This window comes from Melospiza georgiana, chromosome Z, assembly GCF_028018845.1.
Source record: "Melospiza georgiana isolate bMelGeo1 chromosome Z, bMelGeo1.pri, whole genome shotgun sequence".
NCBI lineage: Eukaryota > Metazoa > Chordata > Aves > Passeriformes > Passerellidae > Melospiza > Melospiza georgiana.
The window spans coordinates 23,373,785-23,662,142 of record NC_080465.1 but is presented as its reverse complement, the minus strand read 5'-3'; the positions used below and the strand labels follow the sequence as shown (position 1 = coordinate 23,662,142).

General features: G+C 37.7%; 1 protein-coding gene across 1 annotated transcript; it reads right to left on the bottom strand.

Moving 5' to 3' along the window:
• Positions 1 to 139,969: 139,969 nt before the first annotated feature.
• CHSY3 (chondroitin sulfate synthase 3) lies at positions 139,970 to 288,149 on the bottom strand. The gene is made up of 3 exons (XM_058044278.1): positions 287,435 to 288,149; positions 285,538 to 285,821; positions 139,970 to 143,363 (listed from the first exon to the last, which is right to left on the bottom strand). The coding sequence occupies exons 1-3, from the start codon at positions 288,147 to 288,149 to the stop codon at positions 141,798 to 141,800; spliced, it is 2,565 nt and encodes an 854-aa protein (XP_057900261.1). The 3' UTR covers positions 139,970 to 141,797.
• Positions 288,150 to 288,358: the final 209 nt, after the last annotated feature.

Below are 288,358 nucleotides of genomic sequence, written 5' to 3'. Positions count from 1 at the left end.
TATCGTTGTCTCCATGTGGACACAGAGCTATTGACCCCACCTCTGTGGGTCAGATCAACCAGCCAATTCCTTATCCACTGAGTGCTCTCCCTGTCAAACCCATGTTGAGACAAGGATGTTGTGAAGGACTGTGTGAAATGCTTTGCACAGTTCAAGGCTGACAAGTGTGACATCAGTCACACTTCCCTCATCCACAAATGTTCTAACCTCACTGTAGAAGGCCACCAAATTCGTCAGGCACATTTCCCCCTTAGTGAAGCCATGTTGGCTGTTAGCAATGACAAAATTTCACTAGGGCATGATCACTGCAGCCCAGACTGCCTACAGTCTTAATCTTTCACATAAGTCTTTCTTCATTAGTGAGCAACAGATCTCACAATTACTGTTCTTTGGTTGGAGTCTCCATCACCCATTCTAGAAAGCTATCCTCAATGGATCTGTTTCCTGGAGACTACTTGCAGTTTGTTGGGCCAATTTGCCAGATGTTACAGTTGGTTTAAGTCCCCTCCCAGGCTCAGGGTGTGCAAGCAGAAGGATTCCCGAGGTTGACAAACAGACTCCTCATCTCCCTTCAGATGGCCTGTAGTAGACACTAACAACAAAATTTCCTTTGTTGACTTGATCTCTAATTATCACCCATGAGCTCTCAGTCCTGAAGTTCAAAGAGTTCCATGGGATCGATCTCATTATTAACACAGCAGGCAACTTTCCCACTTCTCCTTCCTTCGATTCTTTCTCATGAGGAAGATTTACCGTGTTTTCTTTTGAAGTGTAGAACCTAACAGTGAAGGAGACCTAGGCTAGGTTGCTGCTATTTTTAACCCGCTTCCCAGTCTTACATACCCTCTCATTGCACAAGTTGCTAATTCTGCTAAAGCTATATTACTAGTCTTCCTGCTCTTTTTTAACTTAGTCTGATGGGACAAGAATGGACTTTAGACTCCCCCAATGAGATGTCATTTCTTCTATAGAATCAAGTTTTGCACTGACTGCCATGTTTTTATTTAGCTTCAAAAACAGGGTAAAACACATTCCTGATGTTTTAAAAATACGTAATTTGTTTGCTTAATCAATGAGTAGTGTAATATGATTGCTTTCTATAGACTCACTGATAAGAAAATCAATACTTCCCTACTTGTGTCCTTCAGCCAGTCCACTGTGTAAGGGGAGGAGAAATATAAAAAACAGGGATTTAAATGTATGAATAAGAAAATAAAAATTTGCTAGCTTGCCCTTCATTAGACTTCTAGGACACTCTTCCATGAGGAATATTTTTGTGGTCTTTACTATTTTACACCTCTTTTTTACTATGCTTTTCCCTATCTCAAATTAACCATGCTTAAGGTCCCTAGGGAGTTTAAAAGCAAATTCACATCATACTTTCAGGTCATGCTATTACAGCAGTGGTTTATTTTTGTAAAGAATAATGTAATCAAGAAGCTGTTGGACAGCCTTTATTGCTAACAGCAGCAACTGCAACAAAGTAAGGCTGGCTCTATGGATGAACAACCCATTGCCAATTCTGTGAAAAAGCAGAAGCTTGTACTTTTTGCAGGGAGTTGCATTCAAAAGATATACCAACATATTTAAATAAGAATTGCAAGGATATAAATACAGATTATTGAAAGCTGAGATTATATTGTTATATTCAAAGGATATAACAACATATTTACATAAGAATTGCAAGGATGCAAATAGAGATTATTGAAAACTGAAAATTTTCCTTTTTTAGTTTTTCCTCCTCTAAACTGTATAGTATGTGTGAACATATATAAAAATATATCTAAATTGTCACTGGGGAAATGAATGTTAAAACTTTGAAAGGCAGTATTTCTAATAATAGAGCCACAAGTATCCATTACAAAAGGATCTTAAACTTTATCAGAATATAGATGAAGGTATTTGAAATTTTCTGTCACCAGTGGTGAGGTAATTTTATCATTAGCCAAGTTACTCTTCATTGCAGTTTGCTCTTACTAGAAAAAAAGTTGCTCTATTTAATTGAAAAAATGCTTGCAATGGGAAATGAAGTTTAAAAAAGTTACTACAACAACTGCTGTGAAATTAGATTAAAAAGACTCAAACTGCCCGTGTGAAGTCATCAGGAGGATTTTCCTCTGAGAAAATTGCTGGCCCTGAATAATGTTACTTGTACGATTTGGCCTTTCCCCCCGCTTTCTAATAATGTGACATCGGTGGACATAATTGTACATTCATCCATCTGGGTTTTTTTCTGCACAGGAAGTAATTTGTCTAGCAGTCATAAATTGGGCTCTTTCTGGTACCTAAATTATATTTCCTTTCCCTCTTTTTGCTTATAAACACTCCTTTAATGAAATGACTTCATAGAATCATATTCCTGCTAGAACCTGTCCCTTTATTTTTTGTGCTTCTAGGAATCTGATAAAGTCAAAAGTGCTGAAGCAGCTTTTTAGTAATATGTTTCCAGTCTTCAAGTGCAAAAAAAGAGCCCAGTTTTGCTGATTGCCTTAACAAAAGGCTCATTTCAAATCTTGGACCAGTTGTAGGGGGTTTTTTCCTCTCCCATTTTTCCACAGATCAAAAGCCATTTAATAAGTGAGGTATTTTTGTCCCATTTCAGCTTTGAGGCTGTGCACTGGCAGGAGCTATGACTCTATATAGTTTTATTTCAGTAGTTTGCATTGCCCATGACTGTGAATCTATACTGGTATTTCTATCCTTGGGGTCTAAGAATCAATTCTTTTGTACTCCAGAAGATTCCTAAGAAGGTATACTTGTTCTTTTCTCATTTCTCAGTCTACTTACCTGGACTGAGGTATGTTACTCCTATCTTTCTCTTAAATGGCACTTTTAAGATACATGAAGATACATGGCTGAAAGGACTGCTAGTCAATACCGTGCTGGTTATTTACCACAATAAATATTAATCAAACAATCCAATAGGAGTCACCTTTTTTAATGATATGGCTGCAATGTGTTACTTAGGAACTGTAGTAATTCCTTCTTGTCATGTAACAGTTATTTGATTGTTGTTCATACAAAACTGCAATTGCATTAGTGTTCTCACATAACTATCTTACCTATACAGATGCCTTCTTGATTCTGTATGTTTCTGCAAGTGCCTTCCAAACCATGCAGGCAAGTATGTAATGCAAGCCCTCGTTGTACCTGCTTAGGCCCAAAGTGTGTGCAAGAGGGCCTGTGGGATGAGGTGACATGTGAGCAAGCTGCAGGCTGTGTTTATTGTCATGGGTGTAGGTTCTAGGCTGAAGGACAGATATACTTGACTTGGCTGCAGAGAAATGTCAACCCAATTTCTTCCTCTAAATGCAGGGGACAAGAATTTCTAAGACTATTCCATAAAGCGGTGATTGTTTAGCCTGGAGAAGAGAAAGTTTGTGGCAGGGGTTTTGAGTGTATATAAATTTCTGGAAGGAGGGTGAGAAGAAGATGCAGCCAAACACTTTCCAGTGGCGCAGAAGATCTCAAGATAGCCAGGGATACTATATGAACACTTTATATTGTCAGGTTTACTAAGCACTAGCACAGTTTGCCAGGCAGGTGTTGAAATCTGCAACCTTGAAGACACCCAGAAGCTGACTAGACAGAGTCCTAGGCAGCCTGCTCTGGGTGCTCCTGCTTTAGCAGCAGTTGGTTCTCCAGAGGCCTCTTACAGCCTCAATCATTTTGTGAGTCTTTGATTTCACTTTACAGTTAATGAATCAATAGGAAAATCCTATTTTGTGAGCTGCTCAACTTACACAAATATCTTTCAGTATAGAGATAATAATTAGGTTAGTTTATTCTGATTGTCTTTCAACATGTGAACTATTAAGACACCAAAATTACTTCTGTTGTTTCATGACAACTCCCAATTACTTCTGGAATACCAGCAACCAAGCTGATGAACATATATACCGAGTAAGTGTTTACAAAGTGGTCACAAAGATTCTTTTGGGCTTTGAATGTAAGCCTTAGGGTTGAATAAAAAACATGGCAGTGGTAAGTCTGCCTTCAGCATTCCCCTAGGATGTTACAGGGATGTGTTGAGTGAAAGAATGGAAAGAGCTGTGCCATAGATCTTCAGATCACTCTAACTGAGAGACTTCTTGAGGCTGTTTACTCCACACCAATTTAAAACCCAAACAGTTTATGATGGGACAAATAATCATTGCTGTTACCCTTTGGGAACTTTCTAAGTAAATTTATCATTCCCTCATCCTTAACTTTATAATCATCCTTAACTCTATAATCATGTCTGTTTAATATCTAAGGACTTGCAACCATGAAAATCATGAAAACCAGACGTGACAGATGCTCTTAGAAGTTTCCAAACAAAAAGAACCAGAGTTAGAATAGGAGTAGTAAGTTAAAGCATTTATTACTAGAAGTCAAATTTATTCAAGACAACAAAAATTTATTCAAGACAATAAAAAATACCACATGCATTTGATTATAATTCTAGTGAGAGATCTTACGCAAATCCAACATAAAACCCCACAGCAGATGTTGCTATTTATTAATGTTGCCAGTTCATTAAGTTCTTTGTCTCATGTTGCTAAATGCTTTGCAAAAATATATAACATTAATGCTATTGTGATACACCCTGAAATGTGGAAATTGTCAGAACAAATTCATCTAGTTGGAGAACCTATCAGTGTAAAAGAATAAATGAATTTATTTTCTGTCTTGAAACTGTCAGGAACTTTCTCTTTCTGCTGGTCAAGTTAGTTGACACAAATGTTGTTCTGACAGGTTGACTTTGATTGCTTGTACCTAACCTCCTCATCAAATCTAATTTGCATGAAAGAACAAAGCTATAAGGAACTAAAAATAGACAGTGCAAAAGAATGCACTTTAGGCATAAAGTGCAACATTTGAAGTTTAGGGTAGCACAGATTAATTATTTTTGTCCCATGTAACTGCAAGCTCAAAGAATTTGAAACTGCTAAGATATCAAATGGGAAATGACATTGCCAACAACATGAAGAGTACAAGAAAAAAAAACTAGAGGTGATATTTCTATTCAGGTGAACAGTAGTAAATGGTTGTTTAAACAAAAACTGGTTATAAAAGTCTGTCTGAAAGAAGCATCAAATCTGCAACAAATAAGTTATGTGACTTTCTTCCCTAGAATGGCACCGTAGAGTCCATATCTCCTGTATGTTTATCTGCCATGCTCTTGTTTTAGCAGCTCTGTAAACCCAGTACTTACAGGAATTATGCTGGTTGGTCAGAAGAGTTGCAGGAAATAGCTGGTGCATTCAAGATTTCTTCTTCATATAATCTTGGTTATTATGCAATTTAAATTGCAGTCTGGTTTGAACAGGGGCAATGAATTTAATATTTTTATAAAAAATGCACGAGGCAATGTCAGAAAAGAAAGATTTTCCATTAGAGTTGATATCCTTTGTCAATTTTAGTTGCCAAAAGAAATTAATTTCTGTCAAGTGAAGACATATAGCAGCCAAATATTCCTAGTGGTTCTTGACCATCTTTTGAGTTAAACAAACTGTACACAGAAAATCTATCATGTGCAAGGTTTTGTTGTTGTTGTTCGGTTTGGGGTTTGTGTTTGGGGCTTTTTGCTTGTTTGTTTGAGGTTTTTTATCTGACGTAGTTCAGCCATATTCAAAATGTTTTAAGTAAAGAACTAGAGCAGTAATATGTAGTACAGCAGTATATCTGTTATATCTATAGTTATTTTACAGATCACAACAATTTAATAGGATTCTTTCATTCGCAAGAGATAACCTAGTAATTGACACAAGTCCTCATAGGTTTATGGAAATCTGCTTATTTTCCAGAAAATTCTGAACTTGATCAAATTATTAGAATCTGCAATTATCTTTCAAATACTATTGGTAGCTGTAAATGTCTTTCAGGATGATTTACACTATATTGAATCCCGAGGAGAGACAAATGTCTTGGTCAAGTACAGATGAAGATTCTGCATCTGCAAATTTGTTTAAAATAGATTTTAATTACGCGGAGAAATTTAAATGCACTGATAGCAGGCTTTTGTAGTGTACCATTTTCTATAGTAGAAAAGGAGGTCAGACACAAATACAGAAGGCTTTTTAACCTGTTATGTTGTCCCTTTTTATTTTTCCTAGATGTCTGACTCTTCCTTTTAAATTGTTAATGGTATAAATGAAAGAAAAACACAGCAACTGTAATCCTAGCCAAATGATTCCACTGTCCTGAATTTCTGATGTCATTTAGCTGTTTGAAGTCTCTTTTGGTGTTGGGTTTGTCTCATGTGTAAATCATTTACAAAAGTAATATTTTCTATTAAGACAAGATTCCTGTTCTGGCACATCCTAAATATACTCAAATGACTTTTTCATCTTCCTAATTTCTTTTCGCTTATCTGATTATGTAGTTTTTGCTCAACTGTCATCCAATACATGGATTTTGTCAGTGTCATTTCTGATCTCTGCTGACAGTACTAAAATTTCTCTTCTTCTGAATTTCATATTTCAGGGTATTTTCTTGTGCCCAACAGATGAAGATCTCTGGAGCAGGAATCTCATACTAAATTTGCTTCGCCACAGCATGGTGAGACCAGCCAAAAGAAGGGGAGGAGAAAACACTTAGTGCTAATGAAGTGAAAAGAGTAAAATGAAGATGACTCAAGAAGTCAGGAAATATACTTGCTCACATGTCATTAGATTATTCATCTCTCTTTGGCAGAATTGTTTGCAAAAATACAAACAAGAAAAAGCCAAACAGAAAGAAATGCAGGAAAAATAGAGGAAAATAGTGACAAAACCCTCCCATAGTAGATTACTGGGCAAATTATCTCTAGCAAAGAGTTACCACTAAGAAGTTATTCCAGGTCAGAGGATGGCCTTAGCAAGCTGAGAAATGTGAACATATCATATAGGTAGTGTTACTTTTTTCCTCCTCTGAGGCACTGTTCTTTCTCCCCTCAGTGGCATGTGACTATCCATTTACTTAGATCCACTTTGGAGAAATAGTTCTGAAAGGCATGCTGATTTTTAACTCATGCTGTGATGTCGTTGACCTTTTGAGTATTGTTTGTAGTGGAATTTGCTCCTTTGCAGGCCTTTTGGCATTTGAAAGCTGTGGGGATTTGGAGAGGTGCCTAACAACTGCAGAAGGGATGTTATTTCTCAAGTATCCAGCCATCTCTGCAGCTAACATTAGCCTAATTGGGACTTTCTTCTGTTATATTTCTGTATAGTTGACAGGAATGAGCAATGATGTGTGTTTGAGACAGGAGATGGAAATGGTTTGCCTAATTCTGTTCAATGTGTAACTTTTAAAAAAAACCCTTTTCATGCCAATTTGTGCAATACACTATTGCTTTAAACAAGCGCCATCAAAGCAAACGTTCCTTCACATTTGGAACCTGATACTGGGTCTTCCCTAAACTGCTGCTTTGTGTCGTTTTTGTGAAGTTACAAAAACAACAATTTATAGGTCAAAGATGGCAGAAAACACAAGAAAATTCAGAGCTCTCAGACTTGGCAGGAGGCAAGAAAGGTTAAATGATACAGGCTGGTCTCCTGTAATAGCTATAGAGTAAATTGTCAAGTGTTTCTGAAATTGGAAGCTGCTGGTCCCTTGGTTCAGCTCTGAGACAGGGTGGTGTCACCTGACATGGAAATTGCTTTGGCCGCTCCTGTGCCAGGACCCCACTGCTGGGGACTGAGTCTGCTCCTTGGGTGAATTTCTCTCTTCTTTCAAATGGTTTCTAAATGTAGAGAAACCACATTTTGAGCAACAATATCAGGAAGGAATGAAGGAAGGGGCGGAAGGAAGGGGCGGAAGGAAGTGTTGACAGGAAGGAAGGAAGGAAGGAAGTGTCGGAAGGAAGGAAGGAAGTGTCGGAAGGAAGTGTCGGAAGGAAGTGTCGGAAGGAAGGAAGGAAGTGTCGGAAGGAAGTGTCGGAAGGAAGTGTCGGAAGGAAGGAAGGAAGGAAGGAAGGAAGGAAGGAAGGAAGGAAGGAAGGAAGGAAGGAAGGAAGGAAGGAAGGAAGGAAGGAAGGAAGGAAGGAAGGAAGGAAGGAAGGAAGGAAGGAAGGAAGGAAGGAAGGAAGGAAGGAAGGAAGGAAGGAAGGAAGGAAGGAAGGAAGGAAGGAAGGAAGGAAGGAAGGAAGGAAGGAAGTGTCGGAAGGAAGGAAGTGTCGGAAGGAAGTGTCGGAAGGAAGTGTCGGAAGGAAGTGTCGGAAGGAAGGAAGGAAGTGTCGGAAGGAAGTGTCGGAAGGAAGGAAGGAAGGAAGGAAGGAAGGAAGGAAGGAAGGAAGGAAGGAAGGAAGGAAGGAAGGAAGGAAGGAAGGAAGGAAGGAAGGAAGGAAGGAAGGAAGGAAGGAAGGAAGGAAGGAAGGAAGGAAGTGTCGGAAGGAAGGAAGGAAGGAAGGAAGGAAGGAAGGAAGGAAGGAAGGAAGGAAGGAAGGAAGGAAGGAAGGAAGGAAGGAAGGAAGTGTCGGAAGGAAGTGTCGGAAGGAAGTGTCGGAAGGAAGGAAGGAAGTGTCGGAAGGAAGTGTCGGAAGGAAGGAAGTGTCGGAAGGAAGTGTCGGAAGGAAGTGTCGGAAGGAAGGAAGGAAGTGTCGGAAGGAAGGAAGTGTCGGAAGGAAGGAAGTGTCGGAAGGAAGTGTCGGAAGGAAGTGTCGGAAGGAAGGAAGGAAGGAAGGAAGGAAGGAAGGAAGGAAGGAAGGAAGGAAGGAAGGAAGGAAGGAAGGAAGGAAGGAAGGAAGGAAGGAAGGAAGGAAGGAAGGAAGGAAGGAAGGAAGGAAGGAAGGAAGGAAGGAAGGAAGGAAGGAAGGAAGGAAGGAAGGAAGGAAGGGAGGGCAAGGAGTAATAATTTTCCAGTTCTGTGGTAAATGTACCTGTGGTTATACACTATTGTACAAGGGCCTGAGTAAATATATGTAGTGCAGTAAAAGATCTCTGTATTGTATTAGTGACCCTGTCCCGATTCTAGTTATTGTAAATTGGCTGCAGCTCTGATGTCCTTAATTGGGCAGCAGCTGTAGCCCCTGGAGGCAGCTGGGATAGAAGGGCGTGGGTTGGGCAGCCTGGGAGAGCCTTGGAGCATCTCTGATGAAGCTGGAATAACACTGCTGTGAAGATCTGTGTGTGAGAAAACCGCCCAGAAGGTATGGGATTCTAGAAATATGATAACAGGAATATGAATACAACACTGGTGCATCAGACAGAAAAATTTCAGTGCTCTGCCTTCTTTCTGTTTAAATTAGAAAAAAACAAATGAGAAATAAGTATAAATAAACCATTGTGACCTAATACTCCATCCACAGTGTGTAGTCACACTGCAAATCAATGATGGCAAGGCTTCACAAGCTAAGCAGTTTGTGTCTGACCAGATATGACTGTGTGTTGCAAATCATTTTTTTTTCTGAATCTCTGAGCTTAAGCTACCAATCTTTACGGATGAGTGGTCTTCTTTTTCTGCAAGACACATATTTGTTCAAGTGATGCAGTGAGACAGATAGCAGCAAGAGAAGATATAAATCAGCTTCTCTGCTACACTCAGACTTTTCAATTTGTGGCAGTGTGGTTCACAGAGCTAGTAAGGGGAAACATGGACAAATGAATTTGAAACAATTTAAAGAGGAAATCATGTGCATTGGAACTGTAAGCTTAATTTCCCATGTGCTAGCAGAGCTGCATAGGAAAGTTAATGCCTATATCTATCTCTATCCTTATCTCACATATGCTATACAAAACTTAGCTGTCTGTGGTATTTTCTTGGCTTCTCACTGCTGTTACTAAAGGGTTTTTGTTTGTTTGGAGGTCTTTTCAAATGGGTTCATCACAAGACTGTTCAAATCGAACCCAGAGTCCTGTTGCATGAATGCATTTTTGCTATTACCAAAATACTCCTAACAACAGAAATAATTCTGTTCCACTTATATTCACAATAACTCTACTTCTATTGGTTAAAGCCATGCATAGATTCTGCAGTGCCCAAGGACTAAAAAAATTGCCATAAGGAACAAAATAAAAGCAATTCAAAACAGTCAAAATGTTGAAATGTTTACAGAAGGTGGACAACCAGGATGCTGAGAAGTCTCAAGGGCAAGACTTATGGGGAGTGGCTAGGCCATTTGTTTTGTTTAGCTTGACAAAGAGAAACTGAGAGATGACCCCATGGCAGTTTACATCTTCCTAAGGAGAAGGGGTGGAGGGGAGAAGCAGGGGAGGGGTCTAAGTTCACCACTTATCTCCTTTTATGAGGAAATGGAATAAAAATGCATGAGAGGAAGTTCAAAATTAATTTTAGGGAAAGGTTCACTGATAAGGATGTGGGTCCACTTCCTCAGGGAAGCAGTTGCGGCACCAACCTTGTCAAAATGTCTTCAATGAGCATCTGGATGATGTTCCTCGTCACATGATCTAGTTTGAGGTAGTTCTACAAGGAGCAGGCTGTCAGACTTGATGATCCTTGTCAGTTCCTTCCAATTTGAGATATCCTGTGATTCTGCGCTTCTATTTGTGGCCCCTTCCACAGCTCCTTTTGGAAGGGAGAAACACCAGACCACACCAAATGCTTTGTTATATGCCTGGTCCCATTCACTCTCTCTTCTGTTCTGATTCATTAAAATGTGCACTCCTTCTAATGCTGACTGTTTCTACTAACAACTAGGTTTTTCACCTACACTTACTTGACAGATGTTACATTTTTCTGTTACTCCCTTTTCAGGCTGTATATAGGTAGACAACCAAGGTGTGTATGATGCACATATGACATTAACCTACCCTAGAAGAATAACTTGTACTGTGATTTTCATGCAGCCCATGTCAGCTGTGCTGTTTCTACAGGGCACCTGGGCTTGGGCAGATACAAAACACAGGACTTTACCTAGGTGTAACCTGATAATTCATGTTTAATATCATGACTGAAATGTAAGACTGTGGTTTAAGAATGGTAAGTCCCAATATAGTGCTCTCACTGGCACTCACCTCCACTCCTGGTAGTAGGAAATTCTAAAGTCAAAGATCACAGGAGCAATTTGCTGGGAAGAGCAATGAGAGAAGAAAATAACAGCAACAATATTAATAACAAGTTGTACAAAGAGAAGGTGATTTACATGTTAAGTGCTCACCAAGCCTGAGGCAATGAAAAACAATGGGGGCCAGATTACATTACCCCACCACACTATTCTTCTAACTGTTAGCCAAGCACTTTAAGGTCTTTAAATCTATATAAGGCTTTTTCTTTATTCCTTGACTAATATTTAATGACTCCTCTGATTTCCTCCAGTTTTTCAGTACATCTTTTTTTAAAAATAAGGGCTCAAAAATCCCTGAGGGACTTCAAGCCTGACATCTTAATTTCATATAAAGAAGTAAAAAGCCTTCTGCTATTTCCATTTCCTGTGTCTATCAAAGGGCTTTTGATACATTGGCTTTTTTAGTCAAAAATTGCTCCATTGCCTTTTTCAGTCAAAATATTGCAAAAGAACTTTTTATTTTGTGAGTTTCCCCTTCTTATTCTGAATTCTTTTTATTATACTTGTAACGTTACACTTTGTCATGCAAAAAAACTTTTCAAATTTCAAGGCAATTCCAAATAGGCCACCTTGAAAAAAGAAATCACATTGGTGTGTCATATAACCATGGTCTCTTACATAACCATGTGTATAAAACTGCAAACCTTTGTTGAGCCAGACCATCCCCTTTCTCGCATCCTAATTACTGGCATGCTCCCAAACACTTTCCTATTGCTAGAGATTAATTTGGTCCCATTGATCAGAATATTTTAGACAAAATTTGCAAAATGCACTTTTTCTCCACTTGCATGTTATGAGAAAGTGCTTTATTGCATAAAGCCTGAATGCTTCTGAGCATTTTTAATTCTCTCAGCCTTCACTGGACAGTAGGTCAAAGCCAATATCCCTTCTCTGAATGTTGTGAATGTTTAACTTTTTGTTGGAAACCAAGACTACCCAGTACATAACATGAAACATAGGTTTTGTAACATGAAATATACCATTATAAATTTCAGATAACAGTTAGGTTACCTGTAATAAAAATAAATTCTGACACAAGGTACAGCATGCACTTATCAAGTGCAATTTATCAAGTTATTAAAAAGAAAATACTAAGTGCTCATCTCTTAATGAAAAATTAATCTCACAGTCACTTAGATCAAGTACTATTTTCAGCATCCCGACAAAGTCAGCATTTTTGAAGAGATAAAAAATAAAGTTAAAAGACATCAAGAATACATGGATTATTTACTAACTGTATGTAAAGCTAGGTCACAGAACATGCAAGAATATGTTAAATGAAAGCACCAGTCTGAAGGATTTTATTACTGCTCCATTTTTATCTCATACTTTTAATTTGTGTGCTTTGCTTGTCTTTAGTTAGATGGTTGTTGTGGTGGGATTTTCTCTACTTGTCATTCCCTTATTATATAAAATATCTATCATATTTCACTAGAAGAGACACTATTGAAAAGACAAAATATCTGAGCAATGGCAGCTTCATCTATTGTGCACCAGCAGAAGCCTGGAAGTTTTTTTTTAAGTCTTTATAGTGGGAATGTTGTTGAACATCTCCTTGAAAGAAATGATAAAGAAATGATGTCTTGTTCTGTTTCTGTTCTGATATCAATGTCTTTTTGATAACAGACTATATATTCATTATTTTTGTCATGTCTTCATCATCATTAATAATGTAGCATCTCAGAAAATCAAACAATATTTTAGTCAGGAGAAAAATAAGTATGATTTGCATAGCTGCACAAGAAGACAATGCTGCTAATTTTTTGAATGGTTGGCAGTGAAAATCTGAGAGACAAAAAGACTGCAGAAACATATCTATAGTAGGATTACATTGGAACATGGATAAAATTGGTTTTTCGCATTGCATCATGCCTCCACGAATAGCAGTGATACTAACAGCATTTAATAGTGACACTAGAGTAGCAGGTCATATAACTTTTGTATTAGCTATTTGAATTAATTTGAAGAGAGTTTTCATGAAAATTTTAGTTTCTTACAATGTGATAGCAAGAATGACCAGGGCACTTGTGCTTGTACAGAGAAGGGAAGGGGAGTAGAAATCTACAAGCAGTTTGTTTTATGAGAATGGCCTACTGGTATCAGACATTAATATTAACAAAGAAAAGTAATACTTGGCACTGAATTCTGTTCCCTTAAACAGAGTCTAAAAAAACCCTAACTTTTAAAAGTGAGTGAAGTTATGTCCATTCCACAAATCTTAGAAAAGAGACAAAACCAAAGCAACTGATTGACCAAAATGCCTGAAGAAGTCCACAGGACTTCAGAAAGGCACTCGCACTTTCAACGACTATTACCTTAAATATGGTTTTTGGGAGAGAGACAAGTAAAGATTATGCCTTCAGGTATTGGATCCCCAGGACTCTAAAACAGTTTTTATTTTGAAAAATATAATAATATCCACTCTTTTGTAACTTTCTTTCATGAGTCATATTTAACTTTTACCTGAGAGCAAGCACTGAAACCGTCTAGCTCAGTTGGGAAAAACTGTCCAGATGGAAGGAGAAAGGGAACACTAAAACTCAGTCAGAATGGACATGTTCTCTGAGGGAAAGAACCCGTTCTTCGGCTTCTGCAAGGACCATGCCAAAATTGGTTGTCTGCCCGCTAAAACCAGATCAGCAGCCAGCTAAACCTCTCACTGTTTTATGGGTTCTCTTTTATAGAGCTGTTGTTTCAGAATGGATAACATTCCCTCTGCAAGTTTTCTGGTCTTTGATTAACCCTTTCTTTGCTTCAAATGAGCCCACAGAAAGGCATGACACAAGCTTTCAAAGAAAATATCTTCAGGTGCTGGCTAGCAACCACTTTGGGAAGTAATTATAGGACATGCAAAAAGCAGTTAATTTGTGGGATAGAGAGATGCATAGTTTTGTTAATTTCTAAACATGCAGTTATATCTTTTTTGTAACCTGAAGTTACTGAACAGGAAGGCAGTGCCTGAAATAATCAGTCTGTTCTCCCAGCAGGAGTTAAGGATAGTAAGGGCAGGTGGGTACCAGTGCTCCTTTACCCTTTTAAGTTTCGGCTCTGCCACTGAGTTCACTGAGGTCCCACCTCATCTCTTCCCCTTGAAATCACCTTTCAGAAAATTTGTGCAGGCACACATTCCCTGCCAGACAAAGTAAAAATCATAGCTTCATTGATCCACACAGAAAACACATTCTTTTTCATTTAAAAATCCTTCCTGACCAATGTGGTTTCAATTCTAAATGTACAGCTGGTAGCATTCCCAGTAGCATTGGATTATTTTCAGCATTTGGAAGTGAAATCCACCTCAGAGGTCTAAGGGGAGTCTGTGGGATCTGATACCCAGACTTCATTCAAGCTTTAGAAATTTTGGTTGCCATCACTTCAGTTTCTTGTAAGTGACTACTGGATTTGTAGCTTTCAGTCCTCACTGAGTAAAAGGAATTTCTACACTTGGCAGGATGTTTTGGAATATTTCCATTTACTTTTATGTATTCTAAAATACCAAATTAACATAATGTCTAAAAAGATGAGAGCATTGCCTTCTTAAATATATCCTGGTGTTAGCCTCCACAAAGCATTTAACTTCAATTGGTGCTAATAACCAAATTGACATAGAAGGATATATTGGGATTTCTAAGGAAATATATGCTAAATTACTTCAGGGAACTGAATTTGTAGCTCAGCTCAAACAGTAATTTTCTCTATTGGCAGTGGCATAAAGACACATCCACTTCCTTTATAACATATGCTCTTCTGGATGACCTTTGGCAAATTTCACTGGATCATTTGAGTGCTGAAAAAGACAGTGACAGCCATAAATAAGCAAAAAAAAAAAAAAAAAAAGTCCCTGGAGGGATTTTATTTTAAAGTTTACTTTCTGCAGAATAACAGCGTTGGAGATACTGATACACACATTGAATATTCCTTGAATTGTACATTAGTGCCATGATTATTTACGCGCAGGGATCTATCAAAATTTCAATTGCTTTGTCATGAATGAAGAAAGGAAATACACCAATTATTTCTTGGCCAACCTATGAGATATTTTTGGTGATCACTACACTTGGCAGAGAAGCAATTTCACAAGCTGGTCTGCATTAATATTTGTATGGGTTTCAGGTTTTAGCAACGCATCAGCCTGCAGTTTTGCTGAACATTTCTTGAAATGTTCAATTTCTTGATCATCTGTAATTGTTCCAAATGCAGAAGCAGCTAACAATCTGAATAACAGATACTGGTGGAAACCTCAAGATCTATTTTGACCTTGCAATGGATTTTTAATAAGTGATAAATATAATTTAAACTAATGCTATCTTTTCTAAATTATGTTCTATTTTTATTTTAAAACCTGCTTGCATGAGTTAAAAATAAAAATATTCAAGGTTTAATTTTGACTGAATTTAGCAGCATTTGTTCTGGAACAGATGAGATTATTTGAAATGACACTTCACAAAATGTCATGTCAAACTCTTACAATTTATAACTTTTTGTATGAATAGGCAAAAATTTGACTTATAATTCTGTTACAGAAAGACACCTTCAGTGAGTTAACAGATGTTTGCAAACTGTATTATGACAGATGGTACTGATGTTCATTTGGATAAGAGATTCATATGGCGAATACAGAAATGTGAAGTTCCTTTGGAAGACTAGAACAGACTCAATATTGCACAGAAATGCTATGGGGCTGAGAAACCCAGAGCAAACCTCATGCCTGTCCATTTGCTCTTTGTAAGCAACAGAACAGGATTTCTTTTCAAAGCATGTGATGACAGGCCAAGTGGGAATGGCTTCAAAGTGGAAAAGGATAGATTACATGTTAGGAAGGAATTCATTACTGCAAGGATGCTGAGGCACTGGAACAGGTTGTCTGGAGACATTGTGGATGCCCCATCACTGGAAGTGTTCAAGGAGAGGCTGGACAGGGTTTTGAGTAACTTGGTCTAGTGGAAGGTGTCCCTGCCCATGGCAGGGAAGTTGGGATGCAATGCTCTTTAAGATTCCTTGCAACCCGGGCCATTCTAGGATTCTAAGGTTTATGCTTATAACAACCTGCAGTTGTAGGTATGCAGCTGAGGAAATACAGTATCAGGCCTCAGCTACAGAGCAGGTGTGCTAAATTCATAGCCAACACACACTGGTGCTTGTTCTCGTCCTTCCCTAAATCTCTTCTGTATGCGAAAATTTGTATCTGCACAGTAATATATTGATAACTTTCACTTGATCACAATAAATTCCAAAGTAAATAACAAAGCCATTTAACACCTCCCTTGCCTTCTCTGATGTCTCTCTCTCATAAGTAGCTTTCATCTCAAATTATATCACGAAAAAGTCAAGTTTTTTCTGTGTCCCCATTGTGGTGGTTTTAACTCAATTGGATGAGTTTTTTAGATACAACTTAGAGAAACATTACAAAGCTTCCTAACATTATTTAATTGCCTAGGAGAGAAAGAAATATTAGAAGGTGTAAGGGTCATTCATATGTTAAAAATATTCTGTGATCCCAAGGAGTACTTGTAAAACCTTTCTGAGTGCAATAAACCATTCCAGGTCCCAAACTTCTAAAAGGAGTTAACTGTCAGATTACTATGATTTGTGCTTCATATTCCCATCATTACAGGAAACAGAAGAGAAGCTCAAAAATAAAAAGGACAATGCTTTAGCAGAATATCAGGCAAAAATGGCTGTGAAACACAATTTCAAGCAAATCTGTTAAGTGATGTATTTCATCATTTGATTGAAGCACAAAAGGTAAACATGCATTTTATTTGGGATGCAAGTGAAATAATGGATCCCTTTCACTCCTAGTATCTGTAGCCAATGTTATATTCTGGTCTTCAGAGTGTATATGTATACATCGAATTGTGGGTCACCCACTACACCACTTGCACTGGGCAAAGATCTTGTGAAATCTCAAAGGAAGTTTCTGATCAGATGCTGCTGAGAAGAACAAGAAAAGCAGTTTCTTTTTTAATAACTCAAGAAAATTAACACACTAGTGATGCATAACCCTAGTGACATCTCTTTGCTAATTAATCCCAAATCTTTCCTAACCCCATAATTTGGTGCAGGGATATCAAAGGTCAGAGCAATGGAGATTTCTGCTAGTTTTGTAAGGGACAAAGACCAGCCTCTGGCTCCCACAAGAAAATTCATAGCTACTTTGTCCCAAATTCCTGATTTCTCCTTATAAAAGTCTGTCATTTGGAACTCTAATTCTGCTGTGATTTGCCAAAGTATAAGAACTTTGAGCCAGTGTCCACATATTCCCCTTTTTCAGTAGTGTGAGGGACAGAATCAACTCTCACTGAAAAAGAGTAGTAATTGCACCAAATCAGTTTAGGCTTCCTCTACATGTATAGTAAAAGGACATCATTGTATGTTTTGCTGCTTTAAAAAAAAATTTAGCTGCTGAGCAATCTTTGTTGATGTAGTGCACATGAAAAAATGTCCAGTAATTTATTGAATTACCTAATTCTGTTTTATTGCAACATTGTGTGAGAGAGTACAATAGGAACAACAATTCTGTGTTTGAAAGGCAGGATAAAATTTTTAAGATACTATAAGAGAATATCATCATTTTGCCTGAAAAAACTATATAAACCACATATTAAATTTGCACAGTACTTTGTTTTATGAACATGCTATGGACATTTTAGCATACTTTAAATTGAGAGACCCAAGACTAATTTTAAATTTAAAGTGAGTTGTGTTTTTCAGATACCTCTGAAATTTATACCTAGAATCCTTGTGAAAGACTCTTATTTACACAGCCAGAACCGTATGAATATGTGCATGTACTGCCACAGAAGAGAAAAAGTTAATTTAATACTAGCAGAAATTGGTGAAAGGGATTTTTTGACTTCTGACTTGCTCTTTATAAATCAATGTTAAGAAGCATATGAGGAAAAAGTCAAAAGCAACCATGGGTTGTGGCAGGAGGCTCGTGCCCCACTACCTGCTGCAGAAAGCTTATCTGCTGTGTCCATCAGCTGGTGCACATAGGAGAGACAACCCAGGCCAGACAGATGCCCCGCATGGAGTTATCTCTGACACTAAGACAGCGAGATCCCCAGCTGACAAATAAACATCTTTGCCTTGGGAGCAAGATGTATAGAGACACAGGTTAGGAATTATTGACAGAAAAACGCTGCATTTCACTATAAAAGCTACACAAATTTTCATAGAGGCAGAAGTCTCCTACACACCTACGGAAACATGTAGGGCTCCTCCCCAAACCATTGGATGCATTTTCATGGTTACTTTTCCAGAAAGTGGAGTCACTATCTCTGATGTGTTTAAAAAAAGATTGGATGTGACACTGGGTGCCATGATTTAGTTCAGATGTTAGGGCATGGGTTTTACTTAATGGTCTTGAAGGTCTCTTCCAACCTAATGATTTTGTGTTTCTGTGAAATTGAGAGCACAGGATTTTTAATGTATGCCTCATCAGAAATTGGACAGTAAGATACATGGAATCCTAATCTCTACTATTTCTTCACTAGCTGAAATATGAACCTTATTATAGTTCACTGAATTGTTTATCTACTAGTAGTGTAGTTTTATTTATCCTGTGTAGTAAGTTACCTTTAAAAGTCTTATGTCAGTTAAATTTGTGTCTATTAAATAAATAACTCATTTTTTATTAAACATAATTGTCCATTATTAAGAACTTGCAAACGAGAGTGGGTTTTGGGGTGCTAGCTGCCTCAATAAACTACTGTCTCCTGTGAGAGGCCTGGGCAGAGGCAAAACTTCCTTAAACTCCCCTCTCCATTCAGAACAAGGTTCAGATAGATTTTTCTAATAGGGTTTGTAAGTAGACTTTAGCTCTTGATAAATTTTCATCATGATACATTTAAAATTCCAAATTTATTTTGTTATACATAGCCATGGAGTTAAGGCATATTCTTTTTGAGATATGAAAGAGTAAGAGTAATGGCTTGTGAAAATGCATATTTGGTAAAAACAATAGGTTTCTTTTTGAAATAATTTAATTGGTTTTAACTTGGGTTTTTCTTTGTTGTATCTATACACCAATATTCCTGCTATATAAAGGAGCCTATGTCTGTAATACTTTGTGGTTTCCTCAGTTCCAGCTGTCTTTGAAAACATTGGGGCACTTTTCACTTGCTAAAAAACATGCATATAGAAATAACTTAAGGAAGGAAATCAGAGTTAACAAAGAATTTGTGTATGGCAGCCAAAAAATACAGGAAGATCAAACATGTACAGGAAAATTATGAGTGGGAGGAAGGGAGGGAGACAGGGCATGAAATACTTCAATTTTCATATGCTGCTACAAAAGGTAAACAAGCAAGCAAATGTGCTCTTGTATCTGTAGAGAGATGTGTTACAGCTGGAGCACTCATCATCAGAATGTTTGTATGCTGAATGGCTTTGCCTCTGTGCATGTGAAACATCATTATGCAGTGGAGGTATTGAGGATATTAATTCAGGCATCCAGAAAGAAAAAAAAAAAGACATTAAAAATTCTATTAACTGACTAATGACTTTAATTTTGATTTTGAGGAGAAAATATGGAGACTGACAAACACGGTGAAGAAAAGCTGTACTGAGCCCTGATCCTGAGCAGGTAAAAGCATGCAACATATTTCTGAAACAAAGGTAATTTGGAACTCCTGACCAACATTTGTCCCTAAGGAAGGTCACAGAGAGCAGAACCAAATCGTGTCTTGCTTTCTTGCTGCCCCACTCCAATTACAATTTCTGCTTTTGTATTTCCCAGTGGTTCTGCTGGATTAAGACATATTGCTAGAAAATAAGAGCTGTCTCCAAGTCTGACCAGGTAAGATATATCTGTATCCATCTAGCCTGTTTTTTCAATAAGATACCTAAGGAAGAGGGCAAGGACAGGCTGAACATACCAGAGTATTTCACACTGTCATCCACTGCTGTAAAGATTGAAGTAGTCAGGGCAAGTCAGTGACTCTGCTTTGAGCTGAATTCAGCACATACGTTATACAAGATGTGAGCTACCTGAGTGTCTGAGGAGCTCAGGCTGCCTCCACACTAAACCAAATCTTGGACACCACCCTGGTCACAGTGAAACAAGTAGCACAGACCACATGCTGATCTGCCACAGAAATTTCCTCTCCAAAATTGACCTACTAATTTCCTTTAAAATTCTCACAAGGACAGGCAATCTTTCACAGAAGTTGTTTGAAATATCCTTTTAAACCTGAGAAATAAAAAGACATTATGCTGACTTAGATAATCTATTCACCTGTCTTAAAGACTGCAAATATGACTTAGAAATGTGTTACCTATGCTGATCTAATACATTCAGAGTTTAGACAAGTGGGATTTCAGCTCTGTTTGTGTCCCCAGAACTTCCTGGTGAATAATTGCAATAGTTCCATGCTGTATGCAGTTCACCTTGGGCAGCTCCAGGCCCTTTTTGCCAGTTCTGTTACACCCAGGGCCGAGATGCTGAATTTATCTCAGTAATGAGGAGTGGTGACCCTGGACAGCCATCCCTAACCAGTTTTTAAATAATCAGACTGGCAAGCAACATTTCTGAGATCTCTACTTACCAGCCAGCCTACCATCACTTTCCAGTAGTGACTGCTTCTTCCAGCTACACCACCTATTTTGGGACACTCCAAAAACCTGAAGATGGGAATCAGTTGGACAGTTTGGCAGCATTCATATCTCATACTGGTTCATTTTAAAGAAATAAGGGGTCAATATGCTTTATCATTTTTTAAGTTTAACCTTGAGGTAAAGAAACCCTGGCAAAACCTATCCCGTTCCACATACACCTCATAATCCAACCCTATCCCCAAGTGAGCAGGGCACCAGGCAGAGACAGGAGTCAGCTGTGGAGTTTCCTCATCCTGCTTTGGTCCTCCCCCAGACTGGTGCACGATTTACTGCTCCAGATGGATCCTTATAACTTTGCAAGGCCCAGTGATATTAATCCAAGGGTAAAGAGCTGGCTGATGTCATGAGAGCTCTTCCAGTGCATTTTCAAAGTTTGGGGAATCTAGCAGGGTCTCAGTCAACTGCAAGCTGGCAAATACAATAATTTACCAGACAGGCAAAAAGGATGACCTTGGTAATGGCCATGTCTTTAAATCACAGGAACTCAGGAAAGTGGCTTAATTCAGGAAATACATTCCACAAATCAGACATCTCTCTAACTTTACTGGCATGTAACTTTAGATAATGATCATTACAAAATAATTTTTTAAATTGCAATATTTTTACATCTTTTGAATGTGCACTAAGTCCATAGAATACATGAATCTTTGAATATACTTGAAGAATTAAGATTTTGATCAAGTGGACACCGTGGGAACTGAGGGACTTACCATTCTTTTGGAAATACATTTTTTTTGTTTTGTTTGGGATCTTTGGGATGCACAACCACTGGGATTTCAAACCTCAGATACAGCTCTTAGCAACTCACTAGCTGTGGGATGGCGTTAGAAATTAGGCAGGGGACCACTAGCACAAAACAGGATTTAACAATTTACTAACACCTTGATGAGGGCTTTAAGGATACCAGTGGCATTTGAAAAATGGCAGTGGTAAACAGGAACATTTTGCACTTACTAACAGTAACTCAATTGCTTTGCTGAGTTGAGCCGCAGCTTAATGCAGCAGAGAATGGGCATAACAGAAAAGTCCATTAAAAAAATTAAAGCTGATTTCTTTCAAGATGTAGCTGGCATTTACTGATTATCAGAACAGATTGGAGTGGATTCTGGTTTGTTGTCATGGTGCTAGCCAGAGAGGAAGAGCTATGCTGCATAGACCTTTCCCACATTCCCACAAATGTGAACCATGCCCCAAATGTGCAAGATAAATTCTGTTTTCACCAAGAATATTAGGTGTTCAGGTGAGGGACAGATATTTTCAGACATTGTATTACAACTGTCTTGCTGAGGATTATAGACCTGCAAAGATGAGAGCAACCAAGAGACTGTCTACATGTGTTCAAATATGAGTTAGGAACAGATGTGTTTACCAGGGTCAAGAAATGGACTGTGTTGGGGGACACACAGTGCCTGATGTACCAAGGCTGCAGATACTCTTGCTACAGGAATACCACAGTACATGACATGTATATGACATGGTTAGAAGCAAGTGGCTTAATAGGTTTTGCTAAGTATACCAAGAGGAAATTAACCAGTGGCCTGGATGACGTATCCCTGGAGCTCTAGTGCTTAGCTATCTGATTTGAACAGCAGAAATATGAAAATGGTGGTCTCCCTGGCAACAAACATAATTGTATGTTTGCCTGAAAACCTACCTCTAGGTTCAGGGCCAAGATATACCACTACTAATGCTGAATGTTTCATTTTAATGTATCTGACATCACTTTCTTTTAATAAGCAACAGCCTCTGAAGTGATGGCAGATAATCAAGGCTCTGAATTCTGCAATAAACTGAAATAATAAGAGATCAACTGTGAAGTTCTAGGACAGAATTGAAGTTTTAGTAAGTATTTAAGGCCAGGTGATATGGGGGTCTGGCCTAGTGGAAGGGGGGATGCTATAAAATGCATTATTATATGCATGAGCTTTAAGGTTCAGACATTCTATGATCCTGTGATTCTTTGAACGTCTTCCTTCATTGATAAGAAATAAATACAGACACAATGATACATCATTAACATCACTGGAAAGCTCAGACCTTTACTCAAATACATAGCTAGCATTACATTTTATTTATTGAAGATTCTAGTTCATGCTTCTAGGAGTTCTGTTTCTTTTCTTATCCAAAGGACATGATTGTCCTTCAGCTTCCTGTCTGAAGCTGAATTTTCTCTGACTTTTGTGAGTGTTACTGTGGTTTAATGATAACTAAGAGCAGTTGAAGCAGCTGGTGTATTGTTAACTTATGATCTGTACTTTGCCTCCTGTCCTAGCTTAATGTATCCTATGACATTTTTTAACTAGCAAGTTTCAAGCAGCTAGAGTTTAAAAAATAGCAGTGAAATGATTTATGCTACATCTCAGGAGTCTGACTCTCTGAAGTCATCACAGAAGATTCCTATTTTAATACATTCCAAGTGCTGCTGCAATGTCATTCTTCCGGACACCAACATGTGTCCAAACTATCTGACAAGGTGTGGAGAGACATTCAATGGCCACATTCAGGTGAATTAAGATGTTAATTTCCACCACCTCTTGTTGTTGCTCTCCACACTCTATTGTTCTTCTAGTCTGGTCTGGAAAAAACACTGCAAGCAGAAAGCTTTGACAAGTATTTAGTAAGAAATTGTCTTCTGCTCCCTCTATATCTTCAGCGACTTCTCTGTTTCTTGCAACTGTTTTTTTCCCCTTGTGCCCTGGCCAAAAAGAAGGCATTCACATTTTAAAGACGTCAAAAACGTTCCCAATGACAGTCCTCAGAGCAAGGTGTGCTGTACAGCAGCGTCCTTTCACTGGTGCAAACTGCAGTGAGTTTGCATAAACTGAGGTACAAAACTAAGCACTGAGAACAAATCCAAACACAATCAAGTGTTTAAAGGCATTTGGGATGGCCCATTTGCAGAACAATGGAATATAAGCACACTATGAGACAAGCAGATTGTAAAATATTATGTACTAATAGAAGGGCATTCAAATCTACTTTGTTCCTGCATAACCTGCATATAACTTGTGATAAACGAAAAATATTCAATAATTGCAAGTAATTACCACAATTACCTTCCCTGCAGACTGCAATTGCCTGCTTGAGGAAATATTTGCAAATTGGTTTGGCCTATTTAAAATGAAAATCAATTTTTTTCTTCTTTTTCTTCATTTTTTATTTTTTATGGGAAAAGGTCTTTCTAGTTATCTCTTTCCCTTTGAGTTTGTTTGATAAGTTTGTCAATACAAGTGCACACAGCTGTAGTTGAAGAGCATCTGAGAGGCATGTCTGTGCCAATGCATGAAAAGGGGAATTAAATACATTCTGAAAAGGCAAAGTCATTGAAGCTGCCAAAGCTTTGACTATACAAGCTTTGATTTTCAGCTCATAGTTGCAGACTAAACTGACAGGATCAGAGCACTTCTCAAGTGTGCTTTTAGGGGGGAGAGTGGGGGGGAGAAGAGATCAAGCAATGTGGATTGGAGCTAAATGACAAGTTTTTACAAATAAAGTGCACATCTACCACCAAACTATTTAAATAATGGATTGTAAGTGCCTTTCAAATCATCTAGAATAGCAAAAGGTCTTCTAAAGGTTACATCATATTTACAGCTGAAAATTTCTATTGTCACTTTTAATGCAAATTTCTTTCTGCTGTTGTATGTAGTGCAAGCTACTCTGTCTTCTCTGTGTATCCAGATAAATTAAGAGGGACTGAACTGCAGAGCTCTTATATTTCCAAAGCAATTTTCCTCAACCGTAAAAATGAATTACAGTACTTACCTGCCTGCAAAAAGATACTTCTGTGGAGTTTTCCAGATAAGGTGCGATGACTGCATGGCATTGCATGCAGCACTGGAGTGCTACATTTTGCCATAAAAAGTTCTTAGCTGGCACAGAACATGAACTGGATGTTATTTATAACCTTCCATCATCCTGAGTAGTCATTTTTCATGTGAGACCATTCCCTCTCCAGTCAAACACAGGCATCTATTTATTTAAGCTGCTTTCATGGGGATTGCATGCAGCAGCTGGAAAAGTCTTTTCTGAAGGCTTTCACTGTTTCAGAAAACTTTTTTCTGCCTGAGTTGGGTGTTGAAATTAGAAGAGAGAATCTTTCTTAAACAGCAAATAATTTTAAACACACTCACCAAAGTGTGCTCCTCACTAGAAACTGATGCCTTTCTGGTCTGTAATTTCCTTTCTCAGCAGTACTGGGAAAAACGGAATTTTTCAGTGGAATTATATGCTTATTAGTTATTGCATGACCTTGCTTATCTGGAAGCAACTTAAAAATGTTCAGCAGCTGAACAAAATTTGAAAGGCGGTCCTATTAATGTTTTGCAGATGGAACACCACACTTTATCAAGAAATTAGTAAATAGACAAGTACAAGAAGCCCTAAAGATGTGGTTATTACTCACCACTCAGATCAAAAGTTACAGAAATTGTCCATTTATTGTTACTTTTCATATTCATTGGCAGTAACAATAGGTCATAATGACTGCAAAAGAAAGTGCTGATTAGAGAAACATTGTTCATTTATTTGTTTAAAGTACAGCCCAACACATGATTGAGACAATCCCTATATTATCTCCTTCCCATAAGAAAATATGAAGTTAAACCCAAGTTTTTTATTATTCCCCAAATACAAATTTGATCACCCTCGCAATCCTAACCTAATCCCAAACCCATTCCTTGTCAGTTCTCCTGGAATAAAGGTCCTGGAATAAAAGTCCAGAATTGTGCAAAGTGCATTCAAGAATTTAAAGTGATTGAAGTAATGCCTGCAGTGTGGCACAGAACTTTGCTGTCAGTGCTACAGTCCACAAGCCTCTGCTTTTTCTACTTTGGATAAAAGAAGTCAAGAATCCAAGAATGCATATACTTGGGGCTGATCTCCCCCTGAATCTTTGCTGGACATCCTCTCTAAAGATTTCCACCCTTGACAAAACAGTTCTCTATCAGCTGAGCAAGCAGAGCTGAGGGAGCTTCTAAAAGTCAGTGATATATATAAATAGGTGGAGAGGTAAGTAGCTCAAAGCAATTGCTCAAATATTGACTACATTGTTTGATAGCTTCAGTTGGTGAAATAAATCCCCATCTCTTTTGTCTTACAACAGTATTTGTAGGTACTACTTTCCTGCTATGACTAATACATATAGTGAAATACAGTTTGCAGACTATAACTAGTACAGATCAGCTTAATTTTTTTACCTTAACCCTATTGCTGAATTTGATAATATATTTTTGATTTCTTTTATGCTGTTGTTTTTTCTTTTTTCCTTTTCTCTTTGTGGAGCTTCAGAAATTTTTGCAATTATTTAACCTCTTTTCGGAGTATAAGATGTCCCAATAATTTGTTGTCCTAAAATTGGGTATTCCAAAAGAATTTATATTAAAATAAATTATTAAATGACCATATTGATTGTATGTCATTGTGCCATAGGCTTAATTGCTCATAGTTTCTGGGTTTGAATTTTGTTAAAATACTGATTAAGACTCCTGGCTTAAATAAGGAGGTAGATTGTAGTTACAGACATCCCTAATTTAATGTAAGGTATTTGGAAAGGTTTTCTGATATTGTCAAGATTTATTTCCTTTTTCTATTTCTGTAGTTGCTAGTCAGACATGTTCTTACCTATCTATGCTTATTGCTTATATAATAATTCCAATCTTACTTTTCACTTCCTATAAAATCCCATTCTCTTCTCTTTACCATAGGATTATCAAAAATATCATAGCCTTGGCATTGGACTCACATAACTTCAATCAGTTCAACTGATTAAGGAAGAGAAGGCCAACCAGGTTTTAATAGTTTAAAAAATCCCCTGTAAATCTTTAAACTTGAATTCTGATAAAGATTTAGAGTTTGCCAGACTCATTAAAGGCTGAAACATGCACCATTCCTTTTATCATCTACAAGGACCTGAAAATATGTTTGTAAATGTCCAGAAAAATGAAATGTAGTTTTTGTAATGAAAATAAATAAACAAGGGAAAGCAGGAAATGGGTTGAAATTGTCTTGTTTGGAGATCCATGATCAAACTGTTAAAGCTGTACTAAGGCCTCTTAAGAATGGAAGAGTGATTTTATCTGCTCAATAAGAATTATGGTGTTTATCTTAGCTGCCAATATAATAAAAATCTGCTGATTTTCTTTAGTACTATATGATAATTCTGTATATAAGTCAATATTTAAATGAAGCAGTACTTTTGATCAATTTTCCAATCATTTTAGATTTTGAAAAGTTTTTTTCTTTTGCTTCTTTCAGAATCACTGGTGGATACTTAAATTCTTGCAGTTTAACATTACTCAGTCATTCTCTTCTCTCTTCAGCTTGATTGTGTTGCAAGCTTCCAATTCATTACCTTTTCATGAAGTTTGTTTTCTAAAATAATTTTAAATGCATCAATTGCCTGTAAAATGGCTTTGTAAACACTAGAAAATCAATAATCTATAGAAGCTGGAAAATGTTATGTCATCCTAGATTGGTTCAGGGAAGATAGAAATGAGCAGTGTTGCTGTACCATGTTACATTCCCTCTTAGTGAGGGATCATCTGCCTTGCGTATATCTGCTATGCCACTGCTCATGGAGTACATAAGATAGATTACCCAGTACACATCCCACTCAGGAATTTAGATGCACATGGGATATGCCTGTATTGTCTTCTCCAGCCAGCACTCACAGCTCTGTGATTGAAGTATCTGCAAGCCAAATTTCATTCTGAAATTAGTACATAACCAAATTTCATAAGAGTGTGGCTCTAGATGAAACGTTCAACATTAACATCACCGAACAATTTTTATGTCCAGATATTGCTAAAAAGTGGTGCAGAGAAAAATGTGTTTCTGACTATTTTCTTCACCTAATAGAAACTTATAGTTCTTACATCTCCTTAACCCCATATAGAGATTGATGACTTAATTTTTTACTAAGAGGATTAACAAGATTATAAAAGACTTACTTCCATGTGCACAATTGTAAAATATATTAGTAACACTGTTTCTCACTACACTTTTTCCAAAATAATTCTTTCAAGGGCTATGTATTTCTTTTGAAATATTGCAGTGCAGAATATTTTGCCTGAATGCAAGTTAATCTGAAAGATAATAAATGTCAAAGGTTTTCAAAATGTCAAAGTGGTTCCTTAAGTATGAAATCTCATAATAAAGTAATATAAGAAAAGGAGAACATATTTTGTTCTATTTATCATGCAAAAATTTTGTGGGGAATGTCTGGTACCTTGCTAGATGTTCTGCTGATTATTAGTAAGGGCAATTACTGTGAAGCAGATGACAGCAGAGCAGATGTGTAGTCAACAAAAATCACTGTTCATTGGTGATTTGCTATTTGGAGTAAATTCATCAGATACAGTGCCTCACTAGAGTATTAAAAGAGCCAAAGATACTAGGCTCTAGACTAGGAGCTCAAAAGCAGAAAGAAAGGCAACAAGATACATTAAGTGCACCTCAAAGTTCAAAACACATGGCTATGGTCATAGTTCAAAAAGTAAGATACAGAAGGAGTTTCAGCTTTTGAAAGAACATGTTGCTGTCTTGACTGTGTACACCAACACTTGAAGAATATTGGGAAGGGATAAACAACAGACATGAGATTATCTTGTAAAAATAGGTTAAATGAATTTGAAGATTTCAGTAAGAAAGGCCCCCAGGAAGTTCAGAGTTGAGCACATGATACTGCAAGAAAGTTATTGGTAGTAAAAAATAATCAATATTGTACTTTTCTATGTTACAGTTCTGGTGAAAGTCTGACATCTGTACTCTTGAATAGTGGAAAATGGAGGGAGGTGGTCTGTAGTTATAGAGGTGCAGAGTTTTGTTTGCTTTCTTTTTTGCTTTTGCACGCAAGAAGACAAGATTAGCCAAAATGAACATCTCTCTTTAATGCTAAGAAACACCAAAATAATGTTCCCAAATCCAAAAATAAGGTGGGTAAAAACATCAGAATTACAAACTGTTAAAACTTCAAGGAAATTTTTATAGTTTTTGATAAACTCTTAAGGAAAGAGGAGAAAGTTCCTGAATTTTCACAAGAACAAGCAGAAGAGTACATAGGCAAAAAGCCTGTGAATCATCAAGGGATATCAGAGACATTGCTAAAGATTAGCCTTATTAAAAGTCACTGGAATTCAGTATCTGACAAACAGCATATGCCCACATTCTACAATCAATTAAGAGTGGGTGCACTCAACCATGAGGAGATCTTGAAAGATGTCAGCATGGCAATTCCTCAGCTTGACATGTAAGAAACATTTTCTAATGCACATGAAAATAATCTGTGGTCCAAAAAGTTAATAACTATTTTTTTCCCTAGGTTCAAATTAATAGAGGCACTACAAAATGCATACAGTCAAAAATAAGCCAGGCAAGTAAAAGAGATTATATTACCAACACTGTTAAAAATAGCTCTTGAAAGAGGAAGTAGTTTATTGTTGCCAGAAAAAAAAATCTTTTAACTCCCTAAGAGAGTCTTACCAAAGACAATAAATAGGAGATTATGTTTATCCAGTGTTTCATTTTTAGATGGAGTATCTGTTATGAAATTACCTTGAAGACATATTTCACAAGAAAATACAGGTGAAATCCTACTTCCCATTTTTGCCATGCAAAATATCTTAGTGGAAAATAGCAGGAAAATAATAAAATACCCCCTACCAAAATGATGCAGACAGGCTTTGATGCTTTTCAGTTATGTTAAAAAGCGGAATAGCATTGGTGAAATACAGTTTATCACCACTGAGTTTTTAAGACCTGCATTAGAAATTAACATGTGTATTGACAAAGAAAGCAAAAACAATATAGTCAAAATATGAAGTTCCAGGAATTACTAATATTTTTTGAAAACCAGATTGTATCCACCTCTGTCTCTGCCACCACTAACAGCACAGGCAGGCAGTAGTCAGACATAAATGGGCACCTACAACACCTAAGTGATGTCTGCAGATCCCAGCAGACAGAGAATTTAGCTGTTGAGCTGTTTGCTCAAGAAATCCTCATGGACACAATTGTTACATTAGTAAAGAAGTCCCAGAATGTGCCACAGCTAAAAGTGATAGATTAAACAAAGCTGAACAATCTGCTGAGATCCAGAGCACTTCATATAAAAGCACTTCAGGCTTGCTTACTGGCTATTTATCAAATTTATTATACAGCATTGATGTTTATTAGCTGCTTGTTACATTTGGCTGGGAGGAAGGGGACAAACAATAGTAATATTTAAGAGCATGCAGCCCAAGCCATATCTTATATTTTAACACTAGGCTTCAGCCAGAGTCCTCTGAGAACAGGAATATTTTATTATCAGCCCACAACATAATTTTGTGAGTTTCATGGCTTTTCTTTAACACAGTAATACAAGACTCACCAGATTTGGTGAAGCATCTGACCAACAGTTCCCATAACTATGCTCTGTGTTCAGGAGTAAGATTCTCTGCTTTTGCATTTTTTCCTGCCAGAGCCCTTCATTACTCTGACAGCAACTTGCCTGTGCCAGAAAAAGTGGAGACAACTGAAACCAAAGTTAATTATCATAACTGATTCCTTTCAATGCTGTTTTTTATTGCACTTCACAAGCTCCACTATGAACAAAGTAACACGGGCAATAAAGGAAGGACCTAGAATACCACAGCATTCAGGGTTTTCTGCAGGTGAACCTAATTGCTAATGTATTTTCCATTGCCATAAAAAAACCCCGAAAAAATAAAAAAGAAAAAAGAAAAAAGAAAAAAGAAAAAAGAAAAGAAAAAAGAAAAAAGAAAAAAGAAAAAAGAAAAAAGAAAAAAGAAAAAAGAAAAAAGAAAAAAGAAAAAAGAAAAAAGAAAAAAGAAAAAAGAAAAAAGAAAAAAGAAAAAAGGATTGTGACCTATGAGCTTCCCATGTATCTTCAGTAGCATTTCATACACCATGATACAGTATACTTCTGCTTTCATTATTGGAAGTTTAATAAAGCCATAGAGCATCTGAAGGGCTCTCACAAAATTTTTTGCACTGCACACTGACCTTCCTGACTTGCCTTTTACATGGTATTCTGATTTCTAACACTGTCATGTTAGAAATACTGTTGTACAAAGGTGTGATAATTGATTTAAGATGATAGATATTAGATTGGATATGAGGGAAAAATACCAAACATCAGAATAGCCAGGCTGACATGGGATATAGATGAGTCACCATCCCTGGGGGCATTTAAAAGTCCTGTAGATATGGTGCTTAAGGATGCCATAATGGTGGATTCAAGTCCATTAGTGATGGACTTGAAACTGCTCCACGCTGGTAAGCTCTTGACCTTTCAGAGCACAACCACATTGATTTCATCTTCTACTGACCTTTCTTTTGACTGGAAAAACTTCCTTTTAAATAAGTTCTGCAGAATAATCTAGTAGAGGATCATGCATTTTTTATTCAGAATTCTAAGACGGTTGTGAGATACGGCAAGGAAGAAAAAATTCTGCTGGAGAACAATAATTTGAGGTATCATATCAACAAAAAGCTCCTCATGCTCCTGCACCATCTCTTTTCAAGGACTTCAAGGACTAAATGTCCTTCAAGGACTTCAAGGACTGATGTCATCGTCTTGTTTTGCTTTTAGGCTTACAGACTCAACAGCATATTTGAGGAAGAAAAGAAGAAAATCTCCCGCTAGATCTTCTTGAGAACACATTTTGGCTGCAAATGCTGCTGAAGTCCTTCCCTCCCCTTCCCTTCCCTTCCCTTCCCTTCCCTTCCCTTCCCTTCCCTTCCCTTCCCTTCCCTTCCCTTCCCTTCCCTTCCCTTCCCTTCCCTTCCCTTCCCTTCCCTTCCCTTCCCTTCCCTTCCCTTCCCTTCCCTTCCCTTCCCTTCCCTTCCCTTCCCTTCCCTTCCCTTCCCTTCCCTTCCCTTCCCTTCCCTTCCCTTCCCTTCCCTTCCCTTCCCTTCCCTTCCCTTCCCTTCCCTTCCCTTCCCTTCCCTTCCCTTCCCTTCCCTGAAACTTCCCTTCCCTTCCCTTCCCTGAAACTTCCCTTCCCTTCCCTTCCCTTCCCTTCCCTTCCCTTCCCTTCCCTTCCCTTCCCTTCCCTTCCCTTCCCTTCCCTTCCCTTCCCTTCCCTTCCCTTCCCTTCCCTTCCCTTCCCTTCCCTGAAACTTCCCTTCCCTGAAACTTCCCTTCCCTTCCCTTCCCTTCCCTTCCCTTCCCTTCCCTTCCCTTCCCTTCCCTTCCCTTCCCTTCCCTTCCCTTCCCTTCCCTTCCCTTCCCTTCCCTTCCCTTCCCTTCCCTTCCCTTCCCTTCCCTTCCCTTCCCTTCCCTTCCCTTCCCTTCCCTTCCCTTCCCTTCCCTTCCCTTCCCTTCCCTTCCCTTCCCTTCCCTTCCCTTCCCTTCCCTTCCCTTCCCTTCCCTTCCCTTCCGCACTCCCACTGTGTAATGGGCTCCTGTATTGTGAGGGCTGACAAAAGGAGCATACTGTTTCTGAAGGGAAAGTACAACAGACCAGGCAGAAGTAAGGCACTGCAGATCGTGCCAACCTCCTCTATCCAGGTTTTCCCTTTCCTTAGACGATCTGCACCATGTTGTGCATATCTCACTTTGAAAGTTCTCACAGTCCTACCCTTGAAACAGCTCAGTTTTCCAATGAAACAAACTCAGCTGTTTTCTGTATGTCTTATTGAAAAATCTGTGGCCAGAGAGGTTATTAAGGCACATAAAAATAAAAGGATTGAAGCAGCAAAGCTATCTGGGTAGTTGTCCACAGAATAGACAGTAAGTAGTGCAGTAGTAAGTGTTGTCCCACTAAAATCAAAATCCACCCTGGAAGCACTTAAAAATCCAATTCACATTCCACCCAGCATTGGACTTTAATGGTGCAGACCAGCCCCCACTTTAGGACCTCCACCCCACCCCAGTGTATGACCATTATAAGCTCAAACTGGTTTTTTTTCCGGGTGGATGTGGAATTTATGCCGTGGGATGCTGATCCTCAAACCCATCTCTTGGTGGACCTTTCAGACCCCCATCTCAGGCCCAACTTCTGCTTTGCCATTGCCTAACAAAACTGTGAATGCTGCAGACCCCAGCTCTGACCCCTGCTAAGGCCCATAAGGGTGACATGACCTGTGTGGGGCAGCCTATGTCTCACCCCCTTATGGGGGCTCTCATGCTCCCTAATGCTGACTTTCCATGACAGGATTCCTGACATTAATACCAGGGATTCAGTTATAAGGATGGCTTGGGATTCATAGAAACATTTTAAATTTTTAGCCAGTACTACAAATCTGGAATTATCATATGTCCAACAGCAATAATTAAACTACCTTTTTATAAAGTCATAATTGAAGTTAGCCTCTAGGTGGTTCTTCATTGCCTCAAGCCTTTTATGCTTCCCTAACTCTACAGTAGTTCTAAGAACCTTTCCTAGTTGATGATAATGTGATTATTATGAAAATTGTAATACTTCTTTAAAATATCTTTTAACTAAAAAATATCTTAGCACTGATATAATTCTTTACATCCTCACAGACATGAAACGTTCCCTTTAATAATTTTGCTTGTCTCAAAAAATTGAGAGAATCTTTAGTAATAACCTTTAGTACTTTGATTGTTCAGCAAAAGATATATTTAGATATAGTGAGCACTGTACATAGCCAACCCAGTTAGAAAAAAAAATGTTGGCAATATGAAATGGTTTTTTCCTCGCTGTGAGTGCAAAAGTAATAAACATACAGTTGTAACCAATGTCAACACTGAGACTTCATTGACAAGGGCAAAAACTCAGGAAAAGAAATTACAATGAGCCAATATATTTAAATTGAAAACTGTGATATCCCATACCTGTATTCAGGAAATCCGTAATTAAATCATTAAATTCAAATAAATGTATTTATGGCAAAGAAATTTATGATCAAATGATTGCATGACTTTTCAGTCTCATCTAGGATTCCTAATGATATGTGAGAAAGCTGTTTTGTGTTGACACCTCCTTTGGACAAAGACTAGATTATACTCTTCGAGTTAAATTTAAGTTCACCCACGAATAGACGAAAAAGCCTACACAGAACTCATGAGTTCCCAGCTGTAATCTGCCTTTAGGTAAGCTGCTCCTGGCACATGTGATCCAGATGTCAAATGAGAGGTCAACAAGATGCCCTAGAAATATTGGGCTGTCTTTTGAAACAGGGAGAGAGCTTTCATTATGTCAGTAGAGAGAAGTGTCAGAGGAGGCCACCATAAATAGTTGATTTGAATTTACTGGCTTCATAGACTCGTTCTTTTAAAATTTCTGCTAGACATTTTCAGGCAGCCTATGTTTTTGCTTTCTTCCCATGGTTATATTTACTTTTGCACCATTTACAAGTATTTCTGCTCCACAAATCTCTGTGTCTGCATAGCTTCTCACTTGCTACAGACAGTTCACCTATCTGAGATACTGACACGTATAAACATATTGGTTTTCCGCACAATTTAATTGTTTAAATTATACATTCTGACACATAGTAATTTTATGCAACAAAGCCCCCAAAGAGAATAATTAATATTAAAACATGAAAATAATGTATTTTCAACAAAACATTCTCATTTGACTTTACAATGCATATCCAACCCTGCTTTCTAGTAAGGGAAAAATGTTTCCTTATGAACGATGCAAATCTTAGTCTGTCTTTCTTTCAAGAAGAAGAGTACAGCTTTCTATTTCTATGAGTAAATCATCTTTTTCTGCTTTGTGATTAAGGTTATTGCTCATATGAATGGCTCTGATAGAAGAGCATCACTACAGTGCATTTCTTCTGAATAGGTAAAGAGTGTTTGTTATCACATTTTTGTACCCATGTTTCTCAGTGTCATGGTGTGAGGCTGGCACAATGCCAGCACCCCCATGATAATATACTCTCCCTGGTTTCTGCTGTGAGATGTGACCAGGAATAAGCAAAGCAGGCCCCCACTTAGAAATAAAGAAAACTTTATTTACTACACTACAACTATATGTAAAAGGAACAGACAAGATAAATTAAAACCTTACAAATACATTTCCTCCTCCCCCCACCAAATTTCCAATATGTCCATCTCCCAAATCACCAACTCTCAGTCCATCACCACCCTTCAGACAATCAATTCTCAATTCATCAAGAGGAGAGGAGTCCTTCTTGTGCCATAGGCTCCCCCAGGAAACACATTGAAACCTCGTGTGTTTCCTGTCACTCGAGGCACCGCCCGGAGAACATCTGCCATTGTGACATCTTCCTTCCATGCCCAGTGCTCTCACCACTGCACATGGACCAGGGCTGCTTCTAGGGTTGTCCTTTTAAGGATGCTTTGTCCCATCCCAAAAAAAGGGCACAGTCTCACCTTTGGGACACCTGTCCCCCCTAAATTTCACCCCCTGGGGCCGAGGGGCACCAACACTGAACCCTCTTGGCTCTGAGGCATTGGCTCCCCCTGGATGCAGGCTCTGTGTCACAGGAAACATGGTTCTGTCCATGGCTATAACAAGAAGAGTCCAGCTAGGGCCACTCCATCATCTCTTCCCACCTAAGATTCTTCTCTACTCTCCCAACGTCTTTCACTTGCCCAGACCTTCACACTTGCACATTTCCTTCTCACATTTCATCTCTATCTCTCTTCTAGGAAAGGTTAATGTTCTGCAAAGCTTTCATTGTCCAAAAAAAAGGGTTAAAAGCTTGGGCTCTGCCGGCCCAAATCTCCCACAAGCAGCCGGCCACCTTCTCGCTGCAGCCCCCTCCCCCTCCTTGGCCGGCCGGGCTGTGCTGCCAGCACATAATATCAAATTTCAAGGCGGCACAGGCTCTCTCTCTCTCTCTCTCTCTGTCTCCTGGAAGGGAGGGCTGCCCTCTTCCACTCTTCCACCCTTCCACCCTCGGGGCCAGGCCCACCTCACCCGGGGCCAGGCCTGGAAGGGAGGGCTGCCCTCTTCCACCCTTCCACCCTCGGGGCAGGCCTACCTCACCCGGCTGCATGGCTTCCCCTCCCCCGCCCAGCCAGCAGCTGGGTAGGGGGGGGTCTGACCTGTTTCCCTTGCCCAAATCCAAGAGATCTTGCCCCGGCAGTGCTCTGCTTTTTAACCCCTGTGTTCTCAGAGCCGTATCCAATGTCCCCAGTGGCCACACCAGGTGCCAATATTCAAATCTGAACACCTATTGGTGTGACCACAGCATATCCCAGAAAACTTACTTCCTCTCAAACCACGACACTCAGACAGAATGATATTGTTCGACATTGAGTCCTTATGAGACAGTAAGTAGTGGCAATAGAAAATAGCTATTACCTGAGTTATATGCTATTAAAAATATCTGTAGTTAAGCTGGAGTTCTGCTTGTTGGCAAGTACCCAGTGCCAATCTTCTGATCCTCTACCTTAATCATCTGTTCCACTGTAGGGTGACAGCCGGGGGACCCTTGTCTGCAGAGATAACCATGCTGACTTGTGGCAAGCTGGCATGACCAGCTGGAGAAAAGGCTGTGCAGAGCCAAACAACCTGGAGGCTCCACCGGCTCCACCTTCACCTCCACAACTGGATCCTGGTCCAGATGGGCCTGAGCCCAGCACTAGCAGCTACTGCAATGCCAACACCAGCCTAGACCTCCACCCCTGGGCAAACACCGTGTACGAGACCAGCCCAACCCTGTCCATTTCCAGCCGAGAACTTGATGCAATTCTTGATGCTGCAGGAGCTCTTGCAGTTCCTAAAGGGAAAAATGTCTTGAGCAGCACGATGGATTGGCTCTGGTGCAAGCTGCAGTGTGGACCACAACTCTCTCCTTCTGGGACAATGCATGCTGATCCAAATAGCCTCAGTGCCAAAACCTGCTCTGTCCTGCTCACGTCCCTCTCTGCATCCATGTAAATGCTGATATTGAATTAGTTGTTGAAACAAAGTTGCCTGTTTTCTCAGCTAACCATGTTTGCAGTCCTACTCAGTCTCCTGACAGTTTCTAAGAGTCCTTTTGCATTGTAAATCTGCATGTAACCATGCACTATATATTTTAGCAAATAATTCCTTTGAAAAGAAATGAGTTTTCATGTTTCACACGAGATAGATCATGAATGGATGGGAGAAAAACAAAAAACTTTTTAGCTTTACCATTATAGCATGTCTGTATGTGAATTATTCAACATGCTTTTCAGAAAATAATAACATTCTTCTTTTTCTGCACTACACCATCATCTTTATTATTTCATTGTGAGCATTACAATAACTTTTTGGAAAACTGAGAAGTAAAATCATAGGCCATAAAGCTGCTTTTGGATAGGATAGCCTGAAAAACAAACTGTTGCAGATATTACTCTCAGAGTTTATCACTGGGAGACATATATCCATGTATTCTTCATGCAGTGGTAGTGACAGCTGATATTCTTCTAAGACAAGAAATTCTTCAGAGTGTGTCTCCACACCCTGACAGTACGCAGAGGTTTTTGTAAACAGGACATACTGCAGAATTCCTCCTCCACATTACACAGACAAATTGTACTATTCATCCAAGCCAAACAGGACAAATGTTTCTTTTTCCATGAATAGAGTCCGTATCCAAAAATCTTTCTGGATGAATTCACCTACTTTTGAAAACCTTATTGCAGTCTACCAAACACCTCTTTCATAAAGTCCCTTTATAAGTCTTGGCTAAAATTATGTAATAATGAGTTTAGGTCCAGCAGCTAAAAGGACTAATTTTAACAATGAGGTCAATAAGAGGGAGAAGATGATGACGTATGGTTTGGTGGCTCAAATCCAGTCCAAATAGTCAGTAAAGTAAAGTAAATAGTTCTAGTCTGGCTTGGTCTGCTCTTCCTTTGGTCTGCACCTGTTGAAAGACATATTGATATACAGTATATGAAATTATTACATCCTGTGTGCATTATTAACATGCTCAGCACTCACAAGAAGTCACTGTTTGTTTTGACTGTGCAGGTTGCACATCAATACTGTCTTAAATAATACAAAGCAAGAAGTATATCTCTAAAAATTATGACAGAATTATACAGAACCCCCCCCCCCCCAAATTTACATGTATTGAACTGTAACCTTGTTGTACTTCAAGTTCCTAAAGAGAGAAAGAGAGGTTATGGAAAGAGAACTAATGCTCCTACTGAGTTTTGCTGAATTTCATATCTCTTAACTGCTACAGCCAAATCATTCAGCTCAAAGTCCTTAAGCAAACTTACAGAAGCTGCTATTTTGAAGCAGTATTTCCTGAAAATATAATAAATAATCCGAACAAATATACAGTTGGTATTAAAACTTCAAGTCTCATTTTTAAAGTACTTCGAGCATTGCCGTTTCCATTGAGTAGTTAAGAACTACTCTATTCAGTAACTAGTCCATTCAGTAATTCAGAACTTTCCTTTCCTAAACACAATGATGCTGACTGGCAGGTAACATCATCAGGGCACTATGGAAGAAAAAGCAATTAATTTCAAGTAGGGCTAAAATTCCAGATAGGTGGCCATAGTCAGAGATTATTTTGCATCCTAAAAATAAATTAGAAGAGTTGATTTCCTTCCGAAATATCTCTTGGAACACTCCAATAAAGCTGTGGATACACCTTTGGCTATACCTAAATACACTCTATCATGCAGTGAAGTAAACCTACGCCAGAAGTACTGCTCTTGCAGTAGTCTGTACTGAAAGAGCATTATCTTTTCCTGCAAAGTTCTTCTTCCACTAACATCATAATTTGGTTGTATCTCTCTGATTATGCAAAGTGATTGCAGGGCTTCAGATATAGAGAAGAACATAGGTATTTCTTCAAGTCTACTGAAAAGTCCAATTTTGCAAAGAAATGCTGAAAGGTCACTATCTTTGTCTTCTCCACGTGTTCTGATTGATGCCTACCATGACAGGACTACTAACTTCACATCACCAGACATTCGTTTTTAAGTGAGAAAGTAATGAGAGTACACTTTGAAATGTTCAGGTATAATTTTCATAAATGTTAAAAAAAGTGATTTTTAAAGAAAGCAACAAGTTTAAGGTTCTATTTGAAGTTATTGCCTACATTTAAGGACTGTGGTGCTTCCCACTAAATTCAGTGCTGGGAGCTAGCTGCTGCCTGTGTATTCCTGTGATTAATGTCTCATAACTAATAAAATGGGCCTTGAGGGGCCACTGAAATTTTCAGCAACTAAGATGACCTGGATACTGGAGAAATGTCAAGATATTTACAATGCAATTCCCTTTATCAATAACTGTATTACACATAAGGTTAGGCAGGAACTATTCTCCTAAAGAGTCTGTTATAAAAGAGAAAAACTCTTCAATATCTCTCAGTAAATCATTCCCTGTAGGCTACAACTGTAACTTTAATGTATAGCAGAATTGCTGGGCTGTCTCCCTCCACATTACAATTGACTAAACACTGCATAATTCCTGTGTAAAAGCTGTCCCATCTCTTGCCTTCCATGCTGTACCAAAGAGTTTGGCTAAGTTATATTTAGGTATTATGAAGCAGGCTCCAGAGATGCAGTACCAGCTCACTACTTAGTTAGACATTTATTAACAAGAAAATGCACATCATGTCTTCAATCTCTAGCCACAGACATGTTTATCTTGAATACAATTTCATAAGACATTGTTGTGAATTATCAGTGTTTTTCAAGACTACTACATTCCTTAAGGGAGCTGCTTTTTTACTCACTAAACAGCAATTTTGTCCTTGTCAATATTAAATGCAAAAGTAACTAAAGACTTCAGTTGTTCCAAGATGTATGAAATGGAGCCATTACATGATTCTCTACCTGACCAGACAAGAGAGAACAAGGAGAAAACACAGTTATTGGTAGTTTATATTTAATCTTAAAATCTTTAGGTTCAGCTCTTTCTATTCACAGTTTGCTGCACTACCGAGCACCACAGACATGGTTGAAACAAAGATTTCTAGGTATAGTGAATTTTAGTATTGAATAGGTCTTTTTTCCTAGTATGGTTTGCCTCCAATACTTCACTGAATAGGAAGCTTCAGAGGTAGCAATACAAAAAAAAAAAACAAAAAAAACCAAAAAACTTTTGTCCAAGTTTTGTTGGGATTTGCAATAAATGACAAAATAAGTCATGTCTACGTGGAACTGGTCTTTATATTACATTCTGTGGGTCATCCCTATGTCACCTAAATAGCTAAATAGCTTTTCAGGATCCAGAAAATGCTTGGTTACAAAACTTTGCATGTTGTGAAATAAAGCCCACTATTGGGACAATTGCAATAGAAAGATAAGAATGAAATTGGTTACACAGTATTTAATCTCTAAATGAGACTGATCATCACAATGAGTTTTGATTCTGACAAACAAGATACGACTCCAGCAAAAAAATTCCTGTGATAGAAGAGCAGAACAAGCCCATTCAGACACTTCACCACCAAAGTAAATCAATCAAAAGTTGAACAACTGACAAATGCAGAAGCTACAATGGATCTGCAGCCCTGCAGCACTTGCAAAAGTATCAGTCCTCCAGATACAAGGGAATCATATTTACTCCTGATAAAAGGAACTATATTTACATCTAATTCTTACAACCAAACACTCTATCAGCATCCAGAGCCGAACATCACTACTGAGGTGATATGGGCCTTGGAAGATTATTTTTGATTCACAAAGCTATCACCCTCTGAGTACAAAGATCTCTAAAATGAACCGTCACTGCACTAAATCTCATTAGTTCACTACACGAGAATGGAAAACAGACCCCGCTGAACACCTCACAGAGTATGTCTGATAAATTTAAAGCTATCTGATCTGGCAAGATATCTTACAATAGCTTTTTAGCTTTGAATCCCCTTTCATTTCCACTGGTGGGCTGAAAATGACTAGGAAGAATGAGTGGATGAAGCCTCACACAGATGTGGCCCCACAGGCCCTGAGGGACTTCTACTATCCCAATGCATACTAAAAAGAAAATACAAGCAATCCACATGGTTCATGAAGGATATTAATGTCCAATTTCTGAGCCATCTGTAAAGAAACCAGCCATGACTGGTGCAGGACTGGATCTCATCTTCAGAATCAGGGAGGGTCTCATTGGGAATGTGGAGTCTGAAAGCAGCCTTGGCTTCAGGGACCATGACATGGTGGGGTTCATAACCAGGAGACAAGAGAAGGAATGGTACAAAAAGTAAATCACAGCCCTGAACTGCAGCAGAGCAGAATTTGGCCTCATGAAAAATATCCTTGGAAGGGGGAAACAGGGTGACACTGTGGAGGCAATAGAAGTCCAGGAAATCTGGTCAATATTCAAGGATCATAATGTCCAAGCTCGAGAGTAAGCCCTCCCAAAGAGCAGGTGTCCAGGCAGAAATGTCAGCAGCCCTGTATGATGTGCTCCAGGTCCATGATGAAAGAGAAGGTGATAAGGAGTAGTCAGCATGGATTTACTGAGGAGGAATCTTGCTTGACCAACCTATAAACCTTCTATGACCCCTCCATCTTATGAGGAAGGCCTGGAGCAGGCAGGACTTGGGGAAATCTTTTATCAATGTGTTTATACATCCAGAGAGGATACAAAGAGGATGGGCTCTACCCAGTGGCACCCCCAGACAGGACAAAGGTTATGGGCACAAACTGAAAGACAAGTTATGTAAAACAATTGAGAAACCCATTTCTACTGAGAGGTGACTGAGCACTGAGACAGGTTGCCTAGGGACACGATGGAGTCTTCCTTCTTGGAGAGTTTCAAAAGTCATCTGCTTATGATCCTGAGTGAGCAGTTCTAGGTCCATCTGGGTCAACAGTCCTGCTCAGGTCAGGCAAGTTGGACCAGATGAACTCCAAAATTGTCCTTTAATCTCAGCCCTTCTGAGTTTACACACAAATGTGAATCTAAGAAAGGGGTTTCTGCAGATGTTACAATAAAGATAATAGGTAGGAATATATTGGATTCTGATGAAATTACTTTATTTTTTTTCAGGTTGGGTGTTCCAATTGGGGGTGTGAAGATGTCCATTGATACTTTTTCTAAATATGTTACTGTCTTCATGCTTTTGTGTTTCTGCATATTAATCCTCTTCATGGCTTTTGTTGGCTATCTCTGTGCTCAAGGGTGAATATGTAGCAAGATGGAGTGAACACAAATTAGGTGTGTAGAACATGTGAACATCAGGAAACTTTTCTACTGTAAGCATGAAAAAGCAATGACACTTTCACAAGTGAAGAATATTTGAAAATTATTGTATCTCTACAAGGTAATTTTAAAATTGGATTCTGTTTACAGTGGATCACCAATAAATGGATCACCAATAAAGCAAAGAAGCAGGCAATTTAAAACAGGATGCAAAAACATCTTTTAAAGATTTATGTGACTGGAAGTAAAATCTAAAACCTTTCAGGTGACAACTCACAGCTGGAGAAAAGCACGCGTCTCTTCTGTTTTCAAGATCATATATATTTATAAGCAAAACAGAAGAAGTATTATTCGACTGTCTGATGATGTAGGAGACTGACCATCATGGAGGCAGCAGAGCATTCTTTTGGTGACTTTTTGCTGTGCCAGTAAAAAATACCTTTACCTAAGGCTGGAAATTAAGCCACTCAAACACAGAAAAGGAGTAGAAAAGAGGAGAGGGACGTTTTGTCCTTTGTGTGATACAGATTCTCTTACCACACTTCCTGAATACTGGAAGTGCTGGTGCAGGATGGTACCTGTTTCCTTTATCATTCTCATATTTATAAGTAGCTTTTGGAACTCCTTTGCTGTAGCTTTCAATGCTATTAAACAAAATTTTATTGTTATTTTCTTATAATAGTCTGTCTGGAAAAGTGACTTGCATTTCAGTTTTTTGGGTATGCGGCCTCGATTATGTTATAGGATATTCTGTTCAAATTATAGTGGGCAACCCAAGACATCTAGATCCTTCTTTAAAATAACCTCAATTAATAATCACGTCACTATTTTTTCATCAGCTACACATCAGGCCCAGCTAAACCAGTGACTTGAATGTGAAATAACAAGTACCTAGAAGAAACTTTATTGAGAAAATAATTTGCAAATACTAATTTGCAAATTAAGATCAATCTATAGAATTTTTCTTCAGGAAATAATGCTAATAATGACATATATTATAAAAGTTATAAGCAATCCCTGGGAAATAAGAAATAGAGGCTGCATGTCACAGTAGAAGTTATTTTCTGCAAATATGTGGTACTCAGTAAGTGCAGTAACTGCAGGAATAATATTAAAATCAAATATATGTTCATCAGCCCTCACCGATACTTCATGCGCAGACATATTCTCCTAATCCAGAATCACACAGTGCTAGTTTGAAAATGACAGGCAAAATCTCTTTTCTTCCATTTCTTTTGAACTATAGGACTTCACTGGTAAATGTTTGGGTGAGCAATTTTTGGGGCCTATGGTGTGAGTCCTTATAATTAGAATGATTTTGTGATACTGTTGACAGCATCATATCTATTCTTTGTCAAAGAGATTTCCTTAATTTCTGAAATACATAGATTAATAAAGTTGTTAGATTCAAGTGCATGTCAGAGAAGTTATTTGTCTGTCCTGAAATGCATGACTATATATTCTAGTAATTTAGTTCCCCAGCCCCATTAATTTTATTGCAGCCAATTATATATTGTACCTTGTGGAGGTGGGTTCCTTCAGATAACCCTTTATGACCATAATGGACTAACTCTTCCCTGAGAGTTAATTTCCAGTATTAAATTGATGCAGAAAAAGTCCTCTCTGCTGTAATGGGGTTAAAGTAGTCAAATCATGCAGGTTGAAGCCTAAATTATGTAAGGAAAGAAGAATTAAAGCTGTTTTGCTTGGGGTTTTTTTCAGAGTTTTTAAAATGTTCTGTATTTCTGAATTACTGACTAATGTTAACCAGCAAGTGATTTAGCAATCTACAATGATTGATGATTTTTTTAAACAGATCTTCTTGATAACAGACAGAAATTGTTTTTAGTAGGTTACAGATTATTAAGAATGGAGCTTAAAAATATTGACATCAATTTTATTGTTAAAGCTCTGAAGAACTACACACCTACAGAAAAAAAATATTCATCCGCATTTCTTTTCCATTCACCTGGTATAATTTAGTACTAAAAAAAATCTCAATAAAATGTATTAAATTATTTCCTGTGCGTGTACAACAAAAAAAATTTATGAATCCTTCAACTCAGGTCATACCTATTATCTTGAACGTAAGACTGCAGAAGTAATTGGCCTCTATTATGATCAATTCAGATGAATTCTTTTGAAACTTTTAAGATAATTCATCCACATTTCAGTATATATCTAAATGAAAGTAGATGAATCAACAAATCAAATGAGTAAGCAATCAGTTCTTGATTTCAGTCAAGAGACGATTGAAATCAAGAAATCTCTCTGCCTCTGTCGCCATCATGTTCGTTACACTATTTGATTATTTGGATTTTTTTCTGCTACACTTTATAATATAGCATTTAAATATTTTCTGTGGCACAGAGTCATCACATTTTCTTTGGGAGATTTTATTCTACTCTTAATTGAATTTAAGTAGGTGCATTTGAGATAAGCAATGGTACTTTTGGAGAGCTGCAGATGTGGCGGCTTGGATCCAGCATCCTTTGAAGTCAATGGAAACACTTCAACTGATTTAATGGGTCTTGGATTTGATCCAAAGTGCACTTTGACTTAATTGGACTATTCCTGGGAGTGAGTGCAGTGTCTGCTTGGGAACTCATATACAATGAAAGTTTGTGAGATCTAATCCTTAGAAGTGAGCATCTGAGAGGGAAGAAGTCATTCTCATGGTAAAAATTTTTAAAAACCAAAAGAAATAAGAACTGTGAAAATTTTGCAAAAGTGAAAATAACTTTGGATAAATGTAGCAGAACAACACAGGAAGAATGCACTTTTTCACAAGCCAGTACAAGCTGAACTCCCAAGGGATTGGAAAAATAGATGCAGAACTTGGTTGTATGACATTGTAGGTAACGACAGTAATTGATCTTATTACCAGGGTACATGAAATACTGAAAACATGCCTTTGTATCATCTCAGTCATAATATGTTAGACGCTATTAATCTGACGGTGTCTCTACAAAACTATGGCACAATGCTTTTCTCATTTTCCTATCCACTGCAAATGTGACATACCCTCAAAGGGATTCATTATGAGCCATCTCCATTATGTCTTGAAACAAAAGACTTTTAGAGAGTTTGGCAATCCCTGTACTAATTTCATCTCTCATCTATCTATCTATCTATCTATCTATCTATCTATCTATCTATCTATCTATCTATCTATCTATTGTCTATCTATCTATGTATATCCATTTTTTTAGTTTGGAAACAAGGGTTTTCTGCCCTCAAATCTTGATTTCACAAAAAAAAAAAAAAAACCCAACCAAAGCAAAAAACAACAACAGCAAATCAAAACAACCAACCAACCAGACCAAGAAAACCCCCAAAAAACCAACCCCCCCCCAAAAAAAACCACCACCAAAAAACCCCCCTAAACTACAAAACTACAAAAATAACCAAAAACCACCAAAGCAACCAACCAAAATCCCCCAACAAGACTCCAAGGTGTTGATAATTAGTAAGATAATCAGAGTTTACTATTTTCTCCTTCAGGGCATCACATGTATGAATCAGTGTTTCTAAACAAGGAAGTTCAGTTTCCGTCTACAGTTGTTGAGAGCTAGTACTGAAGACAGTGTACACTTCATTGCAACAAGAGCTTGGCCTGGCTGAGAGCTGGTGCCAGACATCTCTGTTCCCTGGTGTGACCATCATGTGCAGTCGTGTGCTGTCCAGCTGTTCTGCCCACGTAACTCAGTCGCTTCTGCTCAACCCTGTGCTGCTGCTGGCTCACCATGAGAGGGGCTGCTGTCACACACCAGCCATACAGATGTAGAAATTGTAGCCAATCACAAACCCTGCAAAGGGCATCACCTTAAAAAACCCACTGCATAGCAAAACCTTGCTGTAATGGCTTTGCATGGCAAGGTTTTGGTAGCAGGGGTGCTTACAGAGCTGCTTCTGTGAGAAGCTGGTAGGAACTTCCCCCATGTCCGACACAGCCAATCCCTGTCACCTCCACGACAGACCCAATACCAGCCAAGGCTGAGGTCACTGTATTCCAGTGGTACCACCTGTGGAATAACATATTCAAGAAAGAAAACAGGTACTACACAGAAGTATTTGCAGCCAGGGAACAGAGGAGGGAGAATATGTGAAAGCAAGAGCCCTGAAAACACCAAGGGCAGTGAAAAACAGGCAGGACGTCCTCCAGATGCTGGACCAGATGTTCCCCTGCAGACTATGTTGAAGATCATGGCTAGGCAGCTGTGCACTTGCAGCCTATGATGGTGCAAAGTGGAGCAGAGATCCATCTGCAGCCCTCAGACGACCCCATGCTGGAGAAGGTGTACATCTGAAGGAGATTTTGAGCCTGCAGGCAGTTTATGGGGAAGCAGGCTTCTGTCAGAATCTGTGAGACTGTGGAGAGGAGCTTGCACTGGTGCAGGTTTAGTGGCAGGACTTGTGACCTTACATGGTCACATGCTGGAACAGTCTGTTTCTGAAGGACTGTGTCTGATGGGAGGGACCCACACTGGAGCAGTTCATGAAGCACTGCAGCAGCCGAAGGGAACAGCACATGTTGGAAAAGCTCATGTAGGCCTGAACCCTCTCTTACAGCATGGACAGGTCTCCATGCTGGAACAGAGGAAGGGTTGGAGACTGCTGCCTCTGAGGAGGAAGAAGCAGAGACAATGTGTGATAGAGTGATAGCAGTCTCCATTCCCTATCCTGTCCTAATCTCAGCTCTGAAGCCTTTCATAATATTTTTTCTCCCCTGCACAGCCAAAGAGATGAGTAGCTTTGGTGGCCACTTGGCTTTCGAACAGGGTCAACTCACCAAATCTGTGCAACCCAAGCGTCTCTAGAAAGCCACCATTTAAAAGACACCCTTCTCTGTGATGAACTTATAACATGACTATACCAGGTTGGTAAGTAAAAACCTGCTGCATGAGACACAGAGATGGCTTGGCTCCAGATATGTTCAGCCAACGTCCCAGCAAGTTACATGTGAACACATGAATTGCAACAAAACAGCAGAAGTAACAATGCAAATGCGTGTGTTTGAGTGAAATGTGAGGTGGGCTGGGCTGGGGGGGAAGTTTCAGAAAGAGAAATTTCATCTGCTTGAACTGTAAAGGAAGAAATTCAGTTCAGAGCAAAATTACTCCTAACACAAGGCTTAAATTTTTTTCTATGTTTCTTCTTTTCCCCTGCCCAATTCCTTCTGCTATCTAGTCTGTCTTTCCTTCAGTCTTTTAATGTTTCCAAATTTGAGAGGATCTCCCAATTCTCTTTACTAATGCTACTTTATGTAAGTATTTTTCACAGCCTCTTTGTGGCTTTCATTTAGTTTACCTTGTCTATTCACCAATTTGAACTTTGGAAGAATTACGGTAAAACAAATCACTGAAAAGGCAGGTTAAGTTGTTGTTATCAAGTAACTGAGCTCTGTGCAGCTTTGAACCAAAGTAGTTAGGTTAGGAGAAATCTGCATGTGTTACCTACACAGCCAATCATTCCTGCAACAGCCCCTGGCTCCAAATCTGCTATAAAGGCTGATAGTATTTGGTATGTTATGGGTACATTTTCTCCCAAGTATGCAAATTCAGAAGGAAAACTTTTCAGACCAAAATGGAATTTACAGTATAACCTAACAATGTTTTTCCAGCCCTTTTCAAGACATGCTGTGTTTTTTACAAGTCATATAATTAAAAATTAATTTGTGTCCAGCCATCCTCTGCTGAAGATGCCTGTTATGTGTATTTCCAAGCAGTTACTATTTATACATCTTAGCAAACAAAGGAATTAATGCTTATTGTCTCCACAATTCTCTTATTCTTACAATTAAATAATTCCCTCCCTTCTTGTGATAATTAGTGCATATGCCCAGTCTTTCAGTTGATGGGTTTGTTGAGTCAGTGGTTAAGAGTCAGTGGTCATGATTTCCCCTTGACAGAATTAACTTTTACCTTGTTGGAGCTGATTTCAGCAGAGTTGCTGAGGTGGCTTCCCTTGTGTTGTGTAAATTCTGTATTCTTTTTGTATTCTGCTATCTATTATCAGTGATCCATTCTTCTCCCCAAGCTTTGTTAATCTGCCCCTAAGTCTGGGATAACACCTGGACAATAGTACCACCTTTATCTTATCTCAAATTCCAGGTGTGGTGGTTTATTTTACAGTCCAAGTTCCAGGTATACATGGAAGCATATTTGGGGGGAGGGGGCAAGGGGTGCTTTTCTGGTCATTGGTGGTCACAGAGGGCATCTGTCCCATAAGTTGGGGTGATCTTTGTTTGACAAGTGATAGGCCTGTGTGTGAGCAGCTGCTTCTTTACACAGTTTACAAAGTGGGAATTTTTGTCTAGATGAATTACCCTGGATGTGCTGACCAGATCTTGCCTCCACCAGGCCTGGAGATAGCACCATCCTGACACTCCCTTCTGTGCTTATCGCATGGCAAAGTCCTTCTGTGGCCTTAACGGTGTTTAAGAGAAGCAGCTGTGCTCTTTATATCCTTTCAAGGCCCTGATACACAAAATAGGAGGTAATATGACCGGAGTTAAATGTAGGACAAAATCACTGTGCTCCTTAATACATATCTTTTAATGCAATACAATTATATGCATAACAGGCTGAGTGCTACTTTTATCTCTATAGTTCTTTATGTGGCTAGAGAGTAGAATATTCTGTTAGATGGTTGCATAGCAGCAACCAGCCATTTCAGTTTTCCACCCATAATTTACATGTTGACCTCACACACGTTAAGAATGCTGCTATTAAAAATATCCCTTGGACAAGAATATTTAAATATTGTTTCCACTCTTATTATTCTTGCTATAGAAAGAAATGCATGAAATTGATGAAATTTTGGGAATGTATAACATACACATTCTCTTCTTTGCTCTAGAAGTATCACATGAAAAGTGAGTACTATAGCTGTGGCCATAAAGCATACAGACAAAAAGTCTGATGGGGCCACCAGGCTCAAGCTCCTGGATATATCAGGCCAATAAACCCACCCAGACAGAGTACTTTGGTTATGCTACAGCACTGTGCTGTAGCATAGCAAGTGGTACATGCACATATATGCATGCACATATCTCAAGTGATTTGGTGACTTAAAAATGCAAGGTGGAAGGAGATAACAGGCAATATCAAATGTCACAAATGCACGACTGTGAGGGAACCTATTGGTGATGTCTGTCCCTACATGACCAGCAGCTAAACTTCACTCAGAGCTGTAAAGGGAGCAAAACTCCCGAAGATCTGTCACACTACACAGAAAGAAAGTCATTCCACAACTAGAGTACCTCCACTCAAACAAGGCACAGAGCCATGTAGTTATAAAAGCAAGGTGCCTGCAATGTCATGAACTTCTTTTAGTTCTGTAGCAGACGTATGTCATTACTTTGCCATATGCAAATTTCATGTAGGCAACCTACAAAATTTATTTAAGTATCAAAATTTAGTAAGAAAAGCACATGCAGGTTCTGCTTCTGTGGAGCAAGATTACTGCTTCTTTTTGGACCCTGATAAATATATTGCAGGGCCCATGAATAATCTAGAAAGAAAGTGATCTGGAGCATAGCCAGGTTCACCACAAAGGCACAAGAGAACACAGGTTTAATTCCATCACTTCCCCAGGGGCCATGATTTCTCTGTGGACATAGAGTAAACTAGCTCTTAAAATGCTAAATTGAGTGACTCAAAGAAATTGCAAGTCAATTCAAGTATCTTATCTTCTAATTAAACTTGTCTAATTTCTCTGTTTAATTTGACTAAGCCCTAGAATTCTGAGTTGTCACATGAAAGAAGACAGAAATAGCCCTCACAAGTCTTTTCTGGACCCAAGCATATTTGGCTGTAATAAACATTTGTACCAGTTTGTAATAAAATACTGTAATTTGATACAGTATGTCCATGTATCATCAGCATCTAGTAATTTCTGATACTTAAGCTCTGATCTTGCAAATAGTTATGTCTATTAAGATAGTGCTGTACATTTTAGAAACACCAAGCTTATTTAATTAAATTATACTATCCATATGACTGATTACAGACTTGGCATGTCAGCAAGAGAAAGCCAATACAGGAAAACTGCATCAAGGAAAATTCATAATTCCTAAGTCTCTGTTAGAACAATCTGTCTTTAACAAACAAGATTTTCCTTTTATATTCCTTGGACTTTACATGGGCAACTTTAGGTAGATGATCACCTTATCTTCTGAAGTACTATGTTGGCAGTGATTTTTTTCACACATATTTTTGTGATGAAAATAAAATCTTGTGTGTGTTATAAGAATAGTTAAGTTCTTAATTTAAGTTAAGAACTTAGTTAAATTGGCTTGCAAAGATATACAGCATTTTTCTTAAAGTTGTAAAATACTAATTTATGAGAAAAACATTTTCTATTCCAACAGTTGGACAGTCTGATTAAAGGCTCACTTGTACTTTGTTCTTGATATGAAAAAAGTGCAATCGATTTTTTATTTTTAAGTATTGGAAAACAGTAAATAAATTCTTTCCTGCAAGATGATTAATCACTCAAAACACTAGGGAAAAAGTGTCATTATCAGATAAGACTGGATAGTCTACTACTAAGAAAGAAGTACTTAGAAAAATTAATTAAAAGCAATCTAAAGACAATGTAGTCCATTAAACTTCCATTTTGGGCTACATCAAAAAGGTGCGGACCCTTTAGGTCTAGGGAAGTAATTCCCCTCCTCTAGTCTGCCCTCACGGATTCCACCTGGAGTATTCCACACAGCTCTGGGGTCTTGGCATGAGGAAAGCTTGCACCTACCTGGGTGAGTCCAAAAGAGGCCAGGAAGGCAATCCAAGGGCTGGAGCTCCTCTGCTGTGATGGCAGGCTGAGACATTTTGGGTTCTTCAGCCTGGGGAATGATGGCTCAAGGGAGACCTTAGCACACCCCTGTGTCTGAGCAGGGCTTACACAGAAGACCAAGAGCAAATTTTTTCAAGGAAACTCATAAGCCTGAGGAGAACATTTTAAACTAAAAGAGGAGAGATTTAGAATAGATCTTAGGAAGAAATGCTTTCCTCAAGGCATGGTGAGGTACTGGAACAGGTTGCCAGAGAAGCTGTGGATGCCTCATCTCTGGAAGTGTTCAAGGCCAGGTTGGATGGGTGCTCTAAGCAACCTGGTCTACTGAGAGGCAATATCAACATCTTAAAACATGCACATTATTTAGTCTGAGCTAATAAAATCTGAGGTCAACACTGAACTCTGGTATGGGGTTTTTTTCCTGTTTTGTTTCTCTTTTTTTCCCCCTTTAGGTGGCAATTTGTATTTTCTACAAAAAGCTTTGTAAGAGCTTCTCACTGTTAATAGCTTCTGCACTGGTCAAGAGATTTGCTGAAATGAAAGCAGGACATGGTGTTCTGCTTTCATTTCAGCTATTTCTTTATTATTTGTGTCTGTCCCGCTCTATTTGATAATGACAACAGTCTTAAGGTTCTCCTGTGGTAAAAGACACAGCATTCACACTAAGTCTCTCAACTATTTTGAGAAAGAGCATTTAATTTGGCAATTTACACATTAATTTTCCCCTACCTTATGAAGGCACTCCACAATCTTACAGTTTACTAGATGCAGTAAGATGTGGCTTAAGTTTGTATGTATAAAGTGGTCGCTGCTACATATAGAGGTCAAATGTGCACTTAATCTTTTTTAGCCTTTTTATAATAGAAGGCTTGTCTTAGCATTTTATTCTTGAGTTAAGAATATTTAAACCACTGAAACATGAGAAAGGCTAATTTAATGCAATTTCTTAAGTGGAATTCTAACCTTGATAATATATTTCATTCTTTGTGCTTCAAATCCTTAGAAGTGAATTATGTCAAACTTACTGGAATAGCTTGTTTTACCCTGCCATTCAGCTGCTGTCACTTTCAACAATGGACTTGAAATTTATCAAGTCCTATAAAGGCTGCAAAGATTCAACATTCATTTAAAGACAAACAACCAACTAAGAATCCCCTCCAAAACCCACAGAAGAACACAACAAAAAAAACCTCAAACCCAACTGCACCTTTGTTCCTTACCACAGGCAGTAGTTGAATTTATTTCTGCAACCCTATTGCATTTACTACACTTCAGCATTTACTTCTACTAATTTTCTTTTTTTTTTTTTTTTCTGGCAGGAAGCCATGATGTCACTACTTTATATTTCTAGTCAATGTTAACTCGACTGTAAAATAAATTATGTGACCTATTTTAGAAACACTGAAGTGGCAAAATGTTACAGCAGAAAATGTAGTAAAATGTCCCCTTTTTAATCATCCAAATCAGCCTTGCCAGAAAATGTAGCTGGAGTAAAATTACTGCTGCATATAAAAGCCTTTTTCAGGAACAGAAGACACAATATTTGCATTCTGAAGTGCTAAATAAGCTATAAAACTTTATTACTCTTTATTTAAACTTTTTATTCTCTCTAAGCAAATGTACTTGCTCTCTGAAAGAACAGAAAGACCTCCAAGAGGAACAAGTTTCTGTAAGAGAAGCAATTACAGTTCACCAAAACTTTTCAGAACACTAAACGTAATGTTCCTTTTTCTGCTCTCCTCCCCTACTCTCTCTTTCCAGGACAGAAAAATACTGCCTCTGAAATAAACCAAGGAACTTCCCTGTAATAGATTTCAACTCTCAAACCTCCATTTTGCAATCAAGTAACATACAGCCTGGAATAGTGGAAAAATTGTTTTCTTTCTGGAGCTTCCAATCCATTTACAGCATGCAGCAAGCCCTGTAAAAAGAAAGATAGAGAAGAGCTTTATTGCCATTGCCATGGTGAATTCAAAGCTATTACTTTCCAGCCATCTGAGCCACATATCACAGATAAAGTGAAATAGAAAAAAACAACCAAAGAAATCATTAATTCATTCATTGTCCCTATGTGTGTTTGTTTTAAAGTTATATATGAGCAGATTTTACTCTGTAAGCATGAAGCTCAGCACAGACGATGACAATTTCAAGCATAACTCTAAAGTACTAAATTCAAAATAGTCATGTAAATCACCTTACTTATGTTCTGTGGAAAATTGACAGAATAAGAAAGTCTTTCTCTCCAGATGATGGAAATTTTTATAGTGGCCAAGAAAATAAAAAATTCAGATAGCTCATTCTATTTTTATAATAACTGAGAATTTCACAGCTTAAAAAATATATAGTTGTGTATCCTCAGATTTGTTACCTGTTGAAGCATTCCTTTTGTTCTGAAAAGAGTCTAAGCGAACCTACACCCAACAAGCATTTTAACAATTCTCTTTCAAATTTGCTATTACATTTCATAAGTTAATGATTTTGCTCCATCTTTGTCAAAGGGTGAAGTCATTTCAGAAAAGAACACTGAAAAACAACGGACCAGATTGCTCATTTGACACCAAGGAATGCTTTGATCGCTGATTTATCATCTAGCAGTGTGTATTAAGGATCACACTGCACCACTGTTTACAAGAGATCAAGGCAAGTAGACAACTTCTCCTCCTTTTCTAACAGCTAAAAAAAAAGGCAGAGAAATGAAGCACACTTTGATTTTATGCCTGGCAACAGAACAACAATAGATACCTAACACTCCTTTTCCTAGGGAAAATTCTTTCATTTCTACTACTTGCCAGCAAGAAACATATCACAGGTGCCTGCTCTCTTGTACATATGCTGTTAGCTCTGGTTGTTTGTATATTCACTAGGAAGAATGGCACACGTGAACATCCTCATGAACATGTTCAGAGAGTTAGCGCCATCAGCCTGCAGAAGTCATATACCTGGCTAGAAAAAAAATTACAAAATCCACCGCACTGATTGGATATCCTATGCTTCTATTCGTGGTACACTCGTCTGTGTGCTGAGCAATTTATATTTTTGTAACTGGTGTGACATTCCAGCTGACTCAAAAATCTGAATTTATTATTTCACTAGGTTACCAAGCTACAAGAACCAATAAATTTGAAACAATTTTCACTTATTTAGCTATTCTGTAAAGGACAGTACTGCAGGTTAAAAACTTATTTTCTAGGGAAAGCAGATAGAAACGTACCACTATTTTGAGTTCAAGTCTCAAGCCTCAAGGTAATTTAGAAAACACATTGCAATATTATGTTGAAGAAGCATGAAAATTCCACAGGGAGGCATTGTATAGTTTAAAACCCTTTTCAGTCTAAGACAAAATATTATACAGGAACAACAGATTGGCAGGCGTATGTAACTAGAAACAAAATGATCCAGAAACTGAAACAAAATTCTTTTTCTTTTTGTTTTTAAGTCTTGTGAAAGGAAACAACTAAGTGATGATCTTCATACAGAAGCTTTTGTTATTTGTAGCTTTGAATAAGGGGCGAAGCACAGATCTGCCTTTCCTTGGTTTGATCTCTTTGTTTTGCAATGAGGATTACAATTTTAATGTTGTAGTAGTTATCTGCTGGAATGGAGAAGAAGAAATTCTCTTTAACATGGAGTAACCTAATTCCTAGGGTACGTTTTTTCAAACATACTGAAGGAACAATTTAAACTACCTTGGAGAGACAGCATCCACTCACAGAAGCACAACAGAGCACAAGAAAAGTTCTGAGATTAAACTTCTGGTAAAGAACCTCTGGTGTTTTACATGGAAAATAAAATCTCAAACCTGAATGAGGAACTTGATTAGCCTGTCATGTTGCAGACCCATTTGCAGGTTTCCAGCTCTGCCAGAAGATTTGAGTGAGCTGTATTGCTTGTTCAGACATAAGCAGTGTAGGCTGCTTTGTAACACTTCTATCCCACACTGGGAAGCTCTTGAGAACCAAGCCTACAATGCAGTTGATCAACAGTCTAGTTCTTTCAAAATGAGAAGTGTCTGATAGTCCAGCTTGAGATGCAGCTAAATCTTATCCCACAGCCATCTTTGCAGAACTAAAATTCTGGATTCCAGATTATTTACCTCTATGAAGTAGAACATAATCTCAGGATTTACCAGCAGCCCCTCCTGATTTTGACTTAAATTTAGCTGCAACAATATTTGCACATTTCAGGATTAGCTTTGCTAATCTTCCCAATCCATATCTTATGTTTGTTTACTCACATTTATTGATTGACTGTCCCACCACAAGATGCTTCAATCATTATCATTATAGAGGGTACACACAGAGAATGCAGATTCTGTCCAGAGGCATTTCTACAAACTGCTTAATCTAAGGCCAGTATCGTCTGTTGATCTGAACCTTAACTCCATCATAAATTTTGCTATTAATTGCAAACAGGTGGCCTAGATATATTACAAGGCTTGTGTTGAAGCTTTACTTAAACTAGCAGCTCCTTCAAAATATGGCTGTCCTATAACTAATAGAAGATCCTAAACCAAAGCCATCACATCAGCATCAGGCCAGGCATTTCTATGTTACTAGTCAGATATTTATATTTCAAAGACATATAAATAAGGGGATAATCTTTGTAGCATAATCTGGAAAAACAAGCCTTACTTAGGTTTAGTAAGAGCTTAACCCAGATTCAGTCTGTCTCATTGACTCCTTATTGGGCTATAGATGGTCATTTACACCTGTGCCTCCTTTTTTAGAATTGGTATCAACAGAAATATGCTGTTGTAGATGAGCCGTAGATCCAGCTTGTTAACTATGCAACTCATTTGCTGTAAGCATTGTGGAATAAAAAGAAACTTTAAAGAAAATACAGGAAAATAATTCCTTTTATTATAGGATGCACGGGTCCATTGCATTTGTTGTTGTGATGCAGTGCCTAGAAGAAAGGAACATGAACTGAAATAGTCTTAAATAAAACTAGAGGTGGTGCTTCCTGTAAAACTTTCTCTTTTTGACTACATATGTGTAGTTCTCTCCTTGGGATGATAGCTACCCTACTAAGGACCCAAATGCCCCAGTTGTTTAATACCAGAAGCTTATCTATAGTACATAACGATTTGGATATGACCACATTAGATGTCACACCCTTTTGCTTTTTCACATGGTAAGATTTTAATTCCTTTATGCCCAGAACTTAAAGATGAGCTGTGTTTTGCAAAATGACAAACTATACCATGTACAGCTGATAGGTCTGTAAGAGACTATGATCGAATATTCTAATGGTTGTGGAGGACTGTGGTGGGTTAACCTTGGCTGGATTTCAGGTGCCCACCAAGCCACTTTATCACTCTCCCGTCTTAGCTGATCAGGACTGAAAAAATAATATAGAAAACAAGGCATAAGTTGAGATATTGCAATTTACAAAAGCAAAAGGTTACACATGCACAAGGAAAGGCAAAAGAAACTATTCTGTACTTCTCACCATCATGCAATGTCCAGCCACTTCCTGGAGAACAGGGCTTCAACATGGGTAGTAGTTGCTCCAGAATGCCAGTGCTTGAAATGATGAATGCCACTACTTCTTTCTTCTTTTCTAGCCTTTATATCCAAGCCAACACCATCTGTTATGGAGCACCCCTTTGTCAGTTTGAGCCAGCTGTCCTGTTTGCTTTCCCTCCCAAGATTTTGGCGAACTCCAGACTACTGCTTGGGGTAGAATGTTTGAGAGACAGCACTTAAGGTGTGCCAGCAGTTTTCAGCCATAGTGAAAACACTGGTGCATTATGAATACCCTTCTAGCTACCAGTGCAAAGCACAGCACTGTAAGGATGCCCATCAAAAAATTAACACGATACCAGCTAGGCTCAGTACAATGACTACGGAAATATTTCCCTGGACTGTTCTTGTAAAAGGATATTTGCACGATGAAATGTATTTATTGAATTTGCTGGATTTCTGGGACAATTCAGAAAGTGAAAATAGGAATGCAGTATCTCAGCAGCTGTTGCAGCCGTAAGGAGGCTCCTTTGGCATATGAACTACAGGCAGGAATTTTGCCTTACATCAGATCAAATCTCTATGTGTGCACTGGAAAAATTCTGTCCAAGGTACACCTAGGCAACTCTTCTGACCTCCTTATTCTAGATTCTGATCATCCAATGAGTCTACTCAAATGTCTGGCCAGCCATTGGCAAACATGGTCCAGTTGCTATACCTCACCGAGGTGCAGCCAGGGAAACATTGAAAGGATGATCCTACACCCTGATAGATGCCAGTTTTTCTGCACCCAGTCTATTCTATATGTATTAGTTTGTATGCCTCCATGTAGGGGAGTCCCTAAGTTAATGACAGCTGTACAAGGCCAAGTGGCACAGTGTCCTCAGGCAGATGCAAAGGAGAACTGCCTTATTGCAAAAACCAGGCCTTTTAAAGCAGTTAGCTGGTTATTAGTTTACATAGTTTTAAGGCAATCATCATACACCATGATGTGAACACAGGGCAGTCACCCAGTTCATCTCTCATGTCTCTCTACCCCTAGTCCAGCTGAGTCACTCTCCCACACTTCCCTTCTCTTTAGCCTAAGTAACAGGCCTGAGCCATGATTTTATAAGGGTAAAAAGGCCCTTATTTAATGAGTCTTTACCTATATGCCACAGAGAACCATCATTCTTCCTGTTATAACAAACAACATTTAAGCAAATTATTTCTCAGTATATTGTTATCTTTTGTACAACTCCAAATATCTGATAATTTTTTTCATATCACTTGAATAGTGATGTAAAAGGTGCCATAGTGGAAGGCAACTTACTAAACTCCAAAGAGTCCCTCAAATTTTGGCAGCAGCTATAAAACTCAGGAAAAAGCAAAGCTTTTTTGGAGGTGTTAACTGCATTCAAAGCTTCACTTCACAAAATGGTGCATATTTGGAGTGATTTCAGAGACAATAATACAACAGAAAAACTGTAGACATTTTTCTAATCCATGAAAAATACAATAAATAATGTAGGCTTTTTGGTAGACAACTGAGAAGAATGTAGCTAATATTTGTCCACCTGTGGAAATATCAGCCCTGGCTAATAGGCTTAACTATTTCTATCTGTTTTCATATATTGTTATTTCACAGCCTTTTGAGTAGCTACTATGTGAAAAAAGAACATAACACTATTTCTTGCATCCAGATAAATGGTGATGTACCAGGTTCTCCAAGATGGGGAAAGTACAGCTAAAATTCCCTACCATTTGATTTCCTTGTCCTTACAGAATCCTTCTGCCTCCCTGCCCCCATCCTCCAAATTGTCTGACTTCTCAGCAGTTTGGCTTCTGGAAGGTCTGAATACTTTACTAATACCTGCTGCATCTGATAGTCTCTTCCTAACTTCTTCAATCAAAGTAAAACCTGAAAACACAACAATCTGTGCTGTGTTTGGGCATCCAACAGTCTGAAATGGTATGTTTATGAAACAAGCAAAGCTCTTGAGCGTGAGGCTTGGGAAATAGGTACATGTACTGGGTGTCAGCAATCAATGAATTTTCCTGCAGGTCATTGTCAGAACAACCATTTTTCTGAGGGCAGTTCCAGGATTTAAAATTATTCTGAAGACAAGATTACCTATGACAATTTGTCTCTCTTGTATGATATTAATATTGAAGATCTAGACCACTGTTTTAATATATTGACTGAATTCCAAAGTGGGGAAAAGGCTCCACAGCTAAGCGTTTGAAAGGCCTATTTTATTTCCAGAGTCCCACACCATGTATCAATAAGAGAAAAAAAGAAAAGCTAATATCATTCCTGCTTTTAAGAAGTATTTCTTAAAATACTTAGTATTTTACACACAATTTGTCAAGATCTGCTGGTTCTAGGAGATTCTCAATTATGAATATAGTATGAAGAAATTCCTGGCCTTTTAAGACAAATTCACCAGATCAGTTCTTGCTAGTATTCATGTCTGCTTCAACTTCAGGAGAAAACTCATATGAATTGAAGGAAAGGCATTCAGAAGTGATCTGCATCGTCTGGTGATCTCTGACTCAGAATCATTCAAGTGAGCGCATGTGCTCCAGTGAGTACATGTGTAGAGAAAAGGAATAAATTATTTTATGGGTCTCAAATTTTCTTGCAAAGTGCCACTGAGATTTGTTCAACCAAAAAGAAAATTAAGAACTCCTACTCTTTTGCACAAAGGACCAATATTTTTTCTTATGAGACTTTTCTAGGTCCTCTTTTTCATCCTTTGGGTGATAAGCGAAGTACAGATTTTCCTTCTTGAATGCCCCATGTTACCCTGAAGTAGAGTAACAAGAGAGCAGCATTTAGATCATGTTTACACAAAAACTTTTAATTTATCTGAAACTGGGTCAAAAACAAAAGCCACAATCTTCAGCAGTTCTCTTGTTTCAAAGCTGAATTTGCAAATTAAGGTTTTCTGTTCCTCTCATGCTGCAAAATCAAATTTTAGAAAAATTGCATGGATTATGAAGTTAACCTGTGCACTGAAGAGATACTTTACCGTGAATGCCATAGGTCAGATGAGGAGAAAAAAAAATTAATCTATTTAATGTTTGCATATCTTAATTTCAGAATCAGAGTAATGAAAAGGGAAAAGAAAGGTTTTTCCTTGGGGACCTGCAGCATTTGGGGCTTGGCCTGGGACCTGGGTACAGCAGCAGACTTATTTTCAGATCCCTTGTTTTGCTTTAACCACCAAGATGGAGATTGCTTTACTCTAGAAGTTTATAGGTTTAGTTTAGCTCCTAAGATGTCTGATCAACAGCAATCTCTTTCTACAGCTTGGTGTGTTGACAGTCATAGGCCTGATCAGGCTCTCACTGAGATGCTGCCTCAGAACCCTAGATCAGGCAACCCCACTCTGCTTTATTTATCACCAGAAGTATTCTTTTGCTTAGAAGTTTATTTAAATTTATTTAATTTCTACATTAAAACACGTGGATGAATGTGGACAAAATTCTAGTGAAACACTTCAGATGTCTAGGAACAAGCACAGGTCAGGCTACTCTCTGTCATAACAGCAATTAGGAAAAGGCTTTATTCAGGGCTGACTGGGACCAAACCTTGATGTCAATAGAATTATTGTCCTCTTGTGAGGATCCAACAAAAACACACTTTGCTTTTAGATCAAGTGACAAAACAGCCTTCAGTGGGTTTTGAGCTGGGTCCATAGGCTTTGGTTTTTGAGGCCTGGGACAACCAGATTTTCTCTGGTAGGACAACCAGAGACAATCTGGTAGTCCAAAGGGATAACCTTTTTTTTGTTGTTTATTACATGTAAAATGTCAAAAGTGTATTGAGTCCTGACAACTTGAAAAAGAAATTCTAACATGTAGGAATGATTGAAATGTAAAGCTGCTCTAAATTGGAGACATTATGAAGTGATAAATGCAGTATTGCTTCAGGTCTTTTATTATCTGTCACTTGCATAAGCATCTCATTTTGGTCCTCTGTTCATTAGTGCCACAGTTCTCATCCTGTCAGGCTCAGCTTTCTACTCTCCATAGAAAACCAGGGGAAGGAAAGGCCTTATTCTGAGCAGTGACTTAGCACATTATGACATTTGGCTTCTCCACTGCTGCCCTTGAAGTACAGTTTCTCAGAGAGCCAGCAAGAAAAGAATAGCATTTGGGCATATGAAATAAGATAAGAACGATGCTTTAATTAGGTGAGATGTAATGAATTTAACTCTTTCATTAATGACTCACTACGGTTTATTCAATGTGGCTTTGATTCTTTAGTTATTTCTCTGTGGCAAAGGATTTTCACAGCCACAAACCTTATCAGAACTAGCTCTGGTAACTCTTGAGAAGCTTACCCTCTGTATGGATGATGCCCATGCAGGGGCAGTACAAGTCACTTGCAGTACCAGGCACATGGAACCATTGCTTTCCAAAAGTGAGGAGAATGTCTAGTTCTTAGAAGATGCTTCCTTTTGTACTGTTAACTAGTTTTTAGAAAGACTGGATCACCACTGCTTGTGGCAATATTACCAGAACCAGAACATCACATTCCTTCTGCTTGCTTGTGGAGGTGGCTGGAAAATCCTTCCCACACAGCAGTTCTGTCTCTGAAAAGAAAACTTCCTTTTCAGCCCCTAGGATACATCATTCCCTCTATTGCATCTTAGGGAGGGAAGATAAATAATTTCATCCAGATGTGGAAGAGAGCACAATTTGGAAACGCACCTTGAGCGCCCTTTCTGCCACACACAGTATGCTGGAGACTAGGGGTGGCCACAGGCAAGTTCATACTAGGGTAAACCACTAAAGAGGTCAATAGCTGGGCTCTTGACAGTGTAAAAACACTCTCTCATCTTATTACCAAGGACTCAGTGATCATATTGTAATGAAAACCAAAAAGGAATGGTGCCTGAAAAGCATGGGGTTTTTTTCTCATATCTAGTGGTATGGCTCGGAAAAATGCAGATAAACAGAAAAGCCACCACAAACATTCCTTACAGATTTCATTCACCTCACCCATACATACAAAATATCTGGCCCTTTTTTCTGATCTAATTTACCATATGCCACTGACTACTTTTTTTTTCCTGAATTTGTGGGTCCTGTGCTTTTGTGTTTTTCTCTCCTGAATATTGTCAGGTCAGGATAATTGGAGAATCACAAATCTCAGCCATCCACAGCGTTAGACTGCTCTCTAACAAAGAAAAGCAGAAATTAGTCAGTTATGCCAACTCCCATACAGATATGGAGATTCATTATAGCAAACCCCACCTACTGTGGTACTACACAGTTAGAGACTGGAATACTCTTTTAAAAATGCATCTTATTAGGCACAACTGCTGATACTTTCAGGCCCATCAAATTCCAGTAAAAGCTTACTTTAAGCACACTATAGGAACCTGGATGACACATTGTCCTTGGCTTGAGAAGAATAACAGGTTCAAGAACAATACATCCCCATGAGAAAGAAACCAGGCAAAGGGAGCAAGAGACCTGCATGGATGAAAAAAAGCCCCATCAATATGCTAGCATCAGCATAATCGTCTCTTGTATATCTACACAAGAGATGAAAGCAGGGTCAGGCCACTTGGAATGGGTATGGAGAGGTTTTCAGAGTAAGTAGAAATGAGGCAAGGAAGGCCAAGGCCCATCTTGAATTAAATCTGTCCAAGGATGTAAAGGACAAAGATAAAAGCTTCTTCAAATACATCAATAACAAAAGGAAAACAAAAGATAATATGAAACCATTACTAAATGGAGGGGGAACCCTGGCAACAGGATTCAGAGAAGGCAAAGTAACTGTATGTCTTCTTGTTCAACAAGGACAAGAGGAGGAGCCCAGGGAATTACCAGCCATTCAGCCTTACCTCAATCCCGGGAAAGGATGGACAGCCTCTGTCTATTGATAGAGGCCACCCACATGGATGACAAGAATGTGATCAGGAGCAGTCAGCATGGATTCATCAAAGTAAATCTTGCTTCACCAACCTGGTTGGCTTCTAAATGGAACAACTTCCTGGGGGAACAAGGGGAGAGCAGTGGATATTGTCTACCTTGGCTTCAGCAAGGCTTTCAACACTGTTTCACCAAACATCCTTACAGGCAAACTTGGGAAGTTTGGACTGAATGAGTGGACAATGAGGTGAATGAAGACCTATCTGAACAGCTGCTCCCAGAGGGTCATAGTCAGTAGCACAGAGTCAAGCTGAAGGCCTGTCACTAGTGCTGTACCCTAAGGTTCCACACTGGGCCCAGTGTTGCTAAACTTGTACAAATAGACACATGCCTCCTCAAGAAGCATCAGCAGTGCCCATGTGGCCAAGAGAGCCAAAGGTGTCCTGGGGTGCATTAGGAAGAGCTTTGCCAACAGCTCAAGGGAGGTGATCCTGCCCTTCTACTCAGCCCTTGTGAGGCCACATCAGGAGTACTCTGTCCACTTCTGCGCTCCTCAGTGCAAGAAAGACATGGAGTTCTGGAGCAGGTCCAGTGGAGAGCAACAAAGATGATGAGGGGACTTACGAGGAAACATTGAGGGAGCTGGGCTTGTTCAGCTTTGAGAAGAGATAGCTGAGAGGGGGCCTCACCCACGTCTGTCAGTATCTGAAGGGAGGGTGTCAGATGATAGAGCCAGGCTCTTCTTGGTGATGCCCAGTCAGAGGACAAGAGGCAATGGGCAGGAACAGATCCACAGGAAGTTCCACTTCAACATGCAAAAGTTCTTTACTGTGTGGGTTACCAAACACTGGAACAGATTGCCCAGAGAGGGTGTGCAGTCTCCCTCACTAGAGGTATTAAAGAACTATCCAGACAAAATCCTGCACTGCATACTCTAGGATGGCCCTGCTTGAGTAGAGATGTTGGACCAGATGATGCATTAGAGCCTGATCTGTTCTGTGATTCTGTGAAAATGTGACTTGGAGATAGCTAGAACAATGCCCTTGCTCCAGCTCCCAGAGTACGAATCATTGTAACATCTAAGCACTAGTATTAAAAAGGCACAAAGAGATAAATCTCTTATTTATCTGACATATGTAATTTGTTACTCTGATAGAACAATAACTATATAGAAATTTATTGTAACATTTTTAGAAATCTTAACTCACCTGCCAATCAGGTTTGCATTTTGACTGTTGTTTGTTTTATTAAAATAAAGTTGGGTTGCTATGATTCAGTTTTTGCAGTACTTAAAAGACAGTTCCTAGGAAACAGTGAAAACAAAATGCTGCATACGCTAGAAAAAAAATACAGCAATTGTATCTGACAAAACTCTGTCGAGATAAGAAAGTAAATGTAGTGTAAATGAGACTGAAGATTTTGTTACTTAGTTACAATTATCTCACCAAAACCTACATGGCTTTAATTTATAAAAAGAATTTTCTGTCAAGTTCAGAAGGAGAAAAGTGAACATTTGAATGTTTCAAACTACAATCACTACACTCTTGGATATATTATTGAGTGCTACACAGTTGTATAGGACTCAAAAATATACCCAAGAGTTAATTGGTTCCTCTCCTACAAAATATTTGTAATACTAATGCATTTAGTGAATACACAGATACTTGAACCATTTTTACAGTGCCAGGAACAATTGATTTTGGACATATTTTTTTAAATACAGCATTCCAATGTTAACTTCCTTGCTGATTTCATTTACCCAGTTCTGCAGTACAGACTTCTAACTTGGAACATCCATTAGCATCTGCAAATTTCTTCTGAACTCTAGCTATGGGTTTGCTTGTTATTCTAGTAATACTGCTTGCCTTAAAAAGTCACTTCATTAATTAAATATATTGCAACATTTTTAGCTGCAGAGATGTCAGGATAGTGACAGCCTGATTTTCTTAAGCAACACTGATGTGGTGATTCATTCAGTGAGAGGAATAAATGAACAAGGTGAACAAATGTCACACAAAAGTTAGGAGGAATATTCCTGTATGCAAAACCAGAAATTTCAATTTATAATTATGCTGTTTTATTTTATCAATTACTGGCATTTTCAAGCTCATCTCTTTTAATGTGGTATCCCTTTTTTGAAGGGTTTTTGAAGGGCACTGCAGTAGACATGGCATTTGATTTAAAATTCATTTTCTGTATGTGACTCAAAAACTGCAGGGGTTTCAGATGAATCTCTGAACAAAGATTGTTGCTGGATTTTATCATAATGATAATGACACTGACAGGAGGTAAATATTAGCTAGGTAATGAAGAAATTGAGCTTATAAGAATTTGTAGCTTGTCTCCTGAGGAAGAATGCACATTGCCTCTGAACAGATTCATATCTGTCCATGGCTACTCTGGAAAAAGGACCACAGACAAGACCTTTAGCCTATGAAAAGAGTAAAGGGCTACTATTAGAACAAGAAATGGAAAAATAATTGGAAAGACAGCAAAGCAACAACAGAGAAAAAGAGCCTGGAAAAGGGATGGAAATATAAACATAGACACCACAAATAGTGATGCAGCTTTGGGAAGAGGACATTGACACAGTGGGAAGTGAGCAGATGTGAAAGCAAGGATTAAAATCGGGGTATGTAAGGCAATAAAGAACCGTGATGTAGAATATAAAGAGAACAATGGACTAAGTGAGGAAAATACATCCAGTAGTAAACAATTCTATCTTAGAGGCATACCAGTTATTCCATGGCAAGTAGTTAATAATTTTCTAGGGTTATTTTACTTATCTATTAAAAGAGCGTGAACTACAGGTAGGCAAAGGAAAAAAGACTTGAAAGAACAAACTTACTATCAAAGTTAAATTGATTACTGTCTCACATAAAATGCACACCTGAAACTCAATGCAAGTACATCTTTTTGAAAACATGAATGAGAAAGAACATCTTTCTACTTTCTAATAAAATAATATTTTTTATTGCTGTGTAAGAATTGCATTAGTTTACACCCCAGAATCTTCCTAGAATATTTAGATTCCATAGAGCTCCTCTGAGTGGAGGTGGTTTATGCTTCACAAATTTTTGAATTATCAGACCTAGGAATGGAACGGAGACATACTTGGACTTCTATTTCTTCAATTTCCTAGGGAAGAAAGGAATAAGGCAGTTATAAATTCTTAAAAAATTTAGGCAAACTACCAACATCCAACAGATCAAGTTTAAAAGACCACAGCCTGGAACCCAGCTTTTTCTCTAGAATAAAACTGAACGCCATATTCATAAGATGATGCTTGGAGCCTTCCAGCATACAGGTAGAAACTGACCAGTAGTTTTCTATCGTAGCAGCCGGCCCCAGCAGGGTAATAATGAGCATTTACTCCATGATTACAGAAGGCTGATCAAATGCTTTAATGTCACTAGACTATGCTACACTATGCTATACTACACTGTACTATTTGAAAAACACATTGCCCTTGCCAGAGAGTCCAACACACACACGTGGATCCAATTGGTTAATGAATCAAAACACTATTATCAGTGTCCAATTAAGAAACTACCTCTTGGTAAGCAATCTCCATAATACATTCCAGATGTGCACAGCAACAGGTGCAGAGATTAAGATAAGAATTGTTTTTCTCTGAGCTTTCTCACAGCTTCCCAGGAAAATCGTGGGAGACAATTAAGTCTCTATGTTCAGACGATATATGATTACCACATAGTTTTCCTGTAAGACATTGGCTGAACTAGTTCAACTGGATTTATTTTTTCATTCATTCCTTCATTTATTAAGTAAACCAGTTATTAGTTACAGCTCCTGTTTTCTGGTGATTACCTTCTCTACTATCTGTCTGTGTTTCATAAACATTTCTTTATTAAGACAGGAAAAGAGGCATTCATTCCTTTTGAGTGCGCTGCCCTGCCATAAGACTATAAAAAGTGTATGAAGAAAGCCACAGCAAATGCAATGCTTTTGTGTGTGGCTCAAAATGGATTCTATTAATCTCAAAAACAAGCAGTTGCCTAAAGAAGGTCAGAAGCTAATTATTTACCTGATTGTACATTGAAGAAACTAGAAGAGCCAAAGGAGAAATAATACTACATAATCACTTTCATAATCCATAATAAGATCACAAGAGGGTAATAAAGGACTTAAAACTGTCGGTCGTATTTGTTGGAATTTTATATAGTCTTCTAAGGGAATAATAAAAGGCTCTTAATGATAAACACAGAAATTATTTGAAGTAACCAAACTCCTACTAAGTAAAATTTCAAAATCTCCAATAAACCCCCTAAATTTCAATTGTCACAGATGTTTTCAGAAGTGAGCTCTGCTCCAGGGTGCCTCAAAATTTTGGGCACTGAAAATCAGACATTCTAAAACATTTTATTCCTTTAAATATGGACGTCAACCACACTTCTTATGTAAGAGGTAGAACTTTTAAAATCATTAATCTTCTTTGAAAATTATGGTCTATACAAAATTAATATTAGATATGTCTAAGAATGATTTAAATGTATCCCCAGAAAATAAGTTTGTAATAATATAAAAGGTGGCTTTCAGTGCTGATAAAGTGTGAAGGAAACCATAAAAGTAAATGCCTATTCCTAAACTAAGACTTGTGACTTCTGGAAATTATGAATTTGGGTAATAATGTAAAAGGGTTTTAATATGTTGCGCAACAAAGAGCAAAGTGAAGAAGGCTCTTGCTTCTGTTTCAAAGTAGCTCTGTGTCATCACATAAATCTACAGATAAAAAACCCAAGATGACCTTATGATCTACAAGATTCAGTTTGCTTCTTTGAAAAAAATGATTGTTTTCTCTACAATTTCTATTTTTCTGATCCTGTTTATAAAAAGACTGTAAGTGAACAGCTCATTCTAGAAGGTAAGGAGAGGAAAACCTTTTTTAGCTACTTATTATAAGTAGCTAAAACCTTTGAATGACAATCAATCACGCACAATCATTATACTTGGCCGTGATTTGATTGACTAACCACTGAATCAGTTACTTAGAATCAGCAATGAAATAAATTCTTGTCAATGAAACATGCCTGTATTCACAGTCTGAAAAGCAGGAAGTCAAATAATCATTCTAACTGGACCCAATCTTGGTGCACAGTGTGACTCATTGCTGTGATAGGGGAGCTCCAGCTGTGCAGCAGAGCTGCAAAACCTGATAAAAGAAGGCCAACATATGCCTTTGTTCTCCAAAATATCTCTAAATTTCATTGATTGATGGGATCTCAACAGAAAATTTTACAGTACATGTGTCTCTGTGTTCACGTGCATGAATAATTATTAAATATTTTATGAAGGAAAAATAGGCTGTTCATTTTTAAGATAGCGAGGTGAGAAATATTAGTTGTCATATGTAGGCAATTAAACACTTCCTTTGCCTTACAAAGATCTTTGGAGATGCCTTCTCTACATATTTTGTCATGTCAGCCCATACTGTTATGTATCCAGACCAGAGCACGGGAATAGCCAGCAATTCCCAGCCAGAGGGCTATTATGCAGGGACAAAATAACCCTGGAGACAATAACATTAACACGAATCCTATTGATAAAAATTACCAATGAACACCTGTCTACTTTCTTTTGGAGGTTCTCACCTAAAATATTGTAATTTCATCAGAATCCATTACATAATATATTACTATCTATTATCTTTTTCTTAATATCTACAGAACATCTTATCTACATCTTATTAGTCAAAGATTGGACTCAATCATCTTGGAAGTCTTTTCCAACATTAATGACTCTGTGATTCTGTGAACCTAATTCTTAAATTCACACGTTTGCATAAACTCAGAAGGGCTAAGATTAAAGGACAATTTTGGAGTTCATCTGGTCCAACTTGCCTGACCTGAGCAGCACTGTTGACCCAGATGGACCTAGAATTGCTCACTCAGGATCATGAGCAGATGACTTTTGAAATTCTCCAAGAAGGAAGACCCCATTGTGTTCCCAGGCAACCTGTCTCAGTGCTCAGTCACCTCTCAGTAGAAATGGGTTTCTCAATTGTTTTACAGAACTTGTCTTTCAGTTTGTGCCCGTAATCTTTGTCCTGTCTGGGGGTGCCACTGGGTAGAGCCCATCCTCTTTGTATCCTGTCTGGGTGTATAAACACATTGATAAAAGATTTCCCCAAGTCCTGCCTGCTCCAGGCCTTCCTCATAAGATGGAGGGGTCACAGAAGTTTTATAGGTTGGTCAAGCAAGATTCCTCCTCAGTAAATCCATGCTGACTACCCCTTATCACCTTCTCTTTCTTCATGGATCTGGAAGCAGACACTCTTCCTAGGACTGAAAAGTCCTTTTTCTGAAGAGATCAAATTTTGCTCTGCTCCAGTTCAGGGATGTGATCTTACTTTTTGCACCATTCCTTCTCTTGGTCTCCTGGTTATGAACCCCACCATGTCATGGTCCCTGCAGTCAAGGTTACCTTCATTTTTCACATTCCCAATGAGACCCTCCCAGTTTCTGAGTATGAAATCCAGCCCTGCACCTGTCATTGTTGGTTTCTCTCCAGGCAGAAATTGTCATAAAAGCCTTCCAATTGCAACGCTCTTTGTTTGTTTATGTCCACCTAGCTTTTCTTTCCAATAGATATAAAGGTACTTGAAGGATCCTCCAATTAGGATTGGATCCTCCAATTAGGATCAGATCCTGAGAACATGACTGTTTTCTGACTGCACAGGCTTCTTTTTCTTCCTCAGCAGATGGCCTACAGCAGAGACACTCTACAATGTCACTCTTACATGCCTTGTCTTTAACCTTCATCCATAAATTCTGCTGGCTCTCTGTTGAGCTTCAGGCAGTGTTCCATTCACCCCAGATGTCTTCTCACTAAAAAGGTAGCTTCCCTTCCTTATCCTGCTGGTTTGTCTTTCCTGTAAAGCGTGTAAACCTCAAAGGAAACATTTCACTCAATGAAGTCATCCCATCTCTGTCATCCCAGCAAGATCAAAACCCTGCAAATGTCCACAGATCTACAGCTCATTTGTTTATTACCACTGCTCTAGGCTTGAGTATACAGGTACTTCAGAGATGCACCCCAGCATACTGATTTACAAGAATTTTTTAAGATTTCTCCATAATGGTATCTTGTAGGCATTTCCTTGCTTACTAGCAAAGTGGTGAAGGCGACTCTCCTTAACTCCCATTTTGCTGATTTTGTGTGTCCTATCACACTCTGTGATCCTTACCCATTAAACCTGTCCATTATTCCTTCTCAGGGTTGTTAGTAACTCTTTTGCATCACTATCATTCATAGTTTTAAGCCCTCCTTGTCAGATTAGGCATTATGCTGGCAAAGATAATTCTGATTTTAGTGAAATGAAGTCTGCTTCTCTCAAAAAAGTGATGGTCTGCATAAAGTGCCCAGTGCTTTTAGGACCTAAAGCCCTGTCACTAGCAACAGATCCACAGTCAGTTGTCAAATTTAGTTATCAATTCCCTCCTTCTCACTATTTTACCCTCACTATTAGGATTGAGAACAACACCTCTTGGGCCCCATGCCCTTAACTACCACCTCCAGAACTCTGAAATAATTTCTCATACTGTTCAGGTTCTTCCTAGCAGCATCAATGGTACTCACATTGAAGAAATCAGGGGATAATATTTTGAGGGTCAGGAATTATTTGTCAGTCCCTCCAGAACATTCCAGATCTGGGCTCCCAGCAGGGACCAAACCTGTAGATGATAGCTTGGTTTGTCAAATTGGTGGCTTTGTCCCCTGCAGCACGAAATCTGCCGTTTCAATGATTGCTCTATTTTCTTGATGGACACGAATGATTTAGGAAGTTCAGTTCATGAGCATATTTGGATCCTCTTCAACTCCAAAGTCAGTGAAACTATTTTGTAGTTGTAAGTCATTAGGTAGGGCAGGAGCTTTCCTATTTGTGCCTGAAGTCACCAGCTTCATCCTTCACCTTCTCACAAAGTTTGCACTTATGCTAGAGATGGACATTGCCTGTACCTCAACAGCAGTTAGGGCCTAGTTATTAATGTAAAAGATCCTCGTCTATCTCTCTTTCACCTTCTGTGAGGCTGCGTAGACTGATCACTGTCCCCTACAGCTCCTCCAGTTGGATGCACAGTTCCTTCAAGATGGCAAACCTCCCACAGGACAAGAGCCATCTTTTCTGGTGTCGGAGAGAGGCTCCAGGTATCCCCTGGGTGATGAGGCTTGAAGGAATGCTTCCTCCATATGAAGATCTGCCTGCCCTGACAGGGTCAGCTTCTCCAACATTTGCAGGGAAACTACCCTGTAGCATGTAAACTCGGTACCTGACAGCTTACACAGGTACAAACTCAGCTGAGGTTCCCTTCTTTATGCCTCTCTGCACAAACTGCTGTATCAGTTGGCTGTCTTCATCTTCCATGCTCCAGGCATGATTCCAATATAGGCTTCTCCTCAGCTTTGGCTAAAAGTTTCTTGACCCTCCCTAATCAGGGTCACATGTAGCAAAAGCTTTAGGGAGCCAGGCTCAAGCCAGCTGACTGCATTCAGTAAAATGTGCTAGATCTGCTTCAGTCCCTCACTTAACTATTTGATGCGATTTTGGGGGAAAAATTATGGGCTCGATGAAGAGTGAGATTCCCATTAACTTCCGAGAGATCAAAAGCTTAAGTCTTGGTAACATTCTTCATAGGGTCATGGGAAAGCAAGTATTGTATAATTTCTCTTTCATGGGAACTGATGCTCCCAAGGCACCTTGGTTTGAAGCAATAAATAGGGACATAAATACTTGAGGAACGGCAAGACAATCCATGCTGTCTCTTTGCTAAGAATTCTCAGCACATTTATCAGATTTCCTAGCAAGGATTACAAAAGTAAAAGAACATACTGAACTAGCCACAGCTATATATTTTAAATGGTGATTTTTTGGTCCAATTACCTAAGAAATCAAGAGCTTTTGAGTCAGTGGCAGAGATTGTGACAGGAAGAAGTACATGGGAGATGCAGAAAAGTGATGTGCATCCAGATGAATGATTTCTAAATTTTCCAGTAACAGTGCAAACCCAGACCCAGACGAAGACATACCAGTCACGGTTGCTTGGAGTTAATGGCAAATACATTAAAAATATGTCTAACTGTAGATCCTTAGGTCTATGGACCACACATAAATAAAATAACTCCTGCTTGCAGAGGAGAAAATTTAATGGTAGGGAGAAACCTCTGAATATATGTTTGAAGAAATATCTTATCTCCATTCTGTAGAACTCTCTATTTAGCTGGTTCTGTATTTATTTTTAACATCCAAACATAGGCAGTCCCAGTGGAAGGGCGGAATAAAAGTCTCTTTATAGAAAAGCAGACACTTTTCCATTTATAGGGCAGCTGCAGAAATTCATCACACTAGTTATTCTATATAAAAGTGACTGAAAATATTGAAGGAAAAGTCTGTATCATAAGGAGCATTAATAAAGATGGAACATCCATGATAATTTCAGGCAGAGTAAGGAATACTTATATCCCATGAAGATCATTGATTTCCATTTTTGCTTTATTTCAGTTATAGATACATCAGCTTCAAGCTGATGTAAAATAAAAGAAAGCATTCTTTAAGAAACCAAAAAATCTGTAGGATGGGAGGTATTTTAAGAATAGGATACACAAGACGTTGGAGTATATAAATTTGAATGATAAAATCATGCAGAATTATATGCTGTGCTAACAGCCTTTAAATGGTGCAAATTATCTTGTTACGATACAGAAAAAAATTTTGATTAGCTTACAGAGTATTCACTAATTTGGCCTGATTAGGAGGCTTTGCACTCTGCTGAATGCAAGGCAATTAGTAAAAACATTCCATACACTGTTTGTTTTCTGCAACCAACAAGGAAATGGATATTATTAATCCTTTCAAATATAGCTATATTTATTATAAAAAAATTCTAGCTTTTAAAGGAATCTACTACATTTTCATGCATAGTCATCATATAACTTGCATACTGCAATCTATAGGACATACCTAGATATTTTTGACAGCCAATGGTTTCTTGAAATGGAGTTCTGTAATGTCTTCATTGTATGTCTTCATAGAGAAATTCTTAACCGGTATCAAATGCTGCCTTCAGTTCAGGAAAAAAAAGTAGAAGTTCATCTTTGATGCTTGCCTAATTTCTTGTGCTGAAATGCAAGAAATGAAACACCAGAGTAAAGCACAATGAAAACATCTGTATATTTTATGGAATACCTCCTTACAAGGGCTGTCCACCTCAAAAGGATTAGTTAAGATATCTCAGTACAATATAGAAGAAGTTCATTGGAAGGATTATTTTGGCTGGTGTTTAATGTAAGACTGACTGTGAGTGCTAACATCAACACTGTCTTGTGCTATGCTAATTTAAAGTTTCATCAGCTTTAAAACAAGATGCACATTTTGGTTTTTAAGCTTGATGTTTAATATTAATTCTTACAATCCAAAATTTTTCTATGGCATGTATTATGTAGGTTATAGAATTAAGCAGTATTGTTAAATATGCTAGAATTCTTGGAAAATATAGTTTTGATTCACATATGCAGTACAGGAGAATGTAGATATCAGCAGTAAAGCAACAGGGTAAGCAGTGAAGCTCTGAAGTGCTATAAAATATGTGTAAATAACTGGAAACTAAGAGGTACATAGCTGAGACTAAGCCAAGTGCTCATTTTAGACTTGCTATTTGAACCCCAGATTACACAGGTAATCCTTTCTTCCCCACAGGATTCTCTTCCTTTAAGCCTGCCCTCCTGAGAAACATTGCACTTACAACAAATTTTTTGCTGACTGCATTTCATTCCAGATTTTCTTTCTGAGAGATGTAAAAAATATATTTAATTTAATGAGATCAAATTATCAAATCATGCAAATTGGTGCAATTCCTATCTTTAACAACAGAGTAAGTAGGGGAATTTACATAACTCAAGAATCTTTTCTTTTCATTGAGCTGTAAGACTATCTCAAGTGCTGCAATTCACCATATCTCTAAAGCATATCTTCAGGCATACACAATATATATTCCCAAATCCCAAATTTGCTAGTCTGCTAAATTAAATTCAAAAGCCTGGATAAAATGCTTCACTGAATAATAAAAAAAACCCAATTTTTTGGATTGTCAATGAATCCTTTATTAATATTACTGAAGAAACTTTCATGTAGGAAGTAGAAATGAAGCTTGAAGTCATACTCAGATGTTCAAAATTGCTACCTACTATTCAAGGAAAAAGTTAATTATGGACTGTGTCTCCAAGAAGAGACTCTGGTTTAACACTGAATTTTTCATTCAGTTGTGGTGTTAAATTTTAATTGCGTTACCTTACTCTTATTGCTGCCCACTTGCTGAAATTTCACCACAACATAATAACAAAATGTGGTCAGTTTATCTACAATACTTTCCCATTTCTTAGTCTTTCATTTTAGCTCTAACAAAGTTAAAGTTAGATTGTCTCCCCCAGCTAGACAGTTGATACCTACAGTCAGCAGGAAACTTCACTGAATCAATCTTCTGCCTCCAAGAGAGCACCATTTCATCTCCCATAGGTGAATTTCCTCCCAGTCTTGTGAACTGAGAAGGTTTCTACAAGGTTGGTGAGAGGAAAACATTGTTAAGTGGAAGATGAGAGTTTACAATTCTATAATGTGAGTAGAACGATTTAGTAAAATCTAGTGACCTAATCTCTCTTTCAAAGAATAGCTTCTTTGAAAGAGAACTATAAACATACACACATATATATTTATTGGGAAGTCTATCTACAAACTTGCTTTTTGACAAACAACAGAATTGCCCACTGACAGAGAAATATGCGCTTGTTTCATGTACATTTTGAAAACTGTATTTTGCTGCATGGAATATAATTTCAACATTATACACTACCTTTCTTTTAAGCACAAATTTATCTTTCATTTCTTCAATATGAGAAGACTCTTCAAGATAAGGAAGTCTGGGGATTTCAATATTAGACATTCTTAAAATGACAGATATGGATTTCTGCATTTGTAATCTAGTATATTAGAGAAATTGTCACAAATATTTTATATGACAGGAAAGCAATACACACCTATGTCATCCATGTTATTTATTGATCTTCTTTTGGTCAATATATATTGCAATATCAGATAATTATTCATGTTGATCCGTACTTGCAGAAGTAATTAGGTAGTGTGAAATTTTATTTTCATATGGTTAACAGTATAATAATGCACCTGAAATAGATCACATTGGAAAACAGGGTAATTTTATGAAGTTATTGTGAAGTTTCTGGATACTTCCATTGCTTTTAAAATCTTTTTTTCATTAGCTTCACTTTCAAAAAGAAGCTATTCCAACCATAAATATGTAACAATTGCTTCTAAACTGTTTGTTATTGCTCTATGAATCAAAAAATATCTGGACCTAGAGGACTCTAAAAATATGTACTTATTTCATTAGCCAAAGACAAATGGCAAGAACTGTGATGAAAAGACCAGAGACCAAAATAATTATAATACTGTACCCTTTCCCCTTACACTTATGTTTTAAATTCTGCATGGAGATCTGATTATTTGGTGTCAAAAGGATACAAATACAACAAAATGAAAAGTACAAAGAAATATAAGAGTTGTAGAAAAATTTCCACATAACTGAACAGACAAAGGTTTCTTATCCTAAGAAGAAGCATTTGGGGAAGATTTTGACAGACATGTACAAATTTCTGAAGGTGAGAAGAAAGAATGATTGAAGTTCTTCTTCAGAAAGTGCGTGTTGTAATCTTGTGAACTCACTGTTGCAAGATGCTTAAAATACCAGAATAGAAGAAGGCTAATCATCAGTCAGATGAGTGAATGGTAGAAAAACTCAGAGATATTGAATTGTTTGAGCGTTGCTACAACTCCCAGTTCATAGAGAGCTAAAAAACTGCTGGGAACTAGAACTTATTTCTACAAATACAGTAATGCCTCTCATTTTGCAGGTTTTTTGTCAGTGACCAGTGAGAAGCTAGCATTCAGGTACTGATGCTCCTTAGGACTGACCTCACATATTCTTAGTTTGGCTTTGTTAATGACAAACAACCAAACTCCTTTGATAAACCTGCTCCTCACGGTATAAAATCTGGACTGCTATACCATGTGTTTATAATAAAAATATAGAATCATCTTATGTTAGAGGGTAGTTTTGTACAGCAGTGCTTCAATCATTTTATCAGTATTCTAAGCCTTGCCTCTTAATTCTTTTCATAGTGAAACCAAAGTAAAAAGAAAATAAATTACTGGAGTTGATCAGTCTGCATGAGGCCAGAACACAGAAACACACTTGGGTCCCAAATAGAAAAATATTATCTGTGTTCTGGTCAACAATTTACAAAATTACCTAGACAATAAATATTGTCAGTTTATGCTGATTGCTCAAAATTCAAGGAAAAAAAAGAATTAAATTTGTAGAGAAGGTACTACTATCTTCATGAGCAGTCAAAACCTGTTACAGGGTCCAATGGAAATCTCAAGTGCTACTTGACTAAGTATGATATGCATCATGATACAGCATCATGTTAGACTCAAAATCTTGTTTTTAGATCACCCATGTAACTGCCAATCTCATAATGACAAGTTACAAAATTATGTATCATAGAACAGAATCATAGAGTATCCTGACTTGGAAGGAACCCATTAGGATCATCAAGTCCAATTTTTGGCCCTCCATGGGACAAACCCAAGAATCACACCATGTGCCTGAGAGAGTTGACCAAACTCTTCTTGAGCTCTGTCAGGCTGGTGCTGTGATCACTTCCCCGGGGAGCCTGGCCCAGTGCCCAGTTACTCTCTGAGTGAAGAACTTTTTTCTTATATCCAACCTAAATCTCCCCTCACTCAGCTTCATGCAGTTTCCTTGAATCTTCCTCCAGATGAAAGAGACCAAATAACCTCAGCCACTCCCAATAAAACTTCCCCTCCAGACCCTTCACCATCCTTGCAGGCCTCCTTTGGACACTTACTGAGAACCTATCATCTGTTTTATGTTGTGGTGCTCAAAAATGCACACGTTACTCAAGTTGAGGGCCCACCAGGGCAAAGCACAGCAGAGCAGGACAATCCCTTCCTTTGATCATTTGGTGATGCTATGAAATCATTATCTAGGAAACTGCAGGTTTTTATTTTACCTCCTAGTTGAAACCAACACTTAGAATTGAATTTTTTCTTATCTATTCATAGCTATCCAAAAGTATAGAGAGAAGAAAACAGGAAGACTCACTCTTGAATTTTTTTTTCCTCTGTAGGACAAATGACAGTGTTCTTCAGTGACAAATGACATGTCAGATGAGATTGGTAGAAATATCATTTTTGCAGTGATTGCTTCAATCCTCTGAGAGTCCAAAGTTCTTATTAACAAACTGACTACATCCTGGAAATTAATAAGGGGTTGCAAAGCAGTTAGATAATTATAGCTATTTTAGCTCTCTGACTCACAGGAAGATCAAGTAACAAACTGGCACTTCTTAAATTATGCCTTTACATAAGGGGAAGTAGACTGGATAATAAGTAACAGGCAAGAACTGTAGAGTTGTCCCTTTTTTCATGTCATTTGAAAATCAGAATGAAAAGTATGACTTTAGAGAAGCTGTTTCTGTTCAACAAAAGTGAAAATAAAATTTTAAAAGACTGGCCAGCAGAAACAAAACAAAACCCAAATAGAAGAAAAAAAATACTCAAAAGAAAGAAACAGTAAGGCAGGGCTGTATGCCCAGGTGCCCTGTCTTTACCGATGGAAAACTTTTGTAACTTGTGCTGCTTGTTTCCCTACCCCCAGCCTCTGCAGTCTTCTTGTTTCAGATTCATCTTGACTGTCACTCCTTTGTGTGTTATTACTTGAAATCAAATCAAGATCTACAATCTCTAGCTCCAAAGCCTCTGTCTCTGCAAAACTCCTGCTACACTATAAAACACTAGCCAAAAAAAACCCCAAAGCCAAAAATGCTTAGATCAGAATAACAACTGTATTTATTGCAATGATCACAAATATCAAGAAACTGCAGAAATTTTCATCTCTTTTAGTTGACTGGAAAGAAGGGCAGTTACTCTGCAATATGAGAAACCTCATAAACTTGGGCAATGTCTTTGGCCAACTGACAAAGAATTATTTAAGAGTATTTTTTAGAACTAAAGTTCTGAACTATTTTAATAGCAACTAGGAACTGGACCTATAAATCTCATATTCTTCTGTTAATTTTTTTTTGTTTCTACTCAAGACACAGCAAAAAGTCATTAAAAAACTGGGGAAATCATTCATAATTGAATGAAACTGATTGTTAGTGTGCTGCATTTGGAAGCTGTCAATAAGAGGTTGATTTCTTTTGAAAACCATACCTTTTATTGCACAATTACGGCTTTGAGGATTTTTGAAGATTATGCTTGTCAGCCCCTTTCCACACATGAAGAATTGTACAACAAAACCAGATTATTTTTGTATCAGAAGTGACTTTTGCTGCACAGTTTTAAGCTCTGTGTTAGTTCTCTTTCTCATGCCAAAGAGGAAGAAGCACCATTCCTTGAGGTCTTGAGTTTTGAGAGGGTTTGAGCATTTATGCAGGGATAATGAAATAATCCTTACTGTAATTCACATGAAGGAGAGGAATCACGATGTCTCTGGTGCAACAGAAAAATGTCTATAGTCTCTGTCTTTAGAAATGGCTGTTTTAGAGGGAAGAGAAGGAAAAAGCTTTGCTGGTGACTTAAAGATGTTTTTGGGTGATAATTTTAAAGCCATGTTAATAACTCTCTGACTTCTTCAGCAGTGTGCTTTCTAAAGGTGCTCGACCAAGAAAAGTATTTGATTGCTATGTTTTCCTAATTTTGAAAATCTTCTCAAGAGCTTATGGAAAGTTTTTATGAATTATTCTAGCCTTTTCTTTGAAACCTCTATGTCCTCCCTACAAAAGCTGTGCAAACTGTTACCCAAACTTCTGAACATGAAATCACTGAACACAAAATCACTGAACGCCTCCCTGTGTCAGTAAGCCTCTCCTCTCCAAGGCTTGCTCTTTTCTGGAAAGGAAAGGCCAGCCAGCCTGTTTACAGTACTCTTAGCAGAAAAAAGGCTTATTCCTTATCACATCAAATACCTTTTAGAGAAAGTGCACGCACAATTCACTATCCACTCCAAAGGTACTGATATTATGCATCATTTGAGCATAACTAATTCATTTCTGTGCTGTGCTTCTCTGCCTGGATTACTTTTAGTCTCCCAAGCATTTATAATTTGTGATTTCACACTTTAAAAAAAATGAAATCCTGTGACAGTTTAGATCTTATAATTTGAGATAAATGTCTTAATGTTCTAACACCCAGAGAAGTGAGACAGGACTTTGCTGGCAAAGGCCAGCAGAGAAATTCACATACTCCAATGGTATTGGCATCTGGTAGGTAAAACATTTATGTATCAGCTCTCCTGCTCTAACCTGCCTGGGTCAGAGACAGTTTGCCACACTCACTTGAAAAATAAAGTGTTTCAGTATTTGATAACATCCCACTTGCTAAATCTTTCCTGGTTTCCAAAGCAATCTGTGTTTTTAGCCTTCAGATATAAAAAACATTTTGCATGACAAGAAAACAATGGTAAGGCTGAAGGGGCCTTCCACCAACTTAGTACTGTCAGATTCATTAAGGATTTTGAATGAGAATCTTGATTCTCTAATTTTCTGTTATGTAGACATCATGGCAGGTGAAGACTTAAATAATTATAACAAGTAACAGCAAAGAAGTAATTTACTCTTCCATATTCAATGAAGATTATTAGATAAAAAAACCTGAAGATTTTATATTTTCTAAAATTTTTCTGAACATCTTAAGGAAATCCACTTTGTCCTGTGGCTTACCTAAGAAGTATTATCTTTTTTGTATTCCTATTTTGTCTGAACATGTGAAATAATATATACAGGATGCAGTTTCACAGCCTCTTCTTTGGGACTATACTGGATTGATAGTTAATAGGCGAAGATACACAGCATATGAGTTGACTAAATTTTCTGAACATATTTCCACTTTTTCATCCTTCAAATTTTGTTTCCGGCTAAAAATGGGCAATAGTTGTTTCAAATGAATACCTTGATGGAAAGCTGAAATGAAAATAGAAAGTTCATTAATGTCATTTTTTTTCATTTTTCCTCAAACATGATCAGACAAGGACTTAGAAATCCAAGATGCAGATGTATTTTCTTTCTTTGTAAAGACAAGAGCAAGAATGTAATGTCCAAGATGACTGTTTAAGTGAAGGAAATGGAAGACTTTCAGAGGTTATTTCAGTTTCTGATCTTTAACCAGATATTGACATTTCACATGATCTGAGCATTCATTCGAAATTGAGAGTAATTTAAGAAGTTTGGTTTTAGTTTTCTTTTATTTCTGGTTTGCTCTATTTGTTTGCTGGGTTTTCTGGTAGAAAGCAATTTTTGCTGATATTTGCAGAGCAAAGGTCAGCCAGGTTGTGATCACTCCCAATAGGCTTGGACTTCTACAAGAATATTGAGAAAGATATGTTCTTTGAAGCCCCAGATCTGCCCTCTCCTGCTGCTCAAATTCTACACAAAAGGAGAAGTTTAAAAAAAAAAAATTTTTTTCAATCTGGAATGTGAATTCACTTCTGTCTGTATCACCAATAACATTCTGTGTAAGCCTCTACATTCTGTTTCAGCTCATTAAAATAGGAGAGGCTCAGAATAACTTTTTTTAAATTCGATCTTTTACTTTCAATTTTTCAATGTACTTCAGTTTTTAAATTTCAATTCCATTATATGCACATTGCAAATGAAGAAATGATAGTAATCTCTGTGAATTGAGCTTTGCAGCATTTACTATTTTTTCTTGTATAGGTACTTATTTTGTTACTGACAGTTTACTTATGTTAGTCTTGATTCTGTTTGAACATCTCTATCATAATTTTTAAATTCAATATAAGAAAGAATGATTCTTAAACGTACATAAGACATGAAAGCATTTTTTTGCAAATATTACACTTAGCTTTAAAAAGACATCAAAAAATATTTTAATATCTGGGTTACATAACCCAATGCAGGGGAAATTTTTATTCTGATCCCAAACAAACCTAACTGCTGACAAGCTCAGAGTAAGCATTACTTTTGTATATACATTAATGAAAATAAAAGTAATTTATGAACTGCTCATTGTTTCATTAATATTCCATACCGCATCTTATCTTTTGCAATTGTTTTACATATTCAGATAGATGGATGGAAAGATTGCTATTAAAACATAAGATCTTTAAATAAGCTCAGAAGGAGTTAAAAGAACATCTATTTTAGGAATAAATTCAATAGTTAGATCAAGCAACACCAAATTTAATTGCTATTAATAAAATGGTTGGAAAAACATAACAAATCAAAAACTAACCAACCATAGCTATTATAATTATCTCCAAGTGAATTGCAATCATTTGGAGATTAGATGTTTTTATGATTCACATAATTTGCACTGCCTGTTCTTCCAAGTACTTTGTCTGTAAAAATGACCACAGCAATGACCTCTCCCAGTAATTTAATGAGGAAAAGGAGGTTCTCATGCAAATTACCACATATATAAAATTATGAAATCTCCTGTCTTGAGACATATGGTTGTCTTCCTGTCTAAAACAATAATAATAGTCATCTGTTTATAACAAGCAGCATCTGTTGCTGCTTATATAGCATTGAGTGGTAATCAAAATTATCCTATTGCTCTATCAATGTTAACTAATTAAATGCCAGGCTCCCTTCTGAGGAAGCACTGCTTGATACACTGTGGTAGCAGGCCTGCTGAGGAAACAGTTTAAAGATACTAAACAAATACAACTTCTGGTATGTGCAGAAAAAACCCCTCAGGAACATCCTGATTAGGCTGCACCCTTTAGCTGGGATAGCAGATGAACCATTAGGACTTGATGGACCTCAGAAAAATGGCTACAATGTCCAAATATAAAACAGATCATTATAGTTATTTTGGTGAGTATAGGTTATCCCTTCTTACCTAGAAACCGTGATTATTCAAAGGAAGGGTGAAAACTTCCCTAGCATACTAGGAGAACAAGAGCTTTGAGAAGAAAACTGAAAGAAACCATAAGGACCAGAATCTCTAGGGTGAAGAACCTATTTGTTTTAAGAGGCTCAGGGATCAGATCCCCTGCATCACTCCTTCCTGCTGTTTCAAATAAGATAGAAAATATATATATATATATATATTAAAATATATATATTTATTACTGTGATGTTAATTGTTGACTTTATGATGTTTGTAGAGGAAACTGTAAAATGTTTCTTTGACATCATATTTAGGTAGCACTGTCCCACAGGAGTGCAGGTTAATTAGCTGTATGGAACTCTCACCTGAGCATCTGAAGGAGAAATCAATTTTGCAGAAATGTGAAAGAGGTGGGTTAAATCAGAAACCTTTAAACAGGTATTACTAAAGCCAAATTTAGGACTCTGAGAACAATTTCCCTCCTTTGTGAGCAATAGCAGTTTTGCAATGCAGAATGAAAATGCGGAGGAGTACATATCACAAAAAGATCAATCAAAAAAAAAGTGGTTATGTTTTTATATCAGATTTTCCAGGATTTAGTTGAAATACCAATAAATAGTTAAGTGATGAGAATGTTCAAGCATATTCATGCAGGTAAATTATTAAAGCTAAAACAAAAGTGAATTTTAATTCCAACTGGGCCACTAGGCTGCTTTGCTGAAGATTAAACTTCATTAAACATACTGAAAATTAATCACTTTAATGTATCAGTTGCTGACTTTAACATATCATATGAATTTGGGGATAAAGCACTGAAATAGCCGACCCCCAGGACATGGTTGTGGCTGCAGGTTTCTCTGTGCTCAAGAAGAATTTCTATGTGGACTTAGGTGAGAAGTCTAACTTGTATATTGCCTTGGGTAGAGTCATGAGCTGGACTCAATGATCCTCACAAGTTTGTTCCATTTCAGGATATTCTGTCATTCTAAGTGGAAATTTTCTGCTTTTTAGCATAAACCACAACTGTTTATAATCAAGTTTTATTTCATATTAAAATGTAAACAACACTTTTTTTCCACTCTCTGTGACTCCTAAATTTAATTAATCACAATAGATGATACTTGAACGTATCCTTTAAAGTGCCTTGTGAACTTGTGCTTAATGTCTTGAGATAAATTTAAAAAATAAAGATGATCATAAATAAAGAACTGTGATATTTAAAAGCAAACTATCCTAGAAGACAGACATGCCCAGTAATTCTCTGCACGTATTTCCCAGAAGTATTTCATATCAAAGTAGATACACAATGCCTCCTTTGGTACTTTTTAATATATTTAATAAGAAAACAACTAAGCTTTCACTTTAAAAGCTGTAGTAAATTGATGTTTATAGAAACAGAGATGTTATACCTTGGGAATACAGTTTTCTTGAATTTCTTCTGACACCAATAACAACTAATTGGTATTTTATAATATTTCTCTAGTCATCAGCAAGCGCCTGACAAGTGCTAGCAAATCAGATGCTGACAACAAAAGAAGCAGTAGGAATGGATCTCTTCTTTTATTGGATTATTCATATCTCAGTTAAGCTTCCTGTAAAGTAATTAAACAGTAAAGCATTCATCTAGAGGATAAATCATTCCTGCAAAATAGCAAGAGGAGAGCAGAAGGAGAGAAAGGGGGGGGTGAAAGCTAGATAAATAGTTTGAATTTTTTTTTATTATGCATTAGGTGTTAAAAAGGATTATGGAAATGAGATGGAATAGAGATGAATGCTCTCTTCCTGTGTTGATGACTTTCAGGACAGGACTTTCAGCAGTTAATGGAGCTGTTTATCACATTGGAAGGTCACATGAAACATGGCTTTCAGAAGACATCAGAATAAAGTGCACTATATATGCTAAAAATAAAAATGAACCCCCACCTTCATTTATGTTTTTTAAATTCTAATATTGTCATTTAATGTCAAAGGAGAAATTATCATCATGATCATGGCAGCACCACTGAAATCAGAAAGTCATTCCATATCTGCTAGATTTAGCTGCAACTTAATGAGATTTTTATACAAAATAGTCTTGGAGTAAAAATTAGATCAAGTGATTTTTGGGAGGGAGAAGAACATATGTCAAAACAATAGTATATTTCAAATAAATTTTCAAGATTACTTTTACTCTGTGACAACTAATATCAGCATTATTCCAAACCATTCACCATAACACTTCTACACACACAAAGACAGATCCAAGTGGAATTCCTCTGCTGTTGCCATGAGCAGGCACCACACACCTTTGATAGTGTCTCTGTACTGCACAACTACAATTTCCCTGCTGAGACAAATCTCAAGGTTAGATCTTGTGCCCACTCTGATTTCAGTAGTGAAGCTTCCAACAGGAACAGCCCTGAAGCAGGCAGGCTCTTATTGATAAGGTCACCTCATCAGGAGTAACAGAAAAAAACCCCATTTCACGCATGACCAAAAGTAACTTTGTGCAGTGGGAATCACCCTATGTCAATACAACAGAGCTCCTAGAAACTTCATGGAGTGCTCAAGAGATATGATAGGGTCTTGCACCAAGTGCACTGAGCTGATTGCCAGCTCCCAAGGTGGAAGACTGTCAATAAAGGAAGTATACCCTTTTATTTTCTCAGCATTTTCTTAATGTTCTGCCAATGCCTGCCAATGCCAATGTCATGGCAAATACCTTGCAGGCAGGACATGCTGATTAAAAACAAGAAATAATTAGCTTAGGGTTTTGCCTTTCCTTCATCTTACTGATTTATAACTGCAGTGTCTGCAGGGAAATTAAGATTTTCTGCAGTTTTCTCTGGGACTGACAATACTGAGAGAAACTTAGAGTGGGATTTATTGGAAAGGAAATATTTTGACAAACATCCCAGGCTGAACAGTTTCTCTTGGGAAGAAAAAATGTTGCTGGTGAATATCAAACTGTGAGTCCTCATTCTCTTTCACCGAATCATTCAGTCAGTCTTCTGTCAGAGAATCAAAACTATCCTTTTTTAATTCACTTTTACACACAAAAACAGCTTTGCCAACAACGAATAGTGTATTTCTAAAATAAGGGTTTTTTGCAGTTAAGGTGGTTTTATTTCTAACAAAATCAACTCAGTTTTGACATGCATTTAAACTTAAGACTTCTTTCCTCAGAATATTTCAATTTGTACTTTAAAAACACCAAAAAATTACTGATTGCTTTGATCTTTTCCTAGAGTACTTTCTGCTGAATGTACATGAAATTCTGCAGCTCTGCATTTGAAGACCGAAACTTATGGAACTAAAGGATGATAACATTCAGTTGTACCTGAACTAGTCCTTTTAACAGGAAGTTATATTTCACTGAGCTTGTCCTTGGAGTCTACCTCCTAGGGAATGTTTTTTTAAGTATGCTAACTAGCACTTGAGATTATCTTCATTTTTGTAACATAACAATGTTTAGCTACCTTCCCCATTCAGGGGTTTTCCAAATAGCAGGCAATATCATGAGCTGAGGAGTCAGCGCACTGTTCGTTGAGTGTCCATGAATTTAGGGACAATATTTGCCCCAGCGTTACCCTGGCATCAAGCTAGCAAACTACAATCAGAAACACATCATTCTGGTTGTGTCCACAAGCCTCAGCAAATAACCCTTTTGCCTGCTGTAGAAAAGTACTGTCACGTTTCAAATGCAGTTCCCTGTTAAAGACTTGATTAACAAAAAAACAAGAAAAAAAAAAAAAAGAAAAAAAGAAAAAGAGAAGGAGGCAAAAAGAGAACCATTAAGCCCCCCCAAGCCTTTACTAACTTCTTCATCTCATTTTTTTAGCTGAAATTTTATCACTTCCTAAGTCATTTAATGATGGGCACTTCTGATGCTGCCTGTGATATTGCTCAACCACTGCCTCGGTGAGAGGTTAAGAGAATGAGACACATTTAGTCCCACAGGTCAAGAGAGAAGACTTTCACCTTCAAAGCCAGCACACAACATTTACCATTTACTTCCTTTTTGGGCTGATCAGCAGTAAAATTTAGTTCTGTTGTCGAGCTGCAAGCTCAAATATATTTTCATAAAGTGTCTTTTCAAAGAAAGATATTTTCATCTTTTTGCTGTAAGCACTCACCTGCCCTCTTTCTGTGTATTCAGCTCTCTTAGTAGTGCTCAAGATGGCCTCCATCAGATATAATTTCTTTTAATTAATGTTTCTTTATAATATAGCAAACACTTTAAATCTAGCCAACACAGGGAAAAGTAACTTCTCTTGGTTGAAGACATTAGTTTTATTAGTATATTTAAAAGATCATAGAACATCCCAGGGAGGAAATGGTTTTAACTATTTTTATGTGCTGATTAGAAGTAAAAATTCATCTGTACTGAAAGCAATCCATTCCTATTTTAATAACATCAGCTTTTGTGTGCATCTGCCACATTTTGAAGTAAATATTTTCTAGGGAATTCTGCAATATTTCTAAGTGTAAGATAACAAGCACAAATCGTGTTACACTGCCAGAGAGCTCAGGTGAGTTATTTCAAGACTACATTCCCACCTATGAAAACTGGCCTTTGAAAACAACCAGACTGCTATGCTGGGGCTATGTCAGTATAGTTGTGACACTTAAATTTTAGCAAAGGAAACACTAGGTAGATGTTACTATGCCTCCTTTGAGACATAGTAACATCTACCTCCTTTTCTAAAAGGCCCTATGCAAAAAACCAGGTACAACATGTGGAATTTTCACAGTGAAAGGACATGAGACATCCACATTTTCACAGGATTTCCTGTTTTGAGAGGGCTGTTTCCCATAGGAACACCTTCAGAAATTCCACACAAAGTACAAGGCACACGAAGTATCATCTAACATTGGATGACTTGAACACTGTCAAGAAAATATATGAATATATTTCATAATGAAATTCATAGAAGGATATAATGATTGGTGTTGAAAGGGGTCTCAAAAATCATCTAGCTCAAGTCCTCCCATGAAGGGCAGGGAGGTGACCCTTAAGATCGTGTTGCTCAAAGCCCCATCCAGCTCGGCCTTGAACAGTTCCAGGAAGAGGGCACCCACAGCTCCTCTGGGACACTTCTTCCCATGTCTCACACCTCACACTGAAGAATTGCCTCCTAAGATCTAATCTAAATATCTCCTCTTTCAGTTTAAAACCTTCACCTTGCTGTTGTATCACTCCTCTTTTTCTGAAAAAAAAAACCCTTTTTGGTACTGGAAAGCCTCAGTGAGGTCTCCCTAGAACCCTCTCTTCTCCAGGCTGAACAATCCCAATTGTCTCAACCTGTTTTTATAGGAGAGGTGCTCCAACCCTTGGATCATCAGCCTTCCTCTGAGGTCCTTCCAACAGATACATATCCTTCTTGTGTTGGGGACCCCAAAGATGGACTCAGAAATTACTCTCTTACCCTGCTGGTCACATTGCTTTTGGGGCAGCTCAGGATATGGTTGGTTTTCTGGGCTGTGAGTACAGACTGCTACTGAGTTCCCACTACTTTTAAGAAAACAATATTTCTTTCCTATCAGTTCTATTATATCTCCCAGTGTATACTTTGCACAATAAAATTTTATTTCCTTTTTCATTTTTGACTGGTACTATTTTATGAAGAATTTAAAGAGGAAATTTTTTTCCTTTATTGCACAAGAACGGTGTTACTATTCTATTGATTGAGCAATTATGTCTTAATCACAGAAAAATTAGGGGAAATCAAAGGCAGAAACCCTAGTGAATTAAATCATACAAGCAATTATAGATATGGTAACGCTTTAGGGCCAAGTACTGTGCCCCGACTCAAGACCTCTGGAAGCCTTCCCAGTCCTTGTTGACCTCAGTTTGATTCACAGTGCATCCATTTCAGGGTGCATGTCTGACAGCTTTGTGTCCGACACTGAGCCAGCTACGAGAACCCTCAGCGCTACAAGAGCCCTCAGTGCCTCACAAGAACCCAGAGGTTTTGGGCTCTGATTCTGCCAAAATGCCTTCAGCATTTCCTCTCCATAGTGAAAAATCCAGGGCAGCTGCAGTGACCCGATTCTGCACCTCTGACTGAAATGAAAGCATAATATGCTGAACTAGATAGGGAACAGTCGGCATTCAGAGGCTTTGTTGTGCCTGAACTGGTGCTGCATCAGGGCCATGACAGATTGGCTTTGCTAACAATGTTTCTTCTCTGTAAATACCTAAAATTTATAAGTCTATTCCACCTCAACAGAGCCCAATTTCCGTCAGAATTATGAGTGTCTTATGAAAACCTGGCACCTTCAGGCTATAATAGCTGACTGGAAATGACATGATCTGTAGTAGTTTCCACATTTCTCACAGAGAGGCTGAGCAGGGCCAGACTTCCATCTGAAACTCCACCATGTGCACAGTTTAATTTAACAAATAGCACTATTTCTGCTGCATATTTTCTGACCCTCACTGCTATGTTTCCAGGCTGAATTTTTTGTTTGTTTCCAGGCTGAATTGTTTTTATTGATTTTATGTCATTTTGTCTAATGAATTTTCTTTTAAACCCCACTGAATATGATTTATCACCCTTATTCCTCTGCCATAAATTCAGTTGCAGGATGCTTACTCTACCAATAGATCAACTATTTTAAACATTAGGTGAAGGGGTCTTCTAAACAAATTTCTTCATCACACCTTAGAAGTGTCCTCTGATTTTTCTTCCTCCTGTCACTGTCTATTCAATAACTTTATGTCTTGTTGCACACACACTCCCCTTTGGATCATACTTTTTAGAAATGGATTTTGAGGATAAGATATCTGAGGGACTCCACTAGGCTACTTCTTATAGCATTTATGCATAGTTGACATAATTTTCTTATATATAGCCCTGATAGTTACAAAAGCCATCTGTGGATGGCACAAGCCACTAAACTTCAGAAAGAGTTGTCAGTCTGGTTTGATTTACCATCAACACACCTAGAAACAAAGGAACAATCAAAACCTTGGCAAAGCTATGGTTAGAACTCTCATCTCCCTCATAAATCCATTAAATTCAGGCTACAATGCAGTTTCCATTGTTTCTCTCATCTTAAACTACTGAGACTTTAAATTGTCTTAAAATCAGCAATCAAGTAATTCATCCTTTCATCTGCTCTTCCCAATTTCAGAGCTAAAATGTCAAAACAGTAATCTGTATTGAAGGCAAAAAGATTTTTGTGGCTTTAGTCCAGCGAAGCTCTCATTTGTGACTTACGTGTTAAAAGCTACAGCTACGAAAATAATCCTGATGTTTCCTGGTGATGACATATGACTACATAAAACAACAAACCTTATGACACACTTAAATTTTATGACACACTAAAACCTTATGACACACTAAGAATAATTTTCCCTCCCCTTTTTGTATTAGCAATCTTTAAGAAGAAAATATAACTAAAGGCAGAAAAAACTGATACTTTTTCCTTTAGTTTGATCACCAAGTCTAAGCTGATTTTTTGGTCTAAAACCTCTGATAAGAATGTATTTTGCATTTAAGTCAGATTACACAATAGAATTAAACAGGTATTTTTGTTATTCAACTTCAATGAGTGTGTATTAAAAGCTTACAGTCAGTAAAAACATTAACCACAACATTTAATCAAGACTTACTTATTTTAATGGTATAAGTCATAGTGGAGGTAAAAGAGATATTCAGAATGTATCTGAACAAAGACAGGTAACTTTTATTTCCCATTAGTTTGATGAAGCAGGGGTGTTTAAGGAATACTAAATAAAAAAATATGATATTAAATACTTTGCCTGACTTGACAAGGCTTGCCTGCAAGATGCTGTCATTATTACTGTCCATTTTCTGTAAATCTTTAACACTGACAATTGCCTCAGTTTATCACTGTTTATACCTGACAACCAAATAAAGATGATGGACTCAGAAGCATGCAAGCAGTAATTTCCGTATAACTGCATCTAGCTGACACAATTTCTGGTTGCAAAATTTATACTGTCAGTCAGTTTTATATGCTGCATGGCATATGTTCCTGAAGCAGATGCAGATACAGTCATGAATTTGTTTTATTTCTTCAGCTTGTATGTGGATGGGTTTCTTGTCCTCTGTTCCATAGCTTTGTTGCAAGTGGCTGGTGCAGAGCACTGCGTGCTTGGGTATCTTTCTTTCTGAAACAGGAACAGCATAATGCTGCCCTTGGACTCCTCAGGAAGGACAACACGATAGACAGCACCAAGGAGCCCACTGAACCCTAGCCTGATATGTCATTTATAATTAATTGAAAACTTTGCTTCCACTTACCTCTAGAAAAATAAAATATTTTTCATCTGAGTGTAAGTGGTTACTTAGTTCAGATATCTATTTCAGCTGGGTTTTCTGCTTCATGTTGACACACTCTGACCAGCTGAAGGACACACATACCATATGGTTCATTTTCACAGAAACAGTTTTGCTATTCCTCATATTTTTTCAGGTCTTAACTCCAAAAAAGTTATTTGATTTTGCTTTACTTTATCTGCTGATAGATAACCTCACACTGTTCCCACAAGAAAAAAAAAAAAAAGGAAAAAAAAAGAACAAAGAGAAAATTCTGGTGTTTAACTCCAGCATACATTATGAAGTGAATGATCCATTCACAAGAAGTACCAATTGCTCACCACCTCCTATGTGCAGTTATGTGCACAGGATAGCTTCACAGCCATCTTGTCAATTATTTCATGTGAGAAGAGATGAAGAAGAAATAAAAATAATTTTAAAAGTACATTCAAGATCCTCCATTCATTGCATTTAGGCAAAATACCAGGTGGTTCTGATCAGTACATGATCTAATCCTAGTCTCAGCAATATTATATCAAGCCATAGTCTACAGAGAAAGGAATAAGCTTCACAGACTGTCAATGTAATTTTTGTTTGCTGTGTCCTTAAGGAAAAGAGGGCTTAATGCTAATGTATGACTTAATTAACCCTAGTAGGTGTTAGTAAAACTTCATCTGTGTAATTTTACTGAATTATTTTAGATCTCAAATCCAATAGATTGGATAAACTTCTCATAATCTCCCTGAACTAATTGAAGAGTCTTATCTTTCATTCAAAATCCAGGTACAGAAGACTTGGATTTTGCTCATGTCATGTTCCTTTCTGCAATCCACAAATATAATAGTTAAAAAAATACAATGGCATTGGTTGCATTACATGAGTAATATCTCTAGGTGATTAATTATTCTTGAATAATTTATCCACAGTTTATGTCAAATAAAGACATGTCTTCAAGAGTAGGGAAGCAAAGGTCTTTCCCCTTGCCTTCTTCACATATTTTTTCTGTTCTCTGTGCATGGCAGACAGAGGAGTGTGTTTAGTTCTTTTGAAGAACTGATGCACCATTTTGTAAGACAGATTCCCCTAGAAGCTGTCCAGCCACATTTCACAGAGCAGACAAGAGTGTCTGTCTACTGGGGTCTGCCTTACTCCTACCTCCCGTCACAATTTATATCAGGCTTTACCACAAGATTTTACCAAAAGATTATACAGAGCAATTTGACTGGGGAGATGCTTGCATGTAACAGCACAAGTCACTAAAGCTGTGTCCCCAAGAGAGCAAGTTCTACAGACACCACCACTGTAGACCTCTGTAAGAGATGTACCCTGAAGAGTGCATTAGCCTGTCCCTAATCCTGGCCACACACCTGTACCACCAGGCTCACACAATGGCTCCAGGAGAATGCCACTCACCCATGCAACCCTCACCACAGGCAGACTTCACATTTCTGGCAGGCTGCAACCTGAGAATCACAGAAACTCCAACACTAAAATTTGGTATCTCATTTGCACAGAGACGCAAGAGCTGTTAGAAAGTTATCCATCAATACCTGATGTAGCAAGAATAAGTGTGAATTGAGTAATCTTACTACATGAGGTTGATCTTCAGCACGATAGGAGACCGATACAAGAAGCAAATACACAAAAAGATGCCTGTTATGAGAGCCAAGTATTTTATTTCCAAAATGATAGGACTGCAAAATCTCTGAGCATTAATAACTACTAATAGGAAATCCTTTCTCTTCAGAGACAATGTCTTTCTAACCCACAGTAACACAAAAATAAATAAACACTACTCAGCTGATGTTTTATAATGGAAGAATTATCACCTCACCTGCAACTATGATTCCCTATAGTACTCCAATACAATCGTTATTACAGATTTGCTATGATACATCAGTTTTAAACATTAGTCTGAAAATACCCTTGGAGCAGCCCAATTATATATATCTCTGCTGAGTATAGTATGACCAGATCTGGAGAGACAGCCTGCATCATTGCAACACTACCAGCACTTTTATTTCCGTCATGCTGACTTTCCAGCAATGTGTTTAAAAACAGCTGAAAAATTAACTTTCCAGTGATTAGATTGATTGAAATAGAAATTTAATTGTCCCTGGTGTTTGTGTGACTAAGAACCTCACCTTATGAATGGGCTGGTTTTGGTAGCACCAACAAACAAAATACTTTTTCAGCTTTGACAGACACACTTGAGACAAAGTATTGAAAACAAACTAGTTAAAAGAACCAAATATATTAGCTTCAGTTTTGAAAAAGGGAAGTATTTGATATTTCTTGCACATATGTATTTTCCAGGATGTGCAGTTTTTTTGTTCCCAATACTTTTAGGATATTGAAAATACAGTAACTAATTCAGGAATCAAACTAGCATTAAACCTGAATTAAGCATAGCTGTGCCAACCCCCTGTTGCCTTGTCCCCCAAAAAACAATAACTGTTGGTGAACACCTTCCTGCCCTGACACACATTGCTTAGTTATGCAGTCTAAAATCTGTTCAAAAATCTGATTGAGTTAAATTATCTAGTTATTAATTCAATTATTTCCATGAAAAAAATTGAAGTCAGTAACAGACTCACTTCATCTGTAAGAATAAAGCTGGAAATGCAACTGGGAGCATCTGTAAAAAGTACTTTGGGAAGCTGAACTACACCTGTTATGTTCTTTTGCTTTTTCATGTTAAAGCAAAAATTCTGTCTTAAAAGGTGCCTAATTGTTCATTTTAATTTCAGTTAATAACTTAAGGTCAACATTATAAAATATAACTTCATGTCTTCCTGACAACAACATGGAGGAAAAGAGGAGTAGGAAGCTTTAGAAAACTAAATCAAATGAGAGGCGTGGCATTTTATGATCATTGTGTCACACACGAACTGCACAAAGAACAAATGCCAAGCTAGAGACTGTCAATTTAATAAGATTCAAGTATGGTCAATCTCTCTTGTGATTTTTGAAGTGTTGGAACAGGCCTGAAAGTATTGAAAATACTTCCACAGCAGAAAGGATCTTTAAGCTGGAAGTAACTTGCTGACTAATGCTCGCGGGAAAACGAAGCTGAACTCCTAAAGCCCATGGAAGCAGGGCCCTGACAAGAGGGCCCTACCTCCTGCTACATTCACTTTGTCTAGCAGAAGAATGAGTAGAATTCTAATTTAAGGAGATGGGAGGGAGAAGATATTCTTTCCACAGAAGGAATTTAAGAAGACTGGTTTTCATCACAATTTCTGTTCCCACACCCTCCTAGACTGTTTGTGTCCTATTCCAGCTAAATAGGGAAACTCACTGTGAAGGATATTAAAATGAGACTGTTTCAAAATTTATAAGCCAGATTTTAACTTTTTTTTTTTTTTTTTTTTTTTTTTTTTTTTTTTTTTTTTTTTATTGCTAGACTAGGCACACAGCAACAAATAACTTGTTTGGAACTCATAAAAATATAATAAGTATTGCTGGGATTCTTCATAGTGTTGCAGATAATCCCTTTGTCCCTACATGCAAAAGCAATTTGGAGAAGTCTGGAAAGCTGAGTTTGCTTCCTGCTATTCCTGGTCAGTTTGGAGATTAGTGGAAATGCAATAAATAATGGATACAACAGGAAAACACCTGAACTTAGGTGTCCTTATCACACAAATATCCTGAATTAACAGTTATCTACTGACTTCTATCTAATTTCAATGGAAGAAACTACCTATAATTTAAAAAGAAGACAAATCTCATGGATTGACTTCTTACACTACCACTCCTTAAGGAAACTGAGAAAGAAAGCAATCCACATTTTCAAAAAATTCAACTAACATCTCCAAAACTATCAGTGAAGTATAGACAAAAGCACTATTGAAGTAAAACCATATATCCTTTCTAACATATATATCTAAAGATGAGAAGAAAATGAGAGAACTAGAAAGGCAGTCTTGACTTGCCTTTAGGAATCTACCAGAAGAATCTCCAAACAGGCAGAAAGCTTATACAGAATGAAAGAAAAATTAAATGAAAGAAAAATTAAATCCAATAAAGACCAGATAAGGAATGTTTTGAGTTTCACCAGCATTCTGGTGAAAGCATTCCTGTGAAACATCCCTCTTTCTGTTCCCACCCTTGGTAGATGATTTTATAGAGGTATCAAAGTGCTGGTCCCTGAAAAACTTGAAAGTATCTTTAAGAATTGAATTCACTGGTTTTTTGGGGTTTTTTTCCTTAAAAATAAGAAAGAAGGTCAAGTTATACTGCTGCCATCACAGCTGTCATGTGAGGTTCAAATCCTGTAATAAGAGCTCTTGACCTCTGTAGATTTTTGGCTCCCCATCAATTACAACATGGTGCAAAATGGAGAGTGAAGGCAGGACCCCAGGCAGAATGGTTTTCTCTTCTTTAATAAAGTCCTAAAAATAGTCTGTGGAGCCTTTGCTTTATGCCCCTCAGGTGTCTGTTGAGTAGACCCAAAGTTCCCTGGAGTAATAAACTTTCTAAGACATCATCTCATTTATGTAATAGAAACTTATAACCTACATTTTCAACAGTGCTTGTCTAATGGAGAAAAGCACCCAGAGCCATTGCTATTTTAGGTGACATCACCTGAATAAGCTAAGTTAGAAATCCCCAACTCTAGCAGATACACAGCAGAGAGTAACTGGAAAACTTTCTAAATCACTGACAAACATTACCCAGACAAACACATTAATTATTTTCCTAATGTAAGAAGTGTCTCTACAAAATTTTCCATTCAAAATTGCATTTCCTTGGGAGGATAGCTTTAGCCTCGAAAAAAATTTACCTTCTGATCTATAGTATTGATCTAGTATTAAGGATCATGGGACAGCATTAACTAAAGCAATGGGAAATGGGGATTATGCATTTATACAAAGATGTTTATAATTTCACTGAGAAAAAAAAAAATCAGTGCCTAAAATGTATTTATATTTTTTCCAGAGTTATACCATATTTGACATTTAAATTATAAAATCATAATAATTTATTTTTAAAAACTCAAACATGAAACAAAGACGTTAAGTCACAAAACTGCTAATGCTTTATGTCTTTTCATATTCCAAACTTAATCCAAACCTTCCAACGTTATTAGCATAAACCAATCTGCAGAGAAACCATGTTGTAATCAATAAGAATTATTGATAAAAGGTCAGAATAGCAGTTTGTCCATCCTTCTCCATATAAGAACACTGACTCAAGATCACATGTTATTAGTAAAAATTCCAGATTTGGGCCCCAGTTAGTAGTTCTATTTGTAAAGTAATTGCCATTATTTTGCAGCCAGTCACCAAAACCTATGTTTGTACTATGTTTGGGCATGCAGTGTCCACCTCCACCAGCAGCACAGCAGTTGCCGCGCTGCAAGCACTCCCAGAGGCCAGGTTCCATCACCCAAGGACCTCTGTCCACCTCAAATCACAAAAAATGCTTGCTGGGCTATCATGATTGGCTTTTCATGCATTGAAAGCTACCTCTTGCTGCCCATTGGCATTTCAGCCATGCCTCTGACAGATTGCCAATAGTTTTCATGAGAATACACAGTCATCCAGATCAATAAAGAGATTACTAATCCTCAAAAGAAAGGAAAAAAACCCCAACATATGACTTTTCACATTTTCAGTTTTCTCTATTTTAATTTAACCAGCTCCTCACACACATTTCTAACTAGGAATGGAGGTAGGACAAAACCAAAAAAAATTCCTTGTAATGGCTCCTGAGTCGCAGTTGGATCTTAATTTTCAACACACTGCGTTTATATAACCACCACACTGTGTTTATACAACCACAAAACAACACATCTAACAATAATATGAATTCTAATTAAACCAAATACCCTTTATGCTGTAATACATGAAGTGAGATTGTTTGGGATTAAAGCAACTTTACTTATAGAATATTAGAACTTAATTGTGTAGGTTTAAGTTTTAATTGAAAACTTCGCCTTGGCTTAAAGCTTGGCACAGGTAAACTTCAAATGAACTTTGTTAACATGAATGGCTGACCAAGGGAGTAAAACAGAGGTTTACCTTTCAGATAAGGCCTGAGACCCTGGACGGCCCAAAGCTGGTCCCAAACTGAAAGATAAGAACAATTAATGGCCTGCCCATGTGAACATGGAGGAGTTAGAGAGATGAAAACAGCAAGGAGTTAGAAGAACCCTGACCCTTAATCTGGCCCCCTGGACCAAGAGGTGCGTGCAGGGTGTGTGTGGAGCTGTGGGGACCAACTGCAGAGACTGCAGGGGCAGAAAGGCCCTGGGATTTCCTTGTTCGGGGTCCCTCTCAGCAGTGACCCACATCAAGCTGAAATAAAATTGACTCTGCCTTAAAATTTAGGGCCCGGAACCTTCTTTAACAAATTGCAGTAATCAAGAACAATTGTCCCTATTTGGCATACACAGACAATGCTTTAATACATGGAGAATCATTTGTCAGCATATCTTATATTTGAAAAACCAAAAGAACTAAAGAATACTGTTAAAAATTATAGGAAATATTTAATTTTTCCCAAATGCAAAACTAATTCTGTCTAAAATCAGAAATATATACAAAACAATGAGTATCTATAATGATATATATTTTACTGCAAGTCGTTCCAAGAAAATTATAACGTAGACAGAATCAGAGGAATAATTCTCACACATTTTCCACTTATAAACATTGATATGCAGATGTACAATGGACTTTTAAAATGTCTACTTAAGAGAACAAACAGAAGAAGACAAATTCCTCCCTTTACTCTACTGTTCTGAATGCTGACAGAAATTTTGCTGTCAGTGTAGGTGTGTCAGGTCTCTGATCTACAGTTTTAAGGAAAATATCTCTGTTTTAAGGAAAATATCTCTCTCTTTTCCACTTCCATAAGAAAATGATGAATCAATTTATCTTATTTTCATTATATTTTGCATAGTTGGCCCAAATCAGAATTTTTTTCTTGCTGATGTTTACTTTTTATCAAATTGTATTTCATGGAAACAGCTGAAGGATAATTTTAAATCTGTTACCTAGGGACCCCAGATAAAATAGATTGAGTGGTAAAAAAAATGATGTTTTGCATAAAATTAATCATCTTTAAATTAAAACTAAGCCGTGTCCCATTTATTATCTATGAGGACAGTTCAGGGACACCATTAAAATAACTTTTATATCTAGGACTATGATCATTAAACTATCTGCTCTCTTATTTTTCATATCTAATAAATGCATAGAGTTGGTAGTAAAGAAGCTAGAAAAACACCCCTGCTTTTCTTTCATATATATATAAAAAAAATATGCACATCAATATCACCTGGTAGAACACTTTACATCTCTTAATCTCCAAATTCATCTTGGTTTAAATATGATTACTGTTGAAGGTAGCAGAAGACAAAAGAAAGAAAAAGACAAAGATAAGAAAAGTAAGACAAAGAAAAGACAAAACCCAAACAAAGGTTACTAAAGCAAAATTCATTTAAAAAGTGATGATCATGTCTGTCATAATTGACAGCGTTATTTGGGGCAATTTTGCCTTATTGTGAATATTTCCTACTCACCTCCATATGCAAATATGTACAACAACACCCATTATGTAAATTAAAAAATACTTGATGCTGAATTTTAGTTCTTACTGAGAATATAGAATTTTTATCTCCATACGGTCATCAGCTTGATCTAAATTTACATATTGTTTTCATTTCAAATGGCTTCTTTTTCTTTTTCTTTTCTTTTTCTTTTTCTTTTTCTTTTTCTTTTTCTTTTTCTTTTTCTTTTTCTTTTTCTTTTTCTTTTTCTTTTTCTTTTTCTTTTTCTTTTTCTTTTTCTTTTTCTTTTTCTTTTTCTTTTTCTTTTTCTTTTTCTCTTTCTTTTTCTTTTTCTTTTTCTTTTTCTTTTTCTTTTTCTTTTTCTTTTTCTTTTTTCTTTTTCTCTGTCCTCTCCTCTCCCTCTCCTCTCCTCTCCTCTCCTCTCCTCTCCTCTCCTCTCCTCTCCTCTCCTCTCCTCTCCTCTCCTCTCCTCTCCTCTCCTCTCCTCTCCTCTCCTCTCCTCTCCTCTCCTCTCCTCTCCTCTCCTCTCCTCTCCTCTCCTCTCCTCTCCTCTCCTCTCCTCTCCTCTCCTCTCCTCTCCTCTCCTCTCCTCTCCTCTCCTCTCCTCTCCTCTCCTCTCCTCGCCTTCTGTTCTCTTGCTATTTCTTTGGAAAAAGAATTGTTTGCACTGGAAAAGTACACAGGATTGAAACTGGAAAAATACAAAGGATTGGTAATACTCTAATTTTCCTTAAAATCCAAGGTGTCTTAACACACAGGATATTTTGTTGCTACTAAGCTGTTAGATTTAGGTCAATGTGCTATTCCTTTTGAGATTATATAATAATTCTGACCTGGATTTTGATAATACAGGGATTTTCCAGAGCAGTTCCTGTAGCTGGCAAGCCGCTATGTGTTAACATGAACACACCTCAAAGCTTTGCTTTTAGGTATTAGATGGAGAGCCTGGGGAAGTTATGAGGAAATTATTCACAACATACTTTCAAACATTATACTGTCATCCTCAACATACATAGCAGTTCAGCCTAGCTGCTTCCTGTAGGACTGGGAAGATGAAATGTCTCCAGCAATTACCTATTTGAGTCTCTTTCACTAGATGCATATACAAATTAGAAGAAACTTAATATAGTAGTAAGGAGAAAATAAATATTGCATTATTTTAGATTAGATGCTTAACTGTTGTGTACTATAATACACAATAGCTATTCTTTTATTTCACAGAGACCCCAAACTGTGTGAAAGTTCCTTCTTAAATAGAACAAATGGTCTTGGGTTTTGACCAGCTCCAGTGAGCCAGGAGAGAATTTGCTTTCCTATATTATGGTTTGGAAGCTATAATACACCAATATTTATGAGCCAAAAAATGAGAATAAGAAGGAAAGGACAAAGTTATTAAGGTTATTTGCTAGATAAGGAAGACTGCATCTGTTTATGTGTCTATGTTTACCAAATGTGAGCTGAATATAAGAGTAAGATCTTGCTCTAATAATATGCTTTTACAGAACATTGAACACACAACTTAGGAAGAAGGAGAAAAAAAATGGTGCGACATCATGCACTAAAGAAGACAGGAAAAGAAAAACCCCCTTCACATATGTTCACTTTTCTCATTTCACCAGGAGTGGGAAAATGTCATTGAAAACTGATGCTTGATACAGAAAAATATCTGACCCAGCATTAGAAGGCAGGATTGTCAAACCCAGAACTTCACATATATTTGTGGTTCTTTTTGTTGGCTGCAAACCTAAGCGCTTATTAGTTCATTGACAAGACTCTTGTCTTCATGAATCCACGAATGGCAGCTGAAAGAAGAAAAACCATCAAACGCCATGAAACTCACAATGAATTTTCCCAGGCTAGCATTACTCTAGGAAGTTCAAAAAAATAGCTGGAAGAATTTACATACTTCAAAGGCTGAAGACTTCCACTAGGAAGCCAGGCAAGGGCTAAATGCTGCATTTGTATATATTTCACATACATTTGGTGAAATTATAGACAGGAACAGCTACTGTTCCTAAGTATTTATGAAACTGTACATAACAAATCTGTGTAATTTTGTTGTCTAAATCAATGTTAAAATTAGATCTGAAGAATCTGTTCCATTTTTAAAACTAAAGACTTTTTCCACTGTGAAGATGGCATCTGCCTAAAACTTCTTCATAGTTAAATTTTATTTATTCATATTTTACACTAACCACAGCATTTCAGCCCTTATTTCCAGCTTGATAGATGCCAGTATCTCTGTTTTCAGACTGTTAGCACAGACAAGTCTAACTGCAGGTATGGAAAATGACCTGATTTCATGTGCAGAAAGCAATCTCTATTTTAACAGTGTGAAGTTGTCCTTCTTACACTAGATGCAAAGATCCTTAAAGTGAGTGCAGTGTCTGCTGGGGTATGCTAATGTCCTGTTGCAAAACCACGGTGACAGCAGGGAGAAAACTGCTTGTTCCAGAGCATTATTGCCAAATGGGCACCAAGATGTTATATATGGGAGGCAGCTCATAACAGGACAGGACATAGGATATAAAATGGATTTCTAAAGGGTTAGACACTCAAAAATGTGTATTGAATGTACCCTCAACATATCTTTTTTTCACTTGGCACTGCCTTTAAAATGCTCAGGGTGTACTCATGTGGAATCTCCTGGTGCAGATGCCCCAAATACTTGGGCAGTGTAAAGGAGTAATATATATGTTAACTTAGTGTGACATTCCTTTGCAGAGAAGAATGACAGTTGCCTGGGGACACAATTTTACGCTAAGTGGTATCCATATGCAGTGCATGACTTTGGAGTAAAAAGAGTAGCAGTGAAACAGAAATTGGGTATTTTATCAAAGAAATACTTTTTAAAATAATTCAGAATGTAAAGGGTTTTGATAGCAGTGTTTGGAGGTTTTATCAAATTTTTTTGGAGGTATGGCAAAGGCTATTTATTATAAATTTGTTTTTCATGTTCTAGGACTCTTTGTTGCAAAATAGGAATGAAATATCAAACAGGGTATACCACAGACATAGAGAACAGCAATTCTTTTATTTATTTTCAATATACTCTTGCTCTAGTTATATCCTTCTGAATATAATACAGTCAGTCTTACACTTTAAAGAGTTCTAAAAAATCATTCCCTCTATAACTGCTGCATTTGAAAAGCCATTTCACCATTTCCTTTGCAGAACAAACACCTCAGCTGTGTATTAAGGACTCTAATGTGGTTACACAGCTTTTTTTTTTTTTTTTTTCAGGGGATCAGGTCAGAAAAATTGTCCTTTAATCACAGTTTTAAAATCTTAACTGCAGTAGATCATGTCTTCATTTGCTGTATGGCACTCAATTTTAACCCATATTGCAGAATATTGCAGGCATGGTATTATATTCAAAACATTAATAACTTTCATAGACATCATTAGCAGTCAAACATGCTTAGAAAGGTTCTCTTTTTTCTTTTTTATTCAATTCCATGGTTTTATTCTGTGACTAATAAAGTTATGCAAAATCACAGTACATCAAAAGATGCAATTACCTTAAATGAAGTACTCTACTGTAATACAGAAAAAAAACCAACCAGACAATGTTTCACATCAAAGCCACTTAGAAATAAATGTGACATTTTAGGAAAGGAATTTGTAAACTAAGAGCTTGGAAGTGACAGAGGAAAATAGCCTTCCCAAATAAAAATCTTTGAAATCTCATATTTTTGGCATCCTAAGAAACTACTATAGCGATAAAAGACATTCTCATCATATACTTTACATTATATATATATATTTATAGACTGGTTTATGTGTTGTTGTACTTTCTAAATTTACTGCTTTTACTTTTTCTTCTGCAGAAAAGATGAGGTATCCACAGGTATAATTTTAGTCTCTCATCTCATTTTTGACAAAATAAAGAGGGCAAGTAGGGCTCTCCCTGTAGATCTTTATTCTTGACAGAAGGGAAAATTTGAGCTGATGATATGGCACCTTTTCTTCTCTTGATTGAGTAGATAATACTCAATTTCTCATTTCAGTATGTGATGTAAAATAGTTGTGGAGATACTGTGAATGGAAATACATGAAATCTTTTGTGGCCGGGTGCTGCTGACAACCATGACTTTAAGAAAAAAGCCTAAAAGAATATGGTTTAATGGGGATTAAAATCTCTAACATTTGGAAAATTACAGATACATCCAGATACTTGATGTTTATCATAGCTGTCTTCCATTACTTTGCCTAAGTGCTATTCTAAACACTGCTGTACTCTATCTCTCCACAGCCTGATGACTAAAGATTTTGCCCTAGGCTTATAGGACCCATAGGTATATACACACCACATTATTCTTCACTTAATTTTTCTCTTCTTCTTTCCCAGGGAAGCTCTTCACTCTCTTCAGCCTTTTAACCAACTCTGCAACTGGTCCTAAGAGAACAGTTTTTAATGGACCCAATTTTTTTTTCTTAAGGTAACAAGTAATTAAAATACCTTATGAAGTGAAGATAATGTTAGTTTTACTTGAGTGCATTTCTTTGCATTTATGGATCCTGAATGAAATTTGCCCTCTCATTTGCAGTCATTCAGCATAAACCAAATTTTCTTTAGCTCTTCCTGGGGGCCTTAAATGCAGTTATTTGTATAATTTTGTACTATGTCCAAAGAACTGGTGCAGAAGGTGTCTAGTTGTGTTTCCATAATCTCAAGTTTCTCTACACAGTCAAAAGCCTAGACCCTGCAAGACATTGAATTTGATTGAGAAATTACATTATATTATAAGGGCATGAAAGACCTGAAAATGATATCTCTGAGGAATTTGTAAATCTATGTCTATTCTGTTCTTACTTAACTGAAATTATGGTGGTTTTGTCTCAATTCACCTTTTCATTTGAAAGGCATATCTTGTGTCTTTTGTATCATACAACTTATTCTTATATTTTAAATTTTCTTTAAAGCATTATTCATAGTAAATTCCAATTAGATACATAAAAATTTACAACCATTTGTTAAAAAACGTGTTTTGTATTTGTGAGTTGTTTGCTTTAACCTCCAATTGTCTGGATAAAAAGAATTTATAGATGAAGGATTTTCATAAATCTCAAGGAACTTCTATGGAAGTCACTGAAAAATCACTCTTTGTTTCACTTTTACTGCCAGGCTTTTTCATGTCTTTATTATTCTTCAGCAAGTCATGGTATATTTTCCCTTTCTGCAACAAGGAAGAACATTACTCACAAAAAATCAGAGACACAAGTCAAATAAATCAACAGTCTGGCTGATGTTTCAGGTAAATCACTTCACATGAAGATACTGTTCCAGTTTCTATTAATGTCTTAATAATTTTTCTCCCTAATGTTGCTAGCAGCTTTTCTGTAGAATAAGAATTTTATCATAATATGTTCAAGTGTTTTCATACCCAGCTACTTTTCTTCTCCAATTTAGGTGCATTATCAATGCGGCTTTGTCAGAAGCTGGAAGATGCATGAATGCTTCTATGCAGCTCTCAGTTCCCATGATTAAGTGGGGGATTGGAGCAGATGATGTCCAGAGACTCCTTCCAACCTCAAACACTCTGAGATTCTGTAACCTGTGTGCGTGTTTTAAGGGAAAAAAATAGATATAAACCACTTAAGTTTTATTTAATATCTTCTACACAGACTTGAGACAGATTAACTAATTTACATGAAGCAACTTACAGAACTTTCAAAGCATCCTTTGGAATTATGCCAATAAGTGAAATCCAAGAGCCTTGTCCTAGACAAAATGAAAAACAAACCCCTTTTTAATTTTCTTCCACTACTTTTTCAGTAATTAGGGAGCATTTTGTGGGAAGCTCTAAAAATTTATCTGAGAAATGATCATGGCCTCTCTGCAGTGCCTGCATGTTAATGCAGGCAGAATGAGGAACAGCAGAGTCAATTGGAGATCTGTGTCCCCCAGCAGGGCTACAGTCTTGATTGGATCACAGGAACTCTGTGGGAAGAGTCACATGGCTGGAGTGCTGTGATGGATTCACACAGGCCCTCTGCAAAAAGGACAGGCTGGCACTGAGAGAAGGGACTCCCTTCAATGGGAAAGAGCAGCAGGAACACACAGAGCTCTGCCTAGGACAGGTGGTCAGCTGTCTGGGAGTTTAGGGGTCAAAATTAGAGGGCAAACTAGCGTGGGCAGCATTGTGGTGAATGTCTGCTACAAACCATCTTATCAGCCAGAAGTAGATAAGGCTTCTTCAGGCAGCTGAAGAAGGCTCACACTTGGAGGCCCTGGTCCTTATGGGGGGCTGGCAACACCCGGATGATCTGCTGCAGGAACAACACAGCAAAACACAAGCTGTCATAGAGATATCTGAAGTTAATGGATTTCCTAAGACAGGTGACTGAGAAGTGGATGATGAGGTAAGGCGATCTGTTTGATAGTGGAACCCTGGAAAAAGTTAAAGATAGAATCTAAAATGTTAGGCTTTGTGCTTTCCCAGATCAACTGCACCTGCGTAAGCAGTATGATAAATTATATAATTGTTAGATGTGATGATTGTTTAGTAGTTAAATGTAATTATTATATAACCATAAGAAGAATAGTGAGAAACTATGTTGGAAATTCAGAGAGGGGCTAAATTTATGTATACAATAGAACAATATAAGTTTAATAATTAACATGAAAGTTATGTAACGATAGAGTATAAAACAAGATCATTTCGGATGTATGGTTGGAGTCAGATTTGGGTTGAATATACCCCGATTCCCAGAGCTCTTAATAAAAAGCACTGCATATAATCCCCCGTGATTATGTGTTTTTGAACGCTAACATGTTGGATTTGGTTCTTACAAACAAGGACAATGGGGACATAAGGACGGAGCAGCCAAGAGAACCTGGAGTTCAGGACATCTAAAAGGAGGAAACATTGCAAATATCAGTGTCACAGTTTGATGCTGGCGCAATACCAGACCTCCCATGAAAATATATGCTCCCTGGTGTCTGCTGTGAGATGTGACCAGGAATAGAGCAAAGCAGCTTCCCACTTAGAAATAAAGAAAAAAAAACTTTATTAACTAAACTACAACTCTAAGTAAAAAGAAAACACACAGGGAAAATGAAAACCTTCCAAAAACATTTCCTCCTTCCCCCACCAAATTTCAACACATCCATCCCCTAAATCACCAACTCTCAGTCCATCACCACCCTTCAGACAATCAATTCTCAATTCATCAAGAGGAGAGGAGTCCTTCTTGCGCCATAGGCTCCCCCAGGAAACACCGTTGAAACCTCGTGTGTTTCCTGTCACTGGAGGCACCGCCCGGAGAACATCTGCCATTGTGACATCTTCCTTCCATGCCCAGTGCTCTCACCACTGCACATGGACCAGGGCTGCTTCTAGGGTTTTCCTTTTAAGGTTGCTTTGTCCAGTTCCAAAAAACAGAGCACAGTCGCTCACCTTTGGGACACCCAAATTTCCCCAGATTTCACCCCCTGGGGCTGAGGGGTCTCAAAAACAGAGATCTTCTCCTCCACTGAAGATCGAGGGCACCAACCACCCTCCCCACCCGGCCGTCTCTGTTCACACACTCCTTCACATAACATCACAGCACTCTCTTGGCTCTGAGCCATTGCCTCCCCCTGGAAGCAGTCTCTGTGTCACAGGAAAACTGGTTCTGTCCATGGCCATACAAGAAAAGTCCAGCCAAAGGCCACTCCATCACCTCCGCCCACCTAGGATTCTTCTCCACTTCTCTCGTGGCCCATTTCCTCTTATCTCATCTCTATCTCTCTTCTCATTCAGCTCCAGGAGGATCAGCATTTGTAAGGCTTCCGTCATCCAAGAAAAGGGTTAAAAATCTCAGGCTGTGCCTGTCCAGAACTCCCACACTGCCCTGCCAGGCACCTTGTCGCTGCAGCCTCACCTTCTCCTCCTTGGCTGGCCGTGCTATCAGATTTCAAGGTGGCACAGGCACAGACACAGGCTGGCTCTCTCTTTCTCTCCTGGGGAATGGGTGGCTGCCCAATGCCTCTCCGTGCTCCTCCACCCTTCCATCCTCAAGGGCCTCTTCACGTCCCATCTCTGTCCAAGCTCTGGCCTACCTCACCCGGCCTCATGGCTGCCCCTCCCCTGCCCAGCAGCAGCTGGACAGGGAAAGATCCGAACTCTTTCCCTCGCCCAAACCCAAGAGATCTTGCCCCGGCAGTGCTCTGCTTTTTAACCCCTCCATTCTCAGAGGCGTATCCAATGACCCCAGTGGCCAAACCAGGTGCCAATATTAAAATCTGAACACCTATTGGTGACCACTTCACATCCCAGAAAACTTACTTCCTCTCAAACCATAACAATCAGGATCACTACAAAAGAGCAATCTTGGACCTGTTCAGGGACTGGCTTGGAAGAATCCCATAGGAGCTGATCAAAGAAAACAGAGGAGTCAGAAGAACTAGTTGACTTTCAAGGACATTATCCAGGCTCAAGAAATCAAGCAAGAGTGACAGAATGAATGAATTTCTGACTTGAATCAAATGAAACGAGGAAGCATACTGGAGCTAGAAGCAGGGACAGATGACCCAGAAGTTTTATCTAGACACTGTCTAAGAGTGTAGGGATAGTGCCAGGAAAAGTAGAATCAAAGCCACTTGCACTGATCCTACTTAAAGCAGAGAGTTGGACTAAATGACCTCCAAAGATTCCTTCCAACTTCAACCACAATGTTACTTCAATTATGGCTGTTTTCAAGCAGTCACTTTTAAACCATCATTTTCACTTCATTTGAGTATTTTGAATAAGAACAATGTCAAGAGCTATTCCTCAAGTACAGCACATAATGCAAGAAATTTTAATAAAGAGAAAGACAATACACATAGCAGCCCCTTGACAGAAGAAGTAAACACATATGTCAGAATGCATTATAGTCTTATAACAAAGATTGAACAACAGAACATAACTTTATGCAATATTAAACATAAACTGAAAAGAAACAGGTCATTAGAGACAGTTTTCTATATTTTAAGTAAATCACAATGCTTGTCTTCAGTCCTGGGGGTCTGATGCTGTTCCAGTTTTTGCTTGTTATAGGTGTAAACACCACTGTGACATCATGATTAAGGCCATAATTACATTGGTCCTGTTAATCTTTTACACTATGTATGATTCTGTGACAGTAGCAGTTATTGTTCTTTGTTACACTGTAAAATGCATTGACATAAGGCCAATAGCCTGCTGAAGAATAGCTCTTCTAAAAATAAATGAAAAATATGCATTTATTGTTCTTTTGGGCAGATCATTATATTGCACTAAAGAGATCACAGCAACCAAGTCTTAAGTTATAATTTCATTCTAGCTGTGCCTTTTCATTTATTTTCTCGTGTCTAAATGCCTTCATGAATACTTGTCTTTGGGACCAACATTTCCTATACTCCATGTCTGTTTAAAACATGAATGTTCTTCTACAGTATAAGCAAACATAGTTGCTTTCTAAGTATGTGACAGTGAAAATATTTCTCTCCTTGTATATTCCAAACAGAAGTGCCATGCTCAGAAAAAACCCACAACTCAGAATCCATATAACTCCATGAAAATGAAAGTTACTTATTTCACAGAGACAACTTATTAAGGATGTAGTACTTTCAGCACAATAATTGTTTAAATTACCTGCTTCACCATTGACAAAATTTTTCTTCTGTGATTCAAGCTATTTTCAGGTCCAATGTTCAGTATTTGGGGAAGCAGGATGTGATCGGCCTCATAGAGCAAAGCAAACCTAGCAAAATGCATCTGAAAATCCATAGTTTTATTGGAAGTGGAAAGACATAAGTCTACCAAGGCCTGGGAGTCTCCAGCTTTTATAAATTCTTCCAGTAGATCTATGAAATCAACAAGCCATCAGCAAACAGGAGGATTATTAAAAAAAGCTCTACAAATTAATTTCAAAACAGGCCATAGCATAATAATTTCCTCACACATTGTTTTTATCCCTCTCCTCTTAATTTTAAAACACTCAAAAATGTAGAGCCAAAGAGGAAGGATTCAAATATTACTAGTCTGCAGCTATGTAAATCAGTAGCTTCCACTACAGTTTTCAGGATATTTGTTTTGGACAAGTAGAGTGATGAGGTAGGTAAAAAAAATTAATTACTATGAGGTCAGGTATTGGCTTCCAAAGCATTGTAGGGAAAGAAAAACCTCCAAAGCGCCAGTGCAAAATAATGGAATAATATCTAGGCAAGGAACAGTCAGACCAGTAACTTGTAGCAGTCTTCTATAGCCTCAGACTTAAGCTGCGTGAGCTACAGAGGGGGTACATTTGTAGATATCATTTTCTGAGGAGGCATAATCCAAAAGTTTGAAATTGTTTTAAGTACTAAATGGAAAGAGAGAGGTGGGTATTTTCTTCCTCTCTTGAGCTAGATGTGTTCAGCCAAGACTTTCATATGGAGTACGACTCTTCCCTTATATAGTGTCTGGTGAATGTACAAGACTGTTCTGAAGAAATGTCAAAATGGGATTTATGATTTTTAATGCTTCAACTTCCTTTCTTGGCCTTCCTTGTTGATTTTTAGTTTACTGTTATTAGTTCAGTTCATACCTCCCAGGTACACGAGATGTTCTCAGATATGCTTTCTGGCACACATATGGGAAACCTGTGTAATTATCTGTCATGCAGAATTAGCAACCACAATCTGAAAGGTTAGGTTTGTTTCTTAAGAGTTTGTTTATAGCAAAATACCAATGTGACATCAAGAGAAGGAAATTACTGGCTACAAAGAAAAACAGGGCCAAACAATTGATTATCCAACTCACTGGGTTTTAGGGGACTCTGTAGAATTTCTGAAAAGATTTTGTTAGTGAAGAAAAAGAAATTAAATGCCTTTTTTTTAACATTTTGGAAGTGATTTTGATTAAAAGTACACCACGTAATGCTTGGCTGTTTGCACTAACAGTTTTTCAGCCAGCCTCTCTTGTTTGATGAAGGACTGCAAAATCTGGCTGAGAGCAATTCAAAGGAATAATTATATAACTTCATCAGTTAAATCTCACCACTGCTATTCCCAGCAAATTTGACAAGGACAGAAAGCAAGGGGTGTTGCACCGAATTTCCAGTGAAAGCCTATGTTTACTTTTGGAGCAGATGTTTTCAGGACATTTGGTTTAACTCATTGTCCCAGACCCAAAACAGAGGCAGATAACAATAAGTGGACTAAAAGCTAACAAAAACAAATACCAAGATGATCTAAGACATTTTTCAAAGCAAACATAAGTACTCAATTGTTATGTAGGGTTCAGTTTTGTATTTTAAGCCTTCTGCCATATATGAGGTTGCAAAACCAAAACTCATTCAGATTCTAATTTACATATTTCAGTACATTTTAAGGCGATAATCCAAGCAGAGTCATGCTGAAATCAAATATGCCAGTGTGCAAACCTTAAGACGATTTTCATAGCTACAGCTGAGTCACTAACGCAGTTCAGCCACTCAGTGAAGTTAAATATAATAAAATAGAGGTACATGTAATTGTATTTATCACTCTTTTGCTTGTTGCTGCATTTGAACATGCTCAGGGTTGATTTAATAAAATCTCCTTTGGCAGAATTTCTCTTGTCTCTTTCCTTTACTTTCCTGTAAAAAGGATCTTTGTAAGCATGAAAAACCCAGATTACAACTAGTATTAAATGAAGTATAGACACAAAATGGTTGTTTGGGGATTTTCAAGTCTCTGCACTATTTGTTTGCTTTATTCTACAGAGGTCTCAGAGGATAAGAAACTGATCATTATGACCTGAGCTGAGTTTCTGTATGCATTCTCATACATTTAAAACACTAACCTTCTAGTTTGTTTTTTTACTGCCTTGGTAGAAGTTGGTAATGAAAACAAATATGTACCATTTAAGGCTGTCTTTCCCGTAAGTAGACATTACAATGGCATTAAAAGTGCTCCTCTTCTATATACTCCTGTCTGACACATCTGTTACCAGTACTACCTGTGCTCCCTTCCTCTGCCCAATTATCTCTTAAGCGGCAAGGTAAATCTTGCCATATTAACTGGTTGTTGATGCAGAGCCCAGGAAAAAGAGGTACTCTTTTTCACCATTAGAATCTTCACCACTGTGGAGATTTAGTGCAACTACAGCCAGCCTGCCATCACAGGAATGGCGATGCTGCATTGCTCCACTCCATCCTCTCTTTCTCAGCCAACAGCCATTCAGAAGCAAACTCAGATACAAATTAAAGTCCCCAGAATGACCAGTTCCAGAGATGCCCCCTGTCACTTGTGCTGTTCTGGCAGTGCTCTGTTGATTTGAAAAATGGGGCAGACAAAGGACTAGCAATGAAATATTGGTCTACTATGACATGTTTACTGCAGAGAGGAAAGCTTCCTTTAGAATTTGGGTTTGTTTTGAACTGCAGTGGACACCAAATATCAGACCTGTATGCAGTGAGGTGGTCTGAAGGTGAACTCCTTCCCAGCAGGTAAGCTACATTGTAAGAGACAGAGAAGGAAAGTAATGAGGCCCTAAGAGCATTTCATGTCATGATGAGCATGTCTCGGAAAGCAGACACAGCTGTAACAGAGTGGTGTAAATACAAAAAAATCCCAAACCTCCCAGCAAAAACTAAGTAAATAATCAAAAATTAATTCCCTCCCACCCCCCCTTTTTTTAGCTGCATTCTCCTAGACTTCAGGTTGTTCTGTGGCAATTTCCAAATAAACTCAAAACACAAGGACTAAAAAAGTGGTTTGTTTATTCCTATGCTGTATAGCAGGGAGGTGGATGCTTCCGTTCCTCAATGAAGAAGCATTTGTTAAACCCAAGAAAACGTAATTCAGTGATATATCCAAAAAATCACATGAGTCTGTCAACTGCAACATGGCCTGATGGGGAGTATATCCTGGACTTCATCAGTCAGCTTTATAAGGGCAAGGCAGAACATCAAAACTTTCACTACATGGAAGTTAAGGGACAACAGCACCATATCCTCATCTCTGCACATCCTTGGTTATGAACAAGAAGTACAGAGCCTTTTCTTTCTCGCCAGTTTTCAGTAGGAAGGCTAAAATACATTTGTTGCTCCATTTTACTCTGCTGGATGCCCCAAAAGTCTAAACCTCCCTGCTGCAAAGCTCGCAACTTTATATGGCCAGCTGTGAATACAAAATCTACCATGCTCCTTCTTGCTAATGCTGCTCAGCACTGCAGTAGTTCTTTGCATTTCAAGAAGAAGACCTTACCTCATTAACATTGGGCTAATTACTCCAAAAAACCTTAACAGTCTTCACAAAGAAAGAAAGCTCTTGCCATTTACAAAATAGATAGATTGAACTGATACTAAAGTGAATCAATCAACACATAAAAAGCATGCAGAAGTGAAAGGCACACATCTAACAGATTTAAAAGCCCCTTTATAAACAAGAAGGACCTCAATTATCTTCAACTTACTGGAATTTCAATTGTTACTAAAACCACATTGTTTCTGACAGATTCGCATTATTTCCCCAGTATGGGGAGAAGTAGCTATTTGAAAAGCAATTAACTAATATAATTTTTTAAAATATGTAATTCAAAGCAATTAAGGCCCTATCTTCTTTTATATCAGGTGGGGAAAACAGGATGAGTACTTTTACTGCCTATTCAAACTGAACCGCAGATGTGTCAAAAATTTCTGAGAACAATGGTACATTGCAGCAGAGCTGAAACATTTACAAAAAAAATTTACAAAAATGAAAATTTTAAAAGGAAATAATATAATTTCATATATCAGAAAAGTGTTACTAAGTTATTCTTAACCCTACAGTCCAGCAACATCTTTAAAGTAGTCAACTTAACATAGATTGACCTAACGTGCTCTCTAACTCAGCTGGTACTGAGTGCCTAAAGCAGCCGGTGCAAGAGGTCAAGTGCTGAGGCTTTCGCTGGAAGTTATCTCAGCCTAACAGCACTGGATTTGCCCATGGGAAAATAAGGGAAACACAGCACAGAACCTTCTAAGAATCAGGGTGCCCACCCATCCAAGTACTGGAGTTGTAGTCCTGGAGTAATCAGTTTTCTTTTCAGAATAGATGAACCTGTTGCAGTGTGTTTGTGAAGTTTATTGTATTGCTCCCCCATGTTCTGTATTGCTCCCCCCACTTTATGTAAACGGTTCTGCCCTCCCAGTTTCCCCACCATAGCCCTGCCACTCATTTTGTTACTATAGTTACTCCCGCCCTTGGTGTTGTCAATCCCTTAAGTTATATAATCCTCCTCCCTCTCATCTCCTTATATGTATGCTTGTTCTCCTCCCTGGGCCCAGTCAATTACCCCCCACTCCTCCCAAGTTACCAGAATCTTCTTTGCGGGGGTTATGATTGGCTGTGGTCCCGGGGCCCCTCCCTTACAAAGTAGCTATTGGTTTTTCCATAATGTCTATTATGTTAAGTTAACACCCCTACCTTTCCCTATTGGTTCTTTGTAATCCCCTCTCCTATACGCCTCCCCGCTTTAAAACCTTGCTTCTCCCTCCTTGTTATAGTGTGTTTTGTTGGTATGTTCTGTTTCTCCCCTATGTTGTTATGATGGTTCTGCCCTCCCAGTTTTCCCCGCCTCAGTTTCTGTCTATTATATGGTTGCTATGGTTTTCCCTATGTTATATAATTTCCCCTCCCTCCATTTCCAAATATGTATAGTTTTCTCTCCTCCCTGGGCCCAGTCAATCACTCCCCACCCCTCTCAGTTTTCCAGAATGTTCCCCTCAGTGGGAGACGTGATTGGCTGTGGCCCCGGGGCCCCTCCTATACAATGTATCCATTGGTCCTCCCTTCAAGTCTGTCATGTTCAGTTCGTCCCCCAATGTCTCCTGATTGGTTTTCTGTAAACTCCTCCCTTGGTTCCCACCTCCCTTTATAACCTCATGCTCTCCCGCTGCTCCTTGTCACTCCCTGCTGGTCGTCTCCAGGCATTAAACCTGTTTGGACCCCAGGAAGTGTCCGACTCTCATTCGCTTCGTCCTGATTCGCAGCTTCCCCCGAGACCTTGTCCCACAGGCACAGCCCAAGGCCTCCGCCGCCGAGGGGTGCCTGAAGCTGTCAGCCCTGGGGCCCTGCCACCGGGCCTGACACCCCCCACTGCAGTGGGGCTGTTGGCTGCCCTCATCGCTAGGCGGGTAAAAGGTCTCAGGCCACGGTCCACGCTGCACCTCCTCTCTTGGTCACTCCCTGGTTGTCGTCTTGGGATCCACAATAAACCTGAGTTTGACCCCATAGAGTGTCCAGCTCCTTTACTCGTCTTGGCAGCAGCGAGCCCGTCTGCAGCCAGCACAGCCCAAGGCCATTAGACACCGAGGGGTGCTGGCAGGATTGCAGCTGGGTGTTTGGCTGACCTCAGCTAGCCGGACATTCGACCTTATAGGCTGCACACCTCGCCACATGAATCCACCAAGTGGTGGAAACAGGCTTCTCGGACAGGAATAGGTGGCTCACTCTAACACTTGCATTCCAACTTGCTAAATATTTTGCTTATACTTACTGTATAAATTTTTTTAATTTTTGCCTTTTTCTATTTTTGCACATGCATTTCTCCTGCGCCTTCTTGTTTAGTAGAAAAGGTGAAAGGATATGCTCTAAGAATTACTGAAAATGCATGGAGAAATGTGGTGGAAAAGGTCACGTAACAATGGCAGGAAGACAGCATTTCAAAGTGTCATGGTTTGATGCTGGTGCAATGCCAGTGCCCCCATGAAAATACATTCTCCCGGTGTCTGCTGTGAGTTGTGACCAGGAATAGAGCAAGGCAGGCTCCCACTTAGAAATAAAGAGAAAACTTTATTAACCTACAACTATATGGAAAAAGAAACACAGAGAAAGAATGAAAACCTTCCAAAAACATTTCCTCCTTCCCCCACCAAATTTCCAATACATCCATCCCTCAGATCACCAACTCTCAGTCCATCACCACCCTTTAGACAATCAATTCTCAGTTCATCAAGGAGTGAGGAGTTCCTCTTGTGCCATAGGCTTCCCCAGGAAACACCGTTGAGACCTCATGTGTTTCCATGTCAGACATGGCACTGCCTGGAGATCATCGTGACATCTTCCTTCCATGCCCAGTGCTCTCACCACTGTGCATGGACCAGAGCTGCTTCTAGGGTTCCTTTAAAGGGTGCTTTGTCCAGTTCCAAAAAAACCACAGTCTCTCACTTTTGGGACACCAGTCCCCCCCGACATTTCACCCCCTGGGGCTGAGGGGTCTCAAGAACACAGATCTTCTCCTCCACTGAAGATCGAGGGCACCAACCACCCTCCCCACCCGGCCGTCTCTGTTCACACACTCCTTCACATAACATCACAGCACTCTCTTGGCTCTGAGCCATTGCCTCCCCCTGGAAGCAGTCTCTGTGTCACAGGAAAACTGGTTCTGTCCATGGCCATACAAGAAAAGTCCAGCCAAAGGCCACTCCATCACCTCCGCCCACCTAGGATTCTTCTCCACTTCTCTCGTGGCCCATTTCCTCTTATCTCATCTCTATCTCTCTTCTCATTCAGCTCCAGGAGGGTCAGCATTTGTAAGGTTTCCATCATCCAAGAAAAGGGTTAAAAATCTCAGGCTCTGCCTGTCCAGAACTCCCACACTGCCCTGCCAGGCACCTTCTCGTCTCACCCCCGCCCAGCCGGCAGCAGCTGAGCAGGGGAGGTCTGAAACTTTCTCTGACCAGAACCAAGAGAAAGTTTTCCTGGCAGGTCTCTGCTTTTAACCCCCTTTGTTCTCTGAGGCGTATCCACGTCCTCAGTGGCCACACCAGGTGCCAATATTCAAATATGAGCACCTATTGGTTTGACCACAGCATCCCAAAAAACTCACTTCCTCTCAAACCACAGCACAAAGTAAGGCAGTATTGCTGAATCAATTGTGTTGCCAGCTTCAATTCTTATGGTTCATAATTTCCAAGAGATTGATTTAGCAGCCCTTCCAGTATCTGGAAATACAATGACTCAATGTTATGTTTCTTATGTTTCCCTTAGGCCATTGCACAGCATGCAAAATACTCCCTGGGTACTCCTGGCTGACCATCAGATTGGGGTCCTGCACAAATGTGCCCTGATGTGTTTCTCTTGGAAGGATAGCCATGTAGCTTCAGGCACCAGAGCTGCCAGAGGGACCGAAAACTTGAATTATCAGTGACTTTCCTCTCTCTCTTTCCCCTGCTCGGTCGTCCATTTTTCAGGAGCTGCTCAGCTGACCTGACAAAGTATTTCCCTTAATTCACAGGGGAAGAGGATCTATTTTATTTTCATATGAATCTGCCAGTCTCAATTCATCTGCCTAGTATAGTATAAGTAAATTGGTGCACTTGCTTCAAAGAAAGACATTAAGCTCCCTTAAGTAACATATTTCCCCAGAAGGGGACAAAAGCAAAGTAGAGAAAAAGCCCTCTACCCTGTCCTTCTCTGGCAGAAGGCTTGGCTGGAGACAGGGAGGGATCATGTTAGGTTTGAGGCAGGGGCTAGATCTGCTTAGACACTTTTCTGATTCATTTGATCCTGAGCTGGGCCAAAGCACTCAAGTCTCCTCTTCACATGGGGCTACACCTAGACCTGAAGAAGATCTTCCAGATCTACTGCCAGATAAAAGTTATCTCAACACATCAAAGGTAGAAAAGAGCCACTTCTCATAAACCAGATGTTATGACCTGTAAACATATTAAAGAAAATTTTTTTTAAGTTTTCTGCCTTCTTCACTGCTTCATTCAGGGCCAACATGCAATAAATCTTGTCCGTATTGATTCCAGACTTGTATGTCAGACATTAAAAACTTGTATTTCAGATGTGGAATTTACATATATAATACATAATATTATATGTAATATAATACATAAATATATTTATTCTTACTTTCAAGTATTTGGGGACGGTATAGAAGGAAAATTTATAAAATGCTGGGGAACACAGATTCAAGGAAAGATAGATTGCAATGGGATTATTTTAGGGAAAATCTTATACTAGAAAACCTTTATTTCATTTGATGTGTATACTATGAACCATGCAATCAGTAATTTTAAGGAAAATTACTCTGGCAAAAATAGCCATCATGTCTTTGAAATATGAAGAGTTTTGGATAAGCTGACATCTGCTGTAATTAAAAATAGAAAAGTGGGGTTAGCTGACAGGGATGGAAGAGAATGAATATTTGGAATGAGCAAAGAGAAATACTTTTTTTCTTTTTTGCTTTTTTTTTTTTTTTTTTTTTTAATCCAGACACTCTCAGTACATACCTACTGTAAATGGTTATTCCTCATTTCAGGGGATTATGATATCACCACTCTTTCAGGACAATTTACCAAATGTTCATACTAAAAAATCAGAAAGCCATGGAAATTGCTTTTTAGAATATCCAAAGACACTACAATAACATATGAAAAATAACATTTTGTCAATTGGTGCTGAGGACTGACCTGTTAACATGAATAATAAGGGATAATTCTGACACACATGTTGTAACCCCATTTTTGTTCCACAGTCTCCATAAGTATTCTCTTCAGGTTTGGTTTTTCATATGGACGCAGGTTTTCTTGAAACACCACCAGACTTTCAGATGTTGATATTTAAGGATCTTTTTCTCCAAGTTCAAAGTGGTCCATCACATCAAACAGGAAATTAAGGAAAGGTGGCAAGAGGTCTACACGAATGAGTGAAGAGCTTGTGATTGAACTTGGACATAATAAAATTGTACAATAGGTGGAAGCACCAACTGGAGGAGCATAGATCTGCTGTTATGTCTGGTAGAGATGAGGGTAGGAAAGTCAAGGTCAACATGAAAGGAGCATCGGATGCAAAGGGAAAGAAAATGTTGTTCACAAGTACATAAACAGCAAAAGGAAGACTAGGGATAACATGGACCTGCTGCTGAATGGGGCAGGGGAGCTGGTGATGAAGAACACAAAATAGGCCAGCATATTCATCTTCTCTGACTTGGTGTTTATCAGTAAGAAAAACCTTCAGTAATTCCAGGCCCCTCAGACCACAGGCAAAGTCTGGAGCAAGGAAAATTTGTCCTTTGCAGAAGTAGACTAAATTGGAGAGAGCTTAAAAAACACTGGGCATATGTATGTCCATGGGGCCTGAGGAAGCTTTCTGATTTCAGTGCAAGGCCGTTCTTGATAGTATTTAAATAATCATGATGACTGATTTTAAGCAGGTGGATCGGGTTGAAGCTGCAATGGGAGATGCAGGTTAAACTCTGGGTGGGAGTCTGAGGCAAAAGACCAGGAACTGTTGACCCTTGGCACAGCAAAGGGCACAGGGACTGGACACAGGCACTGCAGGAGCCCATGAATCCCAGACTTTCATATTTTCAGACTATAAGGATATAAAATCTCAGGGTTTCTTTGTTCAGGATCCCTCCTCAGGGGGCAGCTCTGAGGAGGTGCAGTAACTAAATAACTAAATAAATTGGTGCAGTAACTAAATAACTATTCTGTTATTTAGTTACTGCACCAATTTAATTGTTTTAAGAACTGGAACATCAGAGATTCTGCCGTGGGAAACGTGGGGTCAAGCCAGTAAGGAAACCCGATCTGTGCAAAGGGGCTTCAGCACCAGCTCAAGTGGTGCAAGTATGGAAGTGGCTCCTGGTTGGTTGAACTGGGAGGTTTTCTTAACACTGGTATTGGTCATCAAGGCTGGAATGAAGCAAATGTCACACTCATCTTAAAAAATATTAAATGTTATCTGCATTCAATAATATTAACTGTCAGCATCACTTATACCAACCAAACAAAATAAATCTGAGATCTTAAATCATTAATAAAGGAAACTCCAGTTTATTTATTCTTCAATTATTAAAAAAAATTGAAATAAACTGTGATAAAAGATATATCAAATTAATTCAGGAATATAGTTTTCTCCATAAAATGAATATGAGTTTGGGTCTTTATTTCAACACCAAATATATGTGTATAGTCATAGTGCATAACGTCAAACTGCAAGAATCTTCATGGAAAATACAAATGTGCTTCTTCAAGATAGGCTGGCATCCTTTCTGTGAATTTGATTTATTGCCTTTAAAAAATTGAAGTGCTAATCTGCTTGGGGTTGTTGCAATTTTCTGTTTGTTTGTTTGTTTAGTTTATATGGATAAATGCTTTAGCAGCGGTAGCTCTAATTGTAGCAATTAGCAAGGTCATATTTTTCTTCTTTAAAGAAAATTCCATCTGAAAGTAAAGAAATATTTTAAAAATTAAATTAAGGTACTGAAGTCTTCCCATCATAGTATATTCTGTTTACATTCTCACTGAATAAGAGAGATCAGGATGACATTCATTTTTGTGCTTAGAATGCAATTTTGAGAAAAAAATACCATGACCACATGAAGGCACCATACAGACCACAAAGTATTTTTTCTTGCCTAGGAGGTCACCTGCTGTATACCAGAAACTTGTTTTTCCATTTCATACTTGTCTTTATCCTGATATGCTGCTTACCCAGAAGCAGGTGAGTAACAACAAAAGCTTAAAGTTTAGGCAACTAAATCACTTCCCAACACCTGTGCTACATTTTGCATCCTTTCTCTTCTTGTGCCTTGACTCTAGATTGGTAAAGTAACTGGGCAAAGAAATAAAAACTAATTGATATTTTAAAAAGGTGTCCTGAAATTTTTCAAGGAACATGTTACATGCCCAGCCTATCTGATTTTTGGAAGGTAAATTACATCATCAACTGCTTCATCCTGTGAGGAGGCAGGTAATGACAAAGGAAGTCTATAGATCCTTTTCTTGAACCATCCTCCACCTCTATGAAACAATCACTAGCAGTGACCTGTAAGGCCAGCCTGGATGGTGACACTCCACCTCCTCTGCCTCAGTGAAATGCCATGGGCAGACAGTATATCACTTCCACAAGAACATCATTGTTCAGAGGCAGAGCATAGCAGCATGGGCATTAGCATGTTTCTTGCAAATCCAGTTCAAAATGTTCCCGACCAATTACAGGAGCATTTTCCACTGATTCTGGGCATGCAACTGAAAGTCATGCCAGCTGTATCAACTAAATTAAAGAGGAATATATTTTTAAAGAAGGGATAAAGACATTAGGCATCTGGGTGGCCTTTAGAGGAATTGATATGGTAGTCCTAATACCATTCAAAGGCTCAGGATCAGATGTTATTAATATTTTAACCAGCTTCATATTTAAGCCTCTTCCACTAGCCATACAGGCTATAACCTCTCTAGCAGTCTAAGTGCAATTTCTTCTTTTCAGCTAGCATGTAACATATTTAATAGTCTATCATATATCATGAGGTAAACTAAAGTTATATATAGCATTATTTGTGAAATCCTGATTTGCAGCTCAGTATCGCTTTCTTGCACATCACATGTTAACACAAGACAGCTGTTGACTGCATGTCTTTTGAGAAGAATATTGCCAAAAGACAGAAGTATGTAACTACTTGAGTTTACTGCGTCAGAATGTAGAGTTTCACTACATTTCTTTTTCCCTTTATGCTTCAGCAAGAGGGACACAAAAAGTGAAATTAATTCTGAGTAGTTTTTTAAGTACTTGTGGCAGCACTTTGAGGAAGGAAAGAAAGAAATAGTGAAGAAATTAAGCCTCACTGTTACAAGTAGATAGAAATATTTTCTTTGCAATAAAACAGAAAGTCAGTGGCTGAAGGCCAAATCACTGTCTGCAGAAAAGGAGGAAGGAAAAATGCAGGGAAAACATGAAATAGGACATTGGTGTATAGTTGACAGAATTGTTGATCAGGGAAATGAACTAATAAAATATGTATCTTTAAAAGAAAAAACATGAATGAAGATAAGAAAAGTTTGAATATGTATTTGCTGGATATCACCTTTGAGTGTTTTATGTTTTGCTCCCCCTATTATCATTGAGCTTTCACATGAGAATGCAAATTAATGGATATGGATTAGTGGATGTAAATTAAATCCAGTGATAAACTAGAACCTAGAAAAACTTCTGCTGAAATTGAGTTTTGGCTGTGAAATGCATACAGGATCATGATGTGATTCAGTTAGCAGAATTTTTTCTTCACCATCTGTTCCATGCCTTGAATTAATATTAGAGTCTTCCCTGGAGAGGGCTTTGGAGTCTTACATGTTTCTGCTTCAAGGAAACAGCCAGTTGAGATTGTCCTGATAAATATCAGTGATGTCCAAAAACATTTGCTACAGAAAGAAGCAGTAGAAGCCCCCAGGAATATGCCTCTTCTCCAAGGACAGTGCAGATCAGGTTGTGTAGATGCAGATCAGGCTTGTAAAGAGAAGTAAAAAAGGTTATTATTGCCTTCTGATACCACAGCAAATATAAACAAAGGAGCAGGGGAGCATGGAGGGATAGAGAAACACATTCATTTTAATGGCATTTTCTAGTAAAGAAGTTGTTACTATTATTGTTATAGAAAAAATTCAGCTATATGAGAAAATGTAATCTATTCTTTGCAACTTTTTATTTTAGGATCTTTCCAAATAGAATAATTTTCGTCAGGATAACTTGGCTCACAGTCTCCTTTTGGAGACATTCAAAATCTGCCTAGTCACAAATCCTGTTCACCCTCCTCTATGCAAACCTTCTTTATCAGAGGGTTTGGATTAGATGATCTCCACAGGTCCCTTCCAATCCCAATTATCCTGTGATTCTGTGAATCCAACTGAACTAAAATGTCTAGCAGCTGAGTTCAGTTTCCTTTTTATGTCATTATGGTAATTAAAGATTAAAGGGCAAGATACCTAATACATTTGTGCTATCGAAATATGCCTTGATTCCAGTCAGGTGTGGGTTCATTCTCGCAGTAATGGGGAGAAGGCGCATCTAGGACCCAGAGGTTATTATACACCACCTCACCTCATTGCTGAGGGCAAGAGCATAGAAGTCTCTTCTGGAGAGAGGAGAGTCCTGCTGGCTAACAATGTGATGGAGGGAGTATTTGGGTGATGCTGGTTCTCAGCAATCACATACTGGAGCAAGCTAATTCCCCTCTCTTGTGCTTTTATTATTAATATTGTTGCTGTCACTGTTCACTTTCTTATTTCATTGCTGTTTCCAACAGCAAATGTTAAAATAAAATAACAAATTGTTATTTCCTCAACCCATGATTTTGACTTTTGGTGCCTCTCCAGCCATCTTCAGGAGTAGAAGGGAGGAAGATGGGGAGGGAGGGGAGCAAGCAAGTGATACAGTTTTGAGAATCTCAATGGGAGCAGTAAACTAGGAAGTACTTTTTCTAAACCATGAGATATTAGTACAAGTTCAGAATTTGAATAACAATTCTGTGCCATACATTAACTTGTAAAAGATCAGCCATTCACCTCTGTGCATAACATCCCCTAGAGAGCTCCTCCTTGCTATGACCTTCCTGCTATGCTCCAAGAGGTCTCAGTCATTAGTTAAGTCCTGGCCACTGCATCCTTAATGGAAATCATAGAAGCACAGCCTAGGGTACACCTCAGTTATGAATTTCAGTGTAGTGAAACTCAGTGCCAGCTTCAGGAATACTGTAGAGGTCAACAACCATTACCCCCCGTGGCAGTAACTGTGGATTTTCCCTTCATTAGAGAAGAGGTGTTATATTAGTGAGGGCCACAAGGTGACATTTTTGTCGCTCATGGGAGTTTCAGTCTACCCTAAATGTTGTGAAGGTTCCTGGAGCTCTGAAGAATGATATGAAGATAGACAACTATGGCACTGTTTCTGTATTTCTTCTTAAGGTTTTTCATCATATCATGGCATTTCATTAAATGTTGGGTGCATGGCACAACCTGGCATGTTGTCCTTTTACACTTAATGAGCAACTGTAGCACCTTTCCTCTGCTACACTTCATCTTAACAGTGAGTTTGCCTCTGTAAGCTCATTCCTTTTATATTTAATTTTCTGAATTGTTTCTTGAGGTCATTCTTGCGTAACAGAGAGCATTAGGAACTATTCATGGCTTAAAAGTCAGGCCTTTGAATGTTCACAGGATGCTGACTTCAGCTGGATGTTAGCTCTTCTGCAACCCAAGAGTCTTTAAGCTGCTAATGTCCACAAAATGAGACTATAATGGTAATGAGGATGTGCTGGACTTAGGCACTGAACTGGTGTGAATCCACCAAGAGTTGAGAGTGATTTGTCTTATTTCCGTTTTTCGATGTTGTACATAGCGCATTTTGCTGCTTCTTAAAAGGTATAATTGACATTTTAACCTAGGACACTTAAGAAAGTTTTGGATTCTTGGTATATTTTTCAGTTGGTCCAAACTTTGATATTAGACTGATTTACCTTACTGTAGCCCTACAGGAGAGATCATTAGAAGCAAAGAGGTCCTTGACACCCAGGCTAAAATTTTGGTACAATATGAATCTCTTCAGTAATTTTTATTCTCTCTCTTCCTTATTATTACACATTAAATGAAATGAAATGAAGACTGTGGAAATAATTAATTTACCTACAAATCCTGTTGCAGATCTCTGTCAAGAGCAGCTGCAAAACTTAAAATTTATTCATCTCAGCTTGGAATCAATTTAAATAGATTTTGAGAGCTTGTGAATATATCATCAATTATATCATCATGAGAGTATAATTTTCTATTATCAGTGATGCTTACAAACAATGTCTTATGTGTACTCAGAAAAATATGTGACTGAATTTGCTGAGATGCTGTATTCAGAAGTATGGAATACTTCTCCTCCAGTATTTGCTGCTCATCCTCATGGGACTCTTTGATTGATTAGGAAACCCTATAGTGCATTGGGGTCACAAGGACTCAAGCCACTTGTGATCCCAAGAAATATTCCTGAAGAGTAACTGGAAACACCACTTTGCAGAGATCTGGCAGATATCTGAATAATCACCTCTCTGGCACACTTCTCACACTGAGGAGCTAACACTAAGGGATATTACAGAATTCTTACCATCCTATTTTCATGTGTATTCACTGAATTTCCTAAGCTTATCTTTATAAACCAGCAAATTATTCAGTTCCTTTGCCATTTTACTGAATTATTTAAACTGAGGGGGACAAAATGCTTGAAAGCATGACAAATTACAATTTAAAAAAAAGTCACATAAAAAGTCACATAATCTTTTTCATTATTCAAAGGAAGTACAGGATCTGAACTAAGCCACTTGTCAACAATTTAGCCTAAATATTTCATGATGAAGATTCTCCTGGAATTCTGAATGAATACTCTTCCTCCTCACATTCACACTGGTCATTTCAGAGCTATTGAACTACAGAAGACCTGATATCTGTCAGCTTGCTCCAGCAGCTAGTGCTGACTGCGATGGAGTGTTTCGTGGCAGTGAAATCTAGAGACTGCACAAATTTATCTTACTGAACATTGTTTGTGACTGGAAATGTAGGATCTTGTAAGGCAATAATAAATATTTCAGAGTTTTCTTAACAAATTGACGGGGCTAACAAACATGCATATAATATTTTGGATTAGAAGGTCTCACGTATTGCAGAGCAGGGAATTATGATTATTGAAAGGTGGAGAAAGTACTTCTGATACAGAATTAGGCTTCTGAGAAAACAGTATTATTATTTTTCTCCTGCTCTCTTTACTTAAAAAGTGACATGTGGTGATGAATTCTTTAAGACAAAGTATTAATAGGCTGTATCCAAAGGGCCGGGCATTTGCCAATATGCTAACAGATTCCCCACCAGAAAAAATTCTTTAAAAGTAGATATTTTTGTTGTTGTTGCAATATTCAAATGATGCTTCTTCTAGCACAAATAGTTAGGATGAATGGGTGACTTCTCATTCTTAAAAAAAAAAAAAAATTGAAGAGAATTAGCAGCTGCCCAGAAATACAATTTTTTTAAACTTTCTTTTTGGTTAAGAAGTGATGCTTTCCCTTCAATGATTTTAAAGACTGATCCTTCACAAACACTAAGCTTTTAAAACTTGTCTGCAGAATTGACAAATGTTATTTATAAAGCAATATACAATTTAATCATAGGAAGTTATGCAACGTTTGAGGAGTGAAATTAACTTCAAATTACAATAAATGTCTTCTTCTTTATAATATTTTGCTTTGGGATTATGATGGTGTTTCCTAACAGTAAACACAGTGTCAATAGCCATGGCATAGCTTTTAGATATGATCTTACGGTGGATAGAGAACTCAAACAATCAAAATTTAAAAAAAAATTAAAATTACTGCCATTAATATTTGCATAACTTTATGTGGTATATCTTTTATCTGGGGCTTTTATTTACAATATTTACTTTTTATTATTTTTCTTATTATTTTTTTCTGAAACTTAACTTTAAAGTAGTTTATAAATTATATAGTATATGCTAGTATTTACAAATGAGTTTGGTCTTTAATCAATAGATAACTACAAAGGAAAAACAGAGGAAGCATTGCTTCAGGTCGAGCTTTCTTGTAAACTGAGAGCACATGTTGGCAAACACTTCCTCCTTCTTCCCATTTCCATTCATCTTAATATCCATTTTTTTTAATAGCACAAGAAAAGCTGCAGGAAAGGAAAACCAATCAGTGTCATATCTTGAAGAAAAATCAGAAAAATCAGACAACGCATTTCTGGGCAAATATAACAAGCCTGTAGCGGCAGTGAAAGGCAGAGGAGCAGGAGACAAATGGCTCAGAAATGTGCTGCTGCAGAGCCTCAGGAAATGACCTGGTACATACAAAGATGTGCAGCAGTCAGATTTGCCTGTGAGCCCAGGAGATCTTGTAGATGTAATTATGAGATCATCATCAGACAATGCAAAAGCTTCATGCCCATCACACACCTCATGCCTATCACTCATGCCTATACTTTACTGTGTTTCCTATACAGAAAGTATTTTTCAACCAAGCAATGTAAAGAATTGAGAGAAAGGCAAGCCAAGACCACTTCTACAAAAGGGTGTCAAAGAGTTTTGTCATGAGAGAAAGCATAGATTAGTGCCACCTTGGTGCTGGGACCCCAACTACTCCCACTGAAAAAAATTTGAGTGCTGAAAATACTCCAGACTTGGGTGTCAAAACCCCCAAATCTGGTGAATTCTGTACTTCATCTGTGGCTGGTGAGAGTTTGTATATGAAAATGCACCATGAAAATATACTCTTAGATTTCAAATAAATTTCATAAACACAGGTTTTCACTGTTTGGCCCAGAGCAGTTAAAGTTAAGCTTTCTCCTTTCTAATTTCTACACCTTCAGGAAAATCAGGATCTGTTATTGGCCAAATATCAATTTTAGTACCTTCCTGCTTGAAACATTGTATGAAAGTTATTTGTCAGCATAAGTATGAAAGCCTTAGGGCTTCCACTTGTTTTCATTTGATATAAGTGATGTGATGCTTGAGAAGGATCACACATTTTTTTCTCAATGCAAAAGAATGAGCATGCATTTCTCCTGAATAATCTGAGTTCACTGAGAAAGAAATGGGTGTTCATGTGTAGTTTCTGCAGTCATGTTCAATTTTCCTTGAATCTGCAACAGACATGTAAGTGCTTTCAAAGAACACAAACACATTTAGAAAATTGCTTCCAGTTTTTAGTCACCTTTTTATCAGTCTACTGGTAAATATTAGTGATGGAAGCAATTTAAAATCTTCTTAGCTGGTGATATAGGATGTAGTTACAGGATGTTCTGAGTGCAGATGATTTTTGCAATGAATTTGCTTCATTTTCTGGTGGTGTTTCAAAATAATTTCCTTCAGTCTGTGGAAATTATGTCAATTTTCACATATATGATTTCAGAGAAATTAAGATAATTAAATATAGCATCACACCATGCTGCCATAATTCCTGCCCAGAAGTTTTTAGTGTTTTGGAATAAACTTGGTTTCTGGGAAGATTTTCTGACCAATTTCCCAACCAAACAGCCTCAATAAGTATCTGAAATTCAGGAATTTCACATAAACTAGTTATCCTTTTGAGGCCAGCCCTTCAGTAATTTTTCAAAGTTATTCTCACATATAATTTGGACTGGGGTTTTTGGCTTTTGGTGGTTGGGGTTTTGATTTTTTTTTATTTTTTTAATTAGTTTGGTTTGGTGGTGGTTTTTTTTTTTGTTGCTGTTGTTGTTTGGTGTTTTTTTGGTTTTGTTTATTCAAATGAATTTCAAAAAAATATAGCAAATATAGCAAATGTATTGTGCTGATTTATCCAATTTTAGAGTCTGGTTATTTTTCCAGAATTATTCAAGCTGGGGCTTCAAATATTAAAAGAATGTATTAAGTTTGACTCCCATTATCTAGATATTTTAATGTCACAAAAATTACCCCAATGTTGTTCAGAATTGTGACCCCCACTTAATTCGCTAAGATTGTGCTGCACGTAGGCCAGAACAAAAGTATTTTTTGTTGTATTTTATCTCCAAGAAATCTAGCATCCTGACAGTGCAGTATAGTGAAAAATGAGAGAACTGAGCCATGAACATTACTCTAGTCACAAACAGAAGTATCCTGATGAGCAGCTAAAACTCTTCAAGCTATTGTTCTTTAAATGGAGATGGAGTGTGTATCCTAATAACACAGGCAACTCTGGAAGCACATGCTTCTGTCATCCTTTGTACTCTGCACTTTAGGCCTTATGATTTTATCCTTTGTGTGGAAATGCTGCATTTTTGCCGGACCCTCTTGTTGACTGTCGAATGCATTGCTCCACGACAAAACAGCTGCCCAGGCTTCTTAACAGCATTCCCATCAAAGAAGAGGAAACCAGGGGTGTATCAATCTGGTTTGCAAATGAATGCCCTTGACACATGTTGTTGTCTTCTTATTAAGTAGAAAATTGCATAAGGAAAGGCTCTAAAATAACAACATTTAGATGTCTAAAATGGAAAAAAAGATAACTTTTAATTTGTTAAACTGTAAGGAATTGTCAGGTGTTCCTGAAATTCAAGAAGACAATTATGTCTCTATTTTTTCCCTTAGTTCCCATTTCAAGGACTTCTGAACCATCTCATCATGCAGGTTAATCAAGGTGCCTTACTGGAAATGCTACATGCCTCAGTATGGAAATTTCTGTTCACTTTGTAAGCAAAATATGTTACAGCATTGCCACCTAGGACCAGGACCAGCACCAGCACAAATAAGTTCAGAATTAGCTGCAAAGGAGTCCCAGAAAATGTCTTTGAAGATTTACCCTGCTCCCCTGCCCTTTCAAGGGCCTGTCTTGCAAATATAGCTAACTCTATCGGCACAGCCAGCCAGCTCATAACGATGTTGTAACTACTTTTCTTTTCAGAGCTCACTTCTTGTAGATACAGAGGCTGTCATATTGAAGGGGAATATGCAAAGACTAAAATGTCAGCACTAACTACTATAGCATCTCTGAAAATTCTGATGTTAAAATTAAATACTTTTGTTTACATTTGCCCTTTTCTCCAAATGGAAAAAACCCAACATCACTTGCTACATCTAATTTATAGAGAAAATACTGAAATGTAGGTACATTTTTCCATAGAAAACCTTTAAATCAAAATAGAAATCACAAAACTCTGTGAAAGACTGTAAATATGAAGTGAAAATACTGCACAGAGAAGTTTTGTTGGTAGAACTTAACAATGTGGTTTGGAAAGTAGATAGAAACTGCCTTCAGCACCTGCTTATCTCAGCAGTTATTAAAATGCTTTATTTCCAAAGTAGCAACTAGCAATGATCTATGTGGAGAAGTAAAACTTGTAAAATATCACCCATTGAAACAATCAAGGAATGTCAATGGTCCACTTGAGAGGCACAGAACCTGCTTTTTGATGGCTTAGAAATGAAAAATAGATTTTAAGACAGATTTATCTTGGGAAGGGGGGAATAAAAATTTTTTTATAATAAAACCAAAGAATGTACACTGTTATTCCCACCTTGCTATCAAGACTCTAGCTGAATTTAGCATGGTTTCAGCTAAAACCCTGAGTTATTCTAGTATGTAAGAGAGAATTTTAAAATAAAATTAGAGAAACTTACAGATTTTCATTTCTACACACATTTTAACTGCTTTAAATTAATGTGGAAATGAAGGCTGTACAGCAGCAAGTCATGCAGGATCGAGAAGAGGATACCAACAATGCTCCCAGCTCAGGGGAAAAGGGCAGCCCTGCAGTGTTTGCTGTTTCTCACACACATTACAGTCTCAGCTGGTCACCACAGGACTGACCCATGGCTCCCTTCAGTCACTAGTAGGTGAGAATGGAAGGAGAATGACTGCATCCGTAAAACTTGTTTGCATTGAGTTCTTGGAGAGGGCTTGAATGTCTTCCAAGAGCCTAGACAAGCACCAAAGCCCCAGAGTGTAAGGGGCTTTGTATGAGATATCAAATCTAAAACAAATACTGAAGACCACTGACTTCATCAGAAATTTTCTGGTCTAGATACCTGATTCAAGTCTCAAAACAATAGGTTTAACTTTGAGACATAATCCCCCCATAATTCAATATCTCTTTAATAGGGCTATAGTATACACATCTCTCAACAGAGACAGAGAAAATAAATGATTTACAAGAAAAGAGTTTTCTCATTTTATGTAGTCAGGTACTGCTCAATGAACAGTTAAATACAGTGCTAAAATAGTGAGAGAATTTTTATTTTCTTTGTTCTGATGAAAGTAACAGCAATCAAAGCAACTACATTTTTACTGGCTTCAGAAGCCCCTGCAAAAGCAGTGAGAAATCTAGGGGAAAGCTACTGGTTCATGAGATGAAAGAAAGACACTGTATCCATCACTTTTCATAATGGAAATCCATCAGTGTTTGTGATTGCTTACAGGCTCAGAACTACAAAACAAAAGTGCTGCGGTGTGTCACCTTATAGATGCAGTCTCTTCACAGCACATGGAAGATGTGTGGGAGGTAAGACAAGGCTGGGACCTTCAACAGAGCAGGGAGCTGTGCTCCTTAACAGGCTTGCCTTCCCTCTCTCACTTGGTCACAGTTGTCAGCTCATGTCCAATTATGGAAATACTTTCAAAATGCGTTTCTGCATTAGCTTGTCATTAGTTTTACACTTGGTTATTTCATGATTGGCTCTTAATTACTCCAGTTTTAATCTGTGGTCTTTGATAAACACACACAGACTCCCTTCTTCACTCTTTCGTCATACTGAATTGAAGGCAATGACTCCAGCAGTTGCAAATGAAGTTAATACAGGACAAAAATAACCGACCACACAGATGATTAGGTAGCCATCATGGATCCCACTTTTGTTATTTCATGCATCACGGCTTTGATATGAGTTGAATAAAGGTAAATGTCTAGCACAGATCTATTCTGATCTGGAAGGGACCCACAAGGATTATCACACTCAACTCTTAGCCTTGTGCGGGACACATCAAGAATCAACATGTGTGGAGGGAAAGGAGAAAAAAAACCAGATTTCACTGCATTTTATTTGGAGTGAGTTGTGGTTTCAGTCCAGTTTCCCGGACAGTTCTCTGCTGCCTGGGTAGGTTACCAGATGCCCGAGTCTGCCTTCCAGCATGAGTGGCCTGCAGGAATAGCTGGAGCTGTGGAGATGGACAAGGGGTGATACATTTCACTAATTCCCAATGGACAAAAACAGTTGCTGAACAGTTACGAACACCAGTATTGTTCTGCGGATAACTTCCATTTCACTGTTTCAGAACAAGTAAGTTTAAAGGCAGAGAGCTCCTAACTAAAGAAGATCTTGAAAGCACAAGTGTCTTTCTAGGCTGGTTTTTTCCTTTGGGGTTTTTTGTTTGTGGTCTTGTTGTTGTGTTTTGTTGGTTTTTTTTTTTTTAACTGATCCGTGAAGATAAACTCCCTCTGCTGGCATGGTTTCTCTCCCTTTTATTTCAAGCAGAAGTCATGAAAGTCAAAAGCATGCAAAGATTTTATATGACCAAACTAATTGTCCTCTTAAGCCTGTCAGAGGGACATTTAAAGTGTGAGATCCACACAGTGGTAGGGGCAAGCCTTTGTGTATATGGTTGTGCAGTCATTTCCTTTTTGGTTTTTAGTATTCCTGCTTACTGAAGTATTTTTATGCAAATTGAAGCAATTAAAAGTTTCTATAACAGAAATTTTTCTTATGCTCATATTCCTATTATTAAGGTTTACATAACTTGCAAGAGATTGAATGCTATGATCTACAGAAAAAAGCATTATCCCTGCAAACCTCGCCTTCTGAGATCCTGAATTAGTATTTAATTCTATTGGAGGGTGAAACACAAACACAACATAAGACAAAAATCACACTAGGCTTTTTTTTTTCTAGGGTTCATAGGAACCCATGAACCAACTTGTCAGCCTATTGTACATGGTGTAAACACAGGCTGAGAAGTAGAATGGGTCTCGGAGACCTACTACTCATGTGCCAACTAAGAGAAAGGAATAAAAGGAAGATAAAGAGACAGCAATGGCAAGCAGAATCCACTCATAATGGTGTAAGATTATTATTTTAAAATGTAATAATAGAGTTTTGTAGTAGTATCTTATGCTGATGATGAAAGAGGTGTGATGTGTATGAGGGTGAGGTCAGCTCCAGAAGAGCAGAGAAGCAGAAGCAGTACTCACAACAGGAAAGAAAACTGGTGGCTAGCATTGTGCTGAGTTCCTAACTTTTGTTTATTGAAAGTACATGACTAAAACAAAACAAAAAAAAATGTAAACTCTGCTTTGGGTTTGCCCAGGTTTCCAATTGCTGTCTTCTTAACTCTGACTTCCACTGAAGCTTTTCAAGTAAAAAGTAAGGACATTCCCAAATTCTACCTCACACCTCACACATTATAATAACATATATTATATATATATATATATATATATATATAAAATTGCCTTTGTCAAAAATGTGCACTCCATATCCACTCTTTGATAAAACTTTAGGAAACTGCACTATACAAATTAGAGCACATGCCTCAATCAGTCAAAGATTACTCAAGACAGACAGGTACTTTCCATAAACTATTACTCCTAATTGAAACTGATATTGCTGAAACTGGGAGGATTTCTGAAGGGACAATGAATAGTAATGGTGATGATGATATTTAATGGCATTCTGTTTCCAGGAAAGGCATCTCAATCTCATAGTTTTTAGCAGTTGTCAAATTGCATTGCTTTGAATAAACTTTGAGTTGTAAACCAATTGTCCCCATGATCAAAAATATATTAGTTGCCAAAGCAATCCTGTGACTGGATTTGAACAAATACCAAAAGAATAAAACATGGTTTGCTTTGTCAACTAATGGTTCAGGGCAAAATGGTTCAGGGCACCAGCTTCTGCCAGCAAGGTGCCCTGAACCATTTTGAGTCTGACAGCGTGGGCTTCCTCAAATAGTTCCATAGCTTCAGTGACATTTTTATCCACACCTTTTCTCATTAACAAGTTTATAATCTATTTTCCAGGGTAAGCAGTAATTTTTTTCCTGATTTTTAATACTTACCTGCATAGCCATGGCATGCAGTGTGTCTGGGTACGAACCCCACAGAAGTAGTCACCTGGGCACGCTGTCATTATGCTTCTCCACTCTTTCTTTGTGTGACATTTTGCCATATCAAAAGATCTTTTTCTTCTCTAGGTGAAGGAAGATGCACAAAATCTTTACAGCAGTTATTTCTCTCTATCACCCTGTGTTTCCTCCACATCCCCTGTATTTCGTGATAGGTTAGGAAGCACAACTTGCCTATTTGCAAATGTAGTGCCACAGTTGCCTGTGGGGTATCAACAGCACAAGAAGTGACTTTCAGGTAATCTCCTGTGACCCAAGTGCTGGCATAAATTAGAGCAGCTATAGCATAACTGCCATGTGTACTCACCAGCTGTGTGAGACTAGCATAGCAATTCCTTTGTCAGCGTCTCCATAGGGATTTGCTAGCTCCATGCCCTTCAGAAGAAGTGAAGATATTCCCTAACAACCTCTACAGACCTGTTAGCAACCATTGCTCCTATTCTCTTGCTCTACAGGCACTGTAGAGGCAAGGCACTGTCAATCTTGCTGCCTTCTCTGAGCATTTTAGACATAGATTGTAGTCCCAGTAACAAAGCTTACCTAAAAGGATAACTCACAGTTCTCTTGCAACAGCTGCAGAAATCCTGCTGCCTGTACCAGGGCTGAAGTTTTATGAAGAGTTCATAAAAGCATGTAAGAAAATTAGGTTTTATTTTTTCTAAGTTTTCAGTATAAATTGTGTCCAGTAAGCCAAATACTTTGCATTCACAATCTGCTTTCTCCTAGATGATTATTTTACACCACTTATCCAAAAGTGGCCTTACCCATGCCACAACAGCAACGACACTGCAAAGCTTTTGAGAAAATTAAGTGCTTCAAATGATCTCTAGTGTACCTTTAAGCATCCAAATAGTGTCATCCAAATGACATTCATCCCTTGCTCTATTCCACCACTTTCTTGCAGATTTCCATTTTAATAAAAAATTCCCTACAGAGTATCCTCCATTAAACCCTTCTGTAAAGATGAGTTTATCTATAAATGGCCCATGAAATGATACAAATTCCTTCACTCTTACTCTCAAAATGAGGGCAGATGAAGAGGCAACAGTGGTTCACTTATATGGCTAACTGACAGTGGTACAGATTTCAAAAATCCTTTCTAAAAGTTGAGTTTTGTTTTTTTTTTTTTTTTTAAAGAAAACGTATCGCAAAGGTATGGCTTATGTAGAGTATGGCCTACTGCAGACTATCTTATCAGTCTGATTTATGAATCCTGTATTACGGCAATTAGCACTTTCTGAATCACTTCATTTTAAAAGAGACCCTCTTCAACATAGAAGTGAGCTTGTGTATCAAAATAATACAAACATATCCTGCTTTGAAGGATTGCTTTTTTCAGTTTCTCAGAAACTGATTGAAATTTTAGGAAAGGCAAGTGGTTCCAGAATATTTTATCTCTTTGTGCCTAACAAATCTCATCCATTCAAGGTGTGTGAGAAAGAACAGGAAACTGGTTCACATCAAATTTTGTTGGACGACAAGATGGAAAATAGTAAATAATCATAAGGTAACCACTACCATTGTGATACCACTTAGGCTCCTATGTCAAACAGCAGAAACTTTATGCCACAAGGATTCCTGCACTTTGGGCAGGAATCTTATTAGCACTGTGCTCCTCCTTTAGTCCTGAAGTGCTCTCCAAGACTATTTGGAAATTAGGTTATGGCTTTATGTGGTCTGACTCAGGTAAAAATTTGGTAAGTGAACACAGTAATATGGGGTGAATATGCCACTGTGGTGATAGGTAAATGCTCTCTAATTCCAGAAACATGTACAACACAGTCTCAATTACCGATACTTTTTTATGAACTCTGGAATTGGAGTAATCTGGAGTGTGAAACTTGCCATTATAAACTAGCTTGGTTTTTAGATATAGGAAACATTAGAGAATTTTTAATATTGAGTTCTAGCAAGTGCTTCAGTCTTATAGGTATTCCTTAACAGCTTCATAAAACTGTCATTTTTCCCCTGTCAAATGCCACCAGCAATAATTTAATTAGCCACTTGCTGCTTTCCAGAGTTTTTAGCTTTATTGATTTGGTTTGACAGCCTTGCAATGACAAAAAAATTGTCATATATTTGTTACGACTACTATCGACCACCCTATTCAACCAGTTTAAGTGACCCTTAGCAGACAAAAAAGAAAGATTATACAGAGCAGTAACAGAAGGAGCCATTTGTTGCCTTTCTTTGAAAGGCAACAAGTGGCTCCTTCTAAGAAACCCCTCAAGAACTGACAAAACACAGATTCTCTTGTTTCTATAATCCTAATAAATAGCAACACACACAGAATGTTTTCTACCATTCAGTGAGATTTGCCTTAGCATATTTTCTTTTGCCATCAGGAAATTATAATTGCTCTTTTGTGCTTTAGATTAGGTTTGCAGGAACTGAAGCTCAGCCAAAATTTTATCTATAATTATGTGATTTTATCAAAAAAGCACATGAAAGGGGAAAATAAATTCACTATTCAATAGCAGTTTGATCACAATCCCAGGTTTTTAAATGCCAAATATGCAATAGCTCAGTTTACCAATATAAGTATCCCTTCTGTTAAGTTAGCACTTAACAGAAAGCTGTGGGCACACTGGTGGTAAACTTACTGTCTCAGTTCAGTCCTCAGCAGTAGCTGACTTCTTAACAACTGCAGCACAGCAGTTTATCTTAGAAATATCAATTTAAAAACTTCCAGAAAAGATGGTCCATATCTCTTCTGCCTGCTTGTTGTTTGGTCTTGCCCCTGTGGCATATTTACATCTTGAGTATCCTAGTGACTGCTGCAGGACAAGGCAGATCCTGGACAGAAGCTATTTTTGGCACCTGTATTTGCTCCATTGATGTTTTTCAATCCAGCAGTTTTTAGCTGTACAAATTACCTGTGAAAACAAATTCAGACTACTAAGTGAAAGAGAAATCAGTGGATTCTACCCATCTTTGAGCAGGATTTGGGGAAGGAGATAATTCAAGAGAGCCAGCATGGCTTCACCTCCTGCCTGACCAACCCACTGGCCTTCTACAGTGGAGTGACTCCATCACTGGAAAGGGAAGAGCTATGGATATTATCTACCTGGACTTCCATAAAGACTTTTATATGGTCGACAGCAACGTTCTTTGTTCTAAACTGGATTTGATGGGTGGACTGTTCAGTGGATGAGAAGTTGGTTGGAGGGTGGTATCCAGAGGGTGGCCGTCAATGGCCATGTCCTGATGGAGATCAGTGACAAGTGGTGCACCTGCAGGGTCCTTACAGGGACCAATGCTATTTAATATCTTCATTAACATGACAGAGATTAATGGATCAAGTCCACAGATGACACCAGGCTGAGCGTGGGGTTGACACACCTGAAGGATAGGATTCCATCCAGAGCGACTGGACAAGCTCAAGAACTGGGCCCATGAGAATCTCATGAGTTTCAACAAGACCAAGTCCAAGGTGCTGTAACTGGGTTAGAGCCACCCCCACTGTCAGCACAGGCAAGACTGTCAACAAGAGCAGCCCTAGGGAATAGAATTTGGCTGTGCTGGTGGGTGAGAGGCTGGACATGACCCAGCCATGGGCACTCCCAGCCCAGAGAGCCAAACGTGTCCTGGGCTGCACCCAGAGCAGCGTGGGCAGCAGGGCAGGGAGGGGATTCTGCCCCTCTGCTCTGCTCTGCTCTGGGGAGAGCCCACCTGGAACCTGCATCCAGCTCTGGTCTCCCAGCACAGGGAGGACATGGAGCTGTTGCAGTGGGAGTAGGTCCAGACATGTTCAGAGGGCTGGAGCACCTCCTGTATGAAGACAGCCTGAGAGAGATTGGGTTGTTCATCCTGCAGGAAAAGGCCCCATGGAGACTGTACAGAAACATTTCAGTACCTCAACAGGGGCTAGAAGAGAGGTGGGGACAGCCGTTTTGTCAGTTCTGTTGCAACAGGATGAAGGGTAATGGTTTTAAATGACAAGAGAGTTCCATTAGACATAAGGAAGAAGGTTTTGTTTCAATGAGATTGGTAAATTACTGAAAGAGATTGCCCAGGGAGGTGGGAGATGCCCCATCCCTGAGAACATTCAAGGTCTGCTTCTTCAATGTTTTCTATCTCAGCTTCCAAGGCTTTTGCCTTCTTGTGTCACTGAGCCCTTTAATCGGAGCCTGCTGAATCGGTGACTCCCATATACTTCAGACCTGATTTTGGAGATGCATTTTAAATCTGGGAAGATTTAAACAGAGCTGGGAACTAATGCAACAAAATGCTGTAGTTCAGCAATTTTACATATGAGTGACATCATTACAGTGTCTAACTTCATACTTGTATGAATAAACTAGAAAAACTCTAAAACATAATTTTATCTGGGATGTATGATTTTGGTTTAAATACATAATTTTTTAACAAAGTTTGTGTAAAAAATTAAATGCATTGGTATGATGCTATTAAAAGGAGATAGATTTCCTTAGTTTCCTTTAGTTTTTCCGTAATCTAAATTTGTCATCAGTACCTAAATGGAGCAGAAGGCTGACATTGAAAGTGTGAAGGAACAAAAGGTGGGGCAAGACTGCAAAAGTTCCTGCTGACTGCCAACTTTTTGTAATTGGAAGGCATTTTAAACACAAAAAGATAAATTCAGATGTGTGATAGCATTGGTACTGCCATTTTGCTTATTAAAGATATCTCCCATATGTTTTACTGAGTTCAAAGCCACAAAATTCCGTAACACAGTAGCTGACTAGATATTTACAATGCAGCGTGGGGGAAAACCAAGAGGAAAAAAATGTAGGTATTTTGGGGTCCAAAAAAAAATCAAGCAAAAGAAAAAATATTTTAGTATTACCTTGGCATTTGGTCCGTCAGCAGCACTCAGGCAAAGCAGTGGGATGCAGTGCTACAGAAATGTTTTTTCAAAACATGTTTCCATTGCTTCTTGAATGGCACTATGAAGTATTCTGTATGCAGGGCATAAATTATGCCCTATGCTAGTCCTTCAGTGACTTTTTATTAAATATTTTTCAGTTCTTCCTTTCTTCCTGTGATTTCTTTCCTGGTATTTCTTGTCCTATTTTTTCACATATACTTTAATGGCTACTGTAATTAAATTTTGTGTTTAGATACAGACTCTGTTTCGTGCACTGTGTCTTCTCCTTCCTTTCAAATCTATGTCCTTTAATTACTCACTTTTCCCCCTACATACCAGGGCTTGTAAAATAGCTTATACACACACTATCTTTCTATTTCACATGCAAAAAACAAAAATCATTTTCTTGACTCCTTATATATTTTCCCATGCACTTTCTTTCCCATCACCCACCAGTATCTAGACCTGTCATATACACAATATTTATGCTTTATTTTTTGTACTTCTTTTGCCTGGTGCCAAGCTCAATTCAGGAAGACCTGGTAGCTCCCTGATGAGCACAGCACCATGTCAAGCCTGAAAGAAAAAGAAGAATCTTCTCTGTGGTTTCTTGCATGCTCCCTTTGTCCACATCCATGTTTCTTTCAGAGTGGACTCTCTTCTAAGGGTTCCATGTTAAATCTTGATATCTCTGGTCTCTTTCACACAAGTGCAAGATCAAGTGATCTGCCCTTGTGTCTGTCCCTTAAACATTGGCTGACTGTGGCAGAAGTAATAACTGATATATTTTTACAGGCAAGCTAGATCTTCTGTTACCAGCTGTTCTGTAGTGCAAAACAGTGTTTCCCATTCAGTTTTACTAGAACATTTCCCTATAACCTTTTTGATTAAAAACACCTTAGTTTCTGGATGTCATCCAGTAACAGCACATGTTGGAGGAATGGCTCAATGCTTGGTCCCAGTTAAACAGATTTGCTTAACTTTGTCACCAAAAAATCTTCAATTGTAACTCACATTCAATTTTTTACCAAACAAAACCATTGTAGGAATGTAACAAATAAATTACCATAGGTGAATGTACTTTGTTTCAGTCATAGAGATGTGGTTGCAAGGTTACATCAGATGAAAACTACTGCCCAGAAGCCTTTGTTTAAAGGAACTTCATAATTTAAAATGTGATGATGTACCATGTAACAGTTCAATATATGAAGATACAATGGAAAACTAAAGCATCTTTAGGCACAAAGCACTAAAGCATCTGTGGCACAAAGCTGCAAAAGATCCCATTTAGTTTAAATAATAATAAAGCGCATCATATCTAAAAAGAGAAGAAGAGGGACTAAGAATTGCCAGCTCAGCTATCGCTTCCAAAACATGCACTTGCTGGTCAGAACAAATCAGGTGTGGAAGGTATATAGTTTTGATATTGCTCCAGACTGCCCCAGCATTCCTCTCTCTGCATGTACAAGTGGAATGTACAAGGGGAAAAGCTTTCAGGAAGAAAGTAAAGCAGAGGTCTTCTTTAAAATATGTTTTATCTTCCACTCTCCTAAAATAAGAAAAGATACACAGCTCTCTGGATCTACATACTTACTATCTATCCTGTCACCTGTGAAACACATTTTTCTGCATTGCTCACTTTTTTCTTCAAGTGCTTGGTAGCACTGCATGCAGACTGCACAGTGCCTGCTCCTGGCAATCACTCACTAAGCATTAAGGTGGATCCCCAGGCACCATGATACCTTGCACAAACTCAGGCTGCTACTCCTTATCCGGAAATTGTCCTTACCTGGTAGCAGGTCTCAGTTTTGGTTTCCAAGTCGAACTACACCAAGCAGTTCTCCCTCTGGTCACTCACAGTTAGACCATCATCTCCAAAGCAGTTGATTTGCTTTTCTTTCCTTTAGCCAACAGTGCATGGATAGATGTGAAAAACAAGAATAATTTATTGCTCCATATTACTCTAATCAAGAACGAGAGCAAGTCATAAAGGCTTCCCAAATAACCAGTAATAACATTGTTAGTAATCTCAAGCACAAGCATTTTTAACTTTTTTAAATTTCTTTTTTTCCTTTTTTTTACAGAAATCACCTAAAGGCAATTTACCTGCTCTAAGTAAAACTGTTTGGCACCAATGTTAGCTAGAATACATGTCTTTTAGGAATATCTTTATTGAATCAGCAGCCTGCAGTATAGGTTACATCACTGGATCTCTGCCTACATGGTTAAGGTCTCCACTAAGACTAGGTTAATACTGAACCAGCAAGGATGCTTTTAATTTATCTTTAAAGTCCCTACAAATAGAAGACATCTGTTGAATAATAAAGTGAATGGAAAATAAAGATTTAAAATGACAGTTTGTAGGGTGAAGTTAATATATGTGCTGCCTTACATCTTAATAACCATTATTTCTTTTATTAAAATAGAGAACTGCTAAGTAAGGTTCTGAAATTTGAGATAAAAGACTTGAAAACAAAACAAAACAAAAAAGGAAAAGAAAAGGGAAAAAAAAAAGGGATCACACAAATCCCCTGGTTATGTTGATTTTCCTAGATGTAAGCATTGCAAAGCTTTTGCTTTTCCTTGCTTTAGTGTAATTCTGGTATGAAGGAGACCAGAGGAAGAAATGAAGTAATAATATTTAGAACACTTTTAACTTACAGCGACAGGCAAATGGAAACAATTTGATGTAGGCCTGGAAACTTATTCACTAAAATATTCTAGTTCAGCAGTTTTGTGTGGCAGCGAAATCATAAAACTGTACTAGAAATATCATATATTAGCTCAAAAAGTTTCAATTCTGTAGCAACACATACTGCAAATGGGGAGACCCAAGAAAAAGAAAAATAGGAAATTGAGAGTGAGTCATGACAAGTAATCTTATTAATCAAGTGAATACATGCTGATGGAAGAAAATTTAAATTATTCTAAGAAATTAATGATTAAAAATGGATTACACAGTACTTACAGATGTACAACAGATATTCAGTGATATTCAGTAATTTTAAATAGTTAGACTTAGGGGAACATCTCATTTTGCTGCATTTTAGGACCACAATTATCACTACATAACATCATGGCTAATTTTTGTGTGTATCTAACACAGAGATTTTTTTTCTCCTGATTTGGTTATCTTTTAAAAATACAGCAGAAACCTAAATCTTTCCCTCTGTCAGCAACTCATCAATTTCTAACCCCTGTTTTTTCCCACAAATTTTATCTGATTTCAAGTTGCAGGAAAATATGATATAGACTACACGTGTGGGGTTTTTTTTGTGCCCTGAAGCTGGCATCATTTTTTGGAGCAAAACGTTTGATGTAGGAAACTACATCTTAAGTAATTGTAGTGACTAGTTAAGACATCAAAAGAAGTTTAAATTGTTTATTTCCCTCTGATTAAAAAAAAAGTGGTTTTTAACTCATGCTGCTTGCAACTCCCCAGTTACAGAGAATGTGCAATACACTCCTAGGAGTCATTTTATCAGCATAGTAATTTTTGGGAAGTATCTTGAACTATTATCAAGCACACCGTAGAGCAAAGGCTCCAGAAGGCAGTTTTGTGCACAGCTGGCATTTGCAGAGTGCAGAAGGTGCCCCTCTCTGTACTGCTCTTTGGGAACACCATCTGGCACCTTTTCCCCCAACATGTTTCACGGTATGGTAGGACCCAAGTACATGATGCAGGTCCATGAGCCCCATGAGGTTTTGCCCCTTCCTTCAAAGACCTTGGAGTGCAAACAGAGGGAAGCCATGTCAGACCAGGGTCTTTTCACCTGGGGACAGTGAGAAACATGATCTGCACAAGACAACCTGCCACCCCCTCAATGAATCCCCAGTTTGAGACCCTCCTTTCATTCCTTCCTGATTAAAATGGCCCTTTTGCTTCTTAAGAGCAGCGGGTGGCAGCAAGCACAGCTCTTCTGTGCTTGTTTGAGCTGCCAACCCATCGTTCCATGGCAGGCTGTGGGCAGCACAGGTGGCAGCACAGGGGTGACTTGGGCACAAGGTGCCAACTCCCGTGGCTGAGCCTCACACCTCCCCCTGGCCTTCTGCCTTTCTTCAGCTTGAGAGCCAGTACCCTGATGCAGGGTACACTCATCAAGTCCCAGAGAGCCCAACATGATGTTGTTCCTTCATCCAGGAGATGCAAATGCTCTGTTAAATTAAACACTGCAACTGGGAAAACATGCCATGATGCAGTGGTTTGGGGATTTCTGAGGTTTCTGAGTAGCGAATGCTGAGATTTTATTTTTTTTTTAAGAATGGTTGTGTCTGAAAAGCCAAAGTATGAGCTGTTCACAACCCACTTCCCAACAACGTAGCCAGGAAAATTATTCCCAGGGGAAGGAGGTTTGGGGAAGAATCAATTGTTATGTTCTATTGTGAATTCACTTGTCACGCATTTACAAAGGGACATTATACACATAGAAATTTCATTTTACAATCAAGATTATGATTCAGATTAGAACAGCAAACAGTTGATTAACACAGATATTCCCATCTTAATCTATACATACATAACATTACTCTAACACTTTTGTGCTTTTTTTTTTTTCTTTTAATATGATCTCCTTAGAAGGCAGATTATTCCTTAGACAAACTAACACAAGTTCTCAAGTTATCTCAGGATAGTTATTTCAAAAGAAAATGCAATATTTCATAATAAACATTTATAATCAGGTTTTTAACAAAGTAATTCATCATATAAACAAATGAATCAGTCAAGACACTAAATAAATATTTGTACTGGTAAATGCTAGCATTTTGCTTATATCGTGTAGGACCTGATCCTGCAAGCCCTCTGTATAGATCTTTATCCCCACTGAATGATTGGTTTCATTGCTTGTTCTAATCTACTATTTTACTTTGAGCTGAGCAAATACTTTCTGGCCACTAAGTTAAGTAATTCGAATAAACACTGGAATACATCCCAGCAGACAATGATTTCCTTAGATATCTTTCTAAGTCATTAGGTTGTTTCTTGTTTATGAAATCATAACAAATATTTATCAACAGGCAATCAGGTTTTGATATTTAAAATCTGAGTTGCATTGGTTAATTGAGATTTTTAAAATATATCAGGTTCCTTATTCTTGGCTTTTTTAAGGAAAAAAGCGTGACTTTTGCACTCAGTTTGAAGAGCAATTTCCAAGAATTATAATATAAATTGAAAGCGAATTTTTCTTTTGTCATACATTTGAGTTAACAATGCTAGGCTAGGAAGGCAAGAGCCTCCAGGAAAATAACAGCCCAGGAATTCTGCTTGAGGAATTCAAGCAGAGGAGGGCTGGTACAAACATGAATTACAGTCTCTGTTCTCACCTCCTGCCTTTCCAGGGCAAGGAAATGGCCTTTTTTAGAGCACACTATGGCCAGTCTTTTAATTCTGAATTTACTCAGTCCTTGTCAAGGTTGCCTTTTTCTTTGCATGGTAATTCCAGAACAGAGAACCACAGATAACAGACATTAACTGACCTACATACCCTCATCAAACCTTAGAGAATAACCTGGATTCCTCCCACAAACAGATGTGCCAGTGAATTCAAATCACTTAGTTCTTTTGGGGGGTTTGGGGGGGTTTTTGGTTGGCTTTCTTTTTTAAGGAAACACAGAAGCAGTCAGTTACAGCTAAAAACTCACCACTTTTTCTTGCCCAGCTCGGTTTGAAATGCAGTTTGAAATCAAGGGTACTGAGTTTATTGATGTACCCACTGTAATAACTTAAGTTTAGCTAAATTCTGATGGTTTCCTGAATGTCTCTAAGCTCTTACCACAGTATAGCATGAAATGCTTCAAGCATCTGGCAAAAGAAACCCAATGATTGTAGCAAATCACTGCCTGAACTGAAAAGTGGAACATTGAAATTACTCTCTCTATATATCTATATATATAGGGATATACACACACGGACACACACACATATATATCCCTATATAAACATTTCCTTAAAATACAGAAATTAATTTTGTCATTTCTCCTGTTGGTATTAAATACTTTACTTCATGAATCCACAATATGGCAACTTCAGGTGGTTTGGAGAAATAAATCTGAAAACAGTCTTATAACCTCCACAATATAAATATATTGGCAAGGAACTTTGACCAGCAATAGTAAATTTTGAAACTTAAATAACTATTCTACAGTTACTCTAATTTTAACAACAAGTTGTTACTGAGTACCAATATTCATGAAAATGTAAAACAAAAACTAGAGCTTTAACTTTTAACACTGAAGTGCAGCCTTATGAAAGGAATGTAAAAGCAAATGATGTATTAGAGACTCATTCTAAAAAGAGAAAGAACAACTTATCCTATGTGTTTCAAAGTAAGAACACTGTATGCTTGCACTTTACAATAAATGACCATGTTGAGTCATAGTTTCTTCTTGCCTGCAAATGAAGGATGTTGGCTCAAATAATCTTCAAAGTGTAGATGAGCATTTGATTAAATCCTGTTTGTTGTGAAAACAAAGTTCATTTACACTTTGACTGAATAACAATAAGGAGTTTGTTTTAATAATAAGACATTTAAGGACCTTGGTAGCCAGTACCAGTTGTATTTGCAAGTAGCTCCTCAGCTTTACTCTTTTTTTTTAAAAATAAAGGTACAGTTATAGTTATTCATTTACTTTAAAAATTCTAAAGATGAAGGAAAGTAGCGTTTATACATATAAGTCCTCATATAAATTATAAAACTCAAGTTTATCTTAGAGAGTTCCATCCCCAGAAGAAGCATAAAGCACTTTTGTGGTACCTTCACCAGTAAATATTTGTATCACATCAAATCTGAGAAATGCAACAAAGATGATACTGAATCCAAAAACTGAAATACAACATTCTTCTAATACAGTCCCTTGTGATGAATATGCTCCACGGGCTTGTGTGATTTCCATGACAAGACTGAATTTCAAATAAAGGAAATATGAAGAAATTCACCTCACTAGTTCACTAGGTATAAGAAATGTCAGTGAACAGCAGAGTCAGCCCATTTGAGGTCAACAGTCTTTGGAAGACTACAAGCAGGGAGTTTAAAACTACAACAGCAAAATCAAATAACAGCAATGAGGTAAACTCCCCTAAAAAGGCCAAATAGGCTGAGTTGTCAGAAGAGAGTCCAATTGTACCTGACACCCAAATGTTTCTGTAGCCAGAGTCCAGCGAGCTGCATGGTAGAGGCAAATGTACTTGCTTTGGACCCTAAGCACATTTTATATTGTTTCGGATCTAAGTTGGGGTCACACTGAACAGGATGAAAAATATGGACAACTCCTACTTCCTGACTTCTGAAAGCCTTCAAACCAGATGTTATCACTTTAGTAAAGAGATCTACGTCCTCAAGTCCCCAGCCTTGAATCGAGGTATCAAATCCACCAGCAGTAAGTAGGTCACTTTTGTAAATACAGGTAATTCCAAATCCATACTCCCTCCAAAATCCAGTTCTTTTTGTGAAAACAAAACTACTGTCAGCTGGAGGGTTGCCTCCATATATTATTTTTGGATCGTATTGGCTGAAGATGATAGGGTAGTAAACCTGTTCTCCCTGAATAGTGTTATCTCTGCATCGCTGGAGGAAGTCAGATGTGAATACTAGATCAACATCACAGAACAGCAGCAAAGTGTCATTGTCAAAGTGAGATGAGGCCATCTCAAGTGCCAGACCTCTAGAAAACTTTCCTGACATCGGAATCAGGGTTATATCTGCCTTGGGATACTTAATGCTGTATTCTTTCATTAGCTCTATGTGTTTGCTAGAGTCTGGGCCCGAATCAGAACTGAAGAGAATTATTGCCAACTTTACATTCTGCTTGGGAATCAGACAAGTCTTCTCAAAATTAACCATAAATCTTGAGAAAGTATCAAATCTCCCTGTGATAGGGACAAGAATATGTATTTTCTTGTCACTCTGTCCCCCAGTGTCTTTGGTGCCTTGGAATGACGAGGAAAAAATCTTTAAAGAATTTGAAAGGAAAGAGAAAGATTGAGTGTCACCATTGGTGTCCTCCAGCAAGCTTTTTACATCCAGCTCCTCTGCTTCTTTGAAGAAAGGTTTGCTAAACAATTGCTGAAGGTAAGCATGGCGTCTCACTGGAACTGTAACTTTCCTTCCTTTATGCCTTTTGTACAAAAGCAGTAAATCCAGGATGTACTCTACTCCATGCAGAGGGTCTACCCTGCGGTACCCATACTGTATTTCCTTGAAATCAATGAGTCTTCCTCTGGATCTGGAGTTCTCATTTATCATTTCCATGACCTGCATCACAGTATCATCCAGTGCGGCCCGCAGGACGCTGCTCAGGCTCTGCCGGGGTGGCTGGTTCTCCACCATTGAGTAAAGAAACTTTCCTGTCAGGAACTCCCACTCGATGACTTCATCCCTTTCCCGCGGCTGGAAGTTATTGAAAGACGGCACCACTCCCAGTTGCTGATCTTCCTTATTTATTTCAGTGTTACTGAGCTTGCTCATCAGGACGCTTTCTCGATGGAGCTGGATGGTCCGATGGCGCAGTTCGGAAATTTTGCGACTCAGTATGTAATTGTGCAGCCTATACTGGTAGGCAGGTCTTTTGTTTGGATGAAGTGTTATGGCTGTGTGGATCTTGCTGTTGTGAAGATCTTGAATGTAACCCTTGCGGTTGTGTTCATAGTTTTCGTGGAACAATTGCTGCATCTACAAAGAGAGAGAGAGGGGTGCAGGGGGAAAGAGACATTAAGTTGAATGTCTTCTACCCAGAACAAGGACTCACATTGGTACTAGTATCATTACCTATTCTTATAGACCATGGTTATTTTTAGGCATAGAGTTTTAAAGCATTCAGTAGAAAATAGTTACATTGTTTTGGTTTGAGTTTCAGTAGTGTCCACAGTAAGCAAATATTGTCCACTGTCTAAAGAAAAGGTCAATTATATTTGGTTTATCTTCATTTTGTTCAGCTGCAGAACTAAGGGAAATGCATAGGCATAGGTCTGTGGGTGATAGGAGTTCATAAGTGCTATGCATGAACCACTGACTTCACTTCCATCTAAACCCCAGTTAGCACAGATCCTTAATGGAAGGTTAGCAACATTCACAATTTTTTAAAGAGCACCCTGTATTTGTGTCTATGGAGCAAAAAGCTGACTGTACTGATATATGCAAATAGTTAGTGCTGCTTAACATTCAAAAACTGAATGGCCTTAACAAAAAAATTTTTTTTCATGTTGACAGAGAATTCAATAATTGAAACAAAACCATTTTAATATACATTTTGTAAGATACACGTATAATAGAGTATGTCAATTAAGCAATTGATTGTGCTGGTGATTTCCAATTTATTTCTGTAGCAAGAAAAGACATTCTACTTCTGTCAAATTAGTAATTGTGATAGACTGAAGAGATATGTTTTGTGGCTGACAAGTCTAGTATCCAAAACATCTGGCCTTGATACTTTCTGTGCTGACTAAACATATCATGAAACTATCTTTGACTCAGTTTCCTCTCTAGACGACAACTTAGCTCATTATTAATGTGATGACTATTTATTCTTAAATGAGAAATCATATGAACTAGTAAAATACTGATATCATAAATATATTTAAAACCTGCTGCTCTTTGCTAACACCGACTAACTCCAGAGAATTATTTCCCATGACTGGCAGACAAAGGAGAAAGGGCTCATTTTTTTTTTAATCTGCAAACAGATTGGTCTGTAATTAATACATAAGGAAAATGTACTGATTAGATAGAAAATGTTGTTCAAGAATGCGTTTTAAGCTTGAGCTGTAATCAGATTCTGACATGGGTATTGCAGTTTGTCTTTTATACACTGAAGAAATCAGGAGAGGTTAGTCCTGATTGCACAGTATATCTGACTCAAATTAGCTCATTTTACTTCAACTCTTTCAAGAACAGAAGTTTTGACACTGGAAGTAATATTAAGAATAGGGCAATAAATGTAAAATAACTCCATAACTCCCAATTAACTCCTAAGATAAGAATCACAAAAGCTATGTAATATTCATTAGCATGTACAAGACATAACCATTGTCACATTTAGAAAAACAGAACTTTAATATAGAACTTCTGGACTGCCCCTCCCATTTCATTCAGACCTCAAATGCCTCTGCTTGAGCAAACATGGCTGCTACTATCACTCAGTTTAAAATTTTTGAAGTTAGTCATATAACATGTGGAAAAGCAACAGACACATTCTGATAAATACCTTAAGCTATGTTAAATTTGCCTCTGATAAAACAGCTATCTCTGTTATATTGAAGTGAAAATGAATGTGAAAGAAACATACAATGTTACAACATTACTCATATATCCCTTATTCACAGAACCTACCTAAAGCTCTCTGAAAACATTTGTTCTGTCTTGAAATGTGGGTGGTTTGCTTGTTATATGAGATGAGGTGAGATGAGATGAGAGTTTGGCTGATTTCCTTGTAATACATAGAATAGGAACCAACATCATCAGGCCTGTTAGTGTTTTAACTAGCAGTGCTGAAAAAACTTAAATATGGCTTTCTTGAGAATTAGAGATGGTCACAGGCAGGACAGATGGATTAGAGATTGAAAGGGAAAACAGTGTTTAGGAAAGAGCTGGGTGATGGCATTTGCTCTTTGGAAAAACTATTTTCTCGCTCTACAATTTACATTTTGAATAAAGAAAAAAGAACAGCTGATGTGGCTAGATTTCCACCTCTCCAGTTATAAGTTACACTTCCTTCCTGGTCTGTTTTACTTAAAATTGTATGCTGTGAGCTCTGCAAGGTGACACGCTATGCCTTTGCATTGTCCACTTTTCCTGCAAAAAGCTGAAGGCATGATTTTTACATCAAGAATTTCAAAGCAAAGACCCCTTAAAGGAAAATTAGGAAAATGTATGATGTTGAAAACAAAAGAAAGAAGGGCAGGTGGTTTGCATGACTTTCTCTTCTAAGTTGTCTAATGAACAATGTTATTTGAGTATAAATGAAACAACCATTAACTTTACCCATTTACAACCATTAACATTTAAAGTATGTGATTTTTCATAGTTAAGTACATGAAAGTTTTATGTAAAGTAGTAAAATGGATTTTATCCAAAAGATTTGCAACAGATGACATATTGCTGCAAAGCTAAATGCTGTCCTCCAATTGTGCAAATTCTTCTGTAACCCTTGACTTATTACAAAATCAGCTTTACAGAACATTCATTAGCATCACTTATTTAACAGAAATAAATTTATGTTGACATAAATACTGCATTTTTTACACATTTCAATTTCAGATGCCTGGGTTTATTTTATATGCTCCACTGAAAAAATGGAGAGAAGATATACTCCATTATAATACTGATTTTGGTTTTGATAATCAACAACAGATTAAAAGTAGCAATGAAAAGAAATTCAATCAACTCAGTAATGCAGTACTATCACACATATGCAAAACTGTACTAATCCATTTTCAGGTATGTTACTGGAAACTCTTAATAGATCCTCATTTAGAGAAAACAGAACAAACATGACACTGAAAGTGTCAACACTTCCTGAAGATAGCCTGCTTTAATCTTGGCACAGAAATTTGTTCTTAATGTTGCAAGAAAAAATGTCATATTACAAATCAACTTATTAACATCTAAATGAAAGCAATCCAATTTGATCCTAACTTTGCTTTGAAATTTCTAGGCAAGATGGTCAAGCCCAGAAGGCAAAGGGAAGGATGATTAAATTTCCCGGAAAATGGATTTGTGTGAGAGTCTGAATTGAAAAATATAGTTATAAATTATCGCGCAAAGGAGGTGGGTTTAGGAAGTGGCAAGATTTATTGACTATAAATTAAAATTATTCAGCATGGTAAGAGTAAACCTTCCTGCAAAAGTTTTCATGATTTTGAATAGCAAAGTAATAAAATGCCAGATTAAATTCTAGATAGATAAATGCAAAGTACATAAGAGGAACACAATCCTAACTCTGCCTGAAGAATGTAAAACTGCGTAAGCTGTTAGGACTCTGTCCTAACAGTACCAGTCCACGCAGTATGCAATTCTGTGTAGTTGTCACATAGAGGTTTAGCAATGATGAAAAGAAAAGCAAATAGCATGAGGAGAAGTCTAGAGTGAATCAGAAGCTTCATTACATGGTAATGTCCATAGCACATCAGCATCTTGAAGACTGTGGCCAGGCACCTTGTCAGTATCATCCCATCCGAAACTGATAACACAGAATTATAGAATGTTAAGGGTTGGTAGGGACCTTAAATATCATCTAGTTCCAAGGGCAGAGGTACCTTCCACTAAACCAGGTTGCTCAAAGTATTGTCCAACCTGGCCTTTAACAGTGTCCAGGTTGGGATATCCACAACCTCCCTTGGACAACCTGTTTGTGGTGACTCACCACCCTCACAGGAAAGAATTTCTTCCTAACCTGTAGCCTAAGTTTTTCCTCTTTTAGTTTGTACCTATTACTCTTTGTTCTTTCAATACAGTCCCTGAAGAGTTGCTCTCTGGCTTTTATGTAGGCCTCCAGACAGTGGAAGGCTGCTGCAAGGTCTCCATGCAACTTTCTCTTCTCTGGAGTGAGCAGCCCCAACTTTCTCAGCCTTTGTACCTCTTATCAACTTCATGTCCTCCTCTGCACTTGCTATGAGTCCCACATCCTTCCTGTGTTGGGGGCACCAGAACTGGCACTCCAGGTGGGCTCTCCCCAGAGCAGAGCAGAGGGGCAGAATTCCCTCCCTCACCCTGCTGCCCACGCTGCTCTGGATGCAGCCCAGGATCCCACTGGCTTTCTGGGCTGGGAGTGCCCATGGCCAGGTCGTTTTGAGTTTGCCATCAACCATCATGTAAGTACAAAGGTACCAACCAAGGCTACCCAATGATTACACATCTGGATCATTAAATAAACAGACAACTAGGGCAAAAGAGAGAAATCCAAAGAGGGCCAACTCTGAGATCAATGGAGTCAATGAGCACCATAAGAAAAATTGATAGGAATGGTACCACCTCTTCTCACATAAAGAACTATGACACTTACAAGGATGCACTCAAGACTCAGAAACAGATCTTAGTGGCACAAGCAAGCTGCTGATGGTAAAATTTTGGATCACTTTAAAGAGTGAAGCAACAGCTTAGTGGGAAACTACAACCATTGCTATCCAGAAATCCTGCAGCTCTAGTTGAAGATATATCACAATATTACCTTATTGTCCTATACCCCGCCTCAGTTTCTTCTACCAATTGCCCCAGAGAGAGAATGTTTCGCCAAATGAGCATTTACTTTGACATCATACAACCAATTTATGTTCACTGAAAGCAGTGAATGGGAGAATTTCTCTTCAATTCAATATAATATCTGGAGGTCCAACATTTTATCTGTTCACATTGCATGACTTTGTGACTTTTCTGAATAGTTTGCTGTCTTCTGAATGTTTCTTACAGCACAACTAATACAAGAGTTGGCATGGACTTCTGCTTGCCTTTTTCCATGCCAGCTGAAACTAAAAGTTGGCAAGAAATACTAAAGATCTAATCATGCTCTGAGGAACTCTGAACTCCAAGCAGGAATTAAAAAAAAATATAAGAAAGAAATCAGAATAAAGGCAATGTTTTATTATTGTGGAAGAAAAATACAATGGCTAACACACAAGCACAAAGTAATTTGCATTGCAAGTTCTGAAATCATTGTAATCACTGTGATTTACTGATGTAATAAAAAAGGAAGGTTCTTACTGCATATACACAAAAGCTCAAACCTACCAACTTTATTATTGCAAGACTATCACATATTTAAAAAAAAGCCAATGGTGCTTTTTAAATTAACACAAATTTTTTTTTGAGCATTAACAATATTTAACAGAGAAGACATAAAAATTTTCCATTCACTCGAGCTGTTCTTAAATCCATGGGAGTGCTAAACTGCTGACCATTTTAACTAAACTGGACTTTTAATAAATGTAGAAATAAGATGAACAGGAATCACTCCCGATCTTTCTTCCCTCTGCTCTTTAAAGTTTAGCTCTGCTAAAGATGAAGATTTATTCACTGCTGCCAGTGAATTCAAGGGACATTTCATCTGTATGAGGAAGATACGTAAATCTACTGCATTTGAGATGATACTGTTTTGCTGAACAACAGGAAGTTGAGTGCTTAAAAAACATTCAGATTACTATAGGTACATTAGGATGGCCTTATTAATATGTACTATAATAAAATGCAACACTAAGTAACAGTTAATCTAAGTTTCTGGACAAGAAGACAGATATGAGCAGGTCAGTTTTGATGCTCTGAGAAATACTATGAGCCTGGAGAAGACACGGATTAAGACTGGAATCATGAAATGCATATGAACTAGATAACAGAGAAGCAATACCAAGCTATGTACAAGTGGGCAATTATCAGTTTGGAGGGAAGTTATTACAGAAACTTCTAAGGAACAAAACCATTCCTAGTGACGCTGGCACAAAATCTTAGACACTGCTCATGACACATAGTCAAGGACATTTTGACTAAATAAGAAGAGAATATATAAGAGCCAGAGAACTTGTAAATTAAGAAGTTGTGGAAATTAAGTTGCTATAATAAAACAACACATAAAATGCTATACCCATGGTTGTAAGAGGTATGTGACTAAGTATCTTAGGAAAACTGACTTTTTAAACTGGAAATAATTGGCATACAAAGAAAACATGAGAATATCATCAGACAATAAGGTGACATGAAGACATTATTAAAATTCAGTGTGAATCCTCTACAGAAAAGGGACACAAAACTTAGTTTTGCATCAGTCAGAATATTTTGGAAAGATGCAACAAACAATTTCACACAATTCTAGGCCTGCATTTTTACCAAATGCATGGGACAAATCAATGTAAAAGAAACTTGCCAGGACTTTTCTGATTTAGCTTGTAAATAGACAAATTAAAAAGCACTGGTATACAAGGACAGCAGCATGCATGGAAGGAAACAGAAAAATGTCTTAAATTATCCTGGGCATAATCTAAGTGAAACAGTTGTGGAAAAGGCTGCATTTTAATAGTCAGCAGATTTAAGGAAGGTAGGCTGACAGTCTTCCAGCCTCCTCAGGTTTGGACTGCCTCGTGTCACTAAGCCCCTTCTTTGGAACAAACCAGCCTTCAGAAGACAAGCACCAGGGTAAGGTGGAAGGGATGACAGGTTAAGAAGCTGGTGATTACAGTTCCAGCTACAATGAACAACAGCCCCCTACTCACTGCCAATCTTTCCCCTAGGATGCGAAATGGAAATGGCTGACTCAGCAGTTTTTATGATCTCAAAGATCTGACTCATTTCCTGTTCTGGATGATAAAGGATGATAAAGGATCACAGAAAAGGTATAACTAATTTTTCTGTCATAGTTTAAGCTTCATGTAACTCAGTGATGTTCAGACTTGTGGTTGCTCCTACATACTTGGTCACTGAGGGAGCTCAGCAGAGAAAAAAGCAGGTTCTGCTATCAGGGGCTTACACAGTGAGACACCAACAAATGCACTGGGACCAGCTAAAAGTTTACACCATGAGTCTTGGGAGCTGAACATGCCCTCCGTGGCATTAAACTAACACCCGTGCAGTCCAGCAGGCAGAGCCATCTGCAGTTTTGCCATTGTTTCCCTCATTACAGAAGGTGGTTTACCGCAGTAGTGTTGCCATCCAGGTGACAATCCTCAGCATGTACGTACTTTTGAACATCCTGGCAGTGCATGTGATTCCTTAGTGCAGTGATTCCTTAGGTAACAGCTTGATGCTAAAAAATTTTCCAAGGGCTAGAATTGTTCTCAGGCTTCCACACGTCAAGTAAAGAAGCAATCTACCCTCCTTGAAGCCAAGTCTCCCACAACATCAGGGCTATATTCCAAACTGGATCTTGCCAAGGTTTGTACCCTGCCACAAAGGGTGCTTCAGCTCCCTTACAACCAAATACCCTTCCTGGCCATGTGTCATACAGTATGAAATAGACAAAGAATTTATTATTAAGTGGTATTTCACAAATTTAAAGAACATTAATCAATAATTAATTCTTTCTTCATTTGTATCAAGCCACTAAAATACTCCATTGTTAAAAGAACACACATTATTGTCTACTAGTTAGCTATAACATGCATCAAGTACACTCTGTAAGAAACCCTAGTTTTTTATGTACATTTTATTATTACAGAATTCATACTATATTTTAAAAACATAGTAAAATTTGACCATAAAAGTAATACATAATCTTTTATACCAACACATCTTCAGTGCAAGACCCTAAACCTTCCTGAAGGCTCATACACAGCAATGCACCCGAGCATTTATCAATATTTCTTCTGACAAAACACAAACTTTTAAAATATAGAGTTGAGAACAATGCTTAATCATTAACTTTAAGGAGCAAAAGAAGGAAGTTATTTTGCCAACCTCCTACACTTAAGCATAGTTCTGAAGGTAGTTTACAATAATTATTGAACCATAAGACTAAAAAACTAATTTTTTTGTTAGCAAAATAAGAATTATTAAAGTCTTAGTGCGCCTATGGAATTATTTATTAAACTAAGTGAAAGTTACAATTAACTCTATTACAGAATACATGTATTCAAAGTGTGTAAGTACTTTTATTTTATAGTCTGTCCCTTTGTCACTATGTGACACATTTGGCCATATAGAGGCAGAAATATTAAGTCTGTCTAATATTAGCCTTCAATGTACACAACAGAAAAACAGGAAGAAGTCTTTAAGGTTATATATTTAGACAGAAATATCAAGTTCTAACGTCTATGTTAAGGAAAAAATATGGAAAAGTTATTTGATGACTAATCATAATTTCTGAATTGTTTCTATGTGTTGTGACCTAAAGTATTTATATTTGTTTGATGATAAACTTTTCTAAAGCATGGACTCATACATTTGTGTATCTGACGAAAGATTTAAATACTGTAATTATTCTCTGAAGTGCATGAATGCCACAAATGCTGATTCCACATATACAAATTCTATAGAAACTAGAAATTTTTCTTTTTTTGGGTACTTTGTGGGTAGTATCACAGTTGAACTAGCAACACACCCTACTTTACAGGATTACCCCAGAAGGAATCTTTACTGAGAAACTTCCCTTTTGTTACACCAACAATCACGTCCTTTTCACTCCTACTCAGTAGTGCTCAGATGTTTACATTTACCTTATCCCCAAAGCTTTCCCTCCTACAAAAAACCCCACACTTCTAAAGAAAACATCCAAATACTGACAGCTAGTGTGGTGAACACTTTTTAGCATGGATATACCCAGCACTCTACACAGCATTACAGAAGAGAACAGTTTGGTTTATGATAGTATGGAGATGCCTGGGAGTATTTCATTCACACTTGGCTAGAGCCATTCCTAAAAAATAACAGTGGTAATGTATCCTTTCTGGTTTTCACTTGTTGAGATAAATCCCCTTGTACATGTTTGAGAATCTTTGTCCATCCAGACTCATTTCACACTAACCAAACGAAGTTGAAGCCACAAAACTAACACCCTGTAATGGCCTGAGGCTGTGCTGCCAGCTTCACGTGGTGACTTCACTCCTGTCACACCAGCTGAGACCAGTTCAGATGCCCAGTACACCATGAGCACTCCTGTCACATGCCTGGCATGGGGAAGTGACCTGCTCCACTCAGAAACATGCCACGTTCAATGCAGGAAACCTCTCACGCTGAACAAAGAACTGCGGAGATTTGGAGATTTTCTTCAGCAGTGCAATATAACAAAAGTGATGTCTCTAGAGCCTTTATGCTTCAAGCACTCTGAATGTGTAATCCTGAAACACTGGGAGAGGACAATTTCACAGAGCAAGAGAAAGCAGCCCTCTGCATGGCCCTGCCCCAGTAACAACAGTAGCTATAAAGAGTATGAGGCTCCTGTCTCATGAAAAATCCTTATACTGCAGTGATATTTTGCAAGTTATAATTCTTCCTGCTGGGAGATGAGCATCCTGTAAACTACAGCAGTCTGACACAAAGGGTTCCTTGGTATTTATGACTTCCCTTAGAAAAATCAATCTTCCTGAAGGATCTGCGTGCATCTGCCTTACTAAACCTGTCACCAACTACAGAAAATGTACATCTTACTTTGCTCATCAGGAGCTTAGAAGGACTTTCTAAACAGAGTCCTAAGCATCCTTACTTTTGAAGTAACTCACCCATTCAAATGTTGAAGAAAAATTCAAGAAAAGGCCATTTTCAATTCTAATTATTCTCAAAAAATCCCACAAACTATTAAAAATCAAGCTTTAGGGCTACAAATACTGAGATCTAAGTGCTGAGTTTAACTGCAGTATTTATCTGCATTCACAAGTTGGTCACATTTCTCTCTAAATGAAAAATTCTAAGTGAAAACAATAATTTGACTTTACTATTCCCAGTATATTTATCATTATAGTCTACAGAAAGGAAATGCTGTGACCTACTATCCATCAGTGAAGTCAATTATTGGGACACAAAAAGTTTTTCCTATTGTTTTAGGAGTCTTTAATAGTACTGTTATTTGAGACTAGAATTTGAGGCTAAAATGAAAGTAATAAATACTCTTCTCAAGCTGTTTTTATTGCTTTTTACCCTCAGTTTTACCTAAGTTTTCATACAATCCATTTTGATACAAGACAGCAAAGCCAAATAGCCTTATCCTTCCAAAAGTCCACAGTTATCTGGAAACAGAACTTCACTTTCCATAAGTACTAAAAGAAAAAATAGAATCAGCTTTAACTAGAGGATTTATCTATGCAAGCCATCTACCAAAAATGTTCTCCCTTTAAGTTTATGTCTCAATTATTTACAAAGAGCTACTTAATATAAACTACTTTTGCACAGTGATAAGCATTCTATTACATCTGTCTGTCACCCTCTAACACTTCTGTTTGCAAAAACATGAGGTTTTGGAGCTTAGTAAGTAATGTTAATCCACTGCGACCTGATGGAATTTTGATTTCCAGTCTTGAAACAGATCCTGCTTGAAGACCAAGGGACTGGACCAGATGATCTCTGTGACCTGTTAAGCTTATATTACCTCACAGCCTTACTCCTTATTAATAAGTAAACTTATATTACAAAACACAATTTAGAAGGAACAGAGTGATAGCAATGCCTACTGTAGAATCAATACTACAGAATCTGCACCTGACCTCCTCCAAAATTATTTCACAAAAATACAAACTGGAAGACCGGAAGACTGGAAGACTGGAGACTGGAAACACTGACAATTCAGCATAATTTTTAATTTGTATAATATGATCTATATTATACAGCATGTGTGCAGTGGCAAGCACATAGCATGATTCAAAATAATTTTGAGTAACTCAGCCTTAAAGAGATGCTACTTTTTCTGTTCATTTATCCTTTTTTACCATTATTTTACAGTTAAGTTTTTCACTTACCTCTTTTCTTGGGAGTGTCTTACTCTTCTGCAGATTTGTGGAAAGTACACAGTACAGTAAAAAATAATAATTCTCCTGTGTTTAAGTGATACCCTTCCATTTATTCACATATCTTTTTTTTTTTTTTCCCCATATGTTCTACATATGCTCAAAATTATGCACTGGGAGTCCTACAAGATGAGTACAACATACCTGAAGATGAAACACATGTTCCCAATGACTGTATTTTACACATCCAGTTAAACAAAATTATGCCAATGGCAGTTTCTTTAGCTGAACTTTCATGCAATTAAAAAGGGTGACTGATTTGTTAGTATCACACAGGTAATGCCATAAACAGTGCAGTATATAATCCTGTGGAGAATACAGTATCTTTTTTTAGCTAACAAGTCTGGATGCACACCTACCAGACAAATGACAAGCAAGAATAGTCAACGCTTATTTCTTGGGCAAAGTAGAGCTGTTACAGTACTGCCTGAGGAGAAACATCAGTTTGCCAACATTGCCTGAAAAGCCCATGAAGGCGGAAAATAGAAGTTAGTAAGAAAGTAAGAAATTTCAAAAAGTCAAAATAGAAAGCATGACAAGAGGGAAGAGATGGGATGCTAACCTATCCCGGGGAGTGGTGAGGATCAATTAAATCACATGAACATGCAGAAGTTAGAAAGGTGAGATAAACTGGAAGGAACTTCTTGATCAGGAAATATATCTTGCCACATACAGAAGAATGCAGTGCATCAGCACATCTCATCTTTGATACCAAAATACTTCTGAACAGTAAAGAAAACAAGGCAGAGTACGACTGCATACAGGCCTTGCTTTGTCAGAAACTGCATTTATGCAGGCAAGTGAATACTGATGGCTCTTACCACTACTACAACATAAGTCTTACTCTACACCTACCTCTTCCCACTGGGAAATTAAGCCATATCAGGAATGTTCCCATAGTCAGAATAGGGGGATTAACTTCAGGGGACCATAATGAAAAAGCACTAGGTTAATGAAAAAGGCCAATTTCCTAAAACAAAACAGAAGATCGGCCCAAAAGTGGCCAAGGACTGCTAGACAGAGCAGTAGTGATCCCAGGCAGAAATACCAGAGGACTGAAGTTTGCCGTCCCTGGAACCAAATTTTGGTGAGTTTCTCAATGTAGAGTTTGTTCAGATCTCTCTTCTGAACAGATCTGCAGAGCAGAAACAGCAGAATGTTGCACTTGCCTTTACTGTGACTTGTCAGATATTTCTAGAGATATTTTCTCCCCAGTATATGCAGATCTGAAAGGAAGTCTTTCCATGTCTGAAATAATTGTAACTTCTAACAGTAAATCATATTACTAATTAAAATTACCTCAAGCACTGAAATGAGAAAAACTGTTTAAAATGCCTAGAAGTGAAGAAAAAATGAGACTGGTTCGGAAAAAAAATCCTGTAACTCCCTATATATTTCAACACAATGTATAATTATGCCTGTAAAATTTTATTTCTTTTGAGGCACAGGCATGCAGCTTATTTTCCCCGCTAGTGTTTACCAGCTACAATTTTCTCTTTTCTTTTAATCTCAAGATGTTATCATTCCACAGCAAATACACTTCAGAAAACTGCTGGGTCTACCCTTTAAAGAAGCTTTTGAGTCCTTTAATTATCCAAAGAAAAATTCAATAAATGCTTGTTTAGCCAATTGACTACAGATTTATACTCCAGCACTATCAGATAATGCTGAAATAATGCATAAAAATGACATCCATAACTTCCATTAATACCACGAATTCTGTTTAAGTACTTCATCAATAAAAAAAATTAACTGTCTGCATACATTACACATTTTGTTTACATTAATGCATAAACATCTGCAACAAAAACAGTGTAGGAAAACACCTGACCTTGGACGACTTTGTTTATTTATAATTAGCAATATTCCAATATTAGTTTATGTATTTTCCTTAGTCCATTGGCCTTACTTGGATAGATTTTTCCACGCAAAATAAAGACCAGATAAGCATTATCAAGAGATATACATAACAGGAAAACATAGCAGCTTAGCACAAGAGTCATATTTGATTGTACATTCCTATGGAGAATAGGAATTCAATCTGCAGCATCCATTTTAAATTACATTCATCCAGGCAACATCAGATAAAAACTCAGTGCCACCTTTTAACAGTGCTGGTCTAAGGATAAAGCCAAGAATGTGAGACAGAGGTAATATATGTTTCTAAAACTATCTAGCAAAATGGACATATAAACATGTTTATAGGGGAAGCAAAGTTTTGAAGACCTAAAGCTACCTGGAAGCCTTTTGTATACCTTAAACAGCAGACTAATCTCCTTGCTTTAAGCTCAGGCCAAGTTGTTTCACTTCCTGTTTTCTGGTAATAAATCCAACATACTGACAAAATCTGAGGTATCAAAAGAGATAAAGGGTAATGGAAATTGGCAGACAAAAAAGAGAAAAAAGATCAGAACTAGAGCCTCTAGTGCCTATCTAGGACTTTCAAGGAAGAAATTTTTAAGATAAAAACCTGCAATCTCAGAAGATCAACACTTGTAGCAGAGCACTGACTTCTTGTTTAGAACTCTTAAGAGCCTTGAAGTTATTTGATTTGCTTTGAAGTTTGCATATTTATTCAAACTGTCATCAAAATCTGACTTTTTATAAAAGCTGTTGAGTAGATTAGGTGTTAAGATATGGATGTGCTGGAACACAGAACTCCTGAAAGACAGCACCCAAGGGGGAAAAACAGTGTGATTTCATATTAGCTAGGATAGACAGACAAATGGGGTAACAAGGCTGGTGAAGGAAGAGTCTAGAACACAAGTCCTGTGAGGAATGGCTGAGGGATCTGAGGGTGTTTAGCCTGGAGAAAAGGAGGCTCAGGGGTGACCTTATCACTCTCTGCCACTCTCTGAAAGGAGGCTGTAGCCAGGTGGGAGTCAGCCTCTTTTCCCAGGCAAACAGCAACAGGAAAAGGGGACACAGTCTTAATCTGCACCAGGGGAGGCTTAGGCTGGTTATCAGGAAGAAGATCTTTATAGAAAGGGTGATCAGCCACTGTTATGGGCTGCCCAGGGAAGTGGTGTCCTTGGAGGTGTTTAAGGAAAGACTGGATGTGGCACTGGCTGCCATGGTCTGGTTGACAAGGTGTTGTTAGGTCTCAAGTTGGACTCAATGATCTCAAAGATCTTTTCCAACCTGATTGATTCTGTATGATTCTCTGCAATAGATTACTGAAGTGTGTTTAAACACTCAGCCATGACTTAATATATTTATATTTATATTTATATTTATATTTATATTTATATTTATATTTATATTTATATTTATATTTATATTTATATTTATATTTATATTTATATTTATATTTATATTTATATGGAAGTGGTCTGGGAGACTTAAGAGCTATGGCAAGCAGTGGCCAACAGCAGGAAATACTGACAAGTGGTAATCTTGGATCATTAATCTTGGATCATCCAGTGAGAAATGCTCCTCTCTGGGTGCCATATATCGACAGGAGGCAAGAGGGAATGACCAGGGATATCTTCAAGTAGAATGGGTTGCACAGAGCCTCATCCACCCTGATATTGAATATTCACAGAGATGGAGAACCTCTTCACACCCTGGGCAATCTATTGCACTGTTCCATCATCCTCATTGTAAAAAATGCTTTCTTATATCCAATCTAAATTGATTGCTCTTCAGTTTTTAAGCTATTTCCTCTTCCATGGAAAAACTACCTCTCTAGCTTTCTTGTAGGCTCCCTTCAGGTACAGGGAAGCTGCTCCAAAGTATCCCCAGAGTCTTTTCTTCTCCAGGCTGAACAACCCTAACTTTCTCAGTCTCATTAGGAGACATGCTCCATCACTCCAGATCATCTTCATGGCTCTCCTCTGGACTTAATCCAAAAGGTCCATGCTGTCTTTTTGGGAACCCCAGAGCTGGATGCAGGTTCCAGGTGGGCTCTCCCCAGAGCAGAGCAGAGGGGCAGAATCCCCTCCCTCCCCTGCTGCCCACGCTGCTCTGGGTGCAGCCCAGGACACGTTTGGCTCTCTGGGCTGGGAGTGCCCATGTCCAGCCTCTCACCCACCAGCAGCTCCAACCTGATCGATTGTCCTTCTCCCCAGGGCTGCTCTCCATCCGTTCATCCCCCAGCCTGGGTTGGTACCAGGGTTTGCCCCAACACAGTTGCAGGCCATTTTAACTTGTTACAAGTGAGTTGCAGGCCATTTTAACTTGGCCTTGTTAAAACTCATGAGATTCCCATGCAGTCATCTTGGGCTTGTCCAATCCCATCTTTGGGTATGTCAATCACACCACTCAGCTTGGTGTCATCTGCAGATTTGCTGAGAGTTCACTTGATCCTGATGTCAGTGTCATTGATGAAGACATTAAATAGCACAGGCCCCTGTACACTGTTTGCCACTGATGTCCCCCCATGAGGACCCTGAGCTGTTAACTACCACACTCTGGATTTCACCACTCAACCAGTTCCTTACCCATTGATCTGTCTACCCATCTAATCCATCTCTCTCCAGTTTAGAGATGGCATCTGACTGCCGTGATTTTCAAAAATCATGGAGATTGCTGTATCAGCCAATTCCCTCTATGTTCCCCTCTTTGCCCACTCATACAGTGGGGAGGCTTTGTATTCCACAGCTGTTGCCTGCCTGGGTGGAGGGTCGATCCCTCCCAGCCAGTAGCAGATGACTGAGCTGAGTACTGGAAGCAAAGCCTCCAGTGGGTTTTTTAGTGCTAGGAATATTAGCTTTATGGAGGAAGCATACAGTCATGCAGTAACAATAAAACATGAATAATTTATAAATAATAATTAATGTAAATCAGACATATATGTTTAACTAGGACAAGGAACAAAAAGCAGATGCAAAAAGGGAAAAATACAAAATGTGTGCAAAAAATACTTAAGGGAGATCAAAATTATTGCATTTTAAAATTATCAAAGCTCATAACTTAGCATGAAGCTAAAAGAATTAAACATACAGATAATAAGAGCATTCAAGATGATATTATAAGGAATAAGAGCATTGAGAATCCTTACTGATTCAGGGTAAAAGCAATTAGGTAGCTCATAATAGCCCAGTGGAAGGTTTCAGCACAAGTTCATCACAAAGATCAAGCCTACAGAATGCAATGTTAGTAACTTCTCCAAGGGAAATACATTTAGTTAAAAAATGTATTGCATCACATTAACATTCTTAACACAGGATTTTCAACATCTTTCGACAACAAAACAATAAACACAGACTGATGAAAAATGAACTATTCTCTTCTTTGGTAAACATATCTTGAGAACTCTTAAATGCATTGCCAAATCACATTTTAAGCTCTCATACTAAGTAAGAAAGCAGAAGTGCCAGCAGATCTACCTAACATGGACCAAGGCTCTCTAATCTATCCCCACTAATGAAATACGCCATCATTCTTACAGGAAAGTTAACCATAAAATTTGTGACAACTTCAAAATTTGGAAATGACTGCAACCTGGTTCTGGTGGCTTATAGACCTAAAAGTAGTTTCTCAGGAGTTACCACTGGTGAACCAATGACTGAACTAGAGGATCCAAGATCTGAGTTCTTCCAAAGAAAGAAAAGGCAAAATCAGTACAGTAAGATTTCCTGTAATAGTTCATCTTCCCGTTAACATAAAAGCTTTTCATCAGGCTGCACACTAGCCAGATTTCTGCATGATAGGCCAAATTTAATCCAGTTTTTATTTATTTTTTCTTACACTTGTAATACATCAAGTCATTATGCAGCTGAGACACTGAACAGCATGACCTCCTTGTCAACCAAGTCTTCCCTTCTTGCCATGTCAGTAAAAGAATATTAAAACAAGGATGTTCAAATTAGGATTTCATTTCTTATGGTGTAATCAAGGAGATAAGTATGGCTTCCTTCCAGCTGATTGTATTACCATTAAAGTTTATGAGAAATTATGAATGCCCTTGAGCTAAACATCCAATTAAAATAACATAAGCATGGCAGGATGTCTGTTACAATGTTTTCCGTAGAAGAAATCCTAATTATATCACTGTTATACTTTTCCACAGGGTTTCCACTGTGCTTTCTGACTGGATAGTATGAAAATATAACATTAATTAATATGACTGTGTTCTTATAGCATCACTGAGAATTACACTTACATTAAAATAAAAAAAATCCAACCCATGCTCCATGGTGACAGGAGATCTAAGATTGAACAGTGACTCTTCATCCTCCCATTATCATAAAATATCCTTAACAAGATCCTTCATTGTTGCACCTCTGAATCAGAAAGTGTGGTTGATTAGTAAAAAGAAAAAGTCTTTCAGATAGACAGTGATAATTTGAAACCCATTTTATACTGCCTCATGTCTTGTCATTGCTGAAAATATTAATGGTTTTAACAGAGATTTGAAGGCGTACGTTACAAAAAAAGTGGCAGTACCCTCCTATTTAAGTCATAGACTTGAAACTAATTTTTTTCCAGGCAGTAAAAGACCTGTACATTTACTGATTGTTTCTTCAGTAGTAATGATATTTTACATTACAGATCACTGAAGTATCTTGGTCATTTAACTCATTAAGGAATTCATATTGTCTCTATGTCTCCTTTTACATTTTGTCACTGTTTTCACACAGTAGTCGGTCACAGAACAATCAAATACATAGAAAGCATTTCTATCTTTACTATAGATTTTCAAATCAAACAAAGCAAAAAGAAAAACTCTAAAAGATAATAAATAGGGAGGTACAATGGAGTACAGAAAATAAATGTGATTTATATATTTGGAAAATTCTCAGTGAAAACAATTCAGAAAAAATATTAAAGACCTCAGATTTTACCAATTCAAATGACCTAAACAATTCAGAAATTATTTCTTTCATTTTTATTAAATTGTTGATTGGCTTGAGTTGTGCTTTGAATGGAATACATGAGACATAAGAGAATAGGCAAAGAAGAGTAAAAATTTAAACAAAGGCAATAATCCATTTTATGTTCTCTTGTCTCTTACTGCGAAAGGTAATAATACCCTGAAGGAATGAAAACAGAACTATACATAGCTGAGGCTATTTCTGTAGGATAACATTACAATTTTTTAAATAGGATGAATATTAAGCAAATAAGCACTCTGTGAAAGTGGCCAATAGTTCTATTGCTTAACAACGGTGAAAACATATATAAAGAGAAACTCTTTCTTACACAATTTTTGTTTATGATCAGGTTGAAATAACTTGGAAGAGAGAGCTGCTTGAAACCCACCCAATGTGTTTATTACATGTACCTGCTTGCATGTGTCCCTACAGAGAGCTGCTACTACTGTTACAACTAAATCCTCTAAAAAGTAAAATTAGGCAGTCATAGAATCATACAATGGTTTGGGTTGGAGGGGACCTTAAAGACCTTCTAGTTCTAAATTTCTGCCATGGGTAAGGACACTTTTCAATACACTAGGTTGCTCAAAGGCTCATCCAGTCTGGCTCTGAACACTTCCAGGGATGATGCATGCACAGCATCATCCTGTTCTAGTGCCTCACCAACTTCTGAGTGAAGAACTTCTGTCTAATATCAAATCTAAATCTCTCCTCTTTTTTAGTTTAAAACCCTTCCCCCTTATCATATCATTATCTGTCCATATCATTATCTGCCCATACCATTATCTGCCCATTGTTTGCCCCCCTTTTTTAAGTCCCCTTTATGTACTGGAAAGTGAAATGAGGTCTCCCTGGAGATTTCTCTTCCCCAGACTAACAACCGCAACTCCTTCATCCTGTAGTCATAAAATAGGAGCTCCAGTCATTGCATCAGTTTTGTGATCAGGACAGCTGAAGACTCCAGAGCTGGATGCAGTCACCCAATGAGACACACAATGACAGAGCAGGGGGAGAATCACCTCCCTCAACCTGCTGCTGAGGTTGACAACGCTTGTTTAGAATACTGAACAAAATGGGGAAAGCTGCAAAGAAATTTTCAGAGAGATGACAACAGAAATATGTTCATTTAAATTAACATTTTAAAAGTTCATTTAAATATGTGGCAACTAAATTAATTTTCTCTTATGGTGACTGAAGACAGGTAGAATGAAGGAATATATGCAGTAGTTAAGTCACAAAGATATTGACACAAGTTTTAGGAAGATGGGTTGAAGTATCAAGTGTATGTGCCTCAAAACCAGGTAGCCTTTGCCTTCTGAAAGCTGTATACTAAAATGTGCAAATGTCCTCACTCGTTTATGAGGTTAATAAATCTTATCAAAAAGGAAGAAAGAATAATGTATTGGGACTTCCTCCTAGTAAGCCAAAATGCACTAAAACTAGAAATTACAGATGTAATCATTAGTGTTCATACCACTGCTGTGAATATGCTGATCTGATCAGTTGTTTCCTGAATTTCAGCAAATAACAAGAAGAATCAGCTATCTTTAATTTGGAAATTAAATTTGGTCTTTTTCTCTTTAGTGTCAGCTGGGTTCTTTCATGTTTAAACCATCTGTCAATGGTCGCATTCGGAGGATGATGGTCAATGGCTCCATGACATGATGGAGATCAGTGACAAGTGGAGTCCCTCACTCGGAACAGTGTTGTTTAATGTCTTCATCAATGGCACAGACATCAGGATCAAGAGAACCCTCAGCAAGTCTGCAAGTGACACCAAGTTGAGTGGTGTAGTTGAGTTGACACACCTGATGGACAGGATGTCATCCAGAGGGACTAGGACAAGCTTGAGACTTGGGCCCATGGGAACCTCATGAGGTTTAGCAAAGGTCAAAGGCAAGTCTGAAAATTAACATTAGGAAACACAGAGTCCTTTAGAAAAATACTACATTATTGTATTCTACAAGTATAAAATAAAATTCAATTTTCATTCTCCATAAACAAGATGACCACCCATCTTGTTATGCTTAACATCCCTTTGGAATAAATGACTTTATCACATTTTCAATCCTGTCAGCAGTCCCTCTCACTCACTGAAGTTTTTCCTCAGATATTCTACATGATTTTATGTCATGAAAGTGCCAAGTAATTCTTTTGAGATTAATTTCCAATTAAATACAATGTTAATTTTCATAAATCAATGGATTAATTAATTAATGTCTGTACCGCAGACTTGAAGGGGGCTTCTATGACCAAATTTTCTCACCTATATTGAGCAGGTTGAACAAAAAAATTGTGTCTGTCTTCATAAACACTTTTTCTCTTATAAAAATTCAAAAACATTGATACACTGAAAGAATTAAGCCTGACAATCCCCAGTTTCTAAGGGTAGGAAATTTCAATGCTTCTATTCTTCACTAAATTCTGCATGTAATCTTCTGTTCCTTGACAAAAACCCAAAAATTAAAAGCTAGTACCCATTACTACATCCATCTTAGAGAAAGAATTGCTCTTATCCAAATTTGCACTTTACAATAAAGTTAAGGATCAAAGGTATGGAACACGGCAACCTAGGACTGGAAGATTAGAAGTTCAAAGCACAGGGCCCCGAGCCTGGGTCAGACATAGTCAGGTAGGGCCATTTTGACTCCTGCTGCTACTATTAATTAAATTAAATAAGAAATCCTCTGCATGTGCTTAATTTTTGAATTAATGAAGGCAAATTAGAAAAAACCTTTTCAGTTTGGTTTGAATTGTGGATGATCAGAAAGGAGAGTAGGAATGAAAATTCCAATTTTGAGCTCCAGAAAGTGAATGCTCTAAACCCTGCATATTTTCCATCCCTGTTCCTGTTGGATCTTGTGATCACTCCTACTGTATTTTCTGCTTGATGCCCTGGCCAATGCTCATCTGCAGTTGCAGTGACCACTTTGTCATTCTCTTCCTATCTGCAATCTCATGTGATTTTTCTTCTCCTCCCCAGTCCCTTCCACTTCACACCCTCAAGTCACTGCACTGATGTAATGAGTAAAGTTACCCCAAGGATAAAGGTGAAGCAATTTGTCTGTTAGGAGACATTTCTGTTTTCAGATCAGCAATATAGTTCCCCTAATCTTGTTCCTCAAAGGACAATGATATTTTTTACAAAATTTAAATAAATCTGTTCATGGCATAGAAAATTTTAGATCTGATGGTTCAAATCTAGCAGAAATATAAGCAAAGAAAATAAAGCCTTTTCACAGGAAGATTTATGCACACATAATTAACAGCAACACAATTAGTTCAGGCTATACTATAATTGCATATGTCTGTGAAACAGCAGAGCAACCTTGGGTTTCTTATAGAGAATAAAGTTTTCTTTCTGCTCACTAAAGGAAAAGACAAATAAATCTCTGATCAGAAGTCTAAGCATGATGACAAAGGCATTCTGTTTACCAAAATTTCCGAGCAATTTTGTCACTATAAACTCCTCAGAGTTTGTTACTAGTTTAGTAGCTGTTCTAGTACTAATTAAATTGTGCATAGCTTTTAAAATATGTTACTTAACTTTAAAAAAAAATTGCTTAAGATTTAAAATACAGAATTTTTTCATACATTTTCATTATTTTACTCATATATGCTCCTGCCTTTTTACCTAATTTTCTATTACCTTTAAACTGCAGTCATAAGATGTTTTTTACCCCATTAAGAGAAAAAATATTCCCTGATATCATCCAAAATTTGGATCACTCTAATGTTCATTTCACATCAGAGAGTTACATAGTTTAGATAGGAAAACACATAATTTATTTCTATTAGAAATTTCTAATTTCTCTGTTAGAAAAATAAGATAATAAGACATTTTCCTGCAGATAACAGTTAACTTAAAAATTTAGTTGTCCTTAGGTTTGGCCAGACATATTCTGAGAGGAACCCTCTGGGTACCAGCTGTGTTCCTAAGTATCCAAGAATGCATTGGGTACTTCAGGCACTATGAGCACGAGATAGAAAAGTTCATGGATTTTTTTTTTCTTGCAATGTATAATCACAGATTTGAACTATGATGAAAATGTAGAAAACCCCGTAATCTGACAATTGAGGAAAACAAGATGGAAAACAGCTTTTCTGGATTATGGACTTATTCTCTCTGGATAAGTTTAAGTCCTGAAAGGCAAAAAAACTCCAAGAAAGGGAGAAGGCTTGGTCAATATATGCAAAACTTGTAAGGAAAAGAAATGCAATAAAAAATTCTTTCACAAAACTAATTCCTACATACTATTTTTTTCAGAAGGCATGCTTATGCAGATGATGACCGTTCCTATGACCTTCAGGCATGATGTGAAATGGAGACAGGGGCTTGCACTATAGAACAGCAGCACCCCAAACTTTCTGTGGAAGGAATCCAAGTTAGACTTGCAGGCTCAGCAGTGTTTGTATTGCATTTGTAGCCTTCTACTCCTGTAAATGAAATGTTCGCTGATTCAAGTAAATCCATCATTACTTACACTAGTAAAGTGCTTTGCACAGATGTTCAAGAGCTATGAAAAAAATTATGAGTCAAGCTGATTTTATACTTGGTTGTATTTTCTTTTAAAACAGATGGGTTTCTTTTTATGGCTTGTAAAGCCAATTTTTATATATATTTTAATTATCTCTATCCCATCTGTGCAGTTTAATTACTGATTTATTTCCCTTTTTAGTAAGATATCCATCCATCCATATTTAATTCCTGTCTATATTGAGGAATGCAAGTACCTTTGTTTTCCTCATAAAACTGGTGATACATCTGTTAAAGACAGCAGAGCTAGGACATGTCACAAATAACTAAACAAACTGAAGAGAGTGAGAACTGTAACTGCAGTTCCCTTTACTAGCCTCTGTATTTTATCAGCTAATTGTAAAACTCAGTTTTGTTGATGAGATAAAATAGTATATATACACATTGATATTTAGACAATAAATCAATATCTGATTCAACCTTACTTTGCATAAAACTTGCCAAGAAATGCATTACAAATGTCTTTGCATATTTACAAACTCTATCTCAGGGTCTTTGAAAAAATTTGTCACTTTTTAATATAAACACTACAATAGTAGCAATATTCCCAGTTCCAACATAGATAGACTCATTCTGATTTTTATGTAATTCTGCAGATACAGAGAAAGTGGCAGCACTTTCCCTTGAGAATGTGTCTTTTTTTAGTAATGCCATAAATCCTAAAGTGGGTCCTGCTATGAACATTCCAAGATTTTAACACAACTCTGTCTAAATTACACAGGTACTTCAACAGTCATCAATAAACACAGCAACAGTAAAGAAATAGTACAATGGATTCAGTTCACAATTCACATTTGGAAAGTTACCCATGTGAATATATATAAAATTTAGGAAAATCGTATAGTTAACTCTTTAGAGAGTTAAGTGCTCACCAAGATTAGTAAAACTGCTTTATCAGATTAATTTTTTTATTTTTTAATCCTATCTTTTCTACATAAGTAAGCTGTTTCCAACTAAATGGAGTATAAAACCACACAAGCACTTATTACCATGCTCACAAATAATATCTTTCTCCAAGAACAATTGTTGAGAAATAACTACAATTAAATACTAGCATTCCTAATCTAAGCACAACAATGTACAAAGCTGCAGCCAAGCATTAACATTGCCACAAACTAATGTGTGTATCAATCCAGGTTCTGAAAGTCCTTCAAGCATGTGTGTACCTTTTAAACTGGCTGATACAAAAGGAACTGAATTGTATTCAGTAAAGGGCATTTTTACAATTGACCAAGTAAAACCCAAAAGAAAGCAAAAGCCATGCCACCATTCTTTGTAAACAGCAGCTGGATTTAATTCATATCAGAGCTGTTGTGAAAGATAAGAACTCATAAGCCACCTTATGACAGCTGAAGTGTTTAGTGACAGAAACAACTTGAGAAGATCCTTCTGGAGGAACTGACAGATTCACAGGCTGAACTGCAACACTGACCAAGAATACAGGGTTTATTGTAATTAAATTATTATCTTTTCCACTGTGATTATCACCAAGGAAAAACCGCGAGCATGTTGATTGTTGTACTGCATTGGTTTTATGTTTATGATTTTGGTAGTGGAGGGACTACGTGGGTGGTTTTTTGTGAGAGGATGCCAGAAGCTTCCCACCATGTCAGACAGAGCTGGTGCCAACCAGCTGCAAGACAAGGCTGAGCCCATCAACATCGGTTGCAATGCCTCTGGGATAAAATCTAAGAACTGCAGCCAGAGGAAAGGAATGAGAACATGTAAGAGAAACAGCCCTGCAGACACCAAGGTGAGTGAAGAAGGAGGAGAAGAAGGGGGTGCAGATGCTGGAGATGAGCACTTCCCCGGCAGGCTGTGGGGAAGACCACGGTGAGCCAGGCTGTGCTCCTGCAGCCCATGGAGGACCCCAAGTCATGGACGTGCCCAGCAGAGACTGTGACCCCATGGGAAGCCCATTCTGGAACAGGCTCCTGGGAGGGCATGTGGACCCAGGGAGAGAGGAACCCACACACAAGTAGGCTTGCTGGCAAGAGTCGTGACCCTATGGGCGACCCACACCAGAGCAGCCTGTATCTGAAGGAGTGCAGCCCCTGGGAGGGGGCCATGCTGGAGCAGTTACTCAAGAACTGCAACCTGTGGGAAGGACTTATTGTGGAGAAATTCATGGATAGTTGTCTCCTGTAGGAGGGACCCCACACTGGAGCAGGGAAGAGCGCTTCCCCTGAGGAGGAAAGAGAGATAGAGTCAACATGTGATGAATTGACCACAATCCCCATTTTCTGTCCCGCTGCATCACAGTGTGGCAAGATGTAGGGAATTCAGGAGTGAAGCTGAGCCTGCAAAGAATGGAGGGGTTGGGGGCAAGATTTAAAAAAAAATTTTGGATTTATATTTCTCATTATTCTGACCAAATTTGATTGGTAAGAAATTAAACTAATGTCCCTGAATGGACACTTTTGTCCACGACACTTTTGTAACATGTCAGTGATCCCTCCCTGCACCTCTGCTGATCCAGGAACCTTTAGTCATATTTTCTCTATCTGAGAAGAGAAAATGTCAGTGTCTAGCTGAGGGGAGGGATAGAGAAGCTTTGGTGGGCACCTGGCATCCAGCCAGGGTCAACCCACCACCTTTACTGGAACTTTATTTCAGATTAGGAACACACTTTCATACCAGTTATCATACAGCATTACAAAGACTTCCAAAAATAAAAAGATTTACCAAGCAAGTTTACCTAATTTGGCCCTGTTAAGTCATTTTAAGACCTTACTGGAGCAGCTAGCTCAGGTTGCTATATTTCAGTTACTCTCCTTACTTTAGCAGTTACGAATCAATACTGAAGCAAGTGTGATTGATTGAGACCTCAAGCACCTCTGTAGCCCCTGGTCCCACAACTCCCTTCAATTACTGTTATGCTGTCAGCATCCTGTGGTTTTTAGGGCTCCCTTTCACACGTTGACCTGAGCTGCCTGACACTAGTTTAACTGATCATTTAACTTGAATAAAGCATTTTTGTACATAAAATCTGTAAAAGGCAAGACCAGTTAGAGTCCTCTTTCATTACCCAGAGTAATGGGATGAAAGAGGATTCCTGCAACAAAAGGATAAAGCAGATCACACAGGATTAGGCAGCAGTGGGAATGGGTGTGTGTGCATATGCAGTGGTGCTGTGCAGGTGTGCTTCTGCATGGGCCTGTGTGCTGACGGCTGATACAAGCACCACATTTCCTTGGAGCAGCTGTTCCACTTCACCTGGAAGCCACAGGGACAGATCTGTGAAAGCACTGGAGCAAGTACACGTTGCCTGCCCTGAGCCAGCTTGGCAGAGGATCAGCTCTGCCCTGCTCTGTGCCCTAATGAGTTTGCAGCTGAGTAATTCAGTCTTGATTAGCTAAAGTGAGAGCCCTGCCAAAGGGCTGGAGCACTGAGAAGACTCTAAACCAGCTCTAAACCTGCACCACCTATCACTGTTGCGTCTCCTGTTGTTTGCAAAATCACCATTCATTGCACTGACCATTTCAAATCTGATTTCCAAAGGACTTATTTTTTCTAAAAAGTTCTTATTCCACTTATTTTAGTGCAAAAGCCATATGTTTTTGCTTTTCTTTCTGAGACATTTTAGCTATTTAAGCAATATGTTTGGGTTTTCTGTTACCTAATGTAAAAGGATACTAAAGTTCTTATTTCCCTAGATTAGTTCTTCTTTTCCTAGGTCTTTTAGACCTAAACAAAAGATCACAGCTCTCCTTACTTAAATAGCAATAAAACATGATCCTTTTTGGTGAGATACATTAGAAACCTTGATATTGAAGTAAAAAAAAAAAAAAGAAAGCAAGATAGCAAGATACCAAGCAAAGACAAATATGTAACTGATGAAGTATAGAACTTTGCAGAAAACAAAGCCTTTCAAAGACACTCAACAAGACAGGTCTCACTGACAGACAAACAGATATATAGTAAATTCCAGCATGAAAAAAACAAATGAGAGCATTTAGAAAACCAGTATTTTTAACTTAATAATTTCTCAAAATAAGAAACCGAATTATTTAGGCGACTACCCTGGTCTCCAGTGACACAATTTAAGAAATATTCAGATATAAGCAACATTGCCTACGGCCATTGCCGCAGAGTTGTGATGCCTCACTGCAGACAGGGCAAGGTACAATGTGCAATGGTAAGCCACTTACAAGAGCAAGTACCGGAAAAACAGGAGCTGCACAAGGTGACTGAATAAAATTGTTCCAGATCTGAGACTGTTTCAGTAACTAATCACAAAGAAGCACAGATTTTACAATGATATTCTGATAAACCAAATATTCAACACCTTTTTCAACCCCTAAATCAGAAAATCAAATATGCCCTATATAGCCCACACAGAGAGTAACCTGGACTTACTTTCAGCTAATGGTGGGATTTTCAAATGATGCACATGAAGCTAAAATATATTACAAAGACACACATTAAGTTTACACCAGGAGCTAATATTTAAGATAATGCCAAGCAGCCTGAAGTTAATCTGACACCTTCACGGACTATTACATAGAAACAGGGACTTCTCGCATTCTTTCCTGACCTCAAGTCAGAACTTTACGCAATTTCTTGAATTCTCCAACTACTATAGCTAGATCAAAGGTAAAACTTCCAAGAGAGAAAGTTAGAAACCAGGAGGAGCATTCAAGTATGCATAAAATGATGAAATTAAATAATAAATAAGGAAAGAGGAAATAAATGTTTGGGTTTTTTTTTTTTTTTGGTGCCAGAAAATAAAGCTATTTAAAAAATTTGAAAGTGCTCCAGTCAGACTAGAAGACAAATATGACAAGATCTAATTAAGATAAAACTTTAACATAACATCTGGAAATGTGATGTTAAAGCTAGCTATGAATCTCATCATAGGTCATCACTTCCCTTGACCACTACTTCCCCCTTAGTCTTTTCTTGGGGTGTCTACAGTAACTGAGCTGCCTTTTAGACACCCATTCCTTCTTTCACTTGTCAAAAACATTTTAAAATAAAATCGCAATTTAAGACATTGTTAAATTGAAGAGGGATTACTCTTGTGTGCAAGACCAGAATTATTTTGATTTCCTTTGTAGACTCTGATAACCTTAAGGAGCGACACCAGAGCTGGCAATCTTCTGAAATGGTTGTCCAACATACAATATAAACAACTGTCAATGCTATAACATATGGTTAAGCCCATGCTCACACACATCATCCACGTTTATAAATCTATCCTTAAACTACTGATTCCTTGAGAGAATATATCAGATAAATAATGCGGGAAGTGTAAATTACTGATTTCTTTTATTATGAAGATTGATGGATAAACTTATAAAACTAAGCACTCCAGCACTTTAAAGGAAATACGCTTATCATGATCACAGATCGTGCTAACTTGAACACAACCACACACACACACACACACACACAAAAGCTCAAGAAGACTGACTGATAAAAAGAGCTAAATTTTAAGCAAAACAAAGCCAGCCATTTCAGTCAGACATCTTCAGATAGTATTAGATTATTAGATATTATAGTTAAAACATGGTGTTGTATTTCACTTAGTGAATAAAACTAACAATGTTACTGATAAACCAGGTTTATTATGAAACTATTTTGCAATAACTTTGTGGCAGCTGTTATCTCTAATCTGATCAAACCATGATTTTATCATCATATTTTTTCACCTCCTTATGCATTTCCCCAGCTTTTGCTTCTCAGATGCAAAACTCTGTAAGAAATAAAACCCCAAACCACTAAACTCTTTTGTGCAAACTGAATTTTCTTTTCAGCTAAAAGATGGCAGAGAGCAACTAATAGTCCTCTAACAATATAGCAATCATTATTATTGTATTGCAAATGTAAATTGAAATACAGCAATCTTGTAGATTGTATTCACAATTGTTCTTTAATATCATTATCTACAAGCAAAATAATGCAATGTATTTTGCAAAACTGTTTTCCTTGTGTTCTGCAGTCTTGTCTCCCACAAAAAGCTTTTTTTTTAAAAGCAAAAATTGAAATGCATTTGCATTTTAATGACATTTCCAACTATTTGCATTGTTAATAAAAAAAATTGTAATGGTGACACAAGACTGGATTTCATGTGCTATATTGAAAAACTGGTGTATGGAATTATGCTGAAAATGAATATTAGTTATATCTGCATTAAGTGTCAGAGTTTCCTATCTTCACTAAAGGATAAGGATTATCTTCAAAAAGGATAAGGATCTTCCCTAAAGGATAGGAAGAAATTGCTGGTTTCAGATTTGAAGATCCTATATCACATTTCCAGATCCATGCAGAAGAGTACCTCATGCTATGTTTTAATATTGAGATATACGTAATGGAGTTACTTAATCTAACATAAATTATACTTCAAGCCCTAAAAAAAGCAAAAACAAAACACAGCACAATAAACATCTGGTTTTAATCCAGCCAAGGACAGTGGGTTGTGCATATTCACAAAATCTCATAAGGAAACATGAGGGGGCTTGGTGCTCTCAAATCATAAAATCATTCAAGAACCACCTAAGAAAACTCCTATGTTGGTCTTACATCTTCAGAGCCAGACACTGTATTTTCCTCTGTTAAACAGCAAAAATTTATGCAGCAGAAGCACTGGGGATGAAACCATAACCCACTCTACCTAAATGATTTTGCAGAGTCTGAGCCATTTCTGCAGCAAAAGAGTCCCACTTATGTGTGAGCAACCACAGGCACACAGAAAACTGTGTTCTATTACCTTCTTATCTTATTTGCTTCTATTATGAAACTGTAATAGTAGAGTTACTGTGCTTCAATTAGTCACCTTGATATATGTGGTGAAAGGGAAGAAAAGGAGATGTAATACTTTTTGTTCTTTTTCTGATTACAACAATATTTCTTGTGCCATCTGACTAAAATAAAGGTATCATAAGTTATCTGATTTTTCTCTTGAAACTCAAACTCCAGTTTTCAGACAAAACAGTTTCTAAATGGAACATGGGTAGTTAAAGGACAATCCAATTAAAAGAGAAAGGGAATCAGGGGAAAAATCATACGTATGGACACCTTATGTCCACAAACAAGTCACAGTTATATTCATGCTGGAGAGGGAGCTTGTTCAGCTTCTCTGGTTAGTTTACTGTACTAACTTGGCTCTCTCATGCCATCAAAATGTGTCACTGAAGTAACCTAACTATGGGCAAATATATTTTTCAGTATATTTCAAAATCATTTCCAGAGTTCACAGTGCAGAAATACTGTTTGGAATAGTTCCCATTATCACTCATGTCTCCAACTGTGTTAAAAAAAGCCACTCTGTAAAATACTAGCTCACCCCAGCAGCGAGTATCACTTACTGGACTGCCATCCTTAGGCAAGGTAAGGGGCTAATGGCTCTCCACTACAGCTTCTGAAATGAAAACAGCTCTTTTAATACTAAAAATGCAGAATGCATAAAACTGAACCCATCATGAGCATATCTATTTTAGGTGTCACATTCTATTAGAGATCACAAGGTTTTTTTCCACACAGAGTACAATAAAAAGTATTTTCCTGAGAAAATGAGAATATCTATGGAATTTATGTGAATTTGTATTTCCATTACATACAGGCACATACTGTTTAACTGTTTCAGTACTGTAAATAACATTATTTTTTTCCAACAACATTTCCAGCAGGAAAAGACACATAAACAATCTGTGCCTCCCAGAAGGTTTATAGTCATCTACCTCCTGTTTTTCTCAGCCTACAGGATTCTGACATTGAGAGTCACAAAGGAAATTCTGAAAAAAACATAAATTTAATTGTGTAACACTAACTTATACTCTAATATGCCAAAGACATATAAAGGAAAAACATCTTTATTGATTCTGCAAGTGGAAAAGAAAAAACCAAAAAAACATCATCACATTGCATTTACGAGTGGAGGGAGAACACCTCAGGTTTTCTTTTGAACCTCCTAACACAAATCATCAGCTTTGAGTTAATTTTCTCTGCAGTCACTCTCCGGCATGTCAGACTTGTCTGACAACCATGGTTAAGAATTAATAACCTCAAGTTTCCTTAGGGAGCACCTCAAAGTACAGAATGCTGACCAAAATATGAAACCTTGCTGCTACACTAACACATTTTATCACGCTCCCTACTGGTCCCCTGCTTCTTTCATAGAGATCAGTCATGTCTTTAATTTGCTTTAGGCAGAGATCTGATGGTAAAACCTTTCTGGCTTCACAGAAATGTATTACTGCAAAATCTGTTATTAGAAATTATTTAATGGGTGTCTTGGGGGCATGGGGTTATGAGTGTGTGCTTGTCTGTTTTAGAACAGAAAAAAATGTCTTCACATTTTTGAAAACTACATATATTTGTGCCAGAAATGGACTGACATAAGGCTTGCAAGAATACTGATCTTCTGCATCATAGCTGAAATACTCATTAAGCAGAGAGTAAGAGCAGATAACAAAAAATGAAAGAAATCCCTGTTCCATGATTCACTGCAGTTTGAGGAACACCCATAAATTTCCTTACATCACCACAAATCTACTGGTGACACTCAACACTGGTCATTTTCTGTTATGATGACAAAACTGAAGGACAAAGCAAAAAGGGACTGAAAAGAGATTTAGGTTGCCAAAGTATCCCTGAAACTGGTTTCAAAGCTTATGCTAATGATTGCATATAAGGCAATATTAGCAGGCACTCATGCCAGCCTTGTTATGTTTGCATAGAGCAGTGCCAACTGCAACAAGATATTTAAAAATAACATCAGCAGCAACAGGCACTGTGAGCAAATACAGATACACCTCTAGATGCATCATGATACTGTTTGGCCATCACTGCACTGGCTCCTAAAGATCTGAAAAGTTCAAGCTCATGTAAGGTTTTCTCCTAAATTCAAACTACCTCCAGGAATGTGAGATGACTGGGTTTGTTTCCTTTCCCTGTCTTTCCCTGCTCCTCTCTTCCCCTTGTGCAGTGGGTCTTTTTCTTTCTTGCTTTTTGTCTGGAAGTGAGAGGACAATATTATTCACAGAAGTAAGATTAAAGCACAGCTCAGGTCAAAAAAGTTCCTCCCTCAATGTTCAAGATTTTCCAAAAGAACACTAAGAGCAGTTTTTCTCATTAAAAACACAACAAAAAAGCTCTTTGAAGTTAAGAAAAAAATACAGAGGGCAGTAAAAATTTCAAATCTTCCTTTAAAATTTTTGTTTCAAATACTTCAGCAGTTATTCTCATGTCTGTATTTTAATGAAGTAATGGAAAGGTTTAAGAAGCAATTATTTGACAGATGCAAATATCTGAAAACCCAAACCCTGTATGACTGCTTAGTACTTTTCAGCAAGAGGCTGACACTTACACAATTGAGTTTCTGAGCTCATTTAGTTTACCAGAATTAAGGCACTTGGAAAAAATAATTAGACATTTGCAATGTATTAAGAAAAGTGTTGTTTAAATCCACAAGAAATCTGTCAGTTATCACCAGAAATTAATTGTACTTGTCTAAAATAGGAAAAAGCTCTACAATGGTTTGTAACAACAACAATCAGTGAACCTGGAAATATGTTTCTAGGCATTCAGAAGAATTCCTTAACTCCTTCCCAGAAAACAGAGTAAGAGATAAAGAAATGCAGACTCTCCTTGACTTTGTGAGATAAGTGACAGGCGTTTTGTTTTTAGAATATAGCTGGGCCTCTTATCTCTTCCTTTTTTAAACTTTGCATACGCCTTTAAACTATGAAATGCAAATTTTTTAGATTCTAGTGTGTAGACAATATAGACATTCTAAACAGAGGAGCCACAAAATCTCTGTACATAAAACAGTATATTTAATCTGTTAGTACCTACACATTTCTCTTAAAATTTTGACACATCGTTAGTTGAATCTAAATAGCTTTAACATGTACTCTCTTCATTGCATACAATGCTATTAAGAAAAATTATACCAAACAATATTAAGCAGCTAATAAAAGTCTTTAGTTCTACACAATTTACGTTTATTAATCAAATCTGAATCTCATCAAGGGATGCAAACGAATCCAGCTGACAGTTTTGATTTTCCATGTCACAGTTCTGATTAATTTTAACTAAATTCCTAACTTTAAACTCCAATGAGTTTTTCTTCCAAAAATTAAAACTAATATTGGACTGTTAAACAGAAAGATGCTAACGTGGTTCCCAATAGGACAAATTTACAGAATCATGTTATTGAAGAAGTGTAAGCCGTGAAAAAGGAGCAAACAGGGACTGAGAGCTGCCAATGCATGAACTTGCAAAGTCCCTCAGAAACAGCCCACAAAACAAGCTATGCTCAAGACATTTTGTTGATGTTATCAAACTTTGAAATGAGTTAGAAATGAGGATGTTGCAAGCAACATGACTGCCTAGTGTCATTCCAAAACACCAAACATGACAATCTTTCCATGGGCATGCAAGAGGAAATGACCAGCAATATATGAGAAAGATATCTGACAACTGCAAAACAGCTGCCTGAGTCTACAACAAACATGATAAAATCTAATACAGAAAATACTTCATAAGGTTACTGATTTAAAAAAATAAGGTCTTATCAAACTACCAATGGAAGCCCTTAAAAATTCAAATTAAAATCTTTTCTCGTTGCCTGAGCAAAAGCTTCTCCCTCTCTGTAGCCCCCCCTTAAGTACAGGATCAACCTTCAGGGTTACATGAAATGCTGAGAACATTGAGCTACTCTCAAGCACAGTAATCTCTCACTTTTTGCTGCAGACCCATCATAAAATATCAAGACTGTAACGACAAGAATATATGGAATGGTCACAACCTGTGAGAAGACCAAATGCAGACGAACTGCAACCATGAAACCTCCAAGGCGAACAAGGTTTCTTCTGTTTGGATATAACTGACTGAGGCCAGCAGCCAAAATAAGCAAATAGTTTATGCTTTTACAGTAAATTACATAATTTCGCATTTGTAGATCCCCTTACCAGATGACATCATATTTTTGAGTTAATGCTTGAAAATTCTGGCTGAAATCTACTATTGTGAGCTTACTGTCAAAAAGTCTAGCTGTCCTGAAGTCTAGCTGCCCTGAAATCTTACACTGTGTTTTACAATGTATCAGAAAATGCAGAGGCCGCTATAAAATGGTAAATAGAGTCACATAAAGGCTCATTTAACTCAGAAAGTTAAGTACTCAGGTATATGCTACCTAGGAAATAAAAATAAATAAACCATCATAAGCACAGTGCTTACTGCATATGTTAGTGGGGAGATGACAGAAAAAAAAACCTGCTTCTTAAAAAATAAACAGCAGTATAATTACAAAAAAAAATGGGACTATACTAATGAAATGCATGGAATATATTCATCAGATAATATCTCACTAGGAAAGTGTGAATCAAAAGATAACCTTCAGTCATCAAATGAGCAGACTACCAGGAATCACACAAAGTGATCCCAAGAACAAACTCTAACAAGAACAGGAGCTGCTAAAAGGTTCACTTCAAATGAGGATTTTTTAATTCAGTGCTTGTGCAAGACATGTGATACCAGAAGAATAATTTCTGTTCCTAAGTGCACTACATACAGTATTCACTGGGAGTCACAGAAATTAAACATAACGTAAACTCTCACCAGTGGCTGTAAAGCAGGGATTATAACTGACTGAATTCAGAAAACAGCATAATATGGGATTATTTGTGTCTACATGTTTAGGAAGATACAATTCACTCATTCAAAAAGTATATTTTATAAGTTTTTGCTTTTGATTTGACTTAAAAATGGAGATGGAGAACACTAAAACTTCTGAGAGCTTAAAATGAGAAAAGATTGGAAGAACTGAACAAGTAATGATTACAAAACACGATGAGACAAAGACAAAGGAATAAAGCATTAAGGAAAAGGTAGTAAGAGCATATGATACTACTTAGCCAGATTAATATTTATTGCAGGTTGTGCAAACATCTTTGAAAAATATAAACCTATACATATTACCGTAAAGAAGATATTAAGGTCTTAAGCTCATATACAAGAAAGTCTCCACAAAAAATCCAAGCAAAATAAACAGGCTCATAAAAGATATTCTGGAAAGGGGTGAAAGTACTGGAAAATTATTCAGCTTATTTCAATTTATAAGGCAGTTTGCAAGATTGAAGGCAAATCTGTCATTCTTGGTTACACTGTTTATAAACAGAACAAGAATATTTAGGACAACATCTGCCTGAATTTACCACCAAATGTTCTTTCTAGCCCCAGTTTGTAAATAAATCTCCTTAGGTTCAAAAATTAAGATAAGTGACCTCTTCCAGATCTAACTTTCAATGGTGTCAGTATCCAACAAGTACAAAAGCGTAAATGTATTTTGGCACAAGCTTCAAAGTATTTTGTTTCTTTTTCAGAATCTGTGTCAATCAATAAACAAATATTGCATTCCATCTCCTCAATTCTTACTTTACTTTTCCACACTGATTACTTTTCAGTCCTATTAAAAACCATCACCAGTTTGACCAGTTTGACTCTTTCATCCAGATTTGCTTCAATGCAATCTAATCTTTGTGTAATCTTTCTCTGTGTTGGTTAGATTTCAGACTCTAAAAGACTAGGCTATATTCTAGCATTTTATCTTCCTAACCTTTAGACCTTACCACACTGTTTCAGTCTACCAAAAGTGCTTGACTATAACAGCACAGCTAGTGTACTAAGAAGGCACAGAGAAAGAGCTGCAGATATTTTGGTAGTATCATCAGAGTTTCAATTCTCAGAGGAGGAAAAAAATACACATTATCACTCTTTTACATTACTCCTTCTCCAGAAACAAGAGCTCCCAGTATACTAAATACATTAACATACATTACAGCCTTTTGCAATTATAGCACTTTACCCATAAGATTACAATACAATTACAATTTTGTGTATGTATACATACATGTATAAATATATGTGTGTACACACATACATACATATTATATATAGCACCACTGAAAGAGGAACCAGATTCATTCTGCTGTTCTTGTCAAATCCATGGATAATCACATCTGCTTTGCTATCAAATGCACATGATGAACACAAAGACAACAAAATACAAAAATCTCTTACTTTACAAGCAGACGATCTAGGCAAACAGCAGTTTCATAAAAAAAGAAAGCACTCAACATCTGAGGCATATTCAGTTCCCCTAGATAACTTCCTATGCAACAGATAACCAGCAGCTTGTCCCAGGTGTTTTTTGTTTCTCCACTCTGAGGTACATTGTAGTTGGTTTCAGAGCTTGGAGCAGAAATTCACACGGATCACTGAAGTGATTTTAGGAGCATACAACATCCTCTGACCCTATACACTGTATCTATGATATTAAAAACATCTGCCAACTGTATGTCTCAGGATAGGACCTGCTCAGTTAGATTCCCATAATCCTGCTGTTACTCTACTTTTTCAAGCATCTGCCACTCACCATTTTATTCATCCTGGCAGGCAGCTCTGCAGGAATGACCAGCTGCTGCTGTTTGCAGATCCTGACAGTAGATGACAACACACTCAAACAATACATACAATACATGCTGAAGATGTGAGTGCTGCGTATTTCAGTATGCTTTTTACAGGATTCTAAGCAAAAAAACAGGGAGTTTCAATTATTGAATGGAGCTAAAATAACAAACTAGAGAAATAAGTCCCACTTTGCTTTCTAGAAGAGACAAAGACCTTCTAGTGCAAAGCAGAGGTCCAGATCTTTAAGAGCAGAGAGCTCAATAAATCAGGTTGCACTTATCAGCAAGTAACTTGAGATATTAAAAATAGTCTACAAATCATAAACATAGGCTTACAGAGGGCGTTACAGATAGTGATGAGCTCTGACTCATTATTAGTCAGATTATTAGATAATCCTCATTATTAGAGGATTATTAGTAATGATATTGGTGGAGAAAATCATAATAATACCCATCACAAAGCCAGTAGTATGTGATAACTACAAACATATTTACTTGAAGAAAGCATGAAGCCCTCTAAGTCAACTTACAATCTGTGTGTTGTGGAAAAACATGTTCATCAGTTTTTAAGAATAGAATAAAACATATCTTCATGAACAGAAGAGGATTTCCTTTATCCCCCATAAAAGCTGCACAAACTTGCACTGCACTGTAAAAAAAACAAAAAAAACCCAAAACCAAAAAACCCAACAAAATCAAAAAACACCTAACAGGAAATTCCACACAGCTTGCAGTCTTTCCACCATAAAATCACAGTGTGTTGGCTCCATAGCTGGGACCTTACACAACACAGTAGAGCCTGTGTTCTGGGATTATGTGATGTCTGTGCTGGTGGCAGAAGGCTGCGCTGTGCTGTGTGCCAGGGGCGGCCTGCACTGGCACCTCCAACCACCTCCAGCAGGGGTGCAAAGGACAGGCAAAATCACTGGACAGGGAGGGAAAGAGGTAAACCAAAAGAGTTAGAAGCAGCAGGGAGAGAAGGAAGGTCAGAGAAGGAGGTGCCTTTTTAATTGGCAGTAAATGAAACTAATTTCACCCAAGCTGAGTTTACATTGTTGATGATGACAACTGGTAAGTGATCTCACACTCTGGATCTTTATTCCCCCCAGTCACCAAGGGAGCAGCGTGAGCAAGCAGCTGGGTGCTGAGGATTTTGGTTCTCAGCCAAGGCTAACCCACCACACTTTGTCAAATGCTAACAAATGTGGCTCTGGTTTTACAAAAGCAACTACCAGAACAATTGTGTCCAAACACTTTTTTGGCATGAAAAGCTTCTATGTTCCAGACAAAACAACATAATTCATCACAAAGCCTGTTCATGACCTAATTTTCTAATTTTGTCTGTAGAGAGCTGCCAGGATATGTACACCCAAGAACACTGGGCCAGTTAGCTAAGGGTAAGCTTGACTCTCAAACTGCATATTGCACAAGCATAATACTCATTGTGAACATACTGGGTTTACTAAACTACTGAAGACTGTAGTCACTAGGTATATCTGAATAAAGATTTTAAATTCTCCTGGTGTAATTAAACAAAAGTGCAATCCACTGAGTTTCTGGTTGAAACAATAGGCTTGGTGAACAAATCATGATGACACTCATTTTGGATCCAAGAATAAATTCAATCTAAGTTAGTAAAAAAATTTAACTGATATATGCAGTCTGTACCTTTTTCAATATACCTTGAGTCATGGCTGACTTCCTCATCTCGAAAATATACAAAGCTATAGAGCATTCAGACACAGAATTCAGCAACAAAAAAGGGATAGATAAAAAAAAACAAAAACCAGTTGTTCCTTAATTCTTTAAAAAACAGATTTTCACTCAGCCACTCAGCTTTGGAAGCATTGATATTTTAACATGTCAAAACCAGATGAAAGCAAAAATCCTTTAATAGTTATTTGCATTTAGTGCTCTAGACCCAGTAAAGCATTTTTTGCATAATGGCAATCAATGGTCTTAAAAGAACTCAAAAAACCAAAACGAAACTCAAACCACCCTTAAAATACGAACTATTCTTTCCTTTCCTATACAGGGTAGCTGTGTGTTGTCTGGAGCTAATCTGACTACAGAGTATGTGAGGATATCAAGAAGAAATGTAAATTTTCGGAGCAATGAGGTGTCCACAGATTTAATACTTTTTTTTTTTCAATATGAGCTGAGAACAGAGAACAGCTATGTCCAAAAATCAGTTTTCACCTTTATTCTCAAGATGTTGTAGTTAATGCACATCAGAAAGCATTAACAGTCACTTAGGCCAGTGGGAACAGAATGACAACCACCTTTGTATTTGTTGAAAACTGAAAGCTCTAACAAGAATGCAAATGGGAAGAATAGTAGACATTGACCAGAGCAGAGGATGGAGAAACAGAACAGGTTACATAGACATGGCATCAAAAGGAGAAGAAATGCCAATATATAAAATGGCCTCTATACAACATCATGATCCTTTCTCACTGCTAAAACTCAGTGTCTAATCTTTTCATAGAGTGGTAAGGGAAGAAGAAATCAGCAAGCAATTTGGTGATCAAGGTGTAATCAAGTACTCTGCATAATACCGATCATACTGTTTTCCAGCGAATCTTTCAAAAGTCTAAATGACAGTGAGTCAAAAATAATTTCTACAGAAACCACCATCAGAAATCCCAGTTGAGATGCAATAGTTAAATCTAATCCTTTTCACTACTTCAGAAAAATTGAGGAGAAATATGCTGATGGATGCAAAGCGACGTTCCTTGTCTCCACAGTGGACTGGGTATTAATATTAAACTGTAGCATGAGAGAGGCAAGGAGAAAAAAGGCAGGAAAAGGAACTTGGGTTAATACTGAAATAGACTTCCTAATGAGGTTATGGGATGTCCCCCATAGGGGTTTCAAGAAACAACTTAAGGAAAAATTTATCTGGAATAACATAGGAATTGATCCTGAAAGCATGAGCTAAGTGATCTTTTCAGGCCTGTTTTTTCCAAGCATTACTGTTGAGAGTTCCACTATGAAGGCCAATAGCAGTCAATATAGCTGATCATCTTCCTCATGGATGGGATAATACAAATATAGAATACTTGTTATTTATATAAGAAATAGATAAAAGTTGTCTGGCTGCTTGGTGTTTTTTTAAATATAGCTGTTTCATAGCCTAAACTGCTGTTGTTTTTACACACACAGCTTTCAGAAGACAGATCATGTGTGATATGCTGACCATCATGTTTAGATATAGGTAAATGGATCTAAGGATTTTAAAAAAACATTTTGAAACACACTCCATTTGGTGAATTTGAGTGTTATCTTCAGGTATGAAGATAACATTGAATGTTATCTTCAGGTTATCTTTTCAACTATCTACATATGTTGGGAAAAGCAGAAACCCAGCTCATGCTGGAAAGACAATTTAGCTGAAGAAAACAGAAACTATGAAGAGAAGAGTGAGTGAAAAATAAGAAGCAACCTTCCAGCACTCAAAGAAAACCACTATGAGGAATGTGGCTATGAGCTTTTCCTCATTTTTACTGGGCCTCCAGGGAAGGACTATGAGCAATGGGATTTAATCTGCAGCAAGGTAATTTTGCTTGCACATTAGAAATAGCCTTTTCAACTATACATACATACATAGTGGAAAAATTATATGATGTCATTAATTAGGATGCACTAAGACTATTTTAACCAGGAGACTTTAAGGAACATATTTTCATGTTCTTAAATTTACAGAAGAGGTGATCAAAGTAGACTTAAGGCCTCAGTGAACTGAATCAGATCAGATGACCTTCATACAGTTGTATTTCTGTGTCTTAAATTCAGCCATTTAAAATTTATTTAGCCATATTAAAAGGAAAAAAACAGAAAATAAATTTTAACAGTGAACTAGGTTAATATCATCCTTTTAAAAATGTCTGAGGGCTCATCATACAATAATTTGTATAAAGAAATGTGTACTTTTATACAGATACAGTTTAATAAACACTTCTGAACTTTACATAGTATCAACAACAAACAAACCAAAACAAAACAATTATCAAACCAAACCCCCTTAAATATGTGAATAAGTGGTATAAAACCATTGGTATCTGGATAAACATCATATTCTTTTGGAGGACTTCCAATAACCTTGGAGTTTTTAAACTGCTCAAACCCAAAAGTCAGCAATAAAAAACTGGTTCTAACTCAAAGGCTGTATTTGACTCTAAAACACAAAGACAGGTAAAAAAAAAAATCAATGTTTCCCAGAGGAATGCCTTTCATGTATTAAAAAGTTCTGTATCTACTCTTGAAGTAATCAAAGCTTTTACACATCAGCCAGAACAAAGTCTCTCTCTCTGTCTCTTAAATTTGTCCTCCTGAAGACCACTACAAAACTCTTGTTTTCTAATTCCCATTGCTTTCTTGGTCCTGTTTACTGATTCTTTTGCAAAGGGGAGAAACCCAGAGTTTCCTCTTAAAAACAATCCCAAGGACAGACAACATGTGGCCGCTCATTCATAACCAAAAGGTAAAAGGCCTGTAAGAGTACATCACCCACAAGGGCACCAGCTCTCCAGCACAGGGACAGCAGCCATTTGATCCAACACATTCAGCAAGACACGAGAGCTCTAAGCTGAACCAATAGGATATCAAGGGCAAGCAACAGCCTTCCAGGTGTCGAGATAACACTCGTCAGAGTTCTTCTTGCTGCTCATGTTCAGAGAGGGACTATTAAATTCAACTTAAGGGAGAGTACAGGGGGTGGGAAGCGTCCACTTCAGCAGGGATACTTGGAAATTGCACTTATGAGCTCTTCACTATAATCTCCCCATTTCACCAATTTTTCCACTCTTCTCAGGTGTTAATGTCACTCTCACTCGGGGTTCATAATGACACACTATTCTGACTTTCTTCCATTCAGTTCTTTTATAAACAGACTGGCAGTGAATAAAAGTCTCAGCCATTTTATCCATATTTTCAGGGTGATGTAAAAATGTCACAATGGGACTGTCATCATGGAACACAGAGCACTCAAATCATGTAGAAAAGAGCACTTTGGCATGTTCCAAATAAATGACCAACCATTGCAGGTAAGGTCTGGACATTTTTATGGGTACTCTATTAAAACATTCAGCTCAGGTGGGTAGAATCTGGATTTACATCTAACTAACAAGTTTATTTTGCTGGCATGGTTATTGTTGGAGGACACCCTTCTTAGCTCATCCATCTGACGCCAAAATGAATTCAGACACATTATACACATTCCGTTTTATTAAAAAAAGCAATGCTTTCTGTAAAAGTCAATTTTAACAGTTTGGTGAAAGTGCTAAAAATACTAGCAGGAATTCAGCCTATCCAAACACATTTCTTATTAACAGAGGCTATTGAAACTGAACTTCACTACAACCAAAATAAACATTCAGAAACTTCCACAGGCTTAATTCAGTTTAAACCACTTTAATTACGAGCACCAATAGGCATCAGATTTCTTACCCTCTCATCATTTCAGCACATTCTGAATATATACAAACACTGAACTTTGACAGCAAATCACGTCTGCACTGTTCAAGTAGAAGTCACAGGTATAGAAAAGGGCCACATTCTAGAAAGAAACAAGATCTTGCCTTTCTTTAGGTCTAAGAGAACCTTTGTGAAACAGCATTAATAGATTTTGCAGTATTGCCATATTTTTCTAACGTAGTATGGTTTGAACAGCAGTTAAATGGAATTTTGCCACCTCTGCACTGTGAATTTAGACCAAGTTATAAAAGTCTGTACAGACACCACTCATGGATACAATCCTTTACATAGGCATTCACCAAATATTTTCAGAAAACATGACTCCTTCACATTGGATGACATTTCAATCATCTGTTACAAGCTTGTCCATGGAACAATGTAATGCAAGGCCCTTAAGAGGTCCCTCAGGAGTGGGATAGCAAGGCCAGTCTTTGGGAAGGCCCCACTCCAGGAATCCCCAGGCTGAAATGGGATGTTGCAGAATCAAAGGCAATTACAAAAAGGAGTTTGTGCCTGTCACACCACCAGAATCCAATTCCTTATCATCCTTGACCAAACAGATCTCAAGGCAGATTACAACTTGTACTCTGGGTAGAATGGGAGTAGAAGGCAGTAGAAAAGCATCTCTTAAAGACAAACATTTGAATTGTTTGTCAAGCCAAGACCTTTATCCTCCCTTCCTGAATCACCTTCAAAAATATGGAGGCCTCTTTTTCCACTTAGTATAGTATGAGTCCAAGATGAGCTGATGAGGCTGATGCACAGCAAGCCAATATGAAGATTCACAGGTACGTGACCACAACATTTCCACCTGTACCTTTCCATTTTTGAAGATGTCCTCTTTTCTTATTAAGCCTATTCTTCTGCACTGTCGTAAGAAAAAAAGGAACACAAGCCATTGTTCAAAAGTGCTCACCTAAAAGATCACGCCACTTAAAAACTTGCACTACACCATTAATCATCCTGATTTATTTGGCCCTCCAGTATTGTCTCACTTTTAAACTTTCCTGATAAATACATAAACAGACAAATATTTGAATACTAATAGGTAGCTTGCATGTAATAGTGTAATAGTTAAAGATATCATATTTAAATGTCATCCCTTGAAAGAAAGAAGCTACCATGAAGACCTCAAATATTGAAAGCAATTAAATATTGATAGAAAAATTAGTTGAAAGGGAAAGCTATTAATAAAGATTAGACTCTCAAGGTCACATGGGAAGACACAAAATTATTCCGGAACTGTTCACAGGCAAATATCATGGTCTGACTACTATCTGGCTGAGGTACTTCCACAGTGAAAGAGATTAGGAATATGGTGCAGGAAAAGGTATTGTGAAGAGCAGCTGAGACACCACATTTTGTATGCCCTAGGAACATTTTTTTGGCTTACAGAGAACAGGAAATTAAACACACCCATGAATCAGATAAAACGGAGAACCACTGGGATAAAATAAGTATCATTTTAAAAGAGGATTTTATATGCTGTGTTCTATTTAGCATAACCAATAGAAAGAATTGTTACTGTTCTCTGTGGATCTTAACATGCAAAATATAAAAGATTCACTTTTTTTTTTTAAACTTAAATATTTTAATATGACAGACAGTATTCAAGGAAGGGCTACTAAAAGAGTCTGACTCTAGGACATTCTGCTGAAGAAGAAATAGACTATGCACTGTGTATTGCAACAATTTATAGTTTTAAAAGTAATTTGAAACTCTTCCCAGCACATATTTTCAAGCTTCCTCCCAGCCTTCTCCTCCTGACCCACTGCCATTATAGCAAAACACTGAAAATGCTATTAATAAAATAGCAGTTAATCTTTAGGAGTTCCACAAAAACCCACTAAGCCTGAAATGTAGCTTTTACTTAGGGCAATTTAGGTAAGGCTGTAAGTACAGTGTTGTCTTAGAATCATTTTGCAAGCAATTGCATCCTGAACTTTGAGAGGAATTAATTTAAAAAGATTTTTAATCCTTTGAACTTCATTCGGTAGCTCTGTTTTTCCTAATATGTTACTATGAGCTACACAAAGAGTGAAGTTGCTAGACTCAAGTGCAAAAATAGCATAAAAAAAGCAGTTTCCAAATTCAGGACCAAACAAAGCTACAATGAAATCAAGGAATTAATCAATATCACTCTGATGTCACCACTCACTTCAGAGAAGGTGAGAATTTGTTTTAAGGATGAAGAACTCCCATTAGGGTCAATGAATAAAAGAGCTACTTAGCAAATGATATTAGGAAAAGTGTTCAGCTGAGGTAAGAGTGAGAACTGGTCAAACTCTGGATAGGCTGTTTGGTCACAGAAATCTGTTCCTAAATCTTCATTACCTACAAGAGGATTGCTTGCTCCTCTGAGAACATCAGTCCTCCAAATGCATTAATAGAGAAGGCTGAGGGTATTATATTCCTTCTTTTTCATTCTGTTCAGCATACAAATCTCTCTAATCCAGCATGAAAGATATCTGCAACAGTGTCTCTTGCAAGAATTTGCCAAATATCTCCTCACACAGCAAACATACAGAATATAACCCATTTTCTGTTTCCTGCCATGCTGAATATTGTACTGTAGGGATGCTTTGTATTAGGCAGAAAACAGGCAGGTGGAGGCAAACAACTTGTGTCTCACTTTCCTGCTGATAAACTTTGGCTTTTTTTGCTCTTTGTTTGTTCATTTTCTCCCTACTGAGTGTCTTGCAGAGAAGTGCTTCCATGGCTTTGGTACTTGAGTTCAAAACTTTTTCAAGTCTTCCTTCTGAAGGACAACGAGTTTATTGGGGCTTTATTTGTTTTGTTTTGTTATGAAAGAACATTTCTAGTGAGCCACTGGGATCTCGCAGCTAAATTTTACCTTAAACAAGCTGGTTTTGAGCTAAAGCAGAAGCTGCCATCAAGCAACAGATCCTGCAGAAGCAGGTTCAGTGTTCCAATGCTGGTCTCTTTTCCACACTGTGAGCCACCACTGTGCAACCATAAAATTCAGAGTTTACTCCAAAAGTCTGTCCAAGCACACCCAGACAAACAGACAGACATACATTCATCCCCTCTTCTCAACACCACCAGACTTCCAGAATCTTCTCCTATCTTTTTCTCTGTTTTTCTCCTGCCAATTATCCTTTAATAGGGTGATCATACACCCCAGAATATCTATATATATCCTTTTCCAGATCATTATGGTTTTTCCCCAGTTACATTTTCAAAGCATTTTTTCTAATAAAGTTTGTTGCTCTATTGGTTATTTAGCATCAATTGCATTTTTTCTAATAAAGTTTGTTGCTCTATTGGTTATTTAGCATCAATTTCCTTTAATCCACTCCAAAGGATCTGTGAAAAATGAACTTGCCTGAGAGGCAGGTCACTACATCTAACTTACATGTAACTTACTTCTTTGAAATAAATGGAGCACATGATACCACCTTGTTGATATGTCACCAGAATTCCAGAATGTGCTATCACAAAATATGAGTGTGAGAAAAAAACCTCTACACAATCCCAAAAAATTAACTGATTAAAGAAAAAAAAAGCAAGCTTCTATGTCAAGAACACAAAGTTCCCAGGCATTCTGTGTATAGTCGCCTTCTAAAATACAACAGTATATTTGTGGAATTAGAAATATTTTTTGTGGATGAAGAGAGACGGGAATATTTATAACTGTGGAGTAATGTTTTGTGCTGAAATTTTGACTAGATATTTTAGTTACTCATTTTTTCCCCAGCAAAAATTAACTCTAAATACCTAAACCTACAGATTGCTGTACTTATTGACTTATTGCACATCTCAACAGGACTTGTTTGTGAGAATGCCAATAAAAAATAAAACTATTTTCATTTCCAATCCACAGTCCTGTAAGTCAAAGAGCTGCACTCTTATAACTCTAGATGCTGAGGTAGGCACAGAGAAAGTCACACTTCTCTGACTTGCTCCTATTTGGCTTCTGCATAGCTGAAGGGGTGCTGTGCTCAAGACACTGAAGCAATTCTGCTGACAACTCTCTGGTTCTGCACCACAGTTACACCCCCCTGCTGCTCCCGTGCTTTGCTTCTGGCCACGTCATTAAACCAGCTAAAATCCAGACAGGTGTCTTAGCAGGCAAACTCTCACTATGGAGCCACTATGGAGCAAAACAAAACTCCTTTTTTTAAAGCTTTCAGTCCTCTGTAGAAAAGGCCTGCGGCACTGGCACAGAGCTATCCAGCTGAAAATTACTCAACATAGAGGTCTGTATTTGCGGTGTGTGTATACTGGTTAGTGTATTTTATTAGACTTAAAGCTTTTCAAACCTAAAAAATAATATGTCATTATTTGGTATGGTAATTATATTAAATCAGGGAGGCAATGATGCTATAGGTAGCTGTGACTGGAGGACTCACTTTAAAAGCATACTCTTTCCACAATTAAAACGCTGAGTGGAGGGGAATGGGGGGTATATTTTTAAATGCTAAATATCTGTGGCTTGTTGTTAATTATAGACATGTAATCAAGATTTTGACCACAGAAAGGGTTTTCCTGTTAAGGAAACTTCCCAGTGTCACCACTGATGAGACTCTGGCAGTTGCAGTCCCAGTGTGGGAGACTGTCACTGTTGGGACCTCAGCCCCTTTGCAAGCAGGGGCTGCCCTGAGCTCTTGGCAGCCCCACTTGAGTCACCCCGCTCTCGGCCAGAGGAGACTTCTCAGGGCAGAGTCTCAGATTCTCGTTCCACAGAACAGTTTATTCTCAGCACAGTAACACAGAAACGGCCTGAGCTGGTGCCTCCAGGGGGATCCTGAGCAGAGGAACCCCTGGGCTTTTACACCCTCACAGTCCGAGCCGTGAGCAAGTCTCAAGTCTCCCAGAGCTCACCCTTCCTCCCGAGCCCTCGGCTCCCGCTGTGTGTCCCAGTGTCCCTTTCCCTGGCCGGTGCCACCGCTCTTGGTGCACTTTGCTGTGCAAGGGTAAGCAGCCCACGGCCTCTGTGGGCTCTCAGGCCGAACTCAACCTGCATCCCGAACTGCAGCTTGCAGAGCCAGCTACCTGCACCAGGTATTCTTCAACATTTCCCACAGTTTTAGGCTTGATGTAGGTCTTCCAGGTTTCCAGGTTTCACAGACCAAAAACATGTATTAAAATCACAGTGACTCCTTATAACTATTGCAGATATTAAATAAATCTGGATCTATTTAACGAAAACTTCATTATTATGTAGTAATATTTCCATCACACTAAACACAAAATATGATAAGAAAATCAAAATGAGTTGTGTATGCTTTTTGAAAGCTTGCAGGAATTACTTTTAATCTCCAAATACAATAAAGACAATTCTCTCAAAGGGTAAAAATTTTTCTTTTTATTTTTAATCAGTTATTTTTGCTTACTTTTTTACAGAGCTGATATTACTGCCTTATATAGAATTAATAAGTGGAAAACATGGGTTACATATTGCATTTTAAAAATCCCATGGTTTTCAGTGGAAATGACAATAAACTTCCCTGGTAACTATTTAATTTATTTCTTAAATAAGTACCTCACTGCCAAGTCCTCAAGACAGTAATCTAGAGACAGGAGGAGCCTCTCAATAGTATGCCAACCCCATGGATATCCTGAATTATGGGCTGCAACAAACAGTGAAGAACATAATGAGGGGAAAACTGGGCCCTTCCTTGCATGCACAGAAAGCTGTGCCAAGAGCAGTACAGGTTAATTGTTATCAAGATTATGCTGTGGGGTGCCCAGGTGAAAAAATTTTAAAACCCAGGTAACAATGGCCACCTCCATAGGCCAGGCCATGTTTTCACAGCAAACAGCACTCCACCTCAGGTCTCAGGAATAACTTTGTCAGTCCCAAGCTTGCAGAGATGGGATGTGTCAGCTCAGGCTGAACTCCAAGAGCAGTCGAGAAGAGCCACAACATGATTCACAAGGAATCTTATCAGTTTGCTGTGTAATAGAAGTCAGTAATGATTCCATTAGAATCTATCCATTTTTATTTTCTAAAACATGTAACAGCTATTTCCATCTGGTTAGTGGTTTTTTGACACTGAATACATCACATCATTCCTGTTCTGTGCAAGAGCACTCCCTCAAACCTCCCCTGCACTGTGCTGTCACTTGATGTCACTATCAAGGCAGAATAAAAATAAATGATTTTAACAAGCCGTATAGAAGTTCCTGCTTTTATACATAATGTCAGAGCTTTGCACTGCTATAGTTAAAGCACACTTTCAGTGCTTTGTGAGGCTGCAGTGAGCATATGCCACCAATTATTTTTTTTATTAAATCAAATAAAATTTAATGCCAAACTAGCCACATAAAACCTAACAATATTCCAACCAATTATCTCCAGACCAGGTAACCTCCCCCTATCACTATCCACAGACATAATCCAGCTCCATGATCGTCATTTGGGCTGATGCTGCATGAATGTGCTAGCTTAAAAACAAAATTGGTTGTCAAACAAATTTTCCATATGAAGACACTGAAGAGCTTTTAAGAGCCTGCTGGGGAATGTAACGTAAAGATGCAATGTCATTTAAAAGAAAAGAATACTTAATTCCATTCAGAAAATATGTATTACACTGATTTTTTTAAAACCCAGAAGTTTTTTTTCACAAAATGTAAACCTACAATCTGGAGAGTTTTACTACTACTGTTTGAGCTAAAGCATCAGTAAAATATTACAGTATTCAGTTTACAATAGCTGTAAAATCATCTTACAGGAAAATGAAATTACAAATTATATAAATAGAAATGTCTTTATTTGATAATGAGCATGGACTACTGGACTGGCATATTTATGCTGACAGACAAGGTAGGTGTCAGCAGCAGACATGTATTTATGCATCACCAAATGTTTACATATAGGAATGTAACTGTATTTCACCCTAATTAATTAAATTTAAATACACCTAAAGATATTAACTTCAGCAATTAATTTTAGTTTCATCTTGCACTAGTTCCTGTTATATTCATTAAATGTGCTCTCACTTAATTGGATTCTCTCCACGCCCACCAGTTGTCTTTACTGTCCTGAGGCTGCTCTCTCAGTTCCAAATTTTTGCTTCAGATTTCTGCCTTCCTCTGCGCCCTTGACTACTTCCGCTGTTATTTTTACCTGGTCAGATTCAACTGCTGATATTTAACTTTACCAGACTTTACTCTATTAAGACAGATACCTGACAAACCATTTGTTCTTCCATTTATTTCTACCCACTCAGATTTTTGATTCTTTATATGCATACTCCTTTTTTCCTTTTCTGTTAATAGTACAGATATAATTAAAACTGAAATATTGGGGGGGGGGGGAATGATAAAAAATGAAAGAGAGAATTGAATAACGTTGCTGAAAACACCAGTCATGTCCCTGCCCAACACCCACCAGTCACAGGCAAGTCCCCCACAGGGAATTGTGAGAGAACATTGTTTGGCATTGGTGTTGTAATGAATAAATTGTATGTTAGATGGACCATATCACATCAATTCCCATCACAAGTCTGAAAATCTGCAAGTCCAGCTACTGCATGCAGCACTGTCTTCACTCACTCCTAAAACAAAAAATTATTTCTTGTTTGTTTATTGTCCAGTCTTTTTATGGTGTAGTGAGACAGTGTGTATTTTGGCCAGCAGAATGGCTTCAAGCCTCACTACAGCTGCTGCAAATCCCCTAAAATTTAGTAACCTCATTTATGGTAGAGAATCAGAAAACAAATTTTCATATATGAAATTAGATCTTATCAAGGTAATGAGAAGTATCCATACTAAAATTCTTTATTTCTTAATTCAGATTTCAAACTTGATAGTTCTACAGCCTGAAAATATGTTGAAGTCCCATATAAGATTTATTTGTAATTTATTATTTTTAATCTATGGTTCCAATATTCCCAAAGACTGAGGCTGATTTTTGAAACTTTTTTACATTTATTTACAGTGCTTTTTCTCTCATAAAGTGTTTTCAACACAAAGACAATCACATTAGACTGGCATGCAGAAAAAATAAACAGAAGCACCCTTTTACAATTGCGACATATATGTAACATGGTAGTGTAAATACGGATTCCTTGAGGGTTATTCTACTTGTCTGAGGTCTATCCTTCTGAAGTTGTACAAGGATTTTACACCATGGAGGAAATTGTACCTAAATCCTATATATTTTGGAAGCTTTATTTCACTCTATGTTCTACTTAAGAGGTACATGACCCCAGAAAACAAACTATCTAAAATCATGAAGACTGTTTATTCAAAAATGCAATTTTAAATGCAGAAGTCTTGTTTAAATACACATATAAGTGCATCATTGCCTAAAATAGATCTAAATTAGAATAAAGCCATAATGACAAAATCCCTGATTCTCAGTCAAGAAGAATAAGCTCTTTCAATTTTTTACCCATAAAAATATTACAGCAAGGTTTGATTAAAGCAACAAATTGACTGTCCTAGATGAGTATGAAAAACATAATCAATTCAAAAGCAACTGGGAAAATCTAACATATAGATTTAGGATTTGTGGGTTATTGGTTGGTTGAGCTGGATTTAATTTAAAGATCTAAAATAACTAAAATAAACAGATATAAAAAATTACAGAAGTGTTTCTAATTAACTTTCACGTTAATAATCAAGTGAGCAAAAATTAAGTCATATGTAACCCTTCATGTCTGTTGCCATGTAATACAACTGTCCTTGACTTATGTTTCCTAAAGGCATAGTTCCACATATAAATTTCTACTGTATTTTTTCTGAAATACTTCACCAATCAAAAAGAGGAGAAAAAAAAGGACAAGTATTTTACAGGTCTTCTACTACAAAGTGTTAAGAGTCAAATTCTCACTCATTTTGTTACCAGAGGAGTACTTCATTTTATTAAAATTTCATATTGTTCTAGCATGAAGTCACTAAACAGACAAAAATGTAAGTAAATATCCAAAATGAGTTGTGTGTGATTCAGGGAAACAGAGGACTGACCTAGGCTGTAAAACTGATACATGTATATTTAAATGTCTAATTGACAGAACTTGTGCAGAAGGAAGTCACAGAGGAAAAATTTATAAAAACTAAAAAAAATATGAGGCTTAAGAGAATTAATTTTTACGCTGCAAATCAGATTAAAGAATTTGATGTCTTTTTCCTTAGTGAATACATTGTTTACAGGTGTCTTAGAACTATTACATGTGATCAAAATTATCTGAAGACTAAAATAGCAGAGCACTAATAGAAGCTGGTAACATAGCAGGGAATTAAAGGGATAGATTGCAATCCTCGAGTATCAGCATAATTGTTGTTTTATCATCTTTGATTATAATTTTTAAAAATAGAACAGTGCCCAAATGCATCCTTTCTTTCATGTCTAACTTTACAAAAAGTTAATCTTACCATAACCTTCTGCACACAACTTTCTCTGTCTCTGCATTTCTTTCTCATCTGGAATTCAGAAACACACAGGCAGGTGTGTTTCAGGATTTCCCCCCACCCAGTTCCTCCAATACTCATTCTCCAAAAAAGAAGGGCATGAAAATGTGATCCACTATTTGAGTGAGTTTGATAATGAGGATAATACACATAAGGTACATACAGGGAAATATCGTTTCCTCACTATGTACAGAAAATTAGACACTACTAGTGGAGACAGCTCTTTAAAAAAAAAAAGCCTATGGATTGTATTCATACAAATAATTTGGGAAATAGAGCATGAAATGAAATTTTTGTACTAAATTGGAATGTAAAAATCTATAAATTATATAAAATCTAGTTCTTAGATAGTCATAGTCATGTGAAGTCAACATGAAAACTACTGGATCTTGACTAACCTTCAAAAGTGGCTTCTCTTCCACATCTTGTGGCAAGATTCCGCACAGTACAACACAAGGAAACAGACCTTGTCCGTAGACATTTAATTTAGCTTTATAAATATATCTAATAAGGCTTTACAGTTAGTCAAATTAAGATATAAGTAGACACTTACTACTATATAGCTTGAAAGCTTTATGGGGAAGTTCCTACTTGTGAAGAAAGTAGGCTAAGATATGAGATACTGAATAAATACTGTATTTTCAGCCCCAGCTCTAGTCATTCCCAGTCTTCTGTTGATTCTTACTGACAAAAATGTTCAAGATAATATAATTCATAGATTACAGCAAAATTAATAACATAATCCTTATAACAAGAGAAGTATTAAAATACGAGATTAACACTACTAGCTGAAGATAGGAGAGCAAAGAAGAGAATATAAAGGGAAGTAACTGAAGAGGTTACAGATTATGGTAACACAAAATACCATATAAAACAACTGTTTAATTCCACAACATCAGTGGAAAGCAGCAAGAGAGTGACACTGATCTGAGTTTCCAGAAGGCTAGGAAAGTAAGCTTACAGGTAAACAATTTCACAGAATGATAGCACAGTTAGAGATCATCCCGTCTGCAGATCATCTAGTCCAACACAACTGCCAAGGCAGGGTCCCCCAGAGCAGGTGACACAGGTGCATGTCCAGATGGGTTTTGAATGTCTCCAGACAGGGAGACTCCATGACCTCCCCAGGCAGCTGTTCCAGTGCCCTGACACCCTCAGTGCAAGGAAGTTGAGGTTGAACTTCTTATGGTTTGGTTAATGACCATTGCTCCTCATCCTGTCACTGGGCACCACTGAAAAGAGTCTGGCATTGTCCTCTTGGCACCCATCTTCGAGATATTTGTGCTCACTAATGAGATCCCTGCTCAGTCTTCTCTCCTCTGGACTAAACAACCCAAAAGCCAACTCACACCTCCACCAAACCTGTCCCACAAGCAAACAAACAATGACCAAAACAAAACCCCGCCACTGTTAATCTTTCATGCTCCTGTTCATGTTCTTAACTCATTATAATTTGTCTTCTGGTAAAACATCGATCTTGAGTAGTAAGACTGCCAACTGCACTTAAATATTGATAACCTAGAAACTAGGGTTGTCATGCTTTAAAATATATCAGTAATGTTCACATATTTTACATTCTGTGGGACAGCTTACCTTTGTAAGATGAATACTGCTTGAGTACTCACAGTTACTTCAGGGTCTACTTATGCTACTGTACACCTTGCAAATGAAATTCAAATCATATTTCACACATTCCAAAAAATAGTGAGGTTTTGAAGAAAAACTGATAAAATCAGATTAAAAGAGCCACAAACCAAAAAAAAACAACAATTGAGGGTAAAGTCCTCAGTGTAGCTTATAAAAGAGGCATGAGATATTGTCAAGCCATAGCTCACCCTGTGAGCAAATCTGTGATAAAAATTTTGCCCTTCTCACAGTTGTCTGGGAATATGCAGAAACAGTTTTATTTTCTGTATGTAGTTCATGCTATGTAGTTCATGCAGCTCCTTCATGGAGTGTTCTTATCTTAACAGCCTGCTCCAGCTCCCAAATTTTTTTTTCTCTGAATTCACTCATCTGTTTCCTCTGAGGCACTACAGGCTTGTTGCCTGGCTTGAATTATCAAGTAATCTACTATTAGTAAAACAAAGGGTAGAGAGGGGATGTACTGCAGGAAGAAGTATGATACATATTTATATATACAGAGACATCTGGAGATAGAGAGATCTAGCTAGCCCCTTTGCAAGACACCACCACTGTTGAAGGGATTCAGCCTGTGAGTGATAAGAGTCAGAGGAAAGAAATTGATGTTGTTTATCAGCATGGGAATGGACTCTTGATATTTATAATCATATTCAGTAGATGATTTAAAATTACTTTTGTAAACACCATTTTTTTTAATCTACACCCCATTATTCACAGCAAGTACAATAGAGAAATTTAAAAATTTTTAGTACCCCTTATGAGAATAAGTTGATATCTCTTTTATAAGGAAAGAACTATGGCACAGAATTCAACATGAAGTTTCACATTGCAAACACTTAGATCACTCAGGTGGTTTCAGTGGCTGGGGTTGAACCACAGCAATCACTCATTATGTTCTCTCCTTTTTCCCATCAAAGCATTCCTAAGTATTATACATTTCATTTACCAGGTAAAAAAAGAACTTGGATATAACACTGGAATCTGCATGCACAGGCTGAGGCGATCAAATGGAAATAGGTATGGTCAATCTGCACACTGACACAATTTAAAACATGAGTATATTTCACTGTATTGCCAACAAATATTATCAGATTTGGCCCAGCTTTTAAAACCATAGTTTTTTCTTGTTGCAATAATAATAACACAACCATTGAGCAACTAAAAACTTAAAATAGCTTTCTGATTTGCAGTATGTCTTGGAGACGATCATCTTCACTTATATTTAACAACTTAGAAAAATGGAGAGATGGCTCAGTAAGTCCTACTAAGTCTTTACTAACTGGAGCTCACAGTTGTTAATCTGCTTGATATTTCCTTTATTCTTGGTAAATAATGACAAACATGCACAAGTATATGTGTATGTGCCACTTAAAACCAGAGCATTCAGCTCAGGGAAGAAAAATCTAGCTGCATTTGTTATTTTCCTGCTCATTCTGCATTCTCTTCATAAGAATGAAAATCACTATTAAATTTAGGTTTCAAGTGAAAAGGAGTCATCATTTTCTGTTACAAAACTGCACTCTTTCTACACTCAAACCTACTTGTACAGTATCTCTGTACTACGGGTTAATATGGTCTGAAGTTAATATGATTATTTCAGATAACATTAGAATGTCATTATATGATAATTAGTGATGAATGCCTTCTCTTCTGGCTGTTTATATTTAAAAGAAAACTAAATAGATAAGGAAACACTTTCTACTAACAAAGATTCTACTTGACTCCTGCTGATTAATGTTGAAGCCAGCACAACAAATCTTCTGCATCTTTACCTAATGAAAACATTCCTCTTGCTGTTTTCTTGACACAAGACAAGGCATTAATTTAAAGATTACAGGAGTTACAACAATATTCAATATACAAATAGTGTAAGTTAAGGCCAAAATTTGAAATAGTATCTACAACTTCCTAAATGATTTTCTTAAAATTCTTAGGCTTTTGTAGCAGCATCATTAGATCACTTTTTCCAAAAGTGATAATATTAGCAGGTTGTGAATAGCTAATTTGACATGGAAGGAAGTGCAAAATCTAAAATTCTATTCTAGTAATTGGGAGGACATTAGAACTGTGATTCCTTTCACATTTGCTAAGGATGTATTTGCAACAAATATGACTATGCTGTGCAGTGGATATGCAACTGACAGCTAACGTAGATTTTCTGGTGAGTTTGTTTATTTTAAGGCTGTTAGAATTCATGCAAAACAGCAGGCTTTTGCAGGCATATATTTCAATAAATCTTAAAATATAGTAAAGGATTTTTTTTCTATTTGTTAACAATAAAAAAATATGCTAGAGGGAAGACTTACTTGAAAAAATATAGTATTCTAAAGACAAATACTTTTAAAAATTAATCATCAGGTTAACATCACAATTTAAGAACTAATGTCATGGCTTCCTTATTTTCACATCTACATGATCCATTCCGTGGATGACAAGCTTAACACTACATTGATAAAAGCCTATATTTAGAGTAGGCAAAACAGGAAGTATTAGTCAACCGAGTATTAGACAACCAAAATAGTCATAGACTATTTTGTAGAGATCTCCGTATTTACTTTATCCAATCTGAAATTTAAATAAAATTATTCAGAATAAAACTAGCAATTAATTGAGGAATTAAGTTATGTCTTCCTGTGAAGAGAGAAAAATAGTTATTCTATAAAGCAAGAATTTATGTTGTTTTAGTAGAGCATGCTTGAAATAAAGTTATTTCATAATTCCAAATGATGAAAGAAAGGAATTTTTTAAGCAAATTTAACCATAGACTCTCCCTGAAGGAGGAAAAGAAGATAAACTGTTTCACATGAGATTTCACTAATCATGTATTTTAACAGATGAGACAAGGCATTTTAGCAGGTACCATTGAAAAAAAATCTGTTCAATAGTCTCCTGCTGATTTCATGAAAGGTGACTAACACTAGGTGTCATACATTTGATATCTTTAGTGTTTTGACAAACAAAGATATTTTATTTGCACTTCTATCTGCTTTTCCATGTGATTCTCACATAGTACTGGAAGAATTAGGAAAGATTCATAGTGTATGCAAAAACAGAGCTGTCTAGCTAAATGTTTTTTTCATCTTCACAGTAGTAAACAATCCCAGGTTTTTAGATAACAGCACTGAAAATTATCAGTACATTTCATTTATTCTTAATGCTGAAGCAAGTTCTCTAATTGAACTGAAGGCGCCAAGAGGTTACACATGGAAATACCTACTACAAGGCTGATTCCAGAAGCAGGACCTGTGAGGTAAGCAATGTTCCTTGAACATCAGATGCAGCAGAGGTACATTTTAGATGAGGCTTTGGAACAGCCTGCAATCCAGTCAATGGCACATTGAGCCCAGCACCCAAGCAACAGGATTGGCCAAACCTCCTGTCTGGGGTCTTAAGCACAGATTGCATTGTAAATTTCAGTGTCCCTTTAAAGGCAAGCCAGAAAAACTCTTCAGCTCAAAATATAAGACCAGTATTTTCTCTGCTTCATTTACTTAAAATTGATTTCTGCACCTCAAACAGCTTTAAGTGGGATGCATATTATAACCACAGTTTAGGAAAGATGCAGCAGGAGTACTAACAAGTTTAAAAGATTTTTGAAAATTTCCAGTAACAGTTTGAAGTGCATTACATCATTTCAATAACTTGATTAGAGTAAACTCAATTCTGTTGTTTTTATTCTTCCAACTCTCACTGTCAATTTCTACAGCCTTTTAATCTGGCACAATTACTCTCTGCACAACAGAGGCCTCTACAATAATGCTGAAAGCATACAAATGGATGACTTTGAGAACAAATCAGGCTGTATTATCCACACAAATACAATATTACTGCAGCAAACTGAATTTAACAAGTCTACATTCTAAAATGTTATACATTTACATTGCTTGTAGATGAAAAATCCTGACAATGCAATTCTACAGCAACACAATCTCTTGCTGACCATTTTCTTTATAGATGTAATAAAGAAGAAGGGCCAGCTGAGATTTGTAACAGTGCTCTGAAATATGCTAAAGGACTTTCTTCTGTTAGGTGTATTTGCATAGATTGATCTGGAATGTAAAAGCCCTAAGGATCACTTCACCTAGTTCTTTTCATTAAAATCTTTAACAAATATCTCTGAAATCCAGCTACCAAAGGTACACTAAATATACTACCTGACATTGAGTAAATTAACAGGTACATTTCTACTATTCAAAATACTTCATGTTAGAGTACAGTCAAGGACAATTGCCAATTTTAAAAGCAGTGAAGTTAAACAGAGGATCAACACAATCCCTTTCTAAAATTAATTCTAAGATTTTCTTCTGCCTTGTATTGGCAAGTTTAAGAACTTGTTGACATTGAATTTTAACACTTTCAGAACGCTCCTGAAAGTAGTGGCAAATAAAAACACATCTGGTGTTTCCCATAAATAAAAACCATATAAACTCTCCCTACTACAATCATCTCTCTCTACACAGACATGAAAACAACTTAAGTATTTTTAAATTAACATTTCAGATTTCTTAACCAGCACTAACACTGAAAAAAAAATAGTGTCATACTTCTAATATTGAAAACTCTAGGCATTAAGTTTTTTTATGAACAGCCAGTATACTGAAGAAATGATCTCACTCCAACAGCTTTAAAGAAAATCAACTTAAACATACAAAATGTGACAAAATAATGGACATCCTACTGAAAAATTTTTATTTGACATCCATAACACAAAATAATAGGAATCATGTTTCTCTGCTTTTTTTCTATAAGGTGTCTTAAGGTCAAATATTGACAGGCTGGCACAGAAAACCAGTGGCAAAATTTTTATTTTTACAGCAAGACTGAAAATGGTCAGTATTCCATGTATTTCTTTGCCACGAAGTCTGAAAGGCTACACGTAAATTATTAAAGTAACAAATGATGCAGTACAACCTTGCATCTGATTTTAAGAAAGAATTTTTTTTTTTCTACCACAATGCAGATTCTGAAAGCTGGCAAGATATTTGATATCCAGGCTGACTTGAATGAAGTGATGCTTTCAAGTTAATACAGAGCAGCATGAATGCACTTTAATTTAAGGGCCTATAGGGTGAGCTTTGAGGGCTAAAAATAAAAGCATATGTCCAATTTTAAACTAGATAGGCAACATTATGCCTTTCTGATTTGTAAAAGTTACAACTTCCCCTAAATACATTTTAAATTAAAATGCCATCTGTTTCAAAGCTTTAACAGTGACCAAATTATTTACTTTCAATTCAGCTGGCTAATTCAGTGTCACTGTTCTCTCACTGAACTAACATTGTCAGTAGGATGGGATAAACTGGCATTTATTGATGGAAGGAGCCAGCAACAGGAAATATTCTGTGCTACAGAACAGCCTAACAGCCCAAGACCCACACCTTCTGAGTATGGAGGTGCACTGGACTGCCACCAACCTTAATGTGGGGAAAACATGTCCCTGCACTGAATGACACTGCTTTGTAGCAGACATGGAATAAGCCCTCACATTTGTTTCGCAAAATCAAGTTGCAGTTTATTTTTTGTAGCAGTTATCACTGTTCAGTACTTCTCCCTACAACAAGCAAGAATTTAAATGAGAATTCTTACAAACAAAATTTAGAGTTTTCATTTTAAAAAGCTACAAGAACAATTATATTCTTTAGAGAGTATGTTCTTCTAAAATGGGAATATATTAAGGACAATTTGTACTGCATTAAGTGCTATGGGTTTATACTATTTACCAGTAATCCTCAAAATCTTCTGTTCAGCAAAATATAATGTTTTCTCTGTCTGATGGCAACTTACTTTTACCATTGTCTTAAGAACAAGAAGCTCCCAGTGCCTTCCCACAAGAAACAGTCATCATTCAAAGCTGCCAAGAGGACAGGCATGGAGGGCTAAATTTGCTGCCTGAAATGTGACAGCTGCTGGAGTGCTATGACTATACAAATCTGTATATACCACAGAGCAGACTCTATCCAAACTCCATTTCCGTAGAAACAGCTAATCCATAGGAATTGAAATGTCCCTTAATCTTTGTTACAAGTTTCATAATCTCTAAAAAACGCCACCCTACGTCCAGGGATGTAGGACAGAAGCTTCATCATGACTATCAAAACCTTTATGGCTCTCAAGTTTCTGCTCTAAACTGCTGTTGGCTTTGGAAGAATCTTATCCTTACTCTTCCCAGATGTGACTTTCTGTCACTGTTTTGCCTTTAGAAATTTTAAGCCATACTTTGTCTCTCCTTAGCCTACATGACTTTTGGTAAAAAATACGATTGTTCATAGTGACACTTGTATTTAAGAAGTAACAGTGACACAAGTATTCTGCAGGTCTTCACTACTGAGAACTGCTGCTATAACATAAAGATTTTATTGCATTTAAGGTTGGTGAACAGGAAGATGGAGAAGATATAATATTACCATAACAATTTTGGCAAAGAATTTTAAGTTACTCAATAGCCAAACTTTATAATATTCATTTCCAGAAGTTTAGTCAGTCCTTCCATGGAGTAACAATACAGTGAAAATTATAAAAACATCAATAATATTAGCATCCCTTATTAAGCAGCAATGTAAATGAGATAGTCTTTACTCATCTCATTATAAACAATATGTTATGTGAATGAATTCTGCAATAAAAAAGGGCATGTAACTAAAAAAGGAATAATTCTTATGTGAAGGCTAAATGCAAAGATACCTAAATTTGATATCTGAAGCAATATTATCCCATGTGTGTCGGGAGTTTAGTTCAAGCATGGCTTAAAGAAAAAGGCCATGAACATGGCTTAAAAGAAAAAGGCCATGAAGCCATACAATTGAGAGAAAAGTAACAGGTAGCTGTGAAGCAGTTCCCAGCCTGACTTCTATAAACAATTAGACTCTTTCGGGCATCACTGTATAAACAATAAAGTTCTCAGGCAGTCTTCTCATAACAAGTGTAACACTCTCTCTGGGAAAAGATGGCACCCTGAGAACAGATGTGGAAGTTTTGGGAACCGTTCGCATCACAGTGAGAACACTGGTTTTGTTTTGTGTAAACAATCAACGGTGTAGTAAAACAAAAGGTGTGGTTAGAGTTTTCTCTGTTAGCCTATCATAAACCTGTATTACAGAATATGCATGAAGTTCGTTAACACTATTATTTAAGCTGACTGATCGATCAATAAATCGAGTTCGATGCATCAAAGGATTGGTCGTTCTCCCCTCACTTCAACAAATGGTGACCACCCGGACGTGATAGCGGACACGACGATCGCGACCACCACGGGGATTGCGAACACCACGAGAAGTGAGGACTGGTTCAGGCTCCAAAGCAGCGGGAGCGGCAAATAAGCGCGAAACCAAAGCGGAGGAAAAAAAAGCCGCCGATACGCGCCGTGCCCTGGCGACCATATAGATGGGACCAGCTGATACGTGTGGCCGATGTCTGGAAATCGCTGCTAGGTAAAAGTGCGCACTTAAAAGAGGTATGGAAAGGCAAGCCACATATGAACCTTTTATTATGTTTTTGCAAAAAAGGCAAATTAAGGGAATAGACTTACGGAAGGAATTGCAAGGTCTTTTGGCTTATGGTCTGGAATGGGGAGTCTTCGTGAATCCCCACACAGTTTACGAGTTAACGGAATTGCGTGAATTCGGTGATTTATTGTCAGAGGCTGCTTTAGAGAGTGGTAAAACTGCCAAGAAGCTAGGCAAGCCATGGCGAGTGATATATGGCGCACTGTTTTACTGTCTCTCTGAGTGCAAGACAGCGGCCGCAGCCCGTGGAGCTTGCGAGTCTGTGCTACTCCGAACTCGGCACGGGCGCTCCGCCATGGCGAGCAGCCGCGGCGAGCGACGCGGGAGCGGAGGCAGCGGCGGGGAGAGTGGAGCCGCCGCCGCGGGAGCCAAGGCGCGCCGCCCCGGGAGAGAGCGAAGCCGCCGCGGGGGGAGCCGCGGGTGCAGCGTTGCCTGCAGCGGAGTCAGCCTGCCGGCGAGTAAGCAAAGAGCCCAGCGCAGCGGGGGGGTTTCGCCCGCTCCGACACACGCACCGCGGGACTGGAGCGCTTTTTGCAGCGGGAGCGTTTCTCCCTCCCCCCACAGCCGGCAAAAACTTCAGTTTAAGACCTAACAGCCTAATGGATGCCTCGGTCTAAGACCTAACAGCCTAATGGATGTAACTTTTGTCAGCAAAAGGAAAAGATCCCTGTTGAAATTAAGAAACAAGTGATGGTAAACAAGGAAAGTTAAAGGCACTTTTGTTCTTCCTGGCAGAGACTATGAAACAGGAATCAGCGTACTGTATGCATGGGTCAAATTTCGGCCGATTTGGCTCGGCATTGGTTATGCAGTCTTGAAATCACCTGCATTAACGTAAACTTTAACATCAGAAGCCCGGATGGTTCAGTCAATGGAACATCAGACTCTAAAATTATATTTTGAAAAGTTTAAAAATGTTAAGATGTGTTGGATTGATTGTATGAGTGAGATGTTGTGAGTGTGCTTTTTGGTATAGAAATGCTATAGCAAACACATGAAGAAAGTTATTTTAGCTTAATATTTTAGAATCAGGCCTGTAAGTAAGTTATAGTAAATGCTATATTTTATTTCTGTGGTGGGTTTTGTCCGTTGCTAAGTAGTTTAAGTCGAATTATCTATTAAGTGCCGTTAAATGTTAAATACTGTTAAGGTTTAGTTTTCTTAAGTTGATCTCCTGTTAAGTTTAAGTGTTATTAAGTTTAAATAAAGCTAGATTCTGTTTAAATTATATTAGGTTTAGGTTAAGTTAGATTCTGTTAAGTTTGATCTTACATTATTTACAAATAAGTCTGTTATTTAAAGTCAGTTAAGTTTTGTTATAGTTAAGTTTTATTAGAATTAAGAGATTTTACATGTAAGTTCTGTTGATTTAAAATCTATTAAGTTTAAGTAAAGATAAGTTTAAGTAATGTTAAGATCTATTAAGTTTAAATATTTTAAGTTTAAGTATTTTAAGTATAAGTGCTATTAGGTTTGAGTGATGTTTGATAGATTTGTGCTTTTACGATAGACGTTTATTTTATGGCTTGTGTGCAAAGTGTTGTTGTGAACTTCAGAGAAACCTTGCTAGCTGAAAATACTATTTAACTATTAGAATTGCCTATTCTTATGTTGCAAAGAGTGTAATACAGCTAGCCCATAGAATTTTGAAGCCAGTTAAGTTCTGTTAATTTACAAATAAGTCTGCTAAGTTAAATATTTTAAGTGCTTTAAGTGTATACTATTTTCTCACCACTCCAAATCAACAAAGGACTGAGAATCGCCCAGCTGATGCCATTTCAGCCAAATGACTAAAGGATTACAGACTGTAAAACTGATTTTGAACTTTTCTGAGAGGCCCAGGGAAGGGGTGGATGTGAAAATCTCAAGGACAAAAAGGATTGTTTTCAGACTTGCCGTTCACCTCCTCTCCAGGTTCGCATGAATGAAAACAGCTAACAGCTGTCTTTTCTTAGTCCAATTACCATCTACCTTGCAATGCCTGATAAGGCCGGACATTGTGGCTCAGCTGGGGGTGCGTTTAACCCTTTGGGATAAAACGCCGTTGCCGGAGGACCAGAGAACTGATTGACATTATTGAATCATTATCATCTTTCCATATAAAAGGACCGGCAAAAGAGAACTGCCTTGAATGTCACAGCCCACATTGTGCTGCTTGGGTTGCACTGTGTTGTGGGGGTTGTGACAGGACCTTTTGGGTGGATCAGTTGTCACATTTTCGTTTATGGTGTAATACCTGTAATTATAGACATAACTGGGAACATAATTGGGAGTGGGCACTACGGAATGAAACAGGACTAAACACTGCCTCAGCTTTAGATCTTTATGAGTCACATGAGCAGAAAATCTTGGCTTATTATCGGTGGGAGGTACAGTGTATTTTGAAAAGGGTTAAAGCTCAAAGAGCATCATATATAGCCTCTGTAAGGTGTAGAAAACTGGTGCCTTTAACACAACATTCCGTTGTAGGGCCTATAAAAGGAGATCCCAATCAGGCATTAGACAATTGCATTAGAAGGTTACAAAGGTGTGGTCTTCGGGTCTCGGGAACAGTAAGGTTAAAAACTGATAAGAAGAAGAAGGTCAAAGTAAAACCAGAAAAATGAGGTTTTCTTTTGTTATATTACTTGGTGTAGTGGTAGCTGAAGAATTAAAAGTAACACATTTTAGTCAATCTAGAGATAATGTATGGTTAACACTTGCTAGGCAGATTAATCAGTCGTCGCTTTGTCTCAGCATTGGAGGAGTTACTAACACTTTTCGAACATGTTTGGTAGGACTTCCAGTGTGGTCTCCTCAAGAATTCTGCAGTTTTATTAATAACCGTGCCTTATGTATGCGCAGTATGGTAAATATTAAATTGCCTAAAGGGTATACTGCCAGTCAGAGTGACGGCTACCATCAATGCCTGTTAATTCAATCACTTAATATTCCTTTGCATTCTCCACCTGAGGAATTGGAGCTTTTCGGGAGTGCAAATGCTAGCATGACCAGCACTTCCGGCGGTGGGTGGTTTAGCTTTGATTATTCTAATCCTCAAAAGATGAATCAACATAAACAAACATGGGCTACCCTGGATTCAGCTCTAAAGCCAAACATAGTGTCTAAACAACTCTACAATCATTGTAAAGGCTCTAGCATCATGACACCTAAGAAATTACCTACAGGCATATTTCTAATTTGCGGAGATAGAGCCTGGAATGGTATACCTGCCCAGCCTCAGTGTGGACCTTGTTATTTAGGCAAGTTATCACTATTCCACCCTAATATATCTGTGCTAATGCAATTAAGTCATAAGATAAGCAGGCAAAAGTGTAGCTTACATAATTTAGACTGTAGTCAAATAGGAGATCTATGGTTCTAGAGTAAATTTAAGCAAGTGATGGTTTCAGCTTTCCTACCATGGGGTGCTGCAAGCAAAGCATTGACTCTAGCAAAACAAATAAGGTGTTGGGCTAAAGGTGAACTGAATAAAACTTCACAGATATTAGATATGCTAACTTCAGATGTACAAAGTGTTAATCACGCTGTTCTACAAAATAGAGCTGCTATAGATTTCTTATTATTAGCACAAGGCCATGGGTGTGAAGAGTTTGAAGGAATGTGTTGCATGAACTTATCTGATCATTCTGTATCTATTCATGCTAAGTTAGAAGAGCTATGGCTAGGATTCAACAAACTTAAGGAAGAAGAAAGATTAAGTATTGATGAGTAGCTTAAAAGTTTCAGATTGAGAGTATGGCTAAGAAACCTTGTAATATATGCTATAGAGATATTAAGTGTACTCTTATTACTTTTACTTATATTACCTTGTTTCTGTAGCTGTATCCAAAAGATGGTTAATAGGATGATAGAGAAAACCTGGCAGGCTAACCTCCTTTCTCAAAAAGAAAAAAGCGGGGGAAATGTCGGGAGTTTAGTTCAAGCATGGCTTAAAGAAAAAGGCCATGAACATGGCTTAAAAGAAAAAGGCCATGAAGCCATACAATTGAGAGAAAAGTAACAGGTAGCTGTGAAGCAGTTCCCAGCCTGACTTCTATAAACAATTAGACTCTTTCGGGCATCACTGTATAAACAATAAAGTTCTCAGGCAGTCTTCTCATAACAAGTGTAACACTCTCTCTGGGAAAAGATGGCACCCTGAGAACAGATGTGGAAGTTTTGGGAACCGTTCGCATCACAGTGAGAACACTGGTTTTGTTTTGTGTAAACAATCAACGGTGTAGTAAAACAAAAGGTGTGGTTAGAGTTTTCTCTGTTAGCCTATCATAAACCTGTATTACAGAATATGCATGAAGTTCGTTAACACTATTATTTAAGCTGACTGATCGATCAATAAATCGAGTTCGATGCATCAAAGGATTGGTCGTTCTCCCCTCACTTCAACACATGTGTGGTGGGGTAGCATGGCTGGGATGTAAAGTTTAGGCAATGTACATTACGTTATAAGCCTAAAGACTTATAGGTTGAGGAAGTAATGACTGGAATAAATGGCTCTGCAACTGACAAGTACAAATAACCTTCCTTACATACTCTAGTGCAGAAAACAGGTGGAAGACTTATCTCATTTTGGAATTAAATAAAGTTTTTTTCCATTAACTTTCACTACATACATACCAATGTGAGAGAGAAAAAAAAAAGGCATGCATGCAGGATTTTTTCTTCCTCAATTTTTCCAAAGAGATGACCTGGCAATTTTCAATTTGAATCATAAGAATCTTTAAAAACAAAAAAAAAAAAAAAAGAAAAGGAAAGTAAACAAACATGAACAATTGCAGTTCTGCTCTTGTTACAGCCTCTTTCACCCTAACAGTACAGAAGAAAGAATAAGTAACAAAGCTGCTATGTGTCTGACCCTCATCTGTTCACTCTCCTTTTTTTTGCCTACTGAAACTTGCCCAAAACTACCCATAATGCTTGAAGAATAAGTAGCACCACTTTAACAACATCATATCATTATCAATATTACTATAAAAATAGGGGAAAACATGACAGGTTTTAGTTGATAAACTTGTTACCTCTTAATACTTTCTAATAAAAAAGAAGGAAAAATTAAACCCATTAAACCCAGATTTTTATTTTATCTGTAGTTGATTATTAAAATTGCTTACAGACTTTCAGAAAGAAGTTCTAGGTAAAAAATTTCCCAAATTTCTCTATCTGGCCTCACACGAAAGGCACTTGATTTAGCAACTCTTCTCAACATAGTATAAAAATACAACCTTAATTTAACGCTACAAGATTACCAGGGCCACAGTGATGAACTGTGTATCCAAAATAGAAGTTAATTATGCTAGGAAGTTCTAAAAATATTCTAAGATTAATCATCCTCTTCATTCACCCAGAGAGGTCAGTCTACTCAGCTTTTGGTCTTTATGTTCTAAAAGTGTGGTTTACACATCAAGAGGATAAATCAGCTGTTGGAGTTGAGATGGTAAGAAACTGATTTATTTCAGACTTTTTGTCAACTGTTTTATTTAAAAATTTAAAAGAACAGCAAGGATATAATATTCTGCAGACAGCAAAAAGCAAGCAGTTTGTGAAGATATTTCTTGCAATTTATTTTTTTGTTTCCTTAAATGCTTTCCTATTTTTAAATTTTAAAGGATATTTTTATATACCTTATGTACTGAAGCCTTTAAAATACCACTGTTAAATATAAACAGCCTCCTTCTAATTGCATTTCTTAAGATTATATCAACTTCTTTATCCTATAATTCATCGCAACTATGAAAACATTAATGAAAATAAAGTCATCTCCTAAGAGTGAACCACCTCATCAGAGCACTGTCTGTTGGAGTAAGTACAGCCTCTATGCTGAAGTAGCCATGCATTTTTAATGAATTAGGCTATTGATAAGACTGAAAATGCAGAAATAAAATGTCCTTGAGAAGGATCTCACCATTCTTTATAAAACTGCAGAGGAAGTCACTAGAAAATACTATCTTCTGAGATCTACCTTTCACATAACTGCAGTTTTACAAACCACATTCAAAATTTGCTCCAGGGTTGCTGCTTTTTGGAGATAAAAGTGATATATCATATACTCAACAAAGCAGAAGTGGAATAACACAAAACACAAAAATATTTTTGTACTTCTTATAAATGCCACAATGTTAAGGCAAATCGTTAATAAAAATGGGATATTGCTGAGGCTGACCAGATCCTCCTCAACGAAGAATTAATTCTCCATTTATGACACTGTATTCAAGTCTGCCCGTACAAGTCTACTAAATAAACTAGTATTTAAAAAACACCGTTCTTATTTAATTTTTGTACAAAGTGTAAAAATGCACACATACACACGCACACACAAAAATATATAAATATGTTCCTTCTAAAGGAAATAGTTTGGAACTAGATTCAAATAAATAGACACACACAAACAGCAGGAGTTAATTAAGAGATTTCCCCCCTACAGATAAGCTCTTAAAGAATATTTAACATTCATATATCAGATTCCAGACATTCATGATCAAAATTACCATTCAAAATAGTTGTCAAATACAGAGATTTTGTAATTACAAACAACATTTTTATCATAATTATTGTGTTGAATTTACATCCAAGAGGTAAATAGCTAAGAGTTGTTAATCATTAAATTACATAGAGATTTTAAATCAATTATTTGAGAACTAAATAAGAAGATGCTTAAGTGCCTTCTTAATAACAACAAATAAATATTAATCTATACCTATGGCAAAAATAACCATGTGTGTACCTAGCACCCACAAAAAACTTGCTTCATTGAATGTAAAGCCCTTAACTTATCAAATGTTCTCCTGTTATTTTTAACTTTCCATGACTATTTTTCAGCTGCCTTGCAGCTCCTAGCTGGAGAAGAACAATACAGTTGCTTCTACATTGAAGATATTTATCTAATAGCCCCAAAAGCCCAGCTTTCCTAGAGACCTGTTTCTAAACAAGACATGTAAGTTTTGTTCCCTGTAATGTCCCTCTACATGCATATCCACAAACTTTACAGGCTAATGAGCTGCTCTAACCTGAAGAAATTAGCAGCTACAATATTACTAGTTTCTAGGAAGTACAAACTTTAATGTTTATATACCGACTAACAAAAGGAAAATCACTGTCTGCTAAGCAGCTTCATCCTGTAAGGCAATATAGTCAAATGTAGCAATTTCTCATGCTATGTATATCAAGCAGGACTGACAAAGCCAACAGCTTAGGGCTGGACCTCCCTTTAGGGCTAGCTAATCCCCCTGACACTACTGCAATATCGCTCCAATGTGTGCATCACTGCCAGAGACTTCTGGCCCCTCGAAGTAGAAGGCTGCTACTTAAGCGTAGCCAGTTAATTTTCATTAAAACAGGATAGGGTACAATTCCAGTGAAAGCAGTCCCACATAGAGAAGCAATCTTATCTGAAATGACAACAGCAATAGGAAATGATGGCCCTCAGCCTGCACATTTATAAAATTCTCAACTTTTCAGCAGAATTTAATCTCAAAGGAGTTGCACAAGTAGAACATAGAAATGTATAAGAACCACAAAAGTACTACCATGCAGACAAGGGGTGAAGGTGTGGGACAGCACTGTAAAGCCTCTGTGACATCGTAATTTTTATTTTTATTTCAAACAATTGTGGGTACTTAATTCATGATTAAAAATGTAAGTATTGTAAGTAAGATAAGAAGACATTAATAAGCTGAAATAAAAGTGAAAAATGGAAGTGCATTCCACAAACTTGTGCATAGTTCATCAGATGAACTTATTGGAGAGAATGCTTTTCCACAGAGTGCACATAATGCAATCAAGTACTGGATAGTAAATAATTAGTATACAGTATAATAAATGACAGGAGCTCAAGTGTCCGAAAGATGGGGTTTCCACAAAAGGGTAGCTCAGGCTTCTAATCCTAATACAGTAAAATTAATTTCCACATGAAAGCAACAAGATAGCTAATACACTTTTCTGCAATGTGTATTTTGTTGCTGCATGGTTATTTAATGATTTAGAAAGCTATTAAGCACAGATACCTATCAGTCTGTGTGGCTTTAAAAGCACCAATGTCTACTGTCAAAACATTCACATTCATCAAGTGGTTCCTTAGAAGAGCACTTGTTTTTATTATGCTAATATCCAAACACGTAAGTAAAAACAGCTGCAGAAAAAGAGGCAGGAAAGAAGCCTTTGGCACAGAAAGCAACACACTACCATCTTTTATCCTTTATCTTTGCATGAACAACATACTGTCATCTTTTTCTCCCTCATCTTTCATGGGGCACAGCTTTAATTGGTGGAAGTTTGCTTCAAGTACCCAGTAGCTGCCATCAAAGGCTTTCTGGGTCAATGAACTGTATTCACTGCTGTGAATATAGGATGTGCTCAGAAATGAAACAAAAGCACATGATTTTCAAGAGATCTTGGCACAAAGATCTTGATCAGTAATGTCTTGAAAAGCCTGAAGAAAAGTTATCAAAAGAAAACTTTTGACCTAATGCAAGATAACTCTGAACTAAATTACTATTTGGGTCTTCCAGACTTAGAGTAGAACAAAGTAACTTCAATCCAGCTGCAGCCCAGACATAAGGCAGTTCACCTCTTCTGATGGCTCATGAATAAAGGAACAGCTACCCTCAGGCACTTATCTAAATACCATAGCCTCCTCATCTCAAAATATCCCATGCTCCAATCTTAACCTCAAAAAACAAAGTGTACTTTTAACTGGATAATTCCAACTGCTAATTCTCTAGACTGCAAAACTGCCAAGCCATTTGGGCAAAGTTCCTTTCATGAGCTGATTAACATGTCAAGAAACACACTTAGTGAAGAGATACTATACTGAGGAATACTGACTCTCAAAAGCCCTCTATTAATCAGAGACTGATTAATCACGCTGAAAAGCAGCAACTGGAGAAATAAAATGGAACAGTTTTGTATGGCTTCTATCATATTCAAGTGTAGTCTACACTACCCTGATTCTATTTCACTGCCTTTTGCACTTCCACACTGATATTTCTTAGGCATAAATCATAATTTGTTTTTCTGGGTAGGAAGCAAAGATTAATTATAATGAGAGCTTTTAGCTTAATTGACTGGATGTTTAGACTGGTTCTCAGTGAAGAAGAGGTGGGGAATGGAGTAATATGGAAAGGCCAGCTTTAGTGTAAATTTTCTCCAAGGGCCTGTTTCCTCTTCTTTATTAGTCTGACCACAGCAATGGTACTTCACAAATATGTGACAATGGTTAAGTTTTAGGGGAAAATAATTAAATTTTTTGGTGTGTTTCGATGAAGAAAAATTTTACATTCACTAACTAACTAAAGGAAAAAAAAGGACAAAAATAATAGAAAATATTGCAATCTATACTGTACACAATATCCGTGATTGCTATTGGATACACAATAGCAATTGACAGCAAAATACATTTAAAATGTTAAGCCTCCATAACCTCCTTTCTGTCCCTCTAAAAAAATCAAAGTCTTCAAATAATTAAAATGTCTAGACCTGCCGGCACTGTTCATTTCGTCCTTCTCAAGCGTATTTTAAAAGCCTGAGGAGTGCATGTCTTTGGCATTTACAATTAAAGTCTGCCTTTGAAGGAGCTAAGTCTTGCTCCCAGCTCCACAGCTTGACCAGAATTCCATTCCTCCAGTTCTAGATAGGAATTTTAGGCATGTGCTCTGATTAAATAAAAAAACAAAAACGAAAACAAAAACAAAAACAAAAACCCCAAAAAAACCCCAAAACCAAAAAAAAAAAAAAACCCAAAAAAACCAAGAACAACAAAAAAAAACCCAAACCAACACACTACATTCTACATTAAAACAATGAAGTGTGAAGTGTTAAGTATGATGTGAAGATAATGATTCAAACTGTGATTGCCAGTACACATTTGCCTCTAGGATGTTCAACTCTATTTGTTATCTATAATAGAAAAGCTTCCAACTGCACATATTCTTAACTAGAATACTGTTTGTATGTATATTTCCTGAAGTATCCAGACTCATATTCCCTTTCTCTTTTTTCCATGTAGTACACAGAATTATTATTTTTATTTAGGTATATATTTAGAGAGCACAACTGATTTTACAAGAGTTATAAACACTCAAAAAATTCACTGCCATGTTGCATATTATCTTTTTCTATGAACATTTCTTTTTCATCTAGAATTTCCATGGATAATATGCAATATTCAAAAAAAAAAAATACCACAAACAAAAATAACCAACAAAAAGAATATCTAGACACTGTAGGAGAAACAATTACAGGAACACCAGTTAATTAGTTATGGTCTATCACTGAATATAGGTAACGCAAACTAATGAAAGAGACAAATATTCCTTACAAAGAAATAAATATCACATAGGAGTTGAAATACTGCACAAGTTTCATTAAATGCATTAACTATATTATATATAGTGTAGCAATTATATTTTTAGTTTCTGTTACACTTTCCTAAAATTATGAAATTGTAGCATCTTCTCATAGCTGATTCTTGAAGTCAAACTGAATGCAACTCTGTGAGACTACTTTTTTGGCACAAAAATTTAAAAAGCAAGAATCTATCCAATTGAAGGAAAGTTGCAAAAGCAATTATCCTGAAATCTCTTAAATTTGTTGCAAAGACTTCCAATAACCTGACAACAAATGCAATTGGGCTTGAGAAAACACACATTCGCAATTTTAGTTTTTTAATCTGTTCTGTAACAGCATGCAGAAAAATGTTCCTATTTGTGGAGCATTTAAGGAGTTTTACACAGTTCTGCGATTGCAAATACCAAAATACAATTTTAATGCAGCAAGCACATTAAGATGGAGCTCACCCATAATTTTACTAGCGAATGAAATTATGTCATAACATAGTAGACACTCTGCATGCAGTTCAGCCATATTTAAAGAAAAACTCTTTTCAGCTTGCCATGAAAAAAAATGCTGTTATTTACACATCATCAAAATTCTTTATAGAGCAGCATTTTAACTGAGTGGGGCAGGAACCCCTGTTCTAACTGAGAAGCAGACTTAAAAGGCAGAAATAAAATGGGAAGAAGTGTATACTTTTCATTTATTCTTAGTTCAGTCTGTGCCTTTCAGAATTGTATAAGCTTGAATAAATGAAAAGAATATGAACCTGACCTTCTATAATTCTACAATTACTGGCCAAGACTTCATGCAAGGCAGCATTCCTAATTTCATTTTATGAGGAGGATCTTGTAGATGACTAGAGAAACATGAAGACTTAGCAAATCCCTTGATACTTTAATTCTTTCATTTTAAATTGACTCTGCTTGGAACTTCCATCAATTTACTTTCATTCTTTTTAAGATATTCCACAAGATCCTTGATTAAATTCAGATAAAAGGCCAATGCTTTATTTTTGTTAGAGATACATGCAGTAGTTTGAGAAAGGTGCTGTGATACTTTTATGATTCAGTATGTGAATAGGCATTACAGTGCCTAAGTTACCCTAGGTTCAGACAAAGGTTACAGTCTCTTCCAACTGGAAAGAGTGAAAAGGTTATAAATAATCCTTGTTTCATGAATAAGAAACTGCATTTAAAATATTAAAACGTCTGACAGTTCATGAACTTCTGTTAAAGAAAGTTAGAAATTCAGCTAATCAGTATAGCTTAGGACAAACCTGTTTCATGTGGAAATTTAAATTTGTATTTCAAAGGCCAGAGCATGTAACACCCACTGAATCAGAGTCTGGCTGAATCAAGAGAACATGGCCTGAATAAACGATCTTTACTTAGGTCTAACTGAACAATAAAACCTGTATCGTCTGTATCAAAACAAAACCAACAAACTCCCCATAGCATTTTGACCTATTCACAGCTAATTTAGCTATAGTGACAACTCCATATGATAACTACAAACTGAAAAGTGAAACTCCCAAGAGTGATAAAATTGGTGAAAGAGTCAAGGAGTCTATGTAAACGCATAACCCACGGGGATCACTCTGCAGGTTGCAGTGACATTGCATTTTAGGCTGACTTGAGTCCAGGCTGTTTTAGTCTGCCCTCTGTGTCAAATCTCCCTTCCATCAGCAGCTGAGCAAGTTTCTCCCTCTCTGGCCACTCCAACATCAGAGGCTTCCCTTACTCTGAGATGAATGTTTATACTTCCTGTTGAACCAGGGTACAGTAAAAGCTACTTGCAGAACTATGTTACTTTTTAAGATCTAAATTAGGTAAACTGAATTACATGACAGACAACTTCTAATCTCTTTAATAACACCTGAGATGCTGAATAAAATAATTTTCTCTCTTATTGTTTGGTTTTCCTGCAGATATGAAATACTATGATATGTGATATTTCAATTCTGTTTAACAAAACAGTGCCAACTTTTAAAATCACAAGTATGTTTCTTGATGCAACAAAAAACATTGTAGGCAATGTGGCAGAAGGAGATCAAGTAAAGTGGAGGAGGTTTTCATGTAGGTATTAATATTTAAACATAAATTTAAGACATCATGGTACTATAATAATACAATTGAAAAAAATGGCTACATTAGGAATCCAAAGGCAGAATTAATACCACAATTTCATATGTTGCCTAGCTCAAATAAGGTTACAGCTAACAGAGATCTTACATTCCTTCTCTTCTACTCTTTTGTGTGCATACTCATGGGTAGGGAAAACCCCAAACAAAGTTCAATCACACATCCACAGACAGTAATAGTGGAAAAAATGCCAGGTACTGGGCAGTAAAATAGGCACTACTTACTTGATGCAATACAGATACAGTCAAACATCTAAACAATTTTTACTGAAACATTCTTCTGATGTTAAGAGTATTTTACCTGTATTTGTTGAACAAAATCAAATTTCAAAGGCTTAACATTCACCATGAAATGAATTCTAATCCTCCTGATATACCAACAAATAGCTTCACCTTTGCTGAGAATATGCAGGCTATTTCGAAGATAAAAATAAATGTAATTCAGAAGTCAGAGCCATGCAATCTCATAAAGTGCACTCATAAAAAGTGATTCAGAAAAAATAATGAACTAAAATCAACATTTCAATTTAGCTCAGTCACAAAGTGTGGGCTTAACACTGACTTTGGAATTGATCCTTGACCAAGATTTGACTAGATTTAAAGAGTGGTTTCTTCAGTCTCGAAACACAGACACACTCTATCATTTCACAGCTCTCTATGCAGACAATACCTAGGAATTTTTTTATCACTTCTCTCTGAAATCCATTAGTAATCTCTGAAATCCATTAGGTCTGTTAGGACCACAGACACTCCACATTTCAGCATTTCAAGAGTGACCTGCGGAATCAGCAACCCACCCATGACAGCTATTGCAACATGATTCCTGGCATAGCAGACAGGTGTTTTCAGTCATCTCTGGGGCAATGCACTCAGCCCAAAACAACAAAGCATCAGAGGGATTCAGGAAGAATGATTGCAGAAATGGGTCCTATTCAATAAAAAATGTAGAATTCAGCTGACGGAAGAGATGCTACCACTTATCTGAAGGAGGTGGTTTTGGGTTTATCTCGGTGCCATTACTTCAAGCTAGAGGCAGAGTAGTCTCCTGCCAGGGCTGGAGCCTCAGTTCTTGTGGCAGAGTTTCTGTAACTCCCTCATAACTGCTGAGGGGCCAGCAGCCCCAGCCCAGACCTGCATCTCACAGGGGTCAACTTACAGGGCATTAACCACAGTGAAGGACACAGACAGACACTTATTTTTCTGGAGAAACAGCAGAGACCAATCACAGTTCTTCAGAAGGGCAGAAAAGCAGCAACCACTTTAGTATTTTACATCAGATTCATAGGTACTTTCATCACAAGCTAACATAACCAGTGCTGATTTGACACACTCACAGACCTGTGCACTGGCCCCCAAAGGAAAGATCTGACAGGTTTTTCTCTGTGATGCACAGTCAACTTCACCCTAGATTTTATGCAAACTGCTTTTCTTTACAGAATATTCATATTTAATTAAATAGGAAACTTCAGGGTTTCCACACAGTTCTGTAAATACCAATGAAATTTGATGGAAGTTTCTATACTTTGAATTTCTACAAAATGGCTCAACAGGAACTATGAAAAAGAATGCTACTGTTGTCTTCCTTGAACCTTTGAGCTTCATGGAAATTGCTCACTATCCTGTACACCAGGCTTACAATATCAGTTTGACAGTCACCTCCGTGTTGGCGCTGTGTAACAGGACTGCCTGCAAGAATGCCCCACCTACTCCTGCAGTCAACAACCTAACAGCTGAATTCCCTGTTCTAGTGGTCCTTTACTATTGACACACCTTAGGTACGAGTTTGACAGAGAAGCAACTACAACAGTTTTTCCTTTCAGAAATGGTGAAGCCTGAGATCTAGCTTCATTGAACACAGGCTCTTGCATCCCTAATGAGTTGCTCCTTATGCTCTTTCCATATCAGCAAATGCCTGTCATTTCAGTGATAAATATATCATATCTAAGCATCCCATCTTTATGTAGAAACAATATGAAAAGGTAATAACTGCATATTTGATTTATTGAAGCAAGTATGCAACAAGGAATCGAAGAGTCAGTTTTAAGATGATTTGTCTTGGACATGGTATAAAAGTTGCTCATTTTAGTTAATAATATGTGTACCTATATACACAGAGATACACATAAAGTATTTGCAATAGTTCTTTAGGGAAGCTCACTTTTCTACATCTCGTACTGCTCTTCTCTTACTTATTAGCCCTGAACATGAATCTGAATATTAAAAATCTTCTTTTCAAAACATCTTTAGTGAGGTGATAAGTACATAGATATATCCATAGAGTAAAAATTTCTTTTCATCCTCAAGTCCCATTCGGCCAATGCTCATGTAGCAAAAAAATGGCTGCAGGAGGAAAATGCTGAAAAATTATAAATCTTCTAGAAACAGTTGTCAAAGTCAGGAATTAAGGATCAAGTATGCCACTAAAGCCTGGCTAAGCTGTACCAGCAGTAAGCATCATTGGAGATTATGTTTAGATTGAATTCCAGCATTCAATTTCCACATTGGTATCTGTGCATTTACAGTGCACCTAATCCAGCTACGCAGCAGATTTAATTAAAAGGCAGATTCATTCCTTTCATGCCCTCTCCCTTTTATATCTAGCAAAATCAGTACCCCTATCTCAACTTCAAGCCAAATCAACACATGCTGTAGCATGAAACAGCCTTTCCCTTTTAAGTGTAAAGTTGCTTTTCCATTTTCTGTACTAAACTGCTATGTGGTACACCAGTAATCAGCTGCATTCTAGAAACTGGTAAACTAGTACACTTATATACACACACATACATGCACAGTATCTACATACAGAACTTGCAAATTGTTTACTGAATCAGCTTATTGCTAAAAAATAAAACTAAAACTTCTACCACAAATAAGAAAATAAAGATTTTTAAATGTTAATTAACAATACCATTCCTAAAAAGCAGGAGGAAACAAATACTAACTTCGGGAGATTAAACTGAGAGAGGTTAAAGGATAGTAAAATCTTTACCTGCTGTTAATACGAATGGCTGAGTTCAATACAATGCACATGGACACTCATGAAAACAATGTTAGGATTGAAAATATTTTATGCTGAAATTGGTAGTCCGTTGAATGAACACTAACAATACAAGACAGCATAAACAAAACTTTCAGGTTTGACTGTTAGTTTCTGCAAGTTTATTATTCAGACTTAGTGTCACATTTGAATATGGATTCTGCCCTTGCCTGATAGACTGCTCTTCTTGAACTTTAAGATGCCCCTTGGCTTCTTGAACATCTGATACTAATAACTCTCGTACCAAGACTCTTACCATCTTATTTTGATCAATCCCACAACAAAGAATACAATTGAAAGCTCTATTTCCTGGCCTGGCTGTTGACAGTTAAGACACAGGAGTTTTGCTCATTTTGCAGCTAACCAGAATTTCCAAAATAAGGTTATAAAATCTCTGTTCCTTGGATTTTCTTATCCCTACTGAAGGACTGCACTTTTTAAAATGTATGCTGGCTAACAGATGCTGTTCTGCAGCCACTGGCAGTCAGCAGTTCTGCAAAGCAGCCCCATATCCTCTGAAACTAGACTTGTGACTGCATAATTTTGGTAACATCTAGAGATCTTCAAGTTTGGAACTGCAGAGAACTGGGCACCGTCCAAGCACACTGGACGTCATGATTCATTTTTTTCCCATAGCTATTGTTAAGTCTTTTTAAAAAACACATCCCTATTTGCAAGTATTCAGCAAGATTCGTCAAAAGCAAGAAAAAAGTAAATAAAAGAAGCATGTATATAAAACAAGACACTATCTAATCTTACACCTTTTCATTACTATAAGCATTCATCATATAAAAACTAGGTACTTCTTCTCAAGCTTGCTTCAAAATAATTTAGACTATTACAGAAGAAGATAATCTAGGAAATTAAAAAAAACCCTACAACTGTCATCAAAGAGCATTTAAGATACAAATATATATAAAGTTGGGGAAAAAAGTCAGTGTTTCTGAGCTTGAAAATAAAAGGAGAAATCAAAACTGCACAAGCTAGTTGATCTCCAAATCAAATTTGGGAAGAGAGGTAGATTAAAATGTAAAGCTATTGAGTGTGGAGACACTTTTACTGTATTTTTGTACTTGATTTTCCTCTGACTCTTTTCATTATTATAACACATTTCCTGCAGGATTGATTGTCATTGGCCATAAGAAAATTCAAAATCTGATTCTTTATTTCAGCATTAAACCAGAAATATCTGCTAAGTGTCTTTAAAAATCTATGATCACAAATAGTATTTATAAAAACACCCCCTCGATTTGAATTTTATAACTGAGTTTTTAAAGGTTCTGTAGAATAAATCATGATTAAATTAAATTTTTATAGAGGGTCTCAACATAGGGATGGGAAATTACCATCAGTACTTGGAGAAGTAAAAGAAGTGCAAATTTTCTGTTATCCTGAGGTACCTAGGTTATTGAAGTCAATCAAACTGAAACGAAAAATCCTAATAAGGAAGGTATTATTTGCCTTTACACCTAAGAAAAAAATAAATATATTTGTTTCTGTTAAAGCTACTATGAAAAAATCATCTCTTGCTACTATTTGTAGTTGAAACTCAAGTTACTATAATTCTCTTTAGCAGAATACTGGCTTTTGGCCTTTTTTTAACCGTTTATTTTTCCTGTCATATCTTAATGTTTTGGTTCCTTTTATTTTTCTGAAATTTTCTTTGACTCCTCAATCTACTTCCATAGAGCTATGAATATTTTTTCATGAGTCTCTGAACAGAGTCTCATGAAAAAATATTCATAGCTCTATGGAAGCTCTCATGAGACTCCACATTTAGCTAGTTGTGAGAGAGAAAAGTGTGACGAGATTAGTTTAAATTGAAAAATTGCATTCTTAAAAATAAAGTTAGGTTTGAATTAAAATAACTGCCATTAACATTAAAACACCTTTAATTAAAACTGCTGAAAAAAAAGAAAATGCTTAAAACCCAACAGCTTATCCCTTAAAAAAACACATACTCCAGACACTGCTAAAATTGTGAGCCAATGTACCTGAATGCCCCCTGTGCATCTAAAAGGGCACCCTGGAATTATTTAATATAGGGAACTTTTTTGTTTCTCATTTGGCTTATGGGACAAATAACTTACCTTCTTAATGTTATTTTGTGTACGGGGTGCAACTGTATAAATGAAACTGTGTACTTCAAAAGAGCTAAGAGTAATAAATTTTTTTTATTATGGAGTATTTGCTGACCATTTCTTTCCCTTATCTCATTGCAAGAATGAATGTTTTCTGGAGAATAAGCATTAACATCAATTACTCAGGACTTTTCTTTCTAAAAAAGGAGTTATACTCCTTTAAGATTTCAAAAAAATCCAGGAGAAAAGTGGTGAGTTGCTGATATCCTGAGTTTTTCTGCAAGGCAGTTGAGACAGAAAAACAGTGCCCAGGCCAGTCGGGACATCAACTGGTGGTTCATTTCTCCTTCTGCTCACTTTGTTGGGGCTTTGGCCTGCCAACAACAAGAAGTTGTGGTGAGTACAGGAGGTTTGAACTGCTTAAACAGTTCCAGAGATAATGTGCTACTTACAGTCCCAATAGTCAGAAATTCCATGCAAATCAAGACAAGAAAGAAAAAAAAAAAAAAATAGACATTGACGATTGTGTCCCCTCTGCTCAGAGCAACCTGCCATGTACATGGATAATGTATATCCATGTTCTTTTCCCAAAGACAACCCGACACACCACTCTTGCACACACATTTTTGACTTGCAGGATGAAGTCAAGCTCTGACATTTTGAAAAAGGTCAAAAATACATAAGAAGACCTGGGGTTTTAGTTTCAGAAATATGAGTCAGAGAAGAGGAGCTTCTACTGCAAAGAGAAAAAAATATCAGTTTGATTTACTTCAAACTCTGTCAAATCCCAGTTAGAATTAAAGAAATTAACGCTTACGATCTGTTAGCCGGATGGCCCAGACTAATGGGTTGCGTTAAAAAATAGTTACAGAAATCTTAATGAAAATTTTAAAATTAATTTCACACAATGATATGAAGAAAGGGTTTCAGGTTTCACCTCTGCCAAAACCAGCAGAAACCACAGTGGAAACTGGAAGGAAATTGCCTGTACTAAAAATAAACTGTCTAATAATAGTGAGAATGGGAAAATATTTTGTTGTCTGGATAGTTATTAACTTGGGGGAAATGATAAATTCATATTAATTCAAGTTATTTTAAAAGCAAAAAATTTTTTTCTTTTCCCTTTTTTTATAAAGTTCATTGGAATTTTCAGAACTATTTCACACGATGAAACAACAGACTTCCTCTTGTGCACAATCAAATTCATGTACTTGTGCCTATTTTTCTTTAAAAGACCCAAACCAATAGTAGAGACATGAGTGCTTTATATATTGTTTTCTATTTAACATACCAAACTAACAGACAATATTGAAAAAAAAAGTATTATAAAGGCATTTCCTTTTTTTTCTAATATTGCTAATTTAATTTGGAACTTTCTGATATTTTGTTCATATTGAATTTTGCATCTGTTTCTAAATATTTTGTCCTTAATCCAATTTTGTGCATATGTGCTGCTTTATACTGCCTGTATGGAAATAAGGACTAGTGGAAACCCTAAATAGTTATGCAGCTTGTCATAGTTAACCAACAGCCCATGTGCACTGTACAGAGAGCACCGAAACTACAATGCTAGAAGAATTTAATACCTTAAATGAATGCAGACACAAAAGAGGACAGTTTTTAAATAGCATCAATAGTCATCCAACTGCTAAAAAAATTTTGATTTTTTTGTAACATCTAGAGATCTTCAAGTTTGGAACTGCAGAGAACTGGGCACCGTCCAAACACAGTGGACGTCATGATTTATTTTTGAAAAAAGGAAAGTAGTTTATTGTCCAATATATGTCCTTTTGAAACATTAGTATAAAGCAGTAATACTTCTATCACTAGCCATCAACAAGTAAAGCAATGTTGTACTATGCAGTGGAAGGCTATGAAATGCAAATTGCTTATGAATGTATTCAGGGTACAGCTCACTAAAAAAGAACAATGAATAAATTATTTGGCAAAATGCATCTTCTTCTAAAATCTTTGTGAACATAACCTTCTGTACACCAAATATCTGATTCAAAGATTTTATTGTTGCTTTCATAGTATAAGTATGTCTAAGTTAGTTTTGGTTCATTTTGTTTTTGCAGGATTGCACAGAATAGGGTTGGATGTTAAAAACTGATTGATATTAGCATTGGTTTAGTGCTAGTAATATTGCTAGAATCTCAATCATAAAGAATTATAAAAATAACAAACTCAATTTGCCAGCATACAGTACAGTGAACACTTCTATTTGACACCACCTGCCAGCAACAACATTGGCTCTGGCTTCAAAGCCCTTTTATCAAAGAGTTTAGCTGCATAACTATATTCTCACACAAATTTTACCATCAGCCTTTTAAGAATTCTCACTTAGCCCAATCAGCATTTTCTGTCACTACAGAAAAATTGGGCAGGGGTGTAGTACCTCACATTAGTGTAGTATGTTACATTCCAAACGTCAGTAGTTCTTATGGTTGACATTAAACAGATTCCCAGAAACTGTGAACTAAAAATACACTCCTCTGGGAAAACTACACTGCCAACCCCTATTTTTGCAACTTAAACACGATCATAAGAAGAAAATGAAATCTAAATTTTTATATACCAAAAAATTTAAATGAAAATTTAAAGACCAAGAAGAATGCCCCAAGGAGATAAAGTTCACAGTACACAGTTCATACATCATGTTTTGTTTTGATATAGACACTTTTGTATCCACTCTAATATAAAATCACTCTTCAAGTAAGGATATTTGAATAAAATAGTAAAAGAGTAATAAAATTTAAATATATAATAGTTCTGTCTTACCATAAATGAAGGACAATAGCACTCTTTCTAACACATAATTCCACAGAAAAGTAATAAAGAATGTTTTTCTGAATGAATGATGTTCTGAAATTTTACAACCACAACACCAGAAAAACTAATTATCAAGCAAAATTAAAAAATATTCAATTTCAGGTAATAAATAAAAAAACCCCTTTTTTCCAGTTTTTCAAGGTCAATGTTTACAAGTGTGGATTTTTTTTTTTCAATATTAAGAAGAAAAAAAACAAGCAAAAAAACCTCTAGATTGAGGGAAAGAAAATAGAGAGGGAAGAAGGAAGAACTACAAGGACAGAAATTTAGAAAATATGAAGCCAGCTTGAAAAAGTCTCCAAAACAAAATTCTTCCTCATTCTTCTTTTATTTTGATTTAAAATTCAATCCAAGAGTCAGATGAATGAATTATTCTCCTTCTACAGTCAGCTCATTTAACTCTGCTGCTTTTATATTTTTTTTATCAGGAGAATGTTATAGTAATATAGCTTCCATAAAATCTTGGTTGTGTCTTCTGTGTGCTTCTGTCTTAAAAAAGATTGTAAAAATCTCAAGTGTATTATTTTTCAAGATATTAATCAAACATCAAAGCAGCCACACAAAGTTTTCCTCTACATTCGATTTAAGAACCAACTCAACCTACAGACTGCCTTTAAGAATAAATAAATAATTAATGAAATCCCATGACACTTAGTTTCAGGTTCAAAAATAGAAATAATTTGAGAATCCAAAAACAGAGAGCTGTAAAACAAAGTTGTCGTATCCTGTAGCAAACCTAGTAGTGAGGAGAAAATGGACAGATAAACCTCCTCTCTGCAAAAAATATAGACATACCAAGCAAAGAGGGCAGAAAGAGTAAATAATAAGTTAGTAAAGAAATAGTAAATAATAAAATATTCATAATTAAATGCTTTACCCAAAGAGAAAATCTGAAACACCATACAATGAAAGAGAATCCTCTAGGGAGGAAGTAGTTAAATTAGAAGAACTGACATGTTCTGACTAAAGCAGTACACTAGACAAAAGGAGGTATGGAATACATTCTAGACATCAACCTTGTATAATTTTGAGCAGGCATCTACTTTGACAGTGTTTATGTACCTGAACAACGTGGTGGTTGTTTCAGTACTGACCCTCATGCCTGCCATTTCACACCTCACAGCCACCAACTAAGCTATTTTACAATAATCATACAAAATACCCTACCAAATATGGGAGAAGAAAAAAATAAATCTAGCTGCATCTTAACATTCAGCTAAGAAAATGAAGCAAAAGCCTGACTTCCCCTTGACAGAGCATTCAGAGTTAACATCTGCATAAAAAATGTGAACAAAATAAGCTTTAGAAAACAATTCCTTTAAATACATTCTATGAGAATTTTTTACATTCAATAAAAGCCTCAGTATAAAGAACTTTACTACTAAAACATGAGGATAATAGCATTTGGGAAAAAAACTTCTAAAACGTTGAAAAACCTTTAAAAAACTGTTAATCCCCATGTAATTATATAGCTTTCCCTAAATTCTTTCAAGTCAAATTCAAAACATTTCAGTGGAATATACACATTTTTATATATTAATTTCTCATTAAAGAGACTTCAAGTACATCTTTCAAATTCCAATTTTTTTTTCTAAATAGTATCTGAGCAGTTTTGTATTGCGCTTTAAGTATCAAAATATGTCAGCAATCCAAATGTCCTAGAGAGAACAGGAGAGATTAAATAGTAGGGGATTATTGCTTTCTGTTTACATCCACAAAATTTTAAGCATTTCTGTTTGTCCACAGTTCTCAATAAAACACACATCATTAGCAATATATTCAGTTTATATACTTCTATATTTTTTATTTTTCTCTGGCTTAGTCACAGATTATGTTATCTTGCACAGGATAATAAACTAGATCAGGTATGAGAGAAGACTGTGCTGAGACATTGCCTGTAGAGTCAATCACAAACTTCTTCAGTGCTCCTTTAAAATCCTCAGGAATGGTCCCTTTAAGTTAGGATCTGGAAAACCAGCTTCGAGTCTGATCTTTATATTTCTTGACTTGTTTCTAGTTGGAAAGAACATGTCCCTGATTAAGCCATTGGAAGAAAAAAGGCCAATATTTTTGTGCTTCTGTTCCAATAAGTAGTAGTGTGCTAGAGCTAATTGAAGGGACAACTCAGAAGAAGGGGTGGAATGAAATGCTTAATGAGGCAGCCAAAAAACAAATCCCTCTCTGTCTCTCACATAGGCACAGCACTGTTAATACTCTCATAACTACATTTTCAGAGAAACAACCAGCCAGAAAATATTTTTTGATGAGTCAGAGCTAGGATTAAAAACAAGAAAATAACACTAACCCAAACCATCTGAATAGCTACTAGTGTGAACTGTAGGATTTTTTTTCTAAATCAAAATATATTGTAATTATAGAAGTACCATTTCACTGTAATTTACACTTTACAACAAATAAAAATTTTAGAGATTATAATACAGTGTTTGCAACCTACACTGATAATCACTACAAGGGAGGCAGCACAAATGAAAACATTTAACACTTGTTCCAAATGTATTATTGTGTAAGTGAGCAGTTAAAAAAAATAAATTAACCCCCCAAAGAAGCAGCCCTGCAACAATCTACTACAGACCCTTGCTGAAATTCCTGTTGAGACAAGCAGATGAATAAACAACCAGTGACTAGAATACAGGTTCAACACATTATCAAACCTCAGTGTCACATAACACATAAAGTGTCAGAGATGCACAAAAGATGTGCAAAAAATCTACAATCACTTCCTGATTTGAGCAGTATTAGTAGAGTGGAAAAACCATAGAAGCAGATTTAGCTATAATGTTATTCTCCCAGGAAACAACAGCAAAAAACCCAACAAAATCCCACAAACAATAACAACAACAACAAAACAGACATTAAAAAAAAAGTCTTCTGTCTTCCTAAAGGTAGTAACTCAGAAAAACACTTAAGTACACTTACTAAAAAACAGTTCTCAAAAGGAAATTAATACTTTTCAGGACATTACAGAGGGAAGACCAGATATTCCTGATTCCAGAAAAGCCTTCAATGTCTTCATTATCTTCAATGAGAGGAACTGTAGATAGAAATAAAGAATTTGATAAAGGGATAAAAAGCCTCAATTAGAATAGATCTTGACAAATAATACTAAATTAAATAAAAGGAGATTGTTAAGTATATAGAATTTAGGCAAGCATTGAACAAAAACCAGCCTAAGAATATAGGTGAAGTCAATGTAAAGAATGAGAAACTGTTTAATAGCTACAGGAAAACTTCCTCTCCCTATATGAAATGGGAGGGAAAAAAGACTGGAAGAAGATGATCACTGGAAAGATTTTTTTTTTTATTTTTGCTACGCAGTTCAGAATTGTTGGTATGCATATGAACAGCATCAGAGAAGACTGACACATTGAAAATAATGTAAGCTGATGCAGATCACCAGAAACAGTAACATAATATAAACTGGCTATGTTTTTAAAAAAGCTAAAAAGAAAATATGCCAAACCACAAGATGAAGAGGAGAACTCAGAAGACACTGAATACTGACAAGGTTATAAAGACTGGCAGAAATATGCAAGAATGAGTAAAACAAAATCACAGAAAAGACAATAGTGAAAGATCAGAATAAAGACAGAGTAATAGGGGAAGTAATACCCACTTTAAATATGAAAATGAATAGAAAAAGGGAACTTGAAAACATACTTTATAAAGCACTTCCCAGACATCAGTCTCTCAAAAAAGAAATACAGTGTGACAATTCCAACACCAAATGCACTTGAAGTACTTCACACTGCAATAATCATCTTCAAAAGCACAAGTAAGGTTCAGGATAATAAAAAAAAAAGGTGTTCTTTTTACATAGGGGAAAGCAGAGGAAAATATAAACAACTAAGTACCAAAACCCCAATAAAGTGAACAATAGGATAATTTAGAGATGGATAGGAAGTATGACTTGATTGACCAGACTGAGAGTGAAAACAGGGAGGGGTATGAAGTCCCAGAGCAGTGCACAGAATTAGAACATAAAGGAGGATACATGGAGGACTAAAAGACTTTCAAATATGTTAAACTAAAGAACAGTATTGGAAGTCAGTGGAGACATACTTATTATACTGCAGCTGAACACAGACAAAAAAGGAAAGGATTTGAAAATGCCATTAGGTATGAGAAATGTCCTGCATTTATAGGAGAGAATGGATAAAGAGACCACATATTCTATAGAAACAAGACTTAACAGCCCCTCTCTGGAGCAGAAATGTAATAAATTAGCAGATAGAAATAAACAGCATGCAAAAACGAAGAGCATTAGCATGGCTTAAAAAGAGAAAGCATTATCAGTGGAATCAGATCACCTACAATTTAAATACATCTGATCACCTACCACCTATAACATCAGAATTATGAAACTGCAAACCTACTACACCTCTATTCTTAAAAGTATGATTCTATATTCTAACCTTAAAAATATTATTATTCTTAAGTATCACTTATAAGAAAAAAACACAATAGAAATTACTTAAATTAAAAGATTTGCTTTTTTTTCCCTTGTGGAAATGTCACCCCATGGTGATGAAATCTTAGGCATAATATATACTTCTAGAGATGGTATGAAAAACAGCATTACCAAGAAACTTGATACTGAAAATGAACTTCAATATAATTGCCATAATTATTTAATAAACAAATGCATTTTTCTCCAAAGGAAGGAATAGTATCTTATTTTCAAAATAAAATGCTGCTTCTGGGAATAAAGCCATATTTCTGTTTGTGATATCATGGAGAAAGAGCTCCCTGTGTTAGTGATTACTGTACTTGAGACTAAAGTGGTTCACAAATTCCTTCCTAATGGAACAGCTGGAAGCATGGATCAAGCAAGTCACCATAATCTGATGTTAAAAACTCCCAACGGTTTTGGTTCAGAGAAACAGGGGGGAAAAAAGCACACCATTGTTTTAACAATTTTAGCTGTTCTGTTTATTTCCTTATCTACTGCCAGATCCTTTTGACAATATACACAAAAGAATCCAAGTGTACCTAGTATAATCAAAGCATTAAAATAATTTATAAATAAAATGTTACTGAATAACGCATGATTTAGGAAGTAAATGTACTTGCTAAGATAACCTAAAAGACTGGAAGATAAGGTTCATTTAAATTAATGTTCATTCACACTGACCTCTATATATTCAACCAATGCTTGCATTTACTTTACTAATACAAAATTCTGGTTTTGCTACTCATTAATATAAAATTTCACTATGTAATAAAGCAGTATTAAAATGCAACGTTGCACTAAAATCACCAAACTTCAAGTTTCACAGGAAATTTAGCTACCAATCTCACTGATTTACAAAGTCCTCCCCAGCAACACTACAAATCACGAAAGTATGAAAACTGCACAACTACCAACCAATACAATGATTTCAGATTGATAGAATCAAGGATTCCTGGTGTTTTATAGGCGCTCTGTGAGATCCAAAACTTGCCTGACATATTGTCTGAAGTGACAGTGCTTGGATAGAAATAACCACTCCTCTTCAAAACAGAGTTGCACAGGTGTGGTGAAATGGAGAAGCTATTTCCTAAACATTACCTGTATCTAAGCAAGTAGCCAAAGAAAACCTTCTGTATAAATACAGTCTATTTTGCTGTGAAGCAGACAAAGGAAAACAGGCACACTGGCAGCAGTTAGTGATAATCAATTTGAAAGCACATTTGTTTTGCAGTATTCAAGTGCTTCTGTTCTTCAAAAGGAAAACTGGAACACATCAGGATCTTCTTGGCAGGCAAGAAACTAAACTGCTGAATGAACAAAGTATGGCTCTGTAGAGCTGAATTACAACGAAATGAGCCAAGGCCTCATTACAAAATCAGAATACTTGCAAGAGAGCCACTACTTCTGATGTAAATCTAATTCTGATGTAAATCTAAGAACAGCCATGAAGATTTGCCCATCCAGAATGTGTCAAAAATTTACATTGCACTGTGTACAGTGGACAACAAGCTGCTTTTAAAGCCATAATCCTGAAAAATGGCTTAATGTTAAATTAAAAAAGGTAATTTAATTTTCATTCAGTTGCAAATTATGCTGTTGTAATATATCTCAGTAATATTGAAACACTGTTAAAATTACAGACTTACCACCAAAACTAAGTGCAATGTACCTGAAACTGTAACTGCGCTTAAACTCACACACATGCCCTATATTTTATTACAACATAAATCACAAGATGTCCAATAAATTCACACTCTAATTAGCTTCCTGATTTTAAAACTTGTGTTTCTTCTCTAATCAATACATACTCTTCATACTCTTCTTCTTCCTAAATTTAACAGTTTTGATTCTGCCACTGTTCAGAATCATTTATCAGAGAGTAATTTTTCTGTCCTGCTTAACTGAATTAGTAATTTTCTACCATCAAAGATAAAGGCTCTTTCTGGCTCTTTCTTTCCTTTTCCCTCCACAACTCACTCACCTCTGACTGTGCACCCACTGCTTACTTTCGCCTAACTCTGATGACTTTCCAAGCAGAAGGTAAGCCAACCAAGCTCCATTAAGCCATTTCATAATATCAATGTTTCAATGTCATTACTTTGATGTTTCCAGGGAGCAGATCTAGATTCTGACTCAAAGGAACCTCAGCTGGACCAGGACAGGATGGGACTGCTGTCCTACTACGGTACCTTTGGTTGAGTACTCAACTCAAACTATGTAAATGTGCAACTACAGCATGTAATGACATAAAGCCATTTTTAATGTAAATACCTGAAGGGGTGATAGCGGTGAAAGGGTAATAAAATGAAACAAAGGGGTAATGAAATGAACCTGAAATGAAGGGGTAATAAAAAATATGACCATGTCTTTTCACTGGTGCCCAGTCACAGGACCAAAGTGGGTCCAAACTGAAATACAGAAGATGCTGTATGAACTTTGGAAAGCACTCTTTGCCGTGAGAGTGACTGAGCACCTGAGCAAGGTATCCAAGGAGGTGGTGGAGTCTTCAGTCTTGAAGATATACACAGCAAGCTCATTGTGGTCCCAGGAAAACAGATCCCCTATTTAAACAGCATGGTTGCATCAGATGCATCGACCTTTCTGGGATTCTGAGTCCAGCTCATTCCTCTGTGCTGTCTGGCTGAGAAACAAGTCACTCATAAAGCACACTAACAATCTTAGAGGCAATTCTTCTCGAAGGTTCTCTTAAGTATTTATTCAATCTTCACTCTTAAGTACTTATTCAATCTTCACTCACTTCTCTCAAGTATTTATTCAATCTTCACTGATCTGCTCCTTTTTACCAGACTGAGCTTCTGACATTCCAGTTTCTATTTCCTAGGAAAAAAAAGCCTGTCTGGTAGCTATAGTCTACCAGTTCTCTAAACAGCCACCCATGACAGTGACTCTTATACTCTATCATTTCTTACTTTGCATTATTTTCAAAAAATACTGACAGAAGTTCTTCTGTTACAAACTTCATCTTCAGCCAGGAAGCAGACACCACTGATAGTGCCAGACAACAGAAGAGTAATTGATATCGTCTATCTTGACCTTAGAAAAGCTTCTGACACTGTCTCATAAAGGATCCTCAGAAAAAAGCTGATGGGCTGCATTAGCAGATAGTGAGGCAGATGGAGGAGAGGCTGAATTGCCAGGCTTCTTGCAACAGGCTTTGTTACGTGTCTTAAATACTTCTGCATCACTTACCATTAATATGGTGGTTGCTTTGATCCTATACATTTAAGCAATCCAACTTAAGAACTGAGGTAAGCAGCTTGAAAACACACGAATCCCTGACAGGAAAATTGCTAATTATAGATTATGTTTAAAATTTTAAGATTTTAAGGAAGCATACTAATTTAAATACTTACAGTATAATTCACTGTAAAACTATTTATTAAAATGCTAGAATTTTACTGTTATTTCTTCAATATAAAACGTAAAGAGAAACATCATATTAACACCAATGTGCAAGAAACCAAAGTCAAGTGAAAAGTAAGATATCTCAGTGCAGCAGGTACTTCATATGTCACTTACACGTGCTCTACTCATAAGAAGAAAATATAAACCAGCTACTTTACAGATGACATTATGTTTTTCATCTTAAATATTATATGCTGATATACTATCTTCCTCTGCTCTTTACTTATTAAAAGAGTGCCTAATCCTGAGTAAAGAATCACACAAATCTACTTGATTTTATCTTGTATACTGACCACTTCTGTTTCCAATATCTTATTAACTGGATAGAAAAGCCTAGAAAGAAAAGTGTACAACAACATGTGCTGTGGATGTTGTCTACATCCTCAGGGAACACAATACTTCAGAAATCCATCTGTGATATGCACATTGGGATTGATGCCGTTTTGCTGTGGATAAAAGGCCAATACAGCCACCTGGCTGCTGTCATGCCGCTTGCACAGTGCTGTGTATTATCATAAAACACTAATAAGGAACCCTTAGCTCACCCCTTCCTCCCTTGGAATATAACTTTAGCAAACTCTTCAAACCTAAGTTTCAGCATGGAAATTTTGCTAATGTCTACCACAGAATAAATGTCATTTTCTGTAGAAGGAGGGAAGCCAGACAAGGGAAAGGTCATGCCAGCTAAACAAGCCACTGTTTGATCATATCAAAATGCTTGAGAACTGTTTTAGCAAAGCTGAAAGCAGAAAACAGATACTTGAAATCTGGCAAAAACTGAGTGAAAGAGATGTTGCTTTCTGCTATCCTCTAGGAAAAATTACTATGCTAAACAGACCTCTTAACAGACAAAACCTTTTATATAACATTTTAAGGACTGCAGTAACGAAGTCCAACATTTTATAAGATCACTCAGAAATAACAATATGCAGGTTCCTTAATTTGGGCCACAGGTATTCACAGAATACACTCTTGGGTGTACACTTCTCCAAAAGGGCTGACACTTCAATGGAGGCATAAAATGTACTGTAGTTGCTGGAAAAATATGATGAAAAAATACTCACTACCTTTTCTTTTATCCATATGCACACCCCATAAGTTATGTTCTGAACTAACGATGATTAGTTTTTCCTGTGCTCTTCTGCAATGATTATAGCTAAAAGAACATCTCACACACATTAATACCTTTCTCCCTCTCACAGCAGACTCATAAATTTTTCCAAATTAACAAGTGAAGGAATAAAAACAGATTAGGATCCTAAGGATGCACTAGCTCTGAATGTCTAGTTTGAGAAATGTAGACTTAGTTTACAAATTATTAAATACAGAAATCATTGTGCTAATGCTAAAACAATGTTAAATTCAGCAGTCACAACTAACATATTAGAGTTTGGTTGATTTTGCACTTCAGTTATTTTTAGTTCAGATAAATAGACTGTGTAGTTAGACATAATGTTGAAAGACAGGCTGGTCTTTTCACACCAAGAAAATCTCATTTTTGCCTAAAATACTAAAAAATGGCTGAGTATTTGTAATGGCAGAATCTGTGAGATGAGAGAATGTATATTTACAGCAACCAATTACACACAAGCTGCTAGGTTTAGACAATGCTGAGGCATGAGAAATACTCCATTTTTTCATCAAATTAAATTTATGCACAAACCTAGATTTAAAAAAAATTACAGAGAACTATTTCATTCAAATAATTTTCATTAAATTTATTTTTATGATTTTGTCCTTTACCTCAGTTATGGAGCAATCTCTTTCTAAGTTTTACAAAGAACTAAATATCAAATTTAGAAATTACACCCTGAAACATGAGCACCTAGTAGAAATCCTAGCTTTTCATTTTCACTTTTCTTCACATGATGAGCTCTTTATAGGGCTTAAGGCTGGAGCAGTCTGTAGCAGTCTGTAGTGACCACACCCTTGTTGTGCTCATGATCCTGAGGAACACAGGCCCAGCAAAAATCAAAGAGCAAAGTCAAGACCCTGAATTTTGGAAGAGTAAGATTCCAGCTGCTCAAAGAATTAGTGGGCAAGATCCCCTCCCAAATTATCCTTAGGCACAAAGCAGCTGGTAAGAGCTGGCAACTCTTTAAGGACACTTTTCTTAGAGCACAAGGATTCTGCATCCTTATTTAGGGAATCAAGCAAGGCAAACTGTAAACCTGTAAGGTTTGAAGAGTAAGTTCTGCTCCTCAAACTGAGGAATAAGAAGGAAATGCACCGCCAGTAGAAGCAGGTACATGTGGCCTGGAAAGGTAGAGGGTCACGGTTCAGATGTGTAGGATGGGATAAAAAAACCTAAGGCACAGATATAAAGGGACTTAGCAAGAGATATGAAGAACACTAAGTGGGGATCTGTAGGTGTATCAGTCATAAAAGAAAGCCCAAGGAGAATATGCAATCTCAGTAAATGTGAAGGTAGAACTAGTGACAATGGATATGGAGAAGGCTGGGTTTGCCTCAGCCTTCACTGGCTTCACTTACAGTACTTCAGGCTTCTCACTTCAATCCATGAACCTCTAAGTCAGGGAAATGAAATCTCTCTCACTGTAAACAAAGAGCAGGTTTGGTACCACGTGATGAAACTGAACAGCCACAAGTCTATGAGGCCTGATGAGATGCATCCTAGGGTCCTGGCTAAGGTTGTTGCCAAGCCTGCAACAACTCTCAATCATATCTGAATGGTCCACTATGGCAGGGAAAAGGAAAGCAGCATTTCTACTTTTAGAAAACAACATAAAGGGAGACCCAGGGACTACAGACTGGTGAGCCTTATCTCTGAGCCTGGGAAGATCACAGGGTAGATTCTCACAGAAGCCTGTTAAGGTACATAGGAGATAAGGAAGTGATCTGAGAGACCCAAAAATGTTTTACTAAGTCTGAATTTTGCCTGACCAACCTCTGATGTGGGGGCCTTCAGTGACTGAGGGACTGCAACAGTCAACAAAGGGAAGACTGACTAACATAATCTACCTAGATTTCTTTAAGTCTTTTGACATACATTTGAAGGGTAGACTATTTGGGGAATAAGGAACTGGCTGGATGGACACAGCCAGCTGGTATAAGGCTCTATGTCCAGATGCAGGCCAGTGGAAGTGATGTTCCTGAGGGCTCTCTCTTGGGAGAGGTGCCCTTCAATACCTTCCTCAATGAAACAGACAGTGGGATGGAGTGCACACTCAGCAGGTTTGCAGATGACACGAAGATGAGTCTGCTGTTGCCAGAATGATGGAATGTCATCCAGAGGGATCTGGAAAAGCTTGAGAAACAGGCCCATGACACCCTCAAGAAATTCAACAAATGCAAGTTCAAGGCTTTCCACCTGGCTCAGGGCAATCAGAGACATGAGTACGGACTGGAAGTAGAACTGGGAGCAGTACTGTGGAGAAGGACTTGAAGTTACTCTGGATGAAAACCCGGAGATAAGCAAATAGTCTGCACTTCCAGCCTAGCAAGGTGATCCTTCCCCTCTGCTCTGCCCTTGTGGACCTCATCTGTAGTCCTGTGTTTAGCACAGGCGCCGCCAGCACAAGAAAGACATGGACCTCTTAGAGAGGATCCAGAGGAGGTGACACAGGGCTGGAGCACCTCTCCTACAAACACAGGTTGAGACAGCTGTGGTGGTTCCGCGTGGTGAAGAGAAGGCTCAAGGGAGATGTTACTGCAAGGTCCTTCCAGTATTTAAAATAGCCCCCTTTCTTTATAAAGAAAAAGAGAGAGCAACTTTTTACACAGGGAAAGAGTGATAGGATAAGAGGGAATGGTTTTAAACTAAAGGGGGAGAGATTTAGATTAAATATTAGGAAGATATTCGTTTACTGTGGGGGTAGTGAGGGTCTGAAACAACTTGCCCAGAGAAGTTGGGGTGCCACACCCCTGGAAGTGTTCTAGGCTAGATTGCACGTCGCTTGGAGCAACCTGATCCAGTGAATGGCATCCCTGCCCATTAGAGGGGGGTGGAACTAGAAGATCTTTAAGGTCCTTTCCATCCCAGATCATATTCTGATTCTGTACTGGGTGACTAGATGCCATGGCAATAGTAATATGAAGATTTTACATCATGCCACTGGTACCCAGATGTATTTTATCCTTAACTTTGCCAACAGTTTCTCTAGAATGAAATTATTACTTTTTTTAGTAATATACATTAATAAAGAAATAATAAAATTAATGGCTCTTTAGCCTTTTCGGTAAGAGCAGATATAAAGATGCATTTATCTTCCAATTCTCTTCCACAAAAGTTTGTGCCACAAAGAGGTACACTAAAAACACTAACAATGTCACTAATGCCAAATGTCCCTGTCAAATATGAGAATACTGTGAAGTACTGCACGTTTACAACTGTGAAAAAACGGTCCCCTGCAAATGCTTCTGCAAACTGGTTCTCCTTCCCTTGACCACTAAAGGGTCTGTAGGAGATTGCTAGAAAGAGCCCCTTCACACAGCTACATTTCATAGTAAGCCTGCAGACAAACGATCAATTTACTGGTTCCAAAAGCTGTTTGTTAAAAAAAGCACCTACACAGGCAAACAATTTTAAAGTAATTGAACAATAAAATTTGCATCAAGGTAATGTACCGAACAGAGTAAAATTCCCTAAATTTGTCATATTAAAAAACCCCAAAATTTTGGCCTCAGGAGAAAAATTATGACTCTCACTACCTCTGCTCTCAAATAGTAAATTAGCATCTTACAGACTACATTACATCTCATGAAGGATATAAAAGATATAAAATCTAATTGAAGAATACAACATCAGCATATACTTCACATTTGCCTTGTACATGAATGTATACACATATATATTTTTTCACATAGTGAATTAGAGAAAGAACAAAAGAAGAAACTATTTAATTTACTTGTAAGTACATTCAACCTCCAAAGACCACGAATTTAGAAAAAGACCACCAAGTAGAAAAACTTGCTTGAAAAGGCTGTACAATGTTGTTCAGTTTGATGCTTCACTGAAAGACTTTTCGGGTCTTGGTTTTCATGTTAAGTGTTACCTAGCTGTCATCTCTTTTCCTATCAATTTCTCTCTCCTCAAATACACTTTCAAAGCCACGAATCTTATTTTTTTCTCTTCAGACCTGGAGCTCAGCTCATTTCAGGAGCCTGGTTTGGCACTTGTTGTTCTCAAGACTCATAACTGACTCTTGATAGCACAGTGTAACTTCTTGAGTAATTCAAATGTTTCATTGTGTAGTCATTAGAGTAGATGGGTGCCGGTAGCAGCAGACCTCCTTCTACTACCACAGAACTGCTACTGCTGATAGAGACATATTTGTCATGAGAACACAGCCCAAAAACACTGTTACTTGAAAAGGCACATGATTCCCAATCTAAACATGCCTATGAACAGATAATGTGGTCTCAGGGAAAACTTAACATCGTGGGTGATTGGATGGAAAATGAGACTGACTACCATAAAGTAACAGTAAAGGTAACAGCAATAAAAGCTAGGATGTTTTCAGAAAGTTTATATTTATCCTCAAAGAAGACACTCCTTATTTCCTTTATACTGTGACTTGGACCCAAAAGGGGGCAAAGCAATGCTACTAAATTTTTTTCTCTTCTGAGTGCAACACATGTGGAATAAATACAGACATCTTAGATGATCAACAGAGAAATGTAACATAGAAAAATTGATCCTCTGTGATACCAGTTAAATATGTTTAACATGATATTGTTTATACAACCATGACTAAAGCTCCAAAAGCCAACTGTTACAGAATCTAAGCAGAAAATACTGTTCAGTTGTACTGAGAGTACATATTTAAAATAACTAAACTCCAGGCAGTCAGTAAAATGCATTGAAGAAGACACTCACAGCCTGCAGTTTTAAACTTCACCTTTTCATCAATTACAGAACTGATGGATCTAATAATCAGTTTCACATGTAGAAGCTCTAGTGTCTCATATGCATTTTTTAGAGGAAGAAGAAACAGATCAGGCTGTCAGACAGTAACAGTAAGGTATCTCTGAAGTCTTCTGCTTCTAAAAACATTACATTGAACTGAGGCTTTAGGAGATAACTAAAGAGTTCACTGGGGTAAATACCTTTTTAAAATCGCACAAGGAAAAAGGAAACATAAAGGGCTACTAAAACATGCCTCACTTTGGTCAATCTTAAAGGAAAAGAAAACGCTTGAATGATGCAATACTCCTTTTCCAACATGATACTTTTGAGAAAAAAGTTTACCATACTTTACAGGCCACCAGTATCAGTATCATCTAGAGGACAAGAGGACTTAAGTGATTAAAGACAAACATTATGCTTGTATTCTGAACAATAAAATTAAACCTTAGGAACTTGTTATCAGGATTAAAACTTCCTATTCCTTATAGTGAGCTAATGAACTCTAACCTTGCCCTGGATCTAACACACTTGTGGAGACATGGCTGTGGATGTCTCAGCAATTGCAGCTGTGTGCCCTGAAGCAAAAAGATTTGAGGGGAACACTTGATTGTTCATAAGATCTTCCAGGACTGTTATTAAGCCAGATCTGAACACACTGATTTTCATGCCTTCATTATAGATGGACCAGCATAATTACAGGTACAGCTGCTTGTAAAGAAGTCTCCTAGAGCTTTCACTAGTGCTGCCAACAAAGGGGAAAGAAGAAGGATCTCAGATCCTTCTCCCTGTGCTGAAATCAACTGTGAAAGAAGATGACAGGAGTTAATTACTTATACGTCACAGAAATAAAGAATGTAAAGGGTTATTCTCTGTTTTTCTCAACTGCTCAGGTTGTTGCCCTGCTTCACTATAATTCTGGTTTTATATTGCACCAGCCGCAAACATAGCTGGATATTTTTGGCTTACAATTACAGTGTACTACATGATACCATCCAATAATTTACCAAAACTCATGTGGTGCAGGCTACATTACTGCACACAAACTCACCTCACACACTCCTGCACCTCTGCTATCCAAGCTTCTTCATGGAGCTCTCTACTACCCTGAAGTGTGCAGTACAGAAGAACTCATATAACCAAGGTATTTGAATGGAATTGGAAGTCATTATAGTTTTGACACATATATTTTATTGCTCTGCAAGAAACACAGTTTTACACTGATTGAAATGCTCAGAAAGGATTGCTCAAAAAATAGCAATTATACAATTGTGTCAGAAGGGAACACTACCTCACAGTTAAGCTGCAGCAAGATTAGATAAGAGGATTACTGAGTTATACTTAACAATGTTTTCACATATTTTTCTGCAAAATCTTCTCCTTACTGAGGAGTTAGCCAAATAGGAATTAAGCCACTGATATTCAAGAAACAGTATTTGAAAATTATGAAACATCATTAGGATTAAATTATTTTCTAATTCAGCTAAAATAATCAGATACTTTAATGCAGTAAGGGAGCATTCAAAAGAAATTTTAAAAAATGAAAAAGGGAAAACCCTAATTGAGAAACAACATATAATAGCTACTATACTAATTATACAACATCTATATCCTTAGTTATCTAGAAAACACATGAGACACCAGGTTACTTTGAAATCATTTAAAGTAGAATAATTCTGAAGACACAAGGACTGCACTTCACAAACACAGAAGGATTACAGGGAAAGGAAAATACCATTCTTGCAGCAGCAAAAGATGCTCATATCTCAGATGAATGACAGCAGATGTGTGTAAGATTCCTGAAAATGAAACTGTCAGAATTTGCAAAGCCCAAGTATCTGCACCAAATATTCACAATGGAGCCACAAAAGAAACATCATGTATGCATCTAATTAAGTAAGCATTGAATACTATTCACATAGCACCCTCTCACACTCCCAGTCCCAGAATACATTTCATCTAATTTCAGAGAGTCAAATCAGGCACTCCAGGTGCTGGGTCAGTCCCTGGGATAAAAAAAGGGAGGAAAGGCTGACAAATGAGAGACATTTTAAAAGGAATGGAAAAAAGTCCTGCTCTTTAAGAAAAGACTGCTCTTCTGCAGAGCCATTTAATCCACGAGGCAAATGAAAATCAAAATCCAGTGGTCAACTGGCAACATTAAGATTCTGGAAATGAATTAATTTTGATTAGTCTTCAGTCCCATCAATTTCCATTTTTCCTTTTCAATTGCAGAAATTCTACATAAGCTTATATCTAGTAAAAAAAATCACCACTATAAAGATATTATTCATATAAATCAATTAAATCGAATAATGGAGCCTATTAGCAACATGGTTTATGATTTATAAAATGATGCAATTTTCCACATTTATAATATATAAATCATTCCCAAATCATTTCCAAAACTTCTATCAATAAAAACTTCTAGTAATAAAAACTTCTAGTAATAAAATTTGTTACAAACGCTACTTGAACTTGTTATAATTCAAAGCAATTCCTCAATGAATGTAATGACTAATTACAATAAAAGAGAGATTCTTCCAAGCAGGAAAATGCCTAATAAAAATCAACATCTTTATTTCTTGAGTAGTATCTCTATAAGAATGAAGTAAGGACAATTTGTCATTGGATAGAAGTCACTGACAGAGTGCTCCATGAAAAATGCCATAGGCGTAGCTGTAGCATAATTTTTGATACAAAAGCAGCAGCAGGCAAGATTATAATTAAGGTTTAACTTTTTATTTTATTGAGTTGCATGAAAGATTAATTTTCCATCTGCTTTTGCAATATAGTAATTTGTCAGTGTCCTTAGCTGGATTTAAAATTTGTGTGCTCTAATATCTCACATTCTAGCATGTCTTAAATTAAAAGTGATAGAAAAAGCCACATTTCTAAATTCCATTCCATGGTGAAACACAAAAATATGTGATCAAATTAAATTAATAGTAGTAACTGTGCACTGTGTTCCACTTACTGTGATTATAAAATCACATTGGAAATATTTGTACTTTAAAATCAAGGCAAATGTTCCTCAGCAAAAGACAAAATATATTATTTTCCAATTTGAAGTGTCTCCTCCAGTTAAAACTGCCTTCATTTTCAAGATCAGAATAATTTTGGCCTATGTGAATTTCCTGGTTTTTATGCAAAAATGTCAGACTGTTGAAAAACAGCCTGCTTTGGATCTGTTTTTTGGACAAACTTCATGGTCCTTTCCTGGCAGAAGCTCTGGACTATTTAGGGGTATCCACTGTCATCCAGTTAGTGAAAGTGCAAGACATGTTAACAAGAGATTTATCCTCCACAAGCCTGATGTTTCAAGGTCAAAAAATCACACAGCAGTTCAAAACTTATTTGAGCACAAAGGGTTTTTTTCTCATTTAATGAATTATTTTTTAGTATCTCAGAGTCAAATCAAGAAATCACATCCAGAAAATTGCTATTTACCTAGAGAAAACTGCTTCTATTTGATCCTCCTATTCCCCAAGTTAGTGTTTTTACACTTACAATTTCAGAACAACTCCAAATTGATACTTTTCACTCACTGTTACTCAATTATTGCCTTCATGCATAATGAATGAAATTCAGTGTTCTTTCTCTTTTTTTTTCACCAGCTCTTCCTGCACTTCCGATATACACATACCACTTTTCTAGTATCACCAAAGCAATTAACAGACACGTGTTAAGGCTGCCACTTAAAAAGTCATTGATTTATAATCTGCTTATCTAAAAAGCTGTAACTGCTTGATAGAGCCAGTTATTAAGAACTTCATAAAATGCACCATGGCAGAAATTCACTTGAGAAATGTAAGTCTTCCCAACAAAACACAGGAGTAATTGCTTAAATAGCAACAGGAGTAGCTGCAAATATAGAAAACCTGAGATGCATGTTTCACACTCTTGAGAGAAGTTTAAGATTTAAAAACTTTTTAAAATATTAATAAATATAACCTAACTAATAAGCAACAGAGAAACACACTGGTAGAAGAGCAACAAAACTGAGTTTTGCAAGAAAAACAAGTACATTATAAAAAAATGTCACTTCTGCAGCACTTGATGACAGGTATCAAAGGCCAAGTTTAAAAGTCCATCTATCATGCTGAACTTGCACAGTCATGCTGTCATTTTGAATACTTTCTTCTCTACCTTACCCTATTTGAAAAACTTCTCCAAAGCCTTCTGCCTCATACCTGGCAGAAGACTGTTACTCTGTTTCCTACCTTCCTTCTTCCTCTTTTCTGTACTTTAGGACCTGCATTCCAGTGCCAAAAGCTGTCACCTTTGATCTCAGAGACTACTTACCCTTGGATACCATAACTGTTTAGAGGTCCATGCTAGCTAATAACATACTCAAGAAAGATGAGGGCTATACTCAAAGTTATTGTTTTCACATCAGGCTTTAGTCCCAAGGTTTCCAGAAAGACACTTTCAGAATCCCATTAAAAAAACCAGCAATGATACTGACCGTAGAAATGATTGTCTTGGGCTTCTACCACCACAAAGCATAGGTTTTCCCAAATTAAACTGTTAATTTCACTGCACAATTCATCAAAAGGACAAAGAGCTTAAAAATAAAATAAAAAGTGCAACACTGAACATTTTCTTGCTCTCTCCCTGCCTCAGTTTGCTAAGTCAGATAAAATACTTAAGAGAGAGATATGCCAGAAATCTTACTGTGACAGGTTTGGCATTAGAGGAAATGAAAATTTTGCAGCACTAAAACACACCATTAAATCTAAACAGCCTCAAAAATGAATGACAGCTCCTAAGGTCTGCCAGTGTAAATGCCTTCAGACATGAACAGTAATAAAGCAAGCACTTGACATCAGGTGATTAGGGTATTTTGCTGACCTAGAAGCATAGGTGACAATGCACATCTCAGCCTTCAGCATGTAAGTTCATCCCACAAAGGATCTGGACCTTACTTTTAAGTGCTTAACATCAGAGAGTTGATGTGTAGCATTGAGATGACCGAGAAAGGCACCAACAGCTGTGAAGTATCTGTTGTCAGACAAGCCTTGAGTAACTCTAGGAGGCCCCAGATTTAAAAATAAAAACACTGGCTTTTTTTCTTCTGGGCAGAGATCACCAGAAAAAAAAGTCTCTACCATATGTGTAGAGATTCTGGATGTTTCTATAAAAAGCTGTATTGTAACAAAGAAGAATATACCACAGTTTCATGCTGCATATACGCAAGTAAAGCACAAAATTCAAAAATAAGAAATTAATAAACTAATACAAATATTGTGAAATTATACTTGAAGAGCTATTGTGGTTTGTCAAGATACCAAGAATCACATGACCACCTGACTACCTTTTTCCCCATACTTTAGGTCATAGATTTGCTTTAATCAGGTCTTAAGTGTTTCAAAATACTGACCTCTTATTAACCCATGTCACAATGTCAAAGCTAAATATTGCAGTTAAAATATTCAAGTTGTGTTCTGATTGCTATACTCCATGTTCTTTTTTTTCATTACACAGTGACCTCTGACATGGCTTGAACAGGAGGGAAGAGCATATGCTAACTCAAACTTTTGCAATAAAGTAGAGTGACTTCCAATTTTCCACATAACTTGGCCAACCTTGTTTTTTAAGGTGCATATTGTCAGGAAACTACAAAATAACTTCACAAAAGCCCACAGAAAATAGTAGGATGTGGTTCCCAAAAGACTGATAGTGAAGCTGTAATTTTTAAGGTTGTCTTTGTGTAGCCAATTTTTATAGTACATCTGCATTTAAAGGTGCTCTATGGATGAGTCACACAATTAAGACTGCATTGCTCCTTGATGCCTTTCATGAATATATCCAAATTGCTTAAGTGATAAGATAATTCTACTTCCCAGATTACAAAGGATTATCAATTGATTTAGGGACCAGCAAGCACAGATCATCCTAGATAAGAGCAGGAGAGGCTGTGGCTAACTGGGGAAAGCCCACAAGTTTTAAGAGCTGAAAGGAAACTTGAAATCTAATTATACTACAATAAAGCTAAAAATTCTACAACGTACCTGCTTCCATCTCTATCTGTAAAATCCTGAGGTTTTACTAATCCTATCTGTGGCAATTGCTCTTTCTCTTCCTGCCAAAGCAGAGTCAGTTATCAGAATGTGGAGTTGCTTCATAGAAGTAACCATAAAACTCAGTTCTCAAGCGCACAGAAGGAAACCACTATCAATGAGTAGGAGTAAAGTTAAGCAGTGCACACACAGTTGTTCAGTTTTCCAATAATTACTATTATCACCTCAAGGCTGTCAGAACACAATTCTAGTATCACAAACACTTGCACTGTTTCAAAGCATGTTACAGTAGCTGGATTTTTAAATATGCAATTATTATTGCTTCCATAATGTATGTCTCCTCATCAAAGTGAGTTAATGTATGTCTCCTCATCAAAGTGAGTAGGCTAGAGATTAAAGACAATTTACAAAACTTTACACATAAATGGCTACATGAAATTATAATAGTTCTTCAAAACCTTATAAACGTAACTGTTTTAATCTGACTATCTTATTTTCATGCACAAAACCAGAATAATTTCCTGCCACCTCAATTAAAATAACCAGATCCTCTGGCATCCAACACTACTACATCCTCTTGAAAGATGCCATAATATTGGACTAAGCTTCAACCTTTGAAGGACGCCACTAGTGACATGCCTCCAACTAGACTCTGCCACTGATCATTACTCTCTGAGCTCTGCCATTCAGTGATTTTTCAACCCACTGTCCACTGGTCCAGCTGGCACTTCATGAGTTTGCTTATAAGGACATCATGGGAGACAGTGCCAAAAGCCTTGCTGAAGTCTAGGTAGGCAACAACCATTGCTCTCTCCCCTGTCTATCAGCTTTCCTACCACGGAAGGCAACCAGGTTGCTTTAACAATTCCATGCTGACTACTCCTGATCACCCTCTTGTCTTCCACATGCTCAGAGATGGCCTCCAGGATGAGCCATCCACAGTGAAAGCCATTCCATCAACTTTCCAGGGTCTGAGGTGAAGGCTTTCTTTTCATTTTCCCCACAGGAAAAAGTCAATGCAGACCATGGCCGTATTTAGTTTCAGACTGAATGATATACCTTGTTTGACTGAAAGCTTTTTTTGGCACACTGCATATTTTTACATAAAACTGAAAATAAGTTTCCAAATGCCAATTCATTTGGGAACTCAAGAAACAGAAATGTCACAACTTTCTGATTCTGGAGCAGAAGATGCCTCTACCACTAGCTCAATTAGCTTAGTGAAAATGATGTGAACTCACTTAAAAAAGAAAACCACACCCTATATACCAGAGTCTGAATACCTGTGGCTAAGCTACTTGACTGGAAAAAAAACAACACATGCCCTGTTCTGGCCCACTAAATATATTTAAGTACTTTTCAGTTCTTCAGAGTATGCTGTGCACTCCTTTTAAACATGGTAGGAAAGACCTACTGAAGTTTCCATATCATAATGATTCAAGCTGATCAGTTCCTGCAATTTGATTTTTCTTCATGAGTCTAAAACACAAGCCTTCCAAAAACTCACTACTGTACTGACTTTGCTTTGAATCCCACCACTATGATTTAATATAAAATATGAAAACTCTCCCCACCAAGTGCTAAGGAAATACCAGTTGATCAAAATTGCTGGAAAAAGCACTGTGTAGTCAGCCAACGATCACTGTGACTCTAGCCAATAGAAGTATGGTACTCTCCATTTCCCACACACACTTCCAGTTGACCAAATTGAGACTTGCTTGAAATAGACACATATTGGATCAAAACATTACAACTGCAGAATTGTACTTGGTGGAAAACAAAACAAAAAAGCTCTCCCAACACTATATGGTACTTCATGGTGAGGGGGCGGGGTGATTTTTCTGGTAATTTTTTCTGTTAAGAAATTTCATCGATTCAGGAGTCACAACTTCCAAAACTCAAACAGAGGGAAAACCTTGGGAGGAGTACAAAGCTGGAAAATGACAATGTCTACTTGAGTATTATATGCCTCTCTGTGGCCTACAACTCAGCTGCAAGTGGTTAAAACGCTTTGGGTTTCCTCATTCTAAGCATGACATTAGAACTTGTTTTGAATCTGAATTCATACAGCTGTTTTCAGATTGTATCTGTGATTCAACACTGCGTTTCATTGTTTTCATCAGTTATACTCCCCATGTAGGTATTCATTCCTCAGTTGTAAAGAGATCACTTGATTTTTTTTCCTTTCTATCCATGGGTATGAATGAGCTACACACAAGAACTAATCCTCAAACATTACAAAATTTAGCTCACTGAAACAATTTTTGCAGTATTTCAGATGTAATCCCTTAAACCTAGTATTGAATTTTCCAACTGAAGACCATGGGGACCAGGATTATAATGATTGTATGAAGCAATGACTTTAACTCACAATCCTTTAGAGACACATGCCTCAGAAAAAAAAATACCATTAAGTGTGACTCAAAAGCATTTGGTGCTTTGATTTGGTCACATCCTTGAGTGATGCGACTCAGAAAAAGCATTTGGATGTTCACTATATCTTTTCTCACAGATTCCATGCAAAAGATGCCCAGGTGGTAGACCAAAAGCTTTCCTAGCTGGAAGTATTGCAAATTTAGTCTAGGCTGAGAGCCAAGATAGGCACTATCCATCTCAGGAATTATCATGAAAAATAAAATTATCTTCACTCAGCAGCATTTATTAAATTCTCTCAGATCTGTTGCGTCAAAAATTTATTTCTTCCAGCAACGGCCCTTAAAATCAGGTTCCCATTTTTCAATCCTGATATTGCTTTCAGAGTTTTCCACTAGGTTTACAGGCCACATTCTTCATCCTTTCAGGCAAACAGACTTTCTCTGTTACTGAGAGTGTTGGTGCTGATGAATTTAGTTCCCAAGCTGTACTCCATCACCTCTGTGTCCTGATTCAAAGCAAAAAACCAGTGATCCTAGGAGAGTCATGTGCAAACCAAAAGTAACATATGGTCACAACAGTACTCATCAGAAATGTAATTGGGAAGTAATTACAACTCCAAGTTTTGAGTGAAATTTGTTCTGCAGAACTTTAGGATAACTGCCAAATATAAACAACATGTCTGATCGTACACAAAGAGCCATGATGCTACGTAGATTAAAATAAAAGAAGATTTTTACTTTTTAAGAGAACTTTACTTAAGGGTATCATCAGTATTTCTTTTCTTCCAACATACTATTTTCTCTTTTTTTTAGGCAATATAAATTATTATGTTATTATTACTGGTTTACAAATATTACTGATTTACAATGTGGAAATGAAGCTGGATCAAGGGTTCTTCTAGCCACCCTACATTTCATTTTAAAAAATAAAGGAAGGAAAGGAAGAAACATCCTATCTTTTAATACCACTTTTTTGTTCTTTACTTTTCCCTTTTTTCCCATAATGCAAAAGCAGATTTAAAAAAAAATTAGCAAATGTTGTTTCAAGCTCAAAGGCACCACATTACCCACATCTTAGTGAGTTCCCGAACTTCTGTTATAACGCAATACAATCTAATTCACAAGGATTGTATTCCTCCAGCAGACCATACTGCTGTTTCATTTGTCTTCGCAACATAACTAGTTTGCCTAAAATTTAAAGTAATTAATTCAAAACTCCACAGCCTACTGTGTATATCATATCTATAGTATTTCATAGAATCATAGAATTTGGGTGGAAAAGACATTTCAGATCATAAAATCAAACTGTTACCCCCACATGGCCAAGCCCACTCAAACACATTAAGTCGTATAGAATGATCATATCAAGATCTTAATAAGTATATATTTTAGGGCTTCCAACCAGTTACAAGCAATCTTTGCCTCTGCTTTAAACTTTCCAACAACTTTGCTTATGCTGTGCTACCTAAAGTCTTGAACCTTCCAAGAGATTTGCAGAGTATGATGATCCAATCAGTCAGTACATCCTCATGCAAAGAAAACACTACCTTTAATACATTGCTCCTCGAAATTTCAGATGAATAACACTTAATTTAGTTTTTAAATTATTTATCCTTTAAAAAAGGATAAATTAAAAATCATTGCAATTATTTACATTCATTAAAAATATACCCAATTCCTTCTAAAAGCATGCAGCATACCAAGTTTAAATATATAGCGATAGCAAGTACAAAATAGAAAATTTCTCACAAATTATGTGGCTAACCGGGAACAGCACACTCATTGACACACCTTTATAAAATGCGTAATTATATCCTGAACTGCACACCTTTAAAACACAGTAAAATATGACAGTATAACTCACAGTGGCAATTTTTAACAGCCTTTCAGCATCACTTACACCTTGGGCAGGATTTCATATTAAGAAGCATCTCTTTTTTTGTCAGGTTTTATTCACCTTGAACTCTTATTTGCTGCTTTTCATCTATCAGAAGCCTATAACAAATATTTTGAGATAAATTACTCCACTACAGACTAAATTAAAAGGATTCCAAATACAAATGATAATTTTGGCTGTGACTCTTCAGGCCTTTATCATAGCAAAATCTAAACTTTCTGCGTAATTAAGACCTGTCAGTGAAAAGGTTCAATGCTTAAGGACAAAAACAGCTGTCTAGACAGTGTGTCTTTGTATTATCCTTCACACATTCACCCAGTGTCTAGTGTAGGGTTAATAGCCACCCCACAAAAATCACAAGCCCATTACAGATATGCAGATACAGGCTTAAAGCTCTCTACTGTTATTCTGTCTTTTTGACACTTTTTGGGACATCTCTCCTAGAACATCACTTCCATGATGGAAAACCAACATACATCCTTTTGCTAAGGAGCTCCCGACATATTTGGCTTGTCCCAATAAATAGAAGGATTTTACACCAGCTGAAAAGTGGTATCAAGTGGCAGAAAGTAAGCATCATAAAATGACATAAGTTTATAAATTCAAGACAAAATCTTCCAAGAGTGAGTTTGTATCTTATTTAGTTATTATCAGCAGCATTGAAGAGATGATGGATATACTTACAGCATGAAGACTTGCTTTGAAAATATAAAGGACTGTAGTAACGCAAACAATACTGATACACTGCAGAAAATATTCCACTGTGAATCACAAGAACGAACAAAATTCTAAAACTGGGAAGGGGCAAAATGTATTTTTTAAATTCTAATGCACTAAGAACTTCTATCTCCAATCCGTTACTGAGTATCACATCAAAAAGGTGTTAAGGTTAACATCTTTGTAACATTTTTGCAACATTCCACCAAACCAGACTTCAAAAGCTGGCAGCGCTGCTGCAGACAAAGATGTGCATCACTGAGGTGTTCAGCAGCATGATGTAATTTTAGTTAAATCCAGGATTTATTTATCCCAAATCCAGGATTAAAAGCAGTTTGTAACCAAGCAGATCTGAAAAAAAGTTAAAGGATAAGGCTAGCTCATAAAATTTAATAGGAAGCAAGGGAAGTAGTGGAATGGAAAGAGCCAGGAAAAAAAAATTAAAAGGATTTGTGTCCTGAATTAATCCAGATTATCAGATGCTAACCAAGCAGGGTAGGGAGGAGGAAGAAGGGGAAAGAGAAAACAGGATGCTGCAAATACAGAGCAAGAGCCTCCGTTTTCTTTCACAGGTACTTTTTGCACACTCTCAAGTCCCTGAAAGTTAAGGCAGGGACTGGGGAGTTAGTTCCTTTCTGTTATTGTAAGATCATTGCAGAACCCAAACATACAGAAGACTACAGAATCCAAAAGGATGCACCCCAGGTTCTTGAAGGAAATGGCTGATGCTGTTGCCTAGCCATTCTCAAGCGTATCTGAGCAGCCCTGGCAGCCCTGTGACTGAAAAACAGAGAAACATTGCTCTCATTTTTGAAAGGGGTAAAATGGAGGTCCTCAGAAACATCCTAAGCCCAGTAAGAGCATGGAACACATCCTCTTGGAAGCTGTGCCAAGGCATATGGTAGACAGGGAGGTGATAGGAGTCAGCCAGCTTGGCTTCACCAGTGGAAAACTGTGCCAAACTAATCTGATTGCCATCTGCAACAGGGTGACTGTGCTGCTGGATAAGGCAAGAGCAACAGTATCTCCCCAGACTCCTGAAGACCTTTGATTTAGTTACACACAACATCCTTGCCAATAAACTGGAGAGAAGGGGATTTTCTGTATGAACTAACTATTCCATGGACAAGGAATTGGCTGGACAGCAGCAGCCAAAGAGAAAATACTGCAGTCAGTGGCTCAATATCAAAATGGAGGTAAGTAACAGGTGGTGCCCCAGTAGCCAAAGCCTCTGCCCAGCACAATTTGCTCATGGTTCCATCAGGTGCAGGTTCCAAGACAACCTTTGGCTTGCTCTACAGAGTCTGTCATGGGGGAAGAAAAGCAAGTCTGGAAAAGTGCTTCCTACAAGCCATCCACAGCAAGCACAGTCAAGTGCCCAGATGGTACTGCTGCTGCTCCAACATTTCCTACCTACACTATTTCTGCTACTGGTAAAGAGAGGATCAGGTAACCTGAGCACTAATCCCTTTCGATCATACTTTTGCCCAGAACTTTGCCATCTTGTTTGATTCTGCCCAAGTCCTGGTTTGCTGTGTCATTCATGCCTACATGAGAGAACAATAATCCCTGTTTCTCCTAGGTTGTATCTAGGGTTGTATCCTAGGTGCTACCTGTGACATCCCAGGCCATGGCACCTGGAAAGAAGCAAACTTCAGGTGAATCCCTGTCAGGCTGACAAATGGTCAGTACTCCTTTGCAGAGAGATACCACTAATGAGCACTCATAATTGCTTTTTGTGGTTTCTAATGTGTGCTGCAGGTATGGTTTCTCCCTCCAGAGCTTGCCCATTGGTGTCTTCAAGTTTTAAGTTATCCTAGAATCAAAGAATGTTTTGGGTTGGAAGGTACCTTGAAGACCATCCAGTTCCAATCCCCCTGTCCTGGTCTGGAAGACCTTCCACTAGACCAGGTTGCTCAAAGCTCCATCCAGCCTGGCTTTGAGTATTGCCAGGGATGGAACTTCAACTTCTCTGGGCAACCTGGGCCAAAAATTGCCTCCCATTCATAAAGAATTCTTCATATCTAATGTTAACCTGCCCTCTCTTTCAGCCTAAAACTGCTGCCCTTTGTCCTGTTGCTACTACATGCCCTTGCAAATCTTTACATCTTTCTTGTAGGCTCCCTGATGTACTCAAAGTCTATCCCCTGAAACCTTCTCTTCTCCAGGCTGAACAACCCCAATTTTTACAGCTTTTCTTTGTAGTAAAGGTGCTCCGTCCTTCTAATCATCTTGCTATCCTCCTCTGGACTCACTCCAACAGGTCCGTGTCCTTTCTGTGCTGGGACACCAGAGCTGGATGCAGGGCTCCAGCTGGGGTCTTGCCAGAGAGAAGCACCTCCCTTGACCTGCTGGCCACACTGTTTTTATTCTCATCTCATCCTGGTTTCTATGCAGGAGAGGGGAGAGTGCACCAGAGCTCTGTTCTCGTGGGTCACCAGGATCTGTGGTGCTTTACTCAGAGTAGCATCAACCATGAGGGACTGGTTACAAAAGCCTTCCTCTGTTTCTTCTTCAGCCTGTCCAGTACCACACGGGCTCCTGTAACTCAGCCCCCTGGTGTGCCTGGCCTCAGCCTGCACCTTTCACAGATACTTGCTTGTGCTTCAGGAACAAGGCCTGGACACTCATCACATCAGTGCCATACTGCACTCCTCTGCTAGCCTGGGAGACAGGCCCCTAAACATCTTGGGGCTTCTCCCAGCTTTTCTTGGAGACGAGCATCCACCCCTGCGCTCTGCCTGGAGCATGTTTGTAATTAATTACAAATACATGAGTGGGACTTATTTAGAACTCGCCGTTGAAATCAATTCTTAAAAGGTGAGGAGAAAGGGGAACGTGATGGCTGTGTTTCCATGTATAAGCAGTTTTTGCCCACTGTGCCTGTCACACCTATCTCCAAATGCAGTGATGAGTTATCAGCTACTTGTATTGGCTGAAATACCAATATGTTTCACACTTCCCACAACACAAATGGAAGGCTGATTTGATTAAGGAGGAAGACAGTGAAAAAAAACCCCGCTGTTATAATTACCAATTTTCACTGTTTGGGAAATTGTCTGTCCTCCTTGGGAAGTCTACTTCTCAACATAGATGTCTCACCAAAACTGTCACCATGTTTGCCTTGGGTGAACACAAAAAAAAGCTGAAACGTGATCTTTGCTGATGATGAATAACTTCAGGATTCCCAGCACAGAAGCCAACAGAACTACAGTTCTGAGAACACTGTTGTATTGTTGCCACATAATTCTTAGAATCACTGATGGCAATTATGTACACACAATAAATGCTTCTGTGCATCATAAAAGCCCTAAGACTATGCTGAGATTGTTTAAACTAGATACTACAGACAGTTTAGTTATCTCCACAGTCCAGGAAATAATTGCCAAATTAGCTGAACTGTTCAGCCATCATCCAAAATAAACTGGTTGGAACACTCTTTTCAGCTCAAGGAATATCCAGATGTGAAGGTTTTTGCCCTCTATTAATAATGAAGTGTATCTGAACACACTTTTCAACAGACAGTATAAAATGCCAGCATGTTACTAATTTGCCCTGCATTTGACATGAATATTCATCTTCCACAATTCTTCTAAAAATATTGTTTAAAACAATGAGATACCCAGAAAATTTCAATGCAAGCATAGTTTGTGGAAGAATGGGAAGAATCCCGCAGTGCTCATACCAAGGAATAACATCTTCAAACAGGATAGATATGCAAGAGGTTTTGCAAATGGGACATCAGGTATCATTCTTCCAATTTAACATAATTATATTTGTCTTGCCAAAAATGTAGCTGAGTCAGAATGTGCCAGCAGACGAATCCAATCATTGTAATGCATTGTTGTCAGCTTCCTGAAATAACAAGGTGACACTAAGAAACCTTAGAGGAGATTTGCCTCAGAGAAAAAGAATCTCATCTTTTCTGCAGAACAGAAGCTGGATTTTTTTCGTTGTTGTTGCTTTTTGGAGGTTTTATTTGATTTTTTGTTGTTGTGTTTTGGGGAGTTTGTTTGTTTGTTTTTGGTTTTTTTTTGTCACTTACTTCAAAGAAATTCCCTAAGAAAAATTCAGAAAAATGCTATGGTTGTCTTGATTTCAGTGAAGCTAAGAAATACGGACCTAGGAGAAAATGTATGGTAGCATTAGGCATCAACAGATATCAGACATGCAGAAGACATTATCCCTAACTTTAGATACCAAAGTACTCACAATCACCCTTTAAAGATAAATTCTTCTCCACAAAATTCTAGAAAAATTAGGAACCAATATTACAGTATCTCTTTCAAGATTTGGAGATATATAAAAATATATATTTTGTTGCTGTATTTCTTTATAGCAGAAGCTCTTAGGACCTCTAGTGTAAAATCATTTATTTGTGATACGAACCACAGCACATACATACAGACACAAGCACACATATAGAGAGATAGATAGATAGATAGATAGATAGATAGATAGATAGATAGATAGATAAGATAAGATAACTAAGATGGTTAAATACTTTGGTCATAGGAAGCAGGCATTTACTTTCTTGAATTTTCCTGCCAAAACTGCTTGGTTTAAGGCTGTTTTATCCTTCAGATTTCACAATCTGTTTCCTTGATTCCTTCATTTCAAAATGGTGGTAAGAGTGTTCTAAATACTTACAAAATGGTTGCCTCATGTTTCCAACATTCAGATTCTCAAACACAACACACATGTACTGCCACAAAAATATCTGAATTGTCTTCTCAAGATTGCACAATTAAATCAATTTTATTCATGCTTTTAACAGAAGATAAGTCACTGAAATCTGCAAGTTCCCTATCAGTTTTTGGTTTTATTATTAAAGAACTGTTTCATTTGAATACCCAAGATCGACATCAAGTAACAGAGAACAATGAAAAGGTAGAGCTGAGCATAAGGCATAATCAGTTACTTCAAATGGCAAAAAAATCCAGGCTTGTTGTCTTTATTAGTAACACTATGTTAGTAATAAATCAACACATTATTTGTAGATTGCAATCTAATATTTTAAAAAATCAATAACTAATGTGGAAATAAATCTAAATCAAAGGCTTGCAGGCTTTTGTCCTGCTGGGGTATTTTGACCACCCTGACATCTACTGTAGAGGTTGGATGGTGAGCAACCCAGGAGGCTCCTGGAACGCATGAAGGATAACTTCTTAAGACATGCCTACCTCTACCCAAGAGGGCATGAAAGGCTAGACCTGGCGGTCACCAATGCAAGTGAGCTATTTGGAAACACCAAGATTGGAGACAAGCCCGGAGTGAAGTGGAGACATACTGGTGGAGTTTGCAGACCTGAAGGCAAGGTGAAGAGGAAAGAAAGTCCTGAACCACATGAAAGCAAATTTCCATCACCTAAAGGAGCTAGTCAGTAGGGCCCAAGGAATCTGCCCTCAGGGACAAGGAAGCAGAACAGGCCTGGCAGATCTTAAAGAGTACATTCCATAGAGCACAATCCCTAAGAGCAAGAAATCAGGCAAACAAGGCCAGAGACCAGCATGGAAGAGCGCAGACCACCTTGACAAAGTAAAGGGCACAAAACAAATGCAGACATGGTGAAAGCAGGAACAGGTTTTCAAGGAAGAGCATAAGGAAGGTGTCCTATGTAAGGATGCTGGACACGGCAGTGCCGGGTTTATGGTTGGACTCAATGATCTTACAGATCTTTTCCAACCTAAACAACTCTATGATTCCTCACAGTTGCCAAGTCCCTCTCCATGGGGCTTTATTTCTGATATATTTCAGATATCGTATCTCCATGATACCTGAAAAGCCATTGCAGTCAGGTGAAGACTCTGGTGAACAAAACCAGAAAAAAACTGCACCCATTTTTAGAAAAGGCAGCAAGGAGGATCCTGGGAACCACCAATCTGTCAGCCTCCTCTCTGTGTCTAGGATGAGCTTTATAGAAGCTATGTTAAGGCACATGGAGCACAGGAAGGTGACTTGAGCCAGCCAGCATGGCTTTGCCAAGGGCAAGTCCTACCTGACCAGCTGGTGGGTGAGAGGCTGGACATGACCCAGCCATGGGCACTCCCAGCCCAGAGAGCCAAACGTGTCCTGGGCTGCATCCAGAGCAGCGTGGGCAGCAGGGGAGGGAGGGGATTCTGCCCCTCTGCTCTGCTGTGCTCTGGGGAGAGCCCACCTGGAACCTGCATCCAGCTCTGGGCTCCCAGCACAGGGAGGACATGGAGCTGTTGGAGTCCAGAAGAGAGAAAAAGAAACAACCAGAGGGAACACCTTTCCAATAATTAAAGGCTGAGAAAGTTGGGATTGTTCAGCCTGGAGAAGAGAGGGCACTGGAATGACCTCACTGTGGCCTTCCAATACCTAAAAGGGGTTTACAAGGAAGATGGGCACAGAGATTTTAAGCAGGGATTGTTGAGATAGGACAAAGATTAATGGTTTTAAACTAAAAGGTAAATTTAGGCTACACACAGGGAAGATGTTTGTCACAATAAGGGTGGTGAAATACTGGAGGATGTTGTCCAGAGAAGTGGTAGATGCCCCCTCCCTGGAAACATTCCAGGTCAGTCTGGATCGGCCTCCTCATCTAATTGAAGATGATCCTTGCCATTGCATGGCAGTTGGAGTAGACGGCCTTTAAAGATCCTTTTCAATACAAAGTATTCTGTGATTTTATAATAAAGTACCTTGTACCTGCGCAAGACTTAGAAAAATTAAATTCTTAACTTAATAATTCTTTAAAAAGCTGCATCACTGTGGCATCATGATAGAAAATGAGTATGTGAAGTAATGAAACAGACACACCACCTTCTCATAAGAACATGGAAGTATTCCCAAGGGGATTACTGCTTACAGGTTTAGCAAGCAAAATATTAGGGGACTGTAATACTGAATCTTGATGCTTAGAAACAGAGATGAATGTCTTAAATACTGTACTGCTAAAACAAACAGCTTTAAAATGCATTGATTCCAGTTGAGTATACAGATTTTGTTTAAAAGGTGTAAGTTATACATTGAAAACTATAAAACTATAAAAAATATATATGCCTTTTCACTTGCTCAGCAGTAATACCTTCTTAACTCATTTTTACTAATGCAGCCAAAAGCAAGTAATTCAGCTATACTGAACATGACACCTACTGACATGAAACATCCATACCTAAACTTTAATCCAGTAACACAGAAATTGTTAACTCCTCAAAAACATCTTACTCACTGGCTCTCTGTTCTAACTTGTTCTAACAGTGCAAGACACATTACATCATCCATCTGGAAAAGCTATTGCACAGTCCTCCCCAGATCAGTGTGAAAAATCATTTTCTCCTTCAGACTGCATGTTTTTAAAGGTTGCTGGGATTATTTCTTAAAAGTAGGACAAAAGTAAACCTCTAATTCGGCCAACTATTTTTGAATTTACCTCCCATGCAAAGAAACAGAAAAATGTATTTTCAACCCATTGAACACTTTTCTTATAACAACACCCCAAAAATTTATTGTTCTACACTTTAGGTTGGACAGAGACAAAGCAATTTATAAAATAAATTTATATATGTTGAAGATACTATTTGATGAAGGAATATTTCCAGCCATTTGAGAACACTCTACTGTCATAACCAATACTCAATTTCCTCTAACTTGTAAAGCATTATCTGAAGGGCAACTCAGTAATATTGAAAGCAAACAGAAGTGACAAAGCAGGCTGTAGTCAGTTATCTTTGAGATACAGAGACCTGCAGTACTTCAGTTTTACACTGTCAACAAAGAGTGCCTGCTACACTTCTGCAGAAGTAATTTTACATTTATGAGCTGTCAAAGCTAAATTGTGTTCAAAAGTTTAAAGCCAAGAAATATGTAATGATTCATCACATGATACATGAAGTGAAGAGGCAATTAAGAGAACAACTTTAGATGATGCTACACAAATTCTCTGTTTTATTCAAAGATGCATCTGACTACAAAATAACCAATGGTCCACAAACCACAGCTGATAGGTCTAAATTTCTTCATTTCAAACATCATTAAATGCTAGACAATTAGTGAATTAATTTTTAAGTTACCTAAACCTATTTGAAAGCATGGTATTAAAGCCTGGTTTTATAGCCTACATAACACATTATTAAGGAATTGAAATATGCTTTAGATAGAAGAATTCATTACTCATTATATTACCCCATTTACAAGACTGTTGCCATTTCAGATGAAATGTCTAACAGAGGCAAAAGAAATCATGATCTGCTGCCTTACCAAGGTCACTATATGTGACTGTTCAGCAATGAATGCTCCACCAGCTTGTGATGATTTTATGAATATTCTTTAAAGCCAAATTTTGCATTTTTCCACTGAAATAACACCTACATGCAAGCCTTTAATTAGAAATTCTATTTTAACACAAGCAATATGCATTGAAACTACATCCTGGTGCTTCAATTTTTAAGTGCGTGACAAAGCAACCTTAATTGTTTTTAATAGACAGGTTTCATTTGCTTTGTATATATGCTTTTAATTCACTGCCAAATGAAGAATCATTTTAGAAAGCAAACTAATTCATGAGCTTCCAGAATCAAGTTTCAAAGAGCAGTTTGGGAAGGATTTCTAATTAAGTAAACTAAGTTGCTTCCTTTTGCCCTACTGGCAGTAATTTAGTAACACACCATGATAACTGAATCTAGTCCAGGGCTTAAAAATGCCCAGAGCACAACACGAAGCCTTGTCACACTAATTTGTCCCAGAATTTGGTAGACACCAAAGATTGCCACTAGGGAGCAACACCCCATATTGGCAGTAATCTCTGTGCTGAGCAGCAGGTGATGTAAATATCTAGCCTTGAGCAGGATATGGTGGTAAGACATACCACAAATTTAATTATGAATTCCTATAACAACGTATTGCACAGTCTCTTCATGACTTTTCCAGTTACATCACTCTATTACTCTTCCAGGCCTATAAAAGTACATAGGCTGGTTAATAGCAAATGGCAGTTTTTTAAACAAGCATACTTGAGGACACAGCTTTCCTAAAAAGGTTCCAGATTTTATTATATAATACACAAAGCAATAATCAGCTCCACAGAGTTTTGAAATATTTTTGCATTTATTTTATGTTTTCACATCAGACATTTATTATAAGCCATATTACCTGACCACATTTAATTAAATGGTCGTTTTATGCTGCAGGATTATTTTAACTACGTTATATACAAGGAGAAGCAATCCATAAAAAGGGAGATAAATCTCCTAAGTTTTACATTGATCTCAGAGTGTATTGTTGCACAGCAGTGTCTCCATTTCATTCTTCTGTCTCAACACACTCTAGAGGGAGATTGGTGCTACAGCTACAGTAATTCATACAGCTATTGTAGCTTCTGCTTTGCTTCAAGAGATGACCTATATCCCTGTTGTACAGCAGATCTAACAAAAATGGAATTAACCCAAGTAATCCTCAGTAACTAGGCTATATTCAATCACTAGGGGCTTTGCAACAGAGCACTCTATCCTTTTTGAAACAACTTAGAATACTATTCCTTTTAATATATTTTCTATTTTATTATCAGAAAGTGATATAATGGATACAACACCTTTCAATAACTTTCAAATAACTTCCAATTTGCAAAAAGCATTAAAAAAAGCATATTAAGTGAACTGCTTCAGTAGAGTCAGGTCATAAAACATTCATGTGTTCAACATTTGTGTGATTTAAAATGTAAGTCTGAAATACTTGGTACAAGAATCACATTCCTGCTTCTGTGTATGTATACAGTTAAGCAAGATTACCTACTGTAAGTTTCATACAGACAGTAATTTATAATCAATACAAATACAGGCACTTGCTGTCTCTAACAGCTAACCACTCACCAAAAGACAACAGAGGACAATGTGGAAAAAAACAACTAGCAAAATTACCACTCAAAGTATTCAATAATGATGAAGTTGGATCAGCCATCTGTATTTAAAATTGCAACAGCTGGTATTTTCAATATCCACCCTGACATATATTGATATTAACCACGGATAAGCCCTTTTGAACAATTTAAGAGGAGTTCAGTTCTGAAAAAGAGAAATCTCACTTGATGTGCTCTCTGGAAGAGCTTAAAACATAAGCTTTTGCAGTAACTTGATTTCAACTAATTAATACTTTCTAGAAACATATTAAATGCACAAAACTCATATTTTGAGCAAAATTGCTGTTTTCTGTATTTAAAGCCCTTCTTAGTCTTCACTTCCTCAGACTAATTTGTAAAACACATACATAAATTTAAGTAACACAAAAATTTCTATAAAGAGGCAATCTGACTCATCTACAGAGTCAGCTTTCTTGCTCATTCAATCCTCCTCAGGCTTGTAAGCCTCTGAAATCAAGCTGTAACAGATTTCAGCCTGTGCAGTACATTAGTTGTTAAATTACGCCTGAAAATTTGTTTCCTGGTAGTGTAGCAGGTTTTATTTTTTCTCCTTCAGAGAGGAAAAACAACTACCTTTGGAGCACCACACTAGTGAAGTGAAGTTTTTCTGCATATATCATAAATCAAAGTACACACATTATTTGAGGCTTGGAGATTTTGCTCCTGTAACAAGAAAAATGTTGTTCTTATGAACTGTCCACTTCACACATATTTTTTCATTGTGCTCACTAGATATGATTATAAATATGCAGGCATCTTTCTTAAATCTTTTATCATTTCTGTAAACAACACTATTATTTCTGAGTAAGAAGGTGTGAAGCTTTGACAGAGGCACATGACATAGACACTTCCCTTGGGACTCAAAGAAATATTCATACAGAAGTCATGGGATACTGTCAATAGGATTTAAGAATGCAATTGGGGTGCTAGGGGATGTCAGGGACAGGAGACCCGAAACAGGGGCCCCTTCCTTTGATTAACCACAACTGCAGTGTAACCAGCAGGCGAGCAAAGCTCACATGTCTTCAAAACAGAAAGTACAGTCACAGATCTGATTTCTGATCATCAATGCTGCATAGCCACACTGCAAGACCATTCACTGTCAATATCTGTTACTGACAGAAAGCATATCGATCTCACAGGAAGTCTTTCATTCTGATGACAACTGTGCATTGTCATATTTTAAAACACTTGAGTTTGCCACATATAGTGACAATGATTTTTGCTAGCTGTACATCCTAATAGTCTCATGAATTAAGTGTTTTCTCTACAGTGGGAAATAAAAAACACTACAAAAGGGAAAGAAAAGCAGCCCTGAGTCTGTGAGTTAGCTTCAATCTGACAAAGAGAAGTCTGACCAACTTCCTAAAGACAAAATGTTGCTGCAATTTGATATCATTAAAAGGTGCCAAGTCAAAGAGTTTATACAACAGACACTTTTTTACTTAGAGAATATTAGCAACATTTGAGATAAAAATATGAAGCAGCGAGTCTGTCAGCCATAAGAGCAATGGAAAAATATTATAATCTTGTCTTATGCTTGAATGAAATTTATGAAAGCTACAATGAAATAGCCAGTCAATACAACCAAATAATGTATGCCACTTAAAACCATTAGAGAAAATTAGACATTTTTGTGTGTTTTTTACAAGACTCGACTCTGATTAAAAACAGTATTTAAGCTACTGATTTTTATCACTCTACCTTTTCCAAGCTTAAGTCACACTTATTTTCTCTCTGCTTATGGTTTAAGACTGCTGAAACTTCAGTTTTATAAAACATCTTGGCAAATTCTAATGCCATAACGTTAGTGCTATGAATATTTGAAATTATGAAGATAACCCATTTTTTTCCTACTTTTTGTTCTTCAAATTAATTCCTGTGCTGGTCCATAGCTATCTTTAGCAAGGGTAAATGTACTTTAAAAAATGCCTATTAATGTACAAATATTTGTATACCAAAGGCACATTTTAGAGCAGTCATCTAAACTTGAAAAGATAGAACTGGTGTCATGACATTTCACTCAAACAAGGCATAACTTGCACAGATCTCCTTAGCATCAGGCAGCATCATTGATTAGTCACTGACAGTTCAGCACCTTAGTGTCTTTTGTGCACAAATCAAAATTACTTCCTACGTACTACCTACTGAACAGTCACCATTACCCAACAAATTTTAAAACTGAAAACTAACATGACATCAAATTTTTACAGTGTGCATTTTGTGATATACTTCTTATTAAAGAATTTGCACTACTTAATAGGATTAATATCAAATTGCTACAACTAAAAGTATAAAATATTTTCATTCCCTTTCCTTGTTAAACAGTAAATAACAGGCCTGCATTTGTAACTGACAAAATAACCCTCTACTGATTACTATGTATTTTCTGCTGAGGGAAAAAATTGTACCTCTTTCTTATCCACTTTTTCCACATGTTCCTTAACCCTGAGTATTCCACAGGCAGATGAAGAAAGCCAGCTGTCAGGTAGAGGTAAAACCACTTTTAACCAGATTGATTTACTCCCTACAGCCATATCACTACTTATTATACAAGCAGATAAGCATAACACTTATTTGTCCCTTTGCAACATTTTACCTCTGTCAACCAAACAGATCTGCAGAGCTCTCATCAAACCATGGTACTTTGACTAACCACAGCAGTATTTTACTGTGACTTTGTGGTCAAGGAAATTACAGAAAGTGCATTGGACTAATTGCTTTCGGCATACAAACTTGAACTGAAACCCACTGGACAAATAAATCCATCTTCCTTTAGGTATTTGTTGGAGACTGGAAATTTCCATTACAATATCAAACCATTTTTTAAAAGAGATGCCAGAAGAAATATGCTTCCTGGAAATGTAAAAAAAATGGCACCGCATTATCTTGATCAAATACAAACATTACAATTCTTATTCCAGGACTATAAACTATCAATTATCATCATGCCTCCATGAAAACTATATAATCAGCCATAGCATGACAGCTAATGAAGTACAAATCCAGCATAATAATAACACAAAAACATATTCAAAAATTACTCACAATTAATTAGAGTATGGAGAAAATATCAAACACGTAAATTTTGTCAAGCACTGACAAGAGTAATTTTTGAAGTAAGCTTGAATAATAACCAAAAAAAAATTAGAAATTTCTTAGATAAAAATTATCATTACCAGTTTAAATTCTGTTGTCATATTTCCACATTTATTATGAGCCTGAAGATTAATTTCAAACTGATATTAACAAATAGTATTTTAATATTGAGAGAAATGTAGAATTAAGAAGGGGTTTATTCAAAAACTTTGTTAGCCCAAATAAATGCTGACAGAATACTGAGAAAAATAAATTTGCAAATGGAAAAATTAATAAAATTACAGAAAAAAAATTAAATGCCTTTTTTAAAAACTCAACACCAAAAAGCAGCTTTTGCAATTAGAATTGCCTGAAACTATTTAATCACTGAGAGAAAACATATTATAAACAGATTATCCTTGCTATTGTTTCTGTCATGTAGCTTTACTGTATTTCCTGCAATAAATAAGAACTGTCTCACTTAAAACCAAATATCTGAAGTGAATTTTTTCCCAATATAACCTACCCTTATGCCATACTAATGGATTGGAATAAAACTCACAAGTGTGTGCAAATTAAAGCAACAAAAACATAACCATTATAGCCAAGAAGACACTGTAAATAACATGCCTTGAAACCAATTTAAACAGTAACTGCTTTTTGGGAAGAATGAGGGCATCTCTCAAACTTTGATCTTCCCTTTTTTCCCACGTAAAGAAAACAGATTCTTTGCACTTGTAATTACTTTCTGAACACAAAGAATATTGACATAAAGATCACCTTTAATCTTTACAGGAAAAATTTCTGATTTTTTTAAACACTTTTGAAATTGCTATAAAGTATTTCCATCTTCTCCAGAAACAATGTAAACAAACCAAGGAGTCAGATTTATGCATTCTTCTACTTTAAAAACATTAAAAAGCAAGTTTCTTTACACACTGAAAGATAACATAAATAAGAAGTAGCATCAGAGCTCTTACAACATAAGAACATAAGCATGGACACAGAAAGCAAACTTCAATATGTAAGTAAGTAAAGTATCAGATTGTGAAAAGCTGAGAACAGATAGAATGATATAGAAAGTGTTTCTTAAATAGGTTTTTACTATTTAAGTTTTTTTAAATTCAGTTGCATTTGATTCTCTAAGTCAAAATAGTATGAGAATAGCCATTTTAGCAACCTTCTTAGAGAAGACCATCATAATGCTTCTCTTCTTGTGCCAACTCTTTCAGAGATGGCATAAGAAAAGAAGCATATTTAATAATTATGAACTGAGTCCACCAAAACCAAACTAGTCGAATCATCATAGCTAAATCACTGTCAGTGAATTAATCTGATCATTTATGGAAGTCTACTAGAAACTATCGAAGATAGCATCACTGAAGATGTATCATCAAAGGAAATGTCTATCCACCTCTGCTAACTGTTCAATGGAGTTTACTGTTTCTCTATCTCTTACATACTGGCCAAAAGAGAAGGTTTATTAAGAGACAAGATGAAAACTTAAAACTATATAGGCTCTTTCCCACAAAGCTAAAGTGAAGCAATGTATCCTTCAACTCTGTAATACCTAAATACTGCTTTTAGCCAAACAATCTGTATTTTCATTTTAATCATAAACTTAACACATAACTTTTGACCAAGTTAAGAAAAACCACACCAACATCTGAAAAAAAACCAATATAAATCCTCAGAATACCTAGCAAAAGGGGAAACTTGATAAATCCTACAGAGAAACCCTATTCATTCCTGTTTAATTCTTGTTAAAATAACAGATTCTGTATCAAATATTTAAAGGTCCTGGGAAACTGCTGGATAACTACGAAAAGTACTATGGTGGAAGAACATCTAGAATTTAAGAACCAAAAGAAATACAGCAACAAATGGGAAAAATTTCTACACTTCATCCCAGGAATCATAAGAAATAATAAAAAAGAGCATGCAAATCATAAGCTAAGTTGTCAGTAACACAGCTCATGAATGCTACAGGTTTGAGCTAGGGAAACACGCTGCTTATCTGTGAATAAAGATAAACACGCTTGTTATCTTTGAATAAAGTATATTATCGTTTAGCTTTTAATAAAAAAGGATTCCTCTTTGCAGAAGTAGCACATAGCCACATAGTAAAGCTTAGATTATCAGCAAAGCTGCTGAAATCCAGACACTACTCATCTGGTAACAAAGTCTTCAGTCTGTTTGTCATCCATACAGGTTTTTTTATAGGGTCTCACTATCTCAGGGAGAAAATGTTGGACTACAACTTTTTCAGCAATAATAAAATTTCATGACAAATATAAAATCTATGAAAAGAATTTTGGAACAAAAAGTTGGATGAAGAAATGACAGAATAGGTATTTACACACAGTCACAGAAGTACTTTTCCATAAGTAGCAAGTTCGTTATATATACATACATGTTCCTTTTGCACCTGGACAGAATAAAATAGCCATTACTGCATGACAGAAAAATCCTGCACCTTTTAAATTACACCTTTTAATATCCTACACCTTTTAAATTGCATTCAGAGGAAGTATGCTTATAACATGGGTTTACCATTAGTATAGACTATAAATAAAAGGTGAAATAAAATCTTGAATTAATCAGCTTTGATAAAGTAATCATGAAGCAGAAAAGTTCTCAGAGTACTAAATGTGCAATCACAATTTACAATTGACCCAATAATTGTGAGAACTTTTTCCTTCCTATGCCTCTCAAGCAGATTTACACAAAACAACCCCAGGCAAGGGAAATATGTATGCTCTGCCCTTAAATAATATCCTGATTCTCCTGCACTTTGTGTGACAAAATGGCACAATGAATGTCTGTAAAAATATTCTATTGAAAATCAGTCAGGGATAGAAATGCCCCTCTGTGTCATATGAAATGCCCCTAGATACTTTGAAATATTCAGATATTATAATTTTGAACCAAAATTTAAAACCCTAATACTTATGGAGCTGATAATTTGTAAGGCAAATCATACCTGCTTTTTTTTTTTTTTTTTTGATGGGACAAATCCTGGGAATTGCAACGTCAGAGCATAAAGAAGAACGCATTCAGAAAAGCCTCTGTTTCATGGTCATCCCAAATTTTTTCACAAACAAACACATGATTTTCCTCCAGTGTTACAGCAAGTGAAGGACTGCTCAGATTGTGAGGACTCTCCTGTGACTAAGGACAGTCTTGGAGGATGCCAGCATATGGGCTGAAGTGAGGAATAACTACCATTTACCAGTCCATGGCTGGGTGCACCTAGAAAGGCAAAACACCTTCTGGTCCCTCTCTGTCTGCCAAGAGGAAGGCTCCTGCCTTTTCCTTTGCATTCCTCAGCCAGCTGATGATGCATCCTAACACTTCCTAAAACTAACACATGTGCTGATGGAGAGTTTCCTCACAGTGCTTCCTCCCAAAGAGCTTTTCATGATAGATGACAGGCATAATTGAAGAGTTGTGGACTATGACAGTAAGGAAAAATCAGAACATTCACAACTCATATGCCTCCACTTGGCTTTATAGGCTTTTTTTTAAATGAGAAGATCACTTGCTTTCATGTTGGATTGCTATCTCCATTATAATGCTCTTGAAATTTTGGGATGTAAAAGAGACAAATGAACATCATCTGTCTAGCGAACCTTTAAAAGAAATTACATTTTATTAACTGTAAGCAAAGAAGAATTACTAACATTGATTATGATAAATCACCACACAATTGCCATATCATTTAAAGCTACCATCTTTAGGTGAACTACTAAGAACCCTGTAACTGTGTAAACTACACAGTTTCTAAGCAACAGATGCTCGGAAGTCACTTTGTGTGGGAGCTTGTCCTGGAGAGGACAGGCCGGAGACTGGGCACACAGCCACACCACAGACAACCAACATCATGCCTAAAGAAATAAAAAGCTACAACTAATGACATCCAAGAAGCTTATGGTGAGGAGCAAGGGACTCGGAAAGGAGTCTGGGACCAACTGGGAGCAGCCATGCAGATCAACAGCCTGTGATCAGCCAGAGGCTTCTAGAACATTCTATGAGAGACTATATATATGTGTGTCAACCCCACTTTGGAGTCTTCTGAAGCAGCCTCTTTATGTTTTGTTTTGCAGCCTTGTTTGTGCCCTTTTATTTATTTAATAAATATCTACAGTTTTGGCACTTCAGCTGTACCCGTTGTTTCCTTGTTGCTGTGCCACGTGACCACAGCATCCTCAAGCTCCCGGGACCAGAGGCTTCCCCATGATCTCTGCAGATCCCTCGGGGTGCTGCTGCCAGCCCATCTCCAGCCCCTCTGCTGCTAGTGGGTCAGAGAGATCACTGGCGGCCAAATGTGCACCGCAACAGGTTTGCTTTTCCTTTGTTTTGTTCAGACACAACAGTCTGCAAAAACCACATCTGCCAAGCACCAGAATTTTACCTTTAGCTCACGCTTGCAGAACTTCTTCTAGAATGTATCATATTAAGAACTGAGCTGCTTTCCAGTAAGTTTACTGAAGATAACTGTTGATAGAAATGAAGTACAGTTTTCAGCTGAAAGTCTGTAGGAAACAACAGTATGCAGCACAACATACAGACTGGTTTAAAAATGAGATCTGTCAAAAAAATCACCAAGTAGAATCAAAAGGTGACTGAAATTTGATGTGAGACTGCCAAGGGGACAAAACAGTAAATCTACAAAATAAACAGGAACATGTTTTCCAGTCCTTTTATTTCTTTTTCTATTGACATTCTTCATAGGAAGAGAATAGACTGACCAAAACCAAAAAATATTTCATGCAAGATGGGAAGCATTCAATAAATAGAGAGGAAAAAAATGCCATGAATTTGAAAATCCTGCCCTCAAACACAATATTGCTCCCCATGATCTGGAAGGCCTGTTTCAAATGGTAGGTACCACAGCCTCTGCAGAGACGTGCTCCTGACTTGGACTATGCATTTGGACTTTAGAAGAAGACTTCCAGTTTTATCCAGTGTCTGAAATGCAGCACCTGAAGGAAAACATGAGCCTAACAGGTATTTAACATGGGCTAACTTCCACTTATAAATGATCACTGTAAGCTGATGAGTCACACAAGCTGCAACTTTATATGGTTTTTCTCCCCTGCTGCCCACTTAGACTGGACCCATACCAAAACTTTTACAGAAAATTAACCTAACCAGGTGTAGACCTAGCAGACCTAGACCTAGCTGTCTGACTTAGATCGTGAGGTAACCAGGTGCTAAAATTGGGTGTTTCAGTCCAGCATTCAACTAGGAAGAAAGATACATGAGCACATTGTGAAAGTGAAGGTGACGAACAACATCATCAGCCTACTGCACAGACTCTGGTGTGACTTGTTGGTAGTGTAGATAACAGTGAAAGGCTGCAGATTTATTGTTCCAAGAAATTGGAACAGAGCAAGGATGTCTGAGCGTCAGCACTAAACCATTAAACTGGGGAGGGAGAAAGCAACACAAAAAACTCCAATAGAAGGAAACAAAAAAAAACCAAACAAGCAAAAAAAAGCCCCAGCAAAACCAACAACAAAAGCCAAAACTGCAATAGTACCAAATTGCTATAAAATACAGCTTCATAGACTTAAACTTACTCTCACACTAGCACGTATGAATCATTGCTTTTTTGTAATTTTTTTATTAATTTTGTGTTGTCTGGATGCCTATGACATAAGTTATAAAAATAAAAATTAATTATAAAATTAATAAAGAAAACTAAAACAGGAGAGCCATTAAAAAAAAATCTAGTTTTCTAAGACTGCTCAGAAGAGGATTTTTTGTTATTAAAATTGCAGTTGATTCAAATGTCTTTTACGTTAAGTGTGAACCCTTAATGAATTGGGTCTTTTAAGGAGTGACAGCACATTGGCTTCTTCCATCAAATATATATCATGTCTTAACTAGTGCAATTTTAATTTTGCTGGGAACATCACATCATCACTACCACTATATTTTGATATTATTAGCATTTAGTAGTTCTTCCAGTTTATCCTTTCTTCATTCACCTACAAGAGCCCCAAACATATCTCCTTAGTGGAAACAAATAATTCATGACCTCAGAAAGCCTCCCTCTGTTCTCAGCTCTAACAGCACTTGGTTCAAAGTCCTCAACTTCAAGGCCCTATCACAAGGCTATACATGTTACCCCAGAATGGAGATATTTGGTTCTATCCCTTCCTAGATGAGCATATTTTTTCCTTTCTCTCCATTTTCGTCTTTCACTCTCTCATTTTTCAAATCCATCCCCTCTTACACAGGGCACAATGGTGAGACTGTTGCACGTTGTTCTCTTTTTTCTCTCTTCAAAACTCATAGAAAACTTTTCAGCTGAGGATCTGTTCAGGTATCCTCATTTTGCCCAATAAAAACATCTCTCAATCTTGCCTTCCATATTAAGTGATGATTGTGCAGATGCCCAAGACGCGCACGTGATGCTCCCAGCCCCTCCAACTCTTTGGCACTGCAGGGCTTTGCTAGCACCTGGCCTTGAGAGCAAGGTGCTCTCTTATATACCCTCTTAAAGAACGTATTTTTTTCAGTACCTACATTTCAGAAACACTTCACAATCCTGTTACGGAAACTCTGCAGCCAAGCCAACAGTATGCACTGGCAGTTCACAATCCAAACAATCAATTTGACTTTGCATACTGCCAATTATTAACGATGCACACACATTGTAAAAAAGTCACCTTGATGAAGATTATAAACCATTTGAACACTGAAATATTTTCTAATCACTTGTGCAGAAGTCCAAACATTTCAGCTCTCAAACAGGGCAAGAATCCGTCCAGCTAAAAGAATTAACATTGTTGAGCTGGTTAATAATGTGTGGCAATACTGTAATGATTTTCAAAGAGATTTATGTAGGCGGACCATAAAACAAAAAAAGTTAGATGAAGATTGTCAAGCAGATTAATATGGGATTTCTTCGGGTCACTAGTTGCCAGAACCACTATTAGTATCTCTTCTAGAGGAAGTATTTCAGCAAGCACACCCCAATAGCTCCATTCTTCACTCTGGTCTGCAGGCATTCCCCAAGTGTGAATTAAGGAAAGTGGGAAATGCACCAGGTACTGCCAAGATAATTTCTTTCAATTACCTAATGTCTTCCATAAGTCTCCCATCCAACTAACTGATTTTGAGAACTAACCACATTTAACTGATTGCATCTGAAAGATTTAGAACAGAGAACATGGCTGCAGGCATTCAGGGAGACACACACATTACCAGGGTGAAAGCATTTTTATTGCTTTGTGATTTCACCATCTGGAGAACATTATGGTATTAACGTGTATGAAATTATTAAACATTAAAAATGCTTTCTAAAAGCTATTACTGCCCTCTTATTATGGAAAACCTTGAAGATGTGTCCCATGAAAATTACATTGTTCAGATTTTGAAAATTTGTAACAAAGAATACTACATGTCATTAATATTTAAGAGCTGAAGAACTACGGTTTATGAGTGAACAAAGAGGGTATATATAAAAAATGTTGTCTTATTAATTCCACAGTAGTTTATATGACCTTTAGCTACTGAAAAAGATACTGAAGATAAATAATAATAAAAACAATAAAAAATACTCAAGACACGGAGGTGTACAGGAAGACCCAAAAAACTGAATTTATCTTAAAATCTGTCTGGTGTCAAAGCAACACTTCAGGCAACAGCATTCAGCTGCTCAGCACTATGGGGTAACACAGAAGGAAGAAGGTAGAGCACCATCTTCAATGCCATCATCACTATGAGGAAAAACAACCTGTTGTCTCACATCCTTTCATTTCAGGATAGCGTGCACTACAAGTTGACACAGCAGTAACTTATACTCCATCCAACCTCAGAGAATTACCTTCCAGTTGTTGTCTCCCTACAAAGCTAAAAAACCTTTTAAAAATTGTAACACTTTCTCTGGAAACATAAGACTATGAAGAAGAGGCAGTAGTCTCAAGAAAATACATGTATTAATTAAAAAATCTGAAGATCTGAGGAAGATAATATAGCTGAGAAGTGTCTGTGGACATATTTCTTGATTGAAGCAAGCAACTTACTTAAAAGCTACTTTTTTGGGACCTTGGTGGAGGAAAAAAAGCTCAAAAACTACAGAAAAAAACCATGGTTCTTCCTTAATAACCTTTGAAAGTGATTAATGTTTCATGCACTGAAAATGACATCTCTCCTTTCTATGTGTGTTCAAACCACTGAAGGAAACATTAACAGCACACATCATTCATTTAGTACGTTTGCCTTGCACATCTATTTCATTAGCAAGATTTTTTTTCTTTTCATAGACAGATCACAGCTTTTATTGAAACAGTTTCATTTCCACAGTAACATGGAGCAATTTTGTATGGTTTTATAGGCTTTCACATCACTTCAAAAGCAGAGGCAATAGTCGGAGCAAAAATTTTATTGCAAATGAGAACAAGTGGCAACAGAATACAAAGGGTAAAGCTGCAGAAAGAGACAGAGGATGAAGGGAATGTAAGCTCTGAGCAAGAAGGCAATTTTATGGCAGAAAATAAGTCACTATATTCAGTATGCGACATACATGTAATTGAAATTTAAATTGAAGAGACTTCCCACAAAGTAGGCTAAAGAGATGTATTCAAAGAGCAAGTGCAGCAAGGTAGGAAAGGAGACAAACTTTCCTCAGGGGAGAAATGACTCCTCTTAAACCAAACACCTTGGTGAGTTTCCTGCTCCCACATGGTTTTGTGTCACCCAAAAGCAGAACACCAAAAAGCTGCTGCAGACTATGACAAATCCAAGGGCTGCATCTCTCCTGCAAGCCACAGGTTCCCTGCTACAGCTGTAAGTGAAGGACATAAAAAGACAGTGATTTTTATCAGAGCAAAGAGAGAAGGTGGACTCATTTCATCTCAGCTCAGAACCCCTCCACGGGCAGTAGCTTTAACATCTGCACATACTAAGGGCCCTAGAGCTTCCTCAAGATTTTTATGACTCTTGTCATTCTTTAAATGCCATAAAGGCACACAACATATCTTTTCATACTAAAGGATATATCAGCATGTAACAAAGATCACTGCAAGCAGACTCCAAAGGCAGTTTTAGGTCTAAAACTTGCATTAATTTATTCACTTAGCAAAAGCTAAGTTCTGCACAAGTTGACATCCCTCTTCCAAGAAAGCTGCCAGAGCTGGCAGGAGTAGACTGCTTCTAAACTGCAATGACTGAGCCATTTGTTTGGTATCAGTTGCAGGACTGGTGCCAACCTGAACACACAGACATGAACTAAACTGCCTAAGGAATATAGGCACACATAAGATTTAACACACATATATTTACTACTTATTACTGAGGTTTAAAAGCTCTGAAGAAGCATCAGGACTGGAAAAAATCCACGCATTTATGCAAGTCTTGTTTTCACAAGAACATGAGTGCCAACCTAGCCAAAAACCTCTTTCAAAATCTTGTATATTATTTTAGATATTTCAAGGAAATTGCCTCAAGCTGTCACATTGAAAAGTAATGGCACACTCTTCTAGTGTTTGTCATATATATATACATATCTACATACACACACACGTGTGTGTGCACACGTATACATACACACTTCTTCAACCTTTATTTCCTTAAAACAATTAATTGGAATCTTCCACTTCAATTCTTCATGAATTAAAACATTGAGGAACAGTACACAGCGGATTTTTTTTTTCTAAATTGGGTATGAATTTGTAGCACAAAAGGACCTGTATTACACAGTCAATATGCTTTAACCAGAAACATCAGCTCTGCCAGCAGAGTCCAGTATTTGTTTATTATTTGCCCTTGCTATGAAGGGTGCAGAGCAAAATGGGAAACTACTTATATTTGTCTTCCATAGATTTATTGAGATTCATATAACAGATTTGAAAAACAATTCTATATTTTGGGGGTTTCTGATCATCTCCATGTTTATTTGGAGTCATTTAACTAACATGAACAGCAGAACAGAAAACGGCAAATGATAGAGCATAAAGTTGAAAAACCAAACTTCCTTTTAAGATGCACTGAATTGCTTCCTTTAGTTGGAATCAAAGCCCTCAATAAGTACTATAAAGTGACTTAGGTCTTTGTGAAATGAAACCCTTCTTATTCACTAACCATTTGCTTGCCAGGAGGGTACAAGCCTACTGGACACAACGGCTGCATTTTCCATATGGGACATGTGGAAAATGCATACACAATAATACACATTTCCTCTCATCCTATCATATCATCTGCCTTTGCTGTGGAGGTTGCAGTGGGAGCCAGGAACATTCCCTTCACACAAGAAAAGGCCATTTTTTGGCTGATATTGCAACATAATGTTTAGGATGGCACAGTTTTCCAATAGCAACAAGATTAAACAATGCAACTACTATACTAGCAAATTTTAGCACAACTAGGATGTTCTGCCAGTCAGAAGTTCAGTAGGTGAAAACAGCCAAAGATGACACTGACCTGGCAGTAGTTACCAACTGAAAAGTGGTGATGAATTTACAGAGTGACAAAGCCTTAAAAATGATAAACAGAATCCAGAGCCACAGTAGCAAGGCTGAACATTGAGCACCACAGTAGAAGTTACACACATACACAATCCTGATCATACATTTAAGAAATAAATAAATAAAAAGAGAGACTGAGGCAAATTAAATGAGAGTTGATTAAGGGAACAAGAGGATCATGAATCCTTATACCTCACCAAATAAAAGCCCAATAGTACCTTATCAATATAGATACAAGGCGAAAGAACAAGAGCTTTCTAAAGTAATAACAGCTCACCGAAGAAAAAAGGCTGCATATTTGCCTCAAATAAGTTTAAAGTACTACTTATTGAGGAAACTGCATTTATACAACAATATTCTAGTGGAACAGGACAAATAAAATGGAAAATCCTATTATTTTAGACAGAGCCCAATGTGTTTATAATAAATTAATGGGTGGGATGTGTGGAAGGTATACTTCCTCAGAGTCTGTGAATGAATGGAAATTTCAATTTTTTAAATAAAAAAGCATTGCTGGTTTATTTTCTGTATTGATTAACAGATGCCAAAAACTCTGTTTAACATCTCTCATTATTATGTATTTTCCCCAGTGCACAAAAAGTAATAATTATACCATAAAACATGAAAAAATTCTTTGAACTGTTTATAAAAACAGAGTAACTCTTTACAATTCCATTTTATACTGCTCACTACAGCTTATTTTCCCATATAACTGAAATACTTAACCCAGCAATTATTTTTGTTACCTATCTACATGGTCATTATGGATATGACAAGGGCAAAAAGTTACTTCATTTGTATAGGCTAGTGTCTACTCTACAGAGAAGGTTAGATCAAACTGACTAATATAATTAAAGTCAAACAGAAATAACTAAATAAAACTTAACAAGGTGTGATGGTTTGACCTGGAAACAGGATTTCTGGGATGCTGTGGATGGGGCCAATGAGTGCTCAGATTAGAATATTGCCATCTGGCCCAACCACTGGGCATTGGATCCACCTCTGAGAACACAGGGTAAAAGCAAGGCTCTCCCCCTGGCACTCTCTCTTTGGATTTCCAGCGGGAAGGAGTTGGGTCTCTCCCCCGGCCCAGTTGCTGGCTGGGCAGGGGGAGGGGAAAAGAAAAGCCAAGCGGCCCGGCCTGGGAGAGGTAGGTCTGGCCCCCCCCAAGGGTGGAAGGAAGAAGTAAAGAAATGCCGGGAAGCAATGGGCAGCCTGTTCCCCCCCCCTCCCCTTGGAGACAGACAGAGAGAGAGTGCAGCCTGTGTTTGTCGCAGTTACCTTGAAATTTAGTAAACATGTGCGGGCAGCAGGCAGCCCCGCTGAGGACATGGAGGGGGGCAGCCAGGAGTCCAGCCACTTGGAGGAGTTTTTAACCATCTTGGACAATGAAAACCTTACAGAACATTAACCCTTCCTAGACGAGGGATAAGAGTGGAGGAGGACGAAGGAAATGAGCTAGTGATGGAAGTCTGGACCAAAGAGAGAGTGAGAGATGTTGGAAGAATGGAGAAGATGGAGTGGCACTTTATGCTGGACTCTTTTGTGTAGCCATGGACAGAGCCATGTTTCCGTGTGATACAGAGACTGAGTCCAGGGGGAGAAATGTCCCAGAGCCAAAGGAGATTCAGTGTGGGTACCCCTCGGCCCCAGGGGGTATATAAAATATGGGGGGGACAGATGTCCCAAAGGTGAGAAGGTGAGATACTGTGCTTTTCTGGAACTGGACAAAGCATCCTTAAAAAGACAACCCTGGAAGCAGCCCTGATCCCTGTTTGGTGGTGAGAGCACCGGAACAAGGACGGAAAAGGCCACCATGACACATGGAAGGACTCCCTCTCCTCTTGAGGAACTGAAAGCTGAGCATTCTAAAGGGGTGGTGCTGGACCCAGAACTGGTGATTTTGGAAGATGTATTGTATTGGGAATTTAGGGGGGAGGAGGAGGAGAGTGTTTTCGTGAGGTTTTCATTTTCCTTGTGGTTTTTTTTTTCTTTTTGTGTGTAGTTTAGTAATTGTTTTTTGTAGTTTAGTCAATAAACTTTTCTTTTTTTTCAAGTGAGAGCCTGCTTTGTTTATTCCTGGTCAAAATCTCACAGCAGACACCAGAGAAGGTGTATTTTCATGGGGGCATTTGGCCTTGTGCCAGTGTCAAACCATAACACAAGGAAAGAACAAATCCCTTCCTCCCCCCAACTCAGGGCATCATTTCTTTTCTTTATTTCAAGTTAGAAAGAATACAGAGTGTACCTACACTGAAGGTAACATGGCTATTAAAACCAGTAAAAACATCAGCTCGTTTGTTTTTTTTGGCCACATCGCGGATTTATGATAGTACCCTCAAAAAAATCTTTTAGGAGGCCATTTCCAAGGAAAGCATTATGTCCCCAAACAACGTTTAGCAATGAAAAATTAGCAACCAAGTTTTTTACTAAAGTTATGAGTTTAGTACTAAACTAAACATTCCAATAAGCATCAGCAAATTGACATGAGCAGGAAGTTCCTCCAGTTCTGGACTTACCCTGCAGGAATGCTACTTCTGAAGCATATTTTTGTGTAAAAAAGAAGGTACCACAGCATTGAGAAATACGAAAAATTTGACTGTTTCTACACTCAGGAACATATTTTGACCTGATTGTTCTGAGGTCCTCAGTTAGATTTTTTGCCTTCTGAACTCAGGAAATTTTATCAGCATTTTATCAACACTATACATAGCTAATGGAAATCCCATTGTGATCAAGGTGGATGATTAAGTAGGAATAATACACAGACAGTGTATTATTTCTCAGTACACTAGAAATACACAGACAGTGAGTGAATACTATAGTGAATACTATAGAAAATCACTGGCATATTTAACAGAAACAAAACAACATTCTAATGCTGGATTCTGACATGGGGACGAGGGGCCTACATTATCAGCCAGTTCTAGGTGCAACAATTACTATAGTAACAAACAGTCTCCGGAAAAAGTTAGTAACAAATTGACAAGTATTTAATGGTCTTTGAATCATTATTCGCTTCTCAAAGTGGAGTAAAAAGGCAAATGCCAACTTAACTGCAACTTACCTTAGCTGTGTTACACTTAAAAATATAATTAAATACTTCTACACACACATATGTATATACACACATCTACAGACACAGAGAGAACTTCAACATCACGTCCTATTTGCCTATTTCATGAGGCAAAAACACATGAAAGAAGTCCTACTTGTGTGGATGAAACCCAGCCACAAGCAGCTGATTCGTAATAGCTGTTTTCTAACTTGCCAAACTCAAAGGCAAGTCAGTCTGTTACTCTAACTTACCTTCTTCCAGTATTTCCCTCTCCTGCTTTAAGCATTCACACAATCATAGAATTTTCGAGGTTGGAGGAGATCTTCAAGATCAAGTCCAACCATCCATCCAGCACTACCACTGTAACCCATAAACCACAGCACTCAGCATCAGATCCAGATGCCTCTTAAACACCTCCAGGGACAGCACCTGCACCACTTCCCAGGACAATCTGTTTCAATGCCTGAATACCCTAGGAGTGATAACTTTTTTCTAATACCTAATCTGGTTCTCCTGTCTCAGCTGAAGGCCATTTCCTCTGGTCCTATCACTGCAGGGACAGTACAAGTGACCAACTCCCACCCCACCACAGCCTCCTTTCAGGGAGTTGCAGAGAATGACACAGTTCCCCCTGTGACTAAACAAACCCACCTACCTCAGCCATTCCTCATAAGACACGTTTGATAGTCCCTCCATGCACCTTGTTGACTTTAACTGGACAAGCTCCAGCACCTCAATGTCCTGGAGGTGTCAGAGGGGCTCAAACTGGACTCGAGGTGCAGCCTCAGCCACGCCAAGTACAGGAGGATGATCATGTCCATTGTCCTGCTGGCCACACTGCTCTGGTTCAGGCCAAGATGCCACTGCCTTCTTGGCCACCTGGGCACACGGTGGCTCACACTGAGCTGGCTCTCAACAAGCACCCCCAGGTTTGCCCAGCAGCTCCTAAGCCAATTTTCCCCCAGCCTGCAGCGCAGCAGGGGTTTGCTGAGACTAAAGGGCAGCACTTTGCCTTATTGAGCCTCAGGGAGTGGTCCTTGGCCCACTGACTGAGTCTGCCCAGGTCTCTGTACAGCCTTCCTACCCACGAAAGGATCAACACTCTCAGCTAGGAAATGCACTGTCTACAACTTTACTGAGGGTGCCCTCAATCTCCATGTCCAGACCATCAATAAAGATGTTAAATAGGACTGGCATCAAAACCAGGCCCAGGCAAGCAGAGTTAGCAGCCACCAAATGGATTTATCTCCATTCACCACAATGGTCTGGGCCCAGCCATCCAGTGTTTTACCCATTAAGCAGTCCACCCATCCAAGACATGAGTAGTCATCTTTTCTAGGAGAAGTACAACTAAAGTAATAAAGCCACTGCTGTTCAAAACATTTTTCCAGTCATGAGTTAGGCAAGTTGTTAATCATACTGCAAAAAGAATCTTAGCTCACTCAAGGATCTCTGCCACCCAAAGACTGTATATCTTTTATATCTCATTCCTGTGATAGAGTTGCCACCTTCAAGCATATATGTCAGCACCACAGCACGGCTAGGAATTTAAGAACAGAAAGGTGTTTGTATTTTTGGACTTTATTAATAGACTAAAAACTAAGGGTAAAAGATTTGGAGGAGGGAACATGAGCACCAGCTTCCTATGGCAAGGATGGAGCAATGCCCAGTGCATAGATTTGGTACAGAATTCTTTCTTGAAAGTAAAAACAACAATCATTTTTTGCAAGGATGTAACAGACACACTCCATAATTCTAAGTAAGCCTCAAGTATTAAATCCCACAAAAGAAATGCATATACATTTACATGTCCCTATTAGACCCTTCAATACTATATTTTTAAAATTTATTTTGTACTGTTTGACCATATTTTCTATGGTAGTCAACTACGCTCAGTTAGGTGCAGTTTTTCCCCCTATCAAATGAAGAAAAAATAAATCACAGAAATATAGCACAGAAGAAAAGGATGCAGAATACTAGCCTCCGCTTTCATTCCACCACCTTGCAGGCCAGATTCATACCCAACATATTATTATTTAAAAACAACAAATATATCAAAAGCACATAGCAAAACTGTTTCATTTGATGAGTTAGGCACTTGCCTAAAAGCTTAGTCATCACCTATATTTTTTGTAGCTAAATTCCCTGACTTCTAGAACTCAACTGTACTTTGGAAAATTTTTCTCCAAACTGATAAAAATGGCATAAAAAGTCATTGTGTTTTGTCATGATCAACAATGGGAACTTGTGCAATTCTAGTAGGATAAGAGCTGGTCCATAAGATGGGCCTTTTCATGATGAAAAGTCATTGTAATAATAGGTGTACTACAGTCTGCAGCAGTAAAGAAAAAGCTTTCAAGGAAGGCTGAAAAAAGCTATGTTAAATTGAAGGCAAATATATACAGAACAGAAGGACACTGATCTAACCAGAAAGATAAATTTAAAACAAACTGAAAGCTAAATTCTTTAGCTTTACAGTAGAGAGCCTGCAGTAACTACTTGGAAGCACAGCTTATTCTCCAAAGGACTTTGGTGCTCTCAGAAGCTTGGTTATCACCTAGGCACAAGCTTTAAACATGCATATGTACACATGCACATTTCTGGGCGTGCAGAGTTACAGTGTATGCCTCATGTAGCAGCAAAGCCCACATATATTTCCACTGCCTTGCAGCTACATATACTGCTAAAGAAATGCTGCATTTCTTCAATGCATTTGTTTGTACACCATGAGGAGCTCATTCACAGATGCTGCACTCAGAAAGGACCCCATGAACAAGCACCTCTCTTATAACAGCAAGTGCAGAGTCAAAAGAAGCAGTGTCCCTGGTGATCAGATTTTTGTCCTTCAGGTGTTAACTTGTCCCTGAAATGTTTGTAAAAAATACTAATAATTAAAGAATTTTAAAAAACCCTAAAACGAAACAGTTTAGGAACTCAAGTGTTTAAAAGCAAGGCAGTGCACTTGAAAGCACTCCTGAAAGCATAAAGGCCTTCAAAGTAACAAGCACATACACACAAGAAAAACCCCAAACCAACCAAACAAGAAGCCTACCATCCTATTTTAAAATTATTAAAATGAACAGCTTCAAGTTTCTAAATAAAATAGCACAAACCGAAAATTAAAACCAAACAGACAACCTGTCCAGTCAGAACTTCAGGTTTCAGCTTTCAGTATTCAACTGTACGGTTAAACCAACATACTACAGAAGACTTATTTTAAGCCTCATTTAAAATACTTTTAAATGTTCATCTTACTAAAGGTAAAACTTCAACAATGTGTTGAAGGTATATCTCAAGAGTACTTCATAAAAGACAATGAAAATGTAACTCAACACCACTACATTTAAAAAAAAAAGCTAACTCCTTTCCTAGGTTCATTTTAAGACTAAATCATACATAAAACAGCATCCAAGAAGCCTGTATCAGCTACCAGGCTGCTAATCCTCCTCCAGAATTTCCTAAAATTATACCTCTAGTTCAAGATGTTCTTTATTTTCGCAAGTATATGAGTGCTTTAAAAGATTTCTTACAGGCATGCCAAAAATCTTTGCTTAGAGTAATACCCAGAAGCTAAAAATATTGCAGCAAGGGTGGAACTACACATTTATTTGCTCCCCAGCTCCAAATATGTACTAAAAAGTGACCAACCTGGCACTCATCTTGTGCTTAAATCAGTACCCAGCACTTGTCTGATGGAATAAACTCCTCAAAGCTGCTGGCAATTCTTGGTACAATTTTAATACAAGAGGTACTTCAAATATTTTGTGTCATTCCATGCAATGAAGTAACTAAATAAAAACATATTGCAGAGAATATGGTACAGCAGCATATGCTGATGATGAGTTAATACATGCCTTCTCACATAAGAACTGAAAAGAGCTGGCAAGCACTTTCGTAATGAGAAGCATAAAATAAAGCACAAAGACTTCAAATGGTCCAGCTACATTTTATGCCTAGTTGTCTACCTGAAGAAAACTCCCAAGAAAAATACAAACTGGAAGAGTATCTAGGAAGCTTATTCTTCTAAAAAAAAAGACATATCCTACTGTAGTATTCCACTAGGTTTCAAGAGTACATTTTATAAGTTTTTATTTCAAATAATTTTTGTAACTCCCTCAGTTTACAACTTCCAGCCTCTCTCTTTTGTGAGCATTTTCTATTTAAGTAGAAATATGTCTTTTGATCTCAAAAGATGTGAAGCTGGAAAGTCAAAGTCAGGAAAAAGTTATCTCTGTGAGATTTTTCTGAGTTGGGTTCAGAAGAGACACAAAGAATAGTCCAGAACAAGTAACAAAACCCATCTACACTGGGGGTCAGGAGGGAGCAGGAGGAAACAACTTGTGGACTGTCTGTGTCTGAGAAAACTAAACACACTTTCAGTAACCCTCTACTATTCCATTTCAACTAACATTAATCTTCAGAAAGGCTATAGGACAGTTTAACAAAACTATTAGCCAAAGCATGACCCATTACCACAATCAGATCTGTACATGTAAAATACAGTTATTTTTGAACTTGTCAGAAAAACTTTGAAAGCATAGATAATTCTGGAAATATCTATAGAAACAAATGCTTCCTGTGTGATTAGGTTTACTTGATTTTAAGATAAAGTAGAAAGCTTTCAGAAAATAAAAGTAAACATAAGTGTTTCATCTTGCTTCGCTTCATAAATTCACTTAAAGTTGGCACTAATGCAGTTATTCATCTGTTATTCTCATTCTAAAAATCAAGCTTATTCTTTGTACAATAACAGAGCACTGTAAAGACTGATGATCTGATGAGTTTAAATGAGATATGTCTACAACAGTTGTGCCACAATTGCATCAGCTCATGACAAACACTCTTTTAAACACTTGAACACCTAGACTTCTGCATTAGAAATCTGTGGAAGTACCACCTACATATATACAATATCACAAACGTCTTGAGAAAATACTTCCAACAAAATTAAAGCAAACTTGAGGGAAAAATCCAACATGGTCAGCTTTAAACATTCAGAGACACTGAGACATGGGTCAGGATACCCATATGCAGAACTAAATACACATTTCTAATAGTTTAGGAACTTTTTTTCTTCTTGTCTGTGGGATCCTTTAGTAAGTCAAACAAGAACTTACTATTAGAGGAAAAGCTTTTAAATACTTGCTTTAAGAATATTCAAACATTTGCAACTGACTCAAAAACGGTTAGCTAGCCATTCAGTCCTCCAAACAAAGGGCTGCTGTTAGATAAAAATACATTGGAAGGAAGGTGTAGCCATGCATTTTTCATACCAGGGACATGAAAATATGCCCCAGAAAATAAGCAACTTGGTAACTCAGCACCAAGTCACAATTACACAGCTGTAAAACTCCAAAATGGCACAACTAATATTTCCCCTTGGGGCAGGGCAGAAAACACAGGACACTAAACCTGAAAACGAGACAGGAATGTAAGAGACCTTTGCACTCAACCAGGTGACAAATGGCCCTCCTAAGTTGGCTCCATGTATCAGATGCCCTCATACAGCAGAGTACAGCCATAGGTTTGTGTTCTTCTGCACATCTCCATGGTAGCTATGGGAACGCTATCCATCACAACAAGGATACCAGAAAAGGTATCCCCAGCTCTTGCTGTTGTGCTGAGCCACATGAGGAAACACCTATGACTCAGAAACATGCAAGTATCAGGAATGTCTCTGCTTTTTGACCATGACTTTCCTCAACTTCCCAACCAAGCTGATCATGACTGGATCAGGAAGAGCTTAGAAGACAAGGAATCCCCAGGATACATGAAGACAAGAGAGGCAGGGCCCTCAGGCCCTCCCAAATTCCCCACATAAAAGAGCAAATGAATGACAGGAGGTTATGTAGAAAGCCATAGGAAAAAAAAAAAAAAAAAAAGAAGCAGGAAATCTGCACAGCACAGTCAGGGCTGGCAGCTGAAGTGAGGACCAGGCAGAGGCACACAGGGCAAGGGTAACGACCCCACTTGGCACCATGGTTAAAGCAACAGGATATGCATTTAAGGATTTACAATTATTTGTAGCATGGGCACACAGAAACACTATACTACAATATTATGATTTTTCTAAATGGATGAGAATCACATAAAGTAAAGAAATTTGATATGTACAGTTAACATCATCAATCAGGTAGATGTTGGTAGCAAAGAGTTAAGGCAGCACACAAGCAATCCTGTATCAGAAAATGTCCATTTATGCAAGAAGTTCTAAGGCCTCTGGGATCATCTGATTTCTCTTCATATACACTTAGAGACCCCTACTGCAGGGGTCCACTCTTCTACGCATTTTTATCCTAGGATCACTGATGTTTTCTTAAAGTATTGGCTGCAATTATGTAACTATGTCACTGTCTGAATTCAACAACTTAACTGGGGGTGGAGCACTGCTGCTTCAAGACTGATCATTTCAGTACCTAACATGAGCAAAATACCATCCTACCATCAAAGGCACCCACGCCTCTAATGCTTCTGTTTGGTGCAGCGTTGAACTCAAAGCTTAGTACAGATCTTCACCAAAGAGAGAGATAAAGCCTCAAATGACAGATTAAAACATAACAGGAAGGAAGTCTTAGACTAAAACAGAAAATATAAAGTATTTTTAGAAGAAGAGACATAAACTGGTTTACAAAGTTCTAGTACCACCACAGACAGTCAATATACCAATGCACTGCAAAGGAAAAGTTTCTGAGTGCACAGCTTGATCCAAAGAGGCATTTTCCCATGACATTTACTGCAATATTTACTGTAACTACTGGAAATCAACAACAAATAGGATAATTGAGAGCTTTTTTAGTAAAAGAATGTTGCAGTAATGAGACTGTATTCTATGGCCGTCCTTGAACTTTGGAAACGAAGGAGAAAAAAACAATGGGAAAAACAAATATATCATTTATGTGGACTACTTGTATGTACTAAGTACCATATTTTCTTTCAACATCAACCTACACAATACCAAAGGAATGCTATTGTATGGGATGCTTTGGAGGAATGTAGTTTTTAACTCTAAAGTGAACATAGCAAGATAATCCTTATGAGTCTCTTCTACCTTAAGATACTGCATCATTTTCATCCATAGAAAGGGAGAAAAGGCTACAAAAAAAAATTTTTGCAAGCATTTGAATATATGTTACAAATACATCAATGAATTGTCTTTAGACAATTTTTATGTCGCATTTGACATTTTTTATTTTCTAAAAAACGCATTGTCTGACAGTATTTACACCCTGACAAAGTCTTCTTCAATTGTTATAGCCACTTGTTTCATACACAGCATTGTTTTTAGTCATTTTATGGAACTACACTATTTGATCTGTTCAAATCTCAGGTTATAAATTATAAAATGGTCTTCTGAAACGCAAAATATATTTTTTAAAGGCGGGGGGGGTTGTGGGGGGGGAAGCAAGGGGGAAGGGAAGAGAGATAAAGCAATTCAGCCTTTATTTCAAATCGTCCTCTATACTCAAATCCCAAAACAAGGAAGTACACAGCATCTTAGATTTTTAGCTATATTTTTGTTTTAAAATAATCGAAAACATATGACTCACTAAAATCAAGCTAATTTCTTCATTCCTTTAAAATAAAAACATTTGAAAGCTTCAAAATTAGTGGAAGTGAATGATAGCTTGAAATATAGATTCTGAAAACAAATCAAAAGGCCTGATTTGGGAAAGCAGAAGATGCTATGACCTTACAAAAATGAACAGACTTTGTTTTACAGAGATATTTTGGACAAATTTGTCGGGTTTATTGTACCTCAATCATTACAGCATCATCAAAACTAAGGGTAAATTAAAACATAATTGAAAAAATATACCAGAACAAGAGTGGATCTTCTGTAGAAAGACAATGACCCATCCAAAATACACTTCTAGCAGATACCTTCTCATGAAGCAAGGAAATGGACTAGATTTAGGCTACAGTTCAGCTGTTGCTTTCGGACAATTTGAATCTAAGCTGCAGTCAAGATAGCAGTTCAACACTTTGCTAGTCCTTTATTCCTGTCTAGGACCACCTCTTTTTCTCCTGATGCTCATGCTCAGCAAAGTGGATTCTCCCCTGTTCCAGCCCACCACAGGGCTGCCCAAGTCCAGCAGAACAGGACAGCAACCAAAACCAGACACTAACTCGAGTGTCCTCCTCCTTCTGTCCTCCATTTTTCACAAGGACCCTAAAAACACTGTCATTAGATTCCCTCTCTTAGCAATCTAATGACTAATTCTTTATTTGGAGTGCAGGAGCCCTATCAGCAGACACAGAGAGAGGCTCATCGCCTCAGTTGTGAGTCACTTGGTACGTGGGAGTCCCAGCCTTTAGACCCGGCTTCAAATCTGGCAGAACTAGAATTTAACTCTAGAAAGCTGAAAACATAAGAATGGCTCACTGCAGGCCCACAAATATCTTCTTATCTTATTCATTCTTGCAACAAAAAGTAAAATTAAAAAACCCCAAAATTTAAAAAACCACCAAAATAAAAACCAAAAACAAAGTTGTTACCCTCTTCTTGTCAGCAAGCTTATTATGCATATAAGCTACCACATGCTTCTGGCTAGCCCTAAGTAGCAGCAGAACAAACTCTGACAGGCAGCCAGTCAACTACACCAGCTAAGCCACACAGAAAAGATCAAGCATTTCAGGTTTTCTCAGCAACTCTTTGACTTTCCAATCCAGTTCTTATAAAAGAAATCTAGAAAAAATCTAGAGGCAACAGTGATTCAACTCTTCCAGAGCTAAAAAGCTCCCATGAATTTTAATGTAACTGTTTCCAGCTTACACTGGTCTTCACAAATACATACAAATTTATTATATATAATTATATATATATATAAGACAAATTATTTATCTTACTAAAATCAACTAAGTTCATAATAATCTTGCAGCTCAACAGGACTCAGTTTATTACTTACATAGAACAAGAGGGCAAAAGTGCAACTGGCTATACAGGAAGTCCTGGTCCCAATCTTACATTTTGTGCACATGTATCTGAAGGAATATTCCCCTTCTAGCACATTGAGAGCGTTTCTGATCTAACACAGGAATGAAAAAGCACAGAAACAGAAACTGTTTCAGTGCCCCAGGGAAAAATATTACTCTTTTCACCAAATAATCTAGCAATCCACAACACACAGATCTGCTCGGGTGGAGTATCATACTGTTGTACAGCACCAACTATGCCAAAGCACAAATGCAGCTTCTCTTTCCAGACATCTCATTTCACTCCTTCCCATCTAAATAGGTTTAATGCTGGGATAACATCCTAAGCAGCTTTGTCTTAATCATCTGCATTTTCTCAAGCAGCTTCTGCACTGGCAACAAAGATTCTTCAGAATCAGCCAGAAATACTGGTCAGAAAGTAGTGGGGACTATGGCAATGCCCAACACATTTTTTCTTTTATTCTCTATTACATAGACCTAGGTCCTTCAAGAGCAACTGACAACCAAGACTGGTGTCACTATTCCAGATCTCATACAAGCATGAGTTTTTTTCAAAAAGTTCATTTTCAGGTCTCAATCCTACCATGAAAAACTGAGCTCTGGGCAGCCATATAAACCAGTCTCCAAAACTGTATTTTTTTTGTTCCATCCCCCTTAAGATCAGTGCTTGGAGCCAACACTTCCTGACATTCAACATCAAAATACATTATAACCATGGTGACAATATTATCAGTTTTCTTTCACAGATTTCTCCCCAAGTCAAGCCATAAAAACAAAACCAAAACCCCTTCCATGATACAACTGTCAAGGCAGAATCTTAATGCTGCCACCTGATACAGATCAGCAAGCATCACATGCCCATAACGGCTGGAAAATAGCTTTGTACAGACACAGCCCAAACACATCAGAGTGTACGAGTGGGCTGAAGATGTACCACACAATTTGGATGTCGGATCTGGAACCACCGGTCCTATATAGTTCTACATGGATTTCCATCAACATCATAAATGCCCTCCCTTCTCTGCCAGAGTCACAGGTATATTATTTCACAGTAGCATTTACAACACATTATGAAGTAGGCTCGGAAAGCATCTTTCTATTCTAAAGTAGATTTGCCCCTCTAAGATTTCTACCTAATTAGTACCAAGCATGCCGCATTTTCTTTTGTTCATCTGTTTACATACACTGAAACCTACCAAAAACATTTATAAATGGTCACCTTTTCCTGGGCCATTCAGAAAAACGCTGCTACACAAAATTTTTTTTTCTGACTTTTTGACACTAAATATCACATAGCCTCTTTCTGTGGCCCATTTAAATGGATTTTTCCTGATTAATGGAGGGGGTGCCACAAGAGCAAGCACATATTAATATTAAATAACTGGTCAAAATAAGTGAAATAATATTTATCATATTAGGTTTCACCCTTTACCCTTTCTTGTAGTTGTATGGTCAGCCTATTTTTATCTATGAAGATAGTCTTGCAAATAAAAGTAAAAAAAAAAAAAAAGACAAACCCAGCCAAACAACACCTATTTCTCCTTTTGTAAATAACAAACTTGAGTAAGATACATCTGGGTAATTAAGAAAATACAGACCATTCTTCAAATGCTACAATGTATTTTAAGAGACTGAGATGCAGAGCAAACAGATATGCTTCATGCTTACCTAAACTTGAAAAGATCTGCTTAAAACAATCTGTCATGAACAGTATATATACCAAATGCAACAGCTTCCTGTCAAGGATTGTTTAGAAACCCTCTAGGTAACGCTCTAGCAACTTACAGCATAGCAACGCTTACAACATGGCTGCAGTAAATTGTCACCAATGAAAACTGTAGGACACAAGTAGAAATAAATATGATTACAGCAATATGCTGTGAATGTTTTCCTCTCTTTTTTCCTTACAGTCTCTAGTTCACATCCTGATGCAAGCGCTGGAAGATAATTACGGTGGAAAGAGATTGCAGATACGGCTACTTACCTTGCAAGATGAAAAACTCTGTAAACAAACAGCACACTGCTAATTTATACTGTCACTTACCTCATAGGACCAAACGCACTGAGTTCCTCCAAACCTCCGGACACACCTGCCCACTTCCACATCCTCATGAGTGGTGTACATTTCTCGAAGGCATTCACCTATATGTGGCACCATCCTCCGGAGAACTTCCCGGCTGAAGATCATTCCTGGCCCTCCCATGCAGAAATTTTCTCCAGGCTCCAGTCCGAGTTTTCCGAGTTCTTCAATATTACCCAGACCAGTCTGCCCCAAATAGAGAGGTTTACTGCTGTTCAGTGAGCGAAGAAACTCCTCCAATTTTTCACCTGAAAAAAAAAAGACAAGATTTACTGTTATTTGTCTGACTACTCTGCCAGCCATCTCTTTTCCTGTACTTCAAAGTTTTATAAAAAATGTAACAGGTACCCGAGTCAGAGGAAAGGACTTCCAAAGCAATATCCCAGACCTCACAGAAAAAACATCCTTGGACAAGTTAACAGTTTTTTTTAAATTAACATTACAATGACATTTTCCTTCCAGCCACAAGCTGGAATATGGCCAGAACTTAATTTTTGACAATGAACTTGTTCTGTTCAAACAATACTGATGGAAAGCGTTTGCTAGTATAGAAGTCCCTAAAGTTGGACAATTTGGACACTATAGTTCCAGGCTGGGAAGGAAAGGGAGGTGATGGGAAATACCAGGTAAGATTTATTACATTAATTTTAGAAAATACCAGAGCCAATCTAAATTAACTAGGAAAACCAGGTTTGATTACAGACTAATTCTTGAAAAGAAAATAAAACTCTTGTTAGTTTCAAATAGTTCCAGTACTACAATATTTATCATCACTTAGCTAGTTATTTTAGGAAATTTTAATATTTATTTGAAATTAAAAGTTTCTGGATTGATTTAATTTGGTACCATGTAATCAGTTAAACACAGGTTCAGTACTCCATCGAAATGAGCTCAAAGAAAACACAACTTTAGCCTGCAACTGAATGTATATACATATACACATGTGCAAGTCTGCAAATATTTGACAGGTGAATGACAGCTGATGAGCAGGAAGCCTATTAAACGATTCAAAAATTAAGTGACAAACAGGGAAGGGTACAGCCACCATCAATGAACTTACAACAGTGTAAGCAACCTCTCACAAGCTGGGCTTATGCTTTCAACTTCAGCTTCCCTTTCGTAAGCGCGGGACACGGCACAAACAATGCTAGCCTCAAGCGCAGACCAAAAGGAAGAAGGCTGCAGAACATCACGTCCTAACGCTGCTGTGAAACTCGCACGGGAGCAAGGCTGGTGCTTCCCGGAGCCGCTCTCTGCACGGAACAGCAGCTTCACCTGGAGCCCGCGGCGACCGCGCTCGCCCAGCCCGGGGTCGAGGCAGGCGGGGAGTTGGCATCGGCGACAGCAGCGCTCCCCACGAGTCCTGCACCGCCTCCACCGGGGGGCCGGGGCGCGGCGCGACCGCCAGACACGCCGCGGTCGGGTGGTGAGTCCTGCAGTGCCCGCAGCCCGCCGCGCCCGCTCAGACCGGACCCTCTCCGCCGGACCACGGCGGAGGCTCGTCCGCAGGATCGCCACGGAAGCGAGGGAGGGGACGGCACAACCGGGACCACACGCCCATGCAAAGGACCGCTCACCGAGCCCCGCGCGGTCCAACCCGCAGTTCTGGCTCTCCAGTGCGTCGCGGCCTCCGCAGAGACGGCCCGGGACGGGCACGCCGGGGCTCCCTCAGGGATGGGGCGGCTCCCCGTACCCCGCACACTGGGGCTGGAAGCAAACGCCGGCGGGGCGGCGGCAGGTCGAGGCGCCCCATGCTCTCCCCGCCCCAGGCGGGAACCGACCCACGGCGGGACTCCGACGGGCTCCCAGACACCGCTCCCCTTCCTCCCTGCCTCCCGCCGGCGGGATGCGCCCCGGTCACCTTTTATGTAGACGTCGTCGTCCGCCCGCATGAACCACTCGTACTTGTCCAGGTAGTGGTCGTGCATGTACTTGATCATCATGAAGGACTTCTTTTGAGGCGGGTAAGAGTCGTCCACTCCCGGCAGGGCAACGACGGGCAGCGGGGGCATCCCGGGGGGCGCGGCGGAGCCCTGGCTGGAGAAGAACTCCACGCGGCCCGGCACCGAGGGCGCCCACGTCCGCTGCGCCGCCACCGCCCGACTGCCCAGGTACTTCTGGGCCGTCATCACCCCCACGTAGAGAAAGTTGCGGGGCTTGGTGCACCCCTGGGCGCCCCCCCAGTCCCCGCTCCCGTTGTGGCTGCCGCCAGGCCGGCCGCTCCGCTTCTCGCCGCCTTCGTCCTCCTCCTCCGGCTCCCCTTCCCCGCCGGCAGCGGGGCTGGAGACCGTGCCCTCCGCCGCCGCCGGCGGCAGCTCCCAGGGGCTGCTCCTGAAACTCGTGCCGCCCAGGACCGCCGCTGCCCCCGGCGGCGCCTGCTGCCCGCCCGCCGCCGCCGCGCCCCGGGCCGCCCCCGGCCCCGCCGCGCGGCCGTAGTAGGAGCAGAGGCTGGCGCCGCGCCGCTTCTTCTCGCTGAGCTCGGCCACTCTAGGGGCGATGAGCCAGGAGGCGGCGGTGAAACCCAGCACCAGCCCCAGCACCACGCTCAGCCAGGGTCTCCGGGATCGCGCTGCCATGTCGCGGGAGGGGCGGCTCCCGGAGCAGCGCCACGGCCGCCGGCGTCCCGCTGGAGGCGACCCCCGTCCCGCGGCGGCCTCAAGCGCGGCGTCTCCCGCCGCGGGTCCCTGCCCCGCCGCGGCGGCCCCGGGCGGCTGCGCTGCTCCCGAGTCAAACTTCTGCGGGCGGCAGGGCGGCGGAGCAAGAGCGGCGGCGCCTCCGCTCCGCT

Bases quoted from the DNA above. Each gene is read 5' to 3' on its own strand.
- CHSY3 (XM_058044278.1), bottom strand. From the start codon at position 288,149: ATGGCAGCGCGATCCCGGAGACCCTGGCTGAGCGTGGTGCTGGGGCTG. The intron at 285,822-287,434 runs GTGACCGGGGCG...TTTTTTTTTCAG, and splicing joins CGACGACGTCTACATAAAAG to GTGAAAAATTGGAGGAGTTT. The intron at 143,364-285,537 runs GTAAGTGACAGT...CTCTCTTTGTAG, and splicing joins AGTGCGTTTGGTCCTATGAG to ATGCAGCAATTGTTCCACGA.